Source organism: Lissotriton vulgaris, unplaced genomic scaffold, assembly GCF_964263255.1.
Source record: "Lissotriton vulgaris unplaced genomic scaffold, aLisVul1.2 SCAFFOLD_791, whole genome shotgun sequence".
Classification (NCBI taxonomy): domain Eukaryota; kingdom Metazoa; phylum Chordata; class Amphibia; order Caudata; family Salamandridae; genus Lissotriton; species Lissotriton vulgaris.
Window position 1 is genome coordinate 218,358 of NW_028252882.1, and position 288,358 is coordinate 506,715.

Sequence of the window (288,358 nt, forward strand, 5' to 3'; positions counted from 1 at the left end):
GGTACCAGGATGCATGGAAGGGTCAACATTCTAAACAACTGGTATCTGGCCTGGGGATCAGCCTGGTCTTGTTTGTTGGAAGAGTCACTCTGATGGAAATTCCAAATGTCACACTGGGCAGTTGTATTGGTCAGTTGACCTGTTACCACTGGATCCAGTTTCTGATATGTGGGTTTTAGAACATCTACCAAAGTGCTATGAAAGGAGAACATCTCAGGAACTATTTGCTAATGTAGATTGGTTAGATTTGATACTTTTATTTAAGCAGTAGATTATGCACTTTTTCCCCTGTTGGACATACACGGTCTAGAGTCCAAAACTCATATTCAAACTGTATTCAGTAGGAAAATTATTTGCAGATAGCCAGCGGGAATTTATACTAGGTTAGTTACCAATCAAATTGACAAAATGGAGGCTAGATGCAAAAATGAGGGTAACGGTGGAATAGAGCAAGGGCCACCAGTTTCGTCCATTCCAGCCTCAACGTCTCTGACTTTGGAGCATGCCAATCTCACCACTGATGTGAAGATATGCAGAGAAGACTTATCAAAGGTTTCCCTCCTTTGCAAGCCTGCTTCTGGATGGACACAGGCAATCTCCTGCTGGAAGTAAGTGAGCACAGAGAGTTAGAAATGACGGAGGGCGGAAAGGGGGAGAGAGAAGTCAGCTTGGTGGTGTGGCGTGGAAGCTCAGAAACTTGGCGTAGGAAACAAGTGTGGATAGGGGAGGGGCACAGCAAGTCATGGGTGACAGAATGTTAGGGTGCATAGTGAGTTTGCAGAAACAGTATATTACTACTTCTAAAGTTTACTACTACTATATTAGAGAAAAGAGGAAGTCAGGGAGAGGAGACAGGCCTAGAAGAGTCAGAAACTAAATATGGTCAATAGGTAGAACGGACAACTACAGTTCGAGGAGCCCGGATAGACAGTAAGTACACAATTGCCGAATAAAACAGGGCTTTGGAGCTATAGGAAGTTTGTACAGGGCATGAGGGCAAAGAACAGGTGTGCAAGGACTCCTTTGGGATGAGTACTGTGAATGATATCACAATCAACTCACTATGTGCAGCGCGTTTGCTCATTCCATGCAACACTGGTACTCATTGCTCTAGAGGGATTCACCTCCATAGGTGGGCAGGAGCCAGCCAACCCCCCCCAAAAACCAAATAAATTACAAGACCCCGCCCACCATTAGCGATTTGCATATAAAGGATACTTGGTTCAGGTTAAGTCTAAGCTAACACTGTTGCTAAAACCTTCCTTCATATAATTATGTATATATATCTATAGATTCCGATACATTAATTAAATATATATATATTTATTTATAAGAGTGGCCACTTATGACTGACCATGTTAGTGACCATTGAATGGTCGGCAGAGGGAAGAAGGTGCTTTTATTCTGATACTTTTCTTAGAAAATGAAAGCTTCAGTATTGCAGGGCAAAGTCAGGACAGTAGAGGAGAGAAATACTCGCTCATGGGTATCCATCTTCAGGACTAGCACCCTAAAGCGATCACAAGATCCTCATACCAATTCCCACAGTGTCATGGCAGGGGTCTATGAAATTACAAGGCAGTCTGTCCATACAGGGTGAGAGGGCATGGCACATGTTCATGAAATTACAAAATAATTTGGCCAGAGGCGTGGCATGATCTGTCTATACAATTACGAGAGAGCTTTTACAAAGGTGCCCGAAGCATAGCGCACGGCCTGTTTCTAGGAAATTTCAAGGCCTTGTTATCAGAGACCTCAAGAAGGTGGTACAAAAACAACACTTTGGAGTCAGACATTTTGAGGCATCTAGCAGGTGTAATGGACCCTTGGGTGTATTACAGCAACTGTGACTATAAAAGGACAATGCGCTGGAGTGACAGAGGCAGAAAGATTTTGCTGTACTTGTGACATTATAAAACTATTTAGTCAATGGTATTCAGATGCCCGTCGCATGTTCGGAGAGAAAATTGTAAGATCAATTTGAGTGGGCACCTGGCTAAGCAAATGGATTTGTAACTCAACCACATGAACAGTGGGAGAAAATACCACAGAAACTGGAAGAAGGCAATACATCATAGGATAACAGAGAATATAATGAATATATAATTGAATCAATATTAAGGACATTGCACGATATTGGCCACACAAAATCAAATTAATATCATTAAAGAGAATAATCAAGCAAGATAACTATTCAGGATGAAGTCCATTTCATGGGACCAGGATAGTGGATAATAAAAATAACTGAGGAAAGGACAGAAAGAAATAAGATCAATGAAATAGTTTGGGATCTAAGAGATAAGGCTAGAAATACATCATAGAGTCAAGTAAGGACGACCTACAAAATATCATAGGAAGAGAAGTGAAGATTGAGGAAATAACTGTGGGATAAACGAGAAAGGAATATTTAAGCTAAGATACAGCATAAGATTAAGGAAACAATAAGTGCTATAGGAGGTGTTTTAATTAGTATAAAGTATTGCATATGCAACAAATGACTTTATTGGATTTAAGAGGGTAGTTGAGGATTGTATTATCGGATTAAAAAAGAAAGTAATGTGATGAGGTCTGGGAGTAAAGACCAAGAAAATCTTATGGAGCCAAAGACAGAGGATAAAGGAAACATGAGGCAAAAGAGAGATTATCAAGGAAATAAAATGGATAGAGGGAACAAAGTAGAGGACAGCAATGGAATCAAATAGAGGACAGCAAAGACATATGATAACATTCAGAGAAGATAAAGAGAATAATATCTGAAGGGAGCAATATCAATTCTGTTATGAGATCAATTAGAGACATCTAAGAATGTATCATTGGGTTCATAAGATAAGAACAAAGATCTATCAGGAAATTAAGGCTATGGGGGAAAAAAGGAAACTATTTGGGTTCAAGTACAGATCCTAAAGAACATATAATTGTTTCAGGTAGGGCAAGGAGATATTTAATTCAGGAGAGAGATTATTGCTGAAATAGTTTGGGATTAAAAGACAGAACATGAAGGAATTAATGTAAGATCAAAGAAAGAGGCTCAAATATATCGGGATCTAGAAAAGAGGAGCAACTAAATTATAACTGGATTCAGAAGCGAGTTTCAAGACTATGTTAAGATCAACACTATATGGGGTCAAGAGAGAACTGCAAGGTTATATTATGGGGTCAAGGTGAGAAAAGTAAAGCAATACCAAATGTTGAGGAGTAAAGGTCGAAGAGCTAAGGGATAAGGAGCAGGGACATATGAGTTAATGGAGGCAATATCAAAGGAATGCCATTGGATCACGGAAAGACGGGCTTCACACCATAACACAATCAACAAAATGAAAGACAGCAACATACAATTGGGCCAAGGGGATGATAGTGATTTCAAGAGGAAGGGTAAGATTTTAAAATAAAAATCAAGTACTGCAAAGAGAGTGTCACCTGCCACTGAGAAGATTCAAAATTGTGGCAACTTGCACAAGGAACAAAGAAGGAGGTCTTATGTTAAGGTAACAACATAATGCACAAACCGTAAGTAGGACTGAGCTACAATACAGAGTTTAACTTCCCAGATGCTGTAACCTAAGAGCATGCAGACCTGAAAGGACCATATTGTGAATGCCAGACACTCAAATGCTTTCTCTAGGGTCTTGTGTCTTCGAACCCACTATTGCGTTGTAATTGTTGTTGAAGACCATCTCTGTTCAGAAGATGTGGCAGCACCGACTCTTCAGAAGACACCAAAAAGATCTGTATGTGATGGGAATAAAACTTAGATTTGCATATGCAATGTTCCTGCAGACCCTGTTTTCATTACTTGTGAAACAGAATGAGGCCTCAGTTCTCTGGGATGCCTTGACAAGGGCAGTCGTTCCTTGTGTTCATTTTGGCAAAGATCATGGCATTAGTCTTCATTAAGGTCCATCTCTCTCCAGAGTGCTCATCTTTCTTGACACGCCAGGCGTTCTGTAATTCAAATATATTTCTTTGATGCAGCTTCTACACATGTTACATAAACAGGAGATTGGAATGTTTGGGCAGGTGCTTCAACCATGGAATCTAGCAGTGACAGGGAAGTTGTGATTCAAGTACGGGAAAAGTTGGAGACTGCTAAAAGCACTGAATGGATCGTAAAGGAGGAACTAAAGGGATATATTCTGGGACTACGGAAGCATTTCTTACAAAATCACGAAGGACAAAAGAAGATGGCAAAGGTTGTACAAATGGAGCAGCTAAGGTCATACACTATATACTATTGATCTAAGGAGTGCATATTCTGAGTATACCATGAAACAAAGTTAAAACATTGTCATAGGAGAAAAACAAATTCATATATACCATGGAACAAAGGTAACCAATACTTGCCATTGGACGATGGGGAGAAACGAAAGATGTATAACTGGAATAATAAAAATCAATTGTGGCATGGAAGTAAAGGCAGTTGTATCTATGGCACACAATAGACCAAGGGAGAGAATATTGACGGGATACAATTGGACCGTTGGCAAAAGGCACTAACGCATCATGGATATAAGTAAGACCATATATTCCAGGGGAGTAAAGAGGCATATCAATAGGACCAAACAGCAACAAAGTACCATGAAGAAAGAAAGGATATCTACACTGCGTGAATAGGAAGGAAAAATCAAGGAAATAATCAGGACCTGAGGAGGACGAATGGATGGCGACTAGGAAACCAAAGACAGAATATCAAAGCTGTACAATGAGAGAGGAAAATTATATATGAGAGCAAGGAGCTGACCTACACGTTAGGATGAAGAAGATATTATTGAGGGGATACTAAACTGCTTCAGACAGACCATCATTAATCTACAAAGTAAACACAGAAGGCCCCAGGTAGAGCAGAACGAGTTGTGATTATGAGGAAAGATTTATAGGAACAAAGAAAAGGAAGAAAGGGTCCACTGAGTAGGAGTGGGTCACATTTACAATTCACACCAAAGGACTTTGGTAATAGGATCATGGTCAAAACAGATATATGGGGTTATTTGCTTCAGCTCATAAGGGGATCAAGGCAACAACACAGGAATCTAAGAATGTGCAGACATCTACCACTAGGCCATAAATAGAGGATTGATTGTCTAACAGGAGAACACAACGTGGATCGGGTAAATTAATGCGAATAAGTACCGATGGTCAAGAATGCAATAATGGATCTCGAAGAAGGTCCAAACTCTACCTAGTTTTGTCTAGTCGATGGATGCTAGACTTTATTAAAAATATGTTTTTTGTCTTATTCTACTGAAGTGTCATAAGATAGCATTTTCACTTTTCTTCCTTCCAAAATGTGTATGTATTTTACACAAAACATTATTTAGCAAAAAAAACGGAGATGGAACCAATGTAAGATGCTTGAGCATAGACGAAGAACCTAAAATTATGGTTTATCATTTACCACATGAGTGAAGCGGAAGTGCTGAAGCTATAACTGAAACCTGCAGAAAGGATCAAGCCAGCTTTAACCCCTTCAGTGCGGAGCACGTTCAGCGGACATCGCGTGCACTACCTCGGTAGTGCTGCGCACATCCGCTGAACGTTCCGGCCCCCTCCGCTTAATAGAACGTTCCGCACTGGGGCGGACGTTCGGGGCAGCGAGGGGTTAAAAAACCAGCTACAAGGAGAGGATGTGGTCTAATGGCCAGAGATGCCGACTTCGGAGCTGGGGACCCAGATTCCAGTCTCGCAGTCAGCTCCCCAACTTGAGATTCTGGGTAAATCACGTAATCTCCCCGTGCCTAGGCACAGCGCCTAGAGACCCTCATGGGTTATTAGCCGTGCTATATGTGGTCATGGCAAATAAGAATGTGCAAGGCAACAGAGAAGATGGAATTAGGGTATACTTGTTGTAACGGAAGTGATGAAGACTACAAGAAGGGAACAATTCTATAGGATCAAGGGAGAAAGTAGATCAAGGTTTTATCACAAAATAGAGATGAGAGGATCAATTAAATCTCAAAGGAAACAAGGAAAGGCTCAATTATAGATCTATAAGGGAGGATTACAAACACATTTTTCATACTCCACATTTGCCTAAACATAATAAGGAATTGGTCAAATGGGCTAACGAGTGAAAAAGAGAGGGTTAAACATCTACCAGGTGAAACAGAGAAGATATTAGGGATATGCCAAGGGATGAAAACAGTACGACACAGCACACACCATGAATCATAAAGATCTGGGTCAAGGAAAAAAACAACAGCATGAACCTTGACGAAGACAGAGTGTGAGACTGCTAAAAGAGGTCAACGGCTAAGCAGGACATTTAGGGGGGGGGGGGGGGGGGGGGGTTGCAAACAGGCCAATACTATGGAAGGCAACGATTAGTCATATCTGATTCATCGAACAATATCAGAATTGTATGTTGAATCACCCTAGACCATACCTCTTCAAAAATAGGTCCTCCGGCCTGACTTCTTGTGCAAGGGCTGTTTTAATACAAAAGGGAATAATTCACATCTTCTTGTTGCTGAATCATAAATGACTACTATAAAAGCATACATAATCATTTCCTCTTTATATTTTTTTAATTGAAACTAGGTCTTTATCACAAGGATCCGTCTGTTCAATATGGGTATCCCAGCCTTATCCAGGTTTGATCATAGAGGCCTGTCTACACTTGGTTTAATTAGCATAATTCAAGGTAGAAAAAAATTTCCCCCAGGTACAAAAATGTTTTAGGTATTAAATTAATTCTCATTATCTTAGTTTTGGGGCATTTATCTCCATTGTATTAATTAGCGATTGCTGTGGCTGCTTGGTAAATTTCAATTATTCGCTTACACTACTTCAGTATTGCTCTCAAGTTAATTTCATTTATTTTTTGCTTTGCTTTCTATAAAGAAGAGCTTCTGTACCTGCCTCAGTGCTCATCAGTCCCCAAGTTTAAAGCGTTTTCCTCCCCCGCCACCTTCTGTCTGTGTGGCTCCATGATCTCTTCACTCCATGTCGTCATTTGTTTATATTGTACATATGCAATGGAGTGGGCTGCCTTATACTCCACATTTTCCTCAACATACTAGAGGCCCGGTACAGTGGGAGAATGGGTATGATGCCATAACTTCAACCTAAGCAAGTCTTGATTAAGAAGGCAGGGGGGGGGGGTTATTCTGGTGCCTTCATATAACTCATGCTCGGAAAATTGTCATGTGAAATTAAAAGAGAAATCAAAGGAAGAGCGAGGAAGAGGAGGGGTACGCCCTTATCCCCAAAATACTAAAAAAAAACACCAGCTCTGCTGTATGCACACCTGGGTTGCACTTGGCAGCCCAGCTGGGAACCCAGTGATGAAGCATGCCACCAACTAGGTTGGTGGGTAAGGATTCTTTTAAAAACATAATTGTTTTCTTGCTTCACCCCTCCCAGCACTGTGCCATAGTGTTTGGATTCCCCTTGCGGGGCAAATCCCTTGTGTTGATTGATGTGAGAAATTAAACACACACAGCAAGATAATTGCAGAGTAGTAAAAACAAGCCAACTAAACATAATCTAAGATTCTAAAGTAAGGGTCCCAGGAACCTTACTCTTACCTCTACATGGTGTATGATAGGTAAAGAGGAGCTATATGTACAGAACTTTTAAGTCAACATAAGATGGGCTTCACATAATCTAGGCATGGATAAAAGCCTATGTATACAATGTGATCACCTCATTGTAACCTAAAATTAGCAAACTGTAAGAGCGAGATACCAGAATATAATATTCAGAATATTGCTTGTTATAAATTTTGTGTTCTAAATATTTTATACACAATCTCTCCTCTAGAGATAATAATAGAAAATGTACTCCCTCTGGGACATTATGTTTGTGAATTATATTCAGGACACAATATTTATGTCAGACAATATTCCTGTACACAATATTCTGACTTACTACCAAAGAGAGACACTGAGTACTATATGGTTTTCTCAAGGTAATCTAGGCTTGTAGGCACATAATCTATTTGCACAATACTGTAGTCAATAAGACTATCTCAACCTAAACATGGCTTGCTTGTAGAAATGTATTCCAGACAGTGTTCTTATGGGTCAAGGTCAATTTACATTGAAGGATGGTTTTCAGTAACATTTACAAAAAAGTATTATTAGTCTGCAATATGACTATCATTGGTGTCTTGTTTGAGGGCCGGCCACCCTGGAGGGCTCTGCAGGAGTAGGGAGGGTGGAGGGTAAAATGTTCACACTTGCTTGAGTGAATGCTCAACCTCTTTTTCAAAACTTAGGGAAGACACAAGTAGTGAGGTGTATTAAGTCACCTGTGGGGAAACTTTTTTTCTCCCAGTGTTGAAGCATTTTACATACACACGATTAGACAGAGATACTTCTTAAAACATTCTCTAAAATATGATTTTAGATTCCTCAGACATCTTTCTTCTTAGCAACTGATGACAATGGAAAAGCTTATGGGTATTTTTTTGATCCTATGTGTAAGGTAAAAATGCATCACATTGCAAAAGTATACTTGGGAATTTCATGAGCTGCAGCTGAGCCTTTTGGGAAATGAAGTTAGAGCTTCTACAGGAAGTGACGAGCCAGACATGTGAAAGTACATTTTGCTGCTGAAAAATATGAATCTCTACAGATAAATCATTCCAGACCCATTTGAGACATTCAATATTTCCCTGTATACTAGTAGTGAACTCTTGTATGATATATTACTATTGTTATTATTACTATCAGGTATTTTTTTTAAAGTGCTTATCACTAAATCACCTCTGAGTGCCAGAATAAAAAATTCCACACTTTTTCTTCCTTCCTTTGGGAATTCGGAGCAAGGCTCGCGTTTACCTATAAATACTGCAGAGGAAAATAAACAAGACCCTTTGGACCAGCGGTGCGCTGCTGCTTGACAATACCAACTCTGGTAAGAAGTTATCGATTGTTTTGGTACCATCTTGAATCTCAGCAATGCCTCCAAAATAGAAGAGGGTTCAGATGCGGTCTGTCTTCTCGAGAAGGTGAACCCAGTTTGATTGCTGTGGAAATCTTTATTAAACATAAGCAAATCACTGAGCCCCATGTAGCGATTGCAGTTAATAAACACTATTCAGTGGTAATAAGAGATGAAATGACAAAAGAGTTTGGACCTAGAGCTGGGCAGTAAACAGTAAAACAAAACCTCCCAGGATCAGGGTGGAGAGCTTAATATTAGTTTTTACTGTCAATCTGAGATATCCTTTGGACTGTCTACTTTCCCAGGTGTGAGAACCTGGCTCATGGGCATTACCATGACTAGAAAAGCCAATTCCCCATGACCACTTACAAGCCCAAGGTAGCGCCTGGCAGCCTTTAAACAATTTCACTGTAAAATCAATGATCGGGTATAAGCTGTGGGTGCACGTTTTCACCGTAAAGCTAAACCTTTTTATCGTCAATTACTTAATGTGAAGACTGAGAACAAAATACCATGCCAATTGCAGGACACTTTTCACCATGATTTACTCAACCAAAAACAGACCTCTTGTAAAAAATATTCAACAATAAGACGTTTTGTGACTTGTCACCTGTCTATTGGTTTGGTTACATTTGGTAGCGTATTTGTTTCTATTTGTGCTTTTCTCATGTTTTAACTAAAGAGAATATTGCTACTTACTCAATCTTTATATTTGAAGAAGTTACATTTTCAAGAAGCTCCAAGAATGCAAAAGCTGGCTGTGAACTTAGATCTTTCAAGTACATAAAAAGCCTTCCCACCTTTTCCTATAAATTTAGAGTCTTTATAAACACACAGGCTTGCACAGGGAGGATAGTGTACTTCTTTTTTGACACCTCCATGACATGAAGTCTTTCTTCCATTTCTCCTTCCAAAAAGGGCAGTTCTATGATTCAGCCCCACAACCATAGGAGAACGTACCCTAAAAAAATATGGAGACTTTAAGATGGCTGGGGGTTTGGTATTCTAATAATTAATGTTATCTTCCAACTATATGGGTCCATCTTATTGACTGCCTAAGAAGAGGTGTGAAGTCTCACTCATTGTGAGTAAGAGTCACACATTTGGCGGTCTGGTTGAGCTGTCACGCACAATAGGTTAAAAGTCAACCATGAGCAGAAGGGTTAATGCCTGAACATTACATACAACTCGGTTCAGAGCTTTGCTGTGTGTGAAGTAGTTACTGGGTGCTGTAGAGGCATTCAGAAACAGTCCCAGTCAAGGGAGAGTCTTCCTACAACTCCTTTAGTTAAAAAGAGTAGCTGTCTTGAACACATCAGAGTGCTGCTCCACAACTATTTTAAACTATGAGTCTACATTTATGAAGTTTTGGAATTATTTATTTTATATTCTTTTGATCTGCCATCATTTTACTTGGCCACTTGTCATATTGTCCTTGATGTCATTAAATGTGTTAATTCACTCCGAAATATTCTCTGAACCACAGACCTTATCTTATGAATAAAAGGGTGAGTCTAATATGCAGGAAATGGAGCATCAGATTGGGAAATTTCACTGAGACATTTAGGCCATGGTTTACCCTACTGCCCATGGTCCCAAATGTCAGTTTTGAGTAGGTGCAAAGTGACTTCTCTGACAATTAAACTTTCTCTTCACTATCCAAGATCTTTCCCCTAGGGGCCTTTGGGGCAAATTAATTACACTTTGCAATGGGTTTGCTGCCCAAAATTGGTGCAAAACGGAGGAAAGTGCAGAACTGCAATTTACTTTCAATTTACTTTCAAAAGTACTTTCAAAAGTTGCCCTAAAGTAATCGCTCCTACACAAGTCCCTATGGAGTTTGACGCAAAAACCATCTACGAAAAAAAGAAGGCACGCATTTGTGTAAAAAATGTGCACATCCTTAAGGTAAGCGTAAATTGGCGAAAAGTTTTCTTTTTTCAAAACGTTTCTAGCTTTGCATGTGTAGCTGCACTGGACAGGAAATATATGAACTTGGAAAAGTGTAAATCTATGGTAAGGAATAGTATTTTGTACAGGAAGCGTACACTTCCAATATAAATCCTGTGCTAGACATCCCCATGCACTAGTCAAAAGTGTACCAGCGTAGAGGGAGAGGGAGAGAGTGAAACAGCAACATATTTGGGTGATATGGCCTTGTTCTGCCTGCATCCTGTGATGCAACGCAGCTTTGTTGCATAACATCTTTGTAAATTGGCCCTGTAAATAAAAAAATGGGAAACCAACATTAACTATGCTTCACTAATGTTATGGTGGATTAACAGATTCTGTTTATTTTACGGTTGCAGTATAATGCAAATACATTTTTTTTAATTTACAATTTTAGCAGCAGTTGACAAAAGTCTTCTTTTAATCTAAACCTAAAAAACTTGTTCGCAATCAATATTATTTAGTTGGCCTTCCTCCACCCCCCCCCCCCCCCCCGTGGAAATTCAGTTCCATTGCCGCATGGCTTCTTTCGAAGGGCAATTAAGTCTCTTGAGTTTGCACTCACAACCTTACCAGAGCTCACTACAACCCGACCACACTTGCATGTGCAGCTAAACCAGAAAGAAAAGACTGTTGGGGCAGACATCAAAAACACTGTCACGCCCACTTCCTCTTGTCATTTCCTGCGAGTGACTGAAGGGGAGGGGCCTGCACTCAAAGATGGCTGCTTATAATCAAGCTGGGCATTATACCCGTGAATTTTAGGGTTGCCAGCTCTCTTAGAGAAAAATACTGGCCAATTTGTTCAACTTTTAAGTTTCTACAAAGGCCAGGACATGATACTTAAACAGAACTTTTTTTTAAAATCCTCTGTTTGGATTTTTAACCCCTTCGATGCTCACAACGGAACGGTCCCGTCATGAGTCCATAAGCCCAATAGAACGTTCAGCACAGCGCACGAATTTGCGCCGCGCTGATGAGGCTAACATGACCTTTCTGTCTTTGTTTACTTTAATTATCAGCCAGGAGTCATTAAGGCAGCTCTGGACCATATTTTAAAGTGCTTTCTTCTTATAGCTATTGTTTTAATGTTGTACCTTTAAGGGAAAAAGTACAGACTTTAGGTGTTTTTTCATATTTTTGTACCAGCTGGATATTGAAATACAGACCATGCCTCTAAAAGTCGGGAAAGTGGGCATCGCCGAGTCTTTATTTTGTTTTGTCCTGTTTTCATGGAAAAAAAGTTCATCTTTTTAAGTCTAATGAGTCATAATTAAAGGCACAAACTATGATGTCTTGGGTGCCACCACTGCTGAATTAATATGGGGGAAAATGGACTCCATTCCTTAGGCACAGCACTGCTTTGGGGTGGGCTCCTTCAGTTTCATATCATACCAGGGGATAGTGAGGGAAAGGCGGGTACCCTGCTTGTGGTGTAACATTAGCCCCTAAGGCCCCATGGTGCTTGGGGCCCGAGCCCCAGGGGGCCCACCTCCAACGCTATTCACGGCTGCGGGCCCCCGGCCTGAGAGTTCCTGACCTCGTCTGCGGGACTGGGGGGGAACCCCTCCATGTACTCTGCGGGGGGCTCAAGTTTTATTACACCACTGTACCCTGCTCGTTTTTGAGGGATATGGATTGGAAACAGCAACCAGCCCTGGCAATATGACCGGCCCCGATAGCGGGGGTTGCTAGTTAGAAGAACTCCCGCTTATGGGCCCGATATTGCAGCAGAGCTGCATTTCCGGCCACCACGGGTCCAAAACCAGCCCCCACCATTCCGGCCCACCTGGAAAATGCCTGGTCCCCGCTACGGCCAATCTAACCCTGGGAATATAGGATTACTAGGGTGCGGGGAAGACTACATTTCGGATCCAATCTAAGAACGGCCATCGTTGCAACCATCTGCAGTCAGGCCAGGCACAGCGTGTCTTTTTTTATTGCACATCCGCTAATAAAATTAACAATAGCTGCTATTACTGTTGCGTACAACACAATCAGCTCGTCTCTTGGTGCATAACAACAGGTGTTGATATTACACAACACAACAGTGCTCATTTGATCAGTCTCTTAATGATGAGGGGCTTTTTTTGGCCTTGCTGTGGATTTCAGCCCCCAGGTGCAGATTACGCACTGTTCTCTAAGCGGGCGCGCTTAGCTCACTGAGGTATCTTCCCCAAGATAACACATAGACTCTCTAAGATAAAGGACATATCTCAGAAAGGGATGGGCTGCTGATGTGGGGCTGAGGCGAGACATGTGGGAGTTCTGTGATGTTTCTAGAGTATGTGGTTTCTTGTTTATAGAGCAGAGAGGGACGCCTAGAGACTACCAAACTGTGATGTTAAAGAGTTATTATGCAGCAGGCCATAAAGCAGGGCCACTGGAATTGTGTGACAGGGAGGACCAAATTATGTGGCAGAGTTGACTAAATTATGCCACAAGAAAAGTCAAAATATGCTGTGTGATGCCGCACATTTTGTGATAGTGTTACTTCATTATTTTACCATTTTTTCATGTTAACACTGTCTGGGCACAAGTTTCACCTCCTTAATAATAATAGTTTAACACCCAAATACAGCAATCAACAATAGAAAAGTGACCAAACTCTGTGAAGGGTCTTCCACTGCATGAAAACAAGTTTCACCAAAAGTTTTTGTACTTTTTGAGGTAGATTGAGCGAGAGGCAACATTTTTTATGTTACACTTTGCAAATTAGGTAGCTATTGATGGATTTTGTGGAAAGTGCGCCAAACCCACAATTGTACAGGAAATTCAGCTAAACTGCATAGAGTGAGGGGACCTCTTATCAATGGATTGCTCACTTGTCTGCAGCATCTACCTATTGCCACCCATCATCGGATTGGTAACGCGGGCACTTGGGGAATGTCCGAGAGGCCAGTTTCCAAATTCCAGCTGTGGGCTGCTTTTTTGAGCAGCCTGGGGGGCCGATTTGGGTGTTTCTGCGTTGTTCGATTCCGCCAGCAACCCAGTGGGTGCCTGAGTGGCCTTTCTGGATGTAGATGGGCATCCATTACCTCCCTTCAATCACCGGGCGTCAGAGGTGTCACTCCCTTTCTCTCGCTGGGCCGGCACATTAAGATATGCATATTGAGCGGGGGCTTGAGCAAAAGTGGCCTCACTTGTTTTCAGGTGTGTTTCACCAGTGTAAACTAATCTGTGCATTTTTCTTAAAGCCCCCCCCCCCCACCTTTTTTTTTTACAAAAATTTCGCAGAAGCAGGGTTTTGCTTGAAGGCAATATGGATATGCACATGTGGTCCACCTTTTTTTTTTTAGCGTGCCCGGGACGAATTTTAATCCCAATCCAACCCTGTTGCCACCGACAGCGCCTGCCCAGGATGTGTTGGACTGCAAACCAATATTAGCCAGACAAAAATGTTCAAAGCCGCCTCACGCTGTGGGAGGCCACAGGTAGAAAGAGGCCAGTAGGGCATGGTTGAGTCGTGCTACCAATCCTGGTCGAAAACAGACTCCTAGCCTGCAGCTCTCTGGAAAAATGTCAGAGTGACGAATAGCCTGTCCATCGCTGACCACAAGGGTAAACATTGTGACAGATATAAAGAATGAGATAGTGATTGAGGGGACTGGATGCCATTACAACTCCTGCGTCTTCCATTTTGTATTGATTCCTAATTTTTTTTCTCCAAAAAAGGGCATTCGACAACTTTTGAAATGTTGGCAAACTCCTGATATCTGGTGCCTCTAGAAGGCTAGTCGTACAATCCCTTGTCAGGCAATGGCCTTTCTAGAAACCCTTCACCTCCCCACAGGCCACCATGCCCTCCGGAAGAGCCTTCGTGTTCTTCATTACGGCGAGGTGGAAACTCTTCATGTGTGCCGCTAACCACCAGAGCTATTGAGATCCTTGCCGCAGAGCAGCACGCCATTTTCGCCTGTTACGCTTTGGCAGGGCCAACGCTATATGCCAATCATGGACGTCAGAAGGGGGTGCAGAGGGGGAATTATGTCCAAGGCCATGCCCTTTCAAAAGCCCTGCTCTCCTTTAGTAAAGTTTATGGACAGATTTTAACTACAAACAAACCTACCATCTTCATTATTAATGAGGAAGCTTACATGGTGTTGCCATTTCATGGCGCCAAAATTGTTTTTTGGTTTTCCTTGGAGTCCATTTTTATAATACTTAAAAACGGACGCTTGTGGCACCCGTCAAAGGTGGGAAAAGCTTTAAGAGGGCCCTTCATAAAGTTTTGTCCCTCGCAAAAACCCCTGACCAGCCTGCTACCAATGAATCTGATGTGCCCTAAAATAAGCAGTCCAGCCAACACCAATAGGTCATGAAATCTTTGCTTGGGCTAACAAGTTACCCCAGCTGCATGCATCATCAGGAAATTGCAGAGGAGTCAAAGTGGACAAACCTGCAGGGTTTGCAGTCTGATTCACCTACATCCAGTAAATTATTTTATGTTGCTTCACACCCAAAACAATAATGACATGTAGACAAAAGTAACATCCCCATTGGTTTATGAGTAGTGGTGAAAATAACTCATCAGGTTGTGGGTTCAAGCACTTCATACAGCTCACAAAAGGTCAGTAAATATGGGTCTGCTTTAGAGTTTGGAAGACAGAGTGAAGGCAGTCAGGGTGGCGAATGACTTGTGTCGCCACTCTGCCTTTACTTCACCTGCCAAATTTGGAGTTCATCTCTGGCCATGGGGAGAATTGTATCAGGTTGTATCAACCACCGTCACAGCAGTTCATGGAAAGTAATTTAAAAGTTTGGTGTCTGTCATTCACAATGGACTCTTACAACAAACTTTGAAAAGTTTTTACTGTTCCAAAAACAGACTCCCACAAAGGGGGTTTGTTTTTGGAAAGTACAAAATAATGCACCCTACAACATGGGAGTTTTTTGCTGTGGTGTTAGTGTAATTGTTATTATTTTTACTGTCCCTTGCCCCCAGGATATTCTTGACAGTGACAGACAGTGATAGTGTAATTGTTATTATTTTTACTGTCCCTTGCCCCCAGGATATTCTTGACAGTGACAGACAGTGAAAAAAAACAGCCAATCACCCACTCTAAATATGTTGGACAGTCGAGAGGTAAACCTCCGGCGGCCCATACTCCTTGGACTGTCACGAGAAGGTACGAATGAGTACCCTGTGTGCCCTATGTTACTTTTTCTAAAGTAGCACCAGATTAGGAATTTACCTACATCTCTCACCAGAGAACTGGCAAAATTCCCCCTTTAAAAGAGCCCAAGGAAAACAAATCCCAGTCATTTCTCATCAGAAGAGTGACAAAGCCACCTCGAAAGAAGCCTCAATTAAGGACATTCTTTACAACTTGCACCTTGACATTGGTAAAGTTCTCCTTCAGAAGGAACCCAGAGTAGGATATTCCCTGCAACTTTCACCAGGGCAGTGACAGTTTTTCTCTAAAGGAACCAGAGGTAAGGAAATTCCCTGGGCCTCTCTCAAGGACGGGGAAAAGGGGCCAAATTTAAGGTTTGACTGACTGGTTACCCTGTCAGATACACAACAGAGGACCGTAGCTGCTAAACCCTCAGTCCTTCTCCCTCATTTCGAGATAAGCAGACCCTAAGTTTTCAGTCGAATGATCCACTATTGGCTCCATCAATGGAAAACTTCCTCAAGTGGCCTGAAAAATCAATGGCCATTGGAGAAGGACATTACATCACACACCATATTTAGAGTGGACATTGTAAAGTATTTTTTCTTCTCCATCACTACCAGGAAAAATCTGCCGCTACGGGGAAAAATGATGATCCCACACTCTTTGAGAAAACTCCTGTGGAATGGAGGTGTCAGTAGCTTTTTGCTTTACCGAAACAATCACCCACTTAGGGAGCTGGTTTCTGAAAAGCCAAAAAATGTAAAATATTTGGTGAACGGCTATCAAAAGCAACCGTGGCCTAGCACAAAAGCTTAAGGACATTGAAAGGACCAGGGCCATTTCCAAATTTGACGAAAGGTACTCCGTCAGGATGTCAGAGATAATGTTCTTCACCACCCTGAAGGATGGAATATGTCCGTCAGACTAATAATCGGGGAAATTGTTTTCTCTAGAAGGATCTTTAGTAAGGACAATGCTTGGACCTCTTCCTAGGGCATTAAATAGTTCCCTTTGAAGAAGCCCTAGTGATAAAGGTCCATGCAGGGGTCATAGACCAAGACAATCTTGGCCAGCTCTTAGCACATCAGTGATCAACTTCCCTCTAAGGGGACTCCAAGTCAGGGTATCTGTCATAACATCAACAACAACATGTCTATAATGCAAATGCTAACAACCAATATATTGACAACATTAATTAGGCATGTATCTAATATCTGTCCAAAAATATGAAAGGATTTCCCTAATGCCATTTATTAACAATTGCTACCAAATATTCCAGGTATGGAGGTGAAATATAAAAAGAATCCAGCCCTTTTATAGGGAGGAATAGTTTTACCAGTGACCTTCAAATTACTAACCGCACATATACTAATAGTTGGTAGTTAAATGTTCATTCAGTCGGCATTTGTACAGTAGACATGTTTAGTTGTAGAAATGTGACCCAAATCCAACATCAGGACATTTCCTGTTCCTGGCAGGTACCACCAGATCAAAGATGATGCCTTAACACCACCAACCCCCTAATAATACCCTCTGACATGCCCTTGGAAGAAAGTGAGGGAGATGAGAGACACTGCTCCCCTTGCACACCAAAGAATTTTCCTGGCAGTAGGTGGTAGGTTCAACTTGAAAAATTAAGAGCTTACCGCTTGGCAGACTATAACTTGAACATAATCAAAAGATATGCATATTTATATATTAGAATAACAAAAGTAAAGCTTTAAAGAGATGGACTGGAGTTACAGGTAAGGCATGTCCATGTTAATCCCAGGGGTGAGCGAGGCACTCCGTTCAGGGTGTGCTTCTCGAAGTCCGGCATCAAGCCATCTTCCATGGATGTTCGCCAGCGGGGGTTGTTGTGCCAATCTCTGCCTCCCCGGCTGGTCCCACCCTGCAGAGCTGATGGAACAGAGCTTCATTGCTTGTCCTCTGCCTTTGTTCCCTTTTTTTCCTCTCCTTTTCTCTTGGCAGCCATCAACCCAACTGAGGATCACATATTAGATGGCAATTTGGGCTTCACGCCTGATTCTAAGTCTGGACTGAAAACCACTGAGCCTTTCCGAGAGCCGGAGGATGATGCAGGCCTAGTGGTGGACACTGGGGATGGTAGAGCGGCGGCTGCGCTTGCAGGCCTACTTGGTAGAACGGATGGTCCCGAAGGCATCTGTTGAGCATAAGATGGCTGCCCTGGCACAGCGCTCGGACACAAAAGTCCAGGGACAGAGGGGGTAGACTTGTTAATGGTACTCAAAGACTCCATGGGCGCAGAAGGCATCTGTGGGGGATAATATGGCTGCCCAGGGACACCGAGGGAGGGCTTGGCTAAAATTCCTGGAACAGAGTGGGTAGACTTAGCGGTGGTGGTACTAGGCGATTCGGTACCTTGCTGGGAAAGACAACCTTCTCCCTGCTGGGCATCTTTGTTAGGCAAAGATGGTTGAGATGCTGACAGGAGGCGGCCATCTTGGGTGAGTCTCCCAAATGGCAGGCCCTGAATGCTCTTGTGTTTGACAAGGTGCTGTGGGCTGCTGCTGGAGGCTTGCTGCATCAGCAGAGAGATGTGGGACCCTGTAGCCCGGGACAGGCTGTAGTGTAGAGTTCTCCCGCTCCTGTGGCCGGAGCTCCGTTCGGCACCAGAGGGGACCCCCACTGTCTGCTGGAGAAGAGAGGTTGAGGAGGATGTGCCTCTGGATTTTGAAAGCTGTGGCTGGGAGCCCATGAGCTGTGGTTTCACCATTGTTGTTCGGTCTCCTCTTTGAGGCGGTTGACTCAAACCTGCTGAGCCCTGAGGTGGCAGTCCTATATTGGAATGTTTGCGCACTCCGCTTTCCAATGGCAGCTGGGTTTGGAGCACGGACGCGGAGGGGGAGCTGGCGACCGGCGTCTGGTGTTGCGATGGGACTCCAGAAGGAGAACTAACAGAAGAGGGTCTAGAACCAGCTAGACTGGGCTGGGACCTCCGGGCTTGGCGGGTGAGAAGGGCCGCGTCTGGGGACAGCGGGCTTGACAGGGAGGATGGCGGCAGGAAGACGTGGGCTTGAAGATTCTGCTGATGAGTTAGCGCAATGGCCACGTTAGTGGTGGCGGCTGCTGTCTGCAAAGGTGCGTGGACCAGCGGTTCCCAGATGACGGCCCTGCCGCCAGGCTCCCTGCCGACGGAGGCCATGAGTTGAAAGTGCTGTAGGTCCTGGATGTTGTGGGCCGTGTCCCTGTCATGCTTCACAATCTGCTGCACCATGTCCGTGTTCACCGAGCCCGTGCTGTTCTCCGCCCTTTTGCGCAGAAGGATAGAATTCTTCTTACCTTGAAGAGGTGATGACACAAAGAGAGGCATGTGACACAAGGTGAGGTATATAACACCAAAGGAGAAGGCATGCACCACCAGAGCATGCATTGCATGTGACACCAAGAAAAGAGGCATTTGATGGAGGGGATAGCGACAAAAGACGAGACATGTCACAGCAGAGCATGCATGTGACACCAAGAAAAGAGGCATTTGATGGAGGGGGATAGCGACAAAAGACGAGACATGTCACAGCAGAGCATGCATGTGACACCAAGAAAAGAGGCATTTGATGGAGGGGGATAGCGACAAAAGACGAGACATGTCAATGCAGAGCATGCATGTTACACAGCTGAGGTGTAGGATACTAGACGTGGTATGCAAAAGAGAGTGCCATGTGACACAGGCAGAAGCATGTGATGGAAGTTGGCATGTTCCACAGGAAGAGGCATGTGATGTGGAGGGAGGAATGTGCCACAGGAAGAGGCATGCGACTCCACAGGAGGCATTTAATGAAGGGTGATATGGGACACAATTTGGGTCTGTGACACCAGAAGATTCATGTGAACACCAGAGGAGGTATGTGACACCAGAGGAGGTATGTAACACCAGAAGAGACATGTGAACACCAAGAGGTATGTGACACCAGAGGAGGTATGTAACACCAGAAGAGACATGTGAACACCAAGAGGTATGTGACACCAGAGGAGGTATGTGACACCAGAGGAGGTATGTAACACCAGAAGAGACATGTCCTGGAGAGTGCCATGTGTCACAGGAAGAGGCATGTAATAGCAGAGCGGGCATGTGGCATAGGAGACATGTAGCTCAAGGAGGTGTGTGACACGGGAAGAGGCTTGTGATGGAGGGTTGCATGTGACACAGAAGGACACATGACACCACAGAAGGCATCTGAGAGAGTAGAGTGCACCATGTAACACGGAAAGACAAGCTACACAGTCGAGGTACATGAGAATAGGATAGGAAAGTAAACACTGGATTGATGTGAATCCATTGACAGCATGTAATACTGGGTGAGACTTGGGAAGAAAAAAAACCATGACATACAGAGAAAAGAAACACACGAGAAGACAGAGTGGATACTCAGTGCTTTAAGTGGGATGGGAAAGGTGTGTGCGTGTGTGGGGGGGGTCTCAAAAGGGGCGTGGCCTATTTAACGAAGGGTGTGGCCTAATAGAGGGGAGTACAACCCTACACAAGTTTCTGAACAGTTTTTTTCACAAGACCATAACTGAAAACTGTAAGCAAGAATACATTTAAGTTTATACAGAAACATGAGTAATCTAAGAATAGGTTTTTTTGAGTATTCAGAAGTTTTTGGCGCTCAACTTCTCACGGTAAAGTTTAGGTTAGCCTGATATTGAAGGTGCTTCTTGGACAGAGGAAAACCTTAACCTCTGTAAAGAAAAGAGGTACACAACCTCTTTTTTATTATGATTTGACACAAATCCAGAGCACACTATACGTAATTAAATATTGATCATATATACAAATATTCACTCCTTTGGGATAAATCAGCCAAATGTGTTTCTTCCACAATGTTTTTATTATCATCAGTGTTCACCTCTTGGGAATCACTGTCCTTGTTACTAAAGCCTTAGTTAGAAATAGTAAGTCTGAAAAGGAAATTTTCTGTAAAAATATACGCATTTTTAAACAGTTGCCTCCTTTTTTGGATTAATTACTACAGACTTTCACATTTCATACTGCATACAAATGGCTAACGGAGATTGTTTGAGCTACTTTTATTTATAAGTGAACTAAGCATATACCTTCACTTTCTATGGAAATATTATGTAGAAATATGCATACCTGGCAACTCACACGGTGCCACCGTGTGACACACGATATCGGCTCCCATCACACGGTCACCCGGTAAAGAGCCGATATCACACGGTGTCAGGAAAACGAGCTGTAAATAGTGGTTTTCCAGCTAATTTTCCGAGTCTTTGAACTGCCGACGTCCATTGAGGGGTGTGAAAACACCCCAGGACATCGCCACCAGCCTCTGCAAGCTTGCTTTGAGGGTGGAGGAGGGGGTTTGAGGGCAGGTGATGTTCAAAAGTGCCTCCCAGGATACTTCTCGGCACGCGGCCCCGCCCCCTTCGAGGCCCCGCCCCTCCCCACGTAGTGAGATGGTTCTTCAAGCTGGCACTGGCAGGTATGAACCGGAGATTCTCCGTAGCTGTCCTGCCTGTTTGGGTTTATGCTAAAAGTCTTAGCAGCCAAGGAAAAGTGAGAACGCATGCCCTGGACGAGAAATGAAACAAAAATCACTTGACAGATCTTTTCATCGGTTAAACGGTGTATCCCAATCATTGCAGAGGAGGAAGGGGTTTAAAAAGAATGCTTTATTCCCAGTTTTAAGACCTCTCCTTTAGTCTGATCAGCTGAAAATGTTTTAGGCACACCCTCTCTCTTCCGCTTGCTGGACAGGGCTGCTGTGTATGATGATAATGCCCCATTAGGAACTTTACATCAAACCCTCCTACAAATGTTTACTTTCTGTTTATTTTGGGCTTGAAAAATACCCAGAAGTTGGTAATACTGTCTGACCACCACTGCCACCCATCTTACCCCCTGTGGATTCTGTGGCACGCAGATTATATCTTCCAATTAGCATATATAAGAAAGGAATCTCTTTGAAATTACATAAAGCCCCTGCCCACTTAAAGCCCTGGATACACCTTATTTAAGCTTTTGGTCCACGCCCATTCAGGACGCAAACTACACCAACAGTACGATTTTGGGAAAGGCTACACCGGACATAAGGACATCAATTTGAGGTAGCTCACTGTTTTAAGAAGTTCACACCGTTGGCCAAATAGCCATTTTTTAGAGGACCCATACAGAGATTACAGTGTATCATATCTGGTGTTTGTATCGTGTATAACTGTGGTACGTAGGGGAATGTAAAGTGAGCTTTAATATTCTTGGGTAAAGATACCATGCCACCCCATTGAGGTTGTCATGGCTATGAGGTGTTCTGGGTCCTGTGTCCAAAAGCCGCATGTCTGTTCTCCAGTATCCATCATATCATCCTCAGTATTTTTGGTGACCGAGGTCACACTGATCATCTCTACAGAGGTTGCATGATCCAATAGAACAATTAAGGCAAGAAACAGAAATACCATCTGCCTTTGACTATGGTCCACTAGGACTTCATCTGCTGCTTGAACACACACACGTCCAATACATGTTGATTATATGAGGCTTGTCAATACATGTTGCTCTTGGTTGGTATGTGAGTGAGCATGTTTAAAACCATGGCAGCTGTGGATCTGACTTCAAACACTTCCAAGGCTGAAGAAGGGTCTTTATACATCAGATTTCATGAATAAAGTTGTCTTGCAGTACCTGCCCAGTGAGGTGTATTAGAAAGGGTCATTCTGTAACATGGAAATGGTTCATTTACATGTGGCAGCTGTTGAGACTGTTCATCAACATATCATACATGAACCAGTGGTTCATCACAGTCTAGCCTGCGAGGATGGGCTTGCCTGAGACCGGTTTGAACATGCCTCAGACAGGTGATGCTCTTAGGACTTAGTGTCAAGCGGGTCGTGTGGTTTGTATAATGTGAAAGACCTAATTTATAGAGCGGTCGTCATTCTTGCCCGAAAACTGTGACAATCTGTAATTAATTGGTTTCCGATTGTTCGCACTAACAGGTAATTGCCAATATAGATTTCTTTATGATTGGTATGTATTATATCATTATTTAGGTACAGATTATTTCAGCTGCCTGCTTTCACACATCCACAAACATATGACTTTGTTGGATGGGCTGCGGAATGCAATGATATTGTGCATAAGAGGATTTAGCGCTTTGTCAACAAGCCCCAGGGGAGTGTCAACGCTCAGTATACTGGGAAGGGGTTTAAATCAGGATCCAGCAACCTCTGCTGACATCTAGGATTGAGTTTGGATTAACGCAAGAAGAGATATCTTTCAGATCAGTCAATCATCCTTAGAAAGCGACAGAGCTCTTCTCCTTACAGGACTCCCTGGACTAATGGACCTTAAGAAATTGCAGAGGCTTCTTTGCCTGGTGAGCCCCCTATGTATTTGGGATCTTGCCCACCTCTACAAAGCGCAGCTGCGTAACGCACACCCGCCACCGTACTAGAGTGGAATAATGCATCATGGGAGTGAGAAAAGCATCCTTTGGACTCTTGTCTTACAACAACAATGTCTCTGGTGAACTCAGCCAAATGATATGATTTGAAACCCTAAAACGTCACTGTACAATACTGGTTTCTGTGCACACTTAGAGTAGTGCTTAGATGCAGGACTAACACCCATGCGTAGGCAGGGATAGCTAGGAATAGTGCAGGATTAGTTCGTTTTCAAGAACTCGAGTGGTGCAACTCAGTATGAACAAGGTGCTGCAGGAGGCGCTGTATTATTAAGAAATCACTGCATGCTTCTGCAGCACAGCAAGTAGGATGGCAGATGTGGCCAGTACGGCAAGTCAACATTTATTTAGATGCGATTTAACCCTGGAGCAGTAGAAACCAAGACTGGTCAAAACAAGTGTCCATGATGCCTCATTAGAGCTTTGCAGGGTGTGAGCATGCAGGCGCCTGCTCTGGTGCTATTTTAAGGAGTGACCGTCTTGGGACTCGCCCTTGCAGGCTGTGTGAAGTAACGCGAAGGCACGATGATGCGCAACAAACGATGCACAGCAACAGGCCTGGATGGTGCTCGAGCAAGAAGGGTTTTAAAATAGACAGTTGCCAATGTGTTGCCTATCTAAGCCACACCGCATGCACATGGGAAGACTCGACGTAGACTTGGGCCACAGCGCTGTGTCATGAGGCTGCCAATATTCCACCATAATAAATGCACCCTATAGCATCTACCCCAGATTTAGTTTAGTTCCTTGAGTTGGGAGCTATGAGGTCACACCTCTTGCCCAAATGAACCAGTGTCTAAACTCTATAATTCCAAATGTTATTGCCGGACAGGGTTAATTTGTCAATACCAGGCAGATTTTGGCATCTTGATGTATATAACCATTGACCAAAATATACCCTCCATCACCCGTTCTAGGCGATAGTGGTTTATTGCGTATTCCCCAAATAAAGTCATCACTGGCATATACCACAGGGCTGTGGACTATGGATGGAGGCTTGGTCCAAACAGGTCAGGGATCACTGGTCGGCCATGGTCCATACTTGGCATGGTTAGTGGCATGGGATATTTCAAGGGGACAGGACTTCAACATACAATGCAGGTTTCATTTATGTATAAGAGAGGCGTGCTCATGAATTGGAAGACAAGAAGGGTGAAAGATGGGACTGGTGATGGGTTGCATTCTTGGATGTACACCAAAAAGAGATAAAGCATTCTAGACAATGCGAAATTGAATTATTCACATTGATGTTGTGAAGTGACTTTGTTTGATGGGCAGTTTCCTGTTGTTACCCTCTGATTTATTAATGAAATTCATGCAACAAGATGAGAAAGCGATGCTACTGCCCTATCAGCTTCTCATTTCACTTTCATTGAGATGGTGGCCAAAGACCGTGTAATACCTTTTTTACTGTGCAGAGTCCAGGAAATTGACTCAGCGTGAGGAAATACGCCATGAAGTGTTAGTAAATCTGAGCCTCATCAGTGAAACTGAGATTCTCCTTACCTATTCGGTCCAGCCGGTCCATGGCCACCGTTTCAAAAGCACGCCTCATCATGGGGTACTCCTCCAGCACTTCATTGAAGTTGTCCACAGAGAGGGAGTAGAGGCGGCAGTAGGTGTCCGCCCGCACGCTAGCCGTCCGCCTTCCCCGGGTCAAGAGGCAGATCTCTGTGTGGAAATATACCCAAAAAATTGTGTTGCTTTTCATGTTTACTTTTTTACTTACACTTTTCAGCAGGCATTCTCTTTGCTAACCTAGAGCTTTCTACTCGACACATTTTGTCCACCAAACACCCTGCTCCTAATTTTGTACTCCAAACATGTTTTGTTATTAAGAGGAAATTAAAAAATTACCCAAAACGACCTTCACATATTTGTTCCAAATTGGGGAGAAATAGTTTGCTTTAGCCCCATAAAAAGTTGGCAAACTTTGGCACGTAAGGAAAGTATTTATAAGACCCATTTCTTTCACACTTCTTTATTCAACATAATACTGACTGTGAACGGTACATGATTTCAATGACAGAACCTCCAAAAACAATTGTGACTCTCCGGGCCAGGCCTTGCTCGGATAATGCCCTGGGCGAAACCAAATGTGGTGTTCTTTTTGGTCCTCTCACTGCTCCCCTCTAGGTTGCTGCTGCTGCTGGTGATCCCAGTGGGGTGCCTCTCTTTGGGCTATAGATCAGATCCTGGTTGATTATTTCAGAGAAGAAACGGCCTCTGAACACACATTTTCCCTCCTTTTCCTCATCTGAGTGACCCATGCCATATCAAGCTCCTGCTGATCAGGGCCAATTGGAAGGTGAGAAGCCAGGTGAGAGGGTGGCCAGAGAGAGCTGGGGTGAAGTGAGAGATGGCAAGAGGCGAGATGTGAGGGACAAGAAAGTGGGACGAGTAGGAAGTGAAACGGGGAAACTGGAACTCGTTTATGGAAAAACAGAAGAAAGTCAACTGGCATGGGTGGGTAAATTGAATAAATTAGTTCATTAGGTTAGTTCCTTATGTGCCAAACTGAATAGGTGCTCTGGACCTGGGCCCAGAGCTCATGCCCAACTCTGGCCCTGGTGACACTATCAGTACCAGTCTATTGTACTTATGGCTTCATTCATTTCACAAACTAGGGTCAACCATAACAACAGCAATCACAATTATAAGTTCAACATGAAGTATATTATAGTATATTTAAAAGACCTGCAAACTGTATGGATTCCAGAGGGAACAGTTGGCTTAGTAATCTTTAATTCCATTTTGGTATTTGTGCCTGAAGAATTTGCGTCTTCTCCCATCATTTAATATAGTAAAATGAGGGATTATAATTGCCCCATAAAATCAAAAATACCATGCTTAATTCACTTTTGGCATCCTCCAACAATTACTATTGTGTTATTTTGGAGTTTAAGCTAGTTGGAGTAGAGATGCTTTCTTCTTGTCCAGATGAAGACCCCATTTTCAATTAGAATTGAGAGTCGAAACAAGTTTGAGCAATGGTTTTGTCTCAAAATAGAATCTATAAAACACCCACAATGAGTTACCAGACCGTTGCCATGTTTAATATGAAATAGCAGTATGTTCTTTTAATTTTGCTAGTTGTATTACACTTTTTGTTACTACTCTCACAACACATGTACCCTGCACTGACTTTCACATGAAGCAACTTTCTGAATGTTTTTTGATTGTTTAAGTATTCTGTAAAATACTTCATGTCCAACCTAAACAATGAGTGTTGTTGTTAGGATTAATCCATTTTGCTAGCATTATTGTATCATTAATTGGTAAAATAATCTAGATAAAACCATAAGAACAGTTGTTTGTGCAACTAGATAATAAAACCCTTATTCCTTGGTCAAGCCATAATATCACTGCCTGGTTTAAAGGTTTGGGTTGCAACTTCATTTACCTCATGAAGTTGAAAACAGCAAAGTTTGATAGGTGCACACAAATATCTATCACAGGAAAGGTTTGGTAAAAAATATAGGCGACCCAGTAAAGCCTCTGTTTCTATTGCCATTTCTCCTTCATCACAAGTATGGAAGCCTCTGCTTTTTCTGCTAACCTCATACTATCAATATGCCAAAATAATCTCAAACATATCTGCTTTTAAACCATTTATCCAACTTTCCAAGACCTTCTGTTGTCATAGTTCATATTTTCTATGCTTTCTCATATTTGCACATGTTCATATTTTTGCATAGTGCTATGGAGTTTTAAAGTCCATATTTGTTGTTTTTTCAGGACTGAATGCACGCGCTTACGTTATCTAGTCTATCTTACAATGTTGCCGTATACATTCTTGGAGTTCTCGAATGTGACCCACCTCCAAAGTAGGATCCATCAGACAGCTTGGTCTCCTTGTTGCCTTTGGTGAGGATACTGACCACACCATGCTGGATGAAGTACATCTTCTTCCCGACGGTCCCCTCTCGGATGATGTAGTCAGCCGGCTGGAAGACCTCAAACCGTAGCTTGGTTAACATGGCTGTCACAAAGTTTGGATCTGCATTGGCGAACAGTGGCATGTTAGCCACCAGGTTCCGGCAGTTGAAGTTGACAATTTCCTAATGGGAATAGAAAAGTGTCTGTCAGTGGTCACGGTCATTCCTCTTCGACAGTGTGGCCTTCTAGATCCCGACTAACCTATAAGAAACTTGAAAGAATTTCTAACAGATATATGCCTCTGGGAACCTCTGGCCATATAGTTACTTAACAGAAGTGTCTACAGTCATCCTGAAAGGGAGCTTAGAAACTGCCATTTTTTGTGGCATACTGTGACTCTGCTAAAGGACTATCTTTCACTCTGCTGCCAGACACAGACTTAGGGTTTACTTAGCACACCTGTAGAAGCTGATTTTTAGTGGGAAAATTCTCCTTTTTGTCTGTTTTATGAAAGGTAATGATCTAAGCTACCCTGCTGTGCTACATATAGCACATGGGATAGACTATGCATCATTTTAAGCCTTCTGGGCGTAGTATTTGCTTAGATCTTTAACTCAAAGGCATGGTAGTGACTGAAACATCCCACTTTGTCTCCTCCTCTGCTAGAGTTTGGAACAATGTGATCCGTCTCCTTGCTGTAATTCGTTTGACTGAACAGTCTCTTTGCCCTTCAGTAACTGTGACACAACATTTGTAAAGCGCATGTTTACCCTTTAGTTCATCTTGACAGTAACCCAACAAAGTAGTACTCATTTTATCAACCTCAGAGAAATGAAAGGCTGAGTATACTGCCTGGAATTTGAACCTGTGAGTACGTAGCGGACGCATTATTCCTCGGAGACACAAAACCAGGCAAAGGCCAACCACACACATTTTGCCTCCTAAGTCTGCCAGCGGGTTACATCTCTGGTCCTGTCCTGCATTCTCAGGAACACACCTCTTAGTCACCTACCTCCTTTAATGGTTCACTCAGCTCCCCAAGAATATTTTCTTCATCAAACATCTTGCCCTGGTACCGGTGTTCATAGTATTCATGGATCCGCTGGCGGGTGTCGGCAGGCAGCTTGTGGAATGACATATACTGCTCCACTTGTTTGTACTGAAAGAGAAAGGAGTTCATAGTGTACATGTAATGACACAATTCTATAAGTACATCTTTATAACTGGGATAGCTCACTTCCAGGTGACATTAACTTTTACAGGCCAGGGCCTGTGGGAGTCAGAATATTGCGTTACGGAAGACCGAAATGCATCCTAGAGGAGAAGAAGGTAACAATAAGATGTATAAGAGGCATATTCACCCTTGGTTCTAATGACACTAAAATACCAGATTTCTATTGCTACCTATCACAATGGTGGTCACTTTATTGACCTCAGAAGCATGAAAGGCTGAGTGGATTAACTGCAATTTAAACATGTGACCATGAGGTTAAACACAAGGTCATAGAATGGATGCATTAGTCCTGAACCACCACTTGAATATATACCTCCTGGTTCTATGTTAGACAATTTAAACAATAGAATATATGCGCTGAATCCACCCATACTCTACTGATCCACATCCTCTCTACCTGATCAGATCTCCACCACAAGACGACATCTCTACTTCTAATCCACATTTCAACTTCCGGACCATGTACATACAAATCTAGACCTCTTCTAAGAGACTAGCTACCTCTGCCTCCGACTCTTTGACTTATCTCCGCATTTAATGCAGCTCTTCTGCTAAAAGAATTCTCTCCTAGATCCAATCTACACCACTAGACCACATCTATACCTGCATGTCTCCTCTCTAGACCAGGTATATATGCATCTATTCTAGACCATATCTAAGTCACTAGACTATCTACCTCTCCAACATTAGGACACGTATCCATCCCTAAAATCAATATCTACTACTATAGAAAGTCTCTTCTAGATCGAATCTTCACAACTAGACTATGGGCCTGATTAGGACTTTGGGGGTGTGGAAGCAGGGGCACCACCACACTCCCACACCGCCATAGCTGTGTGAGCACCGCCCGCCATATTACGAGTTTTCCCTTGTCTGGCGGTTGTTTCTTTGGCAGTCCCACGTCGGTGCCTCTGAAAATGGCCACAGCAATAGGAGCATCAAAGGCAGTTCCAGCACAGCATGGACTCTGCAATCCATACCGTGCAGGAACTGGTGTGCATGTACGCAGGGGGCACAACATGTCCCCACCCTGCATGCACCCCATGGCACTAAGGCAACAACGGGCCCTGTAGGGCCCCTTTGTCTCCTCTCGACCATAGTTTTAACGGCTGGCTCACTGCCATGAAAACCGTGGCCGAAAGGAAACTCGTAATATGCTTCGTAGTGCCGCAGCGGCACAGCAAACCATATTGTGGACCCAAGACAATCCGCAATACCACCAGGGATCTCTGATCCCAGGTGGTTGCAGCGGTCCCATGGCGGTCCGACCGTCCAACTTGTAATAAGGCTGTCAGACCGCCAATTGGGTGGTGATTGCGCCGCCACTGTGGCGGTCCATCAGATAATTAGGCCCTGAGTCTAGACTACATCTCCACAGCTGCCCCATAACTCCTTGAACAGTGTCCCACCCATGACCATTTCTCTTCCACTTCACTGCAGCATGTCTCATCCTGACCACTTCTATACTTTACATCTCATCCACATCTCCTAAAATGTACCACAACTCGGTCACTGATTCATACCTCCAGTAGATTACATTTCCCCCATGAGGCCACAAACTGCTGTAACTAGAGGATATCGGTGCCCCTAGCTTATATACCCTCTGTTAGCCCCATGGCCACCACCAGAGGGTATCTTTGGAGAATCCTTGGAGAGCAGAGAAGACTCTCTAGGGTGGGACTGGAACTTGCAAGATCCTGACCACTATACATGTGATTTGTGACCTTTCTTTGGTGGGTACCACAAATCCAAAGACGGCCAAACTCAGTTGACTAAATCAATGGTATGTGCGATCAAAAGGTAGAAATACCGAGTGCGGAATGTGTGATAGTGATGGAAAGACAGAGTTAGGAGGCTTGGGAGCTACCAGACCATAATATCTGGCACATTCATTAGTTCTAGAACATTTCTGCTCACCTTCTCCTGATACTGGCGACGTGAGGAGTCCAGTGACTGTATTAGCGCTGTAGCGTGGCCAATGAACATGGCATAGCAGGTGGCACCAACGATCATGCTGAGCATAGTGAGCCAGACGTCGGTCATGCCCTCCGGGGCCTGCTGTCCGTATCCAATACACAGCATGTGGCTCATAGCCTTGAAGAGGGCGTGAGAGTACTGCTTCCCCCAGGATTCATTCTGCAGCAGACAAAGAGATCAGAGGAGACGAAGGGAGAAGAAGTAAAAAATACATGTGCACAATGAAGGTTGGGAGAGCCGGGCCAACGCTCTCCCCACATTATGGGCCCGATTCACTAACGTACTTATGCATAGTAAAGGTACGAGTGCGGAGTCTCTAAAGTCATGGTGGAATTTCTGCACTTGGGGCGGAATCTTCGCAAGGCGCACGCTCTGCAGTGCGGAGATTCCGCCCTGAGTTGGAGATTCCACCACGAGTGCAGAGACTCCACATTCGTAATCTTAATAAATCAGGTCCTATAAATACCTTTGAGAATCAGGTCCTATGTGCACTAAAAAGAATACAGTCTTCAATATAGTCTTATTTATTGAAGACCACAATCGCAGTAGCACTGAAGAAGTCCGCAACACTTAACCGTTGGAGATCTCATGTATCTGAGAACCAACAAAGACTATGTTTATTTGACACATCCAGGGTCTGCGGCCCAAAGGGAATGCAAACCGCACTGCCTGTCCTATTTCCAAACCCTATCTCAACACCAGTCGTAACCCAAATACTCTATGGTATTTGCCCAAGAACAGCTTTTAAAGGGCCAACAAAAGGATCAACTGCATTATCTTAGTTTCTATGGCCATCTGTACAGTACCACAATGCTCATCACCGAACTCAACTGGAACATCATGCACCTGATACACCTAAGATGTGCGAGACACACAATATTGTGGTAAAAATAGAGACAACCAAAACATTGTGATGCTAAATATATATAGATAAGTGTATGTTTACTATTCCTTACTCCCATACACTTACCATGAAGATGTATACACATACATATATACATAGAAACATATAGAAATATCATCAATGTACATAAATGTGGAGTTAAGTATGTGATTTCTCTTCCTTCTCTCCCTTTGCATTCTCACCTTTAAGTTTGGGACTCTTCTTTTCCACTCTGTGGATGCTGATGGTCTCTCAGCGCTGCCTCTAATTTATCTTCAAATCGTCTGGTTCCTGCACTACACTCAACGCCACCCTTTATTTTACACTTTAAACAAGACTAAAGTAAATGAACAAATGGCATAATCTGAATAGATTGGGCTTAAAACAGTTGGAATTTGGAGCTCGGAACCCTCCTAATTGTTCACAAGTCTTTGTGGCAACCGCGCCTCAGCAGGGCTGGGTCAGAGGGAGCCAAATGCCATGTTTAACAAGGCTAGGAGGGTCATGGCACAGATGGCACACAAAGGGATGGGCAGAATGTGCAATCTTAGCCGTCTTTAAATATGCTGGTCCATATTCATCTCTATCTCTTCTTACCTTGAATGTGCCATTACAGACAGACAACATCTATAGGCAAATTCGTTTCGACCTAGCCCCAAAAGTGAATGTCCATTACAAACTGCAAGGCCACGCCCCCTCTGAAAAGAATCTGTTACAGGCCAGGCTGTTCTATCTTTAAAATGCTATTATGTCAGGGCAGAGCATGTGACATGTAAGGCCAGAGACTGTGAAAGGATGGCATGGCTGGGTCAGGGCCAGACACATGTCATGCTTGCCTTTTCTGCCTGAGAGACCTCTAGGGGGGATGTAAGGCCAGTCACAGGCTGTCCTTGTCTGCTTCTGAAATGCTGGCAGAGCTAAGGTAGAATAGAATTTTCCAAACTTCATGCTCGCATTGCCTCTGGTGCTCCAGTCGGGCTGGGGTAGTGTCACACAGCTTGCCTCGTCACTCCTCACCAGGGACCTGAAGAAATATGACCACCTCTTTCTTACCCTTGTGGAACTCCAGTGGCTTCCCTTCCCTTACTGGCCCTCACCATCTTCAAAACCAGCTGAATCATCAACAAACCATCACAGCCAGCACCCACGCTTATCTGACTAATGTCCCTACCATCTCCGGTGGGCTTTGCACACCCTCGGCCAGGGCACCATCAGACTGGAGACAAAGAAACACAAAACAAGGAAATAGAAGGCAACAGGCCTTTTCCCTCTAGACAACCAGGATCAGAAAAGGCGTCGCCATATCCATCAGAACTGCCACAGCCCTGCTCCAATCACGGAAAGAGCTGAAGACACACCTCTTTGAAGAACACTACATCATGATGCAGCAACAGCCACCGTCTCCCCTCAGAGCGCAACTATCTTCCAATCTCTTGTTGACTGCATCTTTGCTTTTGACTCAGTAAATCTATCTGCTGCCCTTTGGCTGCATTTTTTGTTCGTCAAATACCAAATGCAATCATACATAAAGTCTAGTGCCTGCCTGTCAGTGTCCTATTTGGGTAGCCAAGGGTAGGTACTCCTCCCCGCTGGGTTGCACTTTGCTACCACTTGACCAGCTCTTGCCCACCTGTTCCCATGGTCATATAAACAGCAGTAAGAACAGAAAATAAACACAGCGCTCAAAGTTCTGTTTCGTTTGTAATTTCCACACCTAGCCCTTCACCGGCCTCTCACCAGCATCTCCAAGGCTGTTGATAGTCTAATAGAGAGCAAGGAGTTAACCTGTGTTCTAATCGAGGGTCAAAGGCCGTGTGATGTCACTTCCGCTACCCCTAGCATTTTGATGTATCCATGTGCATGTTGTATCCGCTCTTGAGTCATTTAGACTAAGCTAGGAATGGAGAAGTGTGGCTCACTGGTTAGAGGAGGCAGACCTGGAAGCAGAGGTCAGCCCGGGACCAGGGTTCAATTCCCGGCTCGGCGGGGTCTTGAGTCCTAAAATGTCCATGGACTTGACAATTCTTGCTCCGGTGCCTACTCGATTCACGGGTTCACACTCTGCGACTCTGGGCTATAGCTTGCTTAATCTCCACAACGGCCCCTCGCGGCGGGATGCCTGGCTTTCACCTTGCGGATACCCTGCCGGGGCCTCTCACAGGGGAATACCAGGACGGGTTCCCTAAGCAAGCGCTTAGATACCGGGTCGGTGATTTGCGCTATATAAATTCCTGTACATTTACATTTTCATTAGGAGTCGACAAGCTACCCGTTTTCCCACAGGTGCATATAAGATCTTGGTCACTTCATATTTCGCTGTCTGGAAAGCAGATAATATAATGTAATTCTCAGCGCATTGCGGTTATTGTGCCAGGCAAAGCATTTCCACCCCGGGCACTGCCACGTGGCCCGGCCCTGCGCTTATATTTTCCACTTCGAGCAATGTTAGAAGAAACTCTGCAGTGAAGGCAGAAACAACTCGATGCTGCGCTGCAAACCCAAGGGACATTTCCAGGAAAAAGTCCCTGAATAAATGCTGTCAAAGAGGATGCGGAACACACGCCCGTGCAGGCGACAGAGAAGAAAGCAAAGGCAGGGACGGTGCTCGAGACGACGGGGGAGAGAGAGGCAGACAGGTATAGATGTGTGGAGCAGATAAGCAGCCAGACGGAAGGCTCTCGCCTAAGGCAACACAAATCAGTAATGTTTCTTCTTTCATTTTGAAAACTGACACACAGCTGGACTGTCATACAAGAAAATGTGGAGTTTCTTCACAAGTCTTACATGCCTGATATCCTGAAATGGTTTGAGCAGGGTCAGGGACATATCACATGTCTGTACGCTAACTACACTAGCCTTTCATAGACAGTCAGTCACTGTCCAGGGTCACCCGCCTCTGAAAGTCTGTGGTGCTGGGCACCATCAGATGGCAGACTCACCCGCCTCTGAAAGTTCTGTGGTGCCGGGTGCCATCAGATGGTATGCTCACCCGCCTCTGAAAGTACTGTGGTGCCGGGTGCCATCAGATGGTATGCTCACCCGCCTCTGAAAGTATTGTGGTGCTGGGTGCCATCAGATGGCAGGCTCACCAGCTGCTAAAAGTCTGTGGTGCCAGACATCATCAGATGGCAGGCTCATCCGCCTATGAAAGTCCTCTGGTGCTGGGCACCATCAGATGGCAGGCTCATCTGCCTATGAAAGTCCTCTGGTGCTGGGCACCATCAGATGGCAGGCTCACACGCCTCTGAAAGTCTGTGGTGCCGAGCATTATTAGATGGCAGGCTCACCCGCATCTGAAAGTCCTGTGGTGCTGGGCACCATCAGATGGCAGGCTCGCCCGCCTCTGAAAGTCCTGTGGTGCTGGGTACCATCAGGTGGCAGGCTCGCCCGCCTCTCAATGTCCCGTGGTGCTGGGCACCATCAGATGGCAGGCTCGCCTGCTTCTGAAAGGCGTTAGCAGAGTCAGTCTTGTCAAATGATGCTGCAAGAACTGTAACCACAATCCCCTTCGATAATTACCAGCATGCTGAGGTCACTGAGGAATCCAATTTCAATATAGCTGCCACTTTGAGAAGTACAAAGGGTATGGTAAAAACAACTGCTTAGCAATAACGTGCTACACGTCACAAAGGAATCTCCGTCAAGGTCAACTAGCAGGGTCGACTTTTTTGTTTTGTAGTTCTATATAGCACGTACTCGACCTGAAGTTACTTGAGCACTTTACAAAAGTACCAGTTAGATAACATAAGTTCACTGTTTTCTTTTTTGGGGATACGGAGATTAAGTGATTTTCACAGAATCACAGGATGTTGAGCCGATACCAAGGCTGAAACATGGTTCCTCATTTCCAAAGTCAGCAACTCTGGCCTTGTCGCTACATCTTCTCCCCACCCCCTCTTTTCTAAAACTGTTCATTTCAAAGACAGGCTCTTTATGCTGGAAGAGCTCCTGGAGCTTTACCGAGGCATTGAAGACCAAATGACAAATAGTCAAAAGTACTTATCAGTGAAAAGTCTGTCCTGGCACTCTGTAGCACAGAAAATAAGCTAAAAGGAGCCAGACAAGCTTGAGAGGGCTGATTTTAGGGTCTCCCCTATAGTTGTTGACCGTAAACTGAAACAGGCTGGTGAAGTGCATATCTGTGTCAACCTACGGGAAAGAAGCACTGCTACTTACATTTGCAATGGCAATCTCTAAACTACATAATGCAGAGCGCTCAAGTTTCTCATGACCTTTTCTGAGAAGCTCATCGAATCCAAGTTGTTTCTTTACATTCAGTGACTTATAGTGTAGACTTTACAATGGGATTGAAAAAACATAATTACTAGAAAGTATAGAAAATACTTTGGAATGGACTTAAAATAACTGAAATAATGCGGGAAAAGAAACTCCTAGGAGAACTTGAATACACCTTGCTGGTAGTCGCAGAAAATGAGACAGACTTTATTGTAAGACTGAGAACCTGTAAAGCCCTGAGAGGGATGTCACAGGAGACTTGTGGATTTGAGACAGAGATTGGTTGATGCTGGACTTGACATAAGTGTTCTAAGAGGTTCTGAGCAAACGTCTTATTTCCACATGATTGTCTTGTTAAAGACATCATAGAGAGATGCAGCAGGACCTGTGAAAGACATTATGACTTCATGAGAGGTCAAAGACGGGAAAATAGCAGGCATGATTCTTGTAGCCCTGTCTGGAGTAAAATGTCAAACACACAAAAGGTGATGGGAGGAATGCTTGCAATTTGTCTAACCACTGGCAATAGCTAAGGGAAGCATTCTCAAAGGAGCTGCAGTTGAAACCCATAGACCGACTCTTAACATCCGATATATATATATATACATACAATTTTAATTTCTTTACCGCTTTTCCATATTATGTAAGAATTTTAGAAAATGAATCAAACATCAAATGCAAAGTAGGCCTTTATGATTAAGAAATATTTTAATTTCTATTTTCAAGAGCACAGTAAGGATTTAAATACTCCTACCTTAACAAAGTACTATAGTACTGTCCACAAATAGTGTTAAAGATAAACGTTCTCTGTGTTTGTAAAGAAAACAACACATATGGGATCTAGCTCAGCAATATACAACACTTGGAAACGGATTAGTAGTTAACAAACCTGGGGTGTGGTTCACAGACACACAGAGTTTGATGATCCGGCTTTGCGGTTCTTCAGGTACAAACTGGGGAAGCAAAGTTTTTCAGAGATGTAGGGGAAAGAAGAGCTCAGCCGGTGCGTGCTAAGAAGGCGTTGAGCTAAAGGAGAAGGGTGGCGTGCAAAGGAAGGAATCCATGCGTTTGCAGATGGGCATTGCAGAGATGTGCCAAAGTAGACAGGTGCCAGAAACAAAAGGGTCCATTTGCAGTCCATTGCAGTCCATTTGCAGTCTGCACATTCTAAAATAGAATGTGCAGACTGTAAGGAGAACTCTTTGCCAAAACGGTATACCCACCTGATCAAAGGTGGACTGCTGGCCTTGGTCACTATCTCGAGAATTCCTGACAGGGTAGTGTCTCTGAAAAGCTGTCAGCGCTGGGGAAGTGTTCGTTTGCCTTACACTCCGCTTGTGAATGACGATATTATAATGGTAGAGGGTCGCAATATTATGGTCATATATCGATCCGCATCAAAATCGAATCCACATTATCGCCTACCATTACAATTTCATGTTAAGTTGATACGGCGTTAAGAACGGTAAATCTATCATTCCTAGATATACCTACCTTGATGATATAGTGGTAGCCGATATTGCAGAGTCAATATTTGTTGTTGATATTCTAGACCATGATATTGTGACATACAACCAGCTTCAGCACTGTTGCCTTTTTAAAGTCATCCGTCTGTCAGTAAATCTCACATTCCCTCTACAGGCCAGTCCACATTTGGATGAGATCTGTGTTATTAAAGGTTGTCATTCCAATGCAGAGGTTCCAGACATGCAGTTCAGAAAAACAGGGTGTTAAGATAGGTTCAAACGTTGAGGGTCTTCAAAAACAGTTCTGCCGCGCATGCTCCCGAAGCTTTGTGCACTTAGCAAGCTTCTTAAATCGATTGATCATGCACGCAATCCAAATCAGGCACCTTTAAAACCCAAAAGAGAAGGCTTCTAAATCTATGTAAATTGGGAGTACATGTGACTACTCACAAATTTGATGGATCCATATATGTGGACAGAAAATATTGCATAACGTATGTGAATTGACATATTCTAAAATATTGAGATGCTCCTGATACCCTCTGACCTGGGCATACTACTAGTTGTATATGGACTTAGCATGCTCCTCCTAAATGTAGGCAATAAAGCAGAATCCAGGATTTATGTGAACCGGGAGCTTTCACGTGATCATATGAATTCACGATGTCCCTGAATCTGTACATGTAACTGAACATGCTACTGAATCTATGTGAGCTGAGCATCTTCCTGGATCCAAATGAACTGTATTGCACATGAAATGAACCAGGAACTATCTACCTATGCATACCCCAGAATCCAAGTAAACTAATCATACACCTGATCCTAGAGGATCTATGCATGTTCTTCATGAATGCATATAATAAAGCAGTATCCTGCATCCCTGTGAACTGGGCATGCGCCCGAAGCATATAACCAGTGGATGCTTCTCTCCAAGCAATCAAAACTGAGCAAGCTACTGAATTTATGTGCACTGAACCTGTTTCCAAATCTAGAAGAATGAGCATGCTTCTAAATCTTATGAAGCGCGCATGCTCTTGTGAAACTAGCTCAACTCGCCATGTTCCTAAAATAATAGGAACTGGGCACGCTTCTGATTCTTTGAGAACCGAAGATGATCTTCCCAATGTATGTTATTTGAGAATGCATCTCCTGCTATATGAACCCGTCATTCTCTTGAATCCATATGAACCATGCATTCTCATCCTGAATCTCCCATGTATACTATATATAATATGTGCTATGCATGCGTTCAAACTCACATACATGAACATGCTCACAAACCAGACCATGTTCCTCCCAAACATATCTGTAGTGAGCCTGACCTAAGTCTGTATAAACTGAGCAGTATTTCCAAATGTATAGGAAATGAAGACTGATATACACTATGTATGAGCTAACATATAGGCTATTGCCTATTCTCCAGATGCAGTGTGGAGTGAGCCTACCAATGAAGCTGCCAATGGAGCTGCACGAACCAAACATGGTCCTGAAGCTGGCTGCATCAAGCACGCTCCAGACGTAGAGGGGCTGAGTATGCTTCCGACAGAACCTATACTTAACATACTTCCGAAGCAAAGTACACACTCTTGAAGCAGTCGGCACTGAAAATGTCCTCAGAGTCGGCACTGAAAGCGCCTCCGTCATCCCATCGCGGTGGCGCCACATGCACTCATGGCTCAGGCCCCTACTTCGCCATGCCCGCTCATGCTCCTCCATCATAGTTTCATGCAGCAGAGTAACCGTCAATGAATATGTACGATACCTAGGGTAGACCTAGGAGGTTCAACGTGTCAAGACCTGAGGTTAAAAAAATGGGACTGATTAATGCTTTAATTCAGTAGCCTCAAGATCTGCTTGATACAATCCTCAGTAGAAATTTTCTAGTTATTCAACTCAACCGGAAAAATTGCTAAACAAACACAAGTAGCAGCACAGTCAAAATTGTTTTAAATGTCAAATGTACCTCCTTAACAGCCAAATGGATAAACACAGTACTATTTTTAGAGAAAACGGAAAAAGTTGGACTCTAGGGTTAGGTTTTAGGGTTATCGGAGACATTGCAAACTCCCACTTAAAGGCTGCGGTTCATAGTTTGGGGTTATAAAAACATATAATTGAAACTAGTCATCTGATTTCAGAATGGGGTTTTATGTTCAGCATGCATGTTCACAGTTAGTAGTGTGCGACTATCATTATGAGTAACGGGTTAGGAATTGAGATTATCAGTTAATGATACATAGTTGTAATGCTAGTTTTTAGTTTAGGTTGGTTCGGTTTAGTATTCGCATTAGGAATTTACAATTGTGGTATGTCTTTAGTATTTTGATTTGGGGTTGGAGATAAAGTTGAATGTTGAAGGATTATGGACAGTTGAAATTAGGTTTTGGGGTTGGGTTTAAGAGTAGGTGTAGGAGGGTCAGGGATAGTTTTGAGTAGGGTTGGAATTGTAATTAAGTGTCAAGATAAAGGTATTTTGGTTTGCGCTGTGGAGGAATGTTAGAGTTTAGTTTTAAGTTTGGGTTAAGGCTTTTGTTTAAGTTGAGGTTAGGTGCAGGGTTACGAGGAGGTTTAAGGATTTAATTTGAGGTGAAGGTGGAAAGCTAATGTTTGGTAATGTTTGAAATATACGGTTAAGAAATGGACAGTGCAGTGTTCGAAAGGGTGGTTGATGGTTAGAATCAGTATAAGAGAGGAGGTAAAGGTTGGCTTACGGTTGAATGATGTGTCTAGACTTAGGGTGATGGTAGAGGAAAAGACTATGACTGGGTTAGTAGTTAGAGTCGAGACTAAGGGACTATGGTTACCCCATAAGACTGAAACCAGAATTGCTCCGATCGGTAAAGCGAAACACCTGTATGGGAAAGAGGAGTAATGAGCATGAGCTAACCTTTCATTCATTAATTCATTCAGTCATGTGATTTATTTCAGAATTTCTTCCATAAAATATACAGGGACATAAACGCCATACATATCACAGTTCCTTTGAAAGCAATACATTTCCTTTGTCATTGATTAAAAAATCTATAAACGTATTAAAACAATGCTTTCTATAAAAAGGGATTATAAAAACAGTCCCAATAAAATGCTAGATGGTACAATGTACAAAAATGTCCATAACCAACTAAACACATTTATACATTTCGTAGAATGTTACTAAAGCTATTGGGGAGTTTTAGGGGCACATGAATCAAAGCACCAGTTTGCGAGTCCATAATAGTGATTTTTTGCAAATCGCTATTAAGGACTCGCAAACTGCTATGTAGGTAGGAATATGTTAATATTTAATGATTCCTACGCATTCCTTATTTATGACTCGCAAATTGCGAGTCGCAAATAAGGAATGGCTTTCCATTCATTCCTATGAGCCAAGAATGGGAATAGTGTGCGCAATTTGAACGTACCCAATAGGTACTTGCAAATTGCGCACACAATTTCAGTGCTGCAAGGGTTCCTAAAGGACACCCTATTGCAACCCTGAAATGTACATGTGTGCACATGTGACGCACATACATACCCAAAGGGCATGTATGTGTGCCACATTGCACTTTGAAAAATGCATAAAATTGCATTTTGAAAGGAGATCGCAGCTTACCACCAACCTTAAGTTGGTGGTAATTTGCGATTACTTGCAGCAGAATAGCATTTAGGGAACCGGAAATTACGATTCTCTAATTACTTGCGCAAAATAGGGAATCGCAAATTTTGCGATTCCTTATTTTGCGAGTGAGTTTCTACTTACCTGCATTGCACACAGCTGAATTGCCATCGCAAATGCTGAAATTCTGCAAATGTCAGCGTTTGCGAATGCAATTTACCTTGATACACCTGGCCCTTAGTCTTCAAAAGTGGCCAGAGGAATGCATTAATGAAGTAATTTGCCCCAAAAGGTGCGTGTGCTACGGTTCATCAACCCTTGATCGAATTGCAAGTTTGCAATATAGATATATGATCAATCAACCATACTGCTTACTTTTTTAGGCATTTCTAATGTATCTCCCATGTTATGTTATTACATTTAGCAATCGAGTTTTGCACTTTATCAGAATCTTGGTTTTTACATATCTGAGCTCATCCCATGAATTATTTATGCCGAACTCAATAAAGAGAAGATTCAACTTGCAGTTTTTAATTCCCTTGTACAGGAAACAGAAAGATAAAATGTAATTCATTTTCCTCAGCCTTTTGGAAGCAGGCATGTATCCCGGTGCTGCCAGTTAACCATTTGACTGCGAAACACATACGCGGAAATGTTCTACTTCTAAACGTGCAAAGACCTTGCTTCAGAGGCTGGGCCAAAATGTCAATGTAACTTTCTCAAGACTGTAAGATATTTCACTCCGAAGATGCACACGGACAACAGCTCTGGCTGCCCTTTACTTTGCGTCTGCTGAGTAGCCTCTGAATAGGGCTCCTGGTTTTATGGTATTTATGTTTTTTGACATTTCTGTCTGTATTTATCCATATCTATTTTTTGTCAACTTTATCTGTATTTATCCATGTTTATTATGGGTTTTGTGAAAAAAATAAAGCTGAAACTGATATATTTCCACATATATTTAACCAATAAATATGCAGTCATGCTTAAATGTCTGCCAGGTTTCAGTGATATGAACACCTGCAGAAGATTAATCAATGCACTTATATGCAAATATGCACATTTCAGAATCAGCCTTGTGCATATCTACTGCTGTTTAAGCCTCATTACTAAAATTCCTTTTTTTCAACCCCCTTATCTATCAATCCACACAGTTATTGACCAGGCAGTCCTGGCAAAGTGCATTTAGAATCACTCAAAAAGCACCCAATTTCCGTTTTCTTTCACATTTAAAAATAAATACAGGCAAGAAAATAAATGGTTTTCTGTCTGTCTTTATCTGTAAAAATCAGTACAAACGACAAACAGGGAGCCTTACCCATGAAGCTGTTTATGATGTCACTCAAGTTCTAGACATGTATTGGTACATCTGGACAAGTCTTCTCCAACAAGTGGATCATGAGACACTGGTAGCTCTCCAGCTACCTGTAAGTAGCTCTCTTGTGTACAACCCAGCCTACTGCATTACAACCTTTTGATTGGTTGAATTAATATATGTACACCAAAATTGAAAAGTGTGCATTCAAGTTGAAGTATGCGTATTCTCAGAGCTCATAAGCTGATGGTTGAAGAAAAATGCTTGTATTTCCAAAATATACTCAGAGCTGAAATTTCAATGATACGTGAAGCACTGAAGAGACGTATTGATACACCCTTTTTTACACTACTACTTTCAACCCTGGCTAATGCACTGAGGTAGTCACTGGTGGCAGTCCTGCATGGGACAGTGACTAATTAAGTCTTCTTTGATTAGGTCAGTTTACTTTACAACTCTAATAATATTAGTAGCTCAGGATGATTTTCAATGAACATTAGCAGCTCTTAATAAAGATACGGTTGGAGATCCATTTCCGACACGTTGCTTCAGACGGCTGAAATGCCAGAAACCGGTCCTCGGAAGCTTGTTTCCAGTCCAGGGAAGACATGGCTTGGCAGTTCGGGCTGGACTGTTCCCATGAGGCACAGGGTCAAACTGATTTGCATATGGCCATGTCTGAACTGGGGTGGCAGAGTGGGCTAAAGAACGGTGATGGATTAAACCCAGATCTGTTGACTGGGTGTGAGTGTTTGATTGATTCAGATGCTCCGTCCATCACCACCCCCTTTTGTACCGCTTTTGGCCTCCATAAGTGTGGCAGGGTATGCTCAGACGTGAGTCCCTTGCTCACTTTGCCACTGGATTCAAGCAAGCCGGGCTGAAGACGGCTGTAATGCCAGAAACAGGTCCTAGGAAGCTTGTTTCCGGTCTGGGGAAGGCATGGCTTGGCAGTTCGGGTTGGACTGTTCCCATGAGGCACAGGGTCAGACTGATTTGCATATAGCCATGTCTGAACTGGGGTGGCAGAGTGGGCTAAAGAACGGCGATGGATTAAACCCAGATCTGTTGACTGGGTGTGAGTGTTTGATTGATTCAGATGCTCCGTCCATCACCACCCCCTTTTGCACCGCTTTGGACCATAGGAGGGTCAATCTCTTTATGCTTTTTTACACCATCTTCACCCTGGCCAACCTCCCTTGTAAAGGTATGTTTGTTCTTCCCCACATTTCTCTATCCATTGTGGTGCCGGATGCTACATGCACCTTAGAAAATAAAAATGGAGTGCCTTATACCAAATATTTGATGACTTTAATACAGTAATGATGTTGTGATCTGTGATGTAAAAAATATCCATGAGACAACCCTCTCTTTGAATGAGAAATTTACTTTTAAATGCCCCTCCCTTCAAACTTTATTTTATTGTGCTTATTTGGTTAGGGCCACTGAGAGAATGTGGACGCCTCTCATTAAATTCTGCATAACCATCAGATAATGCTCCAGGTCAAAAACTCAGACTAAAGAATTACAGTGTTGGCTTTCTGTGTATGAATTATCAGAGTAAAGATATCATTTCTACTGCATAACAGACCCCAAAAAACAAATGAGAAATAAACAATTAAGGCAGGCGAATGACAATAAATGCTAAGAGTATATTTGCTCCTGCCAGCTGTATAGGAGGAGGGAGGATTATTTGTCATTTGATAAAAAAACTTCAGGTGACCATGCAATCTTCTGGTCTAGCCCAATCCCCACCACCATCTCCTTGCCAAATTTTCTCTGCCTCCCTTCTGACATCACACTCAGAATGAACCAATTAAAATACAACCTTAAATATCACACTGGCAGAGTTCTCAACTTTCCAGATTACATTGGTAGCTTATCCATTCAAGATTATTTTGTATTGTAGCGCTTGTAGTAATGTGGAAAATCAGGGCTCCGAGCACCAGAACGCTAAATCTATCATAAAAGCCCACCTATACAGGGTATTATCCTGGGCATGCTGATGACCATTCAATCTATCTGATATAATAATATAGTTCATTATGATCGCACCCATGCCCTGGAAGGCCTCGATGAACCAGAGCATGTCTCACGTCTTTTAACATCACCCAGTATTAACACAATCCGCTGGGTGGTATAATAAAATCCGGGTGAGAGAATAAAATCTTTTGTTCATCTCTATAATTTCTATTGAAACTAAAACTATAATCAGTCAATTGTTATCAATACTATGGGCCTCATTATGATGAGGCTCGGGAAGCCTCAGAATGCAGGTTGGAGGCTTTCCTAGACTCATTGCGGTTCCAAAACAGTCAGCTGGACATTCTGGCTCGCTTCTGCCGGGCTCAAGGAGCCCGTCTGCCAGTCGGAACCGGAACGCAATCACTATGGATGGTGTTTTACACCGTCCGAATTATGATGCCAGTTTCTGGCAGGATTTACATGATGCGCTTTCCGACATGGAAACTCTGTCAGAAAGCGACTTTGGTGGCTCCAAGCAGGGCCCCCTTCAGCCATCGGCCTCTGTTTGGGGGCCAAGCGGAAACCTATGGTGCCCCCATCTTTATCCCTGCGCCGCGTGGCAGGCACCGTAACATGCCTGCCACATGGTGCAGGGATGAACACAAACTCCCTTTTCTGTATGGGAGCTTGCGACCGCACCACGTACGGTTGCATCAAAATTCATCGGTCGGGACCGCGGACCTGAGCTCGGTCTGACCCGAATCCGCAACGCCGACATCAAAATAAAGCCCTATTTTTCACTCCATAATTATCGATCATGCTATGTATATATTTATCTCATTTTGTGACTGGTTTATAACTGTTTACATCTGTAACAAAACACTCAAGACATTTATTTGAACACTCAACAAGTGCATACCTTTAAGAGTCAGGCACCGACACGCTGGATACGCCCCAGCACTGAACATTTCTACCACTTAGCTGCCATTCTCAAACCCATCCCCATTCTGAATTAAGGCCTCAATTAGCTCTGACATGGTCAGCTATGTCTGACAAGATTAACACTCCCACATTCTGAGAAGCGACCTTAATCCACTTTAAGGCCTGATCCTCTTTGAGATAGAAACCAGCTGACGTACTTCCAAGTAGGGTTTGAATTTACATGGATTTGCCCCCGCGTGTAGTGGCATGATCCTGGTCAATGGTTGGCTGAACTCTAGTACTTTAGGGCCTCTGAAAAGAGTCCCATTGGCATCAGAAGTCAAAATCCCACTCACCTACAGCTCCAGCAACTTCTCAACGTAGGCCCAATTGTCAATGACTGAAACACAACACCAAAAGCTTAAAGTTCATGTTGCATCACATCTGGAAATGACCCAATGCTCCTTACCAAAAACAATCCTTGAAAAAGTCTTCACTGTGGCGTAAGATTCATGGACCCAGCATGCCTTGGTCCGCCCATAAGTGTGGCTCCAGCCACAAAAAATGCATCAAAGGTAGTTTTGCAAACCAATCCACCCAGAGGTGATATTTATTTATGGAATGCATAGACATGCCCAGAACGCCCCATATCTTAAATAATACACACTTTAAAAAAATCCATAACCCCGGATGTACTAGAAAAATTACCTTCCAAAAAGCCACAATCCAGAGGGCACTGAATCCCCCTCTAAACATTACAGTCAGGTACATGGTGTTGGAAATAGTCTGGTACATGGGTAAATATGTAATATATTACAATTATGAAAAAATACTGATAGCACAGTATTATGGGCCTCACTGCTAGGGGTGTTTTGAGTTGTGTGCTCCCAGCAGGATTACAAGATCTGTAGTAACTCCACGGGTCCTGAGTGTTTACCATGGACATTTCATCAATAGAAGTGTCCAGGAGAAATAAGGTCTCCCTGCAACCTTCGAACCATCGCAGCATCGCTGCAGGGCAAACATGTACATGTATTTAGAAAAAAAGTCTTATAATTATGAAGAAACATCTGGTTGCAATGAATCACCGCCTTATTTGGAGCTGGTTCCCTGAATAGCTCATTCTTTATTCTTCAGTTGTTGACGTGTTGAAAAATACACGCCTTTGTTATCCAATCTACCAACAATATTCCTTTTAGAAAATAATTTGACAGCGCATTCTTCCCATTGTTTTGTAATTATATGTTCATATACGATGAATTCTGTGATTATTGGTGGTAATTATCTGTAATTATTGCTCACTGTTGGAAGTAATTTCCCGTTTTCCTGTCAAATTAAAAACAAGCATTGATAAAGCCAATAGGTCTCGCCTTTGGGATCTGTTGGCAATGGTTTTTATTGATGCTGTACAGCATCTGAGCTAAAGAGGAAATAAAAATGAAAAAGGCACTATGCGGAGCCACATCATTTTATATGCATGAACCATGCCTGTGCGTGCCAACAAAATGATGCAGGTGCTTTCTTATCGTTTTATTTACCAATCCAAGTTAGGTTGGTACATAGAAAAAAGTAGGTGGGGAAGCAACATGGGGGTGAGGGAGGAAATAATACAGGGGGCAAAGCAATAATGGGGAACTGTAAGCAACACGCAACACGCGTGTGAGAGAAGTAACAGAGTAGGAAAGGAACATGAACGAGAGAGAGGAACATGTAGCATGGGGCTAAGAGATGCACGCGGGCTAGAGAGAAGAGCGTGAAGCAGGGAGGCAGAATCACACAGGCGAGAAATCGACACAGGGGAAAGCACACAAGCAAGCAAAAGACAGAGATGGAAGATGGAGAAGCACACAGTCGTGAAACAGCAACACCGAGTGTCGTGGAGGAGGAATAAAAGTACATGAGGGAGACAGCTGGAGACACACATGCACTCTCATGGAATGCTTAACCAAAAAGAAAAAAGTTGTGCCCAAAAAGTAAGCAATGCAAGGATACAAGTAATTAGGCCATGCTCCAGTGGAGAGGCAAACACAGAAGAGTAAGGAAAGCACAACCATACTGACAAATAAAATGTAAGCAAAGGAGAGTGACAATGAAGCCAATCAATGCCTACCAATGGGTGGGCTATAGGTAGACTGTAAGCTGACAACAGATCTTATCACAAACAGGCAGCTTGAGCTGTGTGGTAGTAGGCGAGACATAAAAATTAGCACTCACTAATTCCTGAATTGTGTCTAAAAACCGTTTAGACACAATCACTACTTACCCCTATAGTCGGACTATAATGCGATGCCAAATGTATAACATTTACAATAGGTGATCAATTGATACAATTCAAACCAGACCTTACTGTATGATGAAGGCTACTATGCAGAATTTATTGATTTAAGCATTTTATTCTGATTCTTAAAAATATGTAATGTTAGGAAGAACAACCCATCACTATATGTTATTATAGCTAGTTGTGAGAACTTTAAACAAACTTTTTTTTAAAATACATTCAAACCACAGCCCTGTGCTTTCAAAACCATGCTTTCTACAGTGAAACCACATTCCTGCAACTCTTTAATCATTTCATTGATTGCAACAAAAAAAAAAAGTTACACAGGACTGTTCACCTCAAGGGTATTTGACACACAATTAATATTCTTTTAGGCTATTATTTGGTTTTCAATTGATGAGAAGTTAATCTACTACAAAATTACTACTTTGTAAAGTACTTTTCTCTTGTGATGTCGAAATTATTTTGTGGTTTTACAGGCGTGCCCAACATATTTTTACTGCCACATAGAATTGGTCATATTTATGCCTGGACTTGTGCAAGCCCGATTTTGAACATGCCACATCAAGACTCCTTAATCCAGCTTGCCCGTTCTTGGCGGGCATGTGTGGATATGATCCAGCTCTGCCCGGGATCTGTACCTCTACCTTCTGAATCATCATGCCCAGCGGCGTAGGAAGGGGGTTGCGGTGGGTGCATGCCGCCCCGGGTGTCATCACTGAGGGGGTGACAAAATGGCAAAAAAATTGTTTTTAAAATTAACAAACATTACACTTGCAACTGTAAGTATCTTATTTTTTTTTCTTTCCCTAATAATTTCAATGTGGGAGGGGGTGGTGGAGTGAAAAGAAATTTCCTGCACCGGGTACCACCTGAACTTGCTACGCCAGTGATCAAGCCCTGCCTCTAGTTGTGTAAAATCGGACCCGATTCTACCAAAAGGGCATGTCTGTTATGGCAGGGTTGGATTGGGATCACAAATAGGCTCGGGCATCCTAAAAAGAAAAGTGGCCCACATTTGCGGATTGCGCCTTTCGCAAAGCACTGCTTCAGTGTTTTAAGTGTTATAAAAAGAAGTAGGGGGTTTCTTTAAAAGAGGCATAATTTCTTAAGTTCACTGAAATAAAAAAAAGCAAATGTTGCCAGGTCTCTTTATGCACTGATTAGTTCACACTGGTGAACCACACCTGAATATAGGTGAGGCCACTTCTGCTCAGGCCCCTCTGCCCCTGCTCAATCTGCATACATTAATGTGCCAGGCCGGCTAGAGACTGGGAATGACACCGCCGCCCGTTGTTAAAAGAGAGGTAATAGAGGCCCATCTGCCCACTGGCGGCATCAGAACAGCACAGACACAACCCAAATTGGCCATCACCCTGGCCAACGGGGCCCACAGCTGCAATTTAGATACCGGCCCATTGCCCAAGTGCCCACCATACCAATCAGACCCTGTGTTATTGGCTGGGATATGAATCTAATTTTAGTTTTCATTACTCATTCTGAGAAGTCTTGACGCAATCTACTTTATAATACATCGGCCATCATTATGAGTACTCCTTATTGGGCCTCGCAGACCTCCTAGCAGTCATAAGTTTCCCAGGTCCATGCAGGAATTTCTCAGCGAGTCCCGGTTCTTAGGTCGAGCCTGGGCAACGCATGCGCTGCTATGCGAGGCATGCTGGATTCAGGTTGGGACTTGAAGCTCCGCCCACTCTCTGACCATATTTTTTATTGGCTTGTGTCATTGTCCACTGTAAACGGTGGCATTTCATTGGTCAATCGGCTTAGTAGTCCCTCCTTAGTACCGCCTTATCTCATTTTGTAACCTCCCATGGTGACACCCCCTTGATACGTTTGTTGTTACTCAGTAGGCTTCAATTACAGCCTCTGAGCACTATTTTCTCAAATAGCTTTGTCCTGCTGCTGTTGCAGGCAGGACACACTCTCTTCTAACGCTTTTTTTTAATTTTTATAGCACGGGCGCTGGTATTTATATCTGTTTTAAAAACAACACATAAATAAAAGGCTTGTCACTTACAGTGCCAATAGCTCTTAGACTCTCCCAAATGCGAGACCTATTGCATTGCAAATGCTTTTTCATTGCATTCTGGGACTTGTAGTCTTGCATATTCCATTAAAAAAACATGACAACTCCTACATTCAAATTAAAAAAAAAGTGGGCTGAAGCAGCTCATCTGATGGTCCTGGGAAACTGGACAACTATGTACCTGGCTTGGGCTGTTCCTTACCAGGTTCTCACGTCGAAAATAGGTCTCTGCACTTAACCATTGACCTAGAAAAGTTTGCTGAAGAAAAGTGCTTCACGTCGCTCAAGATTTATAATGGCGATTCTATCAGCTTTTGTTTGGGCCTAGTAATTTACAGTTATTTTGAAGCCAGGCTCAGTGATACATACACCCCCTCTCCTCGCTGCCTTACTCAGAGCGACGTTCTGGCGCCAATAAACCATTTTCGCAGGATGCAAAGGATTGCGGCCTACGTCGCTTCAGGATTTATCGCCTTCGTCAGTATATCTAAAAATAAAATAAAAGGTCTCGACATCCGTGGAAATAAACAACTGAAAGGACGAAAAATAATAGAATCACAAAAATCTGCAGGAATGGATTGTTGTCAAGTTAAGCAAGCGGTCTGGGAACCGGTCCATAAAAGGCTTTGTAAGGTAGGAGTGGGGAAGGCATTTCCTCGGATGTTTTACACTGAAATAGTAGAGTTCGCGAAGGTCAATTGGGAAAGATTCCAGTGCCAATTTGTGGTAATTACTGTAATTAATTTGCAGGCTGAAGCTATCCTGCCTGGTAAAGTGATCATCGCGTTGCAAACGGACACCGGAGGAGAAACGTACCGGGTTTTAGGGAGATTAGCGCGGACTCTCAGCGAAAGGCGTGGCAGGGGAGAGGAGGGGTCAGCCAGAGCCCCTGGGATTCGGGTTCTTGCTTACAGACCTCACAGACCACCCTTACCCAGCACTGCGAGGCTAGAAGAATTGGGGGGGGGGGGGGGTTCACCGACGTTTAACAGATCTGTCCAATGAGCGCCTAGCAGCAGGTAAAGACTCTGGAGAGACCATAGACACGAGGGCACTCCAGAAACACCTGCCCCCTGGAACACCAGGTGTGAAGCGCGCCCAGAAACACCTGCCCCCTGAGACACCAGGTGTGAAGCGCGCCCAGAAACACCTGCCCCCTGAGACACCAGGTGTGAAGTGTGCCCAGAAACACCTGCCTACTGAGGCGCTTGTTGTGAAGCGCGCCCAGAAACACCTGACCCCCCTGAGACACCAGGTGTGAAGTGCGCCCAGAAACACCTGCCTACCGAGGCACCAGGTGTGAAGCGCGCCCAGAAACACCTGCCCCCCCCCCCCCCCGAGACACCAGGTGTGAAGTGTGCCCAGAAACACCTGCCTACTGAGACACCAGGTGTGAAGTGCGCCCAGAAACACCTGTCTCATGAGACACCAGGTGTGAAGTGTGCCCAGAAACACCTGCCCCCTGACACACCAGGTGTGAAGTGTGCCCAGAAACACCTGCCCCCTGAGATGCCAGGTGTGAAGCGCGCCCAGAAACACCTATCTCTAGAGACAGCAGGTGTGAAGTTTGCCCAGAAACACCTGCCCCCTGAAACACTAGGTGTGAAGTGTGCCCAGAAACACCTGCCCCCCTGAGACACCAAGTGAGAAGTGCACCCAGAAACACCTGCCCCCCTGAGACACCAGGTGTGTAGTGCGCCCAGAAACACCTGCCACCCTGAGACACCAGGTGTGAAGTGCACCCAAAAACACCTGTCTCGTGAGACACCAGGTGTGAAGCGTGCCCAAAAAACCTCTCTCATGAGACACCAGGTGTGAAGCGCGCCCAGAAACACCTGTCTCTAGAGACACCAGGTGTGAAGTTTGCCCAGAAACACCTGCCCCCCTGAGACACCAGGTGTGAAGTGCGCCCAGAAACACCTGTCTCATGAGACACCAGGTGTGAAGCTTGCCCAGAAACATCTGCCCCCTGAGACACCAGGTGTGAAGTGTGCCCAGAAACACCTGCCTACTGAGGCGCTTGTTGTGAAGCGCGCCCAGAAACACCTGCCCCCCGAGACACCAGGTGTGAAGTGTGCCCAGAAACACCTGCGCCCCTGAGAGACCAGGTGTGAAGTGCGCCCAGAAACACCTGCCTACTGAGACACCAGGTGTGAAGTGCGCCCAGAAACACCTGTCTCATGAGACACCAGGTGTGAAGTGTGCCCAGAAACACCTGCCCCCTGACACACCAGGTGTGAAGTGTGCCCAGAAACACCTGACCCCTGAGACACCAGGTGTGAAGCGCGCCCAGAAACACCTATCTCTAGAGACAGCAGGTGTGAAGTTTGCCCAGAAACACCTGCCCCCCTGAGACACCAGGTGTGAAGTGCGCCCAGAAACACCTGTCTCATGAGACACCAGGTGTGAAGCTTGCCCAGAAACACCTGTCTGTTTAGACACCAGGTGTGAAGTTTGCCCAGAAACACCTGCCCCCCTGAGACACCAGGTGTGAAGTGTGCCCAGAAAAACCTGCCCCCGAGACACCAGGTGTGAAGGGTGCCCAAAAACACCTGCCTCCTGAGACACCAGCTGTGAAGTGCGCCCAGAAAAACCTGTCTCATGAGACACCAGGTGTGAATGCCCAGAAACACCTGTCTCTGAGACACCAGGTTTAAAGTGTACCCAGAAACACCCGCCCCTCCCCCTGGAGACACCAGGTGTTAAGCGTGCCCAGAAACACCTGCTCCCTGAAACACCAGGTGTGACGTGCACTCAGAAACACCTGCTCCCCTGAGACACCAGTTGTGAAGTGCACCCAGAAACACCTGCTTCCCTAAGACACCAGGTGTGAAGTGCGCCCGGAAATACCTGTCTCATGAGACACCAGGTGTGAAGCGTGCCCAGAAACACCTATCTCATGAGACACCAGGTGTGAAGTGCGCCCGGAAACACCTGTCTCATGAGACACCAGGTGTGAAGTGTGCCCAGAAACACCTGCCCCCCTGGACACCGGGTGTGAAGTGCGCCCAGAAATACATGCCCCCCTGAGACACCAGGTGTGAAGTGCGCCCAGAAACACCTGTCTCATGAGACACCAGGTGTGAAGCACGCCCAGAAACACCTGTTGTGAAGTGCGCCCAGAAATGCCAGCTCCCCTGAGACACCAGGTGTGAAGTGCGCCCAGAAACACCTGCCCCCCTAAGACACCAGGGGTGAAGCGTGCCCAGAAACACCTGCCCCCTGAGACACCAGGTGTGAAGTGTGCCCAGAAATACATGCCCCCCTGAGACACCAGGTGTGAAGTGCGCCCAGAAACACCTGTCTCATGAGACACCAGGTGTGAAGCACGCCCAGAAACACCTGTTGTGAAGTGCGCCCAGAAATGCCAGCTCCCCTGAGACACCAGGTGTGAAGTGCGCCCAGAAACACCTGCCCCCCTAAGACACCAGGGGTGAAGCGTGCCCAGAAACACCTGCCCCCTGAGACACCAGGTGTGAAGTGTGCCCAGAAACACCTGCTCCCCTAGAGACATCAGGTGTGAAGTGCGCCCAGAAACACCTGTCTCCTGAGACACCAGGTGCAAAGTCTGCCCAGAAACACCTGTCTCCTGAGACACCAGGTGTGAAGTGTGCCTAGAAACGCCTGTCTCCTGAGAAACCAGGTGTGAAGTGTGCCCAGAAACACCTGCCCCCTGAGACACCAGGTGTGAAGTGCGCCCAGAAACACCTGCCCCCCTAAGACACCAGGTGTGAAGCGTGCCCAGAAACACCTGCCCCCTGAGACTCCAGGTGTGAAGTGCGCCCATAAACACCTGCCCCCTGAGACACCAGGTGTGAAGCGCGCCCAGAAACACCTGCCCCCTGAGACACCAGGTGTGAAGTGTGCCCAGAAACACCTGCCTACTGAGGCGCTTGTTGTGAAGCGCGCCCAGAAACACCTGACCCCCCTGAGACACCAGGTGTGAAGTGCGCCCAGAAACACCTGCCTACCGAGGCACCAGGTGTGAAGCGCGCCCAGAAACACCTGCCCCCCCCCCGAGACACCAGGTGTGAAGTGTGCCCAGAAACACCTGCCTACTGAGACACCAGGTGTGAAGTGCGCCCAGAAACACCTGTCTCATGAGACACCAGGTGTGAAGTGTGCCCAGAAACACCTGCCCCCTGACACACCAGGTGTGAAGTGTGCCCAGAAACACCTGCCCCCTGAGACGCCAGGTGTGAAGCGCGCCCAGAAACACCTATCTCTAGAGACAGCAGGTGTGAAGTTTGCCCAGAAACACCTGCCCCCTGAAACACTAGGTGTGAAGTGTGCCCAGAAACACCTGCCCCCCTGAGACACCAAGTGAGAAGTGCACCCAGAAACACCTGCCCCCCTGAGACACCAGGTGTGTAGTGCGCCCAGAAACACCTGCCACCCTGAGACACCAGGTGTGAAGTGCACCCAAAAACACCTGTCTCATGAGACACCAGGTGTGAAGCGTGCCCAAAAAACCTCTCTCATGAGACACCAGGTGTGAAGCGCGCCCAGAAACACCTGTCTCTAGAGACACCAGGTGTGAAGTTTGCCCAGAAACACCTGCCCCCCTGAGACACCAGGTGTGAAGTGCGCCCAGAAACACCTGTCTCATGAGACACCAGGTGTGAAGCTTGCCCAGAAACATCTGCCCCCTGAGACACCAGGTGTGAAGTGTGCCCAGAAACACCTGCCTACTGAGGCGCTTGTTGTGAAGCGCGCCCAGAAACACCTGACCCCCCTGAGACACCAGGTGTGAAGTGCGCCCAGAAACACCTGCCTACCGAGGCACCAGGTATGAAGCGCGCCCAGAAACACCTGCCCCCCCGAGACACCAGGTGTGAAGTGTGCCCAGAAACACCTGCGCCCCTGAGAGACCAGGTGTGAAGTGCGCCCAGAAACACCTGCCTACTGAGACACCAGGTGTGAAGTGCGCCCAGAAACACCTGTCTCATGAGACACCAGGTGTGAAGTGTGCCCAGAAACACCTGCCCCCTGACACACCAGGTGTGAAGTGTGCCCAGAAACACCTGCCCCCTGAGACACCAGGTGTGAAGCGCGCCCAGAAACACCTATCTCTAGAGACAGCAGGTGTGAAGTTTGCCCAGAAACACCTGCCCCCCTGAGACACCAGGTGTGAAGTGCGCCCAGAAACACCTGTCTCATGAGACACCAGGTGTGAAGCTTGCCCAGAAACACCTGTCTGTTTAGACACCAGGTGTGAAGTTTGCCCAGAAACACCTGCCCCCCTGAGACACCAGGTGTGAAGTGTGCCCAGAAAAACCTGCCCCCGAGACACCAGGTGTGAAGGGTGCCCAAAAACACCTGCCTCCTGAGACACCAGCTGTGAAGTGCGCCCAGAAACACCTGTCTCATGAGACACCAGGTGTGAATGCCCAGAAACACCTGTCTCTGAGACACCAGGTTTAAAGTGTACCCAGAAACACCCGCCCCTCCCCCTGGAGACACCAGGTGTTAAGCGTGCCCAGAAACACCTGCTCCCTGAAACACCAGGTGTGACGTGCACTCAGAAACACCTGCTCCCCTGAGACACCAGTTGTGAAGTGCACCCAGAAACACCTGCTTCCCTAAGACACCAGGTGTGAAGTGCGCCCGGAAATACCTGTCTCATGAGACACCAGGTGTGAAGCGTGCCCAGAAACACCTATCTCATGAGACACCAGGTGTGAAGTGCGCCCGGAAACACCTGTCTCATGAGACACCAGGTGTGAAGTGTGCCCAGAAACACCTGCCCCCCTGAGACACCGGGTGTGAAGTGCGCCCAGAAATACATGCCCCCCTGAGACACCAGGTGTGAAGTGCGCCCAGAAACACCTGTCTCATGAGACACCAGGTGTGAAGCACGCCCAGAAACACCTGTTGTGAAGTGCGCCCAGAAATGCCAGCTCCCCTGAGACACCAGGTGTGAAGTGCGCCCAGAAACACCTGCCCCCCTAAGACACCAGGGGTGAAGCGTGCCCAGAAACACCTGCCCCCTGAGACACCAGGTGTGAAGTGTGCCCAGAAATACATGCCCCCCTGAGACACCAGGTGTGAAGTGCGCCCAGAAACACCTGTCTCATGAGACACCAGGTGTGAAGCACGCCCAGAAACACCTGTTGTGAAGTGCGCCCAGAAATGCCAGCTCCCCTGAGACACCAGGTGTGAAGTGCGCCCAGAAACACCTGCCCCCCTAAGACACCAGGGGTGAAGCGTGCCCAGAAAACCTGCCCCCTGAGACACCAGGTGTGAAGTGTGCCCAGAAACACCTGCTCCCCTAGAGACATCAGGTGTGAAGTGCGCCCAGAAACACCTGTCTCCTGAGACACCAGGTGCGAAGTCTGCCCAGAAACACCTGTCTCCTGAGACACCAGGTGTGAAGTGTGCCTAGAAACGCCTGTCTCCTGAGAAACCAGGTGTGAAGTGTGCCCAGAAACACCTGCCCCCTGAGACACCAGGTGTGAAGTGCGCCCAGAAACACCTGCCCCCCTAAGACACCAGGTGTGAAGCGTGCCCAGAAACACCTGCCCCCTGAGACTCCAGGTGTGAAGTACGCCCATAAACACCTTACCCCCTGAGACACCGAGTGTGAAGTGTGCCCAGAAACACCTGTCTCCAGAGACACCAGGTGTGACGTGTGCCCAGAAAAACCTGTCTTTTGAGACACCAGGTTTGAAGTGTGCCCAAAAACACCTCTCTGCTGAAACACCAGGTGTGAAGTGTGCCCAGAAACACCTGTCTCATGAGACACCAGGTGTGAAGTGTGCCCAGAAACACCTGTCTCCTGAGACATCAAGTGTGAAGTGTGCCCAGAAACACCTTTCTCCTGAGACACCAGGTGTGAAGTGTGCCCAGAAACACCTGCGCCCTGAGACACCAGGTGTGAAATGCGCCCAGAAACACCTGCCCCCTGAGACACCAGGTGTGAAGTGTGCCCAGAAACACCTGCCCCTCCCCCTGGAGACACCAGGTGTGAAGTGTGCCCAGAAACACCTGCCCCCTGAGACATCAGGTGTGAAGCGCGCCCAGAAACACCTATCTCTAGAGACAGCAGGTGTGAAGTTTGCCCAGAAACACCTGCCCCCTGAAACACTAGGTGTGAAGTGTGTCCAGAAACACCTGCCCCCCTAAGACACCAAGTGAGAAGTGCACCCAGAAACACATGCCACCCTGAGACACCAGGTGTGTAGTGCGCCCAGAAACACCTGCCACCCTGAGACACCAGGTGTGAAGTGCACCCAAAAACACCTGTCTCATGAGACACCAGGTGTGAAGCGTGCCCAAAAAACCTCTCTCATGAGACACCAGGTGTGAAGCGCGCCCAGAAACACCTGTCTCCTGAGACACCAGGTGTGAAGTTTGCCCAGAAACACCTGCCCCCCTGACACACCAGGTGTGAAGCTTGCCCAGAAACACCTGTCTGTTTAGACACCAGGTGTGAAGTTTGCCCAGAAACACCTGCCCCCCTGAGACACCAGGTGTGAAGTGTGCCCAGAAAAACCTGCCCCCGAGACACCAGGTGTGAAGGGTGCCCAAAAACACCTGCCTCCTGAGACACCAGCTGTGAAGTGCGCCCAGAAACACCTGTCTCATGAGACACCAGGTGTGAATGCCCAGAAACACCTGTCTCTGAGACACCAGGTTTAAAGTGTACCCAGAAACACCCGCCCCTCCCCCTGGAGACACCAGGTGTTAAGCGTGCCCAGAAACACCTGCTCCCTGAAACACCAGGTGTGACGTGCACTCAGAAACACCTGCTCCCCTGAGACACCAGTTGTGAAGTGCACCCAGAAACACCTGCTTCCCTAAGACACCAGGTGTGAAGTGCGCCCGGAAACACCTGTCTCATGAGACACCAGGTGTGAAGTGCGCCCGGAAACACCTGTCTCATGAGACACCAGGTGTGAAGTGTGCCCAGAAACACCTGCCCCCCTGAGACACCGGGTGTGAAGTGCACCCAGAAATACATGCCCCCCTGAGACACCAGGTGTGAAGCACGCCCAGAAACACCTGTTGTGAAGTGCACCCAGAAATGCCAGCTCCCCTGAGACACCAGGTGTGAAGTGCGCCCAGAAACACCTGCCCCCCTAAGACACCAGGGGTGAAGCGTGCCCAGAAACACCTTCCCCCTGAGACACCAGGTGTGAAGTGTGCCCGGAAACACCTGCCCCCCCCCCTAAGACACCAGGTGTGAAGTGTGCCCAGAAACACCTGCTCCCCTAGAGACATCAGGTGTGAAGTGCGCCCAGAAACACCTGTCTCCTGAGACACCAGGTGTGAAGTGTGCCCGGAAACACTTGTCTCTAGAGACACCAGGTGTGAAGTGTGCCTAGAAACGCCTGTCTCCTGAGAAACCAGGTGTGAAGTGTGCCCAGAAACACCTGCCCCCTGAGACACCAGGTGTGAAGTGCGCCCAGAAACACCTGCCCCCCTAAGACACCAGGTGTGAAGCGTGCCCAGAAACACCTGCCCCCTGAGACTCCAGGTGTGAAGGGCGCCCATAAACACCTGTCTCATGAGACACCAGGTGTGAAGTGTGTCCAGAAACACCTTACCCCCTGAGACACCGAGTGTGAAGTGTGCCCAGAAACACCTGTCTCCAGAGACACCAGGTGTGACGTGTGCCCAGAAAAACCTGTCTTTTGAGACACCAGGTTTGAAGTGTGCCCAAAAACACCTCTCTGCTGAAACACCAGGTGTGAAGTGTGCCCAGAAACACCTGTCTCATGAGACACCAGGTGTGAAGTGTGCCCAGAAACACCTGTCTCCTGAGACATCAAGTGTGAAGTGTGCCCAGAAACACCTTTCTCCTGAGACACCAGGTGTGAAGTGTGCCCAGAAACACCTGCGCCCTGAGACACCAGGTGTGAAATGCGCCCAGAAACACCTGCCCCCTGAGACACCAGGTGTGAAGTGTGCCCAGAAACACCTGCCCCTCCCCCTGGAGACAGCAGGTGTGAAGTGTGCCCAGAAACACCTGCCCCCTGAGACATCAGGTGTGAAGCGCGCCCAGAAACACCTATCTCTAGAGACAGCAGGTGTGAAGATTGCCCAGAAACACCTGCCCCCTGAAACACTAGGTGTGAAGTGTGTCCAGAAACACCTGCCCCCCTAAGACACCAAGTGAGAAGTGCACCCAGAAACACGTGCCCCCCTGAGACACCAGGTGTGTAGTGCGCCCAGAAACACCTGCCACCCTGAGACACCAGGTGTGAAGTGCACCCAAAAACACCTGTCTCATGAGACACCAGGTGTGAAGCGTGCCCAAAAAACCTCTCTCATGAGACACCAGGTGTGAAGCGCGCCCAGAAACACCTGTCTCCTGAGACACCAGGTGTGAAGTTTGCCCAGAAACAACTGCCCCCCTGACACACCAGGTGTGAAGTGCGCCCAGAAACACCTGTCTCATGAGACACCAGGTGTGGAGCTTGCCCAGAAACACCTGTCTGTTTAGACACCAGGTGTGAAGTTTGCCCAGAAACACCTGCCCCCCTGAGACACCAGGTGTGAAGTGTGCCCAGAAAAACCTGCCCCCGAGACACCAGGTGTGAAGGGTGCCCAAAAACACCTGCCTCCTGAGACACCAGCTGTGAAGTGCGCCCAGAAACACCTGTCTCATGAGACACCAGGTGTGAATGCCCAGAAACACCTGTCTCCGAGAAACCAGGTTTAAAGTGTACCCAGAAACACCCGCCCCTCCCCCTGGAGACACCAGGTGTTAAGCGTGCCCAGAAACACCTGCTCCCTGAAACACCAGGTGTGACGTGCACTCAGAAACACCTGCTCCCCTGAGACACCAGTTGTGAAGTGCACCCAGAAACACCTGCTTCCCTAAGACACCAGATGTGAAGTGCGCCCGGAAACACCTGTCTCATGAGACACCAGGTGTGAAGTGCGCCCGGAAACACCTGTCTCATGAGACACCAGGTGTAAAGTGTGCCCAGAAACACCTGCCCCCCTGAGACACCGGGTGTGAAGTGCACCCAGAAATACATGCCCCCCTGAGACACCAGGTGTGAAGCACGCCCAGAAACACCTGTTGTGAAGTGCGCACAGAAATGCCAGCTCCCCTGAGACACCAGGTGTGAAGTGCGCCCAGAAACACCTGCCCCCCTAAGACACCAGGGGTGAAGCGTGCCCAGAAACACCTTCCCCCTGAGACACCAGGTGTGAAGTGTGCCCGGAAACACCTGCCCCCCCCCTAAGACACCAGGTGTGAAGTGTGCCCAGAAACACCTGCTCCCCTAGAGACATCAGGTGTGAAGTGCGCCCAGAAACACTTGTCTCCTGAGAAACCAGGTGTGAAGTGTGCCCAGAAACACCTGCCCCCTGAGACACCAGGTGTGAAGTGCGCCCAGAAACACCTGCCCCCCCCTAAGACACCAGGTGTGAAGCGTGCCCAGAAACACCTGCCCCTTGAGACTCCAGGTGTGAAGTGCGCCCATAAACACCTGTCTCATGAGACACCAGGTGTGAAGTGTGTCCAGAAACACCTTATCCCCTGAGACACCGAGTGTGAAGTGTGCCCAGTAACACCTGTCTCCAGAGACACCAGGTGTGACGTGTGCCCAGAAAAACCTGTCTTTTGAGACACCAAGTTTGAAGTGTGCCCAAAAACACCTCTCTGCTGAAACACCAGGTGTGAAGTGTGCCCAGAAACACCTGTCAAATGAGACACCAGGTGTGAAGTGTGCCCAGAAACACCTGTCTCCTGAGACATCAAGTGTGAAGTGTGCCCAGAAACACCTGTCTCTTGAGACACCAGTTGTGAATTGTGCCCATAAACACCTGTCTCCTGACACACCAGGTGTGAAGTGTGCCCAGAAACACCTGCCCCCTAGAGACACCAGGTGTGAAGTGTGCCCAGAAACACCTGTCTCCTGAGACACCAGGCGCGAAGTGTGCCCAGAAACACCTTTCTCCTGAGACACCAGGTGTGAAGTGTGCCCAGAAACACCTGTCTCCTGAGACACCAGTTGCGAAGTGCGGCCAGAACCCCCTTTCTCCTGAGACACCAGGTGTGAAATGCGCCCAGAAACGCCTGCCCCCTGAGACATCAGGTGTGAAGTGTGCCCAGAAACACCTGCCCCTCCCCCTGGAGACACCAGGTGTTAAGCGTGCCCAGAAACACCTGTCTTCTGAGACACCAGGTGTGAAGTGTGCCCAGAAACACCTACCCACCTGAGACACCAGGTGTGAAGTGTGCCCAGAAACACCTGCCCCCTGAGACACCAGGTGTGAAATGCGCCCAGAAACACCTGCCCCCTGAGACATCAGGTGTGAAGTGTGCCCAGAAACACCTGCCCCTCCCCCTGGAGACACCAGGTGTTAAACAAATTCTAACAGGAGGGGGGAGAGAGAGAGTCAGTGGATTCAGTCTCCCGGGTTATATGAATAAACAAAGTGGAATCCACTCAGAGTGATAGTGATCCCTAGAGTGATGGGGAACACACAGTGTTGTTTAAATGCCCCTCACACACCAACAGGCCCCTTGGTGTCATGCTTCATCATCGGGGCCTTCGCACCCCTCTACGGGATGCGGCGTGCTACGACTCGCGGATACGCAGGAGCACTTGGAGTGAACTATGTGTAGGGGTGTGTGTTTGTTACAAAAGTGTGAGTGAGGTGAGGTGAACAAAAAAGTGAATGGTTAAAAAATACCTGGCACGTGGGAGGAAAAAATACTTTATTTAAATCCCCGGCTGGTATTATTAAAACAAAAGTGCAGGGCGTGGTTTAAATAGATACATATTAGGGTATCCAGACCACTGTATCAAGATGTCAACATGTTTCGGAGGTCACAGCCCCCTTCTTCAGGACAAGGGTTAATGCACTTACCCTCCCCTTACTCACATGTAAAATGTAAAAGTGTTATTAAAAAATTTACCACAATGTGTAATGTTCCTAACAATGTTTTTATGTTAGTGAGTGTCGTTGCGCCCAATTGGCGTAAGAACCTGTGGAAACAAAATCATAGATAAACATACAAATCTATAATTCACAAGCTACTGGAGAAGAAACAAGCTTCTCTGAAAAACATCAGGGTGAACCAAAAATAATGGGACCCTGGAAAAGAAAAACACAAGGACACTACATACAAACATATACACACAACACCAAAATTACTCTCTGCTCAGATGGAAGGAGAGCAAACATAAAGAAAGAAAAGTCTTACTTAAAGTTCCCAACTACAAGACTTCATGAGCCTAAGCGTATATTGGGGAATCCTTCCTTTCTAATCAGAAACAACCTATAAAACATCAATGTCAGGGGTTCAGTTGAAAAACTCTGTAATCAATACACCAATAGTACAGAAAACGACTGCTTCTCTCTGAGGTCCATAACTCACGGTTACTGCAACAGCTAATCGCCTGCCTTCCCTCAACGCGGCTCCGATGAAGTGAGCTACGATAGATTCAAGGCCCTTATATATACTGTCCCAGTAGGTAATTAGTGCCGGTAAATTGGTAAAATTGGTTAATGCAGTCCGGGGGAATGCCCAAATACGGAGATAATGATCTCCGAGCGTCCGGTGTTGCGCTAGCGCTGCTCACTGCTTCGACGCGCATGCGCATTCCAACTCAAGCGGCACGCATGCGCGGTGAGCGAAGCTACCGCGCATGTGCCGATGGAGACGCTATGTTGTAATGCGAAGCGGTCGATTTCACAAATAACAGCCTATGCTAGTTAATGAACGGAGCCTCGGTGGAAAATACGAGGCAGTGCATTTAACGAATGCTAGCTAAGAATAGGCGCCTCGGTCGATTTTACAAATAACAGCCTATGCTAGTTAATGAATGGCGCCTCGGTGGAAAATACGAGGCAGTGCATTTAACAAATAGCAGACTATGCTAGCTAAGAATAGGCGCCTCGGTGGTGAATCAACTACATTCTAGGAGGTTTAAGGACAACAGTCTATTGGTTTTTGACAGGGCTCAAAGGATGGTAATAGTTTAAGAGGGTGTCAAAGGAGGCTTGTCTTTCAAGGAGAACTCAAGAAGCATGGTCCCTACTGAAAGGTGATACGTCATACATCAGAGCTAGGGAGTATCATTTTCTGATAGTGAATTGACCCAATGGGAACCTTCATTCATGTTAGTTAGAAGTAACCCCAAGTATAAATCAGCTATTAATGATAGATGATCAGGTAAGGGTTATGTCCCTAGCTCTGATGTATGACGTATCACCTTTCAGTAGGGACCATGCTTCTTGAGTTCTCCTTGAAAGACAAGCCTCCTTTGACACCCTCTTAAACTATTACCATCCTTTGAGCCCTGTCAAAAACCAATAGACTGTTGTCCTTAAACCTCCTAGAATGTAGTTGATTCACCACCGAGGCGCCTATTCTTAGCTAGCATAGGCTGCTATTTGTTAAATGCACTGCCTCGTATTTTCCACCGAGGCGCCATTCATTAACTAGCATAGGCTGTTATTTGTAAAACCGACCGAGGCGCCTATTCTTAGCTAGCATTTGTTAAATGCACTGCCTCGTATTTTCCACTGAGGCTCCGTTCATTAACTAGCATAGGCTGTTATTTGTGAAATCGACCGCTTCGCATTACAACATAGCGTCTCCATCGGCACATGCGCGGTAGCTTCGCTCACCGCGCATGCGTGCCGCTTGAGTTGGAATGCGCATGCGCGTCGAAGCAGTGAGCAGCGCTAGCGCAACACCGGACGCTCGGAGATCATTATCTCCGTATTTGGGCATTCCCCCAGGCTGCATTAACCAATTTTACCAATTTACCTGCACTAATTACCTACTGGGACAGTATATATAAGGGCCTTGAATCTATCGTAGCTCACTTCATCGGAGCCGCGTTGAGGGAAGGCAGGCGATTAGCTGTTGCAGTAACCGTGAGTTATGGACCTCAGGGAGAAGCAGTCGTTTTCTGTACTATTGGTGTATTGATTACAGAGTTTTTCAACTGAACCCCTGACATTGATGTTTTATAGGTTGTTTCTGATTAGAAAGGAAGGATTCCCCAATATACGCTTAGGCTCATGAAGTCTTGTAGTTGGGAACTTTAAGTAAGACTTTTCTTTCTTTATGTTTGCTCTCCTTCCATCTGAGCAGAGAGTAATTTTGGTGTTGTGTGTGTATGTTTGTATGTAGTGTCCTTGTGTTTTTCTTTTCCAGGGTCCCATTATTTTTGGTTCACCCTGATGTTTTTCAGAGAAGCTTGTTTCTTCTCCAGTAGCTTGTGAATTATAGATTTGTATGTTTATCTATGATTTTGTTTCCACAGGTTCTTACGCCAATTGGGCGCAACGACACTCACTAACATAAAAACATTGTTAGGAACATTACACATTGTGGTAAATTTTTTAATAACACTTTTACATTTTACATGTGAGTAAGGGGAGGGTAAGTGCATTAACCCTTGTCCTGAAGAAGGGGGCTGTGACCTCCGAAACATGTTGACATCTTGATACAGTGGTCTGGATACCCTAATATGTATCTATTTAAACCACGCCCTGCACTTTTGTTTTAATAATACCAGCCGGGGATTTAAATAAAGTATTTTTTCCTCCCACGTGCCAGGTATTTTTTAACCATTCACTTTTTTGTTCACCTCACCTCACTCACACTTTTGTAACAAACACACACCCCTACACATAGTTCACTCCAAGTGCTCCTGCGTATCCGCGAGTCGTAGCACGCCGCATCCCGTAGAGGGGTGCGAAGGCCCCGATGATGAAGCATGACACCAAGGGGCCTGTTGGTGTGTGAGGGGCATTTAAACAACACTGTGTGTTCCCCATCACTCTAGGGATCACTATCACTCTGAGTGGACACCAGGTGTTAAGCGTGCCCAGAAACACCTGTCTCCTGAGACACAAGGTGCGAAGTGCCCCAGAAACACGTGTCTCCAGAGACACCAGGTGTGAAATGCGCCCAGAAACACCTGTCTCCTGAGACACCAGGTGCGAAGTGTGGCCAGAAACCCCTTTCTCCTGAGACACCAGGTGTGAAGTGTGCCCAGAAACACCTGTCTCCTGAGACACCAGGTGCGAAGTGTGCCCAGAAACACCTGTCTCCTGAGACACCAGGTGCGAAGTGTGCCCAGAAACACCTGCCCCCTAGAGACGCCAGGTGTGAAGTGTGCCCAGAAACACCTGTCTCCTGAAACACCAGGGGTGAAGTGTTCCCAGAAATAGCTGTCTCCTGAGACACCAGGTGCGAAGTGTGCCCAGAAAAACCTGTCTTCTGAGACTCCAGGTGCGAAGTGTGCCCAGAAACACCTGTCTCCTGAGACACCAGGTGCGAAGTGTGCCCAGAAACACCTGTCTCCTGAGACACCAGGTGTGAAGTGCGTCCAGAAAAACCTGCCCCCTAGAGACACCAGTTGTGAAGTGTGCCCAGAAACACCTGTCTCCTGAGACACCAGTGTAAAGTGCGGCCAGAAACACCTGCCGCCTGAGACAGAGGTGTGAAGTGTGCCCAAAAACACCTGTCTCCTGAGACACCAGGTGTGAAGTGTGCCCAGAAACACCTGTCTCCTGAGACACCAGGTGTGAAATGCGCCCAGAAACACCTGTCTCCTGAGACACCAGGTGCGAAGTGTGGCCAGAAACCCCTTTCTCCTGAGACACCAGTGTGAAGTGCGGCCAGAAACACCTGCCGCCTGAGACAGAGGTGTGAAGTGTGCCCAAAAACACCTGTCTCCTGAGACACAAGGTGCGAAGTGCCCCAGAAACACGTGTCTCCAGAGACACCAGGTGTGAAATGCGCCCAGAAACACCTGTCTCCTGAGACACCAAGTGCGAAGTGTGGCCAGAAACCCCTTTCTCCTGAGACACCAGGTGTGAAGTGTGCCCAGAAACACCTGTCTCCTGAGACACCAGGTGCGAAGTGTGCCCAGAAACACCTGTCTCCTGAGACACCAGGTGCGAAGTGTGCCCAGAAACACCTGCCCCCTAGAGACGCCAGGTGTGAAGTGTGCCCAGAAAAACCTGTCTACTGACACACCAGGTGTGAAGTGTGCCCAGAAACACCTGCTCCCCTAAGACACTAGGTGTGAAGTGTGCCCAGAAACACCTGTCTGCTGAGGCACTAGGTGTGAAGTGCACCCAGAAACGCCTGCCCCTCCCCCGAGACATCAGGTGTGAAGTGTGCCCAGAAACACCTGTCTGTTGAGACACCAGGCGTGAAGTATGCCCAGAAACACCTGGCTCCATGAAATACCAGGTGTGAAGTGTGCCCAGAAACACCTGTTTCCTGAGACACCAAGTGTGAAGTGTGCCCAGAAAAACCTGCCTCCTGAGACACGAGGTGTGAAGTGTGCCCAGAAACGCCTGCTCCCCGGGATACCAGGTGTGAAGTGTACCCAGCAGGACCAGACTGGGAACCAAAACTAGCCCTGGCAGAGAGCTCGGCCTGCCCCCCGGGAGAGGCCGAGTTGTTTGCCGGGGCCGGTTTCGTCCGATTTTGTTATAGGGGCCGATTTTGCAGCTATGCTGCAAAAATGGCCCTGTAACAAAAACGGCCCCCTGAGGCCCAAAATCGGCCCCAACCTTACCGGCCCACCGGGGAAACGCCCGGTGCCCGCTACGGCCAGTCCGGCCCTGGTACCCAGAAACACCTGTCTCCTGAGACACCAGGTGTGAAGTGTGCCAAGAAACACTTGTCTCTAGAGACACCAGGTGTGAAGTGTGCCTAGAAACATCTGCCTCCTGAGACAACAGGTGTGAAGTTTGCATAGAAACACGTGTCTCCTGAGACACCAGGTGCAAAGTGCGCCCAAAAAGACCTGTCTCCTGAGACACCAGGTCCGTAGTCTGCCCAGAAACACCTGTCTCCTGAAATACCAGGTGTGAAGTGTGCCCAGCAACACCTGCCCCCTAGAGACACCAGGTGAGAAGTGTGCCCAGAAACGTATGTCTCTCGAGACAACAGGTGTGAAGTGTGCCCAGAAACACCTGCTCCCCTAAGACACTAGGTGTGAAGTGTGCCCAGAAACACCTGTCTGCTGAGGCACTAGGTCTGAAGTGCGCCAAGAAACGCCTGCCCCTACCCCGAGACACCAGGTGTGAAGTGTGCCCAGAAACACCTGTTTCCTGACACACCAAGTGTGAAGTGTGCTCAGAAAAACCTGCCCCTGAGATACCAGGTGTGAAGTGTACCCAGAAACACCTGTCTCCTGAGACACCAGGTGTGAAGTGTGCCCAGAAACACCTGTCTCCTGAGATACCATGTGCAAAGTGTGCCCAGAAACACCTGTCTCCTGAGACACCAGGTGTGAAGTGTGCCCAGAAACAACTGCCCCCTAGAGAAACCAGGTGCGAAGTGTGGCCAAAAAACACCTGTCTCCTGAGACACCAGGTGTGTAGTGTGCCCAGAAACACCGGTCTCTTGAGACACCAGGTGTGAAGTGTGCCCAGAAACGCCTGCTCCCCTGAGACACCAGGTGGGAAGTGCGCCCAGAAATGCCTGCCCCCCTGAGACACCAGGTGGAAGTGTGCCCAGAAACACCTGTCTCCTGACACACCAGGTGTGAAGTGTGCCCAGAAACACCTGCCCCCTAGAGACACCAGGTGGAAGTGTGCCCAGAAACACCTGTCTCCTGACACACCAGGTGTGAAGTGTGCCAAGAAACACCTGCCCCCCTGAGATACCAGGAGTGAAGTGTTCCCAGAAACACCTGTCTCCTGAGACACCAGATGTGAAGTGTGTCCAGAAACACCTGCCCCCTAGAAACACCAGGTGTGAAGTGTGCGCAGAAACACCTGCCCCTCTGAGACACCAGGTGGAAGTTTGCCAAGAAACACATGCCCCCCTGAGATACCAGGAGTGAAGTGTGCCCAGAAACACCTGCCCCCTATATACACCAGGTGAGAAGTGTGCGCAGAAACACCTGCCCCCCTGAGATACCAGGAGTGAAGTGTGCCCAGAAACACCTGTCTCCTGAGACATTAGGTGTGAAGTGTGCCCAGAAACACCTGTCTACTGACACAGTAGGTGTGAAGTGCGCCCAGAAACGCCTACCCCGCTGATGCACCAGGTGTGAAGTGTGCCCAGAAACACCTGTTTGTTGAGACACCAGGTGTGAAGTGTGCCCAGAAACACGTGCCCCCCCTGAGATACTAGGTGTGAAGTCTGCCCAGAAACACCTGTCTGTTGAGACGCCAGGTGTGAAGTATACCCAGAAACACCTGCTCCCCTGAGATACCAGGTGTGAAGTGTGCCCAGAAACACCTGTCTCCTGAGACACCAAGTGTGAAGTGTGCACAGAAACACCTGTCTCCTGAGACACCTGGTGTGAAGTGTGCTCAGAAACACCTGTCTACTGAGACACCAGGTGCGAAGTGTGCCCAGAAACAACTGTCTCATGAGACACCAGGTGTGAAGTGTGCCCGGAAACACTTGTCTCTAGAGACACCAGTTGTGAAGTGTGCGCAGAAACACCTGTCTCCTGAGACACCAAGTGTGAAGTGTGCCCTGAAACACCTGTCTCCTGTGACATCTGGTGTGAAGTGTGCCCAGAAACACCTGTCACCTGAGACACCAGGTGTGAGGTGTGCCCGGAAACACCTGTCTCTAGAGACACCAGGTGTGAATTGCGCCCAGAAATGCCTGCCCCCTGAGACACCAGGTGTGAAGTTTGCCCAGTAATGCCTGCCCCCGAGACACCAGGTGTGAAGTGTGCCTAGAAATACCTGTCTCCTGAGACACCAGGTGTGAAGTGCACCCAGAAACGCCTGCTCCCCTGAGATACCAGGTGTGAAGTGTGCCCAGAAACACCTTGTTGGACAGGCCACGTGAAGGGCCGCTCTCCCCCGGCTCGACCAGGCCCGAGCCCGGTCACGCAAGTACCACACACCACCATTGCACGTCCTCCGTCCCCTCAGGGACCCCTGCCTTCAAACATATCGACCTCGTGGGCCCGATCCATTGCCGGCCCACGCGCCCAGCCTGGGCCGCCATCTTGGGACACTTCATCACGAGGCCGCCTGGCCCCCGATCGACCTCAACCCTGGGCCTAGCCTGGCCTCAGACATTCCGGCACCACCCTCCACCCAGGAGGTGAGCGGGCTACTTGGCAAGTCAATGGGAGAAAGAGGTGCCGATGGCTCTCCCCCGCCAAGTGCCGCTCGCCCATCACCTCCCCGGGCGCTGGCTCCACCCCCCTGCTGGGTGTCTGGACTCCCTCATCCCGGACCTCCCGACCTCCAAGTGCGAGGGTCCGGACATCAAAGCACGCCAGCCCTATAACTGGGGCAGCTCCAGAGCAGGAAGGCAGTTGTATCTTGGAGTCGAGAGACGTAAGGAGGAACTCATCCTGGACGGACTACTGGCGCTGCCGTAGCTCTGTCCTGTGCACCATCATCCTGCCTGTTGGCGCTGCCACAGCCGTCGTAACCTACAGTCTTCATCGTCGTCGGGACCTGCTGGCGTGGCCGCGGACCGTTGTAACCGTCACCTTTCACCGGGACCTGCAGGCTCCGCCGCGGACCGTCATCTTTTCCTTCATCCATCTCGGGACCTGCTTGGCTCCTCCACGGCCCGATCATCTCAACGCCGAGCTCGAGGATTGAGAGCTACTTCGTACTCATTGGTAATTAAGACTGTCCCGCTACCCCTTTCCTCAGCCAAAGACTTGAATCGAGGGGACCCCTGAGTCCAGACCTCCTTGTATCATACCATCGTAACCTAAGAATTGCATATAAAGTCTCGTTAACCTTCAGTCTTGTGTGGTGTCCGTCTGTGGGGGGGAAGTTACTTGTCTGTACAGCCGTTGGAGGCGGCTCTCCCAGGAGACCTCTCCCCGTAATCTCGGCCGACCTTCCCGGTCCGTCTAACATTGGTGGCCAGCGACGGGATCCGAATCACCGCATAACGTACAGAGAGTAGCTCACCCCACAACGAACCACAATGACAACTAAAGAAAGCGGATCAACTGAGAAGTTCCAAAGGGAAAAACTAGAGGAATACAGTCATCGTGAACTAAAGCAGTTCTGCATCGAACTAGGTATCGCTACCACCGGACTAAGCACCAAGGACGATTTTAAGCATGCCCTAGAATCTTGGGCAGAGACCAGGGATGCCGAAGCCCCTGAGCAAAGCACCGCGAACAAAACCAGCACGGCCCCTGAAGGGCAAAGAACCGGTCTCTCGCAAGACGAAATCCAAGAAAGAGAAAAAACCCGACTACACGAGCTAGAAATGGCCCGACTCAAGATGGACGTAGAACTCAAATTGGCCGAACAAAAAATCAACTTAGAGCACCTACGTCTCCGAGAAGAAAGAGAGGAGAAACAGAGACAAAGGGAGCTCGAGGAAAAGAAACTGGCGTACGAGCACGAACGGAACCTAGCCGAGATCAACCTGCGCAAACAGAATAAAGAGTTAGGGGTGCCCGAGAGACCACACACCCCAGGGACCACGGAGAAGAAGGTACACATCCCCAAGGATGTGGTCCGAGAATATTTCCGAGAAGACGACATCCAGCAATGGTTTAAGGCCTATGAAATCGCTATGACTGCACACCGGATCGATAGAAACGATTGGGGAGCCGGCCTATGGGGCAGATTCCTCAATGAGGGCCGCGATACCCTGTTACAGCTCCCAGACCACCAGATGACCTCCTACGACCATATGAAAGCGGCCCTCCTCACCCGCTATGGCCTCACGCCCGAGATGTACCGTCAGAGGTTCCGAGACTGCACACGCATCCCGGGTACAACTTGGGTGGACTATGTCACGTACTTTAGCCGAGCTTTCGAAGGCTGGATCAAAGGAAACAACGTCACGACCTACGAGCAGCTGTTCAATCTGATGGTATGGGAGCATCTGTCCAACAATTGCTTCATTGAACTACGCCAACACCTCCTCGACAGCAAGTTAACCGATCCCCGGCAGCTCGCAGCCGAAGCTGACCGGTGGGAGATCACCAGAGTGGGCCGGAATGGGTCCTACGAGCAGAGCAGGAACAACAATGGTCACTACCGACCCAGAGGAGGAGGAGGGGGCCAAGGACGAGGAAGAGACAACACTCCGGCCGCCCCCGCTACCAGCACCACCCCCCCGGCCAACCGGGGCAGCACCCCGGCGCGACCGGGGTACAGAGCCAATGTCACGTGCCACCGATGCCAACGAGTCGGCCACTACGCAAACGACCCAAGCTGCCCGCAGTATCAGAGTCCAAAACCCCGCCAAGTGGCCGCCGCGGCACTAGGGGAAGAACAGATCTCCGAGGAACAAGAAACAGGCGAGCAAGAGTATCAGGAGTGGGAGCCAGCCGCCATGACTCTCGCGTGCTTAGGGGGAAGAGACATGGTCCCGCGGGTCCCCCTACCTGCTAACACCCAGAAGTACAGCCAATGGGTGAGCATCAATGGACAACGGGCCGAAGCCCTTCGGGACACCGGGGCCAGTGTGACAGCCGTCCGCTGTCACCTGGTGACCCCAGAACAATATCTACCGAACATTCTCTGCCCTGTGCGATCAGCCGACAACTCGGAAAGTCTGTGTCGGATGGCCTGCGTCCCCTTTGAGTGGGGAGGGGTCTCCGGCATGTTGAAGGTGACGGTCCGAGACGACGCCCCCGTGGACTGCCTCCTCGGAAATGACCTAGAGAGCTCCCCGTGGGCAGCCGTGGAGCGAAAAGAACACTTGGGGATGTTAGGCGTCCCGGACTGGGCGTGCGTCACCACCCGGTCCATGGCCGCCCGTGCCAACCATCACCCGGAAGAACCAGAATGGCCGGCGCCACCGCCTCCGGTCGCCCCAGCCGAGACCTCCGACCATGACACCCCCCTCGAACCTGCTCAACCTTCCGACCTCGCTAACCTTGACCAGTGGGCCCAAGAGGGGGGGCCCACCCAAGAACAATTTCGCCAGGAACAGAAGACCTGTCCCTCCCTAGAGGGACTTCGCCAACAAGCACTCGCCCAAAGCGCAGGGGATACCTCCGGAACTCATTGGGTCTACTGGGACAGTGATCTGTTGTACAGCGAGCAAAGAATCGCCGAGCTGGGGGCCAACCGAGTACTAGTAGTGCCCCTCCGCTTTAGAGACTTTCTGCTAAACCTGGCCCACGATGTCCCCCTGGCAGGGCACCTGGGACAAGATAAGACCTACAGTCGCCTAGTGACCCACTTCTTCTGGCCCAAAATGAGAAACGATGTGCACCAGCATTGCCGATCTTGCCCCACGTGCCAAGCCAGTGGGAAGAGCGGCCGCAAACTAAAGGCCCCCTTGCAACCTTTTCCAGTAGTCACGACCCCATTTGAGAGGGTCGGAATAGACATTGTGGGACCCCTGGACCCGCGTACAAAACAAGGCCATCGCTTCATCCTGGTGCTAGTGGACCACGCCACCCGCTACCCTGAGGCTGTTCCTCTCCGGACCGTGACAGCCCCAGTGGTCGGCCGGGCCCTGATGGGGATCTTCTCCCGTGTAGGGTTCCCCCGAGAAGTCGTCAGCGACAGAGGCACGAACTTTATCTCTAAATACATGAAATCCCTCTGGCAACAGTGTGGGGTCACCTACCGATTCACGACCCCCTATCACCCCCAAGGGAACGGACTTGTTGAGCGGTTCAACCGCACGCTAAAAGGGATGATCGGGGGATTGGAAGAGCCCCTCCGTCGCCAGTGGGATGTGCTGCTACCGTGCCTCCTCTTCGCCTACCGAGAGGTCCCACAGAAATCCCTAGGCTTCAGCCCATTTGAATTGCTATACGGGCACCCAGTGCGGGGGCCGCTCAGCCTGATCAAGGAAGGCTGGGAGATGCCTCCGGCCAAGAACCCTCCAGATGTCTTCCGGTACCTCCTCACCCTCCGCAACCAGTCCCGGCGGTTCAGAGACCTAGCAAAAGCCAACCTAGAGGCCAGTCAAGAGGACATGAAAAAATGGTATGACCAGAACGCCTCATCCATTGAATTCGAACCGGGACAACAGGTATGGGTAATGTCCCCCACGGAGCCATGCGCCCTCCAAGACAAATGGGCGGGGCCCTTCAAGGTAATCGAGCGCAAGGGCCCTGCCACCTATCTGATCGATATGGAGTCCTCCCGGAACCCACGCCGAGTTCTCCACACCAACAGACTGAAACCCCACTTTGCACGAACAGAACTCAGCCTACTGATGGCCACAGACAATGGGGTTGAAGACGACTCCGAGCCTCTCCCTGACCTCCTGCGGACCCAGGAGCAGGACGGCTCCGTGGATGGGGTCCGACTCTCGGAGACCCTCACCAGAGAACAACGCCAAGAGTGCCAAGCCCTCCTGTCACAGTTCGCCAGTCTGTTCTCCCTCACCCCAGGTGTCACTTCCTGGTGTGTGCACGATGTGGACACCGGCGACAGCTCTCCTATCCGCCACCGGGCCTACCGCGTACCTGATCGGGTACGGGCCTGCATCCAGGCAGAAGTGGCCAAAATGCTCACGCTCGGGGTCATCGAGCCCTCAGACAGTCCATGGGCCAGCCCGGTCGTACTGGTCCCCAAAGCAGCCGCCCCCGGAGCCACACCAGAACTCCGGTTCTGCGTCGACTACCGGGGCCTGAATGAAGTCACCAAAACAGACGCACACCCCATCCCCCGGGCAGATGAACTGGTCGACCGAATGGGAGCTGCCCGCTTCCTCAGCATCTTCGACCTGACAGCAGGTTATTGGCAGATCGGCCTCACCCCCCGAGCACAAGAACGTTCTGCCTTCTCCACCCCCGATGGCCACTACCATTTTACGGTCATGCCCTTCGGCATGAAGAATGCCCCAGCGACTTTCCAACGGCTCGTCAATCAGGTCCTGGCGGGGCTCGAAGGGTTCAGCGCCGCCTACCTCGACGACATCGCTGTGTACAGCCACCATTGGACCGAGCACCTTCACCACCTCCGAGCAGTGCTGCAAGCCCTTCAGCGAGCTGGCCTCACGATCAAGGCCAGCAAGTGTCAAATTGGACAAGGGTCTGTGACCTACCTCGGACACCAGGTGGGAAGCGGCCTAGTGGCCCCTCTACAGCTGAAAATTGCCGCCATCCAGAACTGGCAGCCCCCTATCACCCAAACCGAGGTACGAGCCTTCCTGGGCCTCACGGGCTATTACCGAAGGTTCGTGAAAGACTATGGTACCATAGTGGGGCCTCTCACAGAACTCACGTCAAAGAATCAGCCTAAGAAAGTGAACTGGACCTCAGAGTGTCAAACGGCATTCGAACAGTTGAAGGCCGCCATGTGTTCCGCCCCTGTGCTCCAGGCCCCCGACTACAGCCGGGAGTTCATCGTCCAGACGGACGCCTCCGACCAGGGCATTGGGGCGGTCCTGTCTCAAGTGAACACCGAAGGCCTCGATCAACCGGTGGCCTTCATCAGCCGGAGACTCCTACCACGGGAGCAACGCTGGAGCACCATAGAGAGGGAAGCCTTCGCGGTGGTATGGGCCCTCAAGAAGCTCCGGCCCTACCTTTTTGGCACCCACTTTCGGGTGCAGACCGACCACCGACCCCTGCAGTGGCTGATGCATATGCGGGGGGAAAACCCAAAGTTGCTACGCTGGTCCATCTCCCTGCAAGGTATGGACTTCACAGTCGAACACCGGCCCGGGCCAGATCACGCCAACGCAGATGGCCTGTCCCGGTTTTTCCGCCTCGACGAGGAGAGTCCCCAAGAGGATGGGTAGCTCTCCCCGCCTTCAGCTGGGGGGGACGCATGTTGGACAGGCCACGTGAAGGGCCGCTCTCCCCCGGCTCGACCAGGCCCGAGCCCGGTCACGCAAGTACCACACACCACCATTGCACGTCCTCCGTCCCCTCAGGGACCCCTGCCTTCAAACATATCGACCTCGTGGGCCCGATCCATTGCCGGCCCACGCGCCCAGCCTGGGCCGCCATCTTGGGACACTTCATCACGAGGCCGCCTGGCCCCCGATCGACCTCAACCCTGGGCCTAGCCTGGCCTCAGACATTCCGGCACCACCCTCCACCCAGGAGGTGAGCGGGCTACTTGGCAAGTCAATGGGAGAAAGAGGTGCCGATGGCTCTCCCCCGCCAAGTGCCGCTCGCCCATCACCTCCCCGGGCGCTGGCTCCACCCCCCTGCTGGGTGTCTGGACTCCCTCATCCCGGACCTCCCGACCTCCAAGTGCGAGGGTCCGGACATCAAAGCACGCCAGCCCTATAACTGGGGCAGCTCCAGAGCAGGAAGGCAGTTGTATCTTGGAGTCGAGAGACGTAAGGAGGAACTCATCCTGGACGGACTACTGGCGCTGCCGTAGCTCTGTCCTGTGCACCATCATCCTGCCTGTTGGCGCTGCCACAGCCGTCGTAACCTACAGTCTTCATCGTCGTCGGGACCTGCTGGCGTGGCCGCGGACCGTTGTAACCGTCACCTTTCACCGGGACCTGCAGGCTCCGCCGCGGACCGTCATCTTTTCCTTCATCCATCTCGGGACCTGCTTGGCTCCTCCACGGCCCGATCATCTCAACGCCGAGCTCGAGGATTGAGAGCTACTTCGTACTCATTGGTAATTAAGACTGTCCCGCTACCCCTTTCCTCAGCCAAAGACTTGAATCGAGGGGACCCCTGAGTCCAGACCTCCTTGTATCATACCATCGTAACCTAAGAATTGCATATAAAGTCTCGTTAACCTTCAGTCTTGTGTGGTGTCCGTCTGTGGGGGGGAAGTTACTTGTCTGTACAGCCGTTGGAGGCGGCTCTCCCAGGAGACCTCTCCCCGTAATCTCGGCCGACCTTCCCGGTCCGTCTAACACACCTGCTTCCTAGAGACACCAGGGTGAAGTGCGCCCAGAAACACCTGTCTCCTGAGACACCAGGTGCGAAGTCTGCCCAGAAACTCCTGTCTCCCGAGACAAAAGGCGTGAAGTGTGCCCAGAATCACCTGCTGAAACACCTGCTTCCTAGAGACACCAGGGTGAAGTGCGCCCAGAAACACCTGTCTCCTGAGATACCATGTGCGAAGTGTGCCCAGAAACACCTTGTTGGACAGGCCACAGGAAAGGCCGCTCCCCCCCGGCCCGACCAGGCCCGAGCCCGGTCACGCAGGTACCACGCACCACCATTGCACGTCCTCCGTCCCCTCAGGGACCCCTACCCTCGAGTATGTCGACCTCGTGGGTCCGATCCACTGCCGGCCCGCGCGCCCATCCTGGGGCGCCATCTTGGACTCTCCACCACGAGGCCGCCTGGCCCCCGATCGACCTCAACCCTGGGCCTGGCCCGGCCTCAGACATCCCGGCACCACCATCCACCCAGGAGGTGAGCGGGCTACTTGGCAAGTCAATGGGAGAAAGAGGTGTCGATGGCTCTCCCCCACCAAGTGCCGCTCGCCCATCGCCTCCCCAGGCGCTGGCTCCACCCCCCTGCTGGGTGTCTGGACTCCCTCATCCCGGACCTCCCGACCTCCAAGTGCGAGGGTCCGGACATCAAAGCACACCAGCCCTATAACTGGGGCAGCTCCAGAGCAGGAAGGAGTTGTATCTTGGAGTCGAGAGACGCAAAGAAGAACTCATCCTGGACGGACTACTGGCGCTGCCGTAGCTCTGTCTTGTGCACCATCGTCTTGTCTGCTGGCGCTGCCGCAACCTTTTGCAACCTTCATATCCTTCATCGTCGTCGGGACCTGCTGGCGTGGCCGCGGACCGTTTGTAACCGTCATCTTCATCGGAACCTGCTGGCTCCGCCGCGGACCGTCGCTTCCTTCGTCCATCTCGGGACCTGCTGGCTCCGCCGCGGCCCGATCATCTAGAACGCCGAGCTCGAGGATTGAGAGCTATTTCCATCTTTTGGTGATAAGACTGTCCCGCTACCCTTTCCCTAAACCAGAGACCAGAATCGAGGGGACCCCTGAGTCCAGACCTCCTTGTACCATCTCATCGTAACGTAAAGAATTGCCTATAAAGTCTCGTTGAACTTTAACCTTGTGGGGTGTCCGTCTGTGGGGGGGAAGTTACTTGTCTGTACAATCGCTGGAGACGGCTCTCCCCGGAGACCTCTCCCCTTATCCTCGGCCGACCCTCCCGGTCCGTCTAACATTGGTGGCCAGCGGCGCGATCCGAATCACCGCATAATCGTACAGAGAGTAGCTCACCCCGCGACGAAATCACGATGACAGCTAATGAAAGCGGAGCAACCGAGAAGTTCCAGATGGAGAAATTGGACGAGTACAGCCATCGTGAACTAAAACAATTCTGTATCGAACTAGGTATCGCTACCACCGGACTAAGTACCAAAGATGATTTTAAGCAGGCCCTAGAATCTTGGGCAGAAACCGGGGCTGCCGGAACCCCCGATCAAAGCACCGCAGCAAAAACCACCACGGCCCCTGAAGGGCGAAGAACGGGTCTCTCGCAAGACGAGATCCAGGAAAGAGAAAAAACCCGACTACATGAGCTGGAAATGGCCCGACTCAAAATGGACGTTGAACTTAAGCTGGCCGAACAAAAAATCAACTTAGAGCACCTGCGTCTCCGAGAAGAAAGAGAGGAGAAACAGAGACAAAGGGAGCTCGAGGAAAAGAAACTGGCGTATGAACACGAGCGGAAACTAGCTGAGATCGATCTACGCAAGCAGAATAAAGAGGTAGGGGTGTCCGAGCAACCCCACACCCCAGGAGCAACAGAGAAAAAGGTACACATCCCCAAGGATGTCGTTCGAGAATACTTCCGAGAGGACGACATCCAGCAATGGTTTAAGGCTTATGAAATCGCTATGACTGCACACCGGATCGATAGAAGCGATTGGGGAGCCGGTCTATGGGGGAGATTCCTCAATGAGGGCCGCGACGCCCTGCTACAGCTCCCGGACCACCAGATGACCTCCTATGACCATATGAAAGCTGCACTCCTCACCCGCTATGGCCTCACACCCGAAATGTACCGTCAGAGGTTCCGAGACTGCACCCGCATCCCGGGTACAACTTGGGTGGACTATGTAAACTACTTCAGTCGAGCCTTCGAGGGCTGGATCAAAGGAAGCAAGGTCACAACCTACGAACAACTGTTCAATCTTATGGTATGGGAGCATCTGTCGAACAATTGCTTCATTGAACTCCGCCAGCACCTCCTCGACAGCAAATTAACTGATCCCCGGCAGCTCGCAGCCGAAGCTGACCGGTGGGAAATCACCAGAGTGGGCCGGAATGGGTCCTATGAACAGAACCGGAACAACAATGGTCAGCACCGTCCCCGAGGAGGAGGAGGAGGCCAAGGACGCGGAAGAGACAACGCTCCGGCCGCCCCCGCTACCAGCACCACCCCCCCCGGCCAACCGGGGCAGCACCCCGGCACGACCGGGATACCGAGCCAATGTTACGTGCCATCGATGCCAACGAGTCGGCCACTATGCAAACGACCCAAACTGCCCCCAGTACCAGAGCCCAAGACCCCGCCAAGTAGCCGCTGCTGCTCTGGGGGAGGAACAGATCTCAGAGGAACAAGAAGAATATGAGCAGGAGCATCAAGAATGGGAACCAGCCGCCATGGCTCTGGCCTGCTTAGGGGGGAGAGACATGATCCCGCGGGTCCCCCTACCCGCCAACACCCAGAAGTACAGCCAATGGGTGAGCATCAATGGACGCCAGGCCGAAGCCCTTCGTGACACCGGGGCCAGTGTGACAGCTGTCCGCTGTCACCTGGTGACCCCAGAACAGTACCTACCGAACCTTCTCTGCCCGGTACGCTCAGCCGATAACTCAGAAAGTCTGTGTCGGATGGCCTGCGTCCCCTTTGAATGGGGAGGGGTCTCCGGCATGTTGAAGGTAACGGTCCGAGACGATGCCCCCGTGGACTGCCTCCTGGGGAATGACCTGGAAAGCTCCCCATGGGCAGCCGTAGAACGAAGAGAACACCTGGGGATGTTAGGCGTCCCGGACTGGGCGTGCGTCACCACCCGGTCCATGGCCGCCCGTGCCAACCACCGCCCAGAAGAACCCGACTGGCCGGCGCCACCGCCTCCGGTCGCCCCCGCCGAAACCACCGACCGTGACGTCCCCCCAGAACCAGCTCAAACTTCCGACCTCGCTAACCTCGACCAGTGGCCTCAAGAGGGGGGGCCCACGCAAGAACAATTTCGCCAAGAACAGAAGACCTGTCCCTCCCTCGAGGGACTCCGCCAGCAAGCGCTCGCCCAAAGCGCAGGGGATACCTCCGGAACTCACTGGGTCTACTGGGACAATGATCTGCTGTACAGTGAACAAAGAATCGCAGAGCTGGGGGCCAGCCGAGTACTAGTGGTGCCCCTCCGTTTCAGAGACTTTCTGCTAAACCTGGCCCACGATGTCCCCCTGGCAGGACACCTGGGTCAAGATAAAACCTACAGTCGCCTAGTGACCCACTTCTTCTGGCCCAAAATGAGGAACGATGTACACCAGCATTGCCGATCTTGCCCCACGTGCCAAGCCAGTGGAAAGAGCGGCCGCAAACTAAAGGCCCCCCTGCAACCTTTTCCCGTGGTCACCACCCCGTTCGAGAGGGTCGGGATAGACATCGTGGGGCCCCTGGACCCACGCACAAAACAAGGCCATCGATTCATCTTGGTGCTAGCGGACCACGCCACCCGCTACCCTGAGGCTGTTCCCCTGCGGACTGTGACAGCCCCGGTAGTCGGCCGGGCTCTGATGGGGATCTTCTCCCGTGTGGGCTTCCCCCGAGAAGTCGTCAGCGACAGAGGCACGAACTTTATTTCTAAATATATGAAATCCCTCTGGCAACAGTGCGGGGTTACCTACCGATTCACGACCCCCTATCACCCTCAAGGAAACGGACTCGTTGAGCGGTTCAACCGCACGCTAAAAGGGATGATCGGGGGGTTGGAAGAGCCCCTCCGTCGCCAGTGGGATGTGCTGCTGCCGTGCCTCCTCTTCGCATATCGGGAGGTCCCTCAGAAGTCCCTGGGCTTCAGCCCGTTTGAATTGCTATATGGACACCCCGTGCGGGGGCCGCTCAGCCTAGTCAAAGAAGGCTGGGAGATGCCCCCTCTAAAGAACCCACCAGATGTCTTCCGGTACCTCCTCACCCTCCGCAACCAGACCCGGCGGTTCAGAGAGCTGGCAAAAGCTAACCTAGAGGCCAGTCAAGAGGACATGAAAAAGTGGTATGACCGGAATGCCTCATCCATTGAATTTGAACCTGGCCAACAGGTATGGGTGATGTCCCCCACCGAGCCCTGCGCCCTGCAAGACAAATGGACGGGGCCCTTCAAAGTAGTCGAACGCAAGGGCCCTGCCACCTATCTCATCGACATGGAATCTTCCCGGAACCCCCTCCGGGTCCACCACGCTAACCGACTGAAACCCCACTTTGTGCGTACAGAACTCAGCCTCCTGATGGCCACAGACAATGGGGCTGAAGAGGACTCCGAGCCCCTCCCTGACCTCCTACGGACTCGGGAGCAAGACGGCTCCGTAGATGGGGTCCGACTCTCGGAGGCCCTCACCAGAGAGCAACGCCAGGAGTGTCGAGTCCTCCTGTCACAGTTCGCCAGCCTGTTCTCCCTCACCCCAGGTGTCACTTCCTGGTGTGTGCACGATGTGGACACAGGGGACAGCCCCCCTATCCGCCACCGGGCCTACCGCGTGCCAGATCGGGTACGGGCCTGCATCCAAGAAGAAGTAGCCAAGATGCTCACGCTCGGGGTCATCGAGCCCTCAGACAGCCCCTGGGCCAGCCCTGTGGTACTGGTCCCCAAAGCAGCTGCCCCCGGCACCACACCGGAACTCCGGTTCTGCGTCGACTACCGGGGCTTGAATGCGGTCACCAGAACAGACGCACATCCCATCCCCCGGGCAGATGAACTAATCGACCGCATGGGAGCTGCCCGCTACCTCAGTATTTTCGACCTGACGGCGGGCTACTGGCAAATCGGCCTCACACCCCGGGCACAAGAACGTTCTGCCTTTTCCACCCCCGATGGCCATTACCATTTCACGGTCATGCCCTTCGGCATGAAGAATGCCCCAGCAACATTCCAACGGCTCGTCAATCAGGTCCTGGCGGGGCTCGAAGGGTTCAGCGCCGCCTACCTAGACGACATCGCTGTCTACAGCCACCATTGGTCCGAGCACCTCCACCACCTCCGAGCAGTGCTGCAAGCCCTTCAGCAAGCTGGCCTCACGATCAAGGCCAGCAAATGTCAAATTGGTCAAGGGTCTGTAACCTATCTCGGGCACCAGGTGGGAAGCGGCCTGGTGGCCCCTCTGCAGCTAAAAATTGCCGCCATCCAGTCCTGGCAGCCCCCCATCACCCAGACCGAGGTACGAGCCTTCCTGGGCCTCACGGGCTATTACCGAAGGTTCGTGAAAGACTATGGTACCATAGTGGGGCCCCTCACAGAACTCACGTCAAAAAATCAACCCAAGAAAGTCAACTGGACCCCAGAGTGTCAAGCTGCATTTGAACAATTGAAAGCCGCCATGTGTTCCGCCCCTGTGCTCCAGGCCCCCGACTACAGCCGAGAGTTCGTCGTCCAGACGGATGCCTCCGACCATGGCATTGGGGCAGTCCTGTCACAAGTGAACACCGAAGGCCTTGATCAACCGGTGGCCTTCATCAGCAGGCGACTCCTACCACGGGAACAACGCTGGAGCACCATAGAGAGGGAGGCCTTCGCTGTGGTATGGGCCCTCAAGAAGCTCCGGCCCTACCTCTTTGGCACACACTTTCGGGTGCAGACCGACCACCGACCCCTGCAGTGGCTGATGCAAATGCGGGGGGAAAACCCAAAGTTGCTACGCTGGTCCATCTCCCTACAAGGTATGGACTTCACAGTTGAACACCGGCCAGATCACGCCAACGCGGATGGCCTGTCCCGGTTCTTCCGCCTCGACGAGGAGAGTCCCCAAGAGGATGGGTAACTCTCCCCGCCTTCAGCTGGGGGGGACGCATGTTGGACAGGCCACAGGAAAGGCCGCTCCCCCCCGGCCCGACCAGGCCCGAGCCCGGTCACGCAGGTACCACGCACCACCATTGCACGTCCTCCGTCCCCTCAGGGACCCCTACCCTCGAGTATGTCGACCTCGTGGGTCCGATCCACTGCCGGCCCGCGCGCCCATCCTGGGGCGCCATCTTGGACTCTCCACCACGAGGCCGCCTGGCCCCCGATCGACCTCAACCCTGGGCCTGGCCCGGCCTCAGACATCCCGGCACCACCATCCACCCAGGAGGTGAGCGGGCTACTTGGCAAGTCAATGGGAGAAAGAGGTGTCGATGGCTCTCCCCCACCAAGTGCCGCTCGCCCATCGCCTCCCCAGGCGCTGGCTCCACCCCCCTGCTGGGTGTCTGGACTCCCTCATCCCGGACCTCCCGACCTCCAAGTGCGAGGGTCCGGACATCAAAGCACACCAGCCCTATAACTGGGGCAGCTCCAGAGCAGGAAGGAGTTGTATCTTGGAGTCGAGAGACGCAAAGAAGAACTCATCCTGGACGGACTACTGGCGCTGCCGTAGCTCTGTCTTGTGCACCATCGTCTTGTCTGCTGGCGCTGCCGCAACCTTTTGCAACCTTCATATCCTTCATCGTCGTCGGGACCTGCTGGCGTGGCCGCGGACCGTTTGTAACCGTCATCTTCATCGGAACCTGCTGGCTCCGCCGCGGACCGTCGCTTCCTTCGTCCATCTCGGGACCTGCTGGCTCCGCCGCGGCCCGATCATCTAGAACGCCGAGCTCGAGGATTGAGAGCTATTTCCATCTTTTGGTGATAAGACTGTCCCGCTACCCTTTCCCTAAACCAGAGACCAGAATCGAGGGGACCCCTGAGTCCAGACCTCCTTGTACCATCTCATCGTAACGTAAAGAATTGCCTATAAAGTCTCGTTGAACTTTAACCTTGTGGGGTGTCCGTCTGTGGGGGGGAAGTTACTTGTCTGTACAATCGCTGGAGACGGCTCTCCCCGGAGACCTCTCCCCTTATCCTCGGCCGACCCTCCCGGTCCGTCTAACACACCTGTCTCCTGAGACACCAGGTGTGAAGTGTGCCCATAAACAACTGCCCCCTAGAGAAACCAGGTGCGAAGTGTGGCCAAGAAATCACCTGGTTCCTGAGACACCAGGTGTGAAGTGTGCCCAGAAACACCTGCTCCCCTGAGACACCAGGTGTGAAGTGCGCCCAGAAATGCCTGCCCCCCTGAGACACCAGGTGTGAAGTGTGCCCAGAAACACCTGCCTCCTGAGACACCAGATGTGATGTGCGCCCAGAAACACCTGTCTCCTGAGACACCAGATGTAAAGTGTGCCCAGAAAAACCTGTCCCCTAGAGACACCAGGTGTGAAGTGTGCGCAGAAACACCTGCCCCCCGAGACACCAGGTGGAAGTGTGCCCAGAAACACCTGTCTCCCGACACACCAGGTGTGAAGTGTGCCCAGAAACACCTGCCCCCTAGAGACACCAGGTGTGAAGTGGGCCCAGAAACACCTGTCTATTGAGACACCAGGTGGGAAGTGTGCCCAGAAACACCTGCCCCCTTAGACACCAGGTGTGAAGTGTGTCCAGAAACACCTGTCTCCTGAGACACCAAGTGTGAAGTGTGCACAGAAACACCTGTCTCCTGAGACACCTGGTGTGAAGTGCGCCCAGAAACACCTGTCTCTTAGACACCAGGTGTGAAGTGCGCCCAGAAACGCCTGCTTCCCTGAGACACCAGGTGTGAAGTGTGCCCAGAAACATCTGTCTCCTGAGACACCTGGTGTGGAGTGTTCCCGGAAACACCTGTCTCTAGAGACACGAGGTGCAAAGTGCGTCCAGAAATGCCTGCCCCCCTGAGACACCAGGTGTGAAGTGTGCCCAGAAACACCTGTCTCCTGACACACCAGGTGTGAAGTGTGCCCAGAAACACCTGCCCCCTAGAGACACCAGGTGTGAAGTGGGCCCAGAAACACCTGTCTATTGAGACACCAGGTGGGAAGTGTGCCCAGAAACACCTGCCCCCTTAGACACCAGGTGTGAAGTGTGCCCGGAAACACCTGTCTCTAGAGACACCAGGTGCAAAGTGCGTCCAGAAATGCCTGCCCCCCTGAGACACCAGGTGTGAAGTGTGCCCAGAAACACCTGCCTCCTGGGACACCAGGTGTAAAGTGAGCCCAGAAATGCCTGCCCCCCTGAGACACCAGGTGTGAAGTGTGCCTAGAAACACCTGTCTCCTGAGACACCAGGTGTGAAGTGCACCCAGAAACGCCTGCCCCCCTGATACACCAGGTGTGAAGTTTGCCCAGATACACCTGCCCCCTGAGACACCAGGTGTGAAGTGTGCCCAAAAACACCTGTCTGTTGAGACACCAGGTGTGAAGTTTGCCCAGAAACACCTGCCCCCTGAGACACCAGGTGTGAGGTGTGCCCAGAAACACCTCTCTCCTAAGACACCAGGTGTGAAGTGTGCCCAGAAACACCTATCTCCTGAGACACCAGGTGTGAAGTGTGCCTAGAAACACCTGCCCCCTGAGACACCAGGTGTGAAGTGTGCACAGAAACACATGCCTCCTGAGACACCAGGTGTGACGTGCGCCCAGAAACACCTGTCTGCTGTGACAGCAGGTGTGAAGTGTGCCCAGAAACACCTGCCCCCTAGAGACACAAGGTGTGAAGTGTGCCCAGAAACACCTGCCCCGGAGACACCAGGTGTGAAGTGTGCCCAGAAATACCTTCCCCTGACACACAATGTGTGAAGTATGCCCAGAAAGACCTGTCTCTTGAGACACCAGGTGTGAAGTGTGCCCAGAAACACCTGCCCCCTGAGACACCAGGTGTGAAGTGTGCCCAGAAACACCTGCCTCCTGAGACTCCAGGTGTGACGTGCATCCAGAAACATCGACCCCCTGAGACACCACTTGTGAAGTGGGCCCAGAAACACCTGTCCCTGAGACACCAGGTGTTGAGTGTGCCCAGAAACACCTGTCTCCCGAGACACCAGGTGTGAAGTGTGCCCAGAAACAACTGCCCCCTGAGACACCAGGTGTGAAGTGTGCCCAGAAACACCTGGCCCCTGAAACACCAGGTGTGAAGTGCGCCCAGAAACATCTGCCCCCCTGAGACACCAGGTGTGAAGTGCGCCCAGAAACACCTGCCACCCCCTGAGACACCAAGTGTGAAGTGCTCCCAGAAACACCTGCCCCCCTGAGACACCAGGTGTGAAGTGTGCCCAGAAACACCTGTCTCCTGAGACACCAGGTGTGTAGTGCGCCCATAAACGCCTGCCCGCCCCCCCCCGAAACACCAGGTGTGAACTGTGCCCAGAAACACCAGCCTCCTGAGACACCAGGTTTGAAGAGCGTCCAGAAACACCTGCCTACTGAGACGCCAGATGTGAAGTGTGCCCAGAAACACCTGCCTCCAGGGACACCAGGTGTGAAGTGTGCCCAGAAACACCTGTCTCCTGAGACACCAGGTGTGTAGTGCGCCCATAAACGCCTGCCCGCCCCCCCCCCCCGAAACACCAGGTGTGAACTGTGCCCAGAAACACCAGCCTCCTGAGACACCAGGTTTGAAGAGCGTCCAGAAACACCTGCCTACTGAGACGCCAGATGTGAAGTGTGCCCAGAAACACCTGCCTCCAGAGACACCAGGTGTGAAGTGCACCCAGCAAAATGCCTGCCCCACCCCTCTCCCCCCCCCGAGACACCAGGTGTGACAGATGCCCATAAATACCTGCCCCCTGAGACACAGGAGTGAAGTGTGCCCAGAAAGGCCTGCCCCCAGAGAGAGACCTCAGAGACAACAAGTCTCCAGAAAAGCCTCTCCAGTGAAGACTATTCAGAAACACCTGCCCCCACAGACCTCACAGATAACAACTTCCAGAAAGTTCTTTCTGTAGAAACCTCAGGGATTAGGATAAGAAGTGCATAAACACATGTTCCTAGAATCCCAAATGACCACAATTTCCAGAAACACCTGACTGTAGAAACCCCGGATAAGAAGGCAGTCCAGAAACACCTATCCGCAGAGAACCCAGGGAAGAAGGCTGTTCAGAAACAACTGTCTGTTGCGGCTGCAGGGAGGAAGGCGGTCCAGAAATGCATGTCTGTAGGTCCAGCTGTGACATAAAGAGATGCATGGTCTACATAGTGTGCACTTTGCTGACTTCCTTTCCCATCAACCTCTTGTGTTTCGACTTCAACATGCTCCTATTGACCTAACCTCTATTCGCAACTCCCCCCTAGCAATCATCCCTATATGATCACTGCGCTGACCCTCTCCTCTAGGGAACCTCATGGTCCATGTGAAAACACAACCTGAAAATAAATATTTTTAAAAATCATAGACTCCAAAATATAGACTATTAAACTATCCACAATAACTATCCCCACAAAAATAATGAAATATCCTTGGCCAACACTAACATCTAATTACTGGAGTTAGAGTGGTCATTCATTTACATTTTCAATAGGTAGCTTGTTTAACTGCATTTAACAATGAAACATAAGTCGAAATTTTAGTAGAGAGATATTTGTGTAAGACCAGAATTTTGAAAATATTTATTTTGGAGTCTTTGGGGACTATTCACCAAGGTAAACCCCGTCACGAGTACATTTACATGTGTAAGTGTAGTCTTACATTTTTTTACTACCTTTACTACTTTTTGCTAATCATCATTTACAAGTTAAAGATACCCAAAAATGTAAACATACATTTCCTTACCCCGTGAAACAAGCAGTACAGTCAATAAAATATCATATTCAACCATACAATTACTACTAGTAGTGCCTTAACAACCATATTTGATGTTAATAAAGCTTTGCAACGACCTCTGGAAACGGGGCAGAGATCTCCATAGGGTAACGTACAGGTACAATTTGAAAAGGTTATTAAAGTTTTTAAAAAATCGTTTACAATATTTGTAAGTTGAATGTTAATGCACATTCTTTTAATATACATATTTTAAATATCAATACTTAAAAAATGCTACATCCTAACTACATTTTAAATTAAAAAAAAATGTATTTAAGTGTATTACATTCAAATTATTTAAAACAAGCAGAATTATTTCTCCTCATCCAAGAGACATGTCATTTTCTTGACAAGTCACACTTGCTCCCTCCAATCTCCCACCACGAATCAAGACGATGTGACTGATTCACATATGCTTTTTAAGTGTAGGAAGCAGTATAGGACTACTCCCTTAACTACTCATACAAGCGTTTGATGTTTTGGGGCTGATCCACAGACTCCCTACTATTAAAAATTCAAGAGGAAATAAAAAAAATAAAAAATAATAAAAAAATAAATTAAAAAAATTCAAGAGGGTACAGTTGTTTCTATTTGTACTAGGAGTGTATGAATATTCCTTAATAATCACATTTTATTCCCATTTTAGATGTTTTGTAGGCAATTCACAAGGGCATGTAATAATAAGTAAAATAGTTTTACATAAGTACTCTTTTACATACTCATACAAAATGGTTTTCTGATTGGGCCACCATGTGTTAAAACCTCTGACAAAGATTCAAATTATTCAACTGTTCCCACATATTAGGATGCTCGTGTCTTTCTTAAAATCCTTCACCTTGTAGAACAGAATCTAATAATGTATGGGCCTCCCTTAAATAGCATCCTTTTTTAATGTACTCTGACCGGTGTTTAAGGGCTTAGTTGTTGTGAATAACAACATTGGCCATTGGGAAGAGGTGAGATGTAAGAACGCAAGAAAGCAAGTTGGTAAAGCCATTATTCCACAGATAATGCCCACCCCTTCAAGCGATCAGTGCTATTATAAATTGTATTGAAACAAATTGATATTTGTACATTCCACACAAAATGCATGATAAAGGTTGCCCGACTAACCGCCTTTTTACCAGGTGTTAAAGTCCTTAGACTTCCTTTGGTTAAACCATTAGGTTTAACATTGCCTTTCTGTTCTTCTTTGATAGAGATAGCTTCAGGGTGAAATGTCAGGCTAGCTTGAGGGTGAAAGGTCAAACAATACAGCATCTTGCTTTTAAGGATTGGTGGATTCCAAGGGAAATCCATGCCTACCCAAGGGTGCCGGAAGGTATGGACGTATAGATGGAAATGGGGGTCACATGACCAGCAAATGACTTACCACCATGTGGTTAATGGAGACCCAGCAGTCCTCCGGGAAGTCCTGCAGCATTGGGACCAGGAACTGCAGGCAGCCGTCCCAGTGACACAGCAGCAGCATCATGCCAATCAAGTTAAAGATCCGCACCACCGCGCTGGCGAGGTCGTAGGTCATGTGGAAAATCTAGCCAATGTGCAAAGGAAGGAGAAGAAAGAAGCCAAAAAAAGGTTAGTAGGTGGATGCAAAGGATAAAGATGGATTTAATGTAGTCCCTATGTGGGAAGACAGACTAGGTAACTGCCCAACCGGACAGGTCTTCTGGTTCTTATCTGTAGACATATAATGGACCTAATTGGAACAGGTGTCTGCAGGTGGTGATCACTGGCACACATTTTTGAGGCCCAAGACTCCATCAGACAATAGCATAGAGCAAGAGTGAGAAATGTGAAAAGAGAATGTAGAGAAATATAGGAAAACACTGACAAAGATAGAAAGTAGAAATGAAAAACAGCTGCAAGAGTGAGCTAAAGAGACTGGAAGAGTGATGGGGCAAAGACATATGAGGTGGAATCAGACCTGGCAGCCCTGTGTTTTCAACGGCCTCGGCTTTCGGCAGCGCCGGCAGCAGCCACCTGCGAGACACGTGTGACTCCTGCACTTAGTGGTTTACAAATTAGACACTGCTTGCAGGCATTGTCTCAAGGGAAATGAGCAAGCTATGTGGGTTAATTTGCAGGTAACATAACCTTGATTTCTAACTGTAGGCAACAACCAGATGGAATGGGCCTTTGCATTTTCCAAATTTCTAGGAAATTGAGCAGAATGGATGAGTCTAATGGGCATATTAGAAGGGTACACAGTTCACAGGATGAGAGGGGCAGAAAGGCGAGTAAAGGTCATCTTCCCCTGAGGGATTTCCAAACTAGATGTGTCAAGGGGTTCTAGTCTTCGGCAAAGGACAGATAGGGCCTATCTGCAGAGGAATTGGTCTGACCGGATTGGTTGGGTCTTATGTTGGAGTTGGGGGTCCATCTGCAAGGCAATGGAGGTAAGAAATTGGTCTGCTGTGCTCCTACAAGTGAGATAAACAGGACAAATGGGTGCAGCGGCGCTACTGTGTAAAGCCAGGTGATATGACCCGCTGACCTGTATCTTTTTGGAAATGGGCAAGCCAGGTAGATCTAACCCTCCCTAGTGTGGTTCAGACTTGTTCAAATTCTATGTTTCTGTCTTACATGGGGGGAAAATGTCCTTTCAAACAACAAAACCCATCATAGAGAATACTGCTAGTGGCAAAGAATGTATGTGCCGTACTGCTATGGGTACACACCTCTTCCCACTGATGGATGTACCGGATCAACCGGGAGAGCCGCAGCAGCCTCAGCAGGCTAAGAATTTTGGTGAAGCGCACAATGCGCAAGGCCCGCGCGGTCTTGTAGACCTCCGAGTCTACAGGCGTCTCCAGGTCAACGATGAGGAAGATGTAGTCCACAGGGATGGAGGATACAAAGTCCACGAGGAACCAGCTGCGCAAGTACTTCATCTTGATGGTGTGCGGCTCCAGAATGATCTCGGTGTTGTCCTCCACCACGATGCCCGTCCGGAAGTTCAGGACCAGGTCGGCCAAGAAGAAGGTGTCAGAGAGGACATTGAAGACGATCCAGGGTGGGGTGTTCTCGTCTTTGAAGAAGGTGATTCCCACGGGGAGGATAATCAAGTTGCCCACCATCAGAAGCAGCATGATGAGATCCCAGTAAAACCTGCAGGAAGCCGGGGCAGGGTAAAGGGGGACAGGACGAGAAGTCCAGAAAGAGGGACAGGAAGGGAGAGAGGGAGGTGGAAAGAGAAGACACAAGAACAAGAGAAGTAAGTGAAAGGAACTGGAAAAAATGGAGACTACGAGTAGGGGTCTACTACTTAAGCTACACACATAACTCACCACACCACCTATAGGTTGACTTTACTCTACATATATAGGCAAGAATTTCAAACAGGCTTGTATTGCTGATTGGCGGCGGCTCCTCTGCAATGGCAGAGGAGTGTCGCCCCACTCATTGCAGAAGAAAAATAAAATGATAATAAAATGATTTTATTATTATTTTATTTTTCTCTGTTAGCCGATGCTACCGAGTCAAGTGCTGGGCAGGCCGGGCATCCTGTGTGACAGCTAGCAGGGGGAGGAGGAGTAGTTGGGCACTGTAAGTGCCCATGATGGTTTGGCTGGCCATCTTAGGCCAGCCAACTGTCATGCGCACTTTGATTTCTCCAACCCAGCTGTATTGTACAGTTGGGTGGAGAAACGGCTAAGGCTACCAGTCACTTACTGAGCATCTAACCAGGCCTCTCAGACCAATCATGGTGCTGCTCTCATGCTGAGAGCAGTGTCTGGATTGGCTGGGAGTGGCCCATGGACTTCCTCATACTTCTTCTCCGAGGCAGCTGGCAGCGGGAGCAGCAGCGTGAGGTAAGTGTTTCTTAAATTATTATTATCTCCACCCTCTGGCGCAACCCCACTAGTTTTGTGTGGCATTAGTTTTATGTCAAGCATGCATGCTTCTGATAGAGCCTGAGTCAGGTGCATACCAAACCATGCTTGGCATGTGACTACTCAGTTGCATAATGCAAAATGATGGGGAGGGCCTGCAGAACAACAACAGAGGTGTGACTACGTGAAAAGCTAATTAAACAAAATGTGCTCAAAAGAATTTATATTGTGGTGTCTATTTTTGTGTCTCTATACTGTACGTATAAATGTGTGCACAAAACGTCATACACACACCCACATGCACAAGCATGAAGTACTTTATCTCTATCTCCCCTTAAGGAACCAAAACCCCCTTTGAGGACACCTCCCAAGGGAACTAATATCCCAAGTATTTCGCAGGAGGGAAGGAAAAATCTGTCTTTTTTATGAAGGACCCTCACTCACCACTAGTTGGTGACATGCATCATCATTGGGTCCCCGCTGGGGTGGCCGAATACCCCCCCCAGCGTGCTACAACGCCTGATTACAGCGGAGCGGGATGTGGTGAGTGCAACAGTGCCCAAATTAGAATGTGATTATAACTATGTGTGCAGAATTTAAAAAATGCAGAAATTCATAGGCCTTATGCTGAATGGGGCACCCAAGGTTGCAAGGACCTGTGTTATGCCCCTGACCACGCCCCACTCCGCACAGGCCCTCTCAGACCTTGCAAAAGGACTTACTTGTCACAGAATGGTGCAATTTTATACAGGCAAGTCCCCAGAGTGAAGGGCTCCATGCACAGCGTTGGCTATGTCGCGGATAAAAAGGCTACGGTAGCCCGGATGGAGAGAAAATTAACTAGGCGAGAAAAATAAAACTCAAAATGTCCTCTGAGATGAAAGCGTGACCTTTTACGTACGTAAATTTAATTATATACAGCCACACTCGTCCGACAATATCATCGACTGATGCAAATGTTATGACTTTAATTTAATTTCCTGGACCTTGACACAAAATGGAATTAGACATGAAAAGCCTTCCTGGAAGGATACTTCTCCAATATCAGCTTATCCTTCTAACCATGTGTGTTTCAGGATCTATCATTTTATTGTGAAGCCGCAGATACCAACATCCGAGCACATCTTCTGATCAGCTACTTGTCTGTATCACTGAAGTGCCTCACACCTGTATCCTAGCACTTAAACATGATTTTCAAGGCTTTGACTTGACCCTGGGGCAACATGAATGCTATAAAAATAACATAAAGCCCATAAACAATTCTATTTGTTGTATGTGTGCTGCAGGATCCATAAAACAATATTATCACAATTTGATAGATACAGCATACAAGCATATAATAAAACAGCTTGAAAGGCCACCCCTGGACCTCATAAAGTGCTGCAATGCCATACTAATGTGGGGTTTGGTGTTCTACAAATGCCAGTGCCAATAAAAAACAATAACAAAACATAGCATAAAAGACATATATCATAAAACATTATATAGTACATGTGATAACATAAGCACATATGATAATAAAATAACAACACCTATGCCTTCTCCCTTATTAGAAACTTTACTGAAGTGGACTCATGCTGCTACTGAACTGTAGTTGGGAGAAAAGCAGTACGTTTTATGTTTAGTATTAGAAAGTGGCTAAGCCAAGACACTAATGGCTACAACGGTCGACCTCCAAGCTGGGAAAATTGGGTGTGAGTCTCGACAGGGACGCTCAACATCCTGTGATTCTGGGCAAATCACTCAATCTCCCGGTGCCAAACAAAATGAATGGGTCCAGCTGTAATGCAACTGGTGCTCAGGTAAAGCGCTCTGATACCTCAGGGTCGAGTTTGCGATATAAAACACCCCAAAATAAAAAATTGCTGAGTAACTACAGGAACCACGAGGAGGAAGACGGTTGCACAAATGGGGTTTAATAAACTAATATTTATAGTAACTGAGGAAATGGTGCATCAACTGGTGGTACTGACACAGTTGGTAAGTAGCCACAAGTTTTTTATTTATTTATCGAGTTTTAACTTGACCCCAGGCTGATGGAAAATTAACAAAAGGTCACTGTGTTACCAAGGGTCACTGATAGTGGCTCGGCCGCAGCACAAGGTGTAATACTTAGTTTGAGTGTGATAAGTCCATATTAACTACATTTTTATAGTCAAAATAGTACAATACTTTGTATATTGTCTTTGTTAATATCTGCTTAATTTGCCAGCGGCTATGGTGCTCAAGGATAAGCAGTGCTTAATTTGTAAAACAACAAATGCCAGACCCTTCTCAAAAGACCACTGCAGCTTGCACCACCCATTGCCCCATCCAGCACTGCCAGTGCCAGTATCAACTCAGCTTCTAACCACTACACTTGTGTGTGATAATTCGGACGATTCCAGGTCAGGCAAAACTTAAAAATGGCCTGGATGGCTGCTAATTTTTAATGTATATTGAATTATGAAACTCTTGACAATGTGCTTACCTGATAAATAGATAAATACTGGCACCAAGTGGTGGACTGTCATAAGTGCCGGCGCAGAGGATTACGTTCTGGTGCTGAGCCCTGCTAAACACTAGCTCAAATTAAGCAGCAGGGATAAAATCACTGGTGCTCATGTAAATCTCTCTGATACATTCGGGTCGAGTTTGTGCTACATAAAAGAAAAAAAGAAAAAAATGGCATCCACCCCAGCACAAATCTTTATTGAGTACCATGAATAAATGTAGCAAGAAAAGAAGCTTTGTATTGGATGCACAGATATACACAGGCAAGACCGTCATTTATCGGTAGTTACTATCGGTTCAACATGCATAACTGAAAGTTGGAAATAGAGATGACTCCCTAGAATATCGAGGTAGGAATCTCAATGGCATACTATATCGAAATGTATGTAAGTATAGATGTTCTACACTTAAGTCCACATATATGTACCTTGCATATATATATATATATATATTCAAGGTACATAGATGTAAAGCTAAAAATGGTAAATCTATACTTGCTCTATTTGAACTTACTTTTTTATATTTTGTCCCTCAATATTCTGCCCACAATAGTATCTCAGTATTTAGCCACGATATTCCGTACTACATTCGCAAATGGTTGGTAGACTGCAGGTTCATGGGGTAACTAGTAGTGTGGCAAAAGACCAGGAATGAGATATTACGCTGGGTGAATCATGGCCTAATGGGGCAGGGCTTCACAAAAATGTATTCAGGAGGAGCCTTGACAACCTGAGCTATGCAATATTAGAGCACTGGGATGTTGAATACTCCATTGAAGACAATGGAGTACTCCGGGCTTCTAATGGCCGTTAGAAGCCTGGAGCATCAACATTCCAATGTTTAACAATGGCCTCACAGAGCCGGAGGGGATTTCAACCCCCTCGGGCTCCATGAGGCCTTAGTTTTACAAATTAGAACATTCTGCCCTCTAGGGGAGGAATGATCTAATAGCTTTAAAGCCCTCAGAAGCAGGCTCTACCGCCCATTAAAGGCCCGTCCCATGTTAACACTGAAGCCGGCCTTTAATGGCCGATAGAACCTGCTATGGCAGGCTCTAAGGCTATATTAGAGCATTGGAATGTTGAGCACTCCATTGAAGGAACTGGAGTGCTCCGGGCTTCTAATGGCTGGTAGAAGCCCGGAGCATCACCATTCCAATGTTTTCCTTTCACAGCTGTTGCTGTGAATAAGGGCTCCAAGGAGCCTGAAGGATTTTAACTCCCTCGGACTCCGTGAGGCCTTTCTTTTACCAATTAGAAAATTCTACTCTCTAGGGGCGGAATGTTAAAATAGCCACATAGCCTTCCGTAGCGGGCTATACCTGCCATTAAAAGCCCGCTCCCTTGTTAAAGGTCCTCGCCTTCGTCTCGGGCCTTTTTTCACTGGAGCTGGCCTTTAATGGCCGGTATAGCCTGTTATAGAGGGCTATATGGCTATATTGCAACATTTGAATGTTGAGAGCTCCATTGATGACAAAGGTGTAGCTTAGGACTTATAATGGCTGGTATAAGCCCAGAGCGACAACATTCCAGAGGTTCCACTCAGCCTTTCATCCTTTTGAGGTCAGTGAAAGGAGTACTATTAAGTTGTATAACAATGAAGATGTGTTATTCAATGCCAAGGGGTGAACATGTACCTTTCAAATACATATGTTATGTTAAAGTGTGGTAATGTTTTTTTCGTACAGCAAGCCTATGGAAAAATGGAAAGAAATAAAAGCCTGTCAAATCAGGGACAGCAGAGTGAATAATGCATTGTACCAGGAAAGATGCTCTTTGGGCCTGATTGCTGCGGCTTAATCAGTCCCTAAGAGGAAAATGCGCTCTTGGAGAGGTCAGGACAAGTCATACAGGCATGCAGGCAGACAAACAGGAGGAGAGAGGTGGGGTAAGGAGGTGACAGAGGCAACAAGGAGAGGGGAAACTATCCAAGGGCAACAGAGATAGGAGAAATGGAGAGAAGGAAAGTAAGAGGGGAAATGTGAATAACAGAAATAGATTGCCACAGAGCGGTAGATACTGCGGGGCAAGGAAGGACGAGGGACAGAGCGACAAGCGTAGAATAGGGAGATGGGGTGGATTGAAGTACAAGATGAGAGATTAGGTAAAGGGAAGGCAAGGACAACAGAGACTTTTAAAAAAACGGATGCTTGATGGTGGGTCCCCTCCTTCCTAAGAAGGCCACCTCCCTTTCTTCTACTCCATTCTCTCTCCTCTTTTTTTCACTTTTTTTTGTCTATATATTCTAGCAAGTTAATCTGGACTGGACCACCTCCTTCCTCTCTGGCAGAACCCAGAGCGTCCGCCTCCCCCCTTTCTGCTCCGAAGCCACCGAGATCATCTGCAGCATACCCCAGGGCTCATCCCTCAGCCCAACATTGTTCAACATCTACATGGCACCGCTCGCCCACGTCGCCCGACTGCACGACCTCAACATCATCTCCTATGCTGACGACACCCAGCTGATCCTCTCCCTCACCAAGGAACCCTTCACCGCCAAAACCAACCTCCACGAAAGACTGAAAGCCGTCGCCGAGTGGATGAAGAACAGCCGACTGAAGCTAAACTCGGACAAGACGGAAGTCCTCATCCTTGGCTCCAATCCCTCGGCCTGGGACGACTCCTGGTGGCCGACCCCACTGGGAACAGCTCCAAACCCACCCACCACGCACGCAACCTAGGGTTCATCCTCGACTCTACTCTCTCCATGACAAAACAGGTCAACGTCGTCTTGTCCTCCTGCTTTAACACCCTCTGCATGCTCTGCAAGATCTACAGGTGGATCACCCCTGAAACAAGAAGAACGGTCACCCAGACCCTTGTCAGTAGCAGGTTGGACTACGGAAACACCCTCTACGCAGGAGCTTCGGTCAAACTCCTGAAATGACTCCAACGCATTCAAAACTCCTCCGTACGCCTGATCCTCGACATCCCTTGCCGCAGCCACATCACACCCCACCTGAGAGACCTGCAGTGGCTCCCGGTCAACAAGAATATCACCTTCAAGCTCCTCATCCATGCACACAAAGCACTCCACAACACCAGACTAGCATACCTCAACAGACGACTCAGCTTCTACACCCCCAACCGCCAGCTCCGCTCCTCCAACCTCACCCTCACCACAGTCACCCGCATCCGAGGAGCAACCTCCAGTGGCAGATCGTTCTCCCACCTCGCCGCCAAAACCTGGAACACCCTCCCCATCCCCCTACGGCAGACCCAGGACCTATTAACCTTCAGATGACTCCTCAAGACCTGGCTATTCGATCAGTAGCAGCCTCCCCCCTCTGCAGCGCCTTGAGACCCCCACAGGTAAGTAGTGCACTTTACAAATGTTCTGATTGATTGATATGACCTCTTTGTTGCTCTTCCTTTGCCTAATTTAAAATGAGAGGCTGCTGCGCCTTATAAACACATCCACACCAAGCACTTTAGCCATACAAACCGCTCCTTCGCCAACTACATCCGGTTGTAGTTGACCCAAACCTTCAAGGAACACAGTTGGCCTGGTCCCCACAGGGCAGGAGTGAGGGTCTAATTAATCAAAGCGAGACACGGACTTGGAGTAATTCAATTACCGGTAAGTAACTGAGGCATTACCCAGAAATATAAGCTCTGCGCAGAGCTACTTTGGGGTATACTAAAGGTTTTGACGCAAAGAGAGAAAGAGCGCGCACATAGTGTCCGCTCGCCTTGCGTAGGAGACACTCGCTCTAGCCCCAAAAAAAAGGTGAACCAACGCTGGAATCACCGCTCAATACCGACCCTGCTATATCTTCCAGACCAACTAAACGAGATCTGCAATGTGGATTCACCTGGATGAAGTCTCCGAGTTTAGAGTTCCAACCTCTCTGTTTGTTAATTTTGGTCTGGCTAAAAGAGATTTAAAGCCCTCAGTCCCAGCCTTCAGCAGATGGGTACATGCCTTGATAAAAGCCGTGATAGCCCAAGTCTATACAGAAGCCGGACATCCTTTTCCAGCAGGAGTTAAGGGCAGATCCACTAGGGTCATCGCTCCTTGCCTACCACAGTGACAGGGGGCATCCGCATCAGACATTTGTAGGGTGGCACCCTGGGCCACATCCTCTCCCTTTATAAAACATTACAGGGTGATGCAAGCAGGGCTGGACAGGCCATAGTGGGCACCAGGCATATCCCCGGTGGGCCGCCATGGTGAGGGCCGGTTTTGGACCCCTGGGGGGCGTTTTTGTTGCCGGGGGCCGGTTTTGCAGCATAGCTGCAATATCGGACCCCTGTAACACAAGAGGCAGCAGTGAGACAGATGGGAGTGGAGCTTCCAACCAGCACCCTCCTCCCACTCAGGGCCAGCCAAGCTGTATGCCAGGGCCAGTTTCGGTTCCCAGTCCAGCCATGGATGCAGGAAATAGAGATATAAGATGCCTTGAGGGCAAACGTTCTAACTTTTATGAAGTAATAATGAGCCAATCCTGAATATAAAAAAGTTGGGCTGAACATGGAGCATTAGTAGTCCTGGCCTTTTCATTGCAGAATGCTTCATACAGTGCACATGCCTGTATTTGGCAAATATTCAGGCTCAACTGCACATGTTGAGCTGACACAGACATGCATGTTGCAAGCAGAATGTAGGTGCTTGTTTGCTCTGTTTGTACTTAATCTGACAAGGCATGCGCAATCTCTAGCTACTGACTTGCAATTGTACTCATACAGCACTTACTACCCCTGACGAGGCATTTAAGCCCTTTTCGGCGAATAGCACACTACTTCGAAACCCAAGGTGGATTATCGGTGGATTAGTAGAGGGAAATGTAAGTTGCTTTTGGGAGTGGCAGCCATATGAGCCTGTTAGTTGAATGAATAGGATAAAGGGTGAATAGAGGAGGAAAGACTTTGGAAAGGGTCTTTGGGAGTTCATAGTTGTAAAAGAGTCTGAGAGTGGAGGTAGGGGATATTTTGAAAAGGAATAGGATGTGCCTTAGAGTAGTCGTTTGGGGAGAATAGTTCATTCATATTTTTTTCTCTGCAGTGGGAAGGGAAATATATAAATATGTAGCTATATAATCTTACATCAAAAATATACATACATAGAGGTTTTAACATGATACGCATATGCAAAATAATCAGGAGATATAAAATTGTGCAAGATAAAGTCCCATATGCACATGCATTGATAAATATTTACAAACTCAGGCTTTTCATTTTTGCTGTAATCTTTTAACGAGTTTATTTCTTCTTTTTTTTCAAATTATTCTTTTATATGGGTGTACGGTGCATATGTGCTTCCTCTCCCATGTGTGTACTATTGGTGCAGCACAAATTCATGGTCCTGGGGCTGAAGATGGACAAGTATGGCTGCGCTGTATCCTCTCCGACACAAATATGCAATCTTTGCTTGGAATGTTCTCTTCCTGTGAATACCTTTGCCTACTCATTACTAGCAATAGCAAGCCAATATGCACACTACACTCTTTCTACCACCCTCCTGGCAACAACCTCACCTTCATCAAACGTTTGATGGATATTTTAGCGACACACGTAGGGCAACAGAATACACAGATCTTCCTGGGGGACTTCAACCTCCACTGGAACGATCTTGACGAGCCAGAGGTCAATAGCCTCAAAGCTTTCCTATCCGACCACAATCTGAGCCAAATTTGTGACAGCCCCATGCATGAAAAAGGATCAATCCTTGATCTAATAATTTCCAAATCAAACTCTACCCAACTGGAATCGATCCTCCCGTGTGACTGGTCTAACCATCACATTATCACTTTTCATACCAAGGAAGTAGTCAAACTACTCTCTGTCCAACCCAAGAGAACACAAATCTGGAAGAGGAACCTAGAAAACATCAATCCGGTCGATTTTTCATCAGCTAGTCACACCCTCGCGCCCCCACCTGATGGATCCAACGATGTTCTGGCCTTGAGAAATCACTACTTCCACTCGATGACCAGGGTTCTTGACACCATAGCCCCCCTACAATTAAAAAGAGTCAACACAAAGAACTCACACCCCTGGTATGATGGTAGACTAAATGAAGACAGGAGATCATTAAGAGCTATTGAAAGACAATGGAGAGCCGTCCCATCCACTGCCCACTTGAAACTACTAAGGAGCACCAGAAATGCCTACTACAGAAGGATTAGACGATCTAAAGCGGAGTACATACGTACTCAACTAGACCAAGCTAAGAATCGCCCCAAAAAACTCTTCGAAATAATCAAAGCTCAATCTAAGGGTGTCCACTACTCCCCCCAAGCCAACCCGGATACACTCCCCAAATGTGAGGATCTTGCCTCCTTTTTCACAACAAAGACTGAAAAACTAAAGGCCGGCCTACTTAATGATCTAGTATCTCTTCCCATTACACCCACAATCTCTTCTCAGACCACAGCGGGCCCCCGTACAACTGCGTCACAACACCCAACCTCAAAAACAATGCCTCCTGGTCCACCTTCAACCTCTACAATGAAGAAACTATTCTCAACGCGCTCAGCTCTCTGAATCATTCTAACCATTTCACCGACCCCCTCCCAGCATCCCACCTAAAGACCTTCATGCCACTGCTAGTGCCTCTATGGACGAGGATCATAAATTCCTCCCTCATGCAAGGAACCGTCCCTGACATCCTCAAAGCTGGCCAGGTATCCCCCATTCTTAAGAAAGTATCAGCAGACCCATCTGACTTAAAAAACTATCGCCCGATATCCAACATCTCAACTCTTGCCAAACTACTCGAAAAGTCTGTCCACATGCAGCTTAGTATCCACATAGACCGCCTCAACCTTCTAGACCAATTCCAATCAGGCTTTCGATCAGGTCACAGCACTGAATCAGCCATGACCCACATAATTTATGATGCGCTACAAATACTGGATCAAAACAAAGCCTGCCTGCTAATCCTCCTTGACCTTTCCTCAGCCTTCGATACAGTCATACACGACAACCTACTGGACCTCCTGAAGCATAGAATGGGGCTATCTGGAACAGTATTGAACTGGTTCACCTCTTTCCTCCAAAACAGAACACAAAGATTCAATATCAACCAATCACTATCTAATTCCACCCCTGTCACTCTAGGAGTACCTCAGGGATCTTCTCTCTACCCAACACTCTTCAATCTGTTTATGGAACCACTCATTGAGCTTCTCAACTCCGCAAATATCCAATATCACATGTACGCAGATGATACACAGCTCTACATTAAGGTCAAATCTCTTGAAGACATCAAGTCCCTCAACTCAACGCTCCAAGATACACAGATCTGGCTAGCCAAGAACCATTTAAAACTAAACACTCTAAAAACAGAATTCCTCTTAATCGCCCCTCCCAACCAAACAACGATCATCCGCAAGTGGATCGAACACCTACAGCACTAGACGGGCAACCTCTCATCATTGATTCTGCTAAATCTCTGGGAATAACCCTAGATGATAAACCAAATATGCTGAAACACATCAGCGCTGCAACAAAGGGTGCACATTTACAGATGAACACATTAAGAAAACTGAAACCCTTCATTCCCACAAATTACTTCAAACAGGCAGTTCAATCTCTAGTAATTCCCAGAATTGACTATGGGAGTGTCGCACTCAGTGGTCTACCCAAATCATCAACTGCTCCTCTCAGAGCTTCTATCAATACAGCCGCTAGACTTGTCACAGGCACCAAACGCAACTGCCACATTTCCCCTGACCTTCAGACCCTCAACTGGCTACCTTTTGAGGCCAGAATCCAGTTAAAAATCACCTGTATGACACATAAGGCACTTCATCACAAAACCCTGAGATATCTAGCTGAGAAACTAGTACTTTCAGGTGGTAATAGGTCTACCAGGAGCTCTAACAATCTTCTTCTGAAACGTCAACGCTTCTCCAAGAAAAAAACATACAATCGTACCTTTTCAGGAATGGCACCCAGGATATGGAACGCTCTACCACCAGAAACGAGACTTAACACATCTACAGCCTATTTAAAAAAATAAGTGAAATCAATTCTCATGGCCAAATTCACCTGAACTTGTCCTATACACTATTGGAACTTGGTGCTAATCTTTAATGGTTTCCCAGTTCTTACTGTATTCATATATGCCCTGTATTTATATTTATATGTGTTTATATGCCATTACCTATACTTGATCTGTAAAGCGCTCTGATACCCGCAAGGGTCTTGTTCGCGCTATACAAAACCGCCAAAATAAAAATAAATAAATGTACATGGTCTACTGAAGGAAATGTTCTGGATGCTGTGTATGTGCATGCCCGGCTGTGCAGCATGTGCTGGGCGCTGCACACGTGCCATGTGGTGCGAGCTATGCTTGCTTTAACTGCGTATGTGCATGCTATTCTATGGACCATATTTGGGGTTATGCATTTGTGCATGTCTCTCTGCCTTCCTTTCTCTGGGCACCTAGACTGCACCTGTATCTGATCTGCTGTGATGCATGCTCTGGGTTTTGTCTGTCTGTGTGTGCTTCTGTAGTTCATGCTTCATATGTGCATGCTTTGCGGTGATGCATGCTTTATTGAGGTCCATACAGTGTGCATGCTTTGTTTGTGTGCATGCACGTGCATGTTGTTGCAGAGATGCATGCTTTGCTAGTGTGCATGCCTTGGATGCTGCTGAGGTGCTCAGACTCTACACAAAATCATGAACAGCTACTCTTCTTACACAGCATTGGCTTTTCCACTAGGAATGCATCACATCGTGAACATAGAATGGAACGAGAAGCCCCCAGCAGTGTTCTGTACTCTCCTCTTACTTCCAGGCGAGTGGCCCTCTTGTCAGCTACCTGACAGTTCACAATGTCTTGTCTCTGTTGGTTTATTTCCAATTACTGCTCATGGTCCACTGCCACCTGTCTCAGGCAACTTGGAAAACATGGGTATTTGTGGGCCTGACAAAGTGTGTGATGTGCAGCTGGTCTTTAGTCACTTTTTAGCAGTGGCAGCTTCTCCGATAAGGTGGAAGGGCGTCGCCCTACTGCTCTCTGAGCATGGTACAAGGTACAGCACCAGGTTAGGGCGGGGAGGGGCTGGGCTGTCATCAGAGGGAGAAGGAGTGGTTGGTGCGCCATAAGTGCGCATGATGATTTGCCCAGACGTCTTGCGCCAACCAAACCGTCATGCGCACTTTGCATTTCTCCACCTGGCCGGATGGAGAACAGTCCCAGGGTTACAGTCCCTGTCTGAGTGGCAAACTAAGCTGCTCAGACCAATCAAAACACTGCTAACATGCTGGTGACAGCAGTGCCATGATTGGCTTTGGGGAGCTTGGGTGCTGCCGGGAACCAGGAACAGAGGGAGGACAGAGTAGAGTTGGCGGCCGGCAACTGGCAGGTAAGTCGTCTAATCGTTTTTGTCTTCTTTTTTTCTAACACCCCCGCTTCCCCCCAACAATCACTAGCAGCCACCACTTGCTTTTGAACCTTGTGTGTGTTATCCTTTTAGCAGCAAGAGTATTCTCCCTAATTAGCAGGACTCTCTACCTAATGTTCAACATTAGAGGGTTATTAACCCCTTGAATAGATTTAGTGCTTACATGTACCACATCTTTGCCTTTTACATACTACAAAGGTTGCTGCCAGGTTGAGGATGCCCTACTGGCCAACCTGCTTTGGAAGGTAACTGTGTGGGTTGTTTTTGAGCTGTTTGTTGACCTGTTGTATCGTCTGGTGGAGCGATGTTTACTGTTGATTTCCCTGATACCTGGCAAACCGCTTATGAGTCTTGTCTTTACAAGTTCAAAACAGCCCAGTTGTGCAAATGTGGGTCACTTTTTTAGCTATCTAATTCACTAATGGTGGACACTTTTATTTTGGTTTCCAGGCCAGGTTTCTATCCCAGTCCGTCCATAATTCCTGCCCACTGGCTTTCAAACCTCTGATTTCAATTATATAATATGTGGTGCTGAGCATGCAAATGGAATTAAAGCAATACGTTTTTAATTTTATTGCCCTCACATTTGGAATTACAGCTGGCAAAGATTACAAAGCTGAAGATACAAGGACCAATTGTACGGCACAAAGATGAAAGCTAGAGAGTTTCCCAAGGGAACTTCACGCGCGCCATACGTAAAAAGTGACGCATTTTAAACCATCACGATGGAGGCGACCGTGGAAAATATTTAAATGTATAGTAGATGTGCCCTCATTTAAATGTATAAGAGATGTGGCCTCAATGTATTGGGTTGGTTGACTGAGTGACATTTTCTACTCGAGAAAAAGAGTAAACGCAAATGACCTGAAACCCAATAAACTGGATTTATGCAGGAATATGACTGTGGAAATAAAGGAGCTCTGGCCTAATCATTTGGTAGCAAATTCTAGAAGTAGTACCTTGGTCGCCCAAACGGATTGTTATCAATATTGGATTAAGTTCTGCTGCAAAACTGAAGTAGAAGAGAAAATTATGCTCCTTGAGGACATGTTTGCCCAGTTGACTACATCTAACAGATGACTAGACTTGAGATGTAAGCAGCAAAGCTACAGCCACGAGTTAGTGACCAAGATTTAATGTTTGCATTCTAGGGCTTCTACGCATAACGGAAACCGGAAATCAGCAGGGTTTTTTGGGAGGGGAGACCCTTTTATTTATTGTATACTGATTTTCATGTTTTATAGAGCACAATGATTTATCATATGATTATCTTGGAGCAGTGCTTAATTTGAGCCGACGGTTTCTGGTACTCGGCACTGGCACGTAATCGTCGACACCGGCACTTATAGCGCAAACTTGACCCAAACATTGTGTTTTCTGTCTGTATTATTTTCAAAAGTAGAAAAACACAGATAAATTGGCTTCTTTCGAGTGACTCTCCGTACTGAGATTAATGACTTTCAGGCCAATATATGTACATATTGGCAGCATGGGGAGGGACAAAGCTGAATGAGATTTGCATAAATTACTGCATATCTCAACATGTATTTGTGCTATTGTCCTATTTTTTTTCTATGTGGGTCTATTATTCTTTTATTTTTGCCTTTGGAATGTGCTAAAGTCTGACAGGCATCAAAGCATGAGTGCTTGTTTATCCGACAAATAAATGCAGAATTATACACAAAACACAAAATAAATATGGATGTATGCCGATAATATGGCCCAAAAATTAAATGTCGATAAATACAGAGGGAAATGTTCCAAAAATAAATACCATAAAACTAGGATCCCTAATCACAAACACCATGAACGGAACAGAACCATTTCAAGATGCTCACTAGAGCCTGCACATCTTTAACCTCTTCGATGCTGATGACGGCTCCCGGCCGTCATGAGTCACGGTGGGCGTATGCTGATGACAGCCAATAGTCGTCATGACCACACCCGCGATCGGAATGCTCAGCACTGCGGCGGAATTCGCCCCGCAGTGATGAGGTTAAACAGTAATGGAAGGCAGAACTTTGCACCCACACCACCCGCATTATGCTGTCAACCAACACAGGTTAACACCAGATGTTGTCATCATCCAACACAATGAAACCAACAATACCACGATTTTTAATGCGAGACATTTAAAGACGATATTTGCTCTCACAGGACTGCCCCACTAATTTCCAGAACAGGCCATTATGTTCCCCTAAAATTTACCACTGAGCGGCCAACGATATCTATCGTGAATGCAAGCTTACAAAATATGTTCATGTACCAGCTTATAGCCTGAGGATTTACCAAGTGGCCCACCCCCTCCCTACAATTGGTGTGTCTGGTCTTGGAGACATGCTGGTGTGTCAAAAATCAAATAAATAAATACATATGTGCCTTCAAATCTGAAGCTGTCCAGGGATCTTTTCAACTCATACACAATTCAGATAAATACATTGTAAAGTTCTCTCCAGAGGTTGGTCTACTCTGGCAAAACTGAAGAGAAAATCACAACATCCTGTCTGTTTCAGGAGGTACATTTTAAACTCACTTGATGTTGCAAGGAAACTCTTGTCTGCTGGCCTGTGTAGCAAAAGAGATCTTCTTAACCCCCTCTTGTGGTGTACAGGGAGGTTCCACAGTATCCTGGAGCAGCTAGCTTCCACTGCAGAACTTAGCTAAGGGGAATGCAGGCAGCAGACGTATGCCATCACGACTAAAGACCACAATAGGGCTCCTGATTGCAAGATGTGGCCTTTTAGCTAGAGGGCAAAACATGTAATGTTGCCTGAGGCTCTGAAACTCCTTGCACCAGGGAACACCTCACAAACAGCACACAGAAAAACCAAACTTCAAAAGGCATGGTTCTTTAACATCTGATAGGGTATATCGGAATAAAGGCACAGGCGTGTCCCATTAGATACAGGGGTGTCCAATGTTAGTCCACATAAGCTGGATCATTACTGGATTTGCAGACTAACCACTGATTATGTTGGTGGATTTTTGGATTCAATGTATCCTTTGTGGATATCTTAATAACCTGTATGGTATGATTCTCATGGACAGATAATGAGCACTCAGCAAGACTCTTTTTTTTGATAATCAATTTTATTAGATTTATAAGAACAAAAACATAAGGTGACAGCAATAAAAAGCACAATACATCAATGTCAATCAGCAACAAATAATAAGGAAGCCCAATCACAATACAAGGCCCCTGTACTGACTCACTCAGACCTAGAATAAAACCACAGAGCAAAAGTGAATTTCAGCCCAGCATGTTCAGCCACTTGCCCCACACCCTCTCAAACTTCTCAGGGCAGCCTCAGGCCTAAAAAGAGGTTCTTCCTGGGCTGCGCACCAGTCCACCCCTGGGCGCCACTTACGTACAGTGGGAGGCTTTGCCTGTGACCAGGCCGTCTCAATGTCTCTTTTGGCCACTCCCAACGCCGGACCCAAGAAACACTTGTCTGCTCGAGAGCCATCTAAGCCGTCAGACACCCCCAAAAGAAGATGGATGGGATCATGTGGGACCTGCCATTCCAAAGAGTTTGTGAGTTCAGTTTCTATACCCGCCCAGAAGGAGGTGAGTTCGGGGCGGAGCCAGACCAGCAAGACTCTTAATATCTTTGTCAAAAATGGATTTCAAATAAGAGTTGCTCAGATTAAATGGATAGCTGTGCTTCAATAATTGGGCAATTTACTATTTCTGAAGGAGTCTCACTAAGACATATTGTTAGATCAGCTCTTTATATACTCCTCTTGGCAGAGCAGCACAGTAGAAAAATGTAAAATAAAATTAAAATATGTGTCTACAGCAATAAAAGAAAATAGGTGCCAATCAATACCTTGATGATGGGCGCAGGATGAGCTGTAAGAGAAATACCTAGCATAATTAGTAGGAATCATACAATTTGCTGAAAATGTATCCAATATGCTAATGAAAGCCTCGCGTGTGTCCCATATGCCTAAAAGTTTTCATTCCAATGTTTTCGTTAAATAAGGAACTCTTTTACAGTGAGAGGGTCAGTCTGTGACATTCCTTTGCTAAGGTTTAGGGGGGAAATTGAGCTGTATGCTTAATACTGGGCAGCCCTGGAGGCCTCAAATCTAGCATTCGCTAGTGGTCCAGCCCTGCCCCAGCAAAGCGCTCAGCCACTTTCCAAGACTAGTTCTTTAGATGAAGAACAAAGCATTGCTTTGTACTGTGCAAAGCTGTTGCTGTAAATTTCAGCATCTCGACCAACCACATTTAGCTCCATAAAAAAATTCAATATAGTGACAGTAAATCCCTACTACATCTTCCCACTACATCTTAAGGTACCACCTCATTTCCCTGAAGTGAATTAAGGGTAAGGCCTCTTTAATTAAAACAACAAAGAAAAATTGAATTAAATATAAATAAATGTGGGGGTTGAGAGGTCTTCACCCCTAAAAGATGTAATGACCCACGATGTAGAGGAGGCAACGTAGTGCTGTAACGTACAACTATAACTTTTCCAAATTACGTGAAGTCCAGCAGTATTAGATTGTTTAAAATATACATTAATTTTGTAGCTTTTACAAAGAGTCGTCAAATTCACTGGCAGAAAAAAACACAACGTCCCTTTCCTTCTGATGTATACGAGTAGTGTTTTGAACAAAGATAAAATAACTAGGGCGATAGTGATATTTCTGGCACCAAGGTGATGTTGCACTGAACCCATTTGTCAGAGTAAGGTGTCTACAGAATAGGCAGGAACTGGGGCAAACAGAAATATCCCTATTCCTAGGACATAGAATGATGACGAGTACCTTCAAAGCTATGCAGATTTTTTTATTTTCCACTATTCAAATTCACAAAAGACCTTCAATTTCTTGCAGCAGGAACGTTTTCAAAAGTTCTGTAATGGACTAGCAATATTTCTTCTAATTTTAACTTGCTGCAGATTATCCAGGGGAAAAATGGTTAAATCTGCCTTGCTTTTGCAAAAGTTTAGTGTTTTATGCTTCCCAACTTTTTAAATAATACCTGAATATTTTGGCAATTTTAAATCAAGCTGGGCTGATATTAGAGTTTTAAAAGTTGTTTGTGAGCTTGTAAGTAAGAGCACCAAAAGACCCACCTCTCCTCAGCCCTCAGACAAAGGAACCAGATCCCTGGATCCCTAAGAAAAATACCAAATCTCATGACATTTCTTAAAAATTAAAAACACACCCTTCCAAGCTATTTCTGTCATATTAACTCTCTCAATTGTAGTAAGGCCAAGTGACTATGTTTACCATAGGTAGTCATAGATATAGTTATTGAAAGGTGATGTTATAAATCTCCTATGAAGCAAAATGTTTTATGAAAAGCACACATACACCTGCGGCGAGGGCTCACGCTAAAAAGAAATATATAAATGTATAATATAAGCAGGACCTTTGTGATCCCCGACTTGTGGTCGGCGTCTTAGTGGGAGAACTTTGCGGAGTAAGAAGAGATGCAAATTGATGCTTTTGACGAAGGTGTTCATCTGTGTTGTGAATGAAGTACTGACGGATGCTGCCAGTGAAAAAACTGAGTCATCTTCTTATGTGCCCTTTAGAAGGAAAGAGTCCAGGGAATTGCTGATCCTTTGGGACACTTGGCGTCATCCAGAATCCCTTATCTCCTCTGTCTACTGGAAGGACCAACAAAGCTACAACACAAAACAATTAATGAATAAAAACTGCTACTACTTCAACGCTAACGTTATAGTACTGCAACTACATTTCTGCAACATTAAGACTGCAACTCTGTATCACTACAACTACCGCACTGCAAAAAAACAATACAATATCTTTACAACAACACAAGCAATACAACTGCAACACTAAAAACAAATGTAAGACTGCACTTGAAGACTTATATTTGTTTGTAGTGTTGAAGACTGTAGCTGCGCACCACAACACTATAACATCACACCTGCATTACAGCACAACAACATTACAACACAGCAGCACTACAGAATCAACACTTCAAGACAAACACTGCACATAGGAAATGAAACCAAGACTCTGCACTATAGCTCTTTGACACCACTGCCCTAGTACTAATACAAAACTATTACAACACTAAGACTGGCATTCAGGAACTGCAACATTACAACTGCAGCCGCACAGTTATAATACTAAAAATACATCAATGCTACAATTCCAAGCTGTGCAATGACTGAAGCGCTACCGCTAATATGAAGGTAACTGTACAACGACAACTGCCACACCAACACAAAAATAGAACACTCTTACATCACAACAATTGTAAATATAAATTACTACAAGTATAATGAATGCAACAGCATAACAATCACAACCTTATGTTTCAATAACAACTCTTTAGTTGAAATACAACTACACCACAATTCTGGGACACCAAGAAATCACCATATGCCATATCGAGAGCACTACAATTACAGAACAATACAAATGCATCAATACAACTACATCGCTACAGTTATAACCACAACACTAGAACTACATGAATGCAGTGCAACTGCAATGCTACAACCGTAGCATAGCACCACTTTATTACTACAGTATGATGACAACTACAACACCACAACTGCAACACAACAGCAGGAATGAAACAACATTCCAGTTTCTACAACTGCAACAGTCGAACTACAATTCAAAAACTAAATGACACTTCAATATGAATGCAAATCAGATATAGAACCCAATCACTATCATTACAACTACCAGCCATCAACTGCAACTATAATGCAGCAACTATGTTACTGTAACACCAAGAGCACAACATCACAACCACATCAACATTACGACTTACCGCACTATACCATAACTATACAAGATGGTGACAAAAACAGTAAGTAAAGCACTGCAACACTGCAACAGTTTGACTCAAAAAGCAATAGTAAAGCACTTGAAAAAGTAGTGGAAAACAGATTGTCAGCAACAGATTAAAAGAGCACAATAACTATTTATGTTCTTGAAATGGTTTCACATAGGTGTGAGCAAAAGAATCCTGTGAGCTACTGCTTGAAAGCAACTTGACATTGTAGCAGATGCACCCAGCCACAACATGTAGTAGGCATTAGTGTCTAGCCTTCTTTTTGAGAAAGTTTCACTTTTCCTGTTCTGTGTGTTCACAGTACGTATATCTCATTAATTGATTTTTTTGCTGGCAGTTCTGATTTGAGTTTTAATATGTGCTTTTGTAGTTTCGTATGTCTTTATGTTCAGAATTGCAATGTTACTTCGTGAAGGCACCATTTTAAGTAGGTGTGCTGTGTGCATAGATAAGGGCCTATTTGTTGTATGTCACCGTGTGCACGCACTATAAAAAAAGATAAAGCTATTGGCAACATTTCTGATTGTCTCTTTACATGTGATAACAATGAAGTAAATCGATGTTGACATTCTCTTGAGCACGCCTCATTTATTCCACTAGCCTCTTCAAGTGAACATAGTGCCTGGAGGCGATTAGGACATTGCCACATAACCCATCAACCGGTTATAGACCACGTGTGACTATCACTTCTGCTTAGAAACCTGTGGGATCTTCAGAGTGAGACGCAAAGGCCCAGCCGGCCTGAACCTCGACTCTTACTAATAAGGAGGGACAGTGCTTTCATTTTGAGCACTTCCCCGTAGACACAGATGAGTTCTGACAGAGCCAGAGTAATTGACCGTAGACATTTAACAAGAGAAGAACCCTGTGGCCATTGCAGTAAACATCTTGATTCGCTGCTGCCCTGCGCCGGCCGCATTTCCAAGTGCTCTTCACTCAAGCCATTAGAAGTCGCGACGAAGACAATCACCAGCGCAAGCTGCACTATCTGTCGGGCTGAAGACAGCCGGCACAACCACAAATTAACTAGGTAGAATCAGAAACTTAAACATTTGATAAAGAGGACATTGCAAGCACATCTGTAAAAGAAGCCAAGAAATATATTCTTAACAGACAAAGATTGAGCGCGTTACCGTAGGATTCAGTTATAACCCACTGCTGGGAACTATACTGGTTGTTAAATACCCTATCCTTGTATTGTAGACTCCGGCCGCAGGAAGGTAAGACAACTCAGAGCTCCTGACAGGCCATGTCTGGTCTAATTTCGGAGTCGTTTACAATGGCACAGCTCCAGTCATTGAAGTTACGTGTAAAAAGCGATAGAACACTAATAATTGATCATTGGACCTCAACCCTGATCGCCTTCTGGCTAGTAACTTTAAAATCTATCTTTTTTTTAAATACCGATTTTATGGGATTCGCAAAAATTCTAGAGCTTACAGACCTCAATTTATGAAACTGTTGTTTTCTGTTCATGCACCTAACCATATATCAATACTTTTTTGTGGCTATTAGGAAATTATAGGCCCTTTGTTTCCTTTTCTTTTCTTTGTAAACATGTGAGAAGTTGCCCATTCTTGTTAAATTGTCTCATCCTTTTGTAGATGAACACCAGAACTTGCTTGAGGGCACATTGGTCCAAGACCTGATTGGGTGTTGGTGCAGTTCTTACAGGGGACACCCACAACTGTACTCCAACAAATAGGTGTACAAGGTTTTGGGACCACACAATTTCAGGCTACATAGGGTGAGGAAGATGATGCAAAAGCACTTAACGTGTATTTTCTTTTTTGAGCTACGAGAAATTTTAATATCTGGTAGAGAAATATCTATCCCCTAATCTATAGAAAATATTGGGTTATTTGTGTGTTTTGACCCCTGTTTACACAATTACAACACCATTTATGGCCCTAAATGTGAGTGTGCAAATTGGGAGCTAAAATAATTGAGAATGTTGATGAACAGTTGATGAAGAGTTTGGACTTTGTAAGTTTTATCAGCATTCACAATAGTCACACTATAGTACATCTCCTGGATCACCATGGTCCAGACGAGAAGTAATCATTGAGCATACCAAAAATGGAGAAACAGACAGCAGAGACCTGGCTGGTTTAAAAAGAAAATGTAAGGTTATTGTCAAATAAGAAGCCTAGATTCCGATCACTAGGAGAAGGGTTCAGGGTAGAAATGATGAAATATTATATGAGATTAAATCCACTCAGTGGGTAGAGAGGGAGTATTCAAAATGGACTTTCCTGGTTAGCTGAAAGGACCTATAAAATGGATAATTGTGAAAAATACCCAAATACTCTTTAACTCCTTCCTATCCTGAAATGGTCATAGGTTGTAGTTACTCCTGCCAAAGGCAGGAGTAAATATTTTTCCAGAATGGGAAGGGGAAGCAAAACCCACAAAATTGTTCGAGAATAAGAAAGGTGGTTTTGTACTAAAACATTTTTTTGCTGGCGTGTATCCGATGGTTCAGGATACATTTTTGGAAAAATTGAATGCTGATTAAACTTCCATGTTACGAGGTGGTTTATGATTAGGTTTTCCAATTCCTGATTTTTACTAATAGTTATACATAATGGCAATAAAGACCTCTGTCTTTATTTTTAAATCTGAAAAATTCAGAAAATAGGTTGCTTTTTAATGATTCTGAAAACTGTCAGTCATGATTGCAAGGACATTGTCTATGCAGATCAACATGAAGGGCTGAGTGTCCAGGTGAACCTAAAATAGCTGGAGTTGTGCACACTTTTCACTTAAATGCTAATGGTTTCTTTAGACGAGAGTGTTGCATTAAATATGGCTACCTGCAGAGCTAAAACCAGTCAGGCAGCCCGGTTTGATTTTACATGTAATGGTTAAATAAATGTGGAAATAGTCAAGTTGCAGAATCGTTATTTGCTAAATCACAAAATAAATATGGATACACGTAGATAAAATGAGCAAACAATGAATATGAATAAATAAAAACAGAAATGCCAAAAAAAATCAGTAAAACTGGGAGCCCTTTTCAAGATGCACATTAATTTCCATTTTCAATTTGAAATTCAGATTTCCCCAATTATAGGGAAACAGGGAAACTGGAATCTTGACAGCTTGTGTGTGCGTGTGTGCACCCATTTGAGATGTCTCCCCGCTGGCCTTTTATCTCTCTCTCTCCTATTTCTGTCTTTAGCTTCCCCTTTCTCCCCATCTCCTCCTTCTATTGCAATTTGCATGAGACACTTTTCACATATTTATTTTGAATATTAAATCTCGGGCTGCACTTAGGATTGCCACCTTTCTTAGAAAAAAAAATGCCGGCCAATCGTTTACATTTTGCTATTCTGGAACAGCCAATAGCTGATGGGGAAAGAGAATTTGAGGAAAATTGTTTGGCTTATCTTATAACCTGGCATTTATCCATGTGCTTGCTCTAACAATCGTCCTAGAATGATTTAGACATCTCTCAAATTATTTTTAACAGATTTCTTTATGTTTGATGTTTTAGGTTTATGTTTCAGAAGGAAAAATACATAATTTTGCTACTTTTTTTTTTACAATACATTTTATTGAAATTTTACAACCAACGGGGAGGTATCCTGCAAATAGAAATCATGCGAGTCTCGAATTACAGAAACTGCTGATGTGAGTAGCATTTGAGGAGCAGTGTTGCATTGAAACCAATAACCCCCACCACCCGCCACCCCCCTACCGTGCACCGCATTACCCACTAAAAACATTGTACAGGCATAAAAGCATATGAGCATATCATGTCGGTCGGATCCAGAGCTAGTTGACCCTAATCTCCTGTGGTATGAGACTCTGACCTCTCTACCTGATTTGTCCACTGAGGCTTTTGACAAACTTGGCCTCAGCGTTAAATCAGGCTCTCCTCTGGACCCGCTGATGCCAGCTCTTATTAGTACTCTTTCTCCGCTGTGCCGAGCTCCCATACTAAATCTTATCAACATGTCATTGTCAACTGGAACGGTTCCATCTTCATGGAAGCAGGCGGTAGTCACTCCTATCCTAAAAAAGGCAAATTCCGATCCTCTTTTGCCAGAAAACTACCGCCCCATATCTTTATTGCCTTGGATGGCTAAAGTCACTGAAGCCCATGTAAACTCGATCTTGTCCGAACACCTGGCCCGTAATCAGATACTGGACCCCAGCCAGAATGGCTTTCGGCCAGAACACAGTACCGAGACTGCTTTGCTCTTTATTATCGAGCATTTTCGCCTGGTGCTTGACTCCGGACGTACAGCAGCGCTTCTGTTATTAGATCTGAGCGCTGCTTTCGATACTGTGTCCCACCAGATACTGATTCAACGCCTAGAGGAAGCTGGAGTAGCAGGCACCGCTCTCCAGTGGTTTCGATCCTTTCTCTCAGATCGAACCTTTAAAGTGGCAATTCCACCCTGCCAATCCACCATCTATCCCTTGGACCTGGGGGTCCCACAGGGCTCTTCATTAAGCCCCACATTGTTCAACCTCTATGTGAAGCCACTAGCTGCAGTCGTCAAACAGTGGGGTCTGACGATGACCCTCATATGCGGACGATACGCAGCTGGCGGTGACACTTAGTGGAGACCCTGAAGTGGAGGCCCCCAAATTCCGAGCCGGACTTGTGGCAGTAGCGAGTTGGCTTTGTACCAATTGCCTTCAGTTGAATGCCACCAAAACCGAGGTGCTGGTCCTAGGGAAACATGTCGAGCTATGGGGAAACCAGTGGTGGCCCCCAGAGCTGGGCATTATTCCTATCCCAGCTTCTGGAGTGAAAAACCTAGGAATTTGGCTGGATCCTGCACTCACCTTCACTGACCACACGAAGAGGGTTGCAGCTACCTGCTACGGTATCTTGCGTGGCATAAGGCCGGTCTTGAAATATTTTGATCCCCCCACCAGACAGCTCGTGGTCCAGGCATCAATTCTATCCCGGCTGGACTACGGTAGCTCGCTGATGATAGGGGTAAACCAGGCTGAGGCATCCAGGCTCCAAAGAGTTCAAAATGCCGCGGCGCGAGCCATTGTGGGTCTTCCCAGACATTGTTCTGTGTCAGGTACCATCTCGGCCCTACACTGGCTTCCGGTCAGACAGCGGATCAAGTTTAAGGCACTCTATCTGGCCTTTAAAATTATGAAACTCTCTTCACCGCCGGCACTGTCCAACTTGCTCACTCCCTACATCCCTCCGAGATCATTAAGGTCTGAGGCTCTTCACCTAGCAGTCTGCCCCCGTTTTAAACTTAGCAGAATGGGTGGCCGCTCTTACCGGGTGCTTGCTGCGGGATTGTGGAACTCGCTCCCGGTGCACATTCGAGCCCTGAATGATCTGTCCTCCTTCAGACGTGCAATCAAAACCTTTTTGTTTCCCGCCTCCGAGTAATTGCCATTTTCTTCTTTTTCCCTTTGTGTGTTATGTTATAGTACCTGTCTAGCGCCAGGACGCCCCTTTGCTGGGGCATCTGTGCGCTATAAAAATATAATTAACATAACATAACATAACATAACATCTCCACATTGGTTCATCCGCGTCTTCAAGAGAGGATCCACTAAATAGTAGGTCTGTCTATCGGGCCTGAATCTACTGGTGGTGATAAGAGGGAGAGGTCTATGCCACGATAGGCAGCCCACGCCTTCCAGATCTTCCCATGCTTCTGCGGCACCCGCCCCTAGCAAGACAACACACACGACCAAAAATGTTGTAATGCTGTGCATCCCCAGACAGTTTGCAAAAAGGAGCCGTCATCAGATTGGCATCTAAGGCATGTAGGGGACGGGATAGCTCCCATCTTCCAGAGTCGGAGATGGGTGTTGTACACCCGGTGAAAGTATTTAAACTGGATTAAACAGTATCTGGAGGATACCGCCGAACCTCTGGGGCTGGCGAGGGCCTCAGTCCAGTCGTCATCTGAAAGGGTCAGTATATCTGCCTCCCACGCTGCTCTCGTCCACTGTAGGTTTGTCTTAGAATGTGTGGTCAGTGTCTGGTAGAGTTGGTGTATTTTATGGTCTCCAAGGTCCCCCATCAACAGCCTACCCTCTAACGGGTGGAATTCTGGCAGAGTCGTAAGGTCTTTAATCAGGGGAGACAGGGCGTGGCGAAGCTGAAGGTATTTATGGAATTGAGACTTGTGTAGGTCAAACTCCTCCTGCAGCCGTTGGAAGGATTTAAGTGTGGGCCCACGCATTACATCGCCTAGAGTTGAGATCCCTATATCATCCCATCTGCAGAACCCGGGCAGGGTCGCGACCGACCAGAGGTATGTGCCCCACCAGAGGGGTATCTCGCACGTCAGCATGCCCCACCAACCCAGGGTCCTAGAGGCGCTCCTCATATCTGTATCACGGTGCGGCAGGCTGGGGGAAGGGCCCCCAGAGTAGAGTTACTATACAGGAGATCGAGCAGGGGATGCACCTCGAAAAAAATTATCTCCACCGCGTAAGCCGGGTCGTTGTACGGGTTATACCACCAGTCGTTTATGACGTAATTTTTGCTACTTTTACAAATATTTTTAATGTTACTGTTGTGGGCTTAAAAGTACAGGCCAGGCCAGCACCAAGACAGCCTAATACTGAGACACAACTTTGCAACAGGACACAGGTGAGGCCAGAGTATGTTCCTTGTGATGGCGAGCATGAGAAAGAAGCATTTACTTCCAGAATTTGTTCAGGTGGGTGGAGCCTGCTGGGAGTGGGCACCTTGGATTCTGGGAAAATGGGAGGTGCTCATTTTAACTGGCCACATGGCAGGCTGTCACCTAATTTGTGCTATGCCCAGGAAATGAACATACTATAGTAACTGATCCGGTCATAAATAATGCTGCCTTGCTTCTCCTGAATTCCGGTCACGTGTGAAGGAAAAACATAAAACAATTTATGTGCAGTAGCAGCAAATTATTTATTTTCACCAATGGGAAGTCCAGAAAATAAACTTGTTGATGTGATGTAAAAATACATAACTGATAACAAATGTAAAATATTTGAATGATGCACATAGGAGGTATGCTAAGACTTCTAAAGCAGTACATGTAGTACATGTTAACCCCTTAAGTGCTGATGACGGAACCGCTCCGTCATCAGCTACGGGTGAGCTGTGCTGATGACGGAGCGGTTCCGTCATGGCCCGCTCGGCGCGCCTGCGCTGACGTTCTATTGAGCGGGGCGGGCCATGACGGAACCGCTCCGTCACAAGCACAGGTCAACTGACGCTGGTGACGGAGCGGTTCCGTCACCAGCATGCGGCCACCGCGCGGCCGCCCCGCCCCCTTAGCACTGCGGCGGAATAACCGCCGCAGTGAAGGGGTTAAAGACACAACACCACAACTGAATAGTTGCTGTATCTGTATCATTGTTTTCTTCATGGTTGTCACTCCTGTGTTACTTTCTCTACTTATCCTTTTGTTTTTAGTGGAGAGAGGAGAGAGGGGAGGTTAACGGGACATTCCTAGTGGTCCCACTGTTGATAAGGGCACTGGTCTGCACCTGCCCCTCCATGTTTCTTTAATTGTATCCTGCTCATACACTTAGCCCTCTTACCTTCATCTGTGTACCTGTCTGCCTGCCTCTCTGTGCAATATGTTTGTTATGTTTAGGGCTCCTGGTTTTATGGTATTCATTGTTTAACATTTTTTTCTTTATTTATATAGATGTATTTTTGGGCCATCTCATTGGTATACATCCCTATTTATTTTGTATTTTTAGAATAAATGAATTCCTAAAATGGTATATTTCATCATGTGTTTAACTGATAAACATGAACTCATACTTGGATGCCTGTCGTATTTTAGTAAATTAAGCAGCCAAATTTAACAAATCACTACTGTGCAAGATCTCACACTTCATTGTGTCTATGTTGAGGTGGAGAAGTGCGGCTCAATGATTAGAGCGGCAGACCCTGATGCAGAGGTCTAGCCTGGGATCAGGGTTCAATTCCCTGCCTCGGCTAGTCTTGGGCTCAAAATTACACAGACCTGATAATTCTCGCCTCGGTGCCTATTCCAATCATGGAGTCCCACTCTGCAACTCTGGGCAATAGCTTGCTTAATCCCCACAACGGCCCCCACAACGCTAAGGATGCCTGGCCTTCACCTTGGGGGTACCCAGGAGTGGATGCCTCACAGGGAAAGCCAGGATGGGTTCCACAGCGGTATTCGTACAAGCGCCTTGAGACCCTTGCGGGTGAGTAGTGCGCTATACAAGTATCAATTTACTTTTTTTTTTTATGTTGTTGATGCAGCAGACTAGAGCCAGCCCCAGTGCCATTGTCCTTGAGAAGCATGACTTTACACAAATTCTCTAAAACAGACCCTGTTCTCCTTCATCTGAACATCAGAGGAAAATGAGAGGAGATTCTGTAGCACAAACATTTAAAATACAACATTCCTGTTGTTGCCTTTTCCTTCCACCGGATTGTATGGGAAAATTGAACCATATTCCTTTAAGTTCTGGTTACCCGTGGGTGGTTGTGGCGTGTGCCTATGCTAGAGTTCTCATGGTTTACAGAGATCTTGCAACACATGCAAATAATGTTGGCTCTTTCTACAGTTTTGCATACTAACTCCAAAAACTCCACCGCTAAATATTAGCATTCTATACAAATATATGTTCTCATCCTCTTTTTAACTCCCCGAACTGTCTAGCTTCACAATTGCTGGTCTGAATTTCATGCAAGGCAGCGCGGAGAGTCACCCACAAGAAGCCCAATTTTCTGTATTTTTCCAATTTTAAAAATAAATACAGACAGGAAACACATTTGTTGACGTTTGTATTTATCAGTAAAAATAAGTAAACATGGAAAACTGAGACCTTAGTCTGCTTCTTCTTCCCACACTGATCCACCCACCGCGGGTTGCAAGGCAGGCCCTGTTCACTGCTCTTCTGCGTGGCCCTCTAGTAGTTCGTCCTCTGTCCACTGCGTCGAGGTGGACATGAGGACGAATGGCAACGAATCGCAGACAACTCGTGATAAAAGTTTGTAAGAAGCTCATGGTTGTAGTGTGAAAATAGCAAATTGCATGAGTACATCAAAGTTAGACGCGGTATCCCATGAGCGTCAGAAGGGACACTTCCTAAGTTGTGACAAATCTGTGGTATAACAACGGTGGTGTATCCTTCCGGCATTGCTGAAATGCGGCGACTATGACACTGGTTGGTGTGGAAGTTCAGCCAGAGTCTCTGAAATCCTCTGGCCACTCTCCCTGTTTAGCCTTCTCTGGGGGTTTCTCATGGGTAAACCATGGAACAAACCTAGAGACTATTTTATCAAAGCTTTTCAAGAGTCCTGTAGGCATGTAGAACCCCTGGGGCACTTTAGTACTCGGCAGGCCCTTCTGTCAAGCCATTATTCAAGTGCAAGATAGGCTCCATGCCTTTTCAGGAGGGACTGCCTTTGTACCTGTTACCCACACAATACTACAGTCAGTGGCGGCTGGTGAGCTTTGAAAGTGGTAGGGTGTAATACTTTCTCTGAACAGTGGCCATCAAGTGAAGCAAAACTTCTACTAGAAGGGTTTGCGTTCATTGATCTTGAAGAAAGACTCGGCCCACAGGTTCTTGAGGGCGAAAAGAAGATCTCTGGTGCTGGAACCAAATGCAGTGGTAGTGGCCGCAGTTTTGCCCGGGATAGTGGCTGGTGTCATCTGCACAAAGAAAATATGGGCCCTGCCTCTGAGAAGAGGTGTTTCGTGGGACCACTAAGAGAGTTGCCAGACTGATTGTCGAGTATATTTCTTCTGGGAAGAGATCTGAGATTCTGGGGGTGAAGCTGGTGAATCTCTGTTTTGATAGACTTTGTGCGCAGCATCAAAAAAGGTCGAGTGCCTTAAGTGAGATGAAAAAGAAGAGAGGGGATTCTAAAAAGGGGTGAATAAAGAGCCTAACTTGGAATCTATTCTAGGAGGCGTGGCCTATGTCATTAAGGGCGTGGCTTAAAACAAGCAAACTAAAATCCTGTGTGGGATCTTGGGAAGTATTTTGTGTCTCTCTGTCAGTCTTATGGGGTTGCCTCTGGACATTTCCCACCACATACCTAAAAATAAGAAAGACCTATTGGCTTTGTCAATGCTTGTCAGCGGTATCAGATTATGAGAAACTAAACTGATAATATTGTGAATAATTAGAATGTTTCAATTCTGCAAATAAGAGGCTAAATCAAAATGAGTAAATATAGTGAAGGGCGTGTGGTCTTCGGAGTATCCATGTCACTCTGTTCTCCCTTTCGCAGCCCTTTCTTTTGCAGTCTCGGACTCTGTTTTACGCTTAAGCCTTTTTTCGCCACACAGCATTCTCAAATCCCCACTATGCACATCTCTCTCTCTCTCTCTCCCCCTCCCCCTCCCCCAACTCAAAATATGGCATTTTCGTTTCCTTTTGCGCTTTCAATATTTCACCAAGTGTGCCTACCTCCTTCACTCTCTTTCACAGTAATAATTACAATTGGCATGTGCGACCATCATGTTCTGTGCTCTGCAGAGAGGCCAAGGATTGAATGACCATGTATTCTGAGAATTTGTATGAGTCACTGAGAGGTTTTGAGAAACTCGCGTTGCCTCCAGCTTCAGTTCCACAATGAGAATTCACCCGTCCTGAGACGTGACTCAGCTCAGTCTGCACTATACCAGGGTCATATGTTGCATGAAAAAAGCACTCTGCGTGGAAAAAGGAAACACTCTTTGGAGAGCAAGATAATGTGTCTGAGGGACTGCATCACTGACAAGAATTACCTAGAGGATTTTTACACTCACTCTTGAGCAATCGATTAGTATTTTTCTCTTTAAAGTTAAGAACATGAAGGCAGGGTCTGGAAGTCAGTGTGAATGCGGGCGGAATTCTCCTGCAATGCGGCTAAATTTTACGCGTGCGCAGATTGGACGGCTCCTGGCCGTCCAACGCGTCCAAAGAGTTAAGACTCGGCAGGGCCCGGCCTAATCAAAGCTGTGGAAAGGGCCACCAAGTGGCTTCAAACTATAAAGAAATGTAACGTGAATGGCCCTGAAAACTGAGTTGAGAGCACCCCTGAAACACCTCCCAGCAATCCGGCCCCTAGGCCGTGCTTGCTTTGTGCCGGTGGGTGGGGTAGATGGGCACCAGTGCTCAGTACTAGGGACCAGAACTTACTTTTCATCATCACACTTGGACCCAAAGCAAGCATGACCGATTCAGAAAAGCGAGAAAGAAAAAGAAGGGAAAGCTAGGGAAACAGATCGAAAGGGTAAGCAAGAACTTACATGGGATAAGGAGGCATGAATTGTAGGGTGGTGGAAGAAAGAGGCCTGAGATGGAATCAGACTGGACACACTTGGAATTCTGTAATCCAGAACACAGCATTGTTACCAGCTGACTCTAAGAGAAACGTTGTGTACCTGCAGTGCTTAATTTGAGCTGGTGGTTTCCAGTGCTCGGCACCGGCACTTAATTGTCAGCACCGGCACTTATGACAGTCTGCACATGGTTGCTCCGTCAGTCGAATTTAGAGATCAGTACAGCTGCAGTTTATTAAATCGATACCCAATAAAAGTGACTAATACCTGCCACCCAGGCCATTTTTATAGCTTTGGGGGCTGGAATTGTCACACTTTTAAGAGTGTGATGATTCGTAGTGTGTTGGCGCTGTCATTGGCAGCTCTGGCAAAGGCAACGGGTGGTGCAAGCTGCAGTGGCCTACTGACGAGGGCCCTGGCATTTTTTTTTTTTACAAATTAAGCACTGTGTACCAGGATGTATTTTTGTTTTTTTAATTAAGCATTGGCCTTAGGGTAAAAGTGTAGCCATTCGGTATAATTTAATGACTAAGCGAGGCTCGGTCAACACGAGCTTTCTCAGTGTATTCTTGAGATGTAAAACAGGCTCTGTGCATTGCATATTTGTAACTTCACACACACGTGACGTCATTGCACTGGCCAGTGCAAGCAGAAATGGAGTCTTTACTGGGGGGATGAGATGGAAGGGCCAAGTGCTCTGATTTTGTTGGCCAATATTACCTTCCTTAGTTGCCTGCCTCTTTTTATTGTTGTTTATGTAATATCAAGTGATATTCTTTTCTCATTATTCAAGCCTCTTTGCCATCATGAGTATGAACTAATTTTGTCCTAACTTGTTTACAATTTTAGCAGCAAAAACAGAATTACTCGTTTCTTATATCACACTTTGTACAACCTTTCTGAGAACTGTGTCTAACAAGTGTCACTACAATTCAAGGCAATTCAATTGACCTAGTTTACTACTTCTGAGGAGGGAAGGTTTTGTTGGACATGCCAGAATTCAAACCGAGATCTCGTGGACCACAGCATTTGTCAGAAGAGAGAATTTAATTTCATTACAAGACCGGAGGCTACCACTATGCATTATTTGCTTTAATGCCACTCAACAGAGCACTTGAAAGAACACTGTGATTAATAGAAATAAGCCATATTGATCATATTTGTGTGTTAGTCTTTGTAACTGAGGATGGGTAATCAACAATATACATCACAGAGATGAAACTGGCATGGGAAACGTGCTGCCAGTGATTGTCAGGTGAAGAGCTGGAAATAAAGCAACTTGAGGCTTCTCTGCACGGCTTGCACTGATGCTTAATTCATGAGACAGGCCTGGGACACACCCTGCACCGGGGGATCGATGTGTCCACGGCTGTAAACAACAACGGAGCAGTGATCTTCCTGGAACTTTGCAGCAGGGCGAGCCAGCACCCTGACCTTGGAATGGAAGCGCTGCTTTTTAAGGGGCCGGACGGAATAAAAAATAAAATTATGATAATTCTCTTTGTCCAGTCCTGCACCTCCAACAATGATCAAAAATAGGCATTCTAGAATGTTCCATTGTTTGATGACTTCTCTGGCGATGCTTGGCTTGTAAAAGAGTACGTTCCAGGCCCCAAAGGCTGGGATGCTGAATGCCTGGTCTGCGTCGTCTTGATTCCACCTCATGCCTCTTTAATCCACCACCAGACACTCTCTGCCCTGTTATCTTTCTCCTGAAGGTCCTTTCTCATCCCAGTTTTTTTTTCTTTTTCACTGATTTTAACATAACATATGTATTTGTAAAGGGCAAGTTGACCCATGGGTATCTTGACGCTGAATAACAGATGTTTATTGTTACCCAACTCAATGGTACTCATTGTATCGACCTCAGAAGCAGTGATGGCCGCTATTTAATGGGGGTGGCGAGGCAGGAGGGCGGAGCTTGAGGAGGTAAATTAAATAAAAAACACTTATTTGCAGGTCAGGAAACACACAGGCTCCGTGTCTCCCCCTAGCCAATCATGACGGTGCCTTACAGCAGCGTTGTGATTGGTCTGAGCGCCGTGCTCTGAGAGCGAATGGGAGGCTGTGCATGTTCTCCACTCAGGATGTGCAATACAGCCAGAGGAAAACATGCAAAGTGTGCATGACGGTTTGGCCGGCTCAAGCTGGCCAGCCAAACCGTCATGCACACTTAGAGTGTGTTCACCACTCCTTCCCCTGGCCCCTGCTATGGCAGGCCCAGCCCTGCCCAGCCCACACCTAAGCAGGAACGGAAAACAAAAATTATAACATTAGTTATTATCAGTTTAGTTTTACTTTTTAAACTGATTGCACAGCAGTGGGGCAAGTCTCCTCTGCCTTAATGAAGGAGCCACAGTTGCTCAGAAGGATGAAAGGCTGAGTGGAGCCTCTGGGATTTGAACCTGTGACCATGAGGTCGAACACAGAATCCTACAAAGGATGCATGGGTCCACTAAGCCACCAGACCGGGAATTAGCCACTAGACCTGTCTGTCTCTTCCTTTTTCTGGCCACCTTCTGTTTTTTTTCTCTCTCTTGCTTTGCGACAAATTCTAATGATGAAAAATAAGTCTTGGTCTCCAACTGGTGGGCCCCACCTGCAACCAACCACTCAAACGCTTTTGAGGCATATTGCGGAATCATCTACTGAAAGACCACTTGAATCGCAGTATAGTGTTTACTCGAAAAGTAGATGTTTAGCCTCAATGGTAAGTTTCGCCCTCCTCCTAACAAGCTGAGCAACTTGAAATTCTCAAATCTTGGGCAATTGCTGTTACACGAAGGTGCAGGCCCCATTCATTGGGGTAGGTTCAGGGAAAGCAATTCTCCTCAAGGGCCCTCATGAAGTGTGACCTCTCCATTGCAATGGGGCCAGAAACAGCAGTACCGGTCCATCGAAACGATGAGATGTGCGCTGTTTCTCCGGATCCAGGGAACTTGTGCCCAGATCTGCCAATTCTCTGTTATTCCTCATCACGAAGGGGGCCTTTAGGGTCGCGTTTATAAATGGGTGGGATTTTCTACATCCCCGGAGTGACCGTTACTCACATTATCTGTAGGTCTGAAGATGGAGGGAGGTTTCTAAGCAACTTATAATGAGGGAATTGTTTTGTTCAACAATTTTCCCTATGTCTTCAAATGTTCATGAGACATGGAAATGTTTTCCAATAAAATTTAGCACATGTGTGCTTTCATGATAGGATGGTGCAAGCAGTAGCTTAACGCAAAATGATGCCCCTTCCCCTGAATAATTCTGTGAAGGGCCCCTGAGTCTACCATATTTCTCAGATATTCATTGACCATGGGATGAATGGAGGGGGGCCTTGAAGGGTTGGGAGCCCCCTGGAAGTTTGGGGCACGCCCTGTTCCACATGTGCTGCAGGGGCCTGCTTTTACGCCCCTTGGTGCACAGAACACATCTATGCATTATGTGGGTGAGGAGAAAGGGGTTATCCACAGATAAAAATATAATCCCTGCACATTCTAATCAGATTACCCTAAACATATATCTAGCACTTGTGAGAATGTCTACAATCTTGCAGACACAAGTTTGTGCAACCAGCTGTACTTCAGTACACCTCCTAAAGGTGTTGGTTGTCATGTCTCACAATTGGGCTTTTTTTTTTATTAATGTGAGCAAGCAGTCAGACATCCAGGACGTGTGATTATAATAGTAATAATCCTTTCATCATAATATCTTGTTAATCTATGTAGTTGGGTGTAGGGGAAGCAAAGCCTAAATATCTAGTGACTGAACTCAATTGCACAATTGAAACCAGAACACCTGTGATGAATTCCGGCTTCTCCACCTGACAAAATTGTGTGACCCCGGTCAATTGTTTTATTTAAATTTCCCTTATTTTTCTTCATTATCACATAGAAGAGGAACTCGAAATACCTGACTTCAGGATGTCTGCTGTAGAAAACCATCTCCGGTACTTCGGTGGTATCTCTAATGGTATTGTTGTTGGTGGGGGGAGGGGGGGGGGCATGAACGTTTCTGTATTGATGCTTGAAAACCATCACTTTAAAAAAAATACTTCTGAATGTACTGCTATAATTTGATTTATTAAAGTTAAATGGTTCTACAGGTCAATTAAATAATTTTTTTGAATTTTGAAAAGAATAGCATATTTTTACCCTTTTGCGGTCTCTAAAAAATGAAGGTGTTCCTAAAGTTAAGGGCCTAGTTACTTCTTCTCCCTAACTGCAGTTAACCTTTAAATAAGCGAGTAATGTATATTTAACATTTGTTTTCATGTTAGTGCTGAGCCGAGTGAACAGCAGGCCAGTGCTGCTGCTGCCTAGGGGACCGCATGTAAAGGTCAGGAGGGCCGCATGTGGCCGCCGGGCTGTACTGTGATTACCACTTCCTTAACACTTTGAAAGTGATAGGCTAGCTATGCACTGGGAAGGAGGAAATGTTTTTCCCTCAGCCAGGGCCACTGGAATTATGCGGCCAAGGAGGACCAAATTATGCCAGGCTGACGAAATTATGTGGCAAGAAAGGGCAAACTATGCAGCGTAATGTGGCACATTTTGTGATAGTTTTACTTTACAATTTTGTCATTTTACACGTTACAAGCTGTCTGGGCAAAGCTTTTACCTCATTAGTACCCGTTTAACACCGAACTACAGCAATAAGCAACAGAAGGGTGACCAATCCTCCTCTTCGCTGCAACACGTGTAGCTGCGTTTTTAGTAACTTTTGATCCGTTTGAGCTAAAAACAATTTTAGGGTACAAATCTGTAGATTATCCATCAGATGACGGATTATGTGGCAGATGAGGCAAACCCATAATCATGTGGAAAACGCAGCAGCTGCAAAATCACATAACTCTAGTGGCCATGCCCTTAGCCCACACCATGCTGGATATGCCTTTTCCCTGGGGCAGGTTAAACAAGCATTTGCAATGCAATAGGTCTCGCATTTGCAAGAGTTTGTACTATTGGCATTGTAAATGATAATGCCTTTTATTGATGTGTTTTGAAAAACCTGCAAGCACTGTATGAACACCCCTTGCAGGTTAGTAAACACACTAATAAAAGGCATTATCATTTACAATGACAATAGCTCAGGATACATTAACAAAATTTGGGAAAATATTGGGCTACTTAATAAATAAGTCCAAGACAGAAACCATGACTTGGAATGAGAACTATCAAAGTCCTTATAATAAAGAAAAAATCAGATATTTGGGTATCGACTTGGTCAAAGATCTAGATAAGGTAGCACAAGTTAATCTCCAGAAGATACAGGGGGAGGTCAAGAGATTATTGAATATATGGAAAGGCCTACCCCTGACAATTTTAGGGAAATCGAATATTCTAAAAATGTCAATCTTACCTAAGTTTACTTTTATATTTGGTGCAATTTCGTTAGAATTCAACAGGGAGCACATAAAGAAAATGCAGGGAGAGTTATCAAGCTTTATATGGACATCCAAAAAACCTAGAATTGCTTGGACTAAAATAAGGAGAAGGAAAAATCAGGGAGGGTTAGCTACCCCGGACCTCCTGGAATACTGTAGAGCATTTCAATTTAAAAATATAAGAATTATGCTAGGTCCATATGAAGACTACCCATTATATTTACAGAAGTTAACCAAGAATACTAGCCACTTCCTTTTTAAATTCGGTCACCCGAAATTTTTCAATAAAATTAAATTGAAGACTCTGAGGGCAGCGGCTAAATCTTGGTACTGTATCAGATCGACAGTGAATATTCCACTCTATAGTGATAAAGCCCCAATATGGAACTCACCTACTATACCTGAGTGTCTTAAAGACTCCCTCTCAACTCCCCTAAAAACAGCAGGAATAACGACATGCTATATCAGAATAAAATCTTGGAGTGGGAGATTCTGAATCAAACCACGAATTCCTCACTCTCTAAATTTAAGTATTACCAACTCTCGAGCTGGACAAAGTCCGTGAAGGAAAACAAGACTGGCAATATCCCACTGGAAAAGAAAATGTTGGAAAAACCCTTCAAGAAGGAAATATCATTCTGGTATTGGGCTCTCATAGTTGCAGGGGAGGAAGAATTTCGGATACCGGAGAGAATTTGGGGGAAAGAGCTGCCAACGCTGGATACGAACTATCTATGGCAAGTATCAATGAGTAAATGCTGGTCAATAGTAACATCTGCGGCATTAAAAAGAAACCACTTATATACCACCCACAGAGCTTATTGGACGCCGGAAAAATTATCCAAATTCAGCGGAGCTACAGTGAAGTCATGTCCAAAATGTGGTTTAATGAAGGCCAATGACCTGCATATGTTCTGGCAGTGCCCCCATCTCGACGGTTTCTGGAAGGAAGTGGGTAAGACTATCGAAGAGGTATTGGGAGAACGGCTAACTGTGAGTATTGATTTAGTATTATTTGGGGTATTTGGCTCTCCCTCAGTAGTCAAATTAACAAAACATGAAGAAAATCTAGTGTTTATTTTAATTCTCTTGGCTCGGAGGGAGATTTGTCTAAAGTGGATCATGCGAAGTTCGCCTACTAAGGGTGAGTGGCTCAAGTCAATTTTAAGAATTTATAGTTTAGATAAAAAGAAGAAACCATTTTCTAAAAAATATAAATTTTGGGAGTTATGGGAGAATCATCATTCTAGTGGCTAAAGATTTAACGAAAATGAGGTGGCTCTCGGGATGTCTTCTCCCTTTTTTTTTTCTTTTTTTCTTTTTTTCTGAGTCCTATGATTAGTGCAAGCAACAATCCAATTGAAGGCCAAATAGAGTAGCCAGAATGGCTAGCTCAATCATCCCCGGAGAGTAACCTTCAAAATAAGTAATTGGAAGTAAGGGGCCCCAAATTTCCCATTAAGGAATCCACCAGGAAGGTGGGAAGGCAAGAGAAGAAAGGGAAAGTGGGACCCTGATATCTCCTTACTTAAAAGTTGCAAAATGAGGACTTAAAAAAAAACAAAAAAAACAATGACAATAGCTCAAACTTTTGCAAAACCCGAGACCTATTACATTGCAAATGCTTGTACAAGTGTGCCTACTCGTTCCCCACTTTAAAAAAAAAATCCTGCCCCATGCATTTCCTTCCAATGTGTTTTTTTTCCGCTTGCAGTCCTTTTATTTGTTACACTTTACATTTTTGTATAGTTCTTGATGTGCGGCATGTCGCGCTGTTGAAAGAAAACAAAATTGTTTTAAAGTTAATTTATGTGAGATTTATTAATGGGAGACATGGCGCGCTGTTGGAAAATAAAACAAGAACGATTTACAAGCTAATTTCTGAGGAATTTATAAATGTATAAAGTTCTGACATTTTTTAGAGCAGTGTGGTAGTGAAGAGAGCTGCATTACGCACTGCTTACCTCCTGCCATTGAAGGAGCCAACGCGGTCTCTGCTCCTTGTCCCGGTATGTGAAAACAAGGCAAAGGGGGGTGTCTGTGAGGAGAAGGGAGGTGTATGGGCCTGGGGGAGGTGGAAGGTGTCTGCGAAAATAATGAGGTGTCTGCAAAGCGAATGGGGTGTCTGCAAGAAGGAGGTGTCTGAGAAAAAAATATATGTCCACAACTCGCTGTTTACAAGTAAGCAAAACTCATTAAACAAATTAATCAAGTGAAATGACCCCCCACACCTACTCCACCCTCGCTCCCCGGAACTGACAGAGGGGTCCCCTCAGCAGGTGTTAGGTCCCTGCCATCCACGGCCTGCTTCACACTGCACATAGAACTGATTACATGTGAACACATGCACTGCACACTGGCAGGACCCAAGGTACAGAAGCCTGGCTTGCATTGGTGCAGCAGGTGCAGCGGCACCGGGGGCCTGAGGGGCCACTGAATCCAGATGATTGCTGCCTTTTATAATTCAAACCATAGCCGGATCAATGTTGGCTCGAAACACATGCGTACAAGAAACGTAAAAAACAATTTATTGTCCTACAAAGGGCACGAAGCATCAAGCAGATGGTGCCCCCTCCTCCGGCCCCACTATACAGAACGCAGAGTCAATCCTTCTTCGGCCGGGACAGTCCACACTCAACATCACCAACATCAAAGGCGCTGCTCGGGGTACATGTGGGGATCGCTTCAAGCCTATCAATGTATCTGCCCCAGCCTCCAGAGGGGCACCATCCACCCCGCCTGTCAATCCTGACTCCACACCCCTCCCCCCTTACCGCCCTCCCCTATTCCTTAACACCCCCTGATTCCAGACACAGGGTGTGTTTCTTCCTGTGCAGGGTGGTGTGACACCAAATATATCCCCTCCCGAGGACAGGGCATCAGAGCAAGGGGTGGAAGGAAAGGGTGGAGGGGAAAGAGCCAGGGATAGGTTCAGGGCGCCTCGAAGTGCCAAGAAGTACTGTGCATGGAACAGGGGGAGCTACAGGGTACGGGAGTAGGTCTGGTAGCAGGGAACGTAAAAGGGAGCAGTGACGTAAGCAGGGTATACAGAAGGTTGCAGGGAGGGCTGCAGGGCACGTGAATACGGTCTGACCACATGGGAGGGGAGCAGCAGGGTACGAAGCAGGGCGTGGCTTCTGGGCAGGAGTACGGTCGGGCAGCAGGGGATAAAGAAAGAAGAAGGGCTGAGGAGTAGGGCATAAAACAGGGTGCACGGTCTTCTTGCCTGTGCTCCCTCATGGTCCCTGTCCTTTCACTCCGCTGGACACTGCTGGGATTTCACCTTCGTGCTTTGGCAAAACGCTGACATCAGACATCACCGGGCGCATCCATCTCCAGCAGCCTTCAGCGCCGAGAGTAAGGCGAAAGTGAAAGTGCGCCGAAGCGTTGTGCCCATGTGGAGGCATCAGACAGAAAACTGAGTGTAAATTAAACAAGACAAGCATAAGGACAATGTTAATAAATAAATGTGCACAACGAGTACTGTTTGATGGTTTCATAGGTGGGAGATGTCTACTTTACATGCAATGCAACAAAAAATTAAATGGATCCCAAAAAAATAAATAATGAAAAATCCTGCGAGTAATAAATAAATGTGCACAACGAGTACTGTTTGATGGTTTCATAGGTGGGAGATGTCTACTTTAGAGGCAATGCAACAAAAAATGAAATGGATAAAAAAAAAAAATAATAATGAGCAATCCCGCGAGTGGTGTGCGTGCGCCATAGGAGACGTGCTTGCCTGAAACCACGTGACAGCCTATTGGTGTCTATTACGCGCACCAAGTGCGTAATAGACACCATTAGGCCGTGGGCGGAGCAACGCGCCTGCCTTTGGCCAATTGCGTGCAGTCTTTAATAAAAAGACGCACGCAAAGGCCAATGGGGTAGCACAAAAGGAATCGCACATGCACGAGCGTGTACGATTCCTAGGTCAGTGCTAAAACCCCGTTTTTGATTACAATATGCTGTGCGCTGCGAAGCACTGCTTACGCAGTGCAACGCAGGTCGCGAGACCTAAAAATAGGGTATGGGGTAGTCCAGGGCGTATGGTTCTAAAGTCCTGAGGGGGGTGCAGGGCATAATGAAACACCACACGCTTGATGTGAGATGGAGCTAACAGTTATAGAGTGGGCCCTGCTTGGGCCAAAACCCAGTGGCGGCTCCTCCTAAGGCGGAGGAGCTTCACCCCACTGTTTTGCAGCAGTGTAAATCAAGGAAAAATAAAATAATAATAACTTGATGTTATTATCATCTTATTTTTTCCTGCTGCGGACGCTTGGCGGGGCGGGGGGGTTGCTCTGCTCATAGAGCAGGGGGAGGAGTGGTGTGCACTATGTGCGTGCACATGAATATTCGGTCGGCTTTTTTGAGCCGGCCAGACAGTCATGCGCACTTTGCATGCTCTCCACCCTGGCTGTATTAGTGCCCTTGTGAGCGCCGAACTACAGAGCTCAGACCAATCACAATACTGCATTACAGCATTTTGATTGGCTTAGGGGAGCCTGGGTGCTTCCTGTTTCAGCCCGACAAGGAGGAAAGACGGAGGAGAGATGTGGCGATCAGGTAAGTTTCTTTTTCTTTTTTTACACTCCCATACCCCCGACCTGCCACCTGATCTGTGCCGGACGCCACTGCCTTAACAAGCAATTAAAGCCCCCAAACAAGGCATTCTGATTGGCTGTGTAGCTCCAACGTCGAGATGCTAATTATAAGTGATTCAAAGAGGAGTGAATAAGGTGATTGCTTCTATGTCCTGAAAATATTTTGTTTCACAAGCTACATAAATCTGTGTTCACATCACACACACTGTTCTCAAAGCAGAAGCCATTTAACGCCTTGACTGCGGCGGCTATTCCTCCGCAGTGCTAAGGGGGCGGGGCGGAAATGCGGCGGGCGCATGCTGGTGACGGAACCGCTCCGTCACCAGCATCGGTTGCACTGTGCTTATGACGGAGCGGTTCGGTCATGGCCCCGCCCGCTCAATAGAACGCTCAGCGCAGGCGCGGAATCCGCGCCGCGTTGGAGCGTCGGGCGGGCCATGACAGAACCGCTCCGTCATCAGCACCGCGCCACCGTGGCTGATGATGGAGCGGTTCCGTCATCAGCAGGGGAGGGGTTAAGAGGTCCCTAAGATCTTTTATGTCCTTCTATGATAATATATGTTGAATCCTAAAATATTTTCTACTGAGGCACAGACGGAATAAAAGTAAAGTATTTTCTGTCCAGCACAGACTTCTTAATGGGAAGAGGTGCTGCCGCGCTTCAGAGGCGATATACTGTGAACACTGGGTAAACTCGAAAGTCAGGACAAGGTTTATAAAACCTGGGATGTGTTAAATGAAGAAGGCAAATCTTTTAATACGAAAATGTATACATGTAGGCTTGTTTTTCTTCTGACTGCACATTGTACATTCCACAAAATCTATTAAAACTCTGGAAGTAGAAAGGGCAGTGTTACTGAGACAGTGTTCTTGTGATTTCATGCATGACAAAATTATTAATTACTGGTGCATAACGCTTTAAGTAGAATCTGCCAAATGCATATCATTTTCTTTGCTAATAACCCTGAGCATTTTAATAGCACTGGAATCGTTTTTGTACCAGGATGTTAATATGTAAATCTAGCTAGACGACAGTGCAGAATCATGAGCGCATTATTTGCTTTAAATCACATGCTAGGCAGCAAACGTTTCCTCCCCTTGCCGCACAATTTGCATTTCACTGCTGCACAATATAGCGACCGTGCCATACAATTCAGTCCTCCGCTTAATTCAAGTGCCTATGGCTATAAGTGGCACCTTTGAATGTAGGTAGAGTACATTTATGGTGGTCAGAAAGTATCAGTAACTTGAGCCTTATCTGGTAGTAGCACCCACCTGATTCATTCCTACAAAGCATCTCCAGGGACGGCCATTGTTTTTAGACAAGCCCCCTCCTTGTCACTCTGATATAGAAGGGGGGGGGGGGGGGCGGCGTTCAGGAGACTGCGTCTTGGGAGGCTTCACTTTCCCTTTGTGTGGCAGGCCGGGGTCATTACCCGCATTACGCATGTTCCCCTTGGTGTCTGTGAGTCATATGACCCGCCCGTCACATAACACGGCTCTAATGCGCTGTCAAGCAGCGGCCACTCTGCCTCTACCGCGGGAGCTTCCGGTCCGCCATGACTCACTCCTTCTCAAGGCTCGTGACAGCGCCGGAAGACGTGCTTGGCAGGACGCGGATCGAATCATGGAACAGGAAGTTGGACGAATGCAAGGCAGGTGCACGTGGTACACGCCATGTTTGACGCATTGACCATCTCTAACACTCGAGTACGCAAACATTCACCCAAGGGCCAAAAAGTTTGGTCTGTGGTGTGACTGGCCCCCATTGATGCAAACAGGGTGGCGGTCTACAGGGGTGAGGCGTTGGGGGAGCGTTTGGGGTTGGGGGGTGTCGGGGACTGTAAGTTGGGTGTAGGGGAAGTGAAGCATGAACGTCTAGTGGCTGAATTGCTCAATGTGAAACCAGAAAACCTAGTTTCAATCCCGGCTTCCCCACTTGACCAAATTGTGTGATTCTAGGCAATTGTTTTATTTCACTTTCCCCCCTTTTCCTTCATTATTATATATAAGAAGGCTGTGAAAGGGGGGACCCAGGGAGAGCCAGGCGCGAGCCGGTCTCTCCCTGGGCAGGTTCGCGCGAGGAACATTACCAGGTGGGGGCTGATTAGCAGAGGGATTAAAAGGGGAAGTCAGGCGGGCGGTTAGTAACTGCGTGGCGGGAGGTGTGAAGGGAGGTTGCTTTGCCCCACCCACCCTCCCTCTTTTTCTTTTCTTTATTTATTTCTGGGTTTTTTTTTTATTTTGCGGTGCTCTAGGCACTGTTTAGTTTAGGTAGGTTTGCCACTGTTAGGATGGGTGCCTTTGTTCTTTTGTAGGCGGGTTTTTGTTAGTGGGGGTGGGCAGCCTGGAGCGGGTTGGCCATCCTGAAGGGTAGCGTTGGGTAGGCTAGGGGTAGTAGGCAGGAGTTTGTTCGGGGTTTTGGGATTTAGGTTTCGTAGGCTCACTGTAGAGTTGAAATATGTAAATAATAAATAAATAATGAATGTGTTTATGATATTTATGATGCACCTGTCCTAAAATAAAAGTGGCCTTTCTTGCTCCTAAAAGAAGGTGTGGACAATGTTTTCTTGCGCGATAGATGACTTTAGGGTGTGCGCTGTACGAAACCTCCAGTGTATGATTTAATGAACTTTAATGTTGTCCTCGTATAATAGCTACCCAGGCCACCCAAAGAGTGCATATAACAAGTGACTTGCTTCTCAGTTCACTATTGCAATTTTTGTCAGTGTAGATTGAAGGAAGCAGGGATGTTTCTTAAATTCATGCTTGAAAAATAAAACTTTAAAAAATATAATTTATCAATAAAGTGCTATAATCTGATTTACTAAGGTGGAAACGGTTTTGCATGTTAATGAAATACACTTTTTGAATTTTGCAGAGACTATCAAAATTTCATAAGTTTGTTACAAGAGGTCTTTAAAAATGAAAGTGATCCCTAAAGTTAAGTTGTGCAGGAAACCTAGTTTCTTTCTTTCTTTAACTTCTATTAACCTGAAAACAAATGCTTGCCCGTTTATTTAACGTCATTTTAATGTTAGGGCTGATTCGAACAAACAGCAGCCCAGTGCTGCTGTTGACCGGGGGCGTCACATCTAAAGCTTAGGAGGGCCACATGCGACCCCCGGGCCGTACTTTGATAATCACTGATTTAACATCGTAGATCTAATGTACCTGGGAAATAAGAGCAGGCTGCAGCGGCATATTCAGGTCAAGCTCTAATCCTCTTATGTTCTCAGAAAGATATAATTATTAATAAAGCGAGCATTGGTATAGGTTTGAAGCACGGGTGATACCATTGAAGTCTATGGAGCCATTTTGTGTGTCAGACAGGTGAAGGGAGGTACAACAGAGGTTGACTCACGCAAAATGCGCGTGAATTGACAGCAATGTAACAAGGTGTGATGGCTCCGAGAATTAACTAATGGATCTACTGCAGGAATCTCTGATTAACCTTGCTGTCACAGACTCGAGGTCAGGTGGGGCTAGTTAGCCTTTCACCCAACCAAGGCTAATAAAATGTGTGCTATTGAGTTGGAAAGCAATAAAAAGATGTGATACAGCTTTAAATGACTAAGTGATGCCTTTTAATATACACTGTACAATTACTTGCATTGCCTGTGGGAGCAGCGCAAGTACAGCAAACAGAATCTACTATTGCCAACTAGTCGTCTCAGTTTCGGCACTGGTATGGACTGGGCAAAAAGCGAGCATTCATTAGGAGTAAAAATGACAAAGTGATATGCTAGAATCTATCGCATTGCTTAGTCTTTTACAAATTAACTTAAACTTAAATTGTGAAAAGCTCCAACCTTCTTATTCAAATCAAACTTTAGATAATATAATTTTTGTTTGTGAATTAAAGAAAATATTTCATAATTTGTGTATTTGTTTGATGTATATTTGTTTGTGTAGTTTTATGTATAATTTTGAAGTTCAAATCATAGAAATTGCTTGGGCGGGGGACCCCTGCTTCCAATAGTGGTTCAGTAGAGGTCCACAAAAGTAAAAAGGCTAGGACCAGCCAGGATAGAGGCACTTTGCAGAACAGTCCATCCGGTCCCTCAGATTTGAGAGGCATGGAGATTAGATAGAACACTGCGTGACACTGATATCACTGGCTGGCACATCACACAGCAAAGCTGCCTTTCAGATCACTCGGATTCTATAGGGACATAACGAGGCCTGTCTCTGAAAATACCCAAATAATGCAGTCAACTGCTTCAGACAGCTGAGATATCCCTCAGGCTAGATCAACGCCACAGACATTGCTTGTCCGATAGCAGAGCCACCCTTCAGCTTACAGAGGTGTTACATGCATACACACAAGACAGCCCAGCCCTATATCTTATTATCCAAAGGTGACGGGTGCAGACCCCAGGCACCATCGCTTAATTTCAATCAATCAATCACGGCATTTATAAAGCACGCTACTCACCCGGGAGGGTCTCAAGGCGCTGAGGGAGGGGGTATGTTACTGCTCGAACAGCCAGGTCTTGAGCTGCTTTCTGAAGGAGAGATGGTCCTGGGTTCGCCGAAGGTGGGTGGGGAGGGAGTTCCAGGTCTTGGCTGCCAGGTAGGAGAAGGATCTTCCTCCTCAATTTGAACAACTGATAAAGAACAACTGATAAAGAACAGCTCTGCTGACAGCAGCGCTATCTCTCCATTTGCACTGTTTTGAAAGGCTAGCATTTCAGCACGGATTTTCATCCTTCTGGTTGTTCGGGTGCTGCAGGTCAACCACTCAAACACCAGTCCTGACACTTTTAGGTGACATAGATCCAACGTGAAGGCACCACCGCACACCTCCATCATGCATCCGGCTACATACATCTGCAGGGCGTGGAGTAAGGGGGCGTGGTCTGATAGATGAAGGTGGGGGTGACACAACCAGGTCAGGAAATGCTGCTTTTGGAATGCAGCTCTCACTGCCAATTAACCTTTCTGGAGGAGAAGCCCCGGAAGTGAAACTTGCCAGAGGTCATTAATCATCACCTGAAGGCAGCAGCTGGCTTCCGGTAGTTGCGGGAGAGTACCAGAGCTTTGTCAGATAATGTGGAGGAGGAATTCTTGTGGGATTTGTAAAAGTCAGCAATGGGTTTTCCAGTACGCTAATATAAACTAACAAAAAAAAAAATTCTATTTCTGGGTTCTGGGATCGGTACAGTAAATTACCTGATTTTGAATTCTCGACGTTGGGCCGTGGGTTTCGCTTATAAGTGTTCCTCGTTATGCCTCTCCATGTACGGGCAATAGCCGGGTGTGCTTAGTGTTTGATTGCATGCGTATATTGATTGCCCGCCTTAAAGAGGCCGATAGATATGTTGGATTTACTTGCTCGCGAGCACGATTGTTTTATATGATCTAGATTCTGTGACTGATCCCTCCTCTCTTTCTCGTTTCTTGCTCTTTTTGTTATTATATTGAAATTCATTCCTTCTAACGGAAAATATCCTGTTTTAAAATTTAAAATTAACCTCATTCATCCTGTGCAAAGATTTGTGTGTGCTGAAACAGTTCTGGTCTCTAATCCTGCTGCCGTGCCTCCGGGATGTTCAGCTGAATAGCTGTGTGCACCCTATTTATAAATAAAGGTTTTCAAAAATTAAAAAAAAAAAAAAAAAAAAATTCTACCACATTGTGCGCTTGCACATTCATAGAGAAGACAAGTGTGGAATCAATAAAAGTATGCAATGCTGTATTCTTTCTGAAAGAATAGAATTGTAGGGGGAATCCGTTGTGAGATATTAAGGTATTGTATTGTATTGTAATTGCATTTATATAGCGCTTGCTACCCCTGACGAGGCGCTGAAGTGCTTATTCAGCGAGTAGCACGCTACTCCGGAACCCATAAAGGATTAGTGGTGAATTAGTATAGTGAAATATGAGAGTAATTTGACTGGTGGATATGCTAGTCGGTTATTTGGATTTAGAAGAATGATGGGGGGATAGAAGAGGGAAAAGGTATGCATTTATATAGCACTTACTATCCCTGACGAGGCGTCGAAGTGCTTTTTCGGAGAGTTGCACTCTACTTCACTCTACTTTATGTGGAGAAGTGTGGCTCACTGGTTAGAGGAGGCAGACCTGGAAGCAGAGGTCAGCCCGGGACCAGGGTTCAATTCCCAGCTCGGCGGGGTCTTGAGTCCTAAAATGTCCATGGACTCTACAATTCTCGCTCCGGTGCCTATTCAATTCACGGGTTCGCACTCTGCGACTCTGGGCAATAGCTTGCTTAATCTCCACAACGGCCCCTCGCGGCGGGATGCCTGGCTTTCACCTTGTGAATACCCTGCCGGGGTTATCTCACAGGGGAATACCAGGACGGGTTCCCTAAGCAAGCGCTTAGAGACTGGTTGGTGATTTGCGCTATACAAATTCCTGTACTTCAAACCCATAAAGAATTAGTGGTGAATTAGTATTGTGAAAGTAATTTGACTGGTGGATATGTTAGTCAGTTATTTGAATTGCGAAGGATAGAGGAGGGATAGAAAGTAAGAGCTAATGGAAACAGAAAGGACCGCAGATGTAAAGGAAAATCATTTTGGATGTCCCAGAAAAGCCTCTTGGGTGATTCAGTAACAGCCAATAGAGCAAATAGTTGAAATGCGGAGTCAACCACACTCTGACCTCATTATGAGTGCCCTGGTATTTTAGACCTGTAACAAGGCCCTGGGAATTACCGATCCCAGGTATGTTCTTTGGTTGGCAATAGCCAATGATAGCGAGTTGGGAAAACATCTATTACAACGCAGGCATTACAACATAGTGCCTTTACAACGCAGTCAGTACCACAACTGTGACGTTACCACGAGTTCCATTACAACGCAAGTCATTACAATGACTTACTCTAGGGAATGTGCTGTTGGACTGGTGTTGGATTTTGAGTCCAACACCGTCCCTACTGATACACTGACTGGAGTTAAAATAAAAAATGTAAACTATTCCTAAGTCCAGAGCTTCCTTAACCCCTTGCATGCTGCCACGATTCTGCGCCTGTGCGGCAAAATCGTGAGTGGGCGGGTTTATGACGGCCCCCAGCCACCATCAGCACACGAGCGCCGTAGTGCATGACAGATAGGGGCCGTCATCAGCATGCAAGGGGTTAAAATAAGTTGTTGTAATGACTTGCATTGTAATGGAACTCATGGTAACGACACAGTCGTGGTATTGACTGCATTGTAAAGCCACACGTTGTTTTGGCATGCGTGATAACAGATGCTATTCCATTCCAATGTCTTTTCCCAAAACATATTTTACTATTTTTTTCAGTGTGAAATTTGCATAGGAAAAAGAAATCAGGAGTGTGTTATATCATTTTTGGAAAATAAAAATGAGCTGCCAAAGATCCTGTGCTTAATTTGTGCCGATGTTTACTGGTGCTTGCCTCCCTCTCCTATTTCTAAAAGCCAGCACTTATTTATACCAGTCCACCATATGGTGGTGCTGGCTGCCTATTTTTGAGCAGAACTCACCAACAAAGGCCATCCTTTCTGCTTGAAGTGACTTGGAATGGTCCAAAATGTCACACCTATTTGGTAGTTAATATTTGATAGTGCTGGCACGATCAGTTGGTAGTGTCAGCCACAGCGGTCTCCTGGGAAATACCTCGGGCCCGGCACTTATCGTTTTACAAACCAAGCACTGCATTTAGTTCAATGGTGCTAAGGTTGGCCGAAGACCTTAGCATTGCCTAGTGCAGCTAGTGTTACAATGACTCCTCTACATAAGTAAGGAATGTGTTTTGGCAGAAATGTCATATCACATAACCAGTGTCTCCTAACCATTGCTTACACAAATATTGTCTCAATGGGTGTGGATTGTCCATTATTAACTCTGGAGGGAAGATATTTTCGCAACCAATATTTACAACATAATATTTATGTCAGACGCTATTCTGAGTAACATATTCTATAACCATACCACCCAGTGGCCAAGTGATATAATAAACTTGGACATTCATTTCTAAGAGTAAAATTGACTCACATGGGGTAAATGTAGCAAGCTGGAAACAAACCATGTCCACTTTAGTAGGAAAATAAAGAATATGTTCCTGGTAGAATCTATGAATCATGCGCCTTTCTCAAAACAAATTCACAAGATGATGGTCACCCTGGAATCAGATCCCACTTAGAGTCAGTGATAAGTACTTTGACCTTCACAAACCATTAGAAACACTGAGGCATAATGGCCAGTTAAGGAATGGGTGTGGTAGAGTGATTCCACTGCCGAGCCTAAATGCTACCCTGACTTCTGCATTTGAACAAACTGTGTAATGCTGGAGAAATCATTTTCTTCCCACATGCCCAAGGTTCCATGTTAACTATAAATGTCAGAAACTTTGTAAGAACTCTCCATTTACATGTAACCATAACCAATTATTAAGGAACCTCCTCGGGATAGATGTTGCCTTGCGACTTACAACAAACATTATGAGACAAAAAATGAGGTTGGTCATTATCAGGCTGAAAGGGGGCAGGACCTTACATAGTCCTAAAATAAAAATTCAAAAATCACTTAATTAAATGCAATATTATAAATCAATTGTATTTATTTCAATACTCTTTGTCTTAAAGATCAGTCTTAAGACTACATTTCAAAGAGCAGGTTAATACAGACGCAGTCCAGATAATCAGATTCATAGTGAAGAGGGCAACATTTTGGCAAATCAGGACATACAAATGACCAAGTTAATGGATAGTGTTGCATGTTATCAAACAAAACCCAGGGTGAGCAGAATTGATAAGATTCTCCGCAGCGGATCCCTTCACGGCGCAGAGATCATTGTTCGGCAGAAGGAGAACTCTAACTAGGGCTGAGAGTCCTCTGACATTGTAGCAATAGCCAATAACTTCGAAGTCTTAAATAAATCAATGCCAAGCGTAATTGTCGGACATACACTGCACCAAGCAGTGTTTCCCTTTGTGTTGCCATCATACCCATACTAATACCCAAATTGGGTATACAAATGCAGCCATGGTCAAATATCTTTTGTTTTCAAATTTTGGTGAGGATTATTTAGGAGCGCCAAAGTAATAAGTCTCTCAAAATGGCCTTAGTTAATGGTTATTCAATGTAAACTAACTAAGGAGGCCATACCTCGTAACATTTGGTGAATTGATGCAGTAAATTGTGAAGGATAGCGGGCATGATGGCATACAGTAATCACCCCCAATGACATCACTGGGTTGTTCCACAGTCCCACCCCGTAATTTGTGCTGGGCACTCATTTTTGCAGACTTTGAACCTTAGCAAAAGAGGGAAACACAAAAACGGAGGAGGCGGAAGGAAAAGATATGGAAACTGTGACAAAAGGGCAGGGATAAAAAAAAAGTCCTGCAAGAGTGAGGTAAAGAAACAAGAAGTACATGGTGGTTGAAGAAAGAGGCAGAACGTGGAATCAAAATGACAAAACTTTGGTACCCAGCGCCCCCAGCATTTGTTAGTGCTGACAGCAGGTTCCTAAGAAAATCTAGATTACTGGATTACCTACACTTATTATTTTTTTTACATATTACTGACAGGTCCTACCACTAGTTCACCAAAGCCTCAGACCTGCTGCTGAAAGGGAAAGGCCAATGACTGGAACGAACAAATAGTAAATGCACATATTAGACCCCTGGTCAATTTTCGTTTGAATATATACCAGAAAACTGCAGATTAAGTATTACTTGTCAAACCCATAGTAAACTCTCTTTAGGTCTAAATGGTTAAATTCTGTGTAATGTCTTGTAAATTGGGGAAAATTGTGTATAATGTGCAATACATTGGCAGAGCGAGAAGACGAAATCTGTAAATCCATAGATATAGAAAAAAGTACATTGAGCATTTGCTAAACTATTGTATACTTTGTACCTGCAATTTGTTACATCAATTACATTTCATTCCAGAATGCCCGCACCGCTACATACGTGACTGAGGTTGTGGGAGAGGACAATACCCTGATCAGAGGCCCACAGGATATCACAGAACGTTTTAAACAAGTCTACGCTAAGAATTATTAGGCCACACACAATGCAGTACCTGAGGATCTTCAGCCATTCCTGGAATCTCTAGAGCTTCTATGGTTGGAGAGGGGACATAGGGAATATCTGGATGTTACGTTTACAGTCAAATACATAGCCCAGACAATACGTAGCCTTTCGTTGGACAATACTCCGGGCCCAGATAGGCTGACCACCGCTTTCTACAAAGCGTATGCATCTGAACTGGCCTCACATTTTTTGGCAGTTCATGAAGAGGCTCAGACTTCAGGTATCCTACTGCCATCCATACATGAAGCCATGAATATAACATTAGTTAAACCAGGGAAAAGCAATAACGAAGTAGACTCTTACAGACCTCCCTCGTTAATTAATGTTGATATTAAAATTCTTGCCAAACTTCTTGCAGGCAGACTTCATCCTTTACTCCCACTAATAGCCCGACCAGATCAATCGGGTTTCATCCTGGGGAGGTCTACATTCCACAACCACTACCTACATCCGCAATTCCAGGCAGTCGCTGTCCTACTAGACGCCATATTAGCATTTGATACGCTGGAGTGGACGTATTTATTTGCAATACTAGAGAGAATGGGGTTTAGCCCTCTATACATAGGCCTCATACGTCTTCTCTACAGGGAGCCGACTGCTAGAATCCGCATGAATGGCATTATATCACAACCCTTCCCCATCACTCGGAGAACTCGTCAGGGATGTCCTCTCTCCCCGCTCCTGTTTGCGATTGCGATGGAGCCGCTGGCGGCCAGGTTGAGATAGCATTATGCAGCCAAGGGGCTGGGCTTTATGCGGACAACATCACCCTTTATATTTCGAACCCCGCAGTTAACACGGCTTCTATTCTCAGGGAATTGATAACATTTGGAGGGCTATCTGCAATATCTATAAATTGGGCCAAATCCACACTTTTACTGCTTACAGACAGTACAGCCCCATTCCCTGTAGCGTACCCTCTCAACTGGGCAGTGGGCCCAATGAAATATTTGGGGATTTGGCTAAGCAGGGACGAACAAGAAATTTGGAACATGAACTTTGGTCGGGCTGTTGCGTGGCTGGAGGAGAAAGTGAAAGCCTGGGCTAAGTTGCAGCTCTCCTTGGGGGGAGAGAACGCCATAGCCAAGATGGTGGTCTTACCCAAATTCTTGTACCTATTTGTGAATATCCCGGTGTACATCACTTAGGCGTTTTTTAAACACTCTGCACTTTATTAATATCCTTGGTATGGGCAGGGAAGCAAGCGCGGATATCATGGGAGCTCCTAACACTGCTGTTAACTCAGGGCGGAGTAGGCGCCCCAGACATACCACTATACGCTTACTGCACACAGGTCCTTACAGCCACACACTGTGGTTGAACTGGACATTGCGGCTCCGGTCCCACTTCAGGTAGCACTATACCAGCTACCGCCGCAGGCTCATTACCCGCCTTTACTACAACATGCAAAACACTGCACCACTGTTAAGGCCGAAATCCCTACAGAGCTGGAACTCAGACTCACTACTCAGATCACGGAGGACCAGTGGGCATTCTTCTGTAAACAGTTCACTGTGCTGTCCCCCAATTATAAGCTGCGATTAATCCATTTCAAATACCTTCACCGTTTTTTATCGAACCCCTGTTCAGTTATATCACATGGGTCTCAGTGGAGATGACAGATGATGGCGCTGTAGCCACACACCAGCTACCTTCATACACATGGCCTGGAGCTGCCCACCTCTGGCGGCCTACTGGTCAGACGTCATCAGTAAAATACACAACATGATAGGCACCCCTCCCGAGCCTGCGCCGATTATCGGCACACTGGGGTCGTGGAAGATACGACGGCAACTACGCGTAAGCTACATGCCTTGCTGTTGTTGATGGCTAAACGTAGGGTAGCCATGTCCTGGGGGAGGAAGAGGGTCCCCACAGTGGCAGCCTGGGTACAAGATGTTGCATTTAGTCATACACAGCTGTGGACCTTCTGGGAAATGATGCCGTCGGCGTCCAGACCAAAGGCTATCTGGGACCCGTTTCTCGACTGGGTTCGCTCACTACAAGAATCGAAAGATGAGGCTCTGGAGCAAGCAACAGTTGTGGAAACGTAATAAAAGATTGGAAGTTTAGAGCCTAACTGTGTATATGTTTATACTGTGGTCTACAGACTATTTGTGTATACAGGGGCGGCCTTAGGCATGTGCAAGCTGTGCACCTGCACAGGGCCACCAAACCCCAGGGGCCGCCAAGCCAATATGTATCCTTAATATAATAATACTCTCAAGATGGATACATATTTGCGTGGCGGCCCCTGGCAGGGATTTGGCAGCCTCCGGCTCTGTTCCACTTCCAAACACCCTGACCACCCCCCCTCCACTTCACTGGCCTCCACGCCTGTGTTCCTCCGGGGGCCCCTACCTGTTCCTCGGGGGCCCCCTACCAACGCTCCCTGCCCAGGGCGGCCATGAGCCTAGAGCCGCCCCTGTGTGTATAGGCTATAAATAGTAGGATGGCTGGTCTGATGTCCCCGCGCCCCGTTTTTGGGTTGGATTGACGGCCTGTCTATGCTGGGTCCTGCCTGTCCCACCCATGTGACACATATTGTACATCAGGATATGTTATGAGCACTATAGATGTATATGTACCTGCCAATGTTTTGAGTAATACAAGTACAATTGAACTGCTTCTCTGACCGAGTTGTTGTAACTGTTATGGTTTTTGAAATGGCAATAAATAAAAAATACATAAAATAAAAAAATATCGTTTCATTTACTTTAAAAAAAAGTGGGTTTGAGGTGTGAGTACGAAGACTGCATTATGGTCAAAACCTCAATTGACCCTCAATATAGGCATCTTTCTCTCACCTCCAACCCACTTCAAATATATGCTAATAAAGTAATGTACGTAGGTTTGATAAAGATAACTGGAGGACATAATAAAGTTTGTTTTCAAAGCGATTTTCTTTTATAATCTAGGAACCATATAAGCAAGTGGCACATAGACATAGCAAACATGGCCGTCCAGTAGCTTGTGAAAGAACAGAGGCATGCTGTCAGTCATTGTGCATTGGCCGGCACCATCTGATCAAGTGATCTCGAATGAATCAATTAGACTGAGGGGAAAATGTATCTCATAGATACACACACACACACAAAAGTACCCTCTCACATGTTCACAGGGGAAAAAACCCCAAAAAAAGAACACGATGTTTGAGATTCAAAATTTGAAAGCTTCTGAAATTGTCCAGCAGTAGTTATTGGTACGAATTCCACCCCATTGCACTACAAATGAATACATTTTCATTGTAGTTTGTCCACTGGTGGTTAATGGTTTTGTTGGTGCCATTTTTTAAATTATATTTCTGTGATTTATTTTTAATATCTGTAAACTATTCGGGGACAGATAGTGGAAAATATTTGTGGCCAAGATTTCGAAACCTGTTGACGATAATAGTAATCACTGTAATTTTCTATAAGAACAGTGGTCTTAATTTGATGCCTGCAGATAAAAAGTCAGCTCTATCATTATTTTTCACTTTCTTCTAACCTGTCAGTTCAGTACCTCAGAATAAGAGTTATTTTTGACTTCTCAGGACTATGTCCGCAGCTCCCAGCTCCTGGGGCTCATATATTAACAGACTGGCTTTGTCCATTTCAGCCGTAGTCTGCGGATCACGTAATGTGGGCGAGTCAGAACATCTCAGACATTTTGATGGCCACTCAGTTTAAAGTGCATTCGAAGACACGGATTTGTGAGACACAACTCACAGTAAACAATCAGGATTTTAACAAGCGATTTGTGGACCAATTTCTCCAATCCTTTTGTAAAAAGTATAGATTTATAAATGATTACCCCTTTCACTCGAGGATTACCATTCACCAATATCTTAAAAAGTACTTGTCAAATTTACACCAAACCACAAAAAGTATATTTCCTGAAACAACTTTTGTGTTCATACCAAGTTTGGTAGAAAGTTATCCAGTAATTTTGCCTATTATTTAGGAAAATTTGCATGCAAACTCCAAAAATTGTTTATCTTTAATAAGTATTCGAATATTTGACTTATTTGTATTAAATTTAAAACAAATTACTATTTTGGAAAAAATCTTCAAACTTTATCCAGTGATAAAAAAGGTGATAAAAGTAATTAGCGAAAATAACAGCAACATTCCCTATAGATTCAACCCCACGACTTACTAAATAGGAGCTATTACTAGGTGTTAACACAGGGTGCAGCACACACCCTAAAAAGACAGCAAATACACCAGTTAAGGGGCACCTGAACTGTACATTGGCTCCTACCCCTGCCATCGTGTATGAGAGGTGGCAATGAGATATGAAAGAAGGCGTGTAATAGTCCGTTGCTCGGTGTGCAAATCTTTGTAAGGCCGCCTGCAAAAGTAGCTGGAGTGATACTGAGTTTGAAGAGCAATTGCATGATTGCTTGTTTGGAACATATTTTATTTACTGAAAGCATTTGGGATTGAGGGCATAATGAGTATATTTTTTGTTAAACTGATTATGATTATGAAATGTTGTGCTATGTTAGCATATTTTTCCTAAGTATCGGAGTACGTAGGAACTTTGGGTATTGTATGGTGGAGTTCCATGTTCTGTCAAAATGTGTCATTTAGTTGAGGTCAAGGGTGAGCATTTCCCTTGTTTAATGTAGAACTGTACCTGGGAAATCTAGGGGTGGGTGAAACACTGAAAGCTTGAGCCAGGCTCAACCTAAATGCCTGGCTTGAGGTCCTCTTCAAAGCTCGAGCCCAAAAGGAGATGAGCTTTTATGGGAGGTGATGTGGCCTCATGGCTACGGCTCCCAATCAAGTAACATAACATCTTGTGAATTCTGGCAAATTTTGCTGTGCCAAAAAAAAACAACTGTGTAACGTAGTCATAGCCTTGAGCATGGTTCACGTAAGTAAGACGGACAAAAATAAAATATGTCACGCACGCTCTAATCTCATCAGCCAAGAGTTAAGGACAAAGCATTAACCTTCGATGTCAGAAAGAGATACCCATCTAGTGGTCGAAGTGCGCAAAGTAAAACAATAAAGCCTGGGATCAATCTAGCTTCCTCGCATTACCAAAGTGGGTGATCCTGGTCAAATATTTTGTTTCACTGAACAGCACCTTAAAATAGGTAAATTCTGGATGTGAATTGTACAAAAACCTCTTGTGTTTGATTTGATAGCCCTTAATGTTGCTTCATCTATATTAAGAATCTAGGCCACATATAGGGTTCACAAGACAAAGGACTTGCCTCTTAGTTCACTAATGGCATTGTCGTCAGGGCAGGGGCAGGAATTTTTCTCAGTTCATGTTTGAAAACTCTCACTTTTAACAAATACTTTTCAATGCGGAGACATCATCTGATAAACTAAGGTGATACGCCTCCGCTTGTTAAACAAATACAATTTTTTTTTACTTTAAAGACACCTCATCATATTGTAACATGATGTTTGTTCCATGATTTACATGCCAAATATTTTCAAGGCTCGGTTCATGCACCGGCTCTTAGCCCCTTTAGTGCTGCCGTCGGCCAACGGTCGTCGCGAGCACTACCTTGCCAATGCTGCGCACGACCGTTGGCCTACGGGCCAGCATTCGTTCTTCGAACGTTCAGCACTGGGCGCTGAACGTTCGACGCTCCTATGAGGTTAGAGCGAGAGCCTACCCTTGGCTCGGCATGTCCTGTTACTATGTTGGCTCAACACCTCTAGGAAATATACTGGATGTAGTAAGATTGTATGGCGAGGGTGGGAATTACAGTTACGTAGCAAATAATACATACTATGCTGTTGAAAAGTTTAGTCAAGTTTATTAAAAAATTTATTATAGGTAATATTCAAACGTTTGATTGATTTGTGTTGACGTTTGGCCCGATTAAGTTTTTGTCATTATTGCCTCATAACTTTACTCTTTTTTGCTTCCTGTAAATAAGTAGGATCTTTCTTTGAATGAGTGATCAGGTTGTAGTAGGTCCATTCTTGCCTCTCTGCGCAAGTCGTAGACAGTTGGTAAGTCAATAGAGGCTGTTTTCGTTTCTATCTAGTGTTCAGAGCTATTTACTGCTTGTTTATATTGTAACTCAACATAAGTTTTGCCTTTTAGGTGTATGGGGTGCAGTTGGGACCACACCTGATTTGTGTCTCTATGTATTTGTCCAGCAATCAATTTGTGTGTTGATGTACAGGTGGCGAACCTAGTTCATGTCTATACCACCTGCTTCCGTTGCCCACACGGGTCTTGAGCACTTCTTTAGTTTCACAGTGGCTAAACGTATTTGCTTTAGAATATCATATTCTAAATAACATATTATTGTTGTGTTGCTGGCTATTATAACTCAACACTCAATCTAGGCCTATAGCGTGTGGTTTACAACTCTATATAAGTGTTTAGTACCTTGTGTCTGATAAAGTGACTTATAATTAAGGCTCCTGGTTTTCAGTTTTTACAGATTTTTACAGATAAATACAGACAGAAAACAATGTGTTTTCTGTCTGTATTTATTTTTAAAAGTTGAAAAATACAGACAATTGGGTGTCTTTTAAGTGACTGTGCAGTCTCTCATGAATTACAGGCCATCAGCTGAGCAGATGGACAGCATGATTTTTTTTTTAAAAAGGATGTAATTTCATTAAATAATGCCATGTGTCAGTATACATTTGTGATATAATGCTAATATTTACCAGTGGATGTTTTGTTATATAATACTTGGCATCTTAAATAGCTAAAACAGACAGACAACAAAGTATGAGTGCTAGTCCATCCATTATATAAATATGGAAATGTACAGTTTTACAACTTCATTTGTCCCAAAACACAAAATAAATATGGATAAATACAGATAAAGCGGGCAAAAAATAAATATGGATAATTACAGACGGAAATGCTAAAAAAATAAATACCATAAAACCGGGAGCCCTACTTATAATCACTATTCACAACCATCAAATTTCGTAGAGCACCAGCTTTTCGTGTTAGTGGGGCGTGTGCTCTATCACACGACAGGCTTCACCTGGGTGTCTAGCACCAGATGTGTGACTTTGTGAAGGCGTGGGGTGCTTAATAGGCAAAGTGTTGCTTTATAATTATTACTGGTAAATGTCAAATTCGAGGTGGAGCAAAGTTGAAGTGTCAGAGGCGTGGTGTTATTGTTTACATGTCCGCCATCTTGTGAAGCTCGTGAATATTGACAATAGAACAATACTGCTGAACCAATGACTCAGTGGATATGCAATGCCCTGAACTTCTGTTCTTCATGAGGGAATATCCTTCATTCTTAAACCTTTATGGATGTATGGTGTACTGTTGAACAATAATAAGATTCTTGGTCTTAGATTACTAACTCAAAAATAACTGCACAAGAATTCACCAAACAATAACAAACACGGACTGGAGCAATTTACAACATACTCTAATTTTGTTCATTAATTTTTTACTTCTTAAGAGTAAATTCTTCAGTGATCATTTTCATTCTCTTGGGAACAGTCACAGGATTTGGAACCCATCATATAAAATGCATGGGTGAAAAGGGAGGCCAAAGTTATACGCGCAAAAATAATGTTCTATGTAACAAGGTGTCCACCTTAACTACAGAGGCACAAGTGCTCCTTCCTTCTTAACATAGACAATAGAGTGCCCACGTAGTTACACAGCACTTTTCACAACAAATTCAAATTTCAGGAATCCAAAAATCCATCTATATGTAATAATTTGTCATTATTGGTCCAGTATGTGACACTAACAAAATTGTAAATATGTCTCTTTCAAGACAAATTGTTGAAAACTGGCATCAAATGTAATCAAATTATACATGCACATAAAACTTAGTTTGAACTGGCATAGGCTGGTGTAATTGTACAGATACAACACCTTAAACAGCATACCAATGTATCTATATTGTGAGCATGAGCAGAACCAATAGTTATGTTCTATCAGTGACTAGAAAACACAAATGGGCCCAACCCAGAAAGCCATGTGGGCACCCAGTTCCAACTTAGGAGTGCAAAAGTCAAGATTCACAACTGCAAATTAACTTTTATTAACAAACTTTAAAATAACACTGCCTCATATTATGACACCATTGTTGTGCAGTATTAGGTGGGAGTAAATATGCTTCAGGGAGCAGGTTGGAGGCATTCTACTACAGGAGTGCTGTGGCAAGTATAAAAACGCCCAGAATCTCGTGAATTTGTGGAGATTCACAAATGTTTCAATAGCACATTTCCATCCTTGGTGACTTTTTTCCCCCAGGTTTTTATATACCAAGAACTTGATCCGAAGGTATCAGGTATCAGAGCTCTTTAGGTGAGCACCAGTTGTGTTACATATATATTCATTTTGTTAGGAACGGGGAGATGAAGTGATTTGCCCAGAATCACAGGGTGTTGAGCGTCATTACTGAGTCTCGAACCCGGTTCCCCTGATTTGAGATCGACCGCCTTAGCCGTTAGGTCACAACCTCTCCCCAAGTAAGGACAGGTGTAAATATCTATGAAAGCTGTGAATGGGAAAGGTCCCGCCAAACCTGTGATAGGGGAAGGGATTTCTTCACTGGTACACTTATTTTCTGCATTGTGAAAAAAGTTTGCATGTGTAAATAGACTTTTAATGGGCACTTACATATTCGTAATTGCACACCGAGTACGCTAACTCATCTTACATCAGCTTACACACCTGAGTATTAGCAGAAAGTTGCAACTGCTGTCCCTTCCCAGTAGCAATTAATGGATTTCCCCAGTTATTCCTAATGTCTTCGGGGACCCCCAGGGCCGCATTCATAATCCCTGTTAATTCCCCCAGTCACAATGCCCTAAGTGTGTATAGTTTGTGACAACAGGGCTTTCAGCAACCAGAAGAAAGATCTGGTGACCAACGCCACATTTTACAGCATTACTGCTATAGTAGCTTCAGTGCTTAATTTGAGCCGGTGGTTTCCGGTGTTCAGCACCGGCACTTAATCATCAACATCGGCGCGATTCATGAGCACCAGTTAAGGACAAGTTTATTTACGGGGAGATTAAGTGAATCACAGGATGGTGAGCCAACGCCGAAACTCAACCTCGTTCCCCCCCCCCCCTTCCAAAGTCTGCAGCTCTTTCCGTTGCACCACATCCTCGCCCCACCTTCCTGGTTAGCAGTTGGTTCTGTTTTAAGCAGCACTAACAGGAGAAATATGCTGGTGCAAGCTGCCTCCTGACGAGAGCCCCGGCACTTATTTTTTTACAAATGAACCATTGAGTAGCGTCGACCGTTCTGTTTTCTGCCTTCCACAGACTAAATGCGGCAAAACTTCCAGTCTGTCTGCCTGCACGTCTGCCTGCTTTCATATCTGCCTGTGTGTCGTGTCTCCACTTGATGGCTTGTTTGTCCTGCAAAGTGCTTGTTTGCCTGCCTTTGCACCCTTTAATACTTGAGTGAAACTTTAAGGGTGATCCTCAAAAGAACTCTGCTTCATCACGTGCAGGTTTACCTTTCAATGTTTGCACTATTTAACCTTATATTTTCTCATGTTGTTTGGATCACAAGGTTACTGCTTCCTTAAGTGCTGTGTACATCTTTTGATTTTCCCAATATACACATCCAGTGATTACTTTACTTTTCCAACCCCTGGCTTGACCAGCTGCCCTTGAGGAAGTGGTGGTCTTGTGGTATTTGACCAGTGAACATACTGTTCATCTGAATCTAGTGCCTGTTGGAGCATCTAATTGAGCACTATATCACATGCAAATAATGCTTATTCCTACTGAGTTGCATCCTCAGATTGCATGCTATGTGTAAAAGCCTCCTCTACATTCCTAAAACTCTGCATGAAAAATGACCTTTACTTAAATCTTCTAAATTCGACTCTTCTCTATTCCTTCAGTGACATGTTTCCTCTTCCCATCCTTGCACTCTTCCTCACTCTGAGCCCAGCCTACTCTCACACAAGTGTGTTTGCCTTCATCTCTATTACTGCAGTTCTACAAATTGCCAGCTCCTCGTTTCTAAGATCATACAGGACTTCTTTGAAAGTTATACCCGACATCTGCGCGAGCTCATTTATTAATTCCACCGACCATCTGCACAGCCTAACTAACGATCACACCAAAGTCCTATTAATTTCTTCCACCACAAATAAACAAACGTAAATGCATGCAGTGGTTTCCTTGAGAGCAGACGTTTAATTAATTCCAATAACAAATTATAATCAATAAACACTGGACTAATCACTAATATTGGGTTACAGGAGCAGCGTGCTGCCTGGCGTAAAGCGCTTCAATGCCTCGTCTGGGGTAGTAAGCACAATATAAATACAATTTACAATTACAATGACCTGCCATCCTGCCTATGTGCCTTCTTGCACGCCTTCCTTCTTGCCTTTCTATATCTGTGCCATCCTGTCTGCATGTCTGTGCTGTATTGGCATCCGCCTTACCGCCTGTCTCCCCTCATTATATCAAAATGGCAGTCTTTCTTTTCTGCCTTCTTTGTGTCTGCCTGTCCACCTTCCTGCCTTTCTTCCTCGCTCCTTCTTACTGCCTGCTTTCCTGTCTGCATGGCTGCCTTTCTTCAGGCATGCTTGCCATTCTGCCTGCTGCCTTCCTGTCTGCCAAGGAAGAAAGAAAGTAAGAAGGAAGGAAGGCCGGCAGAAAAGGTGGCACAACCTGTTTGGGGGGGGTCACGGGGTAAACAGGGACCACTGGACCCAAACCATGGTGGTTGAGGTTGTTTGCCACTGGTGCCCTGGGGCCCGTCTTACTATGGCTCTGCAAAATGGACCAAGTACAACCTTTTCCGCAGTTGACTCTCAGGGGGGCGAGGAAGGGCATTCAAAGGATTCCAGGGGGTAATGTGAGGGGCAAGAACTCCGAAATCAACAGACACAATTATGGAATGTCCACCCCAGTGCTTGTCTTTATGTAAAAGAAAGTACTTTTATTCACATATCAGAACTAAATGGTACACAATATAATTTGATTAATGAATAAAGGGTGGTACCTTGGTTGCGATCGACTGTGGGCACTATACCTTAGCGATAACAGTCCCCAGTGTTTGTGGCAGATGCATGAATTAGGCGCAGCTACTTTATGCTTACCACAGATGTTCATATGTGCAATTAGTTTGCTCATTCCTAACTCCACTATTGTGACAAGAATCCTGTGCACACGTTAAGCGAGGTGTATACATGTATCATGCTTAATCAAAAGAACACAATAGGTAGTAAATGAAACAAAGTGGACACACTAGAAAGTCTTTTTGTTCTTTAAAGGATTGTATTTGACCTTCCTTTGTTGAAAGGTAACTTCTAAAGCAAATGACCAGCCTTTGGCACAGGATTCTTGTCATAATTACCGAGTGGGCCCTGGCCACTCTCTGCAGAGGTTTCGGGGTCTCCTCTGACCTCGCTGCACCGTCTTCATTATTGTTGTTTTTTACCTAACACACACCGCTACCCGTTAAGGCGCCACACTTCCTGTACACGTCAAAACCCTCCACGGAACCTGCTAACTCCACTATTGATGTGGGCAGAAAAGTCTCAATTCCTCGCTCTCGAGTCCTCAGCGATGTTACCCTCTTTGTTAGTCTCTCTGTTCCAAAAGCAGGCATAGGAACATATCTTGCTTGTCTGTTTTGCAGCAGTGGTGGTTCAGCCAGAGCCCTCACAAAAAAAGACTGCGTTCTTACTGACTACGAGAAAATGGTCTGATCAAGCCACAAATCACAAAACATAATATGCTGCCACCACTGCCTTGAATGATAAACCCAGAACAGGGACGATATCTTTGTGAAGGACCCTCCAGGTCACAGGACTGGTCCTGAACCTTGCATTAACAAAGACAGGCCTAGGCCTCTGCACACATACTAGATTAGATTGATGCCAGAGACAGAATAAGTCAGGATACCAGTCGGGCACTCAGGGCAAGGGTTTACGCCAGTTCACCATGCAAGTAACACAGGGCACAAGTCCTAAAAATAGAAGTGAGGGGACGCTGACTTCACGACAGGAAGTGACGTCATGAAAGGTGGCTTGCACTCAGTTGCAGTTTATAGTTATCGAGCTCCCGGTAAAATAAGTGGGGGGACGCCGTCCACCCACGTGGTACCCCGACTCGAGCCCTGAGGTAACAATTCAGTCCTAACACTACCTTCAAACCCTCCATCTTCAGACCTACTTTCCTTCTTTCTGTGTTTCCGTCCTTCTTTTGTGCATTCCAGCCTGCCTTCATCATTTATTGCTGCTTTCCATTTTTCGTCCCTGTCTTACTTCCACCTTCAATTCCAGCCTACTTCCATCCCCCACCTCTGCCTCTCTTCCCTCCCTCATCTGTGCCTCTCTCATTCATTCGACCTTTCCTGTCTTACTTCGTTCCTACATGTCCCCTAACCTTCCTTTGTCCTTTCCAGCCTTCCTTTCTGTATTCCTGCCTGATTGACAAACGTATTTCCTTCCATCTTTCCTTTTTCTGTCTTTGCCTGTTTCCTTCCTTAACTCCTGCTTCTTGGCTTTCCCTTCATTTCTTCCTTCATTTCTGTCTTGTTTCTTGTATGTCTTCCATCTCTCTTCTTATCTGCCTTTCTTTCTGCATATCTTCATTTCTGGCTTTCTTCCTACATCTTTATGTCTGTCGTTCTTATTTGTGTCTAGCCCTATTCCGTCTTGACATCCTGTGTGTCTGTCTCCTCCTGATTCTTTGCCTTCCTGTTTGTCTAGTTTTCCCTTCCTGCCTCAATTCTTTACTATTCTCCTTCATTCCTTCCTCTTACCCATCTGTTGTCTTTCTTGCCTCCCCACCTGCCTTCTTTGCTTCCACTTTTTTTCCTCCCTGCCTTACTTTCGTTATGCTTCATTTACCCATCTGCCTTCCTTCATCCATTCTTTCCAGCTTGCCTTCCTAGAAGTGCTCCCGCCAGCTTTCCCTACTTCCTTTCTCTCTGTCCTTTCTTCAAGCCCTCCAGTCTGGCTTGTTTGTCGCCGCCTCTCCCTTACAGCTGCCTGTCTGTCGGCCCTCCACCCTGGCTGCCTCGCGCCCTGTGGGGTTGCGTGAGGACTGCTTACGTTATAGTCTGACCTGGGTACAGATGGGCACATGCCTCCCTGGCTTGGCATGATCATGAGACTTTTCTGCAACCCATCCTGGCTCAGAAACCAAAACCTCATGTGATCACGACCGGGCGAAGACTGTATTTTCCCCCCAACCTGCTGCAGAGATCACTGTGCGACTTCCGGGTCACATGTTTACCTGTGAGGTAGCTGAGTGGGTTAAGCGCGTGCAGTAGAGAGGTGTGCGCTGGTGGCTTGTTCGAGTCCCGCGGATGCGACTATCTGGTTGGAATTCTGTGTAACCTGCAGACGATGGGAGGCCAGGGCCGCCTGCACCTGTCATCCTTCCAAGGTAGATACACGAGTATAATTGCGTTTGCTAGTATGTATTGCTTAAGGAGCCAAGAAGAAATGTGGTGCTTCCTGAATATGATCAAAATAACAATTATTTTGCTATTTCACGTACTCACTCAAAAAAAAAATGTATTTTGGGGGGGGGGGGGGGCTTTTATTCATTCTTCTCTTCCACGGCGGGGACTGGAGGAACACAAGCTGGTAAATGTCTGGCAAGCAGACTCGCTCCCAGCCATCTGCTCCTTGACGTGAGGCGGAGACTTCCAATCAGAGAAGGAATCGGGCGAGGAGGGGCGGGCAGCGGGAGCAGGGAGGGGGCTGGGGCGGAGGAGGCTCCGGGTGGGGCTGACCTCATTCTTACGTCCCTCCCCCCTGGCGTGCTGTCCTTGAAGAATCTCCTTTCGGAAGGTGGCCTCTCAACTGGGAGGGGGTGACAGTCAAGCGAATACTCCTGAGTGAGGCCCCCCAACAAATGCCATCTCACCTTTGAGATTGGCGGATACGTGTGTGTGTGGGTGGGGGGTGTTTAAGAGGTTTGGCTTTATGGCGCGCGGGAGGCAGGAGACATGGGCACAGAGAACTTGGCGGTGCTCCCTGCGGCTGACCCCCCTCCCTTTGAAGCTGCCCCTTTCAAAAAGGTGGCCTCTCACCTGGGATGGACGGCGGCCTATGGACTAGTTTAACGCGTGGGAGGGGGAGGGGGCACGGAGACGTAGAGGCTCGTGTGAAGCTAACCCACCCTCTGAATATACCCCTTCATGAAGGTGGCCTCTCACCTGAGACTGAGATATGTTTTGAATCGTGGGGTAAGGGACAGGTAATATAACCCGTCAAGAAGGTGGCCTCTCACCTGAAAATGTGGGGTGGGGGCACCTATATATATATATATATATATATATATATATTTAGGATCTCTTGGGGGCCAAGTGGAGGTGACCGAGAAGCTGACGCTTCTGTCGAGGCTGAACTCGTTTCCTCCGCTTAAAAACATTTTTCATAAAGGCGCCCCTCCCCCTCCTTGTGGCGACTGAGTGGTCCAAGGTGGGGTAGCTGGAGGTATCATGCCTGAGCGAGCGGACATGCCTCCTACGTGATGTTGCCCTCTCATGAGGGTGAGAAGTAGTGGAACAAGGGTAGGTATCATGGATGCAGCAGGTGCAGTGACCTCGGTACCCAAAGGAGTGAGGGGTTCATTATTATAACTTTATTTATTTTAAACCTGAACAGTGGGGTGGGGCATTTACTTGGATTAGACCCCACGCCGCCCTTCCTGCACCCTAGTATTGTAGGAAGGGGTGCTGAGGACAGAGACCCCTCTCCCCGCCCCATTGGCCGCCCCACACCCCTGCCTTTGATAGTCCACCATACACGAACTATATCCAGGGCCACTAGAATAATGTGGTTTAGCGGCTGCAGCGTTTACCTTATAATTATGGATCTACCGCATAATCGACCATCTGCTGGGTTTAACACTAATATGTGTTTCTAGATTAAAAGGATCAAAAGTTACTAAAACGCAGCCATGTTTGTTGGCATGTAGTGGACTGCCCTTTGCACACAACGACCGGTCACTTTACTGTTGCTTAATGCTGTATTTGGGTATTCAACTGTTCCTATTAAGGTGAACACTTTGCACCGTGTTAATATGTGTAAAAGGGACAGGCTAATGAAGCAGTTCTATAAAAAAAATGCGCCGCATAATTTGGCGTTTGTGGCCACATAATTTAGACAACGCTGCCGCATAATTTGATCGTCCCCTGCCGCATAATTCCAGTGGCCCTGGCTATACATTTAAGCTTGAAGTGATGGGCGAGGGTATTGAGGGGTGCGAAGAGAGGAAGGACAGAGTGGGTGCCCTTCTTGAGGCTTTACTTCACCCTCACCCACTCACTTAACGCGCTGTCCTTGAAAATAACGGTCTGCCTGTGTGAACGGGTTGCATGGAAAAAGGAGGGAGAGGAGGGGTGGAGTAGACCCCTCCATCTTACTCCCTCCCCGTATCACCGTCCCTGCCCCAACTTGTTGCGATGGGAGATGCTGGAGAATCAAATTATCGCCTCCCAGCTGCAGCCCGGGCACAGAGCCGGGGTCGTCTTTTTGTGTAATTACCACAGAAAAATAATGTTGAATGCGCCGTGTTCTGTCGAGGCTAGAATGAGAGAAGGGTGTTGATTGGCGGGCTGGAGGTGTGAGATGAGCGCTTCACTGGTTGCAAGATAGCACGGTGTGTTAAAGAGCCTGCTGAACATGCCTGCAGGCCGCCTGCAGATCACTGGTTTTAAGCCCCGCAGGGATGACTCGGCCTTTTATCCTTCTGAAGAGCTGCTTGACTCAACCTTTTACCCTTCTGAAGATCTGCATGACTCGGCTTTTTACCCTTCTGAAGATCTGCATGACTCGGCCTTTTATCCTTCTGAAGAGCTGCTTGACTCAGCCTTTTATCCTTCTGAAGATCTGCAAGCTGAATCGCCATAAAGTGTTGCAAGATGTAAAAGAGGTTGTGGCCCTGAAACCACATCTCCTAATATTTTCAGGGCCCTACTAGACAATACCCTGAGCGTTCATCTCTCCCTTGATTTAGGATTAACAAGAGCCGAATGCGGTGATGAGTCGTGAAGGAGGGACGTGGGCTCGAGACAGGGAAGAGTGAGAGAAACGCTGCCATGGCGGTGCAGGGGCCTTATGGATATGGGGCAGCTTGTGAACACGTGACTTAGTGGTGCCCATAAGGTACATGGACAGTGATTACATTTGAAATCTATAGTTGTGAAGTGGTGGTCTAGTGAAAGAGATGTAGCCTGTTGGTGGAGTTGCCTTCTAGTGGTGCAGCTGTGGTTCTGTGGTGTAGATGAGGTCTAATGGTGGAGGTGTGATTTATTGCATAAGATGTGTAATGGAGGAGATACTGAGTGGTGCAGCTGTGGTTCTGTGGCGTAGATGAGGCCTAATGGTGGCGGTGTGATTTATTGCATAAGATGTTGTGTAGTGGTGGAGATACTGAGTGGTGCAGCTGTGGTCTTGTGGCGTAGATGAGGCCTAATGGTGGAGGTGTGATTTATTGCATAAGATGTGTAATGGTGGATATACTAAGTGGTGCAGCTGTGGTTCTGTGGCGTAGATGAGGTCTAATGGTGGAGGTGTGATTTATTGCATAAGATGTGTAATGGTGGAGATACTGAGTGGTGCAGCTGTGGTTCTGTGGCGTAGATGAGGTCTAATGGTGGAGGTGTGATTTATTGCATAAGATGTGTAATGGTGGATATACTAAGTGGTGCAGCTGTGGTTCTGTGGCGTAGATGAGGTCTAATGGTGGAGGTGTGATTTATTGCATAAGCTGTGTAATGGTGGAGATACTGAGTAGTGCAGCTGTGGTTTTGTGGCATAGATGAGGACTAATGGTGGAGGTGTGCTTTAATGCATAAGATGTTCTGAGATGGTGGATATACTGCATGGTGAAGCTGTAGTTCTGTGGCATAGATGATGTCTAATGGTGAAGGTGTGATTTATTGCATAAGAGGTTGTGTAGTGGTGGATATACTGAGTGGTGCAGCTGTGGTCCTGTGGCGAAGATGAGGCCTAATGGTGGAGGTGTGATTTATTGCATAAGATGTTGTGTAATGGTGGAGATACTGAGTAGTGCAGCTGTGGTTTTGTGGCATAGATGAGGTCTAATGGTGGAGGTGTGCTTTAATGCATAAGATGTTCTGAGATGGTGGATATACTGCATGGTGAAGCTGTAGTTCTGTGGCATAGATGATGTCTAATGGTGAAGGTGTGATTTATTGCATAAGAGGTTGTGTAGTGGTGGATATACTGAGTGGTGCAGCTGTGGTCCTGTGACGTAGATGAGGCCTAATGGTGGAGGTGTGATTTATTGCATAAGATGTGTAATGGTGGAGATACTGAGTGGTGCAGCTGTGGTTCTGTGGCGTAGATGAGGTCTAATGGTGGCGGTGTGATTTAATGCTTAAGATGTGTAATGGAGGAGATAATGAGTGGTGCAGCTGTGGTTTTGTGGAATAGATGAGGTCTAATGGTGGAGGTGTGCTTTAATGCATAGGATGTTCTGTGATGGTGGATATACTGCGTGGTGCAGCTGTAGTTCTCTGGCATAGATGACGTCTAATGGTGGAGGTGTGATTTATTGCATAAGATGTTGTGTAGTGGTGGAGATACTGAGTGGTGCAGCAGTGGTCTTGTGGCGTAGATGAGGCCTAATGGTGGAGGTGTGATTTATTGCATAAGATGTGTAATGGTGGATATACTGAGTGGTGCAGCTGTGGTCCTGTGGCGTAGATGAGGTTTAATGCTGGAGGTGTGATTTAATGCTTAAGATGTGTAATGGTGGAGATATTGAGTCGAGCAGCTGTGGTCTTGTGGCGTAGATGAGGTCTAATGGTGGCGGTGTGATTTAATGCATAAGATGTGTAATGGTGGAGATACTGAGTGGTGCAGCTGTAGTTCTGTGGCGTAGATGAGGTTTAATGCTAGAGGTGTGATTTAATGCTTAAGATGTGTATTGGTGGAGATACTGAGTCGTGCAGCTGTGGTTCTGTGGCGTAGATGAGGTCTAATGGTGGCGGTGTGATTTAATGCATAAGATGTGTAATGGTGGAGATACTGAGTGGTGCAGCTGTAGTTCTGTGGCGTAGATGAGGTTTAATGCTAGAGGTGTGATTTAATGCTTAAGATGTGTAATGGTGGAGATACTGAGTCGTGCAGCTGTGGTTCTGTGGCGTAGATGAGGTCTAATGGTGGAGGTGTGATTTAATGCTAAGATACTGTGTAATTGTGGAGATACTGAGTGGTGCAGCTGTGGTTCTGTGGCATAGATGAGGTCTAATGGTGGAGGTGTGATTTATTGCATAAGATGTGTAATAGTGGAGATACTGAGTGGTGCAGCTGTGGTTCTGTGGCATAGATCAGTTCTAATGGTGGAGGTGTGATTTAATGCATAAGATGTGTAATAGTGGAGATACTGAGTCGTGCAGCTGTGGTTCTGTGGCGTAGATGAGGTCTATTGGTGGCGGTGTGATTTAATGCATAAGATGTGTAATGGTGGAGATACTGAGTGGTGCAGCTGTGGTTCTGTGGCGTAGATGAGGTCTAATGGTGGTGGTGTGATTTAATGCATAAGATACTGTGTAATTGTGGAGATACTGAGTGGTGCAGCTGTGGTTCTGTGGCATAGATGAGGCCTAATGGTGGAGGTGTGATTTAATGCATAAGATGTTGTGTAATGGAGGAAATACTGAGTGGTGCAGCTGTGGTTCTGTGGCATAGATGACGTCTAATGGTGGAGGTGTGACTTAATGCATAAGATGTGTAATGGTGGAGATACTGAGTGGTGCAGCTGTGGTTCTGTGGCGTAGATGAGGTCTAATGGTGGTGGTGTGATTTAATGCATAAGATACTGTGTAATTGTGGAGATACTGAGTGGTGCAGCTGTGGTTCTGTGGCATAGATGAGGCCTAATGGTGGAGGTGTGATTTAATGCATAAGATGTTGTGTAATGGAGGAAATACTGAGTGGTGCAGCTGTGGTTCTGTGGCATAGATGACGTCTAATGGTGGAGGTGTGACTTAATGCATAAGATGTGTAATGGTGGAGATACTGAGTCGTGCAGCTGTGGTTCTGTGGCATAGATGAGGTCTAATGGCGGAGGTGTGACTTAATGCATAATATGTGTAATTGTGGAGATACTGAGTGGTGCAGCTGTGGTTCTGTGGCATAGATGAGGTCTAATGGCGGAGGTGTGACTTAATGCATAATATGTGTAATTGTGGAGATACTGAGTGGTGCAGCTGTGGTTCTGTGGCATAGATGAGGCCTAATGGTGGAGGTGTGATTTAATGCATAAGATACTGTGTAATTGTGGAGATACTGAGTGGTGCAGCTGTGGTTCTGTGGTGTAGATGAGGTCTAATGGTGGAAGTGTGACTTGATGCATAAGATGTGTAATGGTGGAGATACGGAGTGGTGCAGCTGGGGTTCTGTGGCGTAGATGAGGCCTAATGGTGGAGGTGTGATTTAATGCATAAGATACTGTGTAATTGTGGAGCTACTGAGTGGTGCAGCTGTGGTTCTGTGGCATAGATGAGGTCTAATGGTGGAGGTGTGATTTATTGCATAAGATGTGTAATGGTGGAGATACTGAGTGGTGCAGCTGTGGTTCTGTGGCGTAGATCAGTTCTAATGGTGGAGATGTGATTTAATGCATAAGATTCTGTGTAATTGTGGAGATACTGAGTGGTGCAGCTGTGGTTCTGTGGCATAGATGACGTCTAATGGTGGAGGTGTGACTTAATGCATAAGATGTGTAATGGTGGAGATACTGAGTCGTGCAGCTGTGGTTCTGTGGCATAGATGAGGTCTAATGGCGGAGGTGTGACTTAATGCATAATATGTGTAATTGTGGAGATACTGAGTGGTGCAGCTGTGGTTCTGTGGCATAGATTAGGCCTAATGGTGGAGGTGTGATTTAATGCATAAGATACTGTGTAATTGTGGAGATACTGAGTGGTGCAGCTGTGGTTCTGTGGTGTAGATGAGGTCTAATGGGGGAGGTGTGACTTAATGCATAAGATGTGTAATGGTGAAGATACTGAGTGGTGCAGCTGTGGTCCTGTGGCGTAGATGAGGCCTAATGGTGGAGGTGTGATTTAATGCATAAGATACTGTGTAATTGTGGAGATACTGAGTGATGCAGCTGTGGTTCTGTGGCATAGATGAGGTCTAATGGTGGAAGTGTGACTTGATGCATAAGATGTGTAATGGTGGAGATACGGAGTGGTGCAGCTGGGGTTCTGTGGCGTAGATGAGGCCTAATGGTGGAGGTGTGATTTAATGCATAAGATACTGTGTAATTGTGGAGCTACTGAGTGGTGCAGCTGTGGTTCTGTGGCATAGATGAGGTCTAATGGCGGATGTGTGACTTAATGCATAATATGTGTAATTGTGGAGATACTGAGTGGTGCAGCTGTGGTTCTGTGGCATAGTTGAGGCCTAATGGTGGAGGTGTGATTTAATGCATAAGATACTGTGTAATTGTGGAGATACTGAGTGGTGCAGCTGTGGTTCTGTGGTGTAGATCAGGCCTAATGGTGGAGGTGTGATTTATTGCATAAGATGTGTAATGGTGGATATACTGAGTGGTGCAGCTGTGGTCCTGTGGCGTAGATGAGGTTTAATGCTGGAGGTGTGATTTAATGCTTAAGATGTGTAATGGTGGAGATATTGAGTCGAGCAGCTGTGGTCCTGTGGCGTAGATGAGGTCTAATGGTGGCGGTGTGATTTAATGCATAAGATGTGTAATGGTGGAGATACTGAGTGGTGCAGCTGTGGTTCTGTGGCGTAGATGAGGTTTAATGCTAGAGGTGTGATTTAATGCTTAAGATGTGTATTGGTGGAGATACTGAGTCGTGCAGCTGTGGTTCTGTGGCGTAGATAAGGTCTAATGGTGGCGGTGTGATTTAATGCTAAGATACTGTGTAATTGTGGAGATACTGAGTGGTGCAGCTGTGGTTCTGTGGCATAGATGAGGTCTAATGGTGGAGGTGTGATTTATTGCATAAGATGTGTAATAGTGGAGATACTGAGTGGTGCAGCTGTGGTTCTGTGGCATAGATCAGTTCTAATGGTGGAGGTGTGATTTAATGCATAAGATGTGTAATAGTGGAGATACTGAGTCGTGCAGCTGTGGTTCTGTGGCGTAGATGAGGTCTATTGGTGGCGGTGTGATTTCATGCATAAGATGTGTAATAGTGGAGATACTGAGTCGTGCAGCTGTGGTTCTGTGGCGTAGATGAGGTCTATTGGTGGCGGTGTGATTTAATGCATAAGATGTGTAATGGTGGAGATACTGAGTGGTGCAGCTGTGGTTCTGTGGCGTAGATGAGGTCTAATGGTGGTGGTGTGATTTAATGCATAAGATACTGTGTAATTGTGGAGATACTGAGTGGTGCAGCTGTGGTTCTGTGGCATAGATGAGGCCTAATGGTGGAGGTGTGATTTAATGCATAAGATGTTGTGTAATGGAGGAAATACTGAGTGGTGCAGCTGTGGTTCTGTGGCATAGATGACGTCTAATGGTGGAGGTGTGACTTAATGCATAAGATGTGTAATGGTGGAGATACTGAGTCGTGCAGCTGTGGTTCTGTGGCATAGATGAGGTCTAATGGCGGAGGTGTGACTTAATGCATAATATGTGTAATTATGGAGATACTGAGTGGTGCAGCTGTGGTTCTGTGGCATAGATGAGGTCTAATGGTGGAGGTGTGATTTAATGCATAAGATACTGTGTAATTGTGGAGATACTGAGTGGTGCAGCTGTGGTTCTGTGGTGTAGATGAGGTCTAATGGTGGAAGTGTGACTTGATGCATAAGATGTGTAATGGTGGAGATACGGAGTGGTGCAGCTGGGGTTCTGTGGCGTAGGTGAGGCCTAATGGTGGAGGTGTGATTTAATGCATAAGATACTGTGTAATTGTGGAGCTACTGAGTGGTGCAGCTGTGGTTCTGTGGCATAGATGAGGTCTAATGGTGGAGGTGTGATTTATTGCATAAGATGTGTAATGGTGGAGATACTGAGTGGTGCAGCTGTGGTTCTGTGGCATAGATGAGGTCTAATGGTGGAGGTGTGATTTATATCATAAGATGTTGTGTAGTGGTGGAGATACTGAGTGGTGCAGCTGTGGTCCGGTGGCGTAGATGAGGCCTAATGGTGGAGGTGTGATTTATTGCATAAGATGTGTAATGGTGGAGATACTGAGTGGTGCAGCTGTGGTTCTGTGGCGTATATCAGTTCTAATGGTGGAGATGTGATTTAATGCATAAGATACTGTGTAATTGTGGAGATACTGAGTGGTGCAGCTGTGGTTCTGTGGCATAGATGACGTCTAATGGTGGAGGTGTGACTTAATGCATAAGATGTGTAATGGTGGAGATACTGAGTCGTGCAGCTGTGGTTCTGTGGCATAGATGAGGTCTAATGGCGGAGGTGTGACTTAATGCATAATATGTGTAATTGTGGAGATACTGAGTGGTGCAGCTGTGGTTCTGTGGCATAGATGAGGTCTAATGGCGGAGGTGTGACTTAATGCATAATATGTGTAATTGTGGAGATACTGAGTGGTGCAGCTGTGGTTCTGTGGCATAGATTAGGCCTAATGGTGGAGGTGTGATTTAATGCATAAGATACTGTGTAATTGTGGAGATACTGAGTGGTGCAGCTGTGGTTCTGTGGTGTAGATGAGGTCTAATGGGGGAGGTGTGACTTAATGCATAAGATGTGTAATGGTGAAGACACTGAGTGGTGCAGCTGTGGTCCTGTGGCGTAGATGAGGCCTAATGGTGGAGGTGTGATTTAATGCATAAGATACTGTGTAATTGTGGAGATACTGAGTGATGCAGCTGTGGTTCTGTGGCATAGATGAGGTCTAATGGTGGAAGTGTGACTTGATGCATAAGATGTGTAATGGTGGAGATACGGAGTGGTGCAGCTGGGGTTCTGTGGCGTAGATGAGGCCTAATGGTGGATGTGTGACTTAATGCATAATATGTGTAATTGTGGAGATACTGAGTGGTGCAGCTGTGGTTCTGTGGCATAGATGAGGCCTAATGGTGGAGGTGTGATTTAATGCATAAGATACTGTGTAATTGTGGAGCTACTGAGTGGTGCAGCTGTGGGTCTGTGGCATAGATGAGGTCTAATAACGGATGTGTGACTTAATGCATAATATGTGTAATTGTGGAGATACTGAGTGGTGCAGCTGTGGTTCTGTGGCATAGATGAGGCCTAATGGTGGAGGTGTGATTTAATGCATAAGATACTGTGTAATTGTGGAGATACTGAGTGGTGCAGCTGTGGTTCTGTGGTGTAGATCAGGTCTAATGGTGGAAGTGTGACTTGATGCATAAGATGTGTAATGGTGGAGATACGGAGTGGTGCAGCTGGGGTTCTGTGGCGTAGATGAGGCCTAATGGTGGAGGTGTGATTTAATGCATAATATACTGTGTAATTGTGGAGATAATGAGTGGTGCAGCTGTGGTTCTGTGGCGTAGATGAGGCCTAATGGTGGCGGTGCGATTTAATGCATAAGATGTGTAATGGTGGAGATACTGAGTGGTGCAGCTATGGTTCTCTGGCATAGATGAATTGTAATGGTGGAGGTGTAATTTCATGCATAATATGTTGTGTAATGGTGGAGATACTGAGTCGTGCAGCTGTGGTTCTGTGGCGTAGATGAGGTCTAATGGTGGCGGTGTGATTTAATGCATATGATGTGTAATGGTGGAGATACTGAGTGGTGCAGCTGTGGTTCTCTGGTGTAGTTGAGGTGAAATGCTGGAGGTGTGATTTAGTGTATTAGATGTGTAAGGGTGGAGATACTGAGTGGTGCAGCTTTGGTCCTGTGGCATAGATGAGGTCTAATGGTGCAGATGTGATTTAATGCATAAGATGTGTAATGGTGGACATGTGGGCTAGGTGTGTGGCTGTGTCCTGGAGATGTGATGGCGTTAGGGAGATGTAATCCAGTGACACAGGTGAGGTCCTGTGGAGATGTGGTGAAGTTAAGAAGATGTAATCCAGTGACACAGGTGAGGCGATGTGGTGAAGTTAGGGAGATGTAATCCAGTGACACGGGTAAGGTCCAGTGGAGATATGGTGAAGTTAGGGAGATGTAATCCAGTGACACAGGTGAGGTCCTGTGGAGATGTGGTGAAGGCAGGGAGATGTAATCCAGTGACACAGGTGAGGTCCTGTGGAGATGTGGTGAAGGTATAGAGATGTAATCCAGGGACACGTGTGAGGTCCTGTGGAGATGTGGTGAAGGTAGGGAGATGTAATCCAGTGAAACGGGTAAGGTCCTGTGGAGATGTGGTGAAGTTAGGGAGATGTAAGCCAGTGACACAGGTGAGGTCCTGTGGAGATGTGGTGAAGGTAGGGAGATGTAATCCAGTGACACGGGTGAGGTCCTGTGGAGATGTGGTGAAGGTAGGGAGATGTAATCCAGTGACACAGGTAAGGTCCTGTGGAGATGTGGTGAAGTTAGGGAAATGTAATCCAGTGACACAGGTGAGGTCCTATGGAGATGTGGTGAAGGTAGGGAGATGTAATCCAGTGACACGGGTGAGGTCCTGTGGAGATGTGGTGAAGGTAGGGAGATGTAATCCAGTGACACAAGTAAGGTCCTGTAGAGATGTGGTGAAGTTAGGGAAATGTAATCCAGTGACACAGGTGAGGTCCTGTGGAGATGTGGTGAAGGTAGGGAGGTGTAATCCAATGACACAGATGAGGTCCTGTGGAGATGTGGAGATGTGGTGAAGTTAGGGAGATGTAATCCAGTGACACAGGTGAGGTCCTGTGGAGATGTGGTGAAGGCAGGGAGATGTAATCCAGTGACACAGGTGAGGTCCTGTGGAGATATGGTGAAGGTAGGGAGATGTAATCCAGTGACACGGGTAAGGTCCTGTGGAGATGTGGTGAAGTTAGGGAGATGTAATCCAGTGACACAGGTGAGGTCCTATGGAGATGTGGTGAAGGCAGGGAGATGTAATCCAGTGACACGGGTGAGGTCCTTTGGAGATGTGGTGAAGGTAGGGGGATGTAATCCAGTGACACAGGTGAGGTCCTGTGGAGAAGTGGTGGAGTTAGGGAGATGTAATCCAGTGACACAGGTGAGGTCCTGTGGAGATATGGTGAAGGTAGGGAGACGTAATCCATTGACACAGGTGAGGTCCTGTGGAGATATGGTGAAGGTAGGGAGATGTAATCCAGTGACACAGGTGAAGTCCTGTGGAGATGTGGTGAAGGTATAGAGATGTAATCCAGGGACACGTGTGAGGTCCTGTGGTGATGTGGTGAAAGTAGGGAGATGTAATCCAGTGACACAGGTAAGGTCCTGTGGAGATGTGGTGAAAGTAGGGAGATGTAATCCAGTGACACAGGTGAGGTCCTGTGGAGATGTGGTGAAGGTAGGGAGATGTAATCCAGTGACACAGGTGAGGTCCTGTGGAGATGTAATGAAGGTAGGGAGATGTAATCCAGTGACACAGGTGAGGTCCTGTGGAGATGTGGTGAAGGTAGGGAGATGTAATCCAGTGACACAGGTGAGGTCCTGTAGAGATGTGGCGAAGTTAGGGAGATGTAATCCAGTGACACAGGTGAGGTCCTGTGGAGATGTGGTGAAGGTAGGGAGATGTAATCCAGTGACACAAGTAAGGTCCTGTGGAGATGTGGTGAAGGTAGGGAGATGTAATCCAGTGACACAGGTGAGGTCCTGTGGAGATGTGGTGAAGGTTGGGAGATGTAATCCAGTGACACAGGTGAGGTCCTTTGGAGATGTGGTGAAGGTAGGGAGATGTAATCCAGTGACACAAGTAAGGTCCTGTGGAGATGTGGGGAAGGTAGGGAGATGTATTCCAGTGACACAGGTGAGGTCCTGTGGAGATGTGGTGAAGGTAGGGAGATGTAATCCAGTGACACAGGTGAGGTCCTGTGGATATGTGCTGAAGTTAGGGAGATGTAATCCAGTGACACAGGTGAGGTCCTGTGGAGATGTGGTGAAGGAAGGGAGATGTAATCCAGTGACACAGGTGAGGTCCTGTGGAGATGTGGTGAAGGTAGGGAGATGTAATCCAGTGACACAGGTAAGGTCCTGTGGAGATGTGGTGAAGGTAGGGAGATGTAATCCAGTGACACTGGTGAGGCCCTATGGAGAGAGTGGTGAATGTAGGGAGATGTAATCCAGTGACACAGGTGAGGCCCTATGGAGATGTGGTGAAGGTAGGAAGATGTAATCCAGTGACACAGGTAAGGTCCTGTGGAGATGTGGTGAAGGTAGGGAGATGTAATCCAGTGACACAGGTGAGGTCCTGTGGAGATGTTGTGATGGTAGGGAGATGTAATCCAGTAACACAAGTAAGGTCCTGTGGAGATGTGGCGAAGTTAGGGAGATGTAATCCAGTGACACAGGTGAGGTCCTGTGGAGATGTGGTGAAGGTAGGGAGATGTAATCCAGTGACACAGGTGAGGTCCTGTGGAGTTGTGGTGAAGATAGGGAGATGTAATCCAGTGACACGGGTGAGGTCCTATGGTGATGTGGTGAAGGTAGGGAGATGTAACCCAGTGACACAGGTGAGGTCCTGTGGAGATGTGGTGAAGTTAGGGAGATGTAATCCAGTGACACAGGTGAGGTCCTGTGGAGATGTAGTGAAGGTAGGGAGATATAATCCAGTGACACAGGTGAGGTCCTGTGGAGATGTGGTCTAATGATGGAAGTGAGATTTTGAGGATAGGGGGTAGTCAAATAGTGGAAGTGGAGGAGGATGTGGTCTGAAGGTGGAAATGAGGTCTTGTGGATGGGTTGAGGACTAGTGGCAGAGATGTGGTATAGTGCTCAAGCTGCGGCCTGTTGGTGCTAGTGTAGTCCTGCGGACAGCATGGGGTCTAGTGATGGAAATGTAACTTAGCGAACGGGATGTGGTCTAATGGTGGTGGCGAACACCTGTGGATGGTGCGTGGTGTAGGGCTTCAGATGTGGTTCACTGGTGGTGATGGGGTCCAGGAGTGAAGGCGTGGGCCTACGAGGATACCAGTCTGGTGGCTGAGATGTTGTTTAATGATGGAGATGTAGGTAGTCTGTTTTGGTGTAGTCGTGCGGACAGTATGTGGTGTAAATGTGGTATAGCGGAGAGGATGTGTCCAGTGGCGTAGAGTTGGTGTAGTGATCTTGACGTTATCTAGTGATGGGTATTCTGGTGCAGCAGACTAGATGTATTCTAGTGGTTTGGCCTTTCTTTGAAATGTGAGTACTTTCCAAACTGACAATGTGTGATCCTGGGCAAATCACTTCATCTCCCTGAATCCCACGTTTCTTAAGCGAAAGACAAACATCTTATGCAAGTTGTCCAGATGAAAGCATCAGGTCTTACGCAGGACACGTGCAATACATTCGTCCCCCTTACCTGAAATCGCTGTAGGGGTGTATAATCCAGAATCCCGCCTTTTTCACCCTCTGCTGCTCGATCTCCACAGCCTTGTGGCTGCCGAACATGCGCAGGGAGAACTTGTTGATGGCCGGCTGCAGCATGGCCCCGAACTGCCGCTGCATGAAGGTGTACTGGCTGGAGTTGGGGTCCTCGGCGTCCGGCACGATCTGCTCGCCCGCCTCGGACTTCTGCTCCCCGTCGTGCTTCTCCAGCGAGGCCTGGGCCGGCGAGGACACCCCCGAGGCCGGCGGCTCGCCCTGGCCCGGGGGAGGCTGGCTCGGGCCCGAGGTGGAGCTCTTGGCGCTGGAGAGGGTGGTGGCATCCTCCGAGGGCAGGTGGGCCTCCCCGTCCACGATAGGCTGCTTGTCCCCCAGCTCGCTGTCCTGGGAGGCCCTGTTGGGCAGGGAGTGGAGGCTGCCCCGGCCCCTCCGGCCCTCCTTGGCCAGGCTGGCCTTGCGCTGGCCTCGGCCGCCCAGCTCGGCATCCATGCCGGCCTCTCGGAGACGAGCGCTGCTTCCTCAGGGGGCCCTCCTCACGTTTCCTTCAAACGCCCTTGCCCGCAGGTCCGCCCCGCCGTCTGCGGCGAGCTGCATCCTCCCCGGAGCTCCCGGAACGCGCAAAGAACCAGGGGAGCGCCCAAGTCCATTGGGGTCCGGGTGCCAGCGGCTGAGGGGCCGGTCAGGAGGGGTGCGTGAGTGCCAGGGAGCTGCACTTTCTGCCTCGCATCTCACCTTGGCGGGCGCGGAGCCCCGGCTTCAGCTGAGGTGTGCAGAATTAATCTGGTTCTAAGCCCCCACTGGCATCCTCTTAGGGACGGTCCGGCTGTGGCGCACCCCGGCTAGGCAGAGGTGAGGGCAGCGGCTGCGGCTAGGAGAGAGGGCGAGGAGAGAGAGAGAGAGGATGGATGGAGACGGAAGGGATGTGCATCTCTGCAGAGGAGCGGAGAGGAGGATGCTGGCGGCTCAGCAGCGTCAATGCTGCCCTCCAAAGGCCTGCGCGAGGATCTCTGCCGGCGCTGGTACCCAGCGCTCTCCAGGCGCTGTCAGTGCTGACGGGCAGGTGTCAGGCGCGGCTTTTATGGCACGCGTTATGCAAATGTTCCTCCGTTAACCCGAGCAGCAGCCGGGAATTCACACATAAAACTGGCCTCCTCTTCATCAGGGGGGTTAGGATAAGAGCAGAGCCCCTCTCTGTGCGGTACAAAAGGGGGTGGTGATGGACGGAGCATCTTAACCAATCAAACACTCACACCCAGTCAACAGATCTGGGTTTAATCCATCACCGTTCTTTAGCCCACTCTGCCACCCCAGTTCAGACATGGCCATATGCAAATCAGTCTGACCCTGTGCCTCATGGGAACAGTCCAGCCCGAACTGCCAAGCCATGTCTTCCCTGGACCGGAAACAAGCATCCTAGGACTGGTTTCGGGTTTTCACCCCTCTTCAGCCAGGATAGCTTAATTCCAGTGGCACAGTGAGCCCAGGACTCACGTGTGGGCATACCTGGCGCACTTAGGGCGAGAAAGCAAAAGACACAGAATTGTTGGACGGAATGCAGAACAAATCAAAACATTCACCTCCAGTCAAGAGATCTGGGTTTAATACATCACCGTTCTTTAGCCCACTCTGCCACCCCAGTTCAGACATGGCCATATGCAAATCAGTCTGACCCTGTGCCTCATGGGAACAGTCCAGCCCGAACTGCCAAGCCATGTCTTCCCTGGACCGGAAACAAGGTTCCGAGGACCGGTTTCTGGCATTCCAGCCGTCTTCAGCCCGTCTTGCTTGAATCCAGTGGCAAAGTGAGCAAGGGACTCACGTGTGACCATACCCTGCCACACTTATGGCGGCCAAAAGCAGTACAAAAGGGGGTGGTGATGGACGGAGCATCCGAATCAATCAAACACACACACCCAGTCAAAAGATCTGGGTTTAATTCATCACCCTTCTTTAGCCCACTCTGCCACCCCAGTTCAGACATGGCCATATGCAAATCAGTCTGACCCTGTACCTCATGGGAACGGTCCATGCACCCATTGCCCACAGATCAGGGCGTGGGATGGTGGGAGCTCCATTGAAGACAATGGCTGAGACAAACCTTCTGGGAATGTTTGCCTTTATTCCCCTGGTTCTTTTAGAGCACTCTTGGCCCCGTTGGTGGAACGCTGACATAGAATAATCGCAGCCCACTGCCTAGGGTTATATCGCTTGTTCGATACCTTCTCCGCAATGGCTCAGCCTAGAATTGGTGAAAAAGGGTATTTAACAAGCGCCCGAGGCAGCAGAAGGGCTATAATGCTATTAGAGCATTCCACCAACCTAGTATTAGAACGTTCTACAACAGCCAGGGAAAATAAAGAAACACATTGGTGTGTTCTATCAGAATGTCTGTACCAGCCATTATTGGCCGTAAGCACTCTAGTGTCTTCAGTGGCGCTCCATACACTCCAACTTTCCAAGATAGCATTATAGCCTGCTACCGAGGGCTATACTGGTTGTTATAGGCCAAGTTTTACGCCCAGATCGTGAGTTGCTCATTAAATTCTGACCCATGCATAAGCCCATGTTTACGCACGGGTCGTAATTACGAGTTTGGTTTAATTTAACGCATCAGATAATTTTTGGATGCGTTACATAACTCAACAGTTTTTACCTTTCGGCAGGTAAAACCTGCCAAAATTTAACGGGGAAAAGCATACAGTATTTACTGTATCATGCAAATTTTGGTGCGTTAAACACCAAAATCTGCAAGTTATTCCCCAGAAACTCGTAAAATTTGCTAATTATCACACATGTTAATAATAAACCCTGTGGTATTGATAGAGCGCGCGGGTCACCCGGGTCACTTAGATTACCAAATTTCCACGCACTGGGCCCTGGCGTGCATATGATGACAGTGTTTTGCATGAACCGGGTGAAACCTCTCCACGCTACTATGAGTAATCGAGTGGGTGACTCTTACACCACTTACTATTCATGTACCTGACTGACCACAGGCACATTACTCCTGACGGATCAGGAGCTAGCAGTGGACAGGAGATAAGGGTTTTCCTAACAGGGAGAAAATGCTTTTCACATTTAGTACTTTTAATATCACTTTAATGTATAATGACCACAGACACCTTGATGGTTTTAAAGGGTTTATATAGTATAAGTTTAGGACGAAAATGCCATTACAAGTAGGCAAATGCAAAGTAGTACATCAATGGTTATTATCAGAACAAGGATATAGCTATGGATGAGAGTGAGTATCATAGAGTAAAAGGGGACACTATAGGGCATGAATCACAATAAACATATTAACTAATATGGTTTAAACTAGGGCAAGGACGTGAGAAAGACCTAATGTGTGGCCTAATACCTTTATATTAATTCCTAAACCTTATGCTATCTTTACTAACTTCACGGCAACCATACTAAGGGAAAGGGAATAAGTGGAACAATCTAGATAAACAGTCGGGTTTAACAATGTCCTATAGGAAGGGTAAGAAGTGGAACATTTACTAATAATCAATTGCATGAAATTACATTCAAAGGAGATATGGAGAGTATCACAGGCAAGATTGCTTTAATTAGAAGAGGAAAAGTTGAGGGTTATAGTATAGACAGACACTTATGCCAATATTTACCTAGGTGAAAATGAGGACTAACCCTGGCCACGGGTCAGTTGGGAAAGAACGGGACAAGGACCCTCAAGGATTCAGGAAATACCAGAAGGTGAGCAGGTACAGCTCATGGACAGTCGGGACAGGATACCCCTCAGGTCTGGGTCAGGACTGGGTTCACCAAGGCACGACCAACCCCTCACAGGTTCGGATGCAACGCCAGCGTTACCCCCTCGTCTGCACGGAATCCGCCAATAACCCTGATTGGGTTTTCGAATCTCCCAGCAAAGTGCTTTGTTTAGCACTTAGGACTAATTTCCACCCCTTGGAGTTTGTGGAAAGTTTCAGGCAGAATGCTCCGCAGCACTCTGTATCAGGCACCTATAGAGTTCGTAGGGTCAGTGACAGGTCTGCTACTCGGACAAGTCGGACAATTTCTCTAAGCTAACCTAGGCTATTTATACAATTTTAGGTCCCCAAGACCACCCATAAATGTTGCAATATGACAAAGCCCCATCTTCTGATTGGTCAAGGGAGGTGGTTAGATCATAGGTACCACCTATACTTCACGTGACATTACCCTCCCCCTAACACCTGGGTTCCCAGGCCTACGTGTGGGAAAGTACAATAGTGAAGAAAAGGTTTGCAACATTGTTGCACATTCAGAATAAAAATAGCAGGTCTTCAAGGGCGAAGGTGCGTCAGGAAAGGACAGTCCCCTTTTCAATGGCCAACTGGCCAGGTTCCATTGCTGCACGTCCCAGATCTTAGGTCACGTGATGAGGGATACGTCAGCTTCAATATGGTTCTGGTCACTAAGTCCAGGCCCTCATTTACGCGGTACATGAAAAGTAAGCGAAAACAAATTAATAACACAGAATAAAATGAATACACTGTACACCATGACCAACTACTCTTAATCCCTTATTTTATAATACTTATTGCATTAAGAGTTAGTGCAGAAAAGATGCATATACAAAAGCGGCTTAAGATAGCATGAAGCATGATTAGTGACAAGCGGCCATTTTAACACCACTGCGCATGAGCGAACTTTTCCCTCCAGATTGCGAGTGCGTCACATCACATGGGTATGACCGACGCATGCGCAGACTGGATTTCTGCAAAGCGGCCATTTTATTAATGTGCAAGCTTGATTATGATGAAAAACACATAGGCAAGCCTCCTAGGGACACCCGTGTGTTGGGGAAATACAAATAAAATGACAAACAATCGGAGTTAGTACAGTTATGATTCAGGCGAGGTTCATGAAGAGAGCAAGTCGCGTTACGTGCGAATCCTTGCTCCATCAATCCCCTCTTTGATGATATTTACTATCATCACTACACATGAAAACAGATGCCAACTTCATTCATCCAATTCATCCATCTCAATCTCGACGAACTTATTGTTGAGCTTTCTCTCCGCCTCTCTGTGTGTATGATTGTTCTTTATTTTCTTATATATCTGGTTTCTCAATTCTTCTAATTCTAATTCTTCAGCCTTTCGTTTTCCTCTTTTATTCACTATATATTTTCTGCACTTCTGGCATTTGCAACAGATGAATATGATCAGAACAATCAAACCTATTCCAGCTATTGGCATCAGTATTTTCCATATAAGACTTTTACCTAAGTTAGAGAACCAACTACCTACAGAGGAGAGACCATCAGTCAGTCTCTTCCAGGCACTGTCAACCTCTAATGGTTTGAGTTCTTTTTCCAAATTAGTAATGTTTCTTATATATTTCTTAATTTCGACACTTTTATCAGGAATGTAAGTGCAACAATGTTGTGCCCTCAGCATCCTGCAGACTCCGCCCTCTTTTGCCAATAAGGTATCAAGAGCAAGGCGATTCTGTAAAACCATTGATCTGATCGCAACCATTTCGGTATTGACCATCAGAAATCCAGCAGCAGTGTCAGTTGATAACCGATCCACTACTGTAGATAATTTGCAGATTCTATGAGTATTCAGAACTACCCCCATTCCAGGTATCAGTGCGCTAAAAATATCACCTACAATTTCTCCTACACTTTCACGTTTTCTACGCACTAAGCCATTAGTAATTTCATTGCTTCCAGCTGCATTGTTCACATGGTATATTTTCGGAAAGACAATGCCAAAGTAGCAGCTTCCATACCAGTGATCCGGCAATTTGAAATACGCCTTGTTTCCACATATATAATAAATTCCTGGAAACACAGGTTCTGACCCATTTTTGAAACCCCAACCTCCAATTACCTTGTAATTATGTTCACACTCGCTGGAACCAATGAATACATTGTTATAATACTCAGTCTTTTCCCTATGAAGACAGAGTTTCCCTTTCCGTTCAAAATCCAGCAACAGAGCAGGAGTAACTTCGCTTTGTGAGGTGTTATCCATGTTTTCTGCCCATCTAGGGGTTCGGTTCTTTTCGTCATTTGCCTTTTTCTGAAACTTTTCCCTTCTCTTCTCTGCCATTTTCAAGAACATTTTCTCTTGTGCATGTAAGGAACACGTCAAGTTGTCTCTACGAGCTTCATTCAGATCTATGTCACCTATCGTCAGGAAGTATTCTCCCATGTAGCGAGTCACTCCACCAAGTGTATGTACAAGGTTCAGATTCCCTCTAATAGGAAGTTCTGAAAAGATAACGTCAGTGTTTGAGTAATAGTACTGTAAAGTGCTTCTATAGAACAAACTAGCTAGAATACTACAGGATATTCCATAGGTCAGGGGTAAATGGTGGTATGTCACGCCTTCAGCTACTGAAGTAGGTAGCATCATGCAGACATAGCAATCTTCTATTTCCATAGCTTCTACATAGTGCACTAAAAGATTAGCGAAAACATTTAAGTGTGTCCTGTTTTTCATTTGGTGATAATGTAGTTCTCCCTCATCTGATGCTTCTAAGTCAGGTCGTGTATGTCTCAGACTCATTGCATTGTCACGTCTTTCTACTCTTCGTGGTGTTTCTTCAGTATGTACAGCTTCTGCGTCTTGTGTCGTCAAGTCTGTAGGATATATGTTAGGGTCTTTGCTTATCATAAAAGGTATAAACACTGTTAATCCTATCCATATCACTATCATTATTACTATATTACAGATGCATATTTTACAGCAAGTTCTGCAACAGCTAAATCTGGTCCTTCCAGTGACATTTGAATCAGACATTTTATCTTACAGGTGGCTTTCTCAACCCCTCTTCGTTTCTTCTCAGCAGAAGTTTTACTTCGCTTCACCTCAAGGAGGGTCTTCGTCAGAACTCCGATCAGCAATGGACTCTTCGTCGCTTTTGCCACAGGCTTCGGGCTCATCAATTTCTTCCAACACCAGATAAGTCCATTCAGGGCTCCGATACAGTTTGTTCTGTTTCTTTACTCTGCCGCCCTTTCGGATGGATTTTCCTCGGGCTTCTTTTCTTTCACTTTCAGCCCTTTTTCGGTCTTTCAGTTTTTCTTCGACTGTTTTTATTCTTATTCTTAGTCTTTTTACATATCGGGGTTCATCCTTCTTTTCGATCCTATTTGTAGTCGAGGAAACTTGCTCTTCCTCGTGAACTCTTTTGCTTTTTCTTCTTTGTCGCACTATTGCTTCAGCAGTGTCTTTTTCCCTTCCTGTTTGACTAGTTCCAGGTCTTTCATCTATTTCTTCTGCCTGGTCCTTACTCTGACCTAGTTCAGGTTTAGACTGTATGTGATCTTCGTTTGTGAGTGATTCACTAGGCTCTTCTTCCTGAACACGTTCATCTATTTCTAACTGGCCTAGTTCATGCTCTTCGATCTCTTGATTTTCTTCCGCATGAACTTCCGCTTTGACTACTATCTGTCCCTTTCCAGCCTCCTCTGTCTGAGAAGGAGTGTCGATGACTTGATCTGTCCCTACTTGGCCTATTCCCTGATCAGATTTGATGATGGCTTTGATGATCTGACCTTCTCCTTCCTGTTCTGACTCACCTGCGCTGTCCCACTCACTACCTAGGTAAGAGTATTTTCTGGTCCTTATAGGATCAAGAACCTGGTCATCAGCAGGAAACCATTCAACTTCTTGACTTGTGCCTGGTAGTTCGATGTCAGCGGGATCCGGACCCTCTTCTGGAGTCTCCTCAGCTGGACTACCTTCGGCTTCAGTCGCGTTTTCTCCAGTCACCTTCTTCGTGTGACTTGCATGGATCCACTTTGGTACACCAGCACACTTCACAGCAGTTGTGGTGACAAGGATCACTTGTCGAGGCTTGCCCCACTTCGGTCCAAGGCAACTCTTCCGGGTATGTTTCTTTAACACTACCCAATCACCAGGTCTCAGATTGTGTGCTGGAGTTGTAGGCCATTCGACAGCAGTCTCTCCAATCTGGTGAGAGATAGAACGCACTTGGTCACCCAACTGCCTGCAGTACTCTAGCACCATATCATCAGAAATACTTAGCAGTTTGTGTCCAGGTACCCATGCCTGTCGCATCATTCTTCCCATCAGTACTTCATGGGGGCTCAGGCCTGTCTTTCTGTTTGGAATACTTCTCAAGCTCATCAGCACCATGGGCAAAGCTTCTATCCAATTCATTTTTGTGGAGTCACACAGTTTTGCCAGCCTGGACTTGAGAGTGCCATTTATTTGCTCGACTATCCCAGAAGCCTCTGGATGATAGGCACAGTGCAGCCTTTGCTCCATTTTGAATGCTTTGCAGAGTTCTTTTAGGATTTCGTTTGAAAAATGTCCACCTTGGTCTGTTTCAATTGTCTCAGGAATTCCAAAGCGGGGGATCAGTTCCCTAAGTAACAATTTAGCTACAGTCAGGGCATCATTCTTCTTTGTTGGATAGGCCTCCACCCACCGGGAAAACAAGCAAACTATGACTAGGACATATTGATATCCCTTGCACAGGGGCAGTTTTATGAAGTCTGCCTGCATCCTAATGAAGGGACCTTCTGCTCTCCCAATGGTACTTTGTTCCACTACTGTCTTTTTTCCTGCATTGAACTGTTGACACACTAAACACCTCTGGCAAAGTTTGTCTGCTGTGCTCCTGAATTTTGGACTGTAGAACACCTTTTCAAACATTCGGCACATGGCATCCCTCCCAATATGTGTTGGTTCATGTATTATCCGTGCCATTGCGGTAACCAGTCGTTCGGGGAGTACAGGCCTACCAGTTACATGGACCACTACACCATCCCCTTTCCTGGGTTGACATTCATCCTGCCTCCACATGTCCCTTTCTTTCTTGTCTGTTGTCTGTTGTAGTTCTCTCAATTCGTCCCATGTTCCCAACCTTTCAAACAACATCAGTTGGCAGCTGCTTTCACCTCCCCATAATTTAATTAGGAGAGACATTTTATGTCGGGCGCAGTACTGGGCAATTTGGTCAGCATATCTGTTTCCGACTGTCACCTCGTCATTTCCAGATCGGTGAGCCGCACACTTGACCACAGCCAATTCTTTGGGCAATTGGATGGCTTCTAGTAAGTTTTGTACTGGTTTCCCATTCCAGATAGGAGAACCTGAGGAAGTCATGAATTCTCTTTGTAACCAGAGCTGGCCGAAGTCATGAACAACCCCGTAACAGTACTGACTGTCAGTATAAACAGTTACTCTTTTGTTTTTCCCAATTTTACAAGCTCTTGTTAGAGCAATGAGCTCCGCTACTTGAGCAGATTTAACTTCGAAAAGATAGGAAGCTTCCAGGGTCTTTTCCAAAGTGACTACAGCATAGGCAGCACTCAAACCTCCATTCTCATGTCTCAAGCATGAACCATCCACAAACATTTTGAGGTCTTCATCAACCAAGGCCACTTCTTTGATATCAGGACGGGGTTTTGTGCTAAATTCAGTCAAGTCTATGCAGTTATGCTCAATTTCATCTCCTGCCTCTACATCAATGGGAAGGGGCAATAGAGTTGCAGGGTTTAAAATGTTACATCGGGAAATTACTACATTTTCTGCACCAATGAGAATCCTCTCATACTTAGTCAGCCGACTAGGGGTGAGATACTGTGTCTTGGTTCGGGTAAGCAAGATCACAACTGAATGTGGAACAAATACAGTGACAGGATGTCCCATCACAATGTTCTCACTCTGCTCTAGACTTGTACAGGTAGCAGCTACTGCTTTCAGGCATCCCGGTAATCCAGCAGCCACTGGATCTAGCGTGGCCGAAAAGTAGGCCACAGGACGTCTAATCAGACCATGTTCCTGGGTTAAGACCGAGAGCGCACAATTGTCTCTCGTGTCACAGAACAGTTCAAAGTTCTTAGTGTAGTCAGGCATTCCTAAAGCTGGAGCTGTGCACAGACAATTTCGCAATTTTACCCAAGCAGTCATGCATTCATCATTCCAACAAACTGGGTCTTCTGCTCCTTTCTTTGTCATGTTAATCAAGGGTTTAGCTATAGCCGCGAAACCCACGATCCACTGTCTGCAGTACCCAACAACTCCTAGGAACATCCTTACTTCTTTCTGGGTTACTGGTAGTGACATTTCTCGAATTATTTTAATTCTTTCGGTAGTGACTTTCCGGATCCCTTTCTCTATCTGGTGCCCCAGATATTTTACTGAGGTTTTGCAGAACTGCAGCTTGTCTGGTGAAACCTTATGTCCTCCTTTTCCTAGGTGATTCAGCAAGGCAATGGTATCAGTGACACAGTCGTCTTGACTTCTGGACGCTACCAGTAGGTCATCTATGTACTGCACCAGGACAGACTCTTTTGGAAGAACTAGAGATTCAAGGCATTTCTTTAGAATCTGGTTGAAAATCGATGGACTTTCGGTGTACCCCTGGGGGACACGATTCCAGACATAGACCTGGCTGTTGAATTCAAAACTGAAAAGGAATTTGCTTTCTGGATGCAATGGGATGGAAAAGAATGCATGGCACAGGTCAATGACAGTGAACCATTCCGCATTCCATGGAATCTGATACAGTATCACTGCAGGGTTTGGTACTATGGGACAGCAAGGTACTACAATTTGGTTTACCTTGCGCAGGTCCTGCACTACCCTGTACTTTCCGCTAGGCTTCTTAATTCCAAGTATGGGTGAATTACAGGGACTGCTCATCACTTCCTGAATGATGTTTGCTTTGAGCAATCTGTTTAATTCCTTTGCAACTCCTTCTTTCACTTCTGCACTCATTTTATACTGTTTGGTATTTGGGTATACAGCATTTGCTTTTATAGCTATTTTTACTGGGTCTACATTTGCCATTAAGCCTACATCTTTTCCAGTAAAATCCCAAACTTCAGGTATTACGCTCGATTGCAGTTCTTCAGGTAGACTTTCAATGGACATGGGCTTAATATCTGTGTCGGGCCTCAGTAACATCAATTTATACAGGCCATCTTCATCTGGGGTCTGAATTTCAACACCATTTGGTGAGCAAAAGATGGTGCAACGCATTTTGCACAACAAATCTCGTCCTAATAGGTTCACGGGACTAGAATCACAGACCACAAATCTGTGCATTTCCTTGAAATTCCCTATGGAAATTTCCATAGGCTCAGTTACCGGAGTACTGATTATCTGATTTGAAACATCCACAACTTGGATAGCATCTCCCGAGAGGGGTAGGTTAGGAACGTCCACTGTTCCCACAGTGGAACGGGTAGCACCAGTGTCCAACAGAAAGGTGACATCTGTCCCTTCAACCTTTCCTTCAATGTATGGTCCAGTCTGGTCTACCGGTAAGGAAGCGCCAAGCACGCACTCCTTGTCCTCCCCTCTCAGGCCCCGTCAGTATTGATCATCACAGAGAAAAGTATCATTTAGCAGGTACTGTGGTATGGGTGCATTTCTTTCATTCTCTCTTTCCCACACTTCGACCCTTTCATTCTGTTGACCCTGGTTCCTATAATTTTGTCTAGGAGCACGAGGCAACGGAGGCTGATTTACCTGCTGTGGGTTCTTTCGGATCCCCTCTTTCTGCACCTGTGGATTTAAACCATTTACGGGGGCATTATCAGCCTGCAAGTGCGGACATTTATCTCTCCAATGCCCCATCTGACCACATCCGTGACAGGGGAATTTTTCCATAGCCTCTTCCCTACTCATTTTTACCCGGGGCCTGCCTCCACCCCCAGTATTCGGATTTGGAACATTATTACTATTAGTCATTTTACTTAACTGTTTTTCTTGTTGTTCAGCTAATTTCACCTGAGCCCACATCACCTTCTCCTTTAGGGCTTTCTTTTTGTTCTCGATCTCATCTTCGCAGTATTTGGCATATTTGAGAACATCATCAATGGGTTTCCCTTGCCAACTGATTTTGTTATCTCTAATCCACTGGGATATTTCAGGTCTTAATCCCAACACGAATCGATAACTGAAATGGGTCATATCCTTCATGTCCACATTATCGATTCCACTGTAAGTTTTGAACACCTGTAGTAACCTTTCATAAAAGGAGTGGACTGATTCATCACGCTCTTGGGTCGTTCTATCTATACGGGTCCAATCAGTTTCTTTTGCAGGTACCTTTTTCTTTAGGTATTGTATGACTTGATCATACTTTCTCATTACTTCAGGTGAGGGAGCTCCTGTTCTGTCATCTCGTGCATATTCCTCATTTGGCCAATCAATTTCAGTTTTGCATTCGGTCCACAAATCTACAGGAACTACAATGTCGAAAAACCCATCCAGGTCTTTCAGGAGACATTTCTGAACCTTTATGAAGCGTTCAACCTGTCGGTACCATTCAACCGGCTTCTCCCTCAATTTAGGGAAGTCATTGGTAAATGACACTATATCTTGTCTGGACCAAGGGACATGGACATATTTTCCCCCTGGGACTTCTCTCATGGGACATAATTTTTCTGGTTTGTCAACTTCTTGTAGGACGTACTCAGCAGTCCGTGGTCTCTCCTTGCTATCCTCCTTTTTCTTTGCCCACCTGGCTTTCCACTTGTCTAGATCTCCCCATTTCTGTGCTAAGTTTATCAGTTCCTTAATCTGCGTTTTCTTCCCTGCGGTATTCAGGTTTTCTAGATCTTTGTCTGAAAATTCTACCCTGTAGGATTTCTGTAGGACCTTGGATCTGCTGATATCTATTCCCATACATATTGCCGTTTCCATTAATTTGTCATAATATGATTTTGCGTTCCGAGTAAGGTGTTTGCACATGAACAACAACTCATCTTCCTCCCGGACATTCAATCGGTCTAAACTCACATTCCCTGCGCTCAGTTCCTCTAGCTCTATTCTTAGCTTATAAATATCTAATGGTTTCGGATGAGGGGTTCCCTTTTCTAATTCTCGGGTCCACCTTTCTATTTCCTCGGGAGTTACCACTGTCGCACTTTGAGTTCCTGATGAAGACTCTATTAGTACGTCTTTGTTCCTAGTCTGAGGTCCAGTTCGAGACATACTAGGTCCCTGTTCCCTATTAGGTAGATCCATCAAGGAAACCATGGACTCACATTCACTTGCTTGGTCATCAATAATGAGTGGTTCTTTTCTGGGCTGGGGCATCATCGGGGTTATGACTGGAGTTTTTGGAGTATTCATTCTGTCCCCATATAGAGGAAAAACTGGACCAATGGTTACTGGAATCGTCAGGGCTTCAGGATTTGGATTAATCTGAGCTATGGCCTGTATGAGATCATTCCGCTGTCCTCTCAGGGCATCCCTTTCCTGCTCGTGTAATACTCGATTCATGGGGGGATCCTGTATCATTTGGGGTACTAGAGAAGGATAAATATTCGGAGCTGAGGGAGTCGATAAAACTAGTCCCTCACCAAAGGGGTTGTAATTCGGGACCACGGGGTCAGGTCTACCAAATCCCTCTCCTCCCGCTCTTCTCTGTTCTATCCCTGTGGAATCGGCTTCACTAGTACTTCTTCTTCCTGAAGGTCTCACTGGAGTAGTTAAGCTTTGAGATCTGGTTTCTTCATTATAAGGCGGGGGATTTTTCATGAATAAGTCTTCTAAAAACTCATCTTCCGATTCACCCAGGGGCATCATGTGTCGGGTTTTCTCAGTACATTTCTTCCCTCCCACCATTTCATTAGCTCCGAACATGGGGAATAACCCTTCTACCATCATATTTTGTCTCCACTGTTTCAATTTCTGCTCCTTGGTTTCCGTTACCATTTTTGGATACCATCGGGTCACTCCCTTGTCCATTCGGGGTCTGTCTCGTTCTAGAGCCTCAATCTCCCATTCCTCTAAAGCTTCATACTGAGTTAATCTAGGTCTGGGATGTAATTCATTCATTCGGGTCCTCAGGTTAAATAGGATTCTCCCGTTAAAAGTACCATCAATGGGAAAGGCTAAAACTCCATCCTCCGCAGTGTACTTTACCCAGTTCTCTAACCATACACAGGTATGATACCCTTTTTCTAACATCATGAAAGAGGCTGGAGTATTTGGCGGAGGAATGATCACGCCTTCCCTAGTTCGTACGGGTTTGTCAGTTTTGAAGAAATTCTTTATTTTGCTGACAAATGACATTTTTCTCTTTCCTCCGTACATGTTGTGAGGTCTGCCTTTACTCATCAACTCCTTATGACACCCTAGATTCCTTGGATCAGGCAGAAAATCAGGGTACCACATACACCGCTCGTAACAATCTATAAGCTCAATGCGGAAAATTTTGACTACCTCGTTTGAGCTTCCAATGCTAGCGCGACTCCAATTTAGCAACAACCAATCAGTGCAGAGGTTGCAAAAGTTCTTGACCAATGGGTGTGCGGCCTTTTCGCGAGACGCGTTCTCACGCTCAGGCACTCACCCCTCCCTTACACTTTCGGCTTCACTACACACCCGCTGGTTTAACCAATCCCAGCGCGGCACGGAGTGACGTCAGAGCAGCCCTTCGACTGACTCCCTCCTTTACAAGGTAACGGAAACTTTGTATTTTCTCTAAGATGCTAATATTAATTTTAGTCAACAACGTGTAACATTCGCCATTGTGTAGGAGTGTTCTAAAGAGATAGAAAATTCTTCTTTTACTGCAAGTAAACCACTTCTGTCTACTTTTCATACACTTCGGATAGACTTCTCTTGCCTACCCTCACGCAAGCATTAGAAAACCTGCTATTACCCAGTCTCATCCACTTCTTTCCGGGACATATACTAAGCCTGGGGTTCGTCAGCGCTTCCCTTTGCTATCATACAAGCTCCGATGACTCTATTACTCCCTTAGTGTGACCCTTACTAGGTGATATCAGACCAAGGTTTCTATCAGCAGTCCCGTCACTATCATTCATACAGTTTTCCGAAAAAGACCTAATTAGCGCTTCCAGTTCCACTCGAACCATGCACTAACCTTTCCTCCCTACAAATGACCTCTGAACGCGATGGATTCTACTCACCATCCGTTATACAATTCCCCGGGGATTTCAGACAACACTCAACAATCACACACAATTGGTTAATAAAACATATAATATTTAGCAGCAATATATATAAATCATTTAAAACAATTTTGAAATCGATTTCTTTTGCAATAAAATATTAAGTAACACAATCAATATTAAAAATTTTAGCAGCACATTTATTTTTCACGGTTTTATTTCCTAACTATCTTATCTACCTATCTTACTAGTCCTAACCATTCCTCTGCTTACCAGAAATTACTGATAGAGCGCGCGGGTCACCCGGGTCACTTAGATTACCAAATTTCCACGCACTGGGCCCTGGCGTGCATATGATGACAGTGTTTTGCATGAACCGGGTGAAACCTCTCCACGCTACTATGAGTAATCGAGTGGGTGACTCTTACACCACTTACTATTCATGTACCTGACTGACCACAGGCACATTACTCCTGACGGATCAGGAGCTAGCAGTGGACAGGAGATAAGGGTTTTCCTAACAGGGAGAAAATGCTTTTCACATTTAGTACTTTTAATATCACTTTAATGTATAATGACCACAGACACCTTGATGGTTTTAAAGGGTTTATATAGTATAAGTTTAGGACGAAAATGCCATTACAAGTAGGCAAATGCAAAGTAGTACATCAATGGTTATTATCAGAACAAGGATATAGCTATGGATGAGAGTGAGTATCATAGAGTAAAAGGGGACACTATAGGGCATGAATCACAATAAACATATTAACTAATATGGTTTAAACTAGGGCAAGGACGTGAGAAAGACCTAATGTGTGGCCTAATACCTTTATATTAATTCCTAAACCTTATGCTATCTTTACTAACTTCACGGCAACCATACTAAGGGAAAGGGAATAAGTGGAACAATCTAGATAAACAGTCGGGTTTAACAATGTCCTATAGGAAGGGTAAGAAGTGGAACATTTACTAATAATCAATTGCATGAAATTACATTCAAAGGAGATATGGAGAGTATCACAGGCAAGATTGCTTTAATTAGAAGAGGAAAAGTTGAGGGTTATAGTATAGACAGACACTTATGCCAATATTTACCTAGGTGAAAATGAGGACTAACCCTGGCCACGGGTCAGTTGGGAAAGAACGGGACAAGGACCCTCAAGGATTCAGGAAATACCAGAAGGTGAGCAGGTACAGCTCATGGACAGTCAGGACAGGATACCCCTCAGGTCTGGGTCAGGACTGGGTTCACCAAGGCACGACCAACCCCTCACAGGTTCGGATGCAACGCCAGCGTTACCCCCTCGTCTGCACGGAATCCGCCAATAACCCCGATTGGGTTTTCGAATCTCCCAGCAAAGTGCTTTGTTTAGCACTTAGGACTAATTTCCACCCCTTGGAGTTTGTGGAAAGTTTCAGGCAGAATGCTCCGCAGCACTCTGTATCAGGCACCTATAGAGTTCGTAGGGTCAGTGACAGGTCTGCTACTCGGACAAGTCGGACAATTTCTCTAAGCTAACCTAGGCTATTTATACAATTTTAGGTCCCCAAGACCACCCATAAATGTTGCAATATGACAAAGCCCCATCTTCTGATTGGTCAAGGGAGGTGGTTAGATCATAGGTACCACCTATACTTCACGTGACATTACCCTCCCCCTAACACCTGGGTTCCCAGGCCTACGTGTGGGAAAGTACAATAGTGAAGAAAAGGTTTGCAACATTGTTGCACATTCAGAATAAAAATAGCAGGTCTTCAAGGGCGAAGGTGCGTCAGGAAAGGACAGTCCCCTTTTCAATGGCCAACTGGCCAGGTTCCATTGCTGCACGTCCCAGATCTTAGGTCACGTGATGAGGGATACGTCAGCTTCAATATGGTTCTGGTCACTAAGTCCAGGCCCTCATTTACGCGGTACATGAAAAGTAAGCGAAAACAAATTAATAACACAGAATAAAATGAATACACTGTACACCATGACCAACTACTCTTAATCCCTTATTTTATAATACTTATTGCATTAAGAGTTAGTGCAGAAAAGATGCATATACAAAAGCGGCTTAAGATAGCATGAAGCATGATTAGTGACAAGCGGCCATTTTAACACCACTGCGCATGAGCGAACTTTTCCCTCCAGATTGCGAGTGCGTCACATCACATGGGTATGACCGACGCATGCGCAGACTGGATTTCTGCAAAGCGGCCATTTTATTAATGTGCAAGCTTGATTATGATGAAAAACACATAGGCAAGCCTCCTAGGGACACCCGTGTGTTGGGGAAATACAAATAAAATGACAAACAATCGGAGTTAGTACAGTTATGATTCAGGCGAGGTTCATGAAGAGAGCAAGTCGCGTTACGTGCGAATCCTTGCTCCATCAGTATCATTATTTGCCAGGTGTGATGAATAGCACCTATAGTTGTAATCCGGCCCATAGTGTGCTGGGCTCTGACACCCCCGGGTTGAAATAGATGTCTAACAGCAGTATTAAATGTTTTAGTACTTTGCCATAAAAGGAATGAATCTAAGCTTAAGAGTGACATAGATATACCTTAAAAAGTATCTATGTGTAACCAACCCTCTATGTTTACCATAACCGCTATAAGTGCTGTGGACGAGTCCTTCACGTTCACTGTGCGGTGGACGTGAACGGTTCGTCCACCACAATTCAGGAGAAAACCCTCTGGGTGTTTACATAGGACAGTTTTCTTTAAAAAAATATAGTCAGAGCATGACAAAAGAGATACCTTCGTGTCCCAATTATGTGACGAGCTTCACACAATTAACAAGCATTGGAAATGCAATAGGTCTCGCAGCATTAGAGTTAGTGCTTTTAGAATTGTTTATGGGTTTTTTTTGTAAATCTTTAGCATTTTTGTTTCCTGTAGCCAATGCTAAAGAATTACAAATAAAAAAAGCCATAAACAATTCTAAAAGCTCTAACTCAAATGCTCCGAGACCTATTGCACTGTGTGAGGGTGAGTGAGGGTGAGGGTGAGTGAGGGTGAGGGTGGGTGAGGGTGAGTGAGGGTGAGTGAGGGTGAGTGAGGGTGAGTGAGGGTGAGTGAGGGTGAGGGTGAGTGAGGGGTTGAGTGTGAGTGAGGGTGAGTGAGGGTGAGGGGTTGAGGGTGAGTGAGGGTGAGGTTGAGGTGTTGAGGGTGAGTGAGCGAGAGGGTGAGTGAGGGTGAGGGCGAGTGAGGGTGAGTGAGGGTGAGGGTGAGTGAGGGTGAGTGAGGGTGAGTGAGGGTGAGTGAGGGTGAGTGAGGGTGAGGGTGAGTGAGGGGTTGAGTGTGAGTGAGGGTGAGGGGTTGAGGGTGAGTGAGGGTGAGTGAGGGTGAGTGAGGGTGAGGTTGAGGTGTTGAGGGTGAGTGAGGGTGAGTGAGGGTGAGGGCGAGTGAGGGTGAGTGAGGGTGAGGGCGAGTGAGGGTGAGTGAGGGGGTGAGGGTGAGGGTGAGTGAGGGTGAGGGCGAGTGAGGGTGAGTGAGGGTGAGGGCGAGTGAGGGTGAGTGAGGTGTTGAGGGTGAGTGAGGGTGAGGGTGAGTGAGGGTGAGGGGTTTTGGGTGAGTGAGGGGGAGTAGTTGAGGCTGAGTGAGAGTGAGGGGTTGAGGGTGAGGGGTTGAGGGTGAGTGAGGGTGAGGGTGGGTGAGGGGTTGAGGGTGAGTGAGGATGAGTGAGAGTGAGGGTGAGTGAGGGGTTGAGGGTGAGGGTTTGAGGGTGAGGGGTTGAGGGTGAGGGGTTGAGGGTGAGGGGTTGAGGGTGAGTGAGGGTGAGTGAGGGTGAGGGGTTGAGGGTGAGTGAGGGTGAGTGAGGGTGAGTGAGGGTGAGTGAGGGGTTGAGGGTGGGTGAGGGTGAGTGAGGGGTTGAGGGTGAGGGGTTGAGGGTGAGTGAGTGAGGGTGAGGGGTTGAGGGTGAGTGAGGGTGAGGGTGGGTGAGGGGTTGAGGGTGAGTGAGGATGAGTGAGAGTGAGGGTGAGTGAGGGGTTGAGGGTGAGGGGTTGAGGGTGAGTGAGTGTTTGAGGGTGAGGGTTTGAGGGTGAGGGGTTGAGGGTGAGTGCCACAGATCTGAATGTATGTAAAACAACACCCTTCTATTATTTATTGTTATGTATGTAACTGGGCTGCACAAAGAGAACACATCCGTCTGACTGTGATTGGTAACGGTGGCTAAAAATGAGCCTGGGCTAGCGAGAACAAATTCGAAAACATACCCAGCTGTAAGCCATTAGAGTCTACAACAATTTAACAATTGCTTTCTCTCAGACAACGATCATCATTTCTCATTAGATGAATATGAGGGGCCCCTCCGCTCTATACTGGGAGCTCCCTTGGCCTGGGTCTTACAGGCGAGGGTGACGTGAGAGGATAAACATGAGGGGCCCCTCCGCTCTACAATGTGAGCTCCCTTGGCCGGGGTCTGTGAGGCGAGGGGGAGGGGAGAGGATGAATTTGAGGGGCCCCTCCGCTCTATACTGGGAGCTCCCTTGGCTGGGGTCTGTGGGGCGAGGGGGACGTGAGAGGGTGAACATGCGCAGCGCCTCGATCACCTCTCCTGCATTAACAAAAGCTGCAAGAACGCGTGGAACCGGCTGCTGCAGCCTCCAGTGCTGACAGCACGCTACATAAATAAAGCATTAGCCGGTGAAAGTGAGAAAGGCCATACAAACGACGCGGCTGGAACACAAGCTCCTGAGAAGGCGGGAGATCGGGTTTCACCAGTGGGCCCAACGCGTTCCATGGGAGCTGCAATCAAACGTGGGAAGCATCGAGCCGAAGGGATAATGAACCTGGCAGCACACGAGCTGCGCGGCGACAGCGGCGGTGCTGGGACTCGAGATGTGGAAAGTACGGGAGCGCCTTCTATTTAATAAACTTGAAATCTAAACTGAGGAATGGTAACGGCTGGTCACCGACGGGACAGCTGGGCCTGCTCAGGATAGGTGTCAGCTGTTTACTCGAAGCCGGGAACACTCCGACATATATAATAAACAAAGGGACAAAATCATTATCCGACAAGAAAGATGTGTCCGTTCTTAAAGTCGCCAAAGCATAACACCATTAATATTCTCACCGGAAGAGGTCGGGGTATCGAGCAATACTGCTGCTTGCTACCGCTAACATTTTGTTTGCTTTCTAGCGGCAGGCAGGCAGGGGAGGAGAGGAGGAGGGGGGAGGAGAGTAGGGGAGGCACGGCCTAGCGGCCGTGCAATCAAGTAGTGAGGGGGCGGAGCTGGGGGAGGCTGCGAGAGAGAGTAGGCAAGGCTAGCGGCAGGCAGGCAGGGGAGGAGAGGAGGAGGGGGGAGGAGAGTAGGGGAGGCACGGCCTAGCGGCCGTGCAATCAAGTAGTGAGGGGGCGGAGCTGGGGGAGGCTGTGAGAGAGAGTAGGCGGCTGGGGGCATGTGCACGCGCATTTAAGCTCAATGCGCATGCGCATTGAGCTTAAATTTATCGTGCACTGCAAGGAATCGCCACGATTCCTTGCAGTGTGGATAAAGAGCGGATAAGTGCCAATACTCTCGCCTTGCTCGATGCGCATGCGCATCGACAGGCGAGACCTAAAAAAGTGATAGCAGCTTGCTTTCATTTTGATTAGTGATTGGAGGGCAGTGGGGCACAATTCTGCCACCGAGCACCGATCAGTGCCAGAGAGGTACTACTGAAAAGGGAACAATAGCCCAGTATGTAGGAAAGAACAAATTTAGATTTTGCAAAATGCCCTCTTAATCACACGTTAGTATGGGTAACCACAAAATTCGGAGTTTTAAGAATAACCAATCTTCAAAACTAGGTACTTATTGCACATTAAAAAAGAGTCTCACCCTCTTTTTAGGTCTCGCCTGTCGATGCGCATGCGCATCGAGCAAGCGAGACTATGGGGGCTTATCCACTCTTTATCCAACTTGCAAGGAATCGTGGCGATTCCTTGCAGTGCCCGTGACTTTTAAGCTCAATGCGCATGCGCATGCGCATTGAGCTTAAAAGCGCGTGCACATCAGTTCCCTCAGCCGCACTCCAGGCCCCCGCTCCGCCCCCTCCCCGCCGTGTCGCATTTCTCCTGCCCCCTCCCCTTATCTGCCTTCTCTCCGTCTGTTCCCTCTCCCCGCTCCGCCCCCTCCCCTGCCCACCGTGTCGCATTTCTCCTCCCCCCTCCCCTTCTCTCTCTTCCCTCCAGCGCCCTGCAATGCATTTTTTTATTTATCAGAGCCATCCAAGCCGATGCCCTCTAACACCCTGTTCCCACCTTAAATCCACTGCTACTCTCCCTAGATCCCTCCGTCGCCTGACTATTTCCCTTCTGCTACTACTTTCCTCTTCCTACATATCTCTTGCCTACTTAGTCCATGTTCTCGACTTCGGCGCCCACCTCTGCCTATCGTTGGCTCTTCTTGCACCTCCTCTTCCTCTCTCTGCACGGCACCTCCTCTTCCCCCTCCCACTCCCTCTCTTCCTCCGATCTTGCTAGGTGTCTATCCTCTCCCCCTGCCATCTCTGTACTCAGACTGGATCGCTGTTTTCCCCGTTTTATATATATTGTCATTACTACGACCTTCTGGTTGGCTTCCCCACTCCATGCTCTCTTCGGTGCTGCTCATTTTAGTGATCCTCGTCCGTACAAGATCACTGGGTCTCTTCCTGCCTCGTCTCCCACCAATTCACTCTTCTCATCACCCTATTTTCCTTTACTTTTTCCGTGACCTACATGTATAGCACACATTTATTTACCTTAATGTGTAGCTTTCTTATTCTACCTACTCTTGCCTCATCTAACATCCTCACTTCTTACTTAGTTTTAACCCCCATTCTTCCCACTCCCCGCTTCTGTATCTGTGCTCCCTTCTGCGCATCCCATGCAATTTGTGTCCCTGTTTCCAGCTATGCTCTGTCTTAACATCTGTGCCCCCCCCCTTCTCTGTCCACTTTCCCCTGGCTCCCTTTCCACCAGCCTTATTTCGTTTCTGTATTATTTGGTCTTTGCTTTCTTGTTCCACTTCCTATCCAACACCCCTTGGTTTCTTTTCCTCCTCTGATCTGCCCCACCTCACTATGCATACATAGACCCTATTCAACACTGTCTTCTCTGCAGCCTCTCGTCTCCTATTTTCCTTCTCCTTTGCCTCCTATCTATGCCTCCTCTCTCTCTTTCCGCGTCCTATTTCTGGCCATTGTTGTGCTTTGAGGAATGTTTGCAGGCTCCAGTCAGACTGTCTGGTGGTTGTATGAGAGGAGGCCTGGGTGTCTATCGATTTAAGGGGGTTGGTGCCGCTAATGTTATTGGCAGTTAGCTACATAGATCTCCTCCCCTCTGATTCGTGTGCATTACGGCTGTCCCGACCCCATCCTTGAATTTGCATTTGTGCAGGGATGGGGTCGCGGCAGTCGTCGCCATAGTTTGAGATGTAGGAATGTCACTTGCCTCGTGTCCGAGGACAAGTAAAAGTGATCCCTGTCGATACCCCCCCCCCTTCCCATGATTACAATGATGATTGGGGGTTGAAACTTTCACCGTTGCCACTTCCTACCTGTATACGTCGCTCCGACACGGGCCCATTAACGCTGGCCATTTATTTGTAGTACCCGACCTGGCAGCACGTCTTGTGGTAAACAAAAATGATTATGGGTTATGCCTATGCCTGCCAGAGTAGCCCTCCAAGTGGTCGAGCGGATTGTCGCGAATTGATTACGTCACGTGCTGACATGGCCGCCCCCAGCTCGACTCTCATTCTTATTTTCTGATGTAGTAGTTTACACACGTACGTTATGCTGGAAAATACGCATGATGTCACATGTTTGCTGTTTGGGGAGCTGTAAGAGATATCAAATGGCACCTGCGTGCTGAATGTTTACTTTGCATACCATGGAAACCGCCGAACCTTGACCCTGTCTGTCGCCATTTTAAAAACTGTGTTGATGTTCCATTTTGTCCAGATATGATCTGTGTTATCAGACCGACTGTGCTGTTTTGAGTAATCAAAGGTATGTACTTTTTACTGACATAGGATTTATTACCAGTGTTTTACCACTTCCTGTGCTCTAACTCTCCTTTAACACCTTTCGCAACTATCGGCATGAATCCATTATCGGCACGGCGTAAAGCATGTGTGCAGGTCCGCAGAGAGGGATATTATTTATTACCATGGGGGGGGGTCGTGATCAACTCGTGCCCTCTTCCAAATCAACGTTAAGCTGCACTAGTTTATATAGCGGACATTTTTCCACTGTCCTACATCCACCACCCCCTCACACCCCCTAACCCTCACCCTCACCACCTCACACACCCTCACTCACCCTCACACACCCTCAAACACCCTCACTCACCCTCACACACCCACACCCTCACCCTCACACACCCACACCCTCACCCTCACACACCCTCACACACCCACTCACCCTCTCACACCTGCTGCACTCTCCTGCTCTCTAGAGATGTGGCCTAACGACCAGAGCTGCCATCTATGTCACGTAAATACAAAACATGTTGCATTCAAAATGCTATAGGTGTCACATTCGCGAAAGTTACAACTATTGGCGATGTAAATGACAAAGCTATCAATTTAGCTATTTGGAAAACCAACAAATAAATAAAATATTTGTCATTTACAAGACCAATAGCTCCAACTTTTCTAATGCGAGACCTATTGCATTTCCAATGCTTGTTTTCTTTGTCTCTTGTCCCCTTCGCCAGACTGTTTGGGGCTTTTACAAATTCTATATCTAAATAGTATTTACACAGTTCAATGCCATGCAGTTTGCACGGGCTGAATGTAGTGTTAATGCCCTACAAACAGTGGCGTAGCTAGGGGCGGGGGCACAGGGGCGATTGCCCTGGGCGCAAAACTCTTAGGGGCATTCTTTTTTTGTTTAAATTTGTTTATTGAGGTTTTTTCATAAAACGAAATAACAGAAAAAACAATTCATTACTCATTGCACTTTTGTTTTACATCGTATTACGATTGTTGTAGGACATACATCTGATGCAGGTCAGTGATTCAACATGTCATCAACATTCAACCAATATAGTCCCTTTACACTCTTAGGGGCATTCTTAGGGGAGCAAAACTTTGATAGGGGTGCAATATTTTTTAAAGAAAAGTGGAAGGATACTAGCCTTACCCCGGGCGCTGGCAACCCATGCTACGCCGCTGTAGTACTCCTGTAAGAACAATAGCTTCCAATTGCCTAAATGTACTCCGTCAGCTTTAACACTTTATTTAAAGGCTGCAACGACACCGGCCAGGATCACTCACTATATCAGCATCTTTTAGAGTGAAAAGCGATGAGAACAAAGGGTAAGCAGCATCATAACTGTACTGCATTTTAAATATAGACACATATAAATGGGTTAAAATAAATCAAAACATTCCTACAGTTTCCTTTTCCAACCACCCCTTCACAAACCCATTTAATTGGACGGCTCACTAGAGACTGCATTTGTTTTATTCCTTGTGATTAGTCACGGACAAGGATGCGGCCAAACCCCCAGGCCCGCCTTCTATGATAGGTGAGGAAGAAGTCCAAGGGACATATTATCAAGGAACGGGTTAAAATTAACGCCGCTTTAGCGGCAGGAAACTGAAGCTAAAGCGGCGATAATGGGCTTGATAATAGGCCCTTGATAATTCCAATAGAAGCCCATGTTCTGGTGTTAACATGGGCTTCTATTGGAATTCTTTACGGCATATTATCAAGTCCATTATCGCCGTTTTAGCAGCAGTTTCCTGCTGCTAAAGCGATGATAATTTTAACTCCGTTCCTTGATAATATGCCCCCAAATTCTTTTAAATTGTCCTACCTTATCTTGAAGTATTAGAGTCAACTTTTCCATGGGAGAGTGATTGAAGGGCTTTGTCCACCATAGACCCTGTGTGAGAAGGTTGGGAGACTCCCACTTTTTGAGACACAGTCAATCTGGCTGCAGACAGAAGCTGGGATATGAGTCTACCTGTCAGGGTTGACAATGGGTATAAAGTAGAACCATTAAGGAATCCACCGGCTTCCCTATAATTGTAAAAATGTGTCTAATTTTTGTGTGTTACCTGCAAGCAAAACCCTGGATGTGGCCACATATCCACCACATATGAATGTACAAGCCAGTTTTGTCACACCCTCCCCAGCAGAGAACTGATCCTGCATGCACTGCTTTCAATCAGACCGGTTTTAAGTACCACCTAAGCACTAATTCGTAAGCAGTTTCTTAATATTTGACGCCTATTAAAGATATAACTGCTCTTTTCTAAATGAATAGCTCAAAACTCTCTGGAATTTCCAAATCTATATAATCTGTCCATTTTTGACATACGTGAGTGCATGTATTTTTTTATTATTTTTGTTTTGTTTCATATAGCACAAACTCAACCTGAAGGTATCAGAGTGCTTCACATGAGCACCTGTCACATTACAGACGGACACATTCATTTTTTAGGTCTCGCCTATCCTACTCCGCAAGGAATGGATAGTCGAGAATTATAGGAGGCAAAAAAGTTCTCAAACCATCGGGCGGATTTCAAACAGTTCACGTGAACACAAGCACGCGCATTTCCCCACATCAAAGCCATCAGCCTCCCTCCCACAGGCTTCCCCAGCGTGCGCAGTGCGCGCTGGCCTCAATTCTCCTCCCCCCTAATTGCTTTCACTTTCACTGCCACTTCAAAGGGATCCTTTCCTGGCCGCTTTTTTTTTCTTTCGGCGATGTTCTTGTTTTTTATTCTACCCAGTTCTCTCACAGGCAAGCACATTCCTTCCTGTACTCTCTCAAAGGAAGTTGGTGTTGCACTTTTGCTCGATCTAACTAATTACAGTAATTAACAGTGTGAAATCGTGAAAAATAACGTCCACTTCCTGTAACTCTGGTGCAGTCCCTGTCACACTGGTCTTACGTGCCACCTATAATAGGAAACTACATGTGTTCATCTGTGACTCGAGACTTGACTTTCGGACCTAGCGCCTTCATCTCCAGCACACCTTAAAATAATTCCACAAGAGATGGGGGCCTCCTATTCTTAACTCACTCCAGGCTGCCAGACGTAATCACTGAGTCGATAGGAAGGTAAGACGAAACACACCCCCAGACTGATGTCACAACGTGCAGGCCTTGCGTGAAATACACTGAAATCCTGATGTTTCATTCTAGCTGCACCCTGAAAGGGTTACACAGGAAGAATTCCCGGGAAACCTCCCCACAGCGTCACCCATTCAGCGAGAATTGAATGAATAACTTTTGTATTGTGGGCTAAAAGACGCGCCTCAGCGTGTTTGTTTGCGTGGGATCCTTTGCTGTGACTCCACTAAAGCGCATGTGCTCTCCATCTCTCATCCTCCTATGCTCATCTCACATGCCCCCCCTGCTGCCCTCTGTGGTTCTCTCTTGTTTCCTTCTCCCCCATGCTTAGTGTTCTGTCATGAGCTTTTCTCCCCTACCCCATGCTGCTATCACTCCTCACACTCTGCCTTCTTCCTTCCATCATGTGCTTCTCTTGCCGCCCCAGTGTTGCCCCCCCCACCCCTATGTTAGTCTACCTTGTGCACTGATTTTCCCCACTTGCTGTTTCTGCGCCACCATCTTGTGGTTCTTTTTTTTTTTTATTTACCGAATCAAGAGTGGCATTTGCCATTTTGGATTGGCAAATAAAAAACAAACAAACCAGATTGTGCCCACGTGATTCCCGGCTCGCACATGTGTTGTGGCACGTACACGCCAGCGGAATGACATGACTGATACTGACTCATTTTGCTTTTTCGCTGACGCTGTACTCCATGGACAGTACGCATTAGGAAAGCAAATCTGTCCCAGTGAAGTGTGTTTACTTTGTCCCTGCTTGTTAAATTCGTCATGCACTGACTGATACCTGCCATTTAGAGCTGCGAAGTTTGGACACTGAAAACCGAGAATACATTGTTGGCAATTGTGATCTCACCATAGTGTTGCACAGGAACCTTTTTTTGGTTGTGCAGTTTCCTCCATGTAGATTTTTTTACGTTATTGAACAACTGTGGTTGTAATCTTTACTTCGAGAAATTTTGTTTTTTCTGTTTATATAAATATTGTACTGTTTATACGCAACAACTGTCTGGCCAAAAACTTCAACGGGTGTGCTTGTGAGAGCATGATTAGAGGTGTCATTGCAAATGTGGGAAAAAAACACAACTCTGTAATTATAGTTTTGAAAACGGCCATGATATTAATGGTAAAATAATCTGGAGCACGTGTAGCCTGCTCTTATGAAGAGTGCTGTCACATTGATAACCTTGGCAGATTACTGGCAAATTTGTCTGAACCCAGCCATAGTATGTTGTGTGGTCCCCCCAGGTACTATCGCCATATCTCCCTTTTATGTTCTGTGAAGCCCAAACTAGACATTTGCGTTCCTTGTTATATTTATTTGTGTGTTTTTTTTATCGAAACAGTGAAGTTTGAGCAGAAGTGAGTAATACAGAATACAGCGATATATTATTATAGCTTCTGGGCTTCCAAATGGGGGAGAGTTGTAATGGGAAGTATTTGATAAGTGGGAAATAGATGGCTCAGGAAAAGTGTTTTTGCTGTTTGTGCCTTGGTAACACCAGCCAGTCTTCTCGCAATCAAGCGTGCATAGAAGGCGGCTTTAAACCAGCAGATGTCCATGCTGCCAAGCCAACTGGGGAGGTTAATGCACCTGTTGCCCAGACTCGCATCAAACAAGTAGGCCGCGGGTTTCATTCCTGCTAGAAAGCTCAGTGGGCTGCTGTGTCTACTGCAAATGCGGTGTCTAACTTGTACTCCGAACGCTTGAATCTTAGTAACATAGCTCAGGGGGTTGAGTTATTACTACAGAGATCTTTTGCTAACTCGCTGGTCACCGGTCAGTATTTAACAACAATAGTGTTAACACTAAAAATGTAAACGCTGCGGGACACTGGCATATGATGGCGCTTGCTTTATAATTGGGCAGAACAAAATATTATTATTATACTCTTCTAAGTAGAATAGAATTAGATAGCTGTTGTATTTATTCATATAAAATAATATTTGACAGAAAGCAGCTCACATTTATTTTATATAAATAACACAAGTTATTTTTCTGGAAAATACAGGGCTTAGGCCATAAACCTAAGTGCACATTTCTAAGATTTGCCCAGGAATTCCTTTTGCCAGTTCCTTTTTGGTTGCACCATTTTAGTCATGAAAAAGTGCATTTCTGTGTGATCATTAAGACAACTGCACACTTGAAAAATAATAACACTATTATGCCCAGGAAGAGCGAGCGCAGCCTCTCATACTTTTTCGGTGATGTATTGTCCCATACAGTGAAAAAAGATAATTGTACTAAATACTGTAGCCCTCAAATAAAAATGTTCCTAGTTTTTGTATCTGGTTGGACTGTGAATGGTATGTCTGTGCGTGGTGCACTTTGTTGCATGTAGAAACCAGTGCGTGCTTTTTATTTTTTGTGTACAGTTTTTTTAATGTAACGCGAACTCGGCCCGAAGGTATCTGAGCTCTTCACACGAGCACCCGTTACATTACAGAAGGATGCATTCATTTTTTGTGGGAACGGGGAAATTAAGTGATTTGCCCAAAATCACAGGGTGTTGTGTCGACGCCGAGATTATTCAGTCCTTGCTCTTCAGTCTACCAGGTTTAAAAAGGCTTGGCATGACAGGAAGTGGCCTCTTGTGCATTTCTGAGTTATGTTGCTGACCCACGGGTTCTCCAGTGATCCACCATCTCCTCCTCTGGAAGCAGAAAAGGCAGATTTAGGCAGCCATCCTATTGGCCTCCGTGGGACGTGCAGGCGATGAAATCCATTTATTGGTTCATATAGCTACTAATAGTATCTTCAAAAGGGGTTTAGTTGCAACATATTTCTTTTTTATTCGGCATATTGTAGTGTTTGTATTCCCTTGCCTTCTTCAGATCTCAAAGAGAAAGCAGAGTGTTTTTTTCCCCGAGAAAAATAAAAAGGTTTAAACCTAGAACAAAGACGGGAGCTGTCAACATTTTTTGCAACTGAAAAAGAAAGAATGCGCTGTTCGCCCTCACCCTATCACCCTCACTCTATCTATCTATCTATCTATCTATCTATCTATCTATCTATCTATCTATCTATCTATCTATCTATCTATCTATCTATCTATCTATCTCCCTCACTCTATCTATTGCCCTCCCTCTATCTATCTATCGCCCTCCCTCTATCTATCGCACTCACTCTAACTATCTATCGCATTATCACATCATCACTCAGCACCACCACAGCATCACTCAGGGGCACCACAACCTCACTATGCGGTACCACAGCATCACTGAACGCTACAGCATCACTCGTCACCACCATAATATCACTCAGCGCCACCACAACATCACTCAGCGCCACCACAGCATCAATCTGTGCAACCATTCAACAACAACTGGTTCAAATATGTTCTCTCAATGTTTCAAGCTTTATTACAAATGTCACAAAAAGATGTTAATATTTCACTTCTGTTCTTGGATTTTCGTCACAATAAAATACACTGAACATAATCTTCAGAAAAGTTATTTACAAAAGTTTAAGCTATTGCCATTATAAATTACAATACATTTTATTTAAGTATTAATTATTAAAAAAATTAAAAGCCATTGTTATTTGTAATATCAATACATCTAAGTCATGTAAATACAACACATATTGCATTACAAATGCTATAGGTGTCACAGTTGCGAAAGTTAAAACTATTGGCATTGTAAATGAAAAAGCTATTAATTTTGCAATTTTGAAAACCAACACATAAATAAAAAATTTGTCATTTACAATACCAATAGCTCAATCTTTCCTAATGCGAGACCTATTGCATTGCAAATGCTTGATTTGTTAGGCACAGGGAGATTAAGGGCCATATGTATGAAGCTCAAATGGGTTCGCAAACGTGTTTGCGAACTCATTTTCGCTAAGTGGTATGTATGAAAGAATTTGGGTGCAAAATAAGGAATTGCAAAATTTGCGATTCCTTATTTTGTGATTGCATTTAAGGAATCGCAAATTTTGCGATTCCTTAAATGCAATGTATGGAGCAAAAAAAATGTGCAAATTGACCTTAAGGAATCGCAAGTTACCAACAACTTCAAGTTGGTGGTAATTTGCGAATTCCTTGAAAAATTCACTTTTTTGCATTTTTCAATGTGCACTGTGAAGCACATACATGCCCTTAGGGCATGTATGTGCACCACATGTGCACCCATGCTAATTTCAGGAGTGCAACAGGGTGTCATTTGGACACCCCTGCACTCTTGAAATTATTCTCAATTTACGATTCTCAAATTGCGAATCGCAAATTGAGAATAACTTCCCCGGGCCCATAGAAATGAATGGGAAAGTATTCCATAATTGCGATTTGAAATTTGCTAATAGCAATTATGGAATTTTAAGAAATCGCAAAAAATGCGATTTTCTACATACATACCAATTTGCGAACCTCAAATAGCGATTTCTTAAAAATCGCTATTTGAGATTCGCAAATGGGTACCTTCATACATATGGCCCTAAGTTATTTGCCCAGAATGTTGAGCGTCCTTGCCAGGACTCTAGCCCGGTTCCCCAGCTTCGAGGTCGACCACTCTAGACATTAGGCCACATCCTCTAGGTAGATTCTGTTCAAAGACTCTCTATCGTCGTTTTATAGCTCATGCCGTCTCTCCTTCCTAAAATATGTCGTCCATCTTAATTATTTCTCTAGTACTCCTCTCAGCACCAAAGGCGCTCAAACCTAATGTAACAATTGTGTGATTCTATAGAGATCATGTGGTCTCAAGAGAAGATCATTGAGACATTGGGCTCTTGTCTTGGGCTTCTACACTGTGTATAACATACCCAAATGCATCCCTTGTCCATCTGCCCAGGTTTAGTATATTGGTGAGTCCTCCCCGATGAGAAGTCAGCGTTCCTCACAATCAAAGTTAAGGCAGAGGGATAAGTCTTATCCCCCAAAATTTTAGCACAACATTTGATGATGAAGAGACCAGGGGCGAATCCTCCGTTAAGACGGAGGGGCGTCTCCCCACTGCCTTAAAGTAAAAATAAAATGATAATAACGCATCATTATTATAATTTTATTTGCCTTATTGCAGTCAGTGGTGGGCGGGCAGGGCTGGCCAGAGCAGGGGAAGAGTGGTGTGCACTCCCTAAGTGCGCATGAACTGTTCATGACACTTTGCATGTTCTAGTCTGAGCGACGATCCACAGCGCTCAACCAAGCATTGCAGCGATGTGATTGGCTCTGGGGAACCTGTGCCCGGGTGCTTCCTGCTGCTGGCTGCAACAGGAAGATGAAGAGGACGGAGGTGAGGCGGCGCCCGGCCGGCCGTTAAAGGTATGTCCTTTTTTTAAAAAAACAACGGATTCCTCTCCTTGCCTTACCTCCCGCCCACCACCCCCGTCCGGTAGTATCCGCTACTGGAAGAGACTGGATTACTTCATCATTGTCTATTTTGGAGACACAAAGAAAGAACTCTAGCATTTAAAAAAAAAAAACAAGACGCTAGACTTGGTTTCAATGTATGTGCTCTCATATCACTTCAGCCCTCTACAGCTGCACTATCCCTGATTTCTCAATTTGCCAGTTTTTCCATCTTTTGCCCTTTTGTGTTTTTCTCTCTCTTGCTCTGGATCAAAGTCCCTTGAGGAAATATAAGTGTTGGTCGCCAAAAATGCACGCCGGTGGGCCCCACCAACAACTACTATCTTAAATTAAGCAGTACAGTGACCCAGAGCATTCATTTCATACTTCTGTGAAAAATCTTTAAAGCAGGGATAAACTAAGGTCATAAATATATCTGACCCTAAGCCAGAACTATGTTCACATATGTATTTTGAGGTCCAGCAAGGCTCACCTGCTCACATAGGTGGGTTCAACAGCAAGGGTCACAGTGGCAGAACTATTTGTGTTCTGGGAAATTAACCCAAGATGGCTACTTTTAAGAAAGAGCTGGTGTAATGGCGGACTTTTTCCGGCTCTTTTTGGAGGGAGAATGATGGAGAGTGACTCCAGTCTATCAGTCTTATAGTGTAGGGATTAGGACCATAAGTAGAACCTCTCTGGGAGACACGGTAGGGTATTTTCGTACCCCTTTCTTTTGAGTAGGGCTTACGAATTTAAGCTAGGGAGTAGATATATAAGTATTAGTCATGATCCACCCTTTTGCTAGCGTGTTAGGATATTTTCCATGGAGTTATGCATATTCTGGGTCCTGTAGGCCTTAAACGGGACAGACTCCATCTTGCCCTCTGCCTGGTAGCTTGAGAGGCCTTCTAGGTCAAGTGTAATGTTTTAGTTTCAAGGTGTTGTTCGCTTGGAGAAAACCGGCTCAGGCTGGCCCTTATCGAAGGAATGTATTTTTCTCCACTCCGAAGACACAACTTCAGGCCGGCCGGCTGGGAACGTGTCCTTGGTATGGGGAGGTACAAGAATTTGGTGGGCGGCAGGTTACTGGCCGTAACTTTCCATGAAGGAACAGGCTTTGATATTGGCGAAGGTGTTAGACAGTTAGGGAGTTAGTTCATAGGCGGCAGCTAGCCGTTAGCATCTCTGCTATTAATTATTTCTTCGGCGGACAGTCGCCATCTTTGAAGTCCGAGAAAGATTTAAGACCGAGACTCTCTGAGAAAGTTTGAAGGAGAAATAGCGCGGAGCGCACAGAGACAGAGAGAGAGAGATACGGTAGCCAATAACCAGCAAGGTTCCAGTGACTTGGAGGGAAGCAGAAGAGATTGAGCCTAGCGGTGCAGACGTGTACTTGTGACGGCTGAGGTGTGACTTTGAGACGAGCCAAGACACAGAGACGAGAAGGGAACCTAGATGACTGCCGAGCCCCAACTTCATATTAACCAGGTGATCTCCGCCCTTTCTTTAAATCACTCTAACCTTTACCTTTCCTTTGCAGAAAATATATTGCATAGTATTGTGTTTGTGATTATTATTAATAAATACCCTGGTTTATTGTGAACCGACATGTGCCTTGTATTCTTGTTCAATCGTGGTAACTGACCTTTTAGATTTGAGCATTGTTTGCATGAACGGATGTGAAATCCCGATCAGGTAAGGAGTGATCAAGCCAATAGGAAGCGAGGGGACCTTTGATTTTAGGAGCAGAAGGTACATATTTTAATTAGAAGAAACGTACTAAATTTACATTGTCTTAGTTTTATCCCAAGTAGATGAGTGAGAAGTTGCTCCCATAGGTGTCCATAGGAAAGTGGTCGTCGTTGATATGCGGCGTTAATGAGAACGCTGGGGAGGAGACCAGCGTGGAGGTTCGCCGGATTGTGAACCGAGTGTAAGTGAGAGCGTTGGGGGGGAGACCAACGTGGAGGTTCGCCGGATTGTGAACCGAGTGTAAATGAGAGCATTGGGACTGCAGGCCCATGTGTAGACACACCAGATTGTGTGTCATATCTGCCCTAGGGTAGATTAGTCTGGGTCCGGGTGGCCGCGAGACTAGCTGATGTGAATAAGATATGATAGAAAACCTATGCATGTTTATTGCTATTTCCCTATCCTTAGGTGTGAAATGTACATATATGTATCCATATCCATTGTAAATACGTTCTAAGGAGAGAGGTGATTATGTTCTGACTGGGTTGGAGGGGCCCCTAGGGGCGGATTCCATCTAAGAGGAAAATCCGGTCATTACATCTGGCGTCACGAACTGTTTACGAAGCCTGTGTGCGCTGTATTGTTTTGATCTTGTTGGTTTGCGCTCAGCTCGTACGTATAATTTTTGTTTATAATTGTGTATATATTTTTTGTGTGTGTTGAAATGTTTTCGAAAAAATCGGGCTCTGTTTTCAAACTGCCTATTCAGATTCCCGGCTGGGAGTCTACGCCTTACGAGGCTTTGGCCCGTGAGTGGGCCGATTCTACTGGTTTGAGTGAGAATTGGGTTTCTTGTTTGGAGCAGGCGGAGCCTGCTGATGTGGTTTCTTGCTTGCAGAAAGCTCCAGTAGTGAAGGGTGATGAGCTTCCTATTTTGGGACGCAGAGGTTGGATTGTGCTACATGCATACCGGATCCTTCATGGGAGGTTTGTTCAGTTGCGGAAGCAATGCAAGGATATGGAGGGACAGGTTGTTGAATTGCAGAATGCGCATACTTTGTTGCGGTGTCAAAATAAGTTGCTTGCCGACAAACTTGAGACTTATCAAACTATAGCCGAACGGGCTGTAGTTCGCATCGCGCGATATAAATACAAACACTGTCGTGGTTGTGTGTCTACGCGGAAGGTGCGTATGGTCGTGGCGAAAGCCGGACTAGACTGGAACCCTGATGAGTGGGATGGTAATATCTGGGATTCTAATGCTTCTGACTCCTCGGCTGAGGAGGGTGACAAGCGCGAGTCTTCTCGCTCCGGACGTGACTGTAAATCTGCTTCTTGTGACAAAAATATCATGTCTACCGACCGTGGTCGTTCTTCCCGTTCCGATGACGTGTCTTACCCTGATTGTTCTTCTAAATCTAAGGACGGGGCTTCTTCGGGAGCTCTGCCGGAGGTTTCTGCTCATCCTGTGTTTCATCGCAAATTACAACAAGCTCCTGGTAATCCGGGTGGTGTTGCCCTGGATAGTATTGAAGATTTTACTCAACAGGAGGTGAGTGATATTTTACAACGATTTCGTCAACGGCCCGGTGAGGCTTTGCTTACGTGGATGGTGCGCCTTTATGAACTGGGCGCTGCCGGTATTATGCTTGATGCTGTTGACTGTTTACGGTTTTGCTCTTTGAGTTCTGACTCTACCATTCAAGATCCTTTTCGAAACTATAATGGTGCTGGTCAGATTACTTTGCTCCAGCTTGCGTCTGATGGCTGTAACCATAAATATCCTACTGAATCTGATTGGCCTGTCAATGACAAGCCGTGGTACACTTTGCGTGATGCGTCGCAACGTTTGAAAGAGGAAGTGATGAAAACTGCAATTTTTCTCAGTACTTCTGACAGATTGTTGGATGGTCTTTTAACATCTTCTGTGCGCAATCGTATTATCCGTTCTTCCCCTGTTGCTTACAAGCAGGTGATGATGACTTTGTTGATTAATCAGATTGGCAATCCTTTGTCGGCGGTGCTTGAATCTGTTCGTCAGCTTGGTGAGTTGGGTGAATGGTTTAAACCTGAGAGACCATCTCGACCTGAGGGTCGTACCGCTGGGGATTATAAGTTCTCTAGGCGTGATATGTTTTTTGCCCTTTTGGCTGATGGTGTGAAGAGGGAAGATATTGACGGTGAGCCTAATAATCGCTTGTGGGACATTTTCCGTAAGCGTGGTTTGGATCAGAAGGAGGGTGCCCGTCGTGTTCGAAAGAATGATTGTGGTCGTGGTTCTGATGACAGTGGTGATGAGAGGCGTCGTGTGGATTCTGATCGCCGTGGTGACCGGCGTTTTGATCGTGATGTGTCCCCTCATCGTGAGAGAGAGAGAGAGAGAGAGAGGGGGAAAAAGAAAGGGGGAGAGATGATCGTGTTTCCAACCGATATAGAGAGGAGAGAGATTATTCCCCTGAGCTGAGGAGAAGGGAGGATCGTCACAGGCTTGCTGATCGTAATTCACAGTACGATGTAAATGACAAAAATCCATTTCGTAATGGAGATGGATATGAACAGGAGATCCTGATACCCAAGAAACATGAGAGTATTTATCCTGATTTGTCCTGGCTAGCGGAACGCAGTAAAAATGACTAGGAAGTAGGTCAAGCTCCAGTACGCAGACCCTATGTAGATATTGAGATTTTTTTGGAAACATCCTAATATCCAAAGGGCCCGAGCATTGGTAGATACAGGAGCGGAGGCCACTTTAATTCATGGTAAAGCAAAGAAATTTAAAGGACAATTCTTCACAATTACTGGTTTAGGTGGGAAAGAGACCCCCGCAGTGCAAACTACACTTGAGATGAAAATTGGTAGGATTCCCCGTAGAGAATATTCTGTGTTAGTCGTACCACTTTTGGAGTATATAATTGGAATTGACATTTTGAAAGGAATGACTTTGCATTTGGATGATGGCTGTTACCAATTTGGAACTAAGCATTACATTTCGTCCAGACCCGTACGAGTTGGCCGCTTACGGATGCCCCCCATTAAAATTCCCCAAGCTACAAAAGTGGTTTCTCAGAAACAATATCGTATCCCAGGTGGTCACGAAGAGATCAGTGCCACAATTCAGGATTTGGTTGATGCAGGAGTTATAACTCCGGTTACTTCTGCTTGGAATAATCCCGTTTGGCCTGTGCGCAAGAGTGATAATTCTTGGCGCATGACTGTTGATTACCGAGAGTTGAACAAACATACACCTCGTTTAGTTGTTGCAGTACCAGACATTGTCACTTTGATTCAAAGAATTCAGAAGCATCCAGGTACATGGTATGCGTCCATTGATATTGCTAATGCTTTCTTTTCAATGCCAATTGCCCCCGAGTGTCAGGAACAATTCAGTTTTACCTGGAATGGACGTCAAATGACGTTCCGGAGTCTTCCTCAAGGTTATGTACATAGTCCCACGATCTGTCACCGGCTGGTGGCTGAACATTTGTCTGAGGTGCCCGCGAACCCACAAATACAGGTGTGTCATTATATTGATGACATTTTGATTCAAGGTGAGACGCAAGATCAGGTACAGTCTCATTTAGACCAGATCCTTGATTGTTTATGAGCAAAAGGTTGGGAAATCAATCCTGATAAATTACAAGGCCCATCCCAAAATGTAAAATTTTTAGGTATTAATTGGCATGAAGGTCACAGAGAGGTGATCCCACAAGTGAAGCGAAAAATTTTAGATTTTGCTGTTCCAAGGAATAGAAAAGAGGCTCAGAGTTTCATTGGCTTGTTTGGCTTTTGGCGTCAACATATTCCTCATTTAAGTCAGATTTTGGCTCCATTATATCGAGTCACTCGGAAAAAGAATGCGTTTGAATGGGGAGAACCACAACAGAATGCATTTAATTTGGCGAAAGAAGCGATTCAGTACGCCTTGGATTTGTGGCCGGTGGGCGACGGTGATATCGATTTGAATGTGTCTGTGGAAGGTCCGTATGCCAATTGGAGTTTATGGCAAAAGCAGGGCAGACAAAAAGTACCATTAGGTTTTTGGACCAAAAAATTACCTGAAGCTGGTGAGCGTTATACACCCTTTGAAAAACAGTTGCTTGCATGTTATTGGGCTCTGGTGGATACCGAGCAATTGACTTTAGGTCATGCTGTGATTTTGAGACCTGAAATTCCTATAATGCAGTGGGTTTTGAGTTCGCCAAAATCCCACCGGATTGGACATGCTCAAGAGGAGAGTGTGATTAAATGGAAATGGTACATTCAGGACAGAGCACGTGTGGGTCCGAAAGGTGTGGCATTGTTGCATGAGCGAGTGGCGCAGGCGCCATCGAACGAGACTGAAAGTGATTGTTCTGTACCTGTAGTGCAGGAATCTCCTGTCAAGTAGGGTAAATCATTTGATGATCTGTCCGCGGAGGATAGAAAACATGTGTGGTTTACGGATGGTTCAGCGAGGTTCATTGGTGAGAAACGACATTGGAAAGCAGTGTCGTATAATCCGGTTACGCAGAAATTATTGAGTACCACTGGTGATGGAAAGAGTAGTCAATATGCTGAATTGTATGCAGTTTACCAAGTTTTGAAACAGGAGTTACCTGGCACATGTCATATTTTCACTGATTCCTGGTCCACTGCTAACGGACTGGCGGTATGGTTACCAACATGGCATTCTCATAATTGGGAATTGCATTCAAAAGAACTGTGGGGAAAAGAATTATGGCAAGAAATTTGGGAAATGCTCCCACAGAGTACTGTGACAATCTTTCACGTAGATGCTCATACCCCGATAGATTCCCTTGACAAGTTCTTTCATAATATTGCAGATGAGAAGTCTAAAATTGCTGAGGCAGTGGTGGACATGCAAGATTCTGATTTGGCGGGATTGGCGAAATGGGCCCACCAGAAAGCGGGACATTTTGGAGAAAAAGCCACTAGCAGGTGGTCTATTGACCGAGGGATTCATATTCCTGTACATTTGATCAAAGATGTCATTCTGCATTGTCCCATTTGCCAGCATTCTAGAAAGAAAGAAGTGCCTCACATTGTTCAAGGCCATTTACATCGAGGAAAGTTGCCCGCTCAAATTTGGCAAATTGATTATATTGGCCCGCTCCCTATGAGCAGAAATTGTCAATACATTTGTACCGCTGTTGATACCTATAGTGGCCTTTTGGTCGCTTTCCGGTGTAAAAATGCTACCCAAATTAATACCATTAAAACATTGGAACTACTCATTTTATATTATGGTCTTCCATTTCAAATTCAATCTGATAATGCATCCCATTTCCGTGGAAGATTGGTGCAGGAATTCTGTGTGGAAAATAACATTGAATGGGTGTTTCACATTCCATATTATCCACAGGCTGCGGGATTGATTGAGAGAATGAATGGTTTGCTAAAAGATCAGTTGCGAAAGTTAACGGATGAACATTACAAACACTGGAGGGATGTTTTACTGCAGGCATTATTGATTCTGAATAACCGTCCTTTGTTGCATGCTGAATCTCCTTTAATGCGTTTGTTTCCTCCAGCTGTTGATGCAAAACCGAATACCCTTGTCCAAACTGTTACGTATTGGGAAATTACCCCCGGAGCTTTGGCTCCATGCAGAGCAACCCCCGGTTCTGCAGGCTTAGACCTGCATGCTATGGATGACATTGTCCTAAAAGGCAGAGATCGAATCATTGTTGAGACTGGCATTGGTGTCTGTATACCTGCCGGTAGCTTTGGACTGATTGCCCCTAGATCGGGCCTTGCCTTAAAAGGTGTTCAAGTTCTTGGAGGAGTGATTGACAGCGATTACCAGGGAGAGATTAAGGTCCTTCTGCTTAATAGCAGTGAGGTTGATTTATCATTCAAAAAGTCTGACCGCGTTGCTCAATTGTTGATCATGCCTGTCTTCAGTGGTGAGATTCAGAAAGGCACTGCCCCAACGTTGCTAACGACACGTGGCCAAAAAGGCTTCGGCTCCTCTGATAACCCCGGAGCTAAGATATGGGTGCAATCGCCTAAACGTCCCCCTGAACAGGCTGAGGTTATTGCGACCGGTCATGACAACACCATTTTGGTGATGAAGCCAGGGAAAGATAGCTGGGAAGCTGTCCCAGCTGACAAATGTTACTTACGAGAATGATTAAGGCCTGTGTTTGTATTCTTTCAGATCATTCTCTGGACTGCTGCAGGATGTGCCGGCGTTGGACTCCTTTTGGTCTGCTACGCCGGGAGAGGAGAGAACCCGCCGACTTCGGTTGATTGGAGAACCCGAGTTCCGCGTTCCTTCGCTGCGTGGGATTCCTCAGCTAATTTTTGGATAACGCTCGCAAAGAGAGTTACTAACTCTCCACATTTTTGCCTCACCCCCATGAGGTCTGTGACTGACATTTTAGCGACCTGTTTGGTTGCTGTCCCAGCATCTACTGAAACTTTGCGACATATTTTTAATATTTCAAGTGCTCGACCCAATATTATTCTGGGCGATTTCGCAGCCCATGAATTTTGTCCCTTATGTACTACTATTCCAGATTCTGACCTCCCTATTCATTCCCAGATTACAACTTATAATATCACGCAAGTTGACCTCTGTTTTATTTTAACATGTGATCCTAAGGCCATTACCGAATGTCTTCAATTGAAACTTCAGGCTGCCACTTCTTTTTCAGCTCATCAACGATTACTGTGTTTAAAGAGACTTCCGAATTCATGTGTTTCCGTCAAAAATAATATGACATGTAAACGTTTATTAGTTGCCCCTAGTTATTATCGTTCAATGTTACTGCCATCCGGGTGGTTGTTCTCTTGTAGGAACTCCTCCTGGCCCTATATTCCTGCAAATATTTCTGGAGGTCCCTGTGCTATTACTAGATTAAGTTTGTTGATGTTTTCCTCGCATCCTAGTTCCCATTCCCGTATGGTGCGAGACTCTATGTCATTACATGAAGATTGTGATTCTTCTGTCCACCTCTATTCTAAATCGGAATACCTTGGTTTAGCCTTTTCTATTATTGGTGTTCCAGCATTGGCCGTCTATAATTCAAAAACAATTGGCAAAATGGCCTGCTGGATGGTTAAATCCATTAACCAAACTTCTACTGTATTATCTGACTTATTATTAGATGCCCAGGGCGAACGTCGAGCTATTTTGCAGAACCGTGCAGCGATCGATTACCTTTTGTTAAAACATGGACATGAGTGTTCTGATTTTGAAGGACTATGCTGTTTTAATTTGTCCGATCATTCTAAATCAATCCAAGCCCATATTGACAAACTCCACGACTTGACTGCAGAAATTAGACAACATATTGATCAGGGCTGGTTCGACCGGCTCTTTAATTGGTTACCTGACTGGCAATCTTTACGACAGATTTTAGGGGGAATTATTGTTTCCATTTGTCTTTTGATAGATCAGTTAATTTTGTTTCTTATTATTCCTCCACTGATGTTAATTCTATTTAGAATACGACTAATAGATTGGAGTCAAGGGGTGTAATGTAATGGCGGACTTTTTCCGGCTCTTTTTGGAGGGAGAATGATGGAGAGTGACTCCAGTCTATCAGTCTTATAGTGTAGGGGTTAGGACCATAAGTAGAACCTCTCTGGGAGACACGGTAGGGTATTTTCGTACCCCTTTCTTTTGAGTAGGGCTTACGAATTTAAGCTAGGGAGTAGATATATAAGTATTAGTCATGATCCACCCTTTTGCTAGCGTGTTAGGATATTTTCCATGGAGTTATGCGTATTCTGGGTCCTGTAGGCCTTAAACGGGACAGACTCCATCTTGCCCTCTGCCTTTTAGCTTGAGAGGCCTTCTAGGTTAAGTGTAATGTTTTAGTTTCAAGGTGTTGTTCGCTTGGAGAGAACCGGCTCAGGCTGGCCCTTATCGAAGGAATGTATTTTTCTCCACTCCGAAGACACAACTTCAGGCCGGCCGGCTGGGAACGTGTCCTTGGTACGGGGAGGTACAATAATTTGGTGGGCGGCAGGTTACTGGCCGTAACTTCCCATGAAGGAACAGGCTTTGATATTAGCAAAGGTGTTAGACAGTTAGGGAGTTAGTTCATAGGCGGCAGCTAGCCGTTAGCATCTCTGCTATTAATTATTTCTTCGGCGGACAGTCGCCATCTTTGAAGTCCGAGAAAGATTTAAGACCGAGACTCTCTGAGAAAGTTTGAAGGAGAAATAGCGCGGAGCGCACAGAGACAGAGAGAGAGAGATACGGTAGCCAATAACCAGCAAGGTTCCAGTGACTTGGAGGGAAGCAGAAGAGATTGAGCCTAGCGGTGCAGACGTGTACTTGTGACGGCTGGGGTGTGACTTTGAGACGAGCCAAGACACAGAGACGAGAAGGGAACCTAGATGACTGCCGAGCCCCGACTTCATATTAACCAGGTGATCTCCGCCCTTTCTTTAAATCACTCTAACCTTTACCTTTCCTTTGCAGAAAATATATTGCATAGTATTGTGTTTGTGATTATTATTAATAAATACCCTGGTTTATTGTGAACCGACATGTGCCTTGTATTCTTGTTCAATCGTGGTAACTGACCTTTTAGATTTGAGCATTGTTTGCATGAACGGATGTGAAATCCCGATCAGGTAAGGAGTGATAAAGCCAATAGGAAGCGAGGGGACCTTTGATTTTAGGAGCAGAAGGTACATATTTTAATTAGAAGAAACGTACTAAATTTACATTGTCTTAGTTTTATCCCAAGTAGATGAGTGAGAAGTTGCTCCCATAGGTGTCCATAGGAAAGTGGTCGTCGTTGATATGCGGCGTTAATGAGAACGCTGGGGAGGAGACCAGCGTGGAGGTTCGCCGGATTGTGAACCGAGTGTAAGTGAGAGCGTTGGGGGGGAGACCAACGTGGAGGTTCGCCGGATTGTGAACCGAGTGTAAATGAGAGCATTGGGACTGCAGGCCCATGTGTAGACACGCCAGATTGTGTGTCATATCTGCCCTAGGGTAGATTAGTCTGGGTCCGGGTGGCCGCGAGACTAGCTGATGTGAATAAGATAGGATAGAAAACCTATGCATGTTTATTGCTATTTCCCTATCCTTAGGTGTGAAATGTACATATATGTATCCATATCCATTGTAAATACGTTCTAAGGAGAGAGGTGATTACGTTCTGACTGGGTTGGAGGGGCCCCTAGGGGCGGATTCCATCTAAGAGGAAAATCCGGTCATTACAGCTGGTAAGAAGTCTCTTCAAAGATACTTTCCCAGACAACCCCTGCATTATCTGTACTAACCGCCGTCCACCTCCAGTGAAGAACAAGGACTTATCAAGTGCAGTTTTACACCACTGAAGATTGGGTCCTAAAAATACACTTCTTATCCGACATTCCACAACTTAGGACTAAGCAGAACTATTGAAGTAGTGTGGTTCATGCAATAACTGCCTCAACATTTTTAGCAGAGCTTAAATTGAGATCTGTCACAAGCCAACACATTAATACAAATATAAATAACTTTAAAACTAAGAAAAGCACTTAATTATTCCCAATAGGTAAAGTTGGGTGTACCGACAAGGTGTGGGAACTTCTGTAGTATGGGTACAAGGTGCAGGATAGCAGAGCAAAATATTTTGCTGCCACTTTAATTTGATTATTTTGCACTAAAATGAATGCAGCCTACACTGAGCACACATTTAAAGGATGTCTGGATGCAGAGGCTGCCTGTACCCTTCTTCTCCTGGAGTTCCTCTTCCTCCCAAGCTCCCTAGACCACTATTAGTTTTTGAAGGCATCACATGGAGCATCAGGTCTTTTAACATACTTAATGCAGCAGCGAGATGTAAGCATGCGCTCCAAAGTGGCCAGACCGAGGAGAGAGCGGACATCCCATTTTGTACCCTTAGTAACATTTATCCCTTTGAACAATTTGCATCACAGTTATGCAAAAACAGCACATTAAAGGCAAAATTTGAGGATGGTAAGCTTGGTACAAAGTGATGAAATATATCCAAACGTACAATGGGGTGCCAAAACCTGTTGCTTCTGCAACCAACATGGGTTTTGAGGTGGGCGTCATGTGTCATGCCCATGGCCGTGCGGACCTTGGGCAGGGCTGAGTGTGAAATCCACATTATTGTGTTGTACTCTCTTCTTGCATGTGAACCTTCCTCTGCTTCCAGCTGTTGGGTGTGGCTCACTGCAACTCATTTCACAAGATACCCCAGCTCATGACTTTCTGGTTGCCTTTGAGACTTCTGAACATTAGGTAGCAGCATCTCTTCCAGCTCTTCAGACTCAAGACCAGCTGATCCCAGACCTTCACTCACATTCCTGTAGTGCTTTAATAAGCTCTCTAGTGTTGTGGCACTAAGATTCATTGGATTCAGACTTCCAGTTCCTGCGCCTGCTTCACAGTTCTCTCTTCAGTACCAGCTTGAAGTCCAAAATCCAAGTAAGATGAGCTATTTATCCCATTAGGGATTTATGTTTGCACCTTTTCACCTGAAAACGGTGTTTGGGTCCAGGGGGAGTAAAGTTTTATTCAAACAGTATTGTTAGATTTCAAGTTAGTGAGGCCCTTACCTGCTGGAGTCAAAAGTGTCAATTGAGCCGGTCTGTCTCCTAGGAGATTCTGAACAGGAGAAGCAGCTTCCAACTCCCTGGCCAGCAAACCTTGTCTGAGGTCGCTGGGACCTTATATGGTCTGCTGGTGGTTGGTGCATGCCTACACTGATTGGTGGTTGTATCTGGTGTGTCTATTGGATTAGGGTTAATGTCCTCATTGGTTGGGTATTTGAGGGTTCTGATTGGTTTCTCGGTCTGTGATTCAATCATTGTAGTGTTGGTACTAGGGATAGGGTTAGGATTTCTATTGGAAGTAGGGACTAGGACTTCCTATGTTATTGGTTGTTGGGAGTAGGGTGGGACTAGGGCTTGGGTTAGACCTTTAATTGGAAGTAGCGATTAGGGCTTCTGGTGTGATTGGTTGCTGGAATACGTGTGGGACTTAGAGTAGGGTTAGGTTTTCTATTGGAAGTAGGGACTAGGGCTACCTGTGACATTGGTTGCATGGACTTGTTTTGAGACTACTGGTAAGGCTAGGGCCTTTATTGGACGTAGAGATCAGGGTTTTTGAACTGATTAGGTGCTTGGACTAGGGCTAAAATTGGCTGTAAGGTCCTGGTCTCCTATTGGTTCTAGATTTTAGGGCTAGTGTTGTGATTGGATAGTGTTAGGGCTAGGGTTCCCATTCGCTAAAGGAGTCACCTGATCACTAGGGCTATAAAAAAGGCCAGTATTAAGGCATCTCAAACCGGGCGTCGAGGCTAAGGGCAGAGAGGACAAGGGCAGTTGCCTGTTTGAGCCTGTTAAGGGCAGAGAGGACAAGGGCAGTTTCCTGTTTGAGCTTGTTCGAGACTGGTCGGGACTAGGGCCAGAAATGCTGCATTTTTTCTCATTTAGCAATACCCAGCCCACACCATCCATATCCACAAACAGAGCAACACACTCACACCAAATGTACACTACGCACAACACTATGCACAGATTAATGTACCAGCATGCACTACAAACCCAACCAAACCACATCTACACACCCTACTATCCCAACTACTACACATATCCACCATCACCTACAAACAGTACACAACTCTATCCTATACCACTCATCAATACACTCATCACTAACACAACGCCAATCAACACCATACATAACTACATCCCATTCAGACACACTCTCCCTGCTGTAATTACACCTAACAGTCCACCTTTTATCACTAACAAACATATAACGATCCTTCCTTCAGTTGTCCAACAAACACCCTCCTCTCCCTTCTACCATAATAAAACTAATGCACAACACACACACTGCACACCACCACACTTTGTAACTCTGGCAACAAACCAGTCTAAGATAAACACTCTCACCTCTACTTCATTCCCTCCTACACACAACATACACTCTACTCATAAACACATCACCACCCCCTCTACGTCACATCCTCCTCTCACAAACAATACTACTCAACCTTTTTCACTACTCCTCAAAAGCAAAACATATCACACACACCAGCACAACAAGATCTTTAAAGCGCAATACCTCATAATACTTACCATCACAAAATACAAACATGTACCCACCTTTCAAACCACACAAAGGAACAAACTCCAATGCCAAGCTTTCACTCTTCCACCACACCTAACACAGATACAGCAATACAGCACCTCTCTTCTAACCGCCTCTCATCCATTGGATAATTTAGAACATTACTACATGACCTACATGCTGCACCACCTCCCCTGACTCATACACCTTCCGCCTTAAACACACACAAAAAATATAAGCAACATGCCACACGTCACAACTTTGCTTCCCCATGTCTACTTCCCAACAATGTTACCCCACAAAAGCAATGCAGCACTCCAACTCACTCTCAAACACCATCTCCTACCCATCAAAATGCCTCCTTAGCATGCTGGATGAGGAACACGATACAGAACAGCTACACGATTGCTATCCTAATACAGCTAATACCAGCACTAAAAATCCACCTACTACAAACCCACACAATACTGATCACTCTTCTACCAAACAAAGTCCCACTGTAACCAAAGGCCACTCACTAAACTGTCTACTAATAAATGCTCGATCCTTCTCTAAAAACAAGCATCACATCTACGACCTTCTCACCGATGCAAAACCAGGCATACTATTCATAATCGAATCATGGTTGGGAGAAGATATGGCTCCAGTCCCACAATCGTAGAGCCAAAAAAGGAGGTGATCTAGCTGTTGTATTCAGGCAAACAATACATATCACTGAAATTAACAACATCTCCATAAAGAATTGTGAGGCTCTTCTAACAAGATGCAATCCTACACCGTCTTCCTCCTGTAACTTCCTGCTCCTTTACAGACCTCCAAGGCAACATTCCCCGACGCACTTCTAGACACAGTTTCATACCTGATAACAATACACTCCAACCTATGCGTTCTGGGTGACCTTAACATTTGGTTTGATAAACCCAATATGACCCATCCAAAAACAATAATCACCGGCCTAGACACATTGAACCTGCATCAGATTGTGCCCAATCCGACACATACCGCTGGACATATCCTAGATGTCATTTTTGCTAATACTCAACTAGTTACCTTTCAAACTATAACTCCAGTCACATGGTCAGACCACCACTTGCTTGCCTTCCAACATAAAACAACGCTAAGAGACTCACCTAAAACTACCTTACATCCATCCACCTATCGGCCGTGGAACAAACTCAATTTGGAACACTTGGAAACAGAACTAACATCCAGTACAAATCTGGAAAGCATAAATTCTGTTCAAAATCTAAATGATTGGCTACAGGAATCTTTTGACATCCTGATACCACTCAAAACCACACAACAGAACAAAAGAAAAAAAGCACCTTGGAGAAACATAGTAATAAAAGACATAAAACAACAAATTAGAAAGCTGCAACGTACCTGGCTCAAAACAAACGCCAAACAAGACAAACTTCACCTACAGAAAATTAACAGATTATACAAGTTTGCTATCAAAAAAGCTAAAAAAACATACTTTTCAGACAGAATTCAAAACGCTAAATGTGCAAATAAAGAATTCTATAAAATACTCAATGAATTTTGCAAACCAAATTACCTAGAAGTAACTCATCCTGTTACTAAAGATTTCACAGACAAACTGGCAAACCATTGCACGGACAAAGCAGACACGTTGGAATCGTACTTAAAACAGAAACAAAGCACCAGCACTAACCCTTGAACAAAACAACAATCCAAGAATGCTCTAATCAAGCCTCTCCATTCCTTCCAACACATCTCACACAATGAATTTATGGACCTGGTCAGAGCAAGCAGGCCTGGTGGCAGCCCTTCTGACCCCTGTCCGCCACAAACTTTCAAGACAATTCTTTTAACAACCTCTGCTGCCACTCCAGTAAGAAGAAGAATCAACGTTTCCTTAACTACTGGAATATTTCCAGAAGAACTCAAAAAATCATACATACGCCTTTTACTGAAGAAAACAAACTTGGACCCGCTGAACCCTGACAACTACAGACCCATTACAAATGGACCGTTCCTGGGCAAACTGATAGAAAAAGCAGCGTTCGCCCAGATGTCACAATTCATTGAAGAGAATGACATACTTTCAGATTTCTAAACAGGATTCTGTCCGGGAAGAGGCACTGAATCTGCCCTCCTTGCCATCTGGGATGAACTAAAGAATACAGTTGACCGCAACGGGGTTGCTGCGCTACTCCTCTTGGACCTCTCAGCCGCCTTTGACACAGTTGACCACGACACTCTCAAACAAAGACTCTATGAAGCCGGCATAGAGGGAACTGCTTTAGACTGGATAGCGTCCTACCTTCGAAACAAAACTGATGTCATCCACACCCCACCTTTCTCGTCCAAACCATACTCCACAAAAGCAGGGGTCCCTCAAGGTTCTATCATCTTGCCCATGCTTTTCAATATCTAAATGAAGTCATTACCAGTACTGATCAATAAATTTCAGCTCCTGTGCAGATGACATGCAAATACTCCTTCAACTAGAATGCCCCAAAGACATTGGAAAATCTCAAATTTTCAGTTGTCTCAGAGCCATGGATCAATGGATGACATGGAGCCATCTCAAATTGAATGCTTCAAAAACTGAAATACTCTCTTGTGGCGATTGGAGCATTACAACCCGCTTGCCGCATGGCCTGATGAACTGGAATCACTGCCTAAAGTATTGAAGGAAGTAAGAAACCTCGGAATGACCATGGACTCCAAGCTGCCGATGAATGCCTAAGTGGATAAACTAGCAAGATCAAGCTTTGCTACTATAATAACGCTGCGACGAATTTTACCTCATTTGGGATTTCCACGCAAGGTTCAAGCTACCATCTCCCTTGTTCTGTCCAAACTCGATTACGCCAATAGCCTCTACCACGGATCATCTTTAACGACCATGAAAAGACTACAACGGATTCAGAACTCGGCTACCAGACTACTCTTGCATATCAAACCGCGAGACCACATCTCCCCTGCCTTGAAAGCCATGCATTGGTTACCGGTTGCCAGAAGATCCACGTTCAAGCTGCTTTGTATCACCCACAAAGCAATATATGGAATGGGACCACTCTTAATCAGGAATAAAAACACCAAACACATTCAACAAAGGAACCTCCGCTCTAAAGGAGCTTCTTACCTCAAAATCCCACCATACAAGAAAAAAAACATGGGTGGCACATCCTTCTCTGTTCTCTGTTCAGGCAGCCAAAATGTGGAACTCTTTACCCCCCAACATAAGGTCCACCGACAACCACCTTATCTTCAGAAAACTACTCAAGATTTAGCTCTTCCCCACATAAGCACCATACGCAAACAGAAATTTACAGCATATCCCTCTGTATACAAGCATTTTTTTCACTATAGATATGTACCTATCTTTGTGTATTACATTGTGTATAAACATGTAAAATAATGATGTTGCTGCGAGAAAAAATAATAATAATAAATAAATAAAAATCATCTTTGGTCTACATGTACATCTGTGTGTCAGTTACTTTTCTCCTGAAAAAGCATATCCAATGCACTACCCAATTTCTCATCCTCTGCCTCTATCACTATCTTTAATCTACAGATACTTACCTCCTTTATGTATCTATATACTTTCAATGTAATTATGGATCTATATATTTATAACTTTCTTCTAATTTAGCATTTCCAATGCTCTACCCTATTTCTCAGCCTGTACTTCGCTCAATACACCTTCTACCCCAACCTTCTGACTCATCTCAAACTTTTTCTACTACTCCTTCCAATGCACTACCCCAGTGGTTCCCAAACTGTGCGCTGCGGCACCCCAGTGCGCCATTAGGAGTAGCCAGGGGTGCCGCGCGCACGATGTGTGAAAGATAGCCTGTGGCTGTACTGAGGAAGCTTCTCATGTACTTATGAAAATATGCGCAATTAACAAATGAATTAGTCAGCTTGAAGGCAGCAAGTGAATCTTATTTAACACCCAGCCGCCCGCGGCGCAGTGGCAGGGGGTGTAAACAGTGCACACCTGACGCTTTCCATTACTTCTCCTTTTAATTCCACATCCATCTTATGCAGCCGAGGTTTGTTAAACTGCTGTCCAAAGCGCTGTGAAGCTGCATTATCACATGAAGAGCAATACAAACGTATTGAATAACTAAATGATGTGATACTAATAGACCCTATATATATATAAATGATGCAATCGGGCCCCCCAGATAGCACCTTAGACCTCACAAGAGGTCAAGAAAGCACTATATTAGCAAAACAATACTTCTACTTGCGGTAATTTTTTAGGAGACCCTGCTTGAACTCTGCCCCATCTACCAAAGCGCACAAGAAGGTCAATTGTAAACACTACTCTGTTCCTCCTGGACACCACCCTACATTTTTAGGTCTCGCGACCTATCAATGCGCGCAAGCGCATTGAGCGGAGCGAGAATTCATGTCGGCAAAATCCTCTTCAAACCACGGGCTTTCAGCCGCGGTTTTCTTTAAGTTCACGTGAATCACGTGATTAAACATGCACGCTCATCAGCAGCATTTCTCCTGCACAAGGCTCGCAAAAGGCTCTCCTCCCTCCCCACATCAAAGGCATCAATCACCCTCCCACAGGCTTCCCCAGCGCTGCCCCGCCCCCTGCTTCACGGCCAGGCCATCTGTTCCCTGCCAGACTTCTCACACCTCCGTCACAGCATGCCTGTGTACTTCAAAGGCTTATCACTTCACACGGCCGCAGGCCGTGCAACCAGAGCACTTCAGTTGGTGCGCAGCCCCCCCCCCCAGCACTGCCATGTTACTCTCGGCAGCCGTGACTCCCTAAACACTTTTTATATTTAATTAGCAGCAGCAGCATTTCTCCTGCGCCAGGCCACATCAAAGGCTCTGTGCCACTTTCACCCACTCAGCACCATTTTCAGACACGCAACGCCACTCGCACCCACGCAAGCCCACACTCACCCACGCAACGCCACTCACCCAAGCAACACCACTCACACACGCAACGCAACTCATCCACGCAACCCCACTCATCCACGCAACCCCACTCATCCACGCAACCCACTCATCCACGCAACGCCACTCATCCACGCAACGCCACTCACACATGCAACGCCACTCACCCACGCAACACCACTCACACATGCAACGCCACTCACCCACGCAACGTCACTCACTCACTCACTCACGCAAAGCCACTCACACCCACGTAGTGCCACTTTCACCCACACAGCACCACTTTCAGACACGCAACGCCACTCACACCCACGCAAGCCCACTATCACCCACGCAATGCCACACTCACCCAAGCAACGTCACTCTCCCAAGCAACACCACTCACACACGCAACACAACTCACCCACGCAACCCCACTCATCCACGCAACGCCACTCATCCATGCAACGCCACTCATCCACGCAACGCCACTCATCCACGCAACGCCACTCATCCACACAACGCCACTCATCCATGCAACGCCACTCATCCACGCAACGCCACTCACACATGCAACGCCACTCACACATGCAACGCCACTCACCCACGCAACGCCACTCACCCACGCAACGCCACTCACCCACGCAACGCCACTCACTCACGCAACGCCACTCACTCACGCAAATCCACTCACACCCACGCAGTGCCACTTTTACCCACAAAGCACCACTTTCAGACACACAATGCCACTCACACCCACGCAAGCCCACTCTCACACACGCAACTCCACACTCACCCCTGCAATGCCACTCACACACGCAACGCAACTCACCCACGCAACGCCACTCACCCATGCAACACCACTCACCTATGCAACGCCCCTCATCCACGCAACACCACTCACACATGCACCGCCACTCACACATGCAACGCAACTCACCCACGCAACCCCACTCATCCACGCAACGCCACTCACACATGCAACGCCACTCACACATGCAACACCACTCACACATGCAACGCAACTCACACATGCAACGCCACTCACAACGCCACTCACCCACGCAACACCACTCACCCATGCAACGCCCCTCATCCACGCAACACCACTCACACATGCAACGCCACTCACACATGCAACGCAACTCACCCACGCAACCCCACTCATCCACGCAACGCCACTCACACATGCAACGCCACTCACACATGCAACACCACTCACACATGCAACGCAACTCACACATGCAACGCCACTCACAACGCCACTCATCCACGCAACGCCACTCATCCATGCAACGCCACTCATCCACGCAACGCCACTCACACATGCAACGCCACTCACACATGCAACGCCACTCACACATGCAACGCCACTCACCCACGCAGTGCCACTTTTACCCACACAGCACCACTTTCAGACACGCAACGCCACTCACACATGCAACGCCACTCACACATGCAACACCACTCACACATGCAACGCAACTCACACATGCAACGCCACTCACAACGCCACTCATCCACGCAACGCCACTCATCCACGCAACGCCACTCATTCACGCAACGCCACTCACACATGCAACGCCACTCACACATGCAACGCCACTCACACATGCAACGCCACTCACCCACGCAGTGCCACTTTTACCCACACAGCACCACTTTCAGACACGCAACGCCACTCACACCCACGTAAGCCCACTATCACCCAAGCAATGCCACACTCACCCAAGCAACGCCACTCACCCAAGCAACACCACTCACACACGCAACACAACTCACCCACGCAACCCCACTCATCCATGCAACGCCACTCATCCATGCAACGCCACTCATCCATGCAATGCCACTCATCCACGCAACGCCACTCATCCACGCAACGCCACTCATCCACGCAATGCCACTCATCCACGCAACGCCACTCATCCACGCAAAGCCACTCATCCACGCAACGCCACTCACACATGCAACGCCACTCACACATGCAACGCCACTCACACATGCAACGCCACTCACCCATGTAACGCCACTCACCCACGCAACGCCACTCACCCACGCAACGCCACTCACCCACGCAACGCCACTCACCCACGCAACGCCACTCACTCAACGCCACTCACTCACGCAAATCCACTCACACCCACGCAGTGCCACTTTTACCCACACAGCACCACTTTCAAACACACAATGCCACTCACACCCACGCAAGCCCACTCTCACACATGCAACTCCACACTCACCCATGCAATGCCACTCACACACCCAACGCAACTCACCCACGCAACGCCACTCACCCACGCAACACCACTCACCCATGCAACGCCACTCACCCATGCAACGCCACTCACACATGCAACGCCACTCACCCACGCAACGCCACTCACCCACGCAACGCCACTCACCCACGCAACGCCACTCACTCACGCAACGCCACTCACTCACGCAAATCCACTCACACCCACGCAGTGCCACTTTTACCCACAAAGCACCACTTTCGGACACACAATGCCACTCACACCCACGCAAGCCCACTCTCACACACGCAACTCCACACTCACCCCTGCAATGCCACTCACACACGCAACGCAACTCACCCACGCAACGCCACTCACCCACGCAACACCACTCACCCATGCAACGCCACTCATCCACGCAACACCACTCACACATGCAACGCCACTCACACATGCAACGCAACTCACCCACGCAACGCAACTCACCCACGCAACCCCACTCATCCACGCAACGCCACTCACACATGCAACGCCACTCACACATGCAACACCACTCACACATGCAACGCAACTCACACATGCAACGCCACTCACAACGCCACTCATCCACGCAACGCCACTCATCCATGCAATGCCACTCATCCACGCAACGCCACTCATCCACGCAACGCCACTCACACATGCAACGCCACTCACCCACGCAAAGCCACTCACCCACGCAACGCCACTCACCCACGCAACGCCACTCACTCACGCAAATCCACTCACACCCATGCAGTGCCACTTTTACCCACACAGCACCACTTTCAGACACGCAACGCCACTCACACCCACGCAAGCCCACTATCACCCACGCAATGCCACACTCACCCAAGCAACGCCACTCACCCAAGCAACACCACTCACACACGCAACACAACTCACCCACGCAACCCCACTCATCCATGCAACGCCACTCATCCACGCAACGCCACTCATCCATGCAACGCCACTCATCCATGCAACGCCACTCATCCACGCAACGCCACTCATCCACGCAACGCCACTCATCCACGCAATGCCACTCATCCACGCAATGCCACTCATCCACGCAATGCCACTCATCCACGCAACGCCACTCATCCACGCAAAGCCACTCATCCACGCAACGCCACTCACACATGCAACGCCACTCACACATGCAACGCCACTCACACATGCAACGCCACTCACCCACGCAACGCCACTCACCCACGCAACGCCACTCACCCACGCAACGCCACTCACCCACGCAACGCCACTCACCCACGCAACGCCACTCACTCACGCAACGCCACTCACTCACGCAAATCCACTCACACCCACGCAGTGCCACTTTTACCCACACAGCACCACTTTCAAACACACAATGCCACTCACACCCACGCAAGCCCACTCTCACACACGCAACTCCACACTCACCCATGCAATGCCACTCACACACCCAACGCAACTCACCCACGCAACGCCACTTACCCACGCAACACCACTCACCCATGCAACGCCACTCATCCACGCAACACCACTCACACATGCAACGCCACTCACACATGCAATGCAACTCACCCACGCAACCCCACTCATCCTTGCAACGCCACTCACACATGCAACGCCACTCACACATGCAACACCACTCACACATGCAACGCAACTCACACATGCAACGCCACTCACAACGCCACTCACCCACGCAACGCCACTCACCCACGCAATGCCACTCACCCACGCAACGCCACTCATCCACGCAACGCCACTCATCCACGCAAATCCACTCACACCCACGCAGTGCCACTTTTACCCACACAGCACCACTTTCAGACACACAACGCCACTCACACCCACGCAAGCCCACTCTCACACACGCAACTCCACACTCACCCATGCAATGCCACTCACACACGCAACACCACTCACACATGCAACACCACTCATCCACGCAATGCCACTCGCACATGCAACGCCACTCACACATGCAACGCCACTCACACATGCAACGCCACTCACACATGCAACGCCACTCACACATGCAACGCCACGCACACATGCAACGCCACTCACACATGCAACGCCACTCACACACGCAACGCCACTCACCCACGCAACAACAATCACACATGCAACGCCACTCACCCACGCAACGCCACTCACTCAAAGCAACACCACTCACACACGCAACGCAACTCACTCACGCAACACCACTCACACACGCAACGCCACTCATCCACGCAACCCCCTCATCCACGCAATGCCACTCACACATGCAACGCCACTCACACATGCAACGCCACTCACACACGCAACACCACTCATCCACGCAACACCACTCACACATGCAACGCCACTCACACATGCAACGCCACTCACACATGCAACGCCACTCACACATGCAACGCCACTCACACATGCAACGCCACTCACACATGCAACGCCACTCACACACACAACGCCACTCACTCACTCACTCACTCACTCACGCAAAGCCACTCACACCCACGCAGTGCCACTTTCACCCACACAGCACCACTTTCAGACATGCAACGCCACTCACACCCACGCAATGCCACTCACACCCACGCAAGCCCACTATCACCCACGCAATGCCACACTCACCCACGCAACGCCACTCACACACGCAACCCCACTCACACGCAACGCCACTCATCCACGCAACGCCACTCACCCACGCAACGCCACTCACCCTCGCAACACCACTCACCCATGCAACGCCACTCACCCACGCAACAACACTCACACATGCAACGCCACTCACCCACACAACGCCACTCACTCAAAGCAACGCCACTCACACACGCAACGCAACTCACTCACGCAACGCCACTCACACATGCAACGCCACTCATCCACGCAACCCCACTCATCCACGCAACGCCACTCACACATGCAACACCCTCACACATGCAACGCCACTCACACATGCAACGCCACTCACACATGCAACGCCACTCACACATGCAACGACAATCACACATGCAACACCACTCACACATGTAACGCCACTCACACATGCAACGCCACTCACTCAATGCAACACCACTCACACACGCAACGCAACTCACTCACGCAACGCCACTCACACACGCAACGCCACTCATCCACGCAATGCCACTCATCCACGCAACGCCACTCATCCACGCAACGCCACTCACACATGCAACGCCACTCACACATGCAACGCCACTCACACATGCAACGCCACTCACTCAAAGCAACACCACTCACACATGTAACACAACTCACTCACGCAACGCAACTCACACACGCAACGCCACTCATCCACGCAACGCCACTCATCCACGCAACACCACTCACACATGCAACGCCACTCACACATGCAACGCCACTCACACATGCAATGCCACTCACACATGCAATGCCACTCACACATGCAACGCCACTCACCCACGCAACGCCACTCACTCACACAAATCCAGTCACACCCATGCAGTGCCACTTTTACCCACACAGCACCACTTTCAGACACACAACGCCACTCACACCCACGCAAGCCCACTCTCACACACGCAACGCCACACTCACCCATGCAATGCCACTCACACACGCAACGCCACTCACCCACGCAACGCCACTCACCCACGCAACGCCACTCACCTACGCAACGCCACTCACCCACGCAACGCCACTCACCCACGCAACAACACTCACACATGCAACGCCACTCACCCATGCAACGCCACTCATTCAAAGCCACTCACACCCACGCAGTGCCACTTTCACCCACACTGTGCAGTGCACAATAGGTCTCGCAGTAGGAAAGTTGGAGCTATTGGTTTTGTAAATGACAAAGCCCTTTATGTTTATAAAATGAAAACAAAAATAAAAGGCAGTGTTATTTGCAATTGTAATAGCTCCAACTTTCCTACTGCGAGACCTATTGGCAACGCCAGTGCTTGTTCGGATTGCTTTCTGTTTGTCCTGCATTTTTATAGCGTTAACTCAAACATGCCGCCTACCGAATACTTTCCGTGCAGGCCTCCATCTCGGCCATTGCATCTAGTCTCAAGCGGAACCCTGCCTCATGAATATTGATGAGGCAAGATGTTCGTGTATCCTGAAGACCAGAATGTTTGCTATGTGCAACGGGCAAAGCAGTGGTGTGCTTGCATGACGGATGCGGTGCAAAGAAGAATTGCAGGACACCCTTTCCAATTACGTGTCTGGCCTCGACTCTCATAGCTGTGAAGGGCTCTGCCAATAGTGTGTTAAGCCCAACTTCCCTGTCCATTAGGAGGAAGCAAAAGGCCTTGGGCAGACTGTTGAGGTCAGCACGTGCTTCTCAAACACTTCCGCCTTGCACTTGCAATGCCATACTAATGTAAGAGCAGACTCTTACTAACAAGAATAAAAAAGAGTCCATTCAAACAATGCACTTTCGTTATTTTTGGGACCAAGAACTGACCACCGGAAGTCCTCAACTAGAAACCTATGAATTTGGTTCGCTCGAACTAGGCCATTCAGTCGGATGTAAGGATGACGAAATCCTCTCCCAAGGTATCAGATGGCACGCAGCAGGGCTACTGCTATATAGACATTTGATTGCTGTAATGTAATTTTCTGGGGCTCCTCAAGTAACTAAGTAATGCAGCTACAGTTGGCAGAAAATACACCAGGCTTAAAGGCAGCCTGAAGGAAAGAGAAGACGGACCCAGTGCATTGGGCCTGGTTCCCAAACTGATCTTTGTAGTACTTTTACTACAAAGAACTATTCACAAACTATGTGTGGAGTTTACTCCTCTTCAATACCCATATTGTATTGTATTGTATTGCATTTGCATTTGTATTGCGCTTACTACCCTGACGAGGCGTCAAAGCAGTTTTTCGGCGAGTAGCACGCTACTCTGGGACCCATAGAGGATTAGTGTTGAATTAGTATAGTGAAACACGCCAGTACATTTAAGTGGTGGATAGGTTTAGTTGATTGAATCTAATGTGTAACATCCCACATTGCGATAAACGATATGTGTATATCAAGATTCACAAAATGGGGAGCCACGGCGAACTGCCAATTAGGTCGAGGGATCCACAGGTATAAAAAGTTTGGGAACCACTGCACTACCCTATCTCTCATCCTATACATCTATCAATATATCCTCTACATCCACTCTCTCATTTATCCCAAACCCCATACCACTACTATGATTGCCAAAATAACCCTTTCTAGACTCTCTCCTGCTCTACCCCTCCTTGCATCATCTGACACCTCTTTTACTATATCGATGCCCTAAAACAAACCTTTCTAAACTCTTTCCTCTGAGTCCTCCCCTCCAAAACTTCTTTTTACCCATCCAACTATTGCTAAGACCTAAAAAAAAATCTTTCACTCGTTTATCCCTCCACTATCCTTTTCAATCGAAATTAACAGACTAACATGTTCACTTCTCAAATTCCATATTAAACTATACTAATATACTACCCAAATAACCGAATAACATATCCACTACTCAAATTACTTCATATTTTTTTTACTATACTCATTTTCAACAGTAATCCTTTATGGGTTCCGGAGTGGCGTGCTACTCGCCAGAAAAGCGATTCAACACCCATCAGGGGTAAGAGGTGCTATATGAATGCAAATCTTTCTTCCCCTTTTATCCCTCTGCTATCCATCTCACTCAATGTAACTGACTAATATCCACCACTGAAATGACTTCATATTTCACCATATTAATTCACCACTAGTCCTTTGTAGGCTTCCTGAATAGCGTGCGTCAACAAGCGCTATATAAATACAAACCTTTGTCCTCCTCTATCCTTCTGCTATCATTCTAAATCCAAATAACTGACTAACCTATCCACCACTTAAAATGTACTTGCATGTTTCACTATACTAATTCAACACTAATCCTCTATGGGTCCCGGAGTAGCGTGCTACTCGCCGAAAAAGCGCTTCGACGCCTCGTCAGGGGTAGTAAGCGCTATATAAATGCAATTACAATACAATACAAAGGGAGGCTGGATGGATGTGTGAGAGTGAATGGATGGATGATGAGAGAAAGGGTGGGTGGTTGAATTAGTGAAAGGATGGATGGATGAATGAAAGGAGGGATTTAAAGATCGGATGAGAGAAAAAAACAGATGAATAAGTGAAAGGAAGGTTAGAAGAATGGCTGGATGAAAGGGTGGACAGATTGATGTAAAGGGTGAGTGGATGAATGAGTAAGTGAAAGGATGGATGGATGAGTGAAAGGGTGGATGGATAGATGCATGGATAAATGAGTGAAAGAATGAATGTAAGGATGAATGAGTGAAAGGGAGAATGGATGGATGGATGGATGTGTGAAAGGGTGGGTGTATGGATGGTGAGGAAATGATGGATGGAGTGAAAGGGTAAATGGAGGATGGATGGAGTGAAAGGCTGGATGGACGGGCGGGTTGAAAGGGTGGATGAATGAAAGAAAGGATAGATGGATGAGTGAGTAAAAGGAGGGAATTAAAGGTTGGATGAGTGAAAGAATGGATGAATGATTAAAAGGGAGGATAGATGGATGGCTGGATGAAAGGGTGGAAAGATTGATGAGTTAAAGGGTGAGTGAATTAATAAATAAGTAAAATGATAAATGAATGAGTGAAAGGGTAGATGAATGGATGCATGACTGGCTGTGTGAGTAACATGGTAGATGGATGGGTGAGTAAAAAGGTGGATGATAGATGCATTGCTGATTGAGTGAAAGAATGAATGTAAGGGTGAATGAGTAAAAGGCGGCACAGATAGATGTGTAGATGAGTGAAAGGGTAAATGGTTGCATGTATGAGTGAAATGGTGGATGAATGGATCATGATAATAATAATAATAATAATAATAATAGGGGCATTTATAGAGCGCTGAGTTACGCACACCGGCGTGTCCCCGCGCTGACGATGAGAGAGGCGGAAAACAGGGAAATTTAGCTGCCAGGCAGGCCATTATCTGACATAGAGGTAGGTTTTTAATTTAGCTCGTAACCTCGTTTCTACTGGTTCCAAGCGTAGGTCTACTGGGAGTTTGTTCCAGTGGTTTGCCGCTAGATACCTAAAGGATCTGCCTCCCATGCAAGCTTTCTTCACCTTGGGGATCCTCAGCAGTCCCCCACCCGCAGATCTGAGCGCTCGGGCAGGTTCGTAGGCTTCAATCAGTCTCTGCAGTGGTCGAGGTGCTGTTAGACGGACCGGGAGGGTCGGCCGAGATTACGGGGAGAGGTCTCCAGGGAGAGCCGTCTCCAACGACTGTACAGACAAGTAACTTCCCCCCCACAGACGGACGCCACACAAGACTGAAGGTTAACGAGACTTTATATGCAATTCTTAGGTTACGTTGGTATGATACAAGGAGGTCTGGACTCAGGGGTCCCCTCGATTCTAGTCTTTGGTTGAGGAGAGGGGTAGCGGGACAGTCTTTAGTTACAAATGAGTACAAAATAGCTCTCAATCCTCGAGCTCGGCGTTCTAGATGATCGGGCCGTGGAGGAGCCAAGCAGGTCCCGAGATGGACGAAGGAAGGATGACGGTCCGCGGCGGAGCCTGCAGGTCCCGGTGAAAGATGACGGTTACAACGGTCCGCGGCCACGCCAGCAGGTCCCGACGACGATGAAGGATGAAGGTTACGACGGCTGTGGCAGCGCCAACAGGCAGGACGATGGTGCACAGGACAGAGCTACGGCAGCGCCAGTAGTCCGTCCAGGATGAGTTCCTCTTTACGTCTCTCGACTCCAAGATACAACTGCCTTCCTGCTCTGGAGCTGCCCCAGTTATAGGGCTGGAGTGCTTTGATGTCCGGACCTTCGCACTTGGAGGTCGGGAGGTCCGGGATGAGGGGGCCCAGACACCCAGCAGGGGGGTGGAGCCAGTGCCCGGGGAGGCGATGGGCGAGCGGCACTTGGCGGGGGAGAGCCATTGACACCTCTTTCTCCTATTGACTTGCCAAGTAGCCCGCTCGCCTCCTGGGTGGATGGTGGTGCCGGGATGTCTGAGGCCTGGCCAGGCCCATGGTTGAGTTCGGCCGGGGGCCAGGTGGCCACGTGGTGGGGTGTCCAAGATGGCGCCCCAGGATGGGCGCGTAGGCTGGCAGTGGATCGGACCCACGAGGTTGACATGCTCGAGGGCAGGGGTCCCTGAGGGGACGGAGGACGTGTAATGGTGGTGTGTGGTACTAGCGTGACCGGGCTCGGGCCTGGTTGAGCCGGGAAGAGCGGCCCTTCATGTGGCCTGTCCAACAGGTGCCCTGCCATTCAAAATCCGATGACAAGTGCAGAGGCCTTGTACTCGACTCTGCTCCTCACAGGGAGCCAGTGTAGCTTCTGCAGGGCCACCTTCGAGGGCGCCCTTTTGGGCAGCCTAAGGATCAAACGTGCTGCCGCATTTTGCAGCACTTGAAGGCGACCCACACTTTTCCCCGGTGCCCCCAGGTACAGCAGGTTCGCATAGTCCAGCCTTGCGGTCACCAATGCATGTACCAGGGTTTGACGAGCTTCCACCGGCAGTAGGTCAAGGACTTTCCTCAGCCTTTTCAGGACCCCAAAGCACACGCCGACCACCCGGTTGATCTGGGGCCCAAAAGTAAGACCCGCGTCAAACCATACTCCTAGGTTTTTTGCCTCCTGGCAAGGGGTGGGAGTCGGTCCTAGACCGGATGAGTGAAAGAATGAATTGATTAGTTAAAGGGTAAATGGATTTGATGAGTGAAAGGATGGATGAGTGAAAGGATAGATGAATGAGTAAAAGGGAGTGTAGAAGAATGACTGGATGAAAGGGTGGATGGATGAATAAGTGAAAGAGTGGATGGATGGCTGAGTGAGTGAAAGGATGGATGAGTGAAAAAGCAAATGGATGGATGGGTTGAAGGGTGGATGGATAAGTGAAAGGGAGGATGAATGGATGCATGACTGGCTGTGTGAGTAAAATGGTAGATGGATGGGTCAGTAAAAAGGTGGATGGATAGATGAATTGCTGATTGAGTGAAAAGATTAATGTAAGGGTGAATGAGTAAAAGGTGGGATGGATAGATGGATAGATGAGTGAAAGTGTAAACGGTTGCATGTATGAGTGAAATGGTGGATGAATGGATGATGAGACAGGATGAATGAATGAGTGAAAGGATGAATTGATTAGTGAAAGGGTAAATAGATAGATGGATGAGTGAAAGATTGGATGAGTGAAAGAATGGATGAATGAGTAAAAGGGAGAATGGCTGGATGAAAGGGTGGATGGATGGATAAGTGAGTGAAAGGATGGATGAGTGAAAGGGTAAATGAACGGATGGTTCGAAGGGTGGATGGATGAGTAAAAGGAAGGATGGATGGATGGAGTGGATGGATTGATGAGTGAAAAGGTGGAGAGATGAGCGAAAGGATGGATGATGGATGACTGGAGGGATGAATACATGAATGAATAAAAGAGGGATGGATGGATAAGTGAGTGAAAAGATGGATGAGTGAAAGGGTAAATGGATGGATGGGTTGAAGGGTGGATGGATGAGTGAAAGGGAGGATGGATGATGTATGGAGTGGATTGATGGATGAATGAATAGATGGAGAGATGAGCCAAAAGATGGATCGATGAAAGGATGGATGGATCGATAATTGAATGAAAGAATGGGGGATGGATAAGTGAAAGGATGGATAACTGAGTGAAAGGATGGATATGTTCGATGACTAGGTTTGAAGATAGGTGGATAGGCTTTGATATGGATGGATGGACCAATGGACAGAATGGTGACAGACTGAATGTTGGATGAAAGACTGGATGGATGACAGAATATAAAGGTGAAATGGGGGATATCAGCGGGTGGATGGAAGGATGAATAGATGACTAGATAGATGCTTGGACAGAAAAGGAAAGCACATTCTTCACGGGACGGTCACGATGACTTGCTTTGTTGCCTTACGAGCTTTGGTTTAAAATGGGGTGTATGTTAACTTTCTAGCTACTCCCTTGTCGCTCGTCCATGTACTTCATTGCAGCAGTCGTACGGGAGTGAAGAAATGGTGAATCCACATTGCTTCTGCCGAACCACAGATGGCATCTTATAGGTTAGTGCATGTCGCCGTCTGACTTAAAGGTTGGGGGGCCAATTCACAAAGGCCGTCCGCACTCGTGGCGGGCCCCATAGTCATGGTGGGGGGCCCGCAATGGGTAACTGAAGCACGTCGGTCCCACAACGAGTGCTGCGCCTCCGCCCCGAGTGCGCAGGATCTTTGTAAATCGGGCCCTAAGTAAGGGCAGCAGGGCTAGGATCTAAGGTTGAAATTAATGAATTCATTAATAATATCTTATCTTCTGAATTACAAGTCCTGTGAGGTTTTGTGCCTTAACACTAGTAGGCCTCAAACCTTAACCCTTCCCTTATCTTAGTGTCGTAGTTAAAGTTTAAAGGACAAATTACTCGGTCAAAAGCCCTGTCCGCTGTATTGCAAGTGGAGGTCAGGACATCGGCAACATTTTGACAGAGTACCAGGTCCTCCAAACCCTAAAAAAGGTCTTCAGTTTTCTTAGAGTATGTATACATTTCAGATCTGGGTTACTAATTGGCTGCAAGGCATATCCCATAAATACAGGATGATCATGTGGCTCCCTCGCTTAAGCTTGTGGGACCTTTAGTCGGGTGCAGTTTGCTACCTTTATGCATTCACACCAGCAATGAAGCGGATCCCTCTTCTGCGTTTAGCTGTATTCTGCTCACGAGCTGCCTAACTTCTCCGTCAAGTAGAAAATGATAATCCTCTCAGCGTGTTTCCTTTACTAAAGTAATTTGTCTGCTTTAACAGTACAAATTTAATTTTGTCCCTACCCTCTCCCCTTTTATTAGTTTCTATTTCCCTGTGAAATCTTAGATTTGGTCTGAAAATTCATTCCTCCGCTGAGATTCATTTCACACTAAACATAGCCCTTTCTGAATGAGGGCACTGTGACCCAATTAACAGCTTGGAAGTAGACACATTGTATTTCCGGTGGCTCTATCAGAGGCAGGTCTGTTCCTGCGTCCATAAACACTTTTAAGATAATGCAGACAAAATGTGACTTTGGCTGGTGGGGCTGAGAGGAAGTTAAAGATGAAGCCTGCTGTGTTCTTGGGGCAGAAGTGGGGTGCATGAGTTTGACACCCCCTTATTTAGACCCTACGATGCACCGTATCTCTTGGTGCCAGCGAGACTCACTCCTTTGCACTGTCTCACTCACTGTTTATAAATGTTACATCTTGCAGGACAGGCGTTCACTTGGTCAATCACGGGGAGTGTGGAGGCTCCTCAGTGTTGGATTCCCCGTAATGCGGGGAGAAGCCGGCAGGACGATTGCTCCTGTGGAATGGTTCCGAGTCCGCACCCGGAACCATTCCACAGGAGCACTCGTCCTGCCGGCTTCTCCCCGCATTACGGGGAATCCAACACTGAGGAGCCTCCACACTCCCCGTGATTGACCAAGTGGACGCCTATACCATTCAAAGCAATCCGTTACAGAAGTCAACCCACTGCACTAATACCCTAATTTGAAGCATCTCCCCATTCCCATTGGACATGATTAGCACTGGACCACTTTCGACGACGATTTGAAATTATTTAACCTGGTCTCGAGCGGGGCCGGGTCGGAATTATCACCGGCACAGCGACCTGTGGTTCAGCACCCATTAACTACAGCCCTGAGGAGTCGCGGAATTATTGTATTCCCTTGCGACGAAACACGTGTCGGCTGGCCATTCATAAGCAATAAAAGAGGAGACGAAATACTGGTTGTCCCCTTTCTTCAACAGTGGAAACTCGAACTTTTAAATGTCCATTGAGACATCTAATTTCTGTACTTTCATAATTTATTGTGCAACAGGTTTTTGTTTAATTTGTACAGTGTGTGTTTTGTCACACACTCTTGGAGGGGTTATAGGGCTTTTTCCCCTCACCCCCATGCACCTACTGCCAAACACAACAACACCAATACCTCCTGCGCATCAACCGTGAGCAGTGCGCCCAGCATTTCCCTCACTCTAAAAAACCCTTTTCTCAATTGGTTCACATCTTGCAGGACAGCTCCCCTCATATGATGCAACGGTCTTAGCAGATGGTCATGAGTCCCACAACTTGCTGCTGTCTCTCTTAGTGGATTCAAAACTCATTCCTTCGAGCACAGCCTCCCTCAACTGGAGCGTCACCTTTTGCTCTCAGCGTCCCTCGCTGAATGTGATGTGTGTGTCTTGTAGCAACTTGGCCTCACTCACTGGGTGTGAGTCCACCCTGGGTGTACAGTCCTATTTGTCTGATGTGAATCCCAGGCCTTAGGCTCACTTCTTGGAGAACAGTATCAATCTTGAACATTCACACAGATCTCATTAGTAGAGTCGTACACCAGGGATGTTGGCATGAAATACCTAAAATCTCACTCCTGTGGACTCTGATCTTGAAATCTTTGCTGAGGTGATTCCTGGAACCACTTGCTATGTATTTGCCTATCCAATGGGAAGGAGTTAGGCAACTGACAGACAAGCAGCAGTCGTTTTGACAATACTTCTACTTGAAGTATACAAAAAAGCGATGGATGGAATGTTTGAATTAATCTCAGTAGCTGGTAATTAGTCTGGCTGCGTACTAGTTCATCATTATTTTGCACGCCAAGCCATCCAGTTTGGACTCAGCCATAGGCAAATCAGTTTTGACCCTGCTCCAATGGAGCAGTCCAGTCCGACCTGCCAGGGCAGGTCCTCCATGAACCGGAATACAAGCAACCCAGGACCGGTTTGGGCCTTATTATGGTTCATCAGCTTGGTATTGCTTGGTTCCAGTGACACAGTGTGCACGAGACCCACCTCTGGGCACACACGTCCAACTTAAGGCGTCACACTGAGGTGTACAAACAAGTGAAGGCTGGAATGCATGAATTAATCTCAGCCACTGGTAATTAGTTGGGCCCCTTCCCAGTACAGCCGTCGTCCTGGCCTGGCAGTTCGTCCTGGACTGTTCCCGTTGGAGCAGGGTCAAGACTAATTTGCATATGGCTGGGTCCAAACTGAGGTGGCATGGTGAGCAAAGTAATGATGGACTGGGATGTGGCCTGAGTAATTACCAGTGGATGAGATTAGATCAAACATTCCATCCATCACTTTTTGGGATTCTTCTACTTGAAGCAATCAGCGCAGTATTGTGCAATGTCTACACAAAAAAATAGACCACAACATGGTTGTCTGTGGTGCGGGGTAAAGACTGGATGTGTCAATGCTGAGCTTGTGGAGTCCAGTTGAAATGAGATAGGGGAAGTGGACAAAGAACAAAAAAGAATAACTGTGAGCACGGTCCCACATGTTGGCCTTAGTGGTGGTAAGCATGAACAATAGAACAATCTATGCTGAGGGTGCCGTGGAAAGGGACAGGTGAAGAGAGGCAAAGAGAGTAGGCACAATAAAGTGTGCCACCACAGACAGAAAATAGCTTCTGCAAGAATAAAAATAAGGGAACCTAACACATGGGGAGGGAGAAAAAGAGACCACTCTTTGGCCGGGCAAAACCAGTTGACAGGCTGCAGGGAAGCACTAACATCAGGGTCATATGCGAGCTGCAGAAGCAGGGCAAGTGAGGGACATCTGAGGCTTATGCTAAACAGGCTTACAATTCCCTTCTTATTGAAAATGGTTTGGGTGCTCTTGGATATTTTCAGTGAACTTAATTCAACTTTATCCTAATATCATTATGTCCTGTCAGTAAATGTAATGGAAGTACCAGAGTGAGAAATACAATGGACCAACGCAGGAAATAATCCACCCACCTGCTGCCCTAGACTCTCGGTAGAGTGTGGTGCAAGATGAGATAGCTCTTGTGGTTCAGCTTTCCAAAAGTATTAAACATTTAAAAAATGTATACAATAAAAACACTTTAACTGAAACAGAGCTCCAACAAAGCCACAACATGGTTTGGAGGCATAAGGCAAGTTCTTCAAAAGCCTTGCTGTCTAAACTAAAGAGGAGCGCAGATATTGTTAGTCCGTAAATCATGATCCTGTCTTGAGGACCTATCAGAGCTGTAATAGGCCCAGAGAAAAAATAAAGGCCCACAGCAATCATTTAGGAGCATCCACGACCAAGTCTGGCCTATGGTACCACCTCGTCAGTGGTCTGCATTTTGTTAATGGCAGGTCACGGTCAAGACATTCCAGTTGAGGTTCACCAAGTGGCCCTCAAGTAACAACATAACTCAAATGTAGTCGATGCGGAACTGGAAATAGAAGTTAATGTCATGATCCCAGTGCACCTCTAAGGCGTGCTGTTTCTTTAAAAATAAGAACAAACAAAAAAAACAAGCAAGATATGGTCAAATGGTTTCAGATTAAGCTTGATGAGCACCACCCAGCAGAACCTAGTGCACACTTCATGGGACAAAGGGGGAATGCCACAGATTCTCCTGAAACTCTAACTGGAAATATCACAGCCCCACAATCGTATCTGTACCAGAGAGGTTGGATACATTTCACGCTCACAAAACTAGAATGCTTCCTTTACCTACCAAGCCCCAGGTTGGTTTTGGCCAGCTAGGCTGCAAGGTCTGTGTGGCCTGTTTGGAGACTCAGATATTTAATGTGGGCTTTTTTTATTTCAAGGCACTGCAGTCATCTGAGCCTTGCCATTATCCTCCTGGCCTTGATAGAACTCTTCCTCTCAGACTGTACTCTCTTCTTCTCTTCAAGGTCCCAGGCATGAGGGGTTCAAGCTCTCAGTTCTCATTTAATATTTATTGTAAATGTATTAAAATCATACAATAGAAGACACATTCAAAATCCATCACATCTAATCCAATGCAGCCATAAAAGTGAAGTCCACTTACACAAAATGTAAAACCACCTTATAGTATCATAATGATGAAACCCAAAAATGTACATATAATGATTTACACAATTAAAATGCGTATTGTATGAAAAGGTGTGGCAGTCCAGCCAACAGCAGTCAATCTATATTGTACATGAAAGCATTCAGATGATGACGGCCTGATTAACAAATGTCTTTTTTTTTTTTTGACCATTTTTATTGATTGCAAGAGAGAGTATTTACAATACTGAAATCGCATTAATTATGCATACATATATGAAAAAAACTGTACATATAGTAGTCATTGTATATAAGAGAGAACAGAAGAAGAGAAGAATAAAAAGAAATAGTAAATTACAATAAGTACATAAAGAAAACAAGCGTGCCGGTAACGCAATACAATCATACATTTAGCTTATAAATGATCCCCATATATTTCCCTTTATTCTAGTGCTTTTGGGCCTCTTGGTTTAGCCAGTGATAGCTCCATTGTATAGATTTCATGAATTAGATACCACCAATCCATAACGGTTGGGGGTTCTTTTGATATCCAAGTTCGCGTGATGGCCAATCTCGCACAGGAAAAAATAATTGTTATTAAATCCTTAAAATTACTATTATTATCTTGTATATCAAGTACGATTAAATGGGCAGATATGGCCGGAAAAGTTATTTGTTTTTTATTAAGAACATCAGTTATTCCTGCCCAAAAGGTTGAAAGTTTCGGACATTGATAAAGCATATGTTCAATAGCAGCGGCTTCTTTATTACATTTTGGGCATTTGGTACGTTCATTAGAAGTATTGCCAGATGTCCAGCTTGAGATTCTCTGTGGTGTATAGTATAGTTGGGTGATTGTCCTATAGAATTGTAACCTTAAATTTGAGGAGTGGACAACTCGATTTATTTGCTTAAGTGAGCTCGTAATCTGGTTGGAGTTGATATTAATTCCCAGCCTATTAGTCCATTTGTCTGCTATCTGCCCACAGTCACCAACATGGCCTTTATTCAACAGAGTATAACTTTGACTAATGAGAGATTTGGTGAGATTCGAATAAATACATTGAAGAATGACTGATTGTTCAACGCTCACAATTTTGTTTTTGTTAATCAAAAAATCCTGTAGCTGCATGTTTTTAAAATACATGGGATCTTTAATCTTATATAGTATTTTTAATGTATTAAAGCTTAGAAGACCTTCTGAACCATAAAGATCTCCTAAAGATTTAATACCATGATCTAGCCATTGAGCACTGGCGCCATCAGAGAAAATGTTTGGTAGCCCCGGGTTCCCCCATATTGGTAGTTCAGCGTTGAAAAAGGGAATTTTATTGATGTCTATAATTTGATCCCAGATTCTTTTGATGGCTCTAGCAGTCTTGAATTTAACTCTTTTGTAGTAGTTTAGGTCATGGACCCGAAATAAGAACTGGTTGCTTTGTGGCCCTAGCATGAATTGGTGATAAAACAGGGGAGTTTCTTTGGACAAGAGGCTGCGTATACGTGAAATAAAAGTAGCAAAAAAGTTAATTTTTAGTTCTGGGAAGTTTAATACTCCTTTTTCAATAGATAGTTTCAGTGCCATCATTGACCTGCGGGCTTTTTTATATCCCCATATATAGTTGCTACAGATACTTTCTATCCTCTTAATGTAAGATTTATTCAGTTGTAACGGGATAGATCTAAACAGGTAGAGTATTTTTGATACTATTTTCATTTTAATTGTATTGATGCGTCCGATCAAACTAAGTGGTATTTTATGCCAATTTTTGAGAGTGGATGTAATATCCTTTAGTAGGGGCTCATAGTTTAATGAAATGATTTTATCAATGTTGGAGGTAAGTTTCACCCCTAGATATGTAGCGTCAGGGCATAAGCCTATTATCGGTTGAAGTGGTTTATAATTCGCTATCACTTGAGTTTTATTAACATTTAAACGATAGCCCGATATATCGCTGAAGTCACTAGCTTCCTTAATTATATTAGGTATAGCTTGTACCAGTTTGGTGGTAAAGATGGCAATGTCATCAGCGAAAGCTGTAATTTTTAAGGTATTGCCTTCGTGTTCTATTGGAATAATACGGTCTTGGATTGTAAGTGCATTTAGGAATGGTTCTAAGGCTAAGGCAAAGAGCAGGGGTGAAAGAGGACACCCTTGTCTAGTACCCCTTTTTATCAAGAAACTATCTGAGTTGTTTCCCAGATAGCTTACTATGGCTGTTGGTGTTTCGTATAGGGATTGTATCCATCTCAAGTATTGTCCCTGTATACCAAATGATCTTAATGTTGCCCATAGGTACTCCCACCCCACTCGGTCGAATGCTTTCTTCGCATCTAGCATGACCATTCCGAGTGGGGTGTGAGTAGCCGCCGCAACATCAAAAGCAGTTATTGCGGTGTTGATATGAGCAGTAGTGTCTCTCCCCACCACGAATCCATGTTGTTGGCAGTTAACCAGATCGGGCATTATAGGGGCTAGCCGGTTGGAAAGTATTTTGGCGAAATTTTTTGCGTCAGTATTGATTAATGAAATTGGTCGGTATGATCCCTGTTCTTCCGGTGGTTTGGTTTTTTAAAAAAAAATGGGGGCGCTACCTGTTTCAGCTATAGAGTCTATCACCTGATGAAACAAAGGAAGTAATTCTTGTTCGCAGATCTTATAGATCTCCATAGGCAGATTGTCTTCGCCTGCGGCCTTGCCTAAAGGGAGTGAATATATAGCCTTTTTTATTTCTTTCATTGTAATTTTAGTATTGAGTATTTTGTTTTTTTCCGAATCTATTCTTGCAGGTCTATGAATTTCCAGATAGGATTCTATTGTTTCTAATGTGGGTGTATTCTCTGGAGTATATAGATAGCAGTAGTATTCGGCGAATTGTTCTAAGATCTGTTCTGGTTTTTGATAATTTTTAGAATCTAACCCTTTTATTGTTTTTATGGTGGTTTAGCCTTTTTATCGGCTACTTTATAGGCCAAAATGTTTCCAATTCTATCTCCCCCTTCATATTGTGTTAGTTTGTATTTATGTATTTTGGAGCTATATTTTTCTCTAAGAGTTTTCTTTAGGACTGCTCTTAATGAGATTAGTGTTAGTTTTAACTCTCAATATTGGTGTTACCTTGTGTAATAGCATCTGCAAGTTGTTGTTGGAAGCGTTGACATTTCCATTGAGTGTCAGTGACCTCAAAATGAATGCCAACTTTAATGATGTTGCCCTGTTTCGCCAAAGTAAAGGAATTAACTATTGACATTTGTTAATCAGGTAACAACCTGTCAACGCATGGAAATGTCAACGCTGGGGCTTATTCTATGAGGATTGGAACCTGAATGCTTGGTTAAAACAACAAAGAGTGTTCACCAAGTAACGCATTCACCCTACACAGGGTCTCCTGGTCCCACACATCCACACAAAACAAACTCTATGTAAAGCCACCAACTAAGTCACTCTATTACCTAGTATAAGTGGCACTAGCCCCCCTTGACCCCAAATCTAAGTTCCTCATTACGCGTTGCCCAGACCTGTAAACCCCATGGTGAATACCACTCTAGGCACTACATGTGTTTACGTTTTACGAGGCCCAAAACGATGGTACCCGCAAACTCCTTACTAGTTAATTATGGTCTCAGAGATCCCACACTCAGAGCCTAATCTCCCACCAGCTAAAGCAACAAAAAAAAACTGCCCTCCAACTGCCTATCACAGTCTACCACAGCCAAGAAAACGCCCCCCCATCTTTAACCACTGGCCTCATGCAGGTGGTGAAATATGTGTGGATTTGAGCCTGTTATTTACCCCAGAGGGGTTAAAAACACATGGAATTAAAATCGTATTCCGGAGTAAATGTATTATTCCCCATTCTATGGGAAATAACTCATAAGGAGATACCAGTCGGAATTGTTATATCTGACTCCTCATAGATAACGGGGAACTAATGTGGTATTCCCATATATATTGGAGTGCTTGGGTGTTTTTCTTACTAAGTCCTAATTCATTATTACAAGTGATACGATCTCATGTTTTTTCTCACCGTTTTGCTAAATGCGAGTCCCGGTGTCTTGCACTTTTGCACTTTTCTGTATCTTTATGCAAATGATTTACTATACTTCTATGATTTTTAGGCAAGTTTTGTTTATTCTTTACTAATATGTTTATTTTACTAGCATCCACTTCTTGACGGGTGGTGCAACGGCTTGGCACATCATCACATAATGATTTTACGTAAATGACTTTTATTACCATCTACATTTACAACCGCTAAAACTTCATAACATTTTTCAAGTTAGTGGACTTGTAAAATAAGAAGGCAAAACATATTTTACAACTAGTATTTTGAAGGAGGCAAGCTCAGTACAACCTAGGATTTTTCATGCTAAATAAATGTTTTCACTGGAAATTTCTCTTGCACAAACCTCACAACTTTAAAATGTGCAATACGTGTGCACTTAGAATAAATTTGACAGTGAATATATAGTTTCACACACCCTTGGTCTCAAGCCACCAGTTGCTGCATCAGAGTGCATCCTAGGTTCTAAGAAACAGAGGTAATCAAAGAACGTAGTTGTTGTCTTTGACTCTACTGAAACACACCTCAGATATATCTCTAAGAGAGAGTAGAGAAAATATATGTGTTGTAAAAACTTCAAAACACGAGTAGAGACATAACCAGGTAGATGCTGTGTCCACAAGCATGTTATACAAACTTCCCTAATCCCAATCTGTGAAGCTCCATTAGATGGAGTTAGTGAATACCGCAAAGATATTCTGGTTAACAGTAACGGACTGCATAAATCTCTATACAAGATTTTTAACAATGTCATTACACGTTGGCTGAAAAAATGTTAATGTCCTGCAATGTATGACATTTTTCAGAAAAAAATTCTCTACCCGGCCTGTGGTCAACCAACACATATTTTTTTGCACAAACATGTTTTTATAATTGGTTCATTAGGACAGCAGACCCCCCCTCCCTCCCCCCAGACCGTTAGCTTAAAAGCTTAAAATTACAGGGTTTGGCCAGCCCCATTAATTGTCATCAAAAAGGTCACAGGTGTTAGATAACATTATAATATCATTGGTCACACCCTGTAAACTTGAGTGACTATTTTAGGTTGGTGTCCTGTTTGGTAATAAAACAACCAGTAATAGAAACCTAAACAAGACAAGGACCCACACACACCAATAGTGGCATGTTTCATCATCAAGTTATTCTCCTCATTCAGCTCAGACTTCATAGCTGTCTGTGCTCTGCATGAACTTAGTTCTTATAAGAGTTTTCTTGTCAAGGAGGAAGCAGAGGCGTAGTTGGGATCTAACTATTTTTGAGCATACGGTAAAATTACCTAAGGGTCAACCAATAAGGTCTTTAATGTGAGGTTCTGTTGGTATGGCTAAGAACAAAACACAGTGGGGCTTTCGGGAAACTTATCAGACCTTATGCCTGCTACATGGTCATCGTGTTTCGGTCATTATCACTGAGCCTAGTACCTGCATATCCCTCTGCACTGATGCTATTTTGTGTGTAGTTATCACAATGTGCGTGGTGTAGGGTGTAATCAAAAGTGATCAAAATAGCCAAGGAGGGAATGAGATTGAAAATATCCACTGCAATGTATACGGTAAAATGTAAAGACTCAATACAGGACGGAGATGCTGATTCCAGGTGTAGTCAAACATTTATAAACAAAAGGAATCCACTAGGTGGACGGCGGTTGTTACCACAATGGTGGGGAGCAACCAGTGTTGTTAAAATACCCCTCACACACCAACAGGCCCCTTGGTGTCATGCTTCATCATCGGGGTCTTCGCAAACCTCTACGGAATGCGGCGTGCTACGACTTCACGACTACGCAGGAGCACTTTATGAGTGAACTATGTGTTTGGTGTGTGAAGGTACCAATAATGTGAGTGGTGAGGTGAAAAGTGAGGAATTAAAAAATACCTGGCACGTGAGTGCTGAAAAAATTTTTTATTTAGTCTCCGGCTGGTATTATTAAAAAAAGTGCTAGAGTGGTTGTGGTTTACTAATTAGGGTAACCCAACCAAATTAGTGCGTCGACATGTTTCGGAGTACTGGAACTCCTTCTTCAGGACGGGAATATGCACTACTTATCCCCACCTTACTCACATATATTTAAGAAATATTAAGAAAAGCCTGCAAGCCATGAGGTAGGCAAGATTAAAAGGCAAAAACCTGAACCCCTATCAGCCAAATAGGAACATCATGGTTTTACCTGGATGTCCTCCAGTGGAATGAATAAATGGTATGGGGAACTGATTGAAGGGCAAGATGGTTTACAGATCTAAGGGTGCTGGTTTTATTAAACGCAGTTTGCTTCATGCAATGGAGTTGATGGTTGAAAGGTCTCTGATTTTTTTGAGCAGAAAAAGGGGGTTATTATTTAGCGTAATTGGCTCCATGGAATGGAGTCATTCAACCCGGTCACATCTGAGCCCAGACGGAACACCCATCTTTGTTCCTTCTCAAACAAACCTCTTTCAGATTTTAATTGCTCAATAACAGTCCAATGTATGTCATTCACACGGGTAGAACGGACCACGCCCCAACACGCTGTGGCTCATGAGGCCATTGGACCTCTATTAATAAGTAAGCTACGCATTTGGGTCACAAACCATACCCTCTAAGACCTATCTGATATTTTGAATGTGTGTGTGTGTCTCAATCTATATGTAGTTCGTTTTTTTCTTTTTAGGGTTCCTGGACCTTCACTTTTGTTCCTTGTTACCCTTCTGTGTATTTACACAGTAGTAACATAAAAATATGTATTATCTTGCTTAGTAGTAAAAAAATTTTTTTAGGGTTCCTGGACCTTCACTTTTGTTCCTTATGACCCTTCTGTGTTTTTTAGCACAGTATGGACACAACAATATGTGCCATCTTGTTTTACATAACCTTTCTGTTTACAGGTATCCTGAACCGCCAACTGGGCGCAACGGACCGTACATCCAACATAGATAGGTACATTATTCACCATATCTATTTTTGTAGAGCACAATTTTTAATATCTACACACATGTGAGTAAGGTGGGGATAAGTAGTGCATATTCCCGTCCTGAAGAAGGAGTTCCAGTACTCCGAAACATGTCGACGCACTAATTTGGTTGGGTTACCCTAATTAGTAAACCACAACCACTCTAGCACTTTTTTTAATAATACCAGCCGGAGACTAAATAAAAATTTTTTTCAGCACTCACGTGCCAGGTATTTTTTAATTCCTCACTTTTCACCTCACCACTCACATTATTGGTACCTTCACACACCAAACACATAGTTCACTCATAAAGTGCTCCTGCGTAGTCGTGAAGTCGTAGCACGCCGCATTCCGTAGAGGTTTGCGAAGACCCCGATGATGAAGCATGACACCAAGGGGCCTGTTGGTGTGTGAGGGGTATTTTAACAACACTGGTTGCTCCCCACCATTGTGGTAACAACCGCCGTCCACCTAGTGGATTCCTTTTGTTTATGATAGTTGCCAGGGGAGACAGAATCCACTTTTCCCTCTCCATCCCTCCTTTGTTAAAAATTATTAGTAGTCAAACATTTGTCAAGAACAGCTTTTGCTGATAGACCCTTGAACTTGATGACAGATTGAAAGCTTTTGTTAGGCAAAGTCTACCAATTAGGTACAAGACCTCAAGGGTCACGCCGCAGGTAATATTAACATCATCCAGACTCGAAATAAAAAAGACCTGATATTTGTGGAAGACTCTGGATTTTTGAAGAAAAAAGATACCTTTATTTTGGCTTCCTCTAACCTAAAAGTGCCTCTGCTTCAATATTGGTCAAAGTGGAAAATGTATTTCCCGAGAGCTTTTTTAAAATTCTCGCTTTCCATTTTTAAAATATTGGCATGATGTATGAGCACTGACTCAGGGTTGCCTCGTGTGCAAGTTAACTATCACACTAAATCGAACCATTTTGAACACGGTGGCATTAAAGATATCCTTTCAGTGTCCGAAAGAAAGTCTTTTTCGGGTTCTACGCAGAGAAATATCTTTCAAAATTCCACCTCCCAAAAGTACTTCAGTCCAAGATGGCGCCCAACGTTATAAGGAAGAGAGCGTCGTTTTCCTACTAAATTACAGACCTGTCCTCAAATATTCTTATTCGCACGACTAGACCATAAGGTGTTTTCTAAAATAATTCATATTTTTTATTTACTTTAGTCTGCCCCCGGCTCGCTATTTCTATTCCCTCTAGTGTCTTCTTGGAGTCGTGCCGCCGTTTTCCCACACCCGGCTGCAGCAGGTTTCTAAAGGCCAGAGTTTGTCCCTTTTCTGTGTCGGTGGCACTGGCGGGAACTTAGTTAGAAGCTGTAAAGCCGGGAACCGTGATGGAGACGGGGACAGGAGCGGCGCAAGGTGCGGTATTGTAGGTTTTTAAGGCGTATGTATCTCTTTTAGCTTCTACCGTTTTCCCAAACTGGTAGATTTCTTTTTTATTCTCGTAAAATGTTCTGTGCATTAAAAAAAAGTACGGGCACTGTAATGCTGCATGCAACGGGGGCGGGGTCAAAAGTGTTACAAAACAAGAAACATATTCTGTAAGTTTTTTTGGTTTTAGATACTTATAAAATAACGTGCAGATTAAATCAAAAAATAAATGTATAAAGTTGTTAGTGGGAAACTCACTATAATACGTTATGAAACCTCTGTTAGTTAATACACTGTAGAGGTCTGTGAGGAACCAAAGAGCCACATTATTAAATCTTGGTTGGTGTAGTGGAGAATAGTGATTTGTTTATTTTTAGATCTATGAGGTCACAGCCTGTGACGGATAGCACTGTGAATATGTAAGTCATTATTTTAAACTTGCATTACACAGACTGCTACAAACAAGCATTGGCAAAGCCAATAGGTCTCGCCTTTGGGACCTTATAAGTGTTTAGCCATGCCGCACATTATCACCCACCGAGCAGATTTCTGTAATGGAAGTAGGACTTATGTAAAGTGCTCTCTTTCTTTCTCTCTCTCTTCTCTCCCTCTAACATCCACAGAGAGGTCAAGCGGTCATTGAAAACGGTCATTGAAAACAGCTATCAGCCTGCAGCTCGGGAGATTTTATGGTTAGACAAACAAATATTTCTGTGAATTACCTAAAACTTCTAAATGAAAGTTCTTCTATTCGTTCTGCACTCTCTATGCACCCCCCCACTACTACACCCTGCTTTACTCATTTTACATGAGTAGGTAAGACTCCTCGATAACACCGCACGTGGTCAACGCCGCCCGAGCTCAGGCCTTGCCCTAAGGACACCTAGGCGTGCGTTTCCGTCTAGGAGGGTGGGAACAAGAGTTAACTCAAAACACATGTGAACTCTCATTTCTGACCAGTGGAACCTGCTTCGAAATAAAAAAAAATTTCAGACCTCACGCTAGCCCCTCGCAGGAACCACGACGCTGAGCTCCACCTGACTGACAACAAACTTCAGGCTGGCGAGAAACACCTAATCAGAACCCCATGTTGAGGCAAGGCCTGACCACATCATCACTCATTTCATTCTGACAACGGCAAATGTGATTCAAACATAAAATTCATGTTTATGTTAATGTTGACAGGAGTGAAGGATTGCAATGCCCTGGACATGCACGCACCCACACGCAGGCACGCACACACACACACACACACACACACACACACACACACACACACACACAGATGCATTCACATACACAGGCAAACGCACACAGTCATGCACACATACACAGATGCACACACACACACACAGATGTAGACACATACGCATACACAGATGCACACACATGCAGATACACACACACAAAGGCACACACAGACACACACACTCACAGGCACACACAGATGCACACACAGACATTCATGTTTCCATCTGCGAGGCTAGGAGAAAGAGTTAATTCCAAACACCCTGAGTGTTCAAATCTAAGACGAGCAGAATTTTCTAGAACAAAACTGCTCCATCCGAGGCTCCGGCAGGAAGTAGTGTCAGAGCTCCAATGGACTTAAAACAGCATCACACCAGCATAAAAGATTAACCAGACCAACATGTTGAAAGAGAGGTCGCAACAGTGTCTATTTTATTCTGACTACTGCAAAAGTTATACTAGAATGAAATCTGCCTCCTGGAACCTCTGACGCCGGACTCCGCTTTTCACCAGGGCGGGGGACGAGTGCAAAGACTGCAGAAGGGGCGGTCCGGGGTTGGCAGTGAAGCAAACAAAGGGAGGTGCAGGGCTGCTTAATGGAGCAGGGAGGGGGTGTGGGGGGGGGGCTCTTCTTTCACTCAGCACAACTTGGCTTTTAAACTGCTCCCTTTGCTTGTTTTCCAGGCAAGCTTCACAGTAACCAGAATATTTGTGATTAATTATTGGACTTGTTTTTTCACTGTACAGACCGTACACCTATGAACAATATAACAGTCTTTATGTTATAAGCAGATTTTAAATAAGTTTTTTTAAAATCTATTCACGAAAAAAGAACAAGTTCACGGTAAGAATGCGAAACATAATGGTGGGCGCTCCCGGCTGATGCGTTTGTTCCTCCTGAAGCTTGCTGCTCAAGTGATCACACAATAACATTAAGGTCCCTGTAATGAGGTCACTGTGCTCTGCCAAGGACCAAGTTGTTTGCGAAACGTATGTGTCCCTGTTTTAAATGTTAGCTGAAGAAAACACGTTCGAAAGAGGCTTTGGGCCTCCACGGTGCGGTGGGGGGTGGGGCTGCTCCTTAGAAGTCACAGGGGCCCCTACAGATGCAGCAGCCCAGCTGCCCACGAACTATATAATTTAAAACAGTGCAACAGTAAAAAGATAAAGCAAACAGCACCGGTCTGGCCTGGCTCCAGCAACACAGAAATTAAGGCGTCTGAACCTAAATGAATCATAGCCTGCAGTTAGCGCTGCAGTCGGAGCAATGAAGCTTAAGTTTGCCCTCCGCCTCTGGAAGCACATGAATGAAGAGCCCAGCTCTGGGGAGTTTGGTTGTGAATTGGGGAAAGGGGAGGGAGGAGCTGGTAGAATTCCTAATGAGGAGCCAGCATTTCCGTTACCAGCACACCCTCCTACGTCACTCCAAACAAAGATGGCGTCGGCCGGTCCACATGGGCCGTCCTAAAAGTGGACAAGGAGGTAACCAAGATGCCAGATTTCCAATCAGGCGCCACCGTTTGTCATAAAAGATGACGCAAGCCAATGGGAAACAGGGGCGTGGCTTCAAGTCCCTTCTGAATCCGTATTGATTGCAAAACGCCCTCTCATGGGGAAAGCAGCGCATGCGTGCTGCTAACGCCAGGCGAGACCAAAAAATAGGCTGCTACAAAATGCGCAAAACGGTTTAATATAAAATGGTGCTTCAAAAATATGGATTTTAGTAATACCCAGACTGTATGTAATGCATTGTTGAATTTTTTTTTTACTCAACTATTTCCTTCAGCACCTCGTATGGGGTAGAAAGCGCTATATAAATACAATTAAAAGCGATCAATTCACAGCTCAGTTGTTAACTCTTTGCACCACCACTCAAAAAGAATGAATCTTTGTCATCACAAAGCTTCAAGTGATTCAATCAATTAAAGCCAGTACTGGCTCCCAAGCATCCTTTAAATTTGCAGATTACCCTTTATGTTTGCAGATTAACTCATTGTGCACATTTTCATTTCTTTAAGGCAAGCAGGGACCCTGACAAAAAGCTTGTTTAGCTGCTTGCCCAGCTACGGTTTCACAGCACAGGAGACTTGCTGAATGACATTTCAGCTGAAGCATTTAAACGATTGGAATTAACCGTCCCAGAACGGTTGTCTTTTTTTTTTTTTTTTTTTAAAGGGGAACTTTTTTTTTTTTATAGAAAAAAAATTGTACATCGTGCCCTTCCAATCCCTCCCACTTTGAACTATGCTTTACAAGTGGTTAATTAAGTGCTGGTATCCATGTCAAGCAGGGGCAGAACTTGACCATTTAAAACCCTAGTGGTTGTGAATGGACTAAGTTGATTTCTGAGACTTGGATGCTGCTTCTTGAATGGAAAACCAGTGCCCAGAGTGGTGGGTGATTGAGAGTTGTGTGGTAGAAAGTGTCCTCTAGGAGTTTGCTCACAGGTTACTGGGACCACGATTTATGTCAGGCTTTATTATTATCCACTGTCTCTGAGTGTTCTTCGCATTTAGGGGCTGGCAATTACATGTTAAAGGATGCTCAGCTGGTGAAATATACTGTGGGGTGAATGGTGGATTACTTGATCTCTGGTGCACAGGACTGAGGTGAGCAGTGTTGGGTGGCCAGTGTACAGCTAGACAGGGCCTGAAACTCGAGGAGTTTGGGTCATCTGTACTTCCCAGAATGAAAGGAGGCTTCACCTGCCCGGCGCACAAACACTCCCCCTTGTGCTAACCAAACACAAATTCAAACCATTGCTCCCTACAAAGTTTTAAAGCAGGGCTCCTACTTTCAACCTTATGTTGTAAGTCCTGTTGTAATAATCTCCTGCCCCCACCAAAATAATGGCTTTGTTGTTTCACCTTGGGTACTGCTATGCTCCACGGGCAGCCAATAGTCCCATTTAAAACACGAAGAGCTATGCAGTACCCTTTGAGAAGCCTCTTCTCAGGCATGGAAGAAGGAGCATTTGCACTGGTTGTGGTGGCAACCCACGGTCCATTTTGGAAAGCATTTTCCATCCTACATTTTGTTGCTAATGTATCATACCTGCTCCTTCATTTTAGAGTTGAGCAGTCTGGTTGCAAATGACCTATTGCAGGCGTACCAAAAAAATACAGCGGCTTTCAACCCTCTGAATGCTTACCATTGGCTAACTTTATTGTCACTCATTTGCTTGCTTTTTCACCAGTCGCTTTCCTTGCCCCAGATTGTCCACCTTGTGTTTGTCCCACCCTAGAGCATACCCTCTTTACTATATCTGATTGGCTGGCATCTATCCTTCTACTGCTCACTTTTTGGGAACTTGTTTTTTCTTTTTGGTTAAACACTCCATGGGAGTGGATGAATTTTCCACCTCTCCTGAATGTGTGTGCCCAAAAGCCTACCCCTGTGATACATGTTTCTCTCTTGTGTATTTCATGTGCTTCTCGCTCACTGATGTGCTTCTCCGTCTTGCCTGTGTTCTTTTTCACAAGTGTTTTTCTACCATGGCCCTCTGCGCTCTGTTTGTCTGCATGTGTACTTCCCCTGCCCCACGTTGATTTCTTCACCATGCAATGATTTTCGCCTGCCCTACATCTCCCTCCATTTGCTCTTTTCAAATTTATTATAACCACAAAACTTGATGTCACTATGTAGTGGGTTTTCTTGCCATTGTATGCTGAATATTTCCAAGTATCTTATTTACCCCTTTATGGATGTAGGATGTTTTCACTTCTCCTATAAAACTGAGTATTTCTGTGGTTATTCCCCTTTTACTTTGGGAATTCCCACAATGTAGTTCGCTCACCTATGTAGAATGCCGAAACTACATAGTTCATTCATTCCCTTGAAATAGTACACATGCTCCAGTATTTCAAGAGTCTCATTGTGATGATTTTATACAGTATTCCAAATAATCTATCATTATGTATTTCACTGTTGCAACCTTCCAAGTCAAGATTTTGTTTTCTTCATTTCTCTGCTGCGGAAGGTAAACATAAGTCTTTTGTCTCTACTTAATTCTGCATTCATTGATGTTTACACTGTTCATGTTAATATTTGCAAACAGAGTGCATGTTCATTTTTTATTTTAATTTTGTAATTTGAACTACGGTAGAGATTTAAACCTAAACATTGGCCACCCATTACTAAGCTCGGACGTGAGTCCCAGGCTCTCCACATCACTGGAGTCAAGCTATCCAGGCTGAAGAAGGCTGATAGCCAGAAACCGGTCCTTGGATGCTTGATTCCGGTCTAGGAAAGACATGGCTTGGTAGTTCGGGCTGGACTGTTCCCATGTGGAGTGCAAAAAAAACGATGGATTTAGGCCCAGATCTTTGTACTGGGGTGAATGTAAGTCATTGTTCTGCATTCTGTCCATCAACTGTGTTTTTTTTGCAATTTTCACCCACTACTAAACCTAAAGTTATATATAAGTATCTTTGTTTTTAGCCTTTCTTTTCAGTTTACCTCTTAAGAGTAAAGATTATGCCTTTTTGCTTCTCTTAATGAAAGTTGGAGAGTGTATTTTGCCAATGAGAATATCCTATTGAGGCCTCATCCGTGTATGTTTTTGGTAAACTTGTTCTGAGCAGGAACCCCATTAGTGGTACAAGAAGCCCGAAAAGACAACGTTTGTTGTTCTGGGGCTTTTGTAACTTGTGTGTACTTTAGCAGAACTTGTATGACTTCTCATTTTAATTTAAAAATATATATTTTATTAAATTTTCAAGGTACATAAGGGTACTATTGCCTGCTGTACACATACTGAACATCCAGTATATCAGAGGTACCAATGTATACTTGAAATTGTAACACCTGCAGAACATGCAGGCAAAACAATACAAACATGGCACAGAGCATCTTTGTATGTCTTTTTGGGCAATAATATTAATTTGAATTCTATTACACAATATACTTCACTCCCTAACTTGATTCTGGAAGGTCTGATGGCTTGGGACAGTGTTGTGGGTAAACAGACATAATATCAATTCCAAAATATCGTTTGGACAAAATATCAAGTAAAAAATATAGACTAGCCAAAATATCGACCAGACATAATATAGACTACAAAAATATCGAGTAATATCGATATTAATAGCCAAAATATCGAATCAAAAATATAGACTAGACATAATATCGACTAGATAGAATATAGACAAAAAAAAAACGAAAATAAGGTAGTTATTAATAATTTTTAATAATTGTGTAATATAAATCTATAGCGGGTTGTGGGTTTATAGGGGAATAGGGTGGGAAGTAATTTTATTATAATTAATTAATTATGTAAATTAATAATAATTGTTACTTCATTATTAATAGGTAATTAATTAAAATAGAATTGGTAAATAATTATAAATATTTAATTGATAAATAATTAATATTTAGTAAAATATTTTCTGTAGCGGGTTGTGGGTTTATAGGGGATAGGGTGGGAAGTAATTTAATAATAATTAATTATGTTAGTTAATCATTGTTAAATAATTATTAATTGGTAATTAATTAAAATATAATTGGTAAATAATTATAAATATTTAATAAATAATTAATATTTAGTAAATTATTTTCTGTAGTGGGTTGTGAGTTTATAGGGGGATAGGGTGGGAAGTTATTTAATATTAATTAATTATGTAAATTAATTAAAATTGTTAATTAATTATTAGTCATTTTAACCCCTACGCTATCCAGCGCTTTCCCTACTGTTGCACCCACTGGAGTGGGAATAGTAATTTTAACCCCTACACTATCCAACGCATTCCCTACTGTTGCACCCACTGGAGTGGGAATAGTAATTTTAACCCCTACGCTATCCAACGCTTTCCCTACTGTTGCACCCACTGGAGTGGGAATAGTAATTTTTACCCCTATGCTATCCAACGCTTTCCCTACTGTTGCACCCACTGGAGTGGGAATAGTAATTTTTACCCCTACGCTATCCAACGCTTTCCCTACTGTTGCACCCACTGGAGTGGGAATAGTAATTTTAACCACTCCGCTATCCAATGTTTTCCCTACTGTTGCACTCTTTGGAGTGGGAATAGTAATTTTTACCTCTACGCTATCCAGCGCTTTCCCTACTGTTACACTCACTGGAGTGGGAATAGTCATTTTTACCTCTAAGCTATCCAACGCTTTCCCTACTGTTGCACCCACTGGAGTGGGAATAGTCATTTTTACCCCTACGATATCCAACGATTTCCCTACTGTTGCACCCACTGGAGTGGGAATAGTAATTTTTACCCCTACGCTATCCAACGTTTTCCCTACTGTTGCACCCACTGGAGTGGGAATAGTAATTTTTACCCCTACGCTATCCAACGTTTTCACTACTGTTGCACCCACTGGAGTGGGAATAGTAATTTTTACCCCTACGCTATCCAGCGTTTTTCTACTGTTGAATTCACTATAGTTGTTACAATAAATTTTAACCAATTTGCTATGCTACGGTAAAAATATTATATATGTTTAGTTAATAATATGTATTTATATATAAATATATATATATTTATTATAATTTATTTATTTTTGTAATTTACATTAATTATTTATTAACATTACATTTATTTAATCATTTTAACTAAGTAAATATATTTATTTTTATATTAGTTTTAACTTAATTTAAAGACATATAAAAAAAACGATATTTTGACAGTCTATATTATTTACAGTCGATATTTTAGAGTCGATATTTTTGTACTTACCTGTATAAAGATAGAAACTCGATATTTTGTCCTTCGATATTTTCTCATCGATATTTTTGCAAGTCGATATTAATGGGCTCGATATTATTTCAGTGATCCAGTGTTGTGATCACCCCTGACTCTTCCCAAGCACGGCTACTGTTGCAGAAAACTGATCTACATTATTAACCCTTCAAGTTAGTTATGTTATTTACTCTATCCCGCTGACCTTTGAGGGGTGCCTCTGACAGGCGGCTCACTGTTCCCTCTGTCATGGAGGCATATTAGTGGCAGTCCTGGCATATGGCTGACATTTGTGGCCTCACTAACCACATGCCTTTCCTGCCTCTAATCTGTAACTGCGAGTAACATTTTGGGATCACATGTGAACTGCCAGTGGTTTAGTTTAGTATATGGCAATACCAGTAAAACCGGTTCAAGGCGCAGAACAAGACAAACAACGACACAAAACAAGTCGCCCTCTCTAGCAAAAATCTTAATACAGTGGAACTAACATTTTAAAACTCATTGGAGCAGAGTGAAACCAGTAAGTTTCCAACAAAAGGCAAACCTACTTTAAAAAAGTATTGAATGGGCCTCTTAATCCTGCTTTTAAAAAAAAGCACCATTGGCGCCTATTTTTGAAGCTTTCACAGTCATTCTGCCTTCAGGGCAAGAGTTGGTCTCTTTTAAGACATTTGATCTGAATGGTTAGTAAGGCTGGGTGCAGTGCGATACAAGTCTGGTTTCACCCGTAAAAAGACTGCTGTACAAATGCAGTCAGTCATTTCAGTTTCATCTCCTTGATACCCTGTTGGCATGGGGTATAGTTGGTAACTTGCTCTACCCGTTTAACGGAGACTGGTTGATTTCCTAAGCCCTGGCTAAACACAGCAAGGGAAGCAAACGTAACAAGTTATCCAGCTTACAACCACAGGAAAAGCGGGTAACGTGAAATGACATGCTGGCGCAAGCAGCTCAAGAGGTTGGAAAATAGGGCTTAATTTGGAGATCCAAATATTAACAAACCGAGGGTTCAGGCAAACTCTTCAATGGCAATTCATCATTATCTAGTAACCAAGATTTGGTGAGAAATGGCCACCTTTGGTTTCCATACCAATGTGAATATTACCAGTTCCCGGTCCTGCGCTTCCTGAAACAAGTGTTGAATTGACTTTTTTAAAGCTTGAATGCTCCATCACAGAACATGATTAATATAATGCAAAGTAGAACTCTGTTCAGGCTCTCAGTAGGCTGGCAGTCACTGGCACCCTCTAGCCAAGACATCCAAACCAGATTCAGGTACTCAAAGGACTGATGCTTCACTGCATGGGCTTCTTAAGTGATGCAGTGGCTTATGATAGGCTGTTTGGAGCAGTAATGGTGGAGCTGACGCAAGCTGTGGTACCAAGGATATTGATGAGCGCCATAAAGGAGATGAGCGAGGCTGAGAGCAAGTATACATTGACGGCTAAGGATGAATCCTTCCTTCAAAGCTTTTGGGGCGCTGTCATGCTGGTTGATTGCTTATTGTGTGATTTTGGGGGTGGGGGGTGTGTGAGTGAAATACCAAGGCTTGGGTTGATGTGGATCCCGTGAATGTCAGTGGTGCACCGGTCTTGGTAAGGCGATGAGCAATGGCTAGTGGTAAGGGTGACCAGTGAAGCTGGATGTGAGGTGGCGTCAGATTGGAGGCAATTTGGAGTGTTGCACATAAATACAAATTCGGGGCTGGTTTGAGAGATTGAACTTGATATGGGATAGGGTGTGACTCCTTGGCTAGGGGTGCTAGGGGTATACTGGTGATACTGGGGTCTCTGAATACTGTGATTTCAGGGCTCCAGCGAGCTCAAAACCAGGGCTGGGAATGATGTAAGCAGTGACATCTGGAGTTGGAGCAAGTGGTAAGACACAGGCGAGCTGGTATGTTCAGTGCTTCTCTTGTTTTCTTCCAGACTTCGAAGGCGCTGTGCAGGATCTGGTGGCAGAGCTAGCTCGGCTCAGTGAAAACATTGAGGCAGTTACAGAGTACCAGTCAACTGTTCTCCGCGTCACCAAACTTCTGGTCAGTTGTATTATTTAATACCTGAAGAATCGCCTGCTTTGATGTTAGGACAGCTGTTAGCCATTGTAGTGTGGGAAGTTAGCTAGGTCCATTGGCATTCCTTGTTGTGATCAAGACTGGATGACACAGGTTTCCCCTTATCAGTACTTTCTTACACTACCTAGCGTTGCAGAAAAAAATGCCCTAAAGGATTTCCGAGAGAGCACCTCTAGCCCTGGAGCAAAGCTTTGTAGTTTTTTGCCATAGCACAAACTCTTTTGAGTTCCAACCACTTGTAGCAAAGAATTCTGTGGTTTCCCCATTCTTGGCGCGGAGAAGTGCTGTCTGAGATTTGACTCCTGTTCCTGGAGCTGTGCTGCCTTACCTCTGACTGCTCTCCTTGGAGCAAAGCCTTCTGAACCCTGTCCACTCTTCTTGGAGCAAAGCTTTCTGACTTGTGACCACATCACTGAGCTTTAAACCCTCTCCATTTAGCAATGGTATCTGATGTATCTTCACTGTTCTATGTGAGCTCTGACTACTGACCTTGGAGCAGAGCAATTTGAGGCCTAACCATACTTCCTGGAGTAAAGCTAGGTGAGCTTTACCCACCAGTAATGGAGCAAACTTCCCTGAGTTTGGAGTGCATGTACCAGCATTCTTTGAACTTTGATCGCTAGCCCTTTAGTGGAATTGAAGGTTCAGCACCAACTCTTGAACATAAATACCTGTTCTTGGCCACAAGTTCTCCAATAAAGCGAAAGTACAACAATTTAAATGTACAAAACTGATTTGACAAGTGCTTCTCAGATCCCTTAGTTCTCTTAGAATGTGTTGTAGATGGTTTATAATTTTGTTATGACTGACACATCATTAATTACTAACTGGATTAACCTCCCTATTTCAAATTAATGTTTGTAGATTAGCCCCCATCCTTGCCTGATCCACAGCTCCTCATGGGAGTGAGGTAAGCTTAACTGCTTAATCGGTTCCAGCTGGGAGACTTTCTCTTAATTCCTTCTTCTGAGACCTTGAGTAAGGTCTGTTATACTGGAGTGATTTGTGTCGAGGGGTGGGATCTGGGGCTTCTTTGTTCTGACCAATTAGTTTCTTCCAAGCCTTTATTGTGTACTTGGGGCTAACAAATTGATAGACAGGGGATGTCTGAATGGCAGTTTCTTAAATTTTGTCAGTATTCTAGTTCAGCATGAATGCATTTTGCCAGGTATTTTTTATTTGTTTTAAGTATTTATTGAGGGCAAAACTGAGAATAAAGATCTTTTGCATTAAAATAAGTTTAGGAAAAGCCAAGATCCTCCTAAAAACTAAAGGATAGTCTTAGAAGGAGAGATAATCTGAAACGAGTACACGGGTAGTATAGAGACTGAGCCTGTGGTGAGTAAGGTAACAAGCTGAGGAGCGGCGAAAATGAGCTTGCGATGGGTAGAGTGACAAATCGAGAAGTTAGAATGAGTTTGTGATGCATGGAGGGGTAAAGTGAGGATTGAACATCTGAGAAGAGGTGGGACTGAGCCTGTGATATGGAGAGGGAAGGAGACGGGCAGGCACTGACGAAGGTGGGTAAAGGATATACTTATGAGTTGTGGTGAGACTGAGCCCCTGACGAACATGGAAACTTTCTGATTCATAGAGGGACAAAGTGAGGAAAGAGGACCAAGGAGACATGAAACAGCCTGTGAACCTTTTAACAAGTGCAGGTATAAGGAAAGACGCGCAAGAGAACCTGTGATGAAAGGTAAATTGTGTTGAAAAGGAGTATTAGAGATCATTGAAGCAGGTGATGTGAGACATAAGCATGTAGGAAAATTAAAGACAGTGGGGTATTCAAGCCTGTGTTGAAGGGAGAAGAATGTGAAAAGTATCAGCAGATTCTGGGACGAAAAGAGTGACCAGGTGAAAAGGTTGGGCGAAGTGGTGAAAGAAGCAACTAAGTGACAGTGATAGGCCCAGCCAGATGATTGAATGGACAGGGTGAGAAAGATCAGCAGAATCTCTTGTTTATGGAGTACAAGGTAAGAAGGATAAGCCGGATGGAGAATGAAGTGGTATGGAATTGAGGGAAAACTGACTGTAGTGAAGGAAATGAAGATAAGAATCTGAAGGGCAAGAGGTGGCCAGAGGGATAGGAATAGTTTGTGGAATGGAGAGACAGTAAGAAGGGTTGCCCGAGTCTGAGGAATCCAGAGACCGCGAAGTTTAGGGAGTGTAAATTGGAAAGACTGGGTAGGAAGGATAGGCAGAGACGGGATAGAAAAGGTGAGACGAATAGGCAGTGTCTGTAGAATTGAGAGACAGTGAGAAGACCGGGTAAGGAGGTTTGGTGGAATGGGGGAAACGCAATAAGGATTTTCAGAATCTGTGGAATGGAAGGAAAGGGTGAGAACGATTGGCAGTCTAGAATTGAGAGACCAGAAGAGAATACTTGGCCTTATCTGTGGTGGATGGACAGCCTGGCAATCTGCTGAATTTTATAAGAATTACATTTTTTTAAAACCTCTTTTTATTAAAGTTTGCTCATCGTACAGCCAATTTAGTATGCGAGGCAGTTACACAGTATACACTCCAGTCACAGGAAATTGCACCATATTCCCCCCCACCCTTTCGACGACCTATTGAGACGGAGCTGTGTTTTCCATCGGCGAACTCAAACCTCTTCTTGCAATGATACTGGGTCCCCACCCTGTCCAGCCCATCCTCAACCCTTTTATTAATGATCTGTCAGTCAGCCCTCCCTTTCCCTATAGTAAAATGATAGTCATACACATTTGTCCCCATTGACAGGAGTACCGGGGTACAACTTCCCACCTCCTGTATATTGGGAACCAATTCCGGACACACAGCTCATTACAACGGCCAGCAGTATACATTTTTCATGCTAAGAATTTTAATTTTAACTAGATCTCTGTGTTTGGAATCGTAATAGCATATACCGTATTTTCTGGCGTATAAGACTCTGGGCGTATAAGACGACCCCCTACTTTTCCTTTTAAAATATAGGGTTTGGGCTATACTCGCTTGCTTATAAAATGACCACGGCGTATAAGACGACCCCCCAACTTTTGAAAAGATTTTCAAGGGTTAAAAAGTCGTCTTATACGCCAGAAAATACGGTAGCTGTGCTCATCCTTGTCCCACCAACGCTAAGTGGTGAGTTGCCGTTCAGAAAATGTAGGCCAATCTCAGAAAAATATGTAATATGATCTGGGCTGCTCGTTTGGATCTAGGAGATTTTGAATACACATGGGCTACCTAGATGGCACTTTATGATATTTACTGTTAGCATCCGGGAGCTGTTGCTCGCTCAAGTGTCTCTCTCTTCCTGTGCAGTGCTCCTGGATGGAGAACATTGAAGAGCTTTCCAGGCACCGGAAGGAGCTCCCCTCCACCACCACGAACAGAAACTGACCTATGACCATTGGATAAGAGAGGTCGCACTGGGGAGACACAGGAAGAAATCGGGTGAATCAGTGGTGCTGATAGGCTGCGCAAAAGGGAGAGGATGACGTTCCTGGAGCAAAAAAAAATTATGTGGATGGCCAGCTGAGTAAAGAGGGATGCTATGGTTTCTACAGCCGAAAGAAAGGCGTAAAAATTTGGAGCCCTTTGCAATCATATTAAACTTGTCCGTGAGTTTTGTAATACACCTCATAATACTTAATATGTGTATATAAATGTGTATGTATATATGTATATAAAACATTGAAGAAAACCACACTTGCAATAAATCCTGTCACTGATATATTTGTTGATTTGTCCTGGTTTCTACAGTCTTTGTTTTGAGACATATTACTGTGTTTTTCCCCTTGTTTAATTCAATTCTGTAATTCAGGGCATCTGGATCCTTCCCTTAGCACCTGCTTTATGTCTTAATGTTTTCCTGCTTGTCTGTAGCTGCTTCGTGTCTGTCAAGATGTGTTTACCAAGCCTTCCCACCTTCCTGGAAACAGTCCCGGCAGGAGTGGGCGCTAAGGAGTATTGCTGTGCCATACGCAGTGGGCCCTGCTCTTTAAGAAGAGGTGGTTTACAGGAGGTAGACTGATTTGGGATCTTTAAACTTGTGGGGCGCTGTTTGATAGAAAGAGATGGGGTTATCATGTTGATTTTTTAAAAGCTCTTTTGAATCTATTATTCCTGGCCCACTTATGAGACTTCAGGGGGGAAAAAGCAAGAAGGATGAAGGCTCAGATCCTAAATGAAGCGGTCTGAATGGCAGAGGTTTTGGGCCTCGTTCTGAGATGGCGGCCATTTTGAGAGGTTATTGCACATTGGTTGAATACAGATACCACTGAGTGGGTATTTTTTTCTCCATTCTAATTTCCTTATCTAACGAGGAAATAGTGTTTTCATGCATTCCAGGTTTCAGAAATCGCAATGTGCAGTATTTTGCCATGCAATGAGGATAAATGTGGCGTTACTGCACAAATTGTAATCTCGATTTAGGCACTTCTATTTACACCTGAATCTGGATTGCCAGAGAAGTCGGAATGAGGATTAGGTAGGGTTTGTAAGGTAGAAACACTTCAAATCAAATGATGGTTATAGCAATTTGTACATCCTTAACCAATGGGGCAGCCCCTATTCCAGCCAATGGGAGAGGGGTGGATGTGAGCATTGCAAATAGAAGAATGGGGATTTTAGGGGATGGAAGAGGCGCAGCGGAAGGAATAAAAGAAAGAAATAAGGGAGGGAGAAGAGGGGCGCAAAGAGAGGAAATCCAGATATGAAAAGCAGGAGGAGGGGTTATTATAGGAATTAAAGTGAAGCTCAGATTAGTAGTAATTTGGGACTACAGATTCATGAGTGGAAGTATGGTTGATGATAGTAGGAAGGGGCACCAGAGAAGGCTTGGAAAACTAGATGGTCCGAGCTAAATAATGAGATGTATGTATCCATAAATGTATCCTTTGTTTCTCATAATGTTCATGAACGTTTAATAAATTAAATCTGTCAGAAGTACTTTTTCTGTTAATCAGGTTTCCATGGATTTTGCCAATTATAAATCAAATTTAAAAAAATTACAAACTGAGCAATATGCAATATTGTAAACTGGAATGGCATTGGGGAGCAAATAAATGATGACTTTAGGCCCAGATCTCTGTACTGGGGGGAATGTTTGGCATTGTTCAACATTCTGCCCATCAGTTGATCTTTTTGCATTTGTTGCCCGAGTGGGATGGGTATACCCAGACGTGGGTCCAGTGCTCTCCTTGCCACTGGAGTCAGGTTAGCCTGGCTGAAGAGGGGTGAAACCATGAAACCGGTCCCAGGAGAGTCAAGACTGATTAGCATATGCCTTCGTTTAAACTGGAATGGCATTGGGAGCAATAAAAACTGTGGATTTAGGCCAGGACTCTGTATTGGGGTGAATGTTTCACATTGTTCAACGTTCTGTCCATCAATTGTTCTTTTTGCATTTGTCACCCCAGAGTGGGACGGGTATCCCCAGACGTGGATCCCATGCTCTCCATCCCACTGGAGTCACGCTAGTCTGGCAGATGAAGGGTGAGACCCTGAAACCGGTCTCAGGATGCTTGTTTCCGGTCCAGGGGGGACCTGGCTTGGCAGTTTGGGCTGGACTGTTCTCATTGGGTGCAGGGTCAAGACTGATTTGCAAATGGCTGGGGAGCAAAAAAACGACCAATTTAACCCCAGATCTCTGTACTGGGGTGAATGTTTGACATTGTTCAACATTCTGTCCATCAATTGTTCTTTTTGCAGTTATAAAAATCCGGCATATTTTTTAACCAAATTCATTGCAAAAATGTTACTTTTTTTAATATAAACCTTTCATTTGGATGTGTGTTTTTGCCGCTGGGCCAATAAAAGAAGGGTAAGGGGCAACGTGTTAACTTCCTCTCACCTGCCTGGTAACACCAGTTGGCAGATGCACAGGGCCACTTTCCATCATAGCTCCAAGTGCCCTTACTGCCCAACCTCCTCCCTCTGCCTCATGTCTCATGCGACTCCTCCATGTCTCCTCTGCCCCTCACTGCCTTGTGACTCCTCAGTGTCCCAATCCTCACTTTCCAACTCTAAAAACCTCTTCCTCTGAGATTTTAACCTTCATTAGAACAAAAAGAAAGATCTTATGGTTAACCTCCTCACTGAGCTACTTGACATCAATGACTTAAAACAATTATGCCACTCTCCTACTCACTCCAAAGGAGCCACTCTCGACACTATCATTACTAGCAACGAGCTGGTCTCCCTTTCCTCCATCGTTCCCATCGACTGGTCCGACCACCACCTCATCCTTTTCACGATTACTAACCCTGTACTACCCCCTTCACCCAAAACCATCAAACCGATGAAACTGAGCAGGAATCTTCATCGTATCCCCCCAGACGAACTTGAGACCAAAGTCAAAGCTCATCTTCGACTCTCTCCTCCCTCCCAAAATGCCAATGACCTCACCAAACAGTTGAATAAATCTATCGTTGAGGTCCTTGACCAAATTGCCCCAGCCAGACTAAAACAACAGAAAAACTCCTCTTCCAAATCCTAGTTCAATCCAGATCTCTACAATGAGAGACGCGCACTTAGATCGACTGAATGCATATGGAGGCAATACCCTTTCCTCTTAAACCTCTCTCTCCTCAGATCTGCTAGATCCAACTATAAAAAACACATACTCAATGCTTAGACTTTCTTCTTCCCCTCCCAACTCGACCGGGCCAAAAACAGACCTAGGAAACTCTTCAGCATTGTTAAAAAACAAACACCCTCTGCACCCCCCAATGTGATTACCACCACTGAGAGATGCAAAGAAATTGGCAACTACTTCTCAGAACAAATCTCCAAAATTGATCAATCCTTCTCCCTTACTCCCCTCCTTCTTAACCTACTTCCCTCACCGGACATTTCCTCCAATTCTCCTTTACTCTCTACGCTTCCTCATGACTCCTCATCGTTCCCTCCTATCATCCCTATTCCTGAACCCGGCCCCATCTTACTTGAGCAAAAAATAATGCTTCTCGACACGACTTCCAACCAGTGACTGAACTTGGTGTCATTAACGCCATCTCCAGACTTAAACCGTCATCTCACACAAAGACCCTCTCCCTTCCAACCTTGTCCAAGATCTAAAACATATTATCGCCCCCTTTTGGACCTCTATCATCAACTCCTCCTTTATCTCTGGTTGTGTCCCTGCTTCCCTTCAATTGGGACAAATTGCGCCCATCCTCAAAAATCCTGCTGGTGACCCTGATGACCTAAATAACCTTCGTCCTATCTCTTCTCTCAAAAGCTGTTGAAAAATGCGCCCTGCTCCAACTGGATAGACACATTGATTCATTTAATCTTTTAGACTCCAATCAGGCTTCAGTAAGAGCTGTAGTACAGAAACGGCAATGCTAAACATAATTGACATCCATCCCGCCCTCGACAAAGGCAAATCCTCCCTTCTCATTCTCCTTGATCTCTCCGCTACTTTTGACACTGTTAACCACTCTACTCTACTTAATACACTTAAGGATCGTTTTGGCCTCAACGGTTCAGTCCTCAAATGGTTCATCTCCTTTTTCCAACACAGAACCCAGCAAATCAAAATCTGTGACACCTTTCCAAACCTCTGCCTGTCTCCCTAGGGGTCCCACAGGGCTCTGTCCTCTCCCCCTCTCTATTTAATCTCTTCATAGAACCCCTCACCCTTATCCTTAAGCAAGCGGGAATCAGTTACCACCTATACGCAGATGACACCCAACTTTACTATAAGATTCAATCCCATTTGGATGTTCTTTACCTCAATAATGCCTTGATTAAGATTCAATTCTGGTTCCACTACAACCACCTCAAACTCAACCCAAAAAAGACCGAAATCATTCTTTTCTCCCCTAAGAACAACACGCTCCCTATTGTATCCTGGATCTCTGACCTTACCGCACTCAACTGCTCTCTCACTACATGAAACTTGTTAAATCCCTCGGTTTTAACATTGCCAGAACCTTATTCTTATCCCCCACATAAAGAATTCGGCCAAAAGTGCTCTCTTCACACTCCATCACCTCAAGAAAATAAAAGCCTTCATGCCTGCAGACGACTTTAAGTTAGTCGTCCAATCGCTGGTCTTGTCGAAAATCGACTATGGTAACTCCATCCTCGCTGGAACCCCTAAAGTCCACCTAGCCCCAATCAAATCTGTTCTGAACCTGGCCGCTAGGCTCATTACCGACCGCAAACGGTCCGATCACATCTCTCCTGCCCTTAACCCCTTCCATGCTCATGACGAGCTGAGCTCGTCATGACCACACCCGTTTTTATTGCTGTTCAACACAGCAGGGGAAAATCTCTAGCAGCGATGGTGTTAAAGCCCTCAAGTGGCTTGCCGTTGAAGGAAGAACTTCCTACAAGACAGCTCGCATTACGCACAAAGCTCTGCATCAACGCTCCCCGCAGTACCTCTCCGATAAACTTCACAAAGCTGGATGCTCTAGATCGTGGAGGAGCTCAAATACCCTCTCTCTTGACCCTCCTCTGTTAAACAAGAAAACCACATACTCTTGCTCCTTTTCCGGGAACGGGCCTAACATCTGGAACTCCCTCCCTAAAGATCTTCGTTGCAACCCCTCTTACGTCGGCTTCAAAAAAAGACCTCAAACTTCTCCTGCTCAACAAATACTGGGGTCCTTAATCCCTCCCCTGGGCACTCATCCCACCCCTACCTCCTACCGCTCTCCTCCCCCTCTATCATCTTCCTTCGCCCACTAACTCCTCCCACTAGACTTTCCCATAGGACCTGCTTCGTCCCACTTGGTATTGCCTTAACCTCCCCCCTCCTCAGCCTCTCCCCATTTCCATACCCTTCCCCCTCTTCTCCATCCTTTCCCTCCCACGCTAGGCTAATCTCTCAGGACTTGCTGTAGCCCATTGCAATGCATGTAATTTGATCGTGTAAAACTGGAGTTTTTACTGTCTGGATGGGTTTTGAGTACTACCTCATTGTAATTCTGTTAAATTACATTTAGTTATCCATGTATAGCGGTATGATATTGCCTTAACCTACCCCCCTCCCTAGCCTCTCCCCATTCCTATACCCTTCCTTCCTCTTTTCCATCCTTTCCATCTCTCACTAGCCTAATTTTTCAGGATTTGCTGTAGCCCATTGCAACTTGTGTAATTAGATTGTGTAATATTTAAGTTGCTTTATACCGTTTGTATTGTTTTTTTAATACTACCCATTGTACATTTTGCTATATTGCAATGAATACCCATGTAAAGCGCACTGATACCCTCGGGTCCAGCCAGCGCTATATAAACCATTTAAAATAAATAAATAAAAATGAGTGTCTCCTGTGGCTTCCACCCATCTACGGCTCATCTGACTGTCCGCCACCCAATGTGAGAGCCTTTATCTGAATGTTCTGCAGTTAAAATAAGGATGAACCAAAACAACCCAGGGGCCTGCACCTTTCCGGACTTTGTTCAGAGCCCAAATCCTATTGTACAGGTTTCTCAGTGGGGAGTGTTTTTAGGTTTCGCCTATTATCATTCGCTTGCGAATGTAATAGGCGAAAATTCAAGTGCTCCACCGACTCGTCAAACCACTGCGGTTTTTCCACAGTGCATGTGAGTCACGTGACCACAAAAGCAGGTCACGTGACCACACAAGCACGCGCATCTCCCTACTCCGCCTGCCACACTTCTCCTCCCCTCGCTTGTTTCCTTAACCTTTACTTCCTTCCCCGTCCCACTAGCTGCTCTCACGCCTATGTTGCTTTCTCAACATTAACCCCCTCCCTCGCCCCACCTCAACCCCGGGGCATCATTTCTCCCACTACGTTTCCACTACGGTCTAGTGTTTCACTCCATATCCTCACTTCCTGTATACCACAGCATCCGCTACGGTCTAGTGTTTTGCGTCGGCTGGGCCCCTAGACACGCCCCTACGCCACCGTGCACGCATACGGCACCCTTTAATGGTGGATGCCTCGCCACTTGCGGTATCCACTACCCGGATACTTCCCTTACTCCGCCATTCGCACTTATCGCGTGCGCTCTCCTCTAGGCTCCGGTAAGCCCGCTCCTACAGTTTCCAAACCGCATTCGTTACTCTATGGATCTCGACCCGCCGCGATTCCCTTTCCTCACCCCCCCTCTCTTTGCCCCCATACAGCCGGCTTTCAGGATGCCACTGGCCCTGCTACCCTTGCCGACCCGAGCTACCACTCCTTGGCGGTTTCACCGCCTGTGCACTTGTTTTGTGTAGTACTCGGCAACTGCCCTGCAAAAAAAACGAAAGCTCCGTCCGCCTCCTCAGCTCACACTTCTCCCCTTTGTGAAAGCTCCGCCAACTGCCACAGAGTAGAAGGCCTTCTCCCACTGAGCAGTGAGGACTGAACACTGGACTTTCTCAGTCAGCAACTAACAAAGGAAAGTGCGTGCCCGGTAGTGGGTGAGGAAGAGCTGAGAGCCCCCGTCTGACCGCAGATTGATGCCTGAAAGTAAGAAACGAAGCATCCTGCATCGGCCTCTAAACTCAACTTAATCAGTGGTGGGCGAGTACACACTCTGCTCTGCTAGGCACTAGGTACTGTACTGTGAGAATCTAAATGACATGGGGCATCTTTTTAACTCTTCAGCTATGCTCACAGGCCTGGGCACAGAGTGTTACTGGAAGCCAAAAATGTTTCAGGCTTCACCAAGGAATAAGATTTAACATTACAGAATATTTGGCATGGTAGGGTCAATTGTAAAGGACTCGGTGCTTTACATGCTAAAAACTGACCCTGAACCCCAAAAATACCCCTTTACCCAAAAACTAAAAACTGACCCTGAACCCTAAAAATACCCCTTTACCCAAAAACTAAAAACTGACCCTGAACCCCAAAAATACCCCTTTACCCAAAAACTAAAAACTGACCCTGAACCCCAAAAATACCCCTTTACCCAAAAACTAAAAACTGACCCTGAACCCCAAAAATACCCCTTTACCCAAAAACCCAAAACTGACCCTGAACCCTAAAAATACCCCTTTACCCCAAACATATAACATTTAAAATATAATTATATACTTACCAATACTTACGTTGTAATGGTATGCGTTGTAAAGGTACCTGCGTTGTAAAAAAAATGCGTTGTAAATACATGCGTTGTAAAAGTTTTTGCGTTGTAAAAGTTCCGTTGTAATGGTATGTCATTGTAAAAGTTGCGTTGTAAGTGATGTTTCCCTCCATGACTTGTGTGCAATAATTGACATCACACCATTTTGGAGCGACATTTCGCTCCAACCAGTCACACAGCTACGTTGTGCCTGCTTCGGCAATTTATACCAAAATGTACCCCTTTTTTAATTCCAACTTGTTACTCCTTAATTTCACTCATTATTCCTCTTTTCACATGCTTAGATTCCACAAGCGGAGTTATCATGCCATTTTCCAGGTTTCTAATGTTCCCACCGTGCCCATCCAGACCCAATGCATTTTGTGCATACTAGCACTTCTTCAGGGGTCACTATAATCAATAAAAACAATGGGATGAGGGGAGACGCTAAGTGGGGCACACTGCTTTGAGATAGTTATGGAAACGGAAACAGGATGAGCACTCAATTAGAATGCAGTGAGTAAATGACAGAAGTAGGAGGGAGTGAGGGGAGTGAATCACGCGCTTTGTATTTAAAGGGAATGCTGTTGCTGGTTTGGTAGACAGAATAGTCTTGTCTATTAAAATGAAAAGATCGTTTGGTGCACAAAGCATTAGAACAGTTGAATGTTAATTAGAACACAAGTGTAATGACAGGAATTTTTTATAATTGTTTTTATTGATTATAGTGACCCCTGAGGAAGTGCTAGTATGCACGAAATACATTGGGTTTAACGAATAAACACTGCCCTGAATGAAGTATGCTTAAGTCGTGTTCTTACTGAGAGTTCCGGATGGGCACGGTGGGAACATTAGAAACCTGGAAAATGGCATGATCACTCCGCTTGAGGAATCTAAGCATGTGAAAAGAGGAATAATGAGTGAAAATAAGGAGTAACAAGTTGGAATTAAAAAAGGAGTACATTTTGATATAAATTGCGGAAGCAGGCACAACGTAGCTGTGCGACTGGTTGGAGCGAAATGTCGCTCCAAAATGGTGTTATGTTTATTAAGTGCTTTTTGGGCATTGCACTTCCCAGTCTGCACGCTAAATAAAGACAACCGAGAGAAATCTATGGAGAAAGTGACGAAAGAGTAAAAGGAAAGGTGTGCATCCTGCCTCTATATTTGTCAATAATTGACATCGTCACCATCCTCTCCAGTGCAGTCTCGCTACACGGTGTAATTGATATAATTCACTGGCACCCACATCACATGCACCATTCATACATATTCAGAGCACTTACTACTATTGTAGTTGCATTTATATGTGCTTCATACCCCTTGCGAGGTGGTGAATCACGGCATTGGCAAGCAACTCAGATAATTGTGCGTGGTTGGAAGAGTGTGAGTCGTAAGAGTGGCCGACATGGAAGTTTTTGTTGATGTGTGCGTGGTTGGAAGAGTGTGACTCGTAAGAGTGGCCGACATGGAAGTTTTAGTTGATGTGTGTGTGATCTGCAGAGTTGTACTCTTACTGTGTTTTTTATGTTACTGCACCTTGGAATGTGAGTAGCAGTAATAAGTGAGTGATCGGAAGCTTAAGCTTGTTGCCACTGGTTTTTGGTTGTCAGCGTACAGGAAGGAAGTGTAGACAATGCGGAGAGTGTTTTTGTGTCGCATGTGATTGGCACTGACTGCTTACATTGTTGTGAAAACCAGTAACTGTTTACACATAGGTTGGTGTGAGGGAAACTGAGAGAAAGTGTGCCTGTCCATGTGCAATCCTGGAGGAAGTTTTTGATTTACGTTTGCTCACAACACTACTTGCAGCTTGCTTGGTCCTTCCAGTCACCTATGTACATGTATAATCATATATTCCATTTTCGGCTCCATGCAACATAATGTGAAGTGACAATTCCCAAACAAGCACTGGCGTTGCCAATAGGTTTCGCATTTGGAAAGTTGGAGCTATTGGTTTTGTAAATGACATTTTATATTTATATATCGTTATTGGCAGTGTCAATAACAATATATAAATATAAAATGTCATTTACAAAACCAATAGCTCCAACCTTCCAAATGCGAAACCTATTGGCAACGGCAGTGCTTGTTTTTTTTTTTTTCCTCGACAACACGGGCTGGAAAATAAGGTTCAAATGAGAGGGAGAACAAGTGGGAATCCCTCAGACTGGGCCTCGGTTTCCTCGTACAATTAATTCAGTAACCAACATCGCCCTCTGACAAGTCTCTAAGGTGCAAATTTTGTTAGAAACTTTCCGTTTGTCTGAGTGAGTGCCTGTGAAACAGCAATTTCGCTATATCATTAGTCAATTTAGAGTATTCTAAAGCTGTGCAAAATACATATTTATGGTTGAAGTGTTTGTGTTTGCTATATGGAGTGGGCTATTTTCTGAGGGATTGTGCGGTCAGTCAACATAAATAAGCAACATGATGACTCGAAATGCAGGGTCAAGCCGTGTCCATAACTAGAGAGTAAAAACCGTGCCACAGCTCTCCCACCTCATTTCTGGGTTCCACAGTCTTACCATTTCTCCCTAAAAACAAAAAAGTGTTATCCGGTCGCTGCTGCCTGAGTGGTGGTCTTGTGAAGGCTGAATGTAGTCCCAGTGGCACCTCTTTACTCCCTCTGTACCCTGCACGCACTAACCTGCATGAACATTGCACCCCAAGCCAGGAGGTGGGAAGAGGGAGGGTCACACATTCAACACTTCCAGTGGTCCCCTAAAGGGAAGCCTGCCTTTAGAAGACTTATGTCTCCCTCTCAATGTAGTCACTAGCTGAAGGAAGCATACATGCCACTGGCAAACCAAGATCAATGGAGCTGTCTTACAGGGGCCCTTAATGAAGTGATGGGTAACTGAACTATGGAAATGCTCACTGGCAAATCCAACAATGGAAACATTCACCTCCTTTCATGGAACACAGCCGGAGCAAAAACACGGCTGGAAGAAGGCAGCCCTCCTCAAAGCTGGGAAACATGACATAATAGCCCTCCAGGAGACCTGGACTTTGGAGGAATTGTCCCTTGCATGTTTCATACATTACATCAAACCTGTGGAGAAAACCAAGAAATACGGCCACTCGAAAGGGGGCCTGGCAGTTTATGTCTCTGCAACACTAAACATCGGGTCCGATAGCCTCTCCTGAACCCAACATGCAACTAATCAAATTCAGATTACATATCGCAGATAAATAAAGGACAGTAATGTTGATTAACAAATGCACATCCAAAGGCAAGAAAGAAAAGAGCGCACAATGCCCTACTAATTGTCACAATCTCGGATATAAGATGCACTTACCCCTTTTGGGATATAGTGGTGAGAGGAGATTTTAATTCACATCTATTCTACTCCTCAGACGAAGACGAGAAATGAGCAGCTGACAACATATACTGTAATGTTCATCTTCTATATCAACTAAAGACAACTTGTCCAAACCACATAGGCCAAATTTTGGTAAAAGTATTAGAGTATCTGGGAATGTGAGTTATAAATAACAGATTGACCCCGCCCAAACACACATTTCATGGAGGGTAGACGCGATCCAGACTTGATTATACAGTAATTTCATTACCACTTGTAGGAAGGTAGTATCCTTCTGCATGGTTAACCACACTTTTTGCCTCGTGCTAAGCTGTTTTTGGACTAGTATGACTGGGATCCTGCTAATCAGGGCCCCAGCCTCTGCTTTCTTCCTTAAATTGTAATGTTCAGTACTTGGGTACATTCCAGATTGGATACTTATAAGTCTCTAGTATATGGTACTAAGGTACCCAGGGCGCATAGGTACCCCAGAGGTCCCCCCATGGGCTGAAGAATGCATTATGCCACCCATTAGAGACCCTCCAAAATGGAACTACAATCCTGCCATTGCAGTCTGTGTAAGCTGGTGCACGCACGACTTACTAAAGAAATCGGTTTCCTTTATTTCGGGTCACTGCACTTAAAACCTATAAGTCACCCCTATTGCATGCCTGTACAATCCTGAAGGCAGGTTGCTTAGTTCTAAGTCTGAGGGTGCCCCTGCATGAACAGGACACCCCTACAGCCTACGGCGTCCATTCTCCCAGGTTGTAAGTGAAGCAGCCATAAACTATATAGAGGAGCACAGCGTAATGACGAAACTCGCTGCACGAATCCAATCATGTTTGGTATCAAGCATGATGGAGTCATACCCGCAGACTAAACAGTGTGGGAGGTATGATTCCAAGCACGGGAAGAGCCCTCCGTTAGGTTCTCCATGACCCCAGTACCAGTCTTCCAGGCTCAGACAGTACAAAATAGTTGCTGCCGACCAGAGACACGATTCTGCCCTCCTGCTGCTGAGCAAAGCTCTAGCAGGGGAAGGTAGAACAATAAGCATTCTGTCACAGGGAGGTGTGACCACCTCCAAGACAGGATGCAGTGTATTGGGGCAGGGTGGGTGCGATTGCCAGTGCCACTCAGTCTGCATGAGGGGCAAATTTGGTGTACCTGTGCATAGTCCAGTTCAAACCAGTCGTGGGAGCCAATGGCTCCCGCTCTGGCACGAAACTGGACAAAGGACATGGGCATAACCTCCCATCTGTCCAGACCCTCCCCTGGGAGGGTCCCCTGAATCATCCCAACCCTTTCCCTAGGGTACTTAAGGGCTTAGCTGGCTGAAGGTCCCTAGATTCGTCGTTGGATAAGATTCAGATCAGACACCACCTCATCTTCTACCATCTGGGCACCCTGGACTTCTGTTGGGCTCATCTTCGTCTCCCTTCCGGTATGCTGCATCAGCTGTGCCTGGGCACCATACAGGAAGCTTCACAGGCTGGTGGGCATCAAAGACACCTGAAGGAATCTCCTTTGGAGTGAAAGAGTCACTCCCCTGCATTTGCAGGCACCGCAACTATGTCCACCGGTCTGCTGATCCTGAACTCCTCCGGACTCGAAAGTTTCTGCAACACAGGTGGTGGTTTTCCACTGCTCCCGAGGCCTGCCATGCCCTCTCACCAAGTTTGAGGCCAGTATCCCTCGTGGGAGTTGCAATAACCAAAGCCCTGTGCACTGCGTCAACTGGCAGTTGCAGAGGCTTGTTGGCTTCCTTCCAAGATCTTCGGGCTCCAAGTAGCCCCAACCTAGAGCACCTCCAATTAACAAAACATTCGGCCATACCACATCGTTGTGCATCGCGGCCTGCATCTTTTGGTGAGCTGCTTGAGGTCCTCTCGCTACTCCAGTGCCTCTGGCCTGTGGGTCCATTTGATGGTCCCCTTTGTTTCTTTTGGGCTCCCCTGATTGCTCGGGCCCTGCCCTGACTCCCCTGCTTGTGCTGAGTCTCCTGGACCTTGCTGATCCCGACGTTGCTCCTTCAGCGCCTGTGTTGGTTGCATTTGCCAAGGCTTGTTGGTGCTTTTGCCGGACACCGACCCCTCCGCACTTGACATCCTTTGTGGGACAGCTTGTGCATGGCTTCTGGTCTTCCTCAGCTTCGCCTGGTCCTTACAGCTGCAGAGTCAAGGCCCTCGTCAACTACTGCAACTCTCTGCATCAGTGGGCATTCGTCTTCCAGATCTGCTGGTCACTCCTGAATGACCTAGATTGTCCCCTCTGCTTGCAGGTACCTCTCAACAAGAATCCACCTTCAGATTCCAACAGACACTTTCTCCTCCTTCAGCTGCTGCACTTTCCTGAAATCCTCCATTAGGTTCGACTTCAGTTTCCGACACCACTTCACACCTATGCACCCGGCTTCCCTGGTGTAGGTAACATGGGTTCTAAGGTATCCACGGGTGGGGTGGCTCTCCAACCTTCTGTCTTCCACAGGTTTTCTTCAGGATCCACTGGGGAGGGTCTTTAATATTAAAAAATCCAACTGTGACGTACCGTAGACTTTTACAGAGCACGCAGGCGTGTTCCCACAGTGCACACACTCTCTGTGGGGTTCCTAGTCACTCAACTTGGGGGATTTCTTGGGTCACCTACACAAAAATTTAATCAGAGGGTCCTAGGGAATATCAATTTTAAAGACCAGGTAGAGTTTTATCCCCAATCTACAAACGAAAAAAACACAAGAAACCTACCGTTCTAGAGTCAAATCTAAAAACAGAGCGCTAACAGTTTGAAAAAATAATTGTCATATGCGGTGATTCACCGCATGTGACAGTTATTTTTTCAAACTGTTAGCGCTCTGTTTTTAGATTTGACACTAGGATAGTGTTTATTAAAGTTTCTGAAATATCCTAGTAGCCAATTTTAACATTTGCACTTCATAATTTTTCACCTTATTGCACTGCAAACCTTCAGCACCACTGATCAAAACTGTCGAGTGGCTGTACCGATCACTGGGGTACAAAACAAGCGTAGTTTTGATATCACTTTTTGTTGGCTGCACGAACGGTGCAACCGACCACAAATCCCAGATGACGAAGTATCGCCACGTATGTGGGCTAATGAGATTCTTTTCTACTTAATGCATGTTTTCTCATCTCTCTGGCCTGTACATTCTAATGTCTCTGTTATTCTATGTCTTATGGTTTCTAGACCTGTAGGTTTCTTTTGGTTTTTTTGGTTTCTTGGGTCCCCAGCAGTTCTACGTCCTCTCAACCATGTCTTGACCAGAGTCATGGTTCTTAATCCACTTTCTTACTATATGGTTTGGTCCCCCCCCCCCCGGGGTCCACTGTGTATTACGCGCTATTTACTGTGTTACTTTAAGTATTATGTGCATTGTGCATATCTCCGGGTAGGAGATAGAGTATTACATAATAAATACATATATTTATAAATACGTTGTGTGGCTCTTTTTCACTTAATCTAAACTATAAGATTGCATTCCGGTAAAATAAGCTGTGTTACACTCCTTCTGGACTAAGCCTGATGACTGCTCTCCACAGCTACCACTTAGAGAGTTTTCTAAGGTTTTCTAAAACCTCTTATAAGGTTGTCTGGACTGGTGCAAGGTGCCCACTTACATTATTTGACATCTTATACCAGGCCAGCTTCTCACACCACTGATGCCTTTTCTCGATTGAATATACCACTAGGAGTGACCACTCTTATCAACACATCCATCTTAATTCAAACTTAACTAAACATCAGGTTAATCCCGTAATAGAGGGAAGCATTTATTCAATTGATTTAAAATGTCTCAGATTGTCAAATGAAACCAAAGAGGAGCTCCAACACAAATTAAAGGGACTAATAACAGCAATCGGAAACAAATACCCAAACAAAATACAAGCCTGGGTAAACTTCACAGCAAAATTAACAACACTAATGTCTGGAAAACAAAAACAGGCACTAAGAAATAAAAACTAAAAGGAATTAACGAGAGAGGTTTAACTCCTGAAACGAGAAATAAAGAAAGCCATCAGGAGACTAATAACAACGGACCTGGATCAAACAGCATGGAATAACGTACGCAGTTGAGGAAAATGTACAAAAAGAAGTTATGGGAAGATAAGAGAAACAGCAATGATAAATTCTGGTCCGAACTACTATATAGTGCTAGCAAAACTAACTCCAGCACCTTTTGAGAAATAATAAATAATTTGAATAGACCGGTAAACACCTTAACTGCAAATGTACAAGAATACGAGAGGCCAATTTTTTTACAAAAAGATTTATGGAATCACATCCCCTGAACACCCATCTCAGAAGCACTGGGATGCCTTTCATCAACAAGATCTGGTGGCGGTGAAAGGAAGGGCACAACATTTCACATATGGAGGAGGCGGCACTTATAACCTAATGTAAAATTAGATCCCTCATCTTACTCAGCAGAAGAAATTGCAAGGAATCACTTCAAACACGGCATTTGTTATCGAAAGGTAAAAACAGACGTGTTCTTTATTCAGCAGATGAAATAATAAGCATGATAAGGAAAGGCAGCGGAGATGGTGCGCCTGGGCCCAATAGCATTCCTAAGGCAATTTTCAAAAATGATCCATCTTTCTGGAGCGAGCCTCTATTCATACTATTTAAAGAAACAGTAATTAAATCACATTCCATCTAGTTGGCAAGGCTCGATAATCACACCAATCTACAAAGGAGGAGACAGAACATGTCCATCGAATTACAGGTTAGTCGCCCTAATTGAGGTAGAAGCAACGTGCTACGCCTCTCTGATCTTGGAAGACCTGATTGAGTGGTCAGACAAGTTTAACCTGATTCTGGTCAATCAGACATGTTTTAGAAAAGGGATCAGGACGTTCGCAAATATTCTAACTCTCTCATTAATAGCTGACAATTGCAAGCGGAGGAAACAACAACTGCTCCTTTGATTTATAGATCTAAAGGCAGTATTTGACAGTGTGGACCGCCACCTCGTATGGGAAATATTGAGAGCTTGGAATATTAAGATGAATACTGCTGTTCTATTACCAAATGTGTATATAACAAAGTTGGATGACGGCTGCTCTAGGGTATCTAGAAAGCTGAACACAAACAAAAGGCTTAAAACAAGGACGCGTGTTGGCACCGCACCTCTTTAATTTATTCATGTCTAACCTGGCACAAAGGCTCGATAAGGTCAATTCTCATCCACCGCAATTGGGAAAGTTATCATTCCCTTGCGGACGATGTGGTGTTAATGAACCTACCTACCCAAGATCGGTCTCCGACAGTCGCTAAAGAAAATGACGGAATATATATCAACCAACAAACTAGAAATTAACACATTAAAAAGAAAAACTGCTCATCAGTAATCACCTAACTACCAAGCAGAATATATGGCTTAGTGGTAATCCGTTAGAGGAAGTAACTAGCTATAAATACCTGGGGTTCTACATGGACAATAGACTAAACCAATAAGAGCAGAACACTTATATGTCACAGAGAACTAGTGCATTAACGTTCGCCTTTAGGACTCTGGCAAAAAAACTGAAGGGGCCGTCATATAAACCTTTGCTTGCAGTGATATCGTCCAAAAACAATAATGTACGCCAGTATTGCGCTACACGGCAAAGACTCTGAACTTTTGAACAAACTATTAGTCTGAACTTATAAAAAGGTTTTTCAGAGACATCTGTCCGCTTCACCAGCCCAGGTGCAACTTGAATTAAGTCTTACAAATGAAACAATAGGAAGAATGTATAGCACCATAAAGCTTTGGTATTGACTGAACTAATATACAGCTAGCTCCCTTCTCAATAAGGCCCTCTGGACAGAACTTGAAAAGGATAAAACATTGCCTTATAATCAATACCCTCATAAAGCTCTAACAACTACTTGCACGACTGAGCTATGGAACAAAAATCTGCAGTATCCGACCTTTAAGCAAGTAATAAATAAAACAGCAAAATTCCATTCCTTGCTAATCGATAAAAATATCTTCATCTGGGGATCGCATGCTTGGATGGTGATTCAAAACTACAAGACCCTTGCACCAGCACCTTATTTAAGTATTACATTTTCGATCTACCTAAAAAGACAACTGATGGGCCTATGCTTTGGAAAATTATCGTCAATTGCAAACCAGCCAACCGGGATCCACAAAGTGCCTACAACATGCTGACTCTGCAGTTGCATAAAGAGAATTTTATTCCAATCCAATCAGCTCTATTCGCTCTAATTAATAAACTTAGCTCATAAAAGTATACACATACAAGGTAATCAATCTTTAAAAAGAAGTTAATAAAATCAGCATTTTTAAAAGACCCGTAACAGCCCTTGCAAAATAACCTACAATTTGAATTGTACACAAGAATTCGAAAATGTATCTTAATGCTAAAACCTGGAAATGCAGTAATTCATCAAGCAGCAATATTCAACCACCCAGCTAAAACATTTATTTATAAATAGATAATAGTTAAGAATAATGTGTCTACATTGCAAAACAAAATGACTATTTAGATACATTTGACATGGTAAATCTTAATCACATGAATTTCCCCAATACCATTACAAGCTCTAATAGACTAGAGGCTAAATTCCAATATTTCTCCCTTATGAAAGATGCTTCCTGCGCAGGCAGGCGCACAAGAAGGAGGCTAAGCATAAACAAAAGTAGGGGTGATGGGGCTTCTTCAGGAACAAAATCGCAATACGACATTGTTTAAAATTGTGCCGCCTCAAAAGTGATGAAAGGTATCTAGATCTCTGTATTTTATAAAAGTGACAGAAGAAAAGAGGTGGAGATCACATTGCACAGATAAATTATCACAAGGACATGGGATCTACTAACTTAAGGAGTACTTCTTTTCTGGGAAACCTAGCATCAGTGGAATTAGATTAGTGTGGAATCTTAAAAGGACAAACCTATGCTGTAAATGTCTTACTCCCTCCAGATATGAAACATCACCCTCAGTTAAGGGGGTTTTTGGTGGTATAGTATTGTTACAGTTTTTGCACGATAGCATTGGCTGCCTTGGTTAGAAATAGTGCCTTAAGTTTCTTTTTATGGAATTTAGAACAAGAACTCAGGTTGGAAAACAGTTCTGGGACGCCGAGCAAGTGCAAAGTTGTTTCAACATATTGTAACCAGGCAATTTTATGTCCCTTGTCTAACGATAGACAGTTTTGTATTATCGCCTGGTTGAGGTCCGCTGTATTTCACCTCCAAATTGAGTGCCACAACATAATCAGGGCTAGTCTCACCGCATCAGTTATATACGGTAAGCCCAGCTCCAAGTGGCAGACATAGTTGGAAAAAGAAAGAGGGAGAGAGACAATCCTTTTTAAAAAGCTGTTCTGGAAGCGTTCTATTGGGGCCATTCCCCACAGCCCTGCTCCATATATTGTGGCTGAAATGGTTTTTGAATTATAAATCATTTTTATTGTCGCTATGGGCTTGTTCCTATTGCAACCAAGGTTCTTTCCATAGTTAGAGCCCTGCAGCCAACCATGGGCAGACAGGTTTGTTTACTATCAAGTAAAACTCCAAATAGGAGAAAGTCTCCACTATCGCTAGTTCCAATATGAAAAGAAGGAATCCTTTTCCTCCTACCACCATACAAAGGTTTTAGACTTGTTGACCTTTAAGTCCAAAAATGTCATATAACCCACGTAGGCATTTATTAGATGTTATTGCGCTACTCCCGTCCTAGCTATTAGGACGGCATTGTCCGCATAAGCCAGGCTGGGAAGTGGTGTTGACGGTAGGGATGGGACATCTGCCACAGATTCAATTAAGGAAGCTACCGCTCCGTTAGTGTATAAAGGAAACAGCAATGGGGCAACGACACAGCCTTGTCTGACTCCTCTCAAGATTTTAAAGGGCTGTGTGTGTTCACCATCCCTCCCATAGCGAACATGCTGTTGCCTGTGAGTACATTTCATGAATTAAATTGATCAATGGAGGATCAAAGCCCAACTCCATCATTATAAACCATAACTTCTGTAGTAGGGGATCTCTGTGTATAGTCATAATCTAGTGAATAGTCCCGCCCATGTGCGTGGACCCCGGCAATCAAAAATAATCTCTTAAGTTGTCAAAATAATGCAGAAACTGCAAAGACACTTAAGAGAGAATTTAAAGACAAATAATGCAGCCTATATCCACAGGCTACACTGTCCAGTACTTCAACTAGAAATTCCACCAAAAAAACACCACACAGTACAGCCTGCTAGTTTCTACCATAGAGAAACCTGCCTCCCCCAGTCAAAGACTCAGGAATGATAGAGAGGAAGGTAGGGACAGACAAGCCCCATAGGCTGCCATTATGTGGCTTAAATAGGATACTGTGCCTTTAAGAGAACTTTCCAGAACTTCTCCCAGTATCCCAGAATGCATAGCAGGTCCCTCTACTTTCAGTTCTTTTTTCCGGCTCCTGCTTACAGGACCCTGGCATTGAGCTCTCCCTTTTTCAAGGGTTTATTGGAATTTTTTGGCACTTTTGACTTCTAAAAGTGTTGCTGTTTACTTCTTGGTGTTCTCTTCTCCTGTTTTGTGCTGTTTTTAGGCGTTTTAGGGCTCTAAAATGCCTGGCCTTTTTGTGAAGTGCCCAGCATGTGAGAGGAAGAAGGCCAAGACTGACCCCCATGATGTCTGCATCGTGTGCCTCCCAGAAGATCATGTCCCTGAGGATTGCGTCATCCGCAAGCAGCTTTCTGCTCGGACTCTGAGGGACAGATTGAAGATCAGGCTGGCTGGCCTGGAGGAGAGGCGTCTGCAGGCTGCAGGTGGGTCTGGGCAGGCTGGGAAGGTTCCCTCTGCCTCTGCCGAGGCCCCTGGGGGGCTCCCCAGGGGCGGGAAGTCCGGCAAACGGTCCCGGTCTCCGTCGACGTCGATTGCATCGACGACGACGTCGAGAGGGATGACGTCGGTGTGCTCCCCTTCTCCCCGGGGCTCCAGGTCGAGACGACGTGATGACTCGACGTCGAAGGAGAAGCCGCCGTCGAAGCCGCCGTCGACGTCATCGTCTTCGTCGACGTCGAGGTCTTCATACCGACGTCGAAGGCAAAGTGACAGGCATCGGCGCTCGCCGTCGAAGCGGCACCGACGCTCGCCGTCGAAGCGGCACCGACGCTCGCCGTCGAGGCGACACCGTCGATCGACGTCAAGGCACCGGTCGACGTCGAGGGGCTCCTCGACGTCGAGAGCATCGAGAAGACGGCGACGTTCGTCGTCGAAGACGGAACGCTCGACGTCGAGAAGACGGCGTACGACGTCACGGAAGAGGAGGTCGACGTCGAGGAGTCGACGGTCGACGCCGAGGACGAGAGGGTCGACGCAGAGGAGACGGCGATCGACGCCGGAGTCAAGGAAGCGTCGTTCGACGCCGGAGAAGCGTCGCTCTGCGCACAGCAGACAGCGGTCAGCGTCTAGGAGTCGGTCAGCCTCTCCGAAACGACGCAAGAGGGATTCTAGTCCCAGGAGTCACGCTGCTTCGAGCGGAGGACGCAAGAGGAAGCGGTCGCCTGCTGATGGGATTGGCTCTCCGCACCCTTCGCCGAAAGGGTCACCGGGCTCGGTGTACTCGGAGGTATACACACCTTCTCGGCCCAGGACTCCGCCTCCTCCTCCGGTTCCTAAGGAGGATCCTCCGCCCAAACCACCACTGCCTTCAGGAGACCCTCCTCCACCTCCGGTCCCTCCACATGGGCCCACCCCGCAGCCGAAGGTTCCTCCTCCGAGGCCCACTTCCCTGCCGTCCCTACCTGTTCCTCCTAAGGGGACCCCGAAACCGAAGCCCCGTGAGGAACCGACGAAACCCCGTGAGGAACCGAGGAAGACCCCTCCACGTAAACCGAAGGAGCGTCCACGTGCAGGCAGATCTCGTTCTCGCTCTGGGAGGAAGGAGAGATCGCGACGCAGATCATCCACGAGGTCGAGACACCGCCGTAGGAGGCGCGAGTCTCGCTCACACACGAGGTCCTCGGGGACCAGGGACTATTCTCCCACCCTATCGGGGTCACTGGACACGAGAGTGTCCCCGATAGATGATCTGGTGGCTTTCCATGACGTCCTTTTACGGGGCGCGGCGAAGTTGGGCATATCCCTGACGGTGCCCACTCCGAAGACATCAGTCATTTTTGAGACTTTACATCAGAAACATCTGTCTCGTCCTCTCCTGCCCCTGGTGCCGGGCCTGGAAGAACCGGCGATGGCCCTGTTTCTCACCCCTGCGGTGACGAAGGCGGCCCCTTCAAGATTACTGAAGAAGTACCGGGCTCCCGATTCGGATCCGGCCTTTTTAAGAACGGAACCTCCTCCTGACTCTGTCATTGTGACGGCGGCCCGCAAGCAGCATGCCACCACTCCGTCCTCCACGGTTCCCCCGGATAAGGAGTCCAGGTGGATGGATTCGTCGGGGAGGAAAGTCTGTGGCACTTCCGCTACCTCCATGAAAGCGGCGAGTGCCACGGCACTGTTGGGCCGATACGACCGTGCCCTCTGGGACTCCCTCGAGCGCTTTGCGGAGCATTTACCTCGGGAGCAGCAAGAAGACTTCGTGGAAGTACTGAGTGAGGGGATGCTGGTGGCAAACGAGATCATCAGCGCAGCAGCAGACTCTTCCCTGTTGGCTGCTCACGGATTTTGCCACGGAGTCAACCAACGGCGCCACGCATGGCTCCGGCTTACGTCCCTGAAGCCTGATGCTCAGCAGAGGGTAGCCAATCTACCGTTCTCCGGTGAGACCCTCTTCGGGAAGCATGCGGACAACGAGATGGCCCGCATGAAGGCGGAGGCCGAGACGCTGACGGCTGTAGGCCTGGAGAAGCCTAAGGAGACCAAGAAGCAGTAGCACCCATTCCAACGGCGGTTCGGCGGGCAAGGCCGAGGACGGGGACAGGCTTCGGGACAATCGCAACAGCAACACCAGTTCCGTAAGCCGTTCCAGAAGCGCCAGAAGGGCAGGGGAGGCCAGCAGTCGGCCCCAGCGCCCAAGGGCCAGGCGGGGTCTAGGCCCTAGGAACCTACTTCCCCCGGATCTGTTACCCACTCCGGTAGGGGGAAGCATTCAATTTTTTCTGGCAGAGTGGAGAAAAATTACTCAGGACAAGTGGGTGCTGAATATTGTTTGCAATGGATACAGTCTTCGGTTCACCAGCCCTCCTCCAGCTATTCCCCCGGTCAGCTCGCAGTTTCAGCTGCGCGAGCTTCAGGCGGAAGCGGATATCCTGTTGAGGAAAAGGGCGATAGAAGACGTACCTCGGTCTCAGAGAGGAAGAGGTCTGTACTCTCGGTTCTTTCTGGTTTGCAAGAAGGACAAGAACGAGTTCAGGCCCATTCTGGACTTGCGACAGGCAAACAAATGGATTCGCAGAGAAAAGTTTCGCATGCTGTCGTTGCATCAGATTTACCCTCAGTTGCAACAGGGAGACTGGCTATGCGCTATAGACCTACAGGATGCTTACTTCCATGTGCCCATTGCACACAAACACAGGAAGTTCCTGCGGTTCCAAGTCGGCACCAATCACTATCAATACACAGTACTCCCATTCGGACTGAAGTCTGCGCCGAGAACATTCTCGAAATGCATGGCAGTGGTAGCAGCACACCTGAGGAAGAACAAGGTGTTCGTCTACCCGTACTTGGACGGTTGGTTGCTCAAGGCATCCTCCTTCTCGGAAGCGCGAGCACACTTCCAGAAGACGTGCGTTCTCTTGAACAAGCTGGGGCTGCACATCAACATGGCCAAGTCTGTTCCGACTCCGGTCCAATGCATACAGTACTTGGGAGCCTCCATCAATACGCTGTCAGCAAGCGTGTCTCCTTCGGAAGAGCGACGATTATCACTCCTTCGGAAGGCTCAGGCTCTTATGACGACTCCATCTACAACAGTGAGGACGGTGTCTTCTCTACTGGGATCGATGGCCTCTTGTATCTTCCTGACGCCACACGCACGGCTGCACATGAGACCGCTGCAGGAGTGCTTGGAGGACCAGTGGGATCAGAGGAGAGGATCTTGGGACGACAAGATTCGCCTGTCACTGCATGCTCTTCAGTCTCTGAAATGGTGGTGTTCGGCGGAGAATCTCCTAAAAGGGGTTCCCTTTCACAAGGACATTCCCACGCAGACTGTCGTGACGGATGCGTCTCTTCTGGGATGGGGAGCGCACTCCGGGACTCTACAGATTCAAGGCACGTGGTCCCCGATGGAGGCCACGTATCACATCAATTTCCTGGAACTCAGGGCTGTTCACTTGGCGCTGAAGGCCTTTCTTCCGTCCTTCCAGACCAACTCTCTGCTTGTACAGACGGACAATACCACCACGATGTATTACCTCAACAAGCAGGGGGGCTCGAGATCGCGCACTCTGTCACAGGAGGCGCAGACGATCTGGCACTGGCTCCTAGCCAGAGGACTGACGATAACAGCCACCCATCTGCCAGGTGTGCAGAATGTTCAGGCAGACGCACTGAGCAGACTGGTTCAGGAAAACCACGAATGGGTCATAAACGACGAAGTACTAGGAGAAGTCTTCGCAAGGTGGGGAACTCCAGACGTAGATTTGTTCGCCACCGCCGAAAACAACAAGTGCAGAGACTTCGCCTCCAGGTACTTCCAGCAAGGGACGCTGGGGAATGCGTTATGGATCGACTGGACGAACAGCTTTCTGTACGCCTTTCCTCCCAGTCCCCTGATTCCGGCGGTGCTCATCAAGCTGGCCCGGTCCAGAGCTCGGATGATACTCATCGCCCCGTAGTGGCCCAGGCAGTGGTGGTTCACGGACCTACTTCACCGGTCTCTCCTTCCTCACATTCGGTTGCCGTGCAGGCCGGACCTTCTCACGAAGTTCGGGGGACGGATGTTACACCCCAACCTCTCGTCTTTGAGTTTGGCGGCATGGCTCCTGAGATAGTGCAATATGGCCATCTGAATCTGCCCGATGATTGCATGGACATACTGAAGGAGTCCAAGAGACCTTCCACTCGGACTTCATATGCTTGCAAGTGGAAGAGGTTTTGTATCTGGTGCCAGTCTAAGAACCATGATCCTACGACCTGTAAGGAAGATGTCATCCTTCCTTACCTTCTACATTTGGCGCAGTCTGGCCTTAATGTGCATTCCATTAAGGTTCATCTGGCTGCATTGACTGCCTACAGGAAATGCCCTTCACGGACTTCCTTTTTCCAGATCCCCGTGATCAAAGATTTTCTGGAAGGATTGAAGAAAGTATTCCCTCCTGTCAGGCTTCCCCCGCCTTCATGGGAATTGAATGTGGTGCTGTCCAGATTGATGAAGGAACCTTTTGAACCTATTCATAAGGCTTCGTTGCAGCACCTGTCCTGGAAGGCGGCGTTCCTCGTGGCCATTACATCGGCCCGCAGGGTGAGTGAAATTCAGGCGTTGTGTTGTAATGAACCTTATACTGTATTTCATGCTGCTAAGGTTGTTATGCGCACTCACCCTAAATTTCTTCCCAAGGTTATTTCTGATTTTCATGTCAACCAGACTATAACTTTGCCTACGTTTTTTCAGAACCCTTCATCCCCAGCAGAGAGGTCTCTCCATTCTCTGGATGTTAGGAGGGTGTTGAAATTTTATCTGGATAAAACCAAAGATATTCGTAGGTCTGACCAGTTGTTTATCAATTATGGATCGGTCAGGACAGGTCTTGCGACCTCTAAGCAGTCCATCTCTAGGTGGATTGTGTCCTGCATACAATTGTGTTATCAGAAGGCTAATAAGACCTTAGGAGGTAAGCCTAAGGCTCATTCCACCAGGGGCAAAGCTGCCACGACGGCTCTGCTCCGTAACGTGCCGTTTGCTGAAATCTGCAAGGCAGCCACTTGGAAGTCGGTTCATACCTTTGCTGAGCATTACTGCCTGGACAGGTTGGACAGGCTTCGCTGCGGAATTTGTTCGCACAATAGTGGCATTATGTATTTATTCTCCACCGCCGCTTTGTTGTGGGGATGGGCTTGCCATTCTATTCACTAGATTATGACTATACACAGAGATCCCCTACTACAGAAGGAGTAGTTTCTGTCCTGTAACTCCAGTTCTGTAGTAGGGGTATCTCTGTTATAGTCATAAGCGCCCGCCCTCCTCCCCGGTGGAGATTTCTCATCGTGTAAGGAATGCGACAGGTCTGGCGTGCTTCGCCTTCAAAAAGAACTGAAAGTAGAGGGACCTGCTATGCATTCTGGGATACTGGGAGAAGTTCTGGAAAGTTCTCTTAAAGGCACAGTATCCTATTTAAGCCACATAATGGCAGCCTATGGGGCTTGTCTGTCCCTACCTTCCTCTCTATCATTCCTGAGTCTTTGACTGGGGGAGGCAGGTTTCTCTATGGTAGAAACTAGCAGGCTGTACTGTGTGTGGTGTTTTTTTGGTGGAATTTCTAGTTGAAGTACTGGACAGTGTAGCCTGTGGATATAGGCTGCATTATTTGTCTTTAAATTCTCTCTTAAGTGTCTTTGCAGTTTCTGCATTATTTTGACAACTTAAGAGATTATTTTTGATTGCCGGGGTCCACGCACATGGGCGGGACTATTCACTAGATTATGACTATAACAGAGATACCCCTACTACAGAACTGGAGTTACAGGACAGAAACTACTCCTTCACATGGTTTACGCAGTCAAAGGCTGCAGTTACGTCCATAAAAGCCATGTAAGTATGCTCTCCCTTTGCTACTGTGTATTTGGCAGTGGTCAAGCTTAGATTCAGACATTGATCAATGTGCCTCTACCCTTCTGGAAGCTGTACTGGGTTTGCATCAATATGTGTTTTTCCCTCGCCCAGTCCTCCAGTCTGTTTAATAGGACATGACCCAACAATTTACTGGTGCAGTCCAGAAGAGAAATTGGGTGATCATTTTGGGGGTTAGACTTTGTAGTGACCTGGGGAAGGGCACTAGGACCCTGCCCCGGACACAAGGGGCAAGGGGGAACCGGACACCACATCCGGTCAAGGGGTGTGGGGGGATAGGGGATGAGAAGGAGATGTGTATGTGACCAGCTCGGCCGGCAGAAGAAAGAATAAAGAAGCTACAAATATCTTACCGGTGGGACGTGACACCTGGCGACGAGGCGGGATCCTCATTTGGCAATTATCACTGAATGAGGAGATCGACGTGTGCACCCGAGTCCAGAAACGCCAAACGATGGAGCCAGTAGCCCACCCTGGTCTGCTGGCCAGAGGAGAAGAAAGAAGTGGAACACAAGCTGACCGCCACTGAAAAAACTGAGCCACGAGCCTACCCTGGTCCGAGACGCGGACACCCATCCGACCGCCGGGAAAGCGGTAAGAAATTAGGTTAAACGTGGTGGCAGAAGAGTAAAAAGGCCTGAAAATAGCACCAAACAATAGAAAGGGCAAAGCGAGGACAAGCGCGTACAAGCGCTTGCAAGCGATCGTACCTGCGGCTCAAAATACAAGAAAGACGCGCAAAGTTCAAAGAAACTCTCGCAAGAGCAAGGCAGCCATTTTGAAAACAGGCAGATTGGACCAATCAGTAGCGAGGATTGAGCAGTGGCCATTTTAAAGGGTCGGGCAAATAGAGAGAGTACAGAAACATCGCGAGACTATTGCGGCCATCTTTGGGTCAGGCAATTGAGCCAAAGAGAATCAAGGAATCAGTGGCGGCCATTTTAAAGTCTGGCGGCCATTGAAATATATAGGGAGGTAGTAAAAGAGAGCAAAAAAGGACAAAATAAAGCATAAAATAAGAAAAAAAGGCACAACAAAGGAGAATAACAGTAATAATTGAAGAAATAAAGTAAATATAAGAGGAAGAAGGAAAAAGAGTGCCAAGGGAAAAGGAGAATCAAAGCAAGAATTGAAGAAATAAAGTAAATAAAAGAGGAAGAAGGAAAAAGAGTGCCAAGGGAAAAGATGAGCGACAATGATGAGAAGCAAAGCACGCAAGCAATCACCCGCAGGCCATTACCATTCAACCTATCGGAGCCACAAGCGGTGGGAAAGATGGATAAGAAAATTTGAACGCTACACAAGTGCGACGGACGTCCCTAACAGCAAGCAATTGCACCTGCTTCTAAATCTCGCAGGGGATGAAATAGAAGATCTATCGTTAACATTCCCCGCCGATCAAACAGCGGATTACAAGGGAGGGATGAAGTGTCTCACACAGAAATTCGACCCTCAACGCAATGTTGATTTTGAGAGGTACACATTCAACACCGCATGCCAGCAAGGGGAAGAGAGCTTAGACGACTTTGCGCCGAGACTGAGAAAACTGGTCGCATACTGCGAGTTTGACAACCTAGATGATGCGCAACCTTATTGCTTGCTCATTGTCAAATTTGTCGATCAGTGGAGTTCCGAACACGCATCCTGAAGGAACCAACGACGCTGGAAAAGATATTGACGATGGCTCGCACGGAATCAAAGGCCACAGCACATGCCAAGCAGCTGATAGGAAAAGAAAAGAGAGTAGCGGTAGCACATCATGAATCTCCTTCCATTTAGAAAGACACTGAAGATTGTGCTTTTCTTAGAGGCATGGGGGCCTCTCTGAGCAGGCCACTTTCCTCTCACCAGGTGCTGGACGTCCACTGATAGCGCTTAGAGACCTCTGGGTGATAATGCGCTTTATAAATCTATATTAACATAACATAACATTGCGTCACTGGGAATTAAAAAAAATAAGAATTCCAGGCGCCGGTCCCACCAAAGAAGGGTGAACAAACATGTTACCGATGTGGCCTCGAGTTCCCACATGTCGGTGCCTGCCCAGCAATGGGCCAGAAGTGCAGGAAATGTAACGGGGAAAATCACTTCTCTAGTACGTGCATGACCAGACAGTTCAGAAGTGAGAGAGGCAGAACAATAAGACCACGGATGACCAGCAACAGTATGCACGTTACATAGAAACAGCAAATCGCAGTTCCTCTGACGAGTCCGAAGAGACAGCAGCACCTGAAAGAGAAGAGAGACTATATCTGATGACAGACGCACCCAAGAAGGATAAAAGGACAGAGCACATTCACCTCGTCGAGAAGCAGAAACTGTGGACATTGAGGTGGGGAGCCACCAAGCTCAGTTCATACTTGACAGTGGAGCCACATGCAACATCATGTGCATGTCAGAATACAAGAAAATGAAAGTGAAACCACAGCTATCGCCGTCGACTGTGGAGGTGTTCCCGTGGGGCTCCAAGAGGCCAGTAGAAAACTTTGGAAAATTCACAGAGACATTGACATACAAAGGCAAGTCGCACCAAGAAGAAATACACGTACTCAAGGGCGATATCCCAGCACCATGCTTGCTAAGCAATGTGACGGCGCAGGTGATGGGGCTACTAGCAATGATGTACCACATGTCAGAAACGGAGAACATTCTACAAGAATACCCAGCCATACTAAAGGGTCTCGGGAGGCTAAAAGGAAAACAGATAACGCTACACATAAATGAATCAATTAAGCCAGTGGCCCAACATCATAGACGAGTGCCGATCCACCTACAACCACCGGTGGAAAAAGAGCTAACAAACGTACTGGCATAAGACATCATTGAATCTGCTGAAGGGCCAATGTCTTGGGTGTCTCCGTTTGTGGCAGTTCCGAAGAAGAACACCTCAAAGATCGCATCCGTGTGGACATGAGGAGCCCAAACACTGCAATCGCAAGGGAACGTCACCCGGGGCCACACCTTAATGACATGATCAGCTGTCTCACTGGGACCTGCCGATTTTCGAAGCTGGACCTGTGCAAAGGGTACCATCAATTAGAACTAGATCTCCAGTCCCGGTACATCACGACATTCTCCACACACCTGGGTCTGTTCAGATACAAGCGGTTGAGTTTCGAAATATCATCAGCTGCAGAGATATTCCAGGAGACAATAAGGCAGGTGATAAGGCCGGTACAGAACAGCCTAAACTACAACAATGACATTTTGGTATTTGGAAAAACAGATAAAGAACATGACACCGCTCTGCGTCAAGTGTGCTCACTGCTGGAGCAAGCGGGCCTAACGTTGAATGGAACCAAATGCCAGCTGGGGAGAGGGGAATTGGTGTTTTTCTGACACATTTTCTCCAAGCAAGGGATGAGGCCAGACCCCAGCAAAGTAGAAACGCTGAAGAGCGCAAAAACTCAGACGGATCTTGCAGAAGCTGATTTCTTCGGGCCGCTGGACACAGGTACTTATCTGTTTGTAGTCAGGGATGAGTACTCGCGATTTCCTATAGTGCGACAGGTGCCATCAACATCAGCAACAGCAACCCTACCAATATTAGATGACATATTTGTAGCCTGGGGCTCACCCGATACACTGAAAACAGACAATGGTCCTCCATTCTCAGGAGAAGAATTCCGCAGATTCATGGCCTACCTAGGGATAAACTACAGGAAGATAACTATGCTATGGCCTCAGGCGAATGGAATGGTGAAGAGGTTCATGAGGAACATCAAAAAGGTAGTTCAAAGAGCGAAGCCGGTGCAGATCTCACTTGGCCAAGCACTGTGTCAGATGTTAAGGGACAATAGAAACATGCTCCACAGCACAACAGGAAGATGCCCGGCGGAGCTAGTACTGGGAAGAACATGTAGGACGAGACTACCGCAAGTAGAAGAAGCCATGGCACCAGAGAACAGCAGCATTGCAGAAAAAGACAGAGAGGCGAAAGAAAAGATGAAAAAGTACGCAGACGCCAGGCGGCACGCCATCCCGTCCCACCTGCAGGAAGGGGACAAGGCGGTAGTGCGTCTACGACAACAAAGGAAATCTGACAGCTTGGTCTCCAAAGACCCGCTGACAGTAATGAAAGTAAAGGGCCCAATAATCATGGCCGAGTCAGAACATCAGAGGATAACACAGAACAGCTCACACTTCAAAGAACTGAAGGAGAGGTATGGAGAAGACCAAGGTCAGGAAACAGCAGAACAAAAAGGGTCGCAGAGTGACACGCTGAAAACACACAAGAGTAAGGGACCAGCAGAAGAACAACAGATGGGGGCCAGCCCCAGGAGAGTCTGCCGACGGCCCAAAAGACTAAAAGAGGAAATGTAATGGTCAGAATACCACCGGCATATGCCCTTACAGATCTGCATCTAGTTACGTCTACACATCTCTGGGTTTGATTTATTCGGCATTTGTTGTGACAAAAGGGGGAGATGTAGTGACCTGGGGAAGGCACTAGGACCCTGCCACGGACAAAAGGGGCAGGGGCGAACTGGACACCACATCTGGTCAAGGGGTGTGGGGATGGACATTCCAGGAGATAGGGGATGAGAAGCAGATGTGTATGTGACCAGCTCGGCATGCAGAAGCAAGAATAAAGAAGCTACAAATATCTTACCGGTGTCCCGTGTCCTTTGTGGATTTGTGGGACGTGACAGATTTGTCACCCTTTTTGTGGATTACTGAAAAAATATCGACGGACAGAATTTCGTCCTACACAAATATCAACGCTGGAATATCGAAGGTAAGTATATCGACACCCTATCTACAACATTGTAAGTACAAAAATATCGATGTTAAAAATATTGTCAGTAAAAATATCGTTTTTTTTCCTGTAAAAAAAAAAAGTAAAATAAAGTAAATAATACTTATAAATAAAATAAACATATTTAAACATATTTAATAATGTTTAAAAATAATAAATAATACATATTTAATAATACAACTTCAATTAAAAATATACATACAATATATAATATATACTTAATAATAATTTTTATAATTATTTTAATTACTTATAAATTATTAAAAAATACTATAAATTGCAAATACATCTACACACAAAATAAAACATAAATAAAAATAAATAATTATATTTAATAAATTAAAAAAATTAAATATACTTTCTATATTTTTAAAGTTAATTAAATACATTATCTAAAAAAAATACAGAAAATATTAAATACATAAATAAATAAAACTACTATTTAAAGTCCCCAAAAAACTACAGTAATGAAAACATTGGATAGCGTAGAACATAAAATTACTATTCCCACTCCAGAAAATTCAACAGTAGGGAAAGCGTTAAATAGCGTAGGGGTAAAAATTACTATTCCCACTACAGAGAGTGCAACAGTAGGAAAAACGTTGGATAGCGTAGGGGCAAACATTATTATTACCACTCCAGTGAGTGCAACAGTAGGGAAAGCATTGGATAGCGTAGGGGTAAAAATTACTATTCCCACTCCATTGAGTGCAACAGTAGGGAAAGCGTTGGATAGCGTAGTGGTAAAAATTACTATTCCCACTCCAGAGAGTGCAACAGTAGGGAAAGCGTTGGATAGCGTAGGGGTAAAAATTACTATTCCCACTCCAGAGAGTGCAACAGTAGGGAAAGCGTTGGATGCTTGATTGCTAACCCTCCTGAGGCGGAAGCCGGGAGGTTGTGTTTGTGTACTCTCATGCTGAAAGCTTGAAACGATCTATTCCTCTTTTTAAACTCGCCGCATTTTAGATATACTTATTTTGCACTGCTGAGGAATTATTGCACCGTTTTCCCCTTAGTACTTCGTTGCACTTTAGATTACTTAAAACTGCACCTTTACTTTGAGGGAGTATTACGCTAGCATACCCACCTGGTTAGACTCTTGCTGACCCCGTGCCCCGCTTATGACAGCTGGCTTCCCGGTTGCTAGGCCGATTAGGCGCTGAGTCACACGGACCCAGAGCACTGCGGGCGCCATCTTGGGGGAAGTCTTACGATCACAACGCTCTAGTCCACAGCACATAAAAGAGCCCAATCGAATCCAGTGTGTTGCTGCTTGATTGCTAACCCTCCTGAGGCGGAAGCCGGGAGGTTGTGTTTGTGTACTCTCATGCTGAATGCTTGAAACGATCTATTCCTCTTTTTAAACTCGCCGCATTTTAGATATACTTATTTTGCACTGCTGAGGAATTATTGCACCGTTTTCCCCTTAGTACTTCGTTGCACTTTAGATTACTTAAAACTGCACCTTTACTTTGAGGGAGTATTACGCTAGCATACCCACCTGGTTAGACTCTTGCTGACCCCGTGCCCCGCTTATGACAGCTGGCTTCCCGGTTGCTCGGCTGATTAGGCGCTGAGTCACACGGACCCAGAGCACTGCGGGCGCCATCTTGGGGGAAGTCTTACGATCACAACGCTCTAGTCCACAGCACATAAAAGAGCCCAATCGAATCCAGTGTGTTGCTGCTTGATTGCTAACCCTCCTGAGGCGGAAGCCGGGAGGTTGTGTTTGTGTACTCTCATGCTGAATGCTTGAAACGATCTATTCCTCTTTTTAAACTCGCCGCATTTTAGATATACTTATTTTGCACTGCTGAGGAATTATTGCACCGTTTTCCCCTTAGTACTTCGTTGCACTTTAGATTACTTAAAACTGCACCTTTACTTTGAGGGAGTATTACGCTAGCATACCCACCTGGTTAGACTCTTGCTGACCCCGTGCCCCGCTTATGACAGCTGGCTTCCCGGTTGCTCGGCCGATTAGGCGCTGAGTCACACGGACCCAGAGCACTGCGGGCGCCATCTTGGGGGAAGTCTTACGATCACAACGCTCTAGTCCACAGCACATAAAAGAAACAGCTATGCCTCCGCGCAGCAGACGCGAACAGCGGACGCGCCGGACCTGCGCCGGAGTCGCGCCAGAGTCCAGCCCGTCTGCGCCCGTCCGCGCCAGGACGTCGCCCCAAGCCCAAGGAGACACTAAAGAAGGTTACTATAGATACTCTAAAAACGAACTATTGTCTTTGAATCATAGACATGAAAACTGTACTAAATTCAGCCTTAACCACAACAACTCCCTTGCCGTGTGCCCTTGTGGATTCCACGCGCCTTTACTTACACTTCCACCGTCTTGCATCAAAACCCCCCCTTCAACCCTTAGACTTGGTCTCTTGAATGTCAGGTCCCTT

At 46.1% G+C, this 288,358-nt stretch overlaps 1 protein-coding gene and 1 long non-coding RNA gene across 2 annotated transcripts; one reads left to right on the forward strand and one right to left on the reverse strand.

The window, feature by feature from the left end:
* Positions 1–14,511: 14,511 nt before the first annotated feature.
* On the reverse strand, positions 14,512–167,359 carry LOC147661226 (potassium/sodium hyperpolarization-activated cyclic nucleotide-gated channel 3-like). Its single transcript, XM_086951223.1, has 8 exons — positions 166,848–167,359; positions 88,484–88,913; positions 87,175–87,336; positions 30,429–30,647; positions 28,290–28,436; positions 27,219–27,459; positions 24,905–25,069; positions 14,512–19,259 (listed from the first exon to the last, which is right to left on the reverse strand). The coding sequence occupies exons 1-8, from the start codon at positions 167,357–167,359 to the stop codon at positions 17,947–17,949; spliced, it is 3,189 nt and encodes a 1,062-aa protein (XP_086807349.1). The 3' UTR covers positions 14,512–17,946.
* An 84,661-nt stretch (positions 167,360–252,020) lies between these two features.
* On the forward strand, positions 252,021–255,871 carry LOC147661227 (uncharacterized). The gene is made up of 2 exons (XR_015306006.1): positions 252,021–252,132; positions 255,460–255,871. It is a non-coding gene; the product is annotated as an uncharacterized LOC147661227 (long non-coding RNA).
* Positions 255,872–288,358: the final 32,487 nt, after the last annotated feature.

Coding starts and splice junctions, on each gene's coding strand:
- LOC147661226 (XM_086951223.1), bottom strand. CDS start 167,359: ATGGATGCCGAGCTGGGCGGCCGAGGCCAGCGCAAGGCCAGCCTGGCC. Junction 87,337..88,483: donor ACATCCATCAGTGGGAAGAG/GTGTGTACCCAT, acceptor CACATTGGCTAG/ATTTTCCACATGACCTACGA. Junction 27,460..28,289: donor TGAGTGAACCATTAAAGGAG/GTAGGTGACTAA, acceptor TATTCCCATTAG/GAAATTGTCAACTTCAACTG.